Raw genomic sequence first — 288,358 nt, forward strand, 5'->3', positions numbered from 1 at the left:
GGTCTATGATTGGGAAGAGAATCTGTTAATTACTGTTTATGTGTACGAAGGAACTGTGGCAATACTGTCACATTGTGTAGATACTTTCAAAATGGCCTAACATTTTACAACATATGCAGAACTATTTATTTAGTAGTAGAATGAAGTAGACAATGGAAAAGGAGGCTGTTTTCTGTTTTTGAATGTTTATTGATACCAGAAACATTAAAACTAATGTAAATCCTCAAATCAGTAGCTTAATGCACATAATAGATTTTTCAAAACCAAGACTACATCTCCGCTAAAACTCTGGCATTGGGTATCCACTACTCAAATAGAAGCCAAAGAAGCATATTTTTTACGCACTCTGTTATTTCACTACCTAAAGAAGGAACCATAGAAGGAAGCAATCATATACTTTCCTCTTCTGGAATACACACTCAACTGTTAAAAATGAGGGGTAAGCCACAGTTTCCAACTAACGTGTTTTTGGAAAGCTGAGAGAGATAGTCACAGAACAATGTACATACCATTTCAGTTGCTAGGAACATACATTATTTAGAGTGCCAGCTTCTCTACTATCACAAGCAGCAGTTATCTTTTTAAAAATGTGCCATGCTGCACAATTTTACAGTTACACAACCACAAGGATATATTCATTCCTTTTTTTTACATGTCTCTCTCTCTTGTCTACAGTATGTTTGTATTCATTAAGCCCTCATCCATTCTTTGTTCCTCCATCATTATTGTGTCAGAATTTATCACTGCATATAAGCATTATTTAAAAAATTACAGTTTATGACAATGTAAAGCTTTATTTTTCTGCCTTACATGCCCATAATTTTCCGTCCTTTTCTCTGTTCTCATCCTGTATTTTATGCCATTTAACTGTCCCAGTCTTTGCCATTCCTTTTAATCTTTTTAGAGTCAAAGTCATAAAAGTCAATTGCGCCACCATAACATTGTTCTGGCCGCAGGATCTGCTGTCCTTTCTCCAGAATATTTTTAAGGGAGCTGATGTACTGTAAATTTAACAACTTATCCCATCTATTGAATGTAGTATCTGTTTCTTACTGTAGTAAACAACTGTAGCATCACTACCATTAAAAAAGATTTTTGTTGGAATAGCGAAATACTATGTACCACACACTTACATTTAGTGATACTTATTCTGAAAGAATATTAAGGAAAATGAAAGTGTTATGTATAATAAACATGCAAAAGACAACCTTCAATATTTAATTGTAGCTGTGATGGGAAAACTTCGTCGCATTCCTAAACACTTATCTTGGTCGATGAACAATGAATTTACTTTGATCTGCAGGTCTGACTCAAGACCAGCTCGGGTTCGGAGCAACTGCTGATGCTGAGCTTCAGCTTCTTGTAACTTGCGGTGGAGTTGGTCTAAGCTTTCACCTAGTTCACCCACTTCTTGCACAAGCCTGAAATGGCCACATACTTAAATAAGAATTTGATTACAGTTAGTACATACATTGTAGCAGAAATGGATATTAGTGTAATAATGACTTCAGCTTCCTTATGATTCTGAGTGCCAGGTACTCAGCAACTGAATTCAAAAAAGTTGTTTAAGAAAGAATTACCTCTGTTGGGCAGGGTCACGACAAAGTTCTCCATCTCTTCTGTGAGTGCGAGCTTCTAAGCGAGTATGAGCAACTTTCATGGGATTGCTCTTGTCCATTATAGCCTTACGCAACATATCCATGTGCTTTTCAACATCAAATATTTCTTGCTGTACCTGTAAATGTTATTAATAACAAACTGACAGTTATATTTATCATGATTTGTGTAGGTTTTAGGGCTACTGTGGAGATAATTAGCCTGAAAGGATGTGTCTCCTCTCTGGCTACCACAGAGAACAGACCTCAAAACAAAAGCATAATATAACAGGTGGTCTGGATATTGATCTGCTGGTCTTTTTACTACCCTTAAGCCTTAATGATTAACAACTTAGAAAAAAGTTAGTCTATCATACTGAAGAATATGTGGCCCCCAGAAAATATTTGCTAAAGCCAAGCTGAACGTAATACAAATGATCTTGACAAACATTGACATTTAACCAGCATTTTGTTATCATCACTGTGTACAGACTTCCACGTATTTTAATTTTTCTCACACAGATGTCACATTTTTTACAGTATTTGTGGCTCATTTATAACTTGAGTTTCTTACAGGTTTTACTGTTTGAAACATCTCAGTCTCCACATGGGACTGACAGCCTTTTACCGAATTCACAGATGCTACACAACAACTGAGGATATGCTATGACACACACTTACAAGTAATCTTTTTCAGCACTTTGTATACTGCTATAATAACCCTGCATAGAGCTTACAAATGTGACACTTAAACTGAGTCACTCTCACCACCAAAGAGAAAATATCTCTCATATGATGCAGGAGAATAATGTAGATGTAGTAATAGTTATGCAGGGACCTACACTACAGACGAAGCATATCTTTACAGCAGGGGAAAAATATGTGACTATGCTATTGTTGGGAGAGGTAATAACAAGCATTATGGAAGTGCTATATTTATCAAGCCACTACATATAGATTCCAAATTAATTCATGAACACAGATCAGCAGATATATTTGTCCTAGTGGTTGAGCTTGCCCATGTTGCTATGATCAATATCTACAATCCCATGTATCAATCTGTAGGCTTTCAGTCAGCCTGTAGTGTATGTTAACAGGACTGGATCTGCACTCAGGAGCTGAATGGAAGTGAACAGTTTCCACTTCATCTAAAATGCTAAGCATCTAGGCACATTAAGTTTTTCTAACCTGTGTGCAGTTTCCTCATCAACATCCAGCAATGAAAGTACGACACAAAAGAAAGTTCTCAAGTCATTCTCAGACATCAACACAGACCAGTGACTATTCAGTATGGTATAAAAATTTCATTTGTTACCTCAGTCCTGCAGCCTTGATGATAACTTTCCACAAGCAGACTGAGACCAGTTTAAGAAGGGAGATTATGATACTGTCCAATGAATCTCTCCAATCCCAGTCAATGATCATAGGTTTGTGGATACTCTAAAATCTAATGCCACATGGATTTTGATATCTGCATGTAGCTGGACAGACATAATGATGAGATATTTTATACACACAGTATCAGAAACCACACAGTGACAATAGGTGAAGCTACACTATGTGATCAAAAGTATCTGGACATCTAGCTGAAAATGACTTACAAGTTCATGGCACCCTCCATCGGTATTGCTGATAGTCAATATGGTGTTGGCCCACCCCTAGCCTTGATGACAGCTTCCACTCAGGCATATGTTCAAAGAGGTGCTGAAAGGTTTCTTGGGTATGGCAGCCCATTCTTGAAGGAGTGCTGCATTGAGGAGAGGCATTGATGTCGGTCAGTGAGGCCTGGCATGAAGTTGTCAATCCAAAACATCCCAAAGGTGTTCCATAGGATTCAGGTCAGGACTCTGTGCAGCCCAGTCCATTACAGGGATGTTATTGTCATGTAACCACTTTGCCACAGGTCGTGCATTATGAACAGGTGCTCGATTGTGTTGAAAGATGCAATTGCCATCCCAGAATTGCTCTTCAACAGTGGGAATCAAGGGGGTGCTTAAAACATCAATGTATCCATGTGCTGTGATAATGCCATGCAAAACAACAAGGGGTGTAAGCCCCTCCATGAAAGACATGACCACACCATAACAACACCACGAATTTTAGGTGTTGGCGCTACACACAGTGGCAGATGATGTTCACTGGGCATTTGCCATACCCACACCCTGCCATCAGATCACCACATTGTGTACCGTGATTTGTCACTCCACACAACATTTTTCCACTGTTCAATCGTCCAATGTTTACGCTCCTTACACCAAGCGAGGTGTCGTTTGGTATTTAACAGTGTGATGTGTGGCTTATGAGCAGCCACTCAACCATGAAATCCAAGTTTTCTCACCTCCCGCCTGTTGTAGTACCTTCAGTTGATCCTGATGCAGTTTGGAATTCCTGTGTGATGGTTTGGATGGATATCTCCCTATTACACATTACGACCCTCTTCAACTGTCGGCAGTCTCTTTCAGTCAATGGATGAGGTTGGCCTGTACACTTCTGTGCTGTATGTGTCCCTTCACATTTCCACTTCACTATCACATTGGAAACAGCAGATCTAGGGATGTTTAGGAGTGTAGACGTCTTGCGTACAGATGTATGACACAAGTGACACCCAATCACCTGACCACGTTCGAAGTCCGTGAGTTCCACGGAGTGCCCCATTCTGCTCTCTCATGATGTCTAATGCCTACTGAGATCGCTGATATGGAATATCTGGCAGTAGGTGGCAGCAGGTGGCAGCACAATGCACCTAATACGAAAAATGTATGTTTTTGGAGGTGTCCAGATACTTTTGATCACATAGTGTATATTAAGGCCCTGAATCAAAACAGAAGACATAATGAGTACAAGTCCACAGTCAGGCTGAATTAAATGCATTACAACTATACAACCTGGAATTTTAAAAGGGAACTTAGTACATTTCCACGTACACCAAGAAGCAGCACACACATAAATGTAATGCGGTTACTGCGAGATAAATAAAAGTTTCAAAAATGAAACTGGACAAGGCACATTAATGAACTGTAAAGAAATAAAATACATTCAAAGAGATTTTGTTTGAAATCTGTTGGATATTGACTACAATCAATCCACACTGGACTCGCATTCGGGAGGACGACGGTTCAATCCCGTCTCCAACCATCCTGATTTAGGTTTTCCGTGATTTCCCTAAATCGTTTCAGGCAAATGCCGGGATGGTTCCTTTGAAAGGGCATGGCCGATTTCCTTCCCAATCCTTCCCTAACCCGAGCTTGTGCTCCGTCTTTAATGACCTCGTTGTCGACGGGACGTTAAACGCTAACTACCTACCTACCTACCTACAATCAATCCTTTTAACACATTATTAAGTACACATAGAATGAATGGAATTCGCATACACCATGTTGCCAGGTACACATATTATCAAACCTATTTATTTCATGATAATTACAAGACAGATCAAAAATAAAAAACAGCACACTACTACTGTAAAATGTACCTACAAAGAAAAAAACATAATTGTTCCCAACATACCAGCATCTTCTTGAAATGTTAATTTGTAAACTCCAAAAGTTGCACTGCTCAGCAGCACCAGTGATGCTTAACCTTTGGCAGTGCCTTCGTAACAAAATATCTTGCTGCTTGGCATTACTGCTTGACTTGACACTGAACTTTTTTTGCATTCATGAACTCAAGGATACAGTGCTGCCTCACATTGATGTGTTATTTTTGTGCATGATGCACCATTGTGACTCAATACAATGGAACCTCCAATAGAACAGAGTGCAATTACTGATTTTTGACTGTGTTTAAAACACACTTCACACAGCAATCCTTGAAGGTATATTGCTTCTTACACTGCTGTTGATAGGGCTATGTATTCTGCTTGTGCAGCTGACAAACTATTTCTTGCCATTTTGAATGCCATGAAATTTCTGTCCTGACTAACATAAAAATATACTAGCCATTGATTGAGATGTGATGCATAATTGGCACCGCAGAAGCCTTCAGTTTTGGTTGTTCCACTTTTTCAAAAAGTTAGTCCTGTATTCGCTGTGCCTTTGATGCATCTTATAATTAGTTTGACTGTTTCTCAGTGGATTTTTTCATAATTTGAGTTGAGTCTACTTTCATCCCCAAAACACAAAGTCCCGTCTTATGCCATGAGCATGACGGGTGACGCAAAGGTTGGCTGATAAGGAATGCACAAGTTATTTTTTATCTGTCAATCTTTCTTCACATTTTTGTTATCTTCAAAACAGGTTTGAGTGGATGTGCAATGGGATTCCAGTCTTCCACACCAAATTTCCTGAATATGTTTGCCAATGCTATTCATCTCTTGTTTCTATCTCATTTTAGTCTCATGTCAAGACACCAACTGAATTTGTTGAGATCTCTCCTATTAAATTGATTCATCAATTCTTTCTTCAATTTTTTCATCCACTTACTATTTCTATTCAGAAGATGATCAAGTCATCTACATAAACGGCCAGAATGAACATATTTTGCTTCTTATTTCTGTAGTAAATTCATTGACCATATTCTGACTTCTTTAGGTGCAGTTTACATAACATTACACCCAATTTGTGATATCAAACATGTAAAACCTATTTTAAACAATAAATTTAGTCTCCTTTCTCTTCTTCATGTAGCGCTCAGGTTGATGAATGAAAACCTTTTCATCAAGATCACCATATAGGAATGTTGTTCAAACGTTCATGTGTACCATGTCAAGATCAAATTCTGCTGCTAAATCTAACAGTGTGCGAAGTCAACACTGACAAATTACAGGTGAGAATATTTCATCAGAGTCCACTCCTTGTATCTGGAAATAACCTTTTGTGACAAAACATTTAATTCCACCATCTGATATTTGCTTGACTTTGAATACTCATTTTGATTTTATTGCCCTTCTACTTGTTGGTAAATTGGTCAATGTCCATGTCTCGTTTTCAAGCAATGACTTACATCTGTAGTTTAAGGTTTCCTTCCATTTTTCATAATCACCATGATTCATTGGTTCTCTATGTGAATTTGGCTCAGGAATATTAGTACAGCAAGCAAAATTGTAATAAAAATATTTGGGATTCAGTATTTTTTGACATGATGATTTTCTACTTTCTGACTGCACAGGTTTTGTATCTGATTGTTCAGTGTCCCTGTCAACATTGCCATTCACAGTCTGCTCCATGTCACTTTGTACTAATTCAAGATAAACTGCATTTCTATCAACATCAGCAGGTTGTGTTGGTTCCACTGCCTTTCCAACAATGTTATGTACTGCCTCCAGTTGAGTGTTGCTCCATACCATAATTGTCAATCAGAATACAGTTCTTGATGCTGTTCCCACAGTTTCATTTCCAATTTTCTATAAACTACACTTGATAGCACTTCACAACTGTCTTTAGTGAATCTGGATCAACTCCACAATATTCTTTAGAATCTTCACAATGTCCAACACTGGTAAGTTATTTGTATTTGTCTTCTAACTTTGTTCATTTGTCTTTCTGTACATGCACAAATGCTTGACACCCAAAGATTAGTAAGTGGCTCAGATTTATTCAAGGACTGCTCCATAGTTCTTCACGAGTAACATTTTAACAATTGCTGTTGAAGATCGATTCTAGAGATAAATTGCTGTGTTAATGGCTTCAGCACAAAACTGTTTTCATAGTCCTGGAACTGTCAATGTTGATCCTGCCTTTTCAGTGATGGTCCGATACAAGATTCACAACTCCATTTTGTTCTGGTGTGTAAAGAATTGTCATTTCATGTCAAATTTCATTTACCATTAGGAATGACTTCATATGCTGGCTGACAAATTCTTTTCCACTATCTTAATTTTAGACCATTTTCATTTTCTACTCATGCTTTCAACTGAAGAAAGTATCACAGATTTTTTGTTGATTTTAGCATGTGACTGAATGACTTTCTTGACATATCATCAGCAACAGTGAGAAGAAACTGTGCTCCTTCCCACAAAGACACGCTCATTAGTCCACAAACACTGGAATGTACTGTGTTGAGAGATATTCTTCTCTTATATTTGATGTTTTAGGAAAAGATTGACAAGACTGTCTTTCTTTTATACAAGAAATACATGGATCTAAACTGATGTTCAGAGATGATAATATCACTTTTGTCATATATACCACACTGTACATCATTGAACAATATGCACAATCCATATCTTGTCATTTAATTAAGTGACAGCAAGTTGTTCCCAGACCTAGAACATATGCAACATCATTAATAGTTGTCTGGTTATTCCTGTTATTGGCAGTAACTTCTAGATGAACGTATAGAATTTGAACATTTATTTAGTTCCTTCTTAGATCTACACCCATTCACCTTACAACCAATTTTCTGACATTTACAACATTTAAACAAATATGAATAGCAACTGAAGTTTGACTTCTGGTGTTTATGTTTTGCTTACTTGCTGCTAACACTGAATCTGTAGCTTCATTTGCCGAAGCAATATGACATTTCTTTGATTTTTAGAATAACTACTGACATATTAAATCACTAGTAATATTAACACCTGACTCCTCACTCACCATAATCACAGGTTCGAAATCTGCAGGAAGTGCACTTCATATGATTTCGGCTACCAAATCATCATTCATTTTCTCAACAATGCTCCAAATTTGTTGAGCAAGTGGCATCACTTATGACAAACATGCTTCCATATTTTTCTCAGAATCCAATCATACATTTATAAAGCACTGTAGCAGCCCAATATGACTAGATGAACTCTTATTTTTGAATGTATATTGTAAATTTTGCTGTGCTCCTTAATGTTTTGAATATCCAGATGAATTTAAACTTAAATTTATTTTTGATAATACTTTCTGTACCTACTTTGGGTCTTCACCAGTGCCAGCAATTTTTTCTCACAGTCCCTCACGTTTTAGGTACAATTTCTATCATAAATTTCCATTTGTTGTAGTTAGACATTACAGCCATTTACAAGTGTAAACAGTGGTTCTCCACCCAAAGCCATTTTAGTTACATTCAGTTAGCTCAGCAAATAAATCTTCAATTTTCTTAACAGAAGTATGATAGCACTTTGTTGAATGCACATGATATACAGTAACTCTCGATTTATGCCATATGGATACTAACAATATTGATTTATTGGTTTCTGAACATATGATACTTTTTGGATGTGGAAACTTCATTAATCTCTTCCTGCACCCATAAACTATTTGACATTGACTCCAATTAGTCCTTCAAAAGATTATAAAGTTGATTTAGTAATGAATCAAACTGACATACACCATATTGCCTGTAACACATACACTCCTGGAAATGGAAAAAAGAACACATTGACACCGGTGTGTCAGACCCACCATACTTGCTCCGGACACTGCGAGAGAGCTGTACAAGCAATGATCACACGCACGGCACAGCGGACACACCAGGAACCGCGGTGTTGGCCGTCGAATGGCGCTAGCTGCGTAGCATTTGTGCACCGCCGCCGTCAGTGTCAGCCAGTTTGCCGTGGCATACGGAGCTCCATCGCAGTCTTTAACACTGGTAGCATGCCGCGACAGCGTGGACGTGAACCGTATGTGCAGTTGACGGACTTTGAGCGAGGGCGTATAGTGGGCATGCGGGAGGCCGGGTGGACGTACCGCCGAATTGCTCAACACGTGGGGCGTGAGGTCTCCACAGTACATCGATGTTGTCGCCAGTGGTTGGCGGAAGGTGCACGTGCCCATCGACCTGGGACCGGACCGCAGCGACGCACGGATGCACGCCAAGACCGTAGGATCCTACGCAGTGCCGTAGGGGACCGCACCGCCACTTCCCAGCAAATTAGGGACACTGTTGCTCCTGGGGTATCGGCGAGGACCATTCGCAACCGTCTCCATGAAGCTGGGCTACGGTCCCGCACACCGTTAGGCCGTCTTCCGCTCACGCCCCAACATCGTGCAGCCCGCCTCCAGTGGTGTCGCGACAGGCGTGAATGGAGGGACGAATGGAGACGTGTCGTCTTCAGCGATGAGAGTCGCTTCTGCCTTGGTGCCAATGATGGTCGTATGCGTGTTTGGCGCCGTGCAGGTGAGCGCCACAATGAGGACTGCATACGACCGAGGCACACAGGGCCAACACCTGGCATCATGGTGTGGGGAGCGATCTCCTACACTGGCCGTACACCACTGGTGATCGTCGAGGGGACACTGAATAGTGCACGGTACATCCAAACCGTCATCGAACCCATCGTTCTACCATTCCTAGACCAGCAAGGGAACTTGCTGTTCCAACAGGACAATGCACGTCCGCATGTATCCCGTGCCACCCAACGTGCTCTAGAAGGTGTAAGTCAACTACCCTGGCCAGCAAGATCTCCAGATCTGTCCCCCATTGAGCATGTTTGGGACTGGATGAAGCGTCGTCTCACGCGGTCTGCACGTCCAGCACGAACGCTGGTCCAACTGAGGCGCCAGGTGGAAATGGCATGGCAAGCCGTTCCACAGGACTACATCCAGCATCTCTACGATCGTCTTCATGGGAGAATAGCAGCCTGCATTGCTGCGAAAGGTGGATATACACTGTACTAGTGCCGACATTGTGCATGCTCTGTTGCCTGTGTCTATGTGCCTGTGGTTCTGTCAGTGTGATCATGTGATGTATCTGACCCCAGGAATGTGTCAATAAAGTTTCCCCTTCCTGGGACAATGAATTCACGGTGTTCTTATTTCAATTTCCAGGAGTGTATTATCAAAAATATTTCTTCCATGATAATTACTCGACAGATAAAAAATGAGAAATAATAATCTACTACTATACAAGGTGTCTACAAAGAAAAAAGTTCATACCACTTGGATTTCAATGTCTATATGTACCTGGACAGACACAATAATGTCACAAATTGCACACACAATATCAGCAGTAATACATAATAAATGATGATCTATTGAAGGCTTTCAACTAAAACAGAAGACATGATTAACATAAATCCATAGCTGGACTGAATTAGATGCATTCCAGCTGTAAAGCCAGGAACTTTAAAACGAAACTTGGTACAGTTCCACATATACCAAGAAGCAAGACAAATGTAAATGCTAATGCAGTTAATGCGAGATAAATAAAAGTTTCAGAAGTACATGGTCACAGCATGTTAATAGAATGTGAAGAAATCACTACATGCAAAGAGATTTTGTTTGAATTTCACCCTCACTATGCATTTGATTTCAACATACACAAACTCAAATTCCCTCTGAGCACTCTGAAGTTTAATAAAGGAGAGTATTTGAGTTTCCTTAAAGCACAGGCACCTGGATGAAATAACACAGACTTCTTCAATGAAATACTGAGAATTGGAAAACTACCCAAGATGTATGATAAAGCTACAGTAATTGGAGTTTTGAAATCAGGCAAAGGAGGAAATGAGGTGGATAAGTACTTATCTATCTCTCTACTCAACATGACATCTTAATTACTGGAAAGGCCAATTTTCAATTGTATATAAGAGGCCACTGATAAAATAATACCAGACTACTTGTACATCTACAACTATACTATTCAAGCCACCATAAGGTGCATGGCAGAGGACACTGTGCACCACTATCAGTCATTTTTTGTTTCGCTTGTAAATGGAGTGAGAGAAAAACAACTGTCTATATACCTCTGTTCAAGCCCTAATTTCTCTTCTCTTGTCTTGTCTTCATAATCCTTATGCAAAATGTATGTTGGTGCAGTAGAACCAGCCTGCAGTCAGCTGCAAATGCCAGTTCTCTAAATTTTCTCAATAGCATATCATGAAATGAATACTGTCTTCCCTTCGTGTATTCACATTTGAGTTCACAAAACATTTGAGTTCTGTAATACTCACGTATAGATCAACACTACCATTAACAAATTTAGCAGCACTGCTCCAAATGGTTTCAATGTCTTCCTTTAATCTAAGCTGGTGGGGATTCCAAACACTCAAGCAGCACTCAAAAATGGTTTGTGCTGGTTCTTTGTTTACAAATGAGGTACATTTCCCTAAAATTCTCTCCAGCTGACTTTCACCTTCCCTAATACTGACCTTACATGCTTGTTCCATTTCACATAGCTTGACGACTAGATTTTTAATCAATGTGACTGAGTCAAGCAGCACACCACTAATACTGTACTCAAACAATACATGATTGTTTTTCCTAAGCATCTGCATTAACTTATTTATTCTACATTTAAAGCAGGCTACAATTCATCACAATAAACAGAAATTCTGTCTAAGTCATCCTGTATTTCCTACTATCACTCAACGAAGATACCTTCCTGTATACAACTGCGCCATAAGCAAATAGCTGCACATTGCTGTTCACTTTGTCTGTCAGATCATTTATGTATGTAGACAACAAGATGGTCCTATAACACTTTCCTGTGACAATCCTGATGATACCTTCGTCCCTAATGAACACTTACTATCCAGGACAACATATTGAGTTCTATCACTTATTATGTCTTTGAGTCATTCACATCTCAGGGAACATATTCCATATGTTCGTAACTTCATTAACAGTCTGTGGTGGGGTACCGTGTCAAATGCTTTCTGGTAATCTAATAATGTGGAATCTGCGTGTTGTCCTTTACCCATGGTTTGCAGGATATCATATGATAAAAGGGCAAGATGAGTTTGGCTGGTTTGTTGATTTGGGGGATGGGACCAAACAGCAAGGTCATTGGTCCTATCAGATGAGGGAAGGATGGGGAAGGAAATCCGTCATGCCCTTTGAAAGGAACCATCCCAGCATTGCCTGATCACAGAAAACCTAAATCAGGATGACTGGATATGGATTTGAACCATCGTCCTCCCAAATGCAGGTTCAGTGTGGTAACCATTGTGCCACCTTGCTCAGCTGGAGGTGACTTTCACACAATGGATGCTTTTTAAATCTGTGATGATTTGTGGACAGAAGCTTTTCAGTCTCAATGAAATTTATTATATCTGAACTTAGAATGTGCTCGCAAATTCAGCAACAAACCATTGTTGAGGATATTGGTCTGTAATTTTGCGGGTCCATTCTTTCACCCTTCTTATATGCAGGAGTCACCTGCACTTTTGTCCAATCATTTGGAAGTTAGCATTGGTTGAGAGATTCGTGATAAATGCAAGCTAAGTAAGGGGCCAATGCCGAGAGTACACTCTGTTAACAATGAACTGAGATTCCATCTTGATTTATTTGTGTTCATCTCTTTTGGTTGCTTTTCAATACCAGGGATGCCTATTTCTATGTCCTCCATAAGGGGACCTGTGCAGCGGTCAAGCAATAGTATGTCTGCATGATACTCCTGAGTGAATGACTTTTTACAAGTGAAATTTAAAACTTTAGCTTTCCTTTTGCTTTCTTCTGTTGGTACACCAGGATGTTTGATGAGTGAGTGGATAGAAGCCTTCAACCTGTTCAGTTACTTTACAAAGGATCGGAAGTTTCTTGGATTATCAGTGAGATTTTTTGCTGAGGTATAACACGGGAAGTTGTATGCTTCTCACATCATTCTACCTACTCACACCTGTTGATATTTTTGGTTCTTTTTTGAACAGACTCAACACTCTCTACTTCCACAGCATTTTCCAAATTTTGTTATAAAACCTTGGTGGGTCTTTTCAGTTCTTCATCCACTTATTTGACTCCCTGGAGGACCATTTACATTCATTTTGAACTCTGCACGCAATTTCTGTACCTCCATTCATTGTACAAATAGGACGCTAACAACTGTTTATCTGATCTTTCCAGGATAACAATTCTCCTAACCTTCTGGATGGATTTATTATCTCAAGTATCGATTGTCACCATGATGATCTCATGATCATTAATCCCTGTCTCTATACTGACACTGTCAGTATAAAGACCTATCAGGGCTGGTTGTTGTTACCAGGTCTAAAATGTTTCCATTGTGTATGGGCTGTCTAAGTAGCTGGTCAAGACAGTTTTCGGACACATGTTCAGAGCTGCTTTACAAGACTGTCTGTTCATTACCATCTTCAAAGAATCATAGATACCTAGACTATATTCGGTAGGTTTAAGTCACCTCCAACTGATATGGAATGACCAGAGTCCTTCCAGGCTACTTAGTGTAGACTTTTTTGAATGATATCACAAACTGCTATAGTGGAAATGGCTGGCTGGTAAAATTATGTAATGATTAACCAACATCACCTAAGCCAGTTACTCACGTGCAGATAACTCTGCAGTCACTTTCAATTTTGACCTCAATAGACACAATATTTTTGTCATCTGCATTGGAGAGTCCCCTTCCAATTGAGTCCTACCTGTATTTTTCAAATATATTTCATGCATTGTTAAATATTTTGGAGTTTTGAGTTCGGTTTCATCCAGCTCTTGGTTCCCAGTACAATCTGAGCATGACAACTTTCCTGCAGGGTGATAAATTGAGGAACTTTGTTACCAATGCTTAAGAAATTTACTGTTACAATTTTGACATTTGTAGTGCCTTTACTTTATACATGATAAACAGCTAATAAGATGGTACCTAACAACATGGATATTTTTCTGTAAAGAGGGCACAGGCTCACAAGCTACTTTCATTTGCTAGACAACAGCAGAAAATCACATCCACGATATTACCTATGGAGTAGTAGTGGAAATGAAAAAGACAGAGTGCTGAACAATTTGTACATGCAAGCAGCATAATAATACAGTAGTAAGGGCAAAACTGAAGCCATTTCTATAGGTAGATAAGACACCATGATACACTCAAGATTGCAAGTAATTTACTGTAAAGTAACACTCACTAACATGACTGAAACAACAGTGCTAGACAACTGAAACAACACAACTGGCTATTGTCTACCTAATGTTCAGACTAATGTGTACCTAGAGTAACTGAACTCTTTTGGTCCAGTTGACAGAGTACCAATACAATGAATGTGCTCATGTAAGAAATGAAATGTTTTTCAACTTCCCATATGGATAAGATTTCGAATCTCAGAAAGTTATGTGTTTCTGGACCTACGATTATAGGAAATATTTTTAGTATTACCTCTTCTCAAAATACACAATGTTTTCTTTACAAAACATGTGCATAAGTCAAACTACTAACATACTTTGACATAAATGCATACTTGTACTATGATTTGGTCATTGATTTATTTTGACTATTTTTCAGACAAATTAGTAAATCATGATGATGATTTAAGGTTGTTCAACAGAAAATTACCTTGTGTAAATGCATTTGTAATTTATTCTTTGCTTCCAGTATTTCTGATGACCTGTTTGCCAATGAATTATTTGTAGCATTCCATGAATTCCAGATTTCATTTGCACAGGCATTTATAAGATTATCACTGTCAGAACGAGACTGTGAAGACTTAAAACGCTCATTTTGTGATCGTTGGATTATGCGATTACTATTCTCAGCCCATGTTTCTGGAACAGTCACCCTGAAATATGAATAACTCATGCATCACAGAAAAATAAATACAAATATGTTTAACACACATAAATAAGTTGGCTTACCCAGAATTACATACAAGGGCAGTGGCCTCTAACACAGTTGACAGGAACACACAAATTAGGACCTATGCAATAGATGGAAACAAGAGAGATGAAGACAAAGGGAAAGGTGTCAGCAGTGTTGTGGGATCATGAATTATAGACTATTAAACAAAAGACCTTTTTTTTTTTTAAAAAAAACATGGGATTAAATGACACAACAAAATAGACAAAAGTAAATCTGGATGGTCAGACAGTGTTTGAATCCCACTCTTCTTACATATGAGCCCAGTGCAGTAAATAATGCACTACCTTACTACTTTCTTAAGTTAGAGATGGCAAAAAAGGCAAACACAAAACGGGAAAAAAGTTGGAAAACTGAGTCACAAAAATGGGTGGAATAAGAAAGGCATGAAGGTACGCTGGAGGATAAGGGCTGACAGACTGGACAGAAAATGACAGAGTATGAAAGGAAAGCTAAAGCAGGGTGAGATACAGCATGGTATCAGCATGAATGGTTGTGATCAAAGGCAGGTTCCCATCCCCACAACAAAAAGGAAAGTGGTCCTAAGTAGAAGGATATAAAATGATGTGTATTTGGTTACAAGCATTCAAGTCTTCCGAACTGCCAGAACCCTCATGAATGGGTAGCGGTCACAGCAGATGTGGCTTGTAGTTAAAGGCTCTGAGACAAAGACACCTCAAAATATATTTCTCTGTAATCTATTACAGAATTTAAATTATGAGGACATATTCCAAATATTTCCCACATGAATAACAGCAATCAAAATTTCTGGAATTGATATTGAGCAATGTTTTTCAAACAGGAGAAGCTAGTCTTAAGGCTGCACCTTGATATGATGGTTAGATATATGTAGTAGGGTCTTGGGGGCATTTCTTCCACAGAGTACACCTCTTATGAGCCTCCTGAAGGCTCAACTAGCAGAGCCTAAGAGTGTCCCACTAATTTTCACATTATTTTCAAGTTCTGTTGTTTACATAAAAAGGGAATGAACAGAGCAGCTGAAACTTCACCACCAGAGCCATGTCTCTGTATATCTCTATGGTTTCATGTGTTATTAACTGTTGTTAAGTATCAACGTTTCTATAGCGTTTTAGATAGATTTTTTTCTGGAACTGGCAATTCTATTCACTATGGGAATAATTTTGTAGCTATCTCACCAGAGTACACCAGAATATTGTAACATAAGTATCACCACCTAGTGAGAGTTTCACAAATGAAGAGAGGAAATACCTGCATGAAAAATGTCCCGTTACCATTATTAGCAAGTTCCTTTTTGTGAGGGCAATGTGCCCGAGTTCTAGTGAGATTTACTCTCTTGCAAATAACTGCAGCTTACTGTGAATCTGAAAACAGCACAATATGAGTTCAGTGTGCAAATTATTAAGCAAAAAATTGGAACATGAGCTTGAAAACAAACTATTTAACTGTCCAAAATTTAATGAAATGCAGTGCAGAATGGCAGACAAGATTATTTCATCTATAAACAAAGGAATGAAGGTAAGTAAAACAATCATTGTTAGGTGATAAGAAGCAGTTCATTTGTTGTAGCTAACTATTTAGGCTACTAAATGAAGGACTTAAAATGAGTGGAAATGTGTTTTTTTCCAAATGAAGCCACATTTACCAACATTTTAGCACAATGAAACAACTAAAAATGATTCAGTCTGAAGAGACATTTAATGTGGTGTATCACTTAAAACTTCAGGGTGCTCCTAATTAAGGTTCCTGTTTCAAAATGCTCAAGAAAGAGAACCACTTCCCAGAATAACCAAATCAATGTCATTGCAGCAGCCACTTCACTTGCTGTGCAATGTGCAGAGGAGCATCATCTTGATAACAATGATCCTATCCACACATACACACTGTTGTAGGGTTGGAATGGCATTGGATGTTGGTGCACAAAGACTCTCATAGTCAAATCTGAACAGCATACTACTGATGTAGGGGGCAACGTCATGGAATAAAAAAAAATTAACAAAAAATTTGCCACTAAATTACATTGTACGCTTTTTAAAATAAAGGGGTTCGGTACAAACAGCAAATGAACTGGAATACAATGGCTATGGTTTTGCTGTAAATTACACCATCTGAGCATCACTGCACAAATTCAACAATCAACAGTTGTGACACTGTTAGTTACGTAAGCCCATCCACCCTGGCTAGGTACTACCAGACTGGATGTCAAAAACTGGTTTTTAATTGTCTGGAAACCAAAAACCACATACAAAACAAAATGACATCAGTTTTCAATTTTCCACATCCAAAAACTACATGAAAAGCACAATGACATCACTTTCTAATTCTCATGAGACTGGTGAAAGACATGCTCAATATGCTGTCCACCATTTTCAGCTGCAACTTGAGATCGACAAACAGCACATTCCACAACACATCAGACTGTCTTGTGGATCACAATCAGAATGAAGTGCACAATGCGTGCCTTCAATTCAGTTATGTATGTACTCAGAGCACATCAACTTTTAGATAACCACACAGCCAGTTTTCACACGGGTAAAGATTGGATGATCTGGATGACCAAGCTGTAGGGAAATGATGGCTGATAATTCTAGCATTTCTGAAAAGCCTCTGCAGTAGCCACTTCGCTTGCTTGCAATGTGCAGAGGAGCGCCATCTGGAATAAAAATGATCCTACCCACACATCCACTGTTGCAGACTTGGGATGACACTGGATGTTGGTGCATAAAGACTCTCATAGTGTTAACCCACTCAACACAGTCATTTTTGCAAAATGGAATGGTACTGGTTGACGTGTGTGCAAATTTTCATATTCTTGGAGATGGAAATGGGCTTCGTCTTCCCACAAAATGTCCTAAGTCCACATGCATGCCAGCTAGAAATTCCAGACCGAATGTTTGTCTTGCTGGTAGTTCAGCAGGAAGCAATCCTGAACATGGGTGATTTTGTATGGATAGCAATATAGGATGTTTCATTGGATTTTAAGGACCATGTTCACAGGCATGTCCAGTGTTCAGGTAATTCCCCATGCACTGCATGTTTGCGCACCACCACTAGACTCCTCCTGCAATGCTGTGGCCTAATCTTTGACAGACTGTTGTGACTCGCCGATCATTCAAAGCGCCGCCGCGCAATTACGCACGTCCTCTACGTGCGGCACTGTCTGCCAGCCATGCAGCAGCTGCGCCACCTAAGCGGCCAGCTGAGCAGCGGCCGCTAGACTGGGACTCAGTGCTCATTCGAATGCTAACGTGTACACATTTTGCTCGTCAACTTACTCTGTGACTTATATGTGTTGTGTCGTTCTGAAATATATCTGTTAAACTTGACGTTATAACAATTGGCGACACGGATGGGATTTTTCCTTTTCACCGTTGACCCACAGGTTTCCATGGCTACTGTCGAGCAATTATTGCAAAATCTCCTTGAATAGCAAACGCTTCTAACAGCGGCGATTCGCGATTTCATCGCGGCGTCAAATGCGGGGCGTTTCTCGTCGTTGGCTATACCTCCTTTTCCTCCTTACGATGAGATGGCGGAAGACTGGTCTGATTATGAAAAATGTGTTCGACAGCACTTCTTGGCATTTCATGTCACAGACGAACAACCATGTAAGTCTCTCTTCCTTTCCTGGATTTCACCTCAAATGTATTGGTTGTTGTCGCAATTGGCTCCTTTGAAGGATCCTGCGTCTTTGTCCTTTGCTGAAATGTGCTCACTTCTGTCTGTCTATTTTCGAAAGCAAACGCATGTGGTAGCCTCTCGTGTTGCCTTTTATTGTTGTCAAAAACAACCGAATCAATCCTATCGCGCTTGGGCTGCTGAACTTCACGGCCTCAGTCGAAAGTGTCAATTTGTTACTGACATTCACAAAGAATCCTATGCCGATTCCATGGTACGGGATGCTATTATCCGGTCGGCACCCAACAAAGAAGTTCGGCAACGTGCCCTTCAGTTGGCAAATCCGACTCTAGAAGAAGTTCTCTCCATTGCGCAGTCTTTTGAAATTTCTCGCGCCGCTAGGGCGCAAATAGAGGCGTGGGGTGATGTTGGGGAAATACAACCTCTGTGCGCTGCTGACGACGCGTGCGGTGCATCCCCGCCGGCTGATGTGGCCGCAGTGCAGCCTCGGCCTAACTGTAAACAACCCGCTAAGAAACTGCAGCAAAACCCCCGGCAACTTCCTTCATGTCCGCGATGTTTTACAAAACATTCACGCGAGGATTGTCCCCAACGTTGGGCTGTGTGTCACAATTGCAAAAAGAAAGGTCATGTGTCTTCCGTTTGCAAATCCAACCGCATACATGATGTTCATGAACATGATGCTGATTCTGATTCTGTGTTGTCTGTCAATTGTACTTCTTCCCTTTCAGGGAAGATATTCCTCACTGTCCAAATCCTTGGTCGAGATGTTCGCATGCAGGTGGATACCGGTTCTGCTGCCACTATAATTAATTCTCAGACGTATCTTCAGTTGGGTTCTCCACTCCTGTCACCTGTCACTTGGCAATTATGGACATACAATAAACAGAAGATTTCTCTCTTGGGACAGTTTCATGCTAAGGTATCTTACAAATCCGTCGTTTGCACTGTTCCCATATTTGTGGTCGACCAGAGCAACGCAGAAAATCTTTTTGGTTTCGATGCCTTTCGCGTTTTTGGGTTCTCCATAGATGACTCTGTCAATATTGTATCTGATGCTATTCCTTATGCTCAACTGGATTCCTTGTCGATGACATTTTTGTCCCTTTTTTCTCCTGGGTCAGGCCGTGCAAACGACTTTGAAGCTCATATCACGCTCAAACCCACTGCTCGGCCTAAGTTTTTTCGGGCTCAGCCCATTTCAGTGGCCCTTCGTGATCGGGTAAAATGGGAGTTGGATCGTCTCACTACTTCAGGGGTCTTGCTTCCTGTCACTTCCAGTGAGTGGTCCTCTCCTGTCGTTGTCGTTGCTAAGCCAAATGGTGATATTCGTCTCTGTGGCGATTTCTAGCCACTGTAAATGCTCGATGCCTCATCGACACTTACCCTGTGCCCCGTCCTGAAGAACTGTTCACTAAACTTGCTGGAGGCCAGTATTTTTCTAAAATTGACCTGTCAGAAGCTTATCATCAACTTCCTCTCAACGCTGCTTCCTGGCAGTTTCTGGTCCTTAACACGCCTTTTGGCCTCTATCAATACCAACGCTTGCCATTCGGGGTTGCTAGTGCCCCTGCTCTCTTTCAGCGATTCTTGGAACAATTATTGCTCCCTGTCCCTGGGTGTATCAATTACATGGACGACATTGTTGTCACTGGCTCCACCACCGAAGAACATCTTCAAAATCTCTGCACACTTTTTCATGTCTTACAGACTGCCGGTCATAAGTGTAATCTTCAGAAATCACAATTTTTTCAGGCATCTATCACGTACTTGGGGTTTCAACTCTCTCGGGATGGTATCCGTCCGCTTCAGCAAACTGTCACTGCAATCGATGCCCTTCCTCGCCCTACATCTGCTAAGGAACTGCAGGCCTTCTTGGGGAAAATAGCATACTATCACAAGTTTTTACCATCTGCGGCTTCGGTGGCTCAGCCGTTTCATCGCCTGTTGCATAAACACGTGCCTTTTCACTGGTCCGCGTCATGCGATGCAGCTTTCCAGAAATTGAAGACTATGCTGAAACAGGCCCCGTGCCTGGCTACTTATCGACCTGGCCGTCATCTTGTTCTTGCCACAGACGCCTCTCAATACGGGGTCGGTGCAGTCCTTGCGCACTGTTTTTCTGACGGTTTGGAACAACCCATTGCTTATGCCTCCAAAACGGTCACGAATGCTCAACAAAAGTATTCTCAAATTGAAAAAGAAGCTTTGCCCATTATTTATGCTTTTCATAAGTTTGGTGTTTTTTCTCTATGGCTCCAAATTTCATCTTGTTACGGATCACAAACCACTTGTTTCCTTGTTTCATCCATCAACGTCACTTCCCGACAAGGCTGCACACCGCCTCCAGCGTTGGGCTCTTTATTTGTCTCGTTTCAATTATGAGATTCATTTCCGGCCAACGGTTCAACATGCAAATGCTGATGCTCTGTCTCGCCTTCCCATGGGTCCTGATCAGGCATTCGATAGGGACAAACTTTTGTGTTTCCACCTGGATGTTGCCGAGCAGCGGGTTGTGGACGGGTTCCCCATCACTGGGGACAGGCTGGCGGCTGCTACAGGTTCTGACCCTACCCTCTCCCAGGTTTCACGCTGTATTCAGAAGGGGTGGCCAGATCGCCTGTCCGCTAAGACTTCTGATTCGTTGCGAAACTACTACGCTTTGCGCTACCGCCTCATGGCTAGGGATGGTGTTATCCTCCTTTCCACTGACAATGCTTCGCCGCGTGTTGTGGTACCTGCGTCTTTGCGTGCTTCGGTCTTGCGCCTCCTTCACCAAGGGCACTGGGGTGTGTCTCGCACAAAATCTCTGGCGCGCCGTCATGTGTATTGGCCTGGCATCGACTCTGAAATAGCACACATGGTCGCTGCCTGCGGCCCTTATGCGTCACAGGCCACTGCCCCGAAGTCATCTTTGTCACCGTGGCCTTTGCCTGAGAAGCCCTGGGAGCACATTCATGCTGACTTTGCGGGACCCTTTTTAGGTACTTATTGGCTCCTCGTAATTGACGCCTACTCTAACTTTCCTTTCATTGTCCGTTGCACGTCGCCTACCACCGCGGCAACCACCAGTGCCCTTGCCCGCATTTTTTCTTTGGAAGGCCTCCCCTCTACTCTTGTTACTGATAATGGTCCGCAATTTGCCTCATCCGAATTTGCAGATTTTTGTGCTCGTCACGGCGTTATGCATGTCACGGCCCCGCCGTTCCATCCACAATCCAGGTGAGACTGAATGACTGGTCCGCACATTTAAGGCTCAGATGCGGAAACTTCTGACTTCTTCTGCTGCTGCTGATGCGCGTCTCCAGTTTCTGGCGTCTTACCGTTTCACCCCCATGGACGACCACAGCCCGACTGAGCTCTTACATGGCCGACAGCCCCGCACGCTACTTCATCTTCTGCGGCCTTCCACCTCACGGCCGCGGGTGCCTTCACTTGGCCGGTTCACCGCCGACGACCTCATCTGGGTACGGGATATGGCAGGCGGCCAAAATGGAGCCCGGGCCGCATCTTACGACACCGTGGCAGACGCCTGTATGAAATCCAGACGGACACGGGTGTTGCAGTGCGTCATTTGGACCAGCTTCAGCCTCGTGTGCCGGCAACGCCTGCTCCGAATGCCGCTACACCACCTTCGGCTCTACCTGATGCTCGGGATCTTGGCATCTCTCAATACTCACAACGCAGCCCTCTCACCGTCATCGCGATGCCAGCACAAGAACGGATGCCACCAGGAGATGTGCCCATGCAGGAACCGGATGACCATCCTCTGTCAGAGCAAATCTACTCGCCTCCTCTTCCAACAGACGCCGACACATTGCCCATGTCTCCTGTCATATCAACTGGACTAGCCGCAACGGGCAGATTGGTGCATGGGGCCCCAGCAGATTCGACCCCTATGTCTCCTGTCATCTCGACCCATTATCATCGGGGACACTTCTGTCCGTACGGGAAGCCTCTTCCTCGAGACTTTACGGCGAGTCAAACAACGCCTATGGACATTAGCCATCTCCAGGACACCTCCATCAAGACTAGTGCACCAATTTCAAAGGGGGGAAAAGTGTTGTGACTCGCTGATCATTCAAAGCGCCGCCGCGCAATTACGCACGTCCTCTACGTGCGGCGCTGTCTGCCAGCCATGCAGCAGCTGCGCCACCTAAGCGGCCAGCCGAGCAGCGGCTGCTAGACTGGGACTCAGTGCTCATTCGAATGCTAACATGTACACATGTCTTGCTCGTCAACTTACTCTGTGACTTATATGTGTTGTGTCATTCTGAAATATATGTGTTAAACTTGACGTTATAACACAGACGTTGACTTTCTTCACTCTGCCACATTTCACTTCAAAAGCCCGTCTTTTTGAATTTTGTAATCATTTTCTCTAGACCCTTAGTAGACATTGGACAATGCCTTTTTTCATCCCTTTGAGTTTCTGGAACTTCTGATGGGCTTCTGGTGCACAGTCACCATTCCCATTAAAGAACTTTACCAGCAGTGTTCAATCCTTCATGGAGATAGTCATGTTGGGTGTCTCAGACGCAAACTGAGGAACAGCCATCTACCACACATCAGTTGGTGTGCATATTCTGATGCTTACATAGCCATCAATTGGTCAAATTTTCGTTAATTTTTTTGGTTCTGTGACATTTCCCCTGCACCAATAATACGCAATTCAAATTTGGTGTCATTCTGAGCAGTAGTTCCCTTTCTACAGTGTTTTGAAACTGGGGCTTTAGCTATGGACATCCTCTACATATTTTCATAATACACAAGTACAGAGTTTTCCATTTATCTGATGACTGCATGTGAGGGGTTGTGTTTGCCCACCACCAGAGCCATACAGGCTGATCGAATGGGTCCCATGTCTCCCTGTTAATGCTGCACTGTATGCCTTTTTGGCCAGTGTCATTAAAACAGTAAAATAAACATCACAAGTGTAACAGTGAATTCTGAAATTGTAACAATGGCAAAGCCAAATTATTCCATTCCACAATCAGTGTTTATTTAAGATTTGTATGTGTGTGCAGAGTCCGCTCGTATTGTCCGGAAGTTGTTTGAAAAAAATTTCGAGTTGTTTGAAGTCTGTGTCATCATGCAACTCATAAATTACTGAATAAATTTCTTGAAATGAGAAGTGTTCATGACAAGAAGTGTAAACAACAATGTACACAGCTTACAGGAACTCATGTTGATGACACAGCATATCTCCTAGAAAATTCCCTAAAAAGTCTCTTAGGCATCTTTCATAGCAAACACTAATTTTTTTGCACCTCTGCACAAAGAGCTGGTATGTTGCTTGGGCAAGGCCTTATAAAGTAACAGTAGTGCAAGAACTTAAACCTGGTGATCCTGCACACAGTGATAAGTTTTGCGAATGAGTTTTGAAACAAGTGCATGATGGTGAGATAGATCCCTACCTCATTCTGTTTTCAGAAGAGGCTTGGTTCCATTTACATGGGTTTGCTAATTCCCAAAACTGTCAATAACTGAGCACCGATAGAACTATTCTGCTTCATGAGGAACCCCTTCACAATCACAAAATAGGGTGTGGTGTACAGTTAGTGGTGACAGAATAATAGCACCAATTTTTTTAAAGCTACAGGTAACAGTGAAAGATACGTGCAAAGAATTTCACAACCAATTTTTAATGAACTGAGAGCATCAGAATGAAGCTTTGTGTTTTTTCAATAAGATTTGGTAAGGCCTCATACAGCCAATGTTTCTTTGCACACAATCCATTATGAGTTCCCTGACAGAGTCATTAGCAACAATATCTGACCCATTAGAAGTAGCAATTTAACCCTGGGTGATTTCTGTTTGTGGGGAGCACTAAAGGATAAAGAGTACATAACAAATCTGCACACTTTACAGAACTCCACAAGTCAATTAAGTCACTTTCTCAAAGAGACTGTCAAGAATAATATGCCTAGTTGGGCAATTAAACACACATATAACCTTTCCAAAATAAAGTGTGGTATCACAGATGACTCTACAGCAATAGTCTGTTGCAAGAAAAGTGAAATTTTAATTAGTCATCTTCAGCAGTCTCTGGCTGAAATTGAGACCTGGATGAGAAGTAATGGTCTGAAATTAAATCTAACAAAGACACAAATCATTTACTTTACCACAAAACAAGCTGTACAGAATATACTAGAAATACCATATGAGGACAATCACCTTGCCACCATGAACTGTACCAAATTTCAAGGTGTAATGCTGAACAAGAATTTATCATGGACAGACCATGTAGATGCCATGTGTCATCATCTAAATAGTCTAATATTTGCAAAGAATGTTATAAGCAGTATAACAGAAACACCAGTCAAAAAAGTTGTTTATCATGCATGCTTTGTATCTATGATTAGATAGGGTATAATTTTTTTGGGATCAGAGAAAACAAACTTACACAGAGTCTTTAGGCTACAGAAAAAAAATCATTAGAGCCATAGCAGAAAAAAAGACAATCGTGCAGACCTCTGTTCAAGGCCTCTATATCTATGAAACAATTAAGTTTTCTAAACAAAACCCACAACTTTTTGAGGATAACCTGTTTAAGCATGATTATGAAACAAGAAACAAATATCAGTATAAGTTACCATGTCATATGCTAAAAGTGCTGGAAAAGACACCTTACTATATGGGTATGAGGCTAGGAAATAAAGTCTGTGAAAAATTTAAAAATTATGAACCAAAATAATTTAGACATCATTTAAAAAATACCTAGCAAGTAAATATTATTACAGTGTAGAAGAATTTATGGCTGGCTGACTGTCACAAATAACTGCCTGATGTTACATTTTATTCTGTCATGCTAAAAAAGTACTTTAAGTAAATACTTATTCTTAATTTTACTTTATTTTCAACATGAATACTTTAAATCATTTTGTGGTACTTAAAATTACAAAATACCTGTAATTATTCTGTATACTTACAATTAGAATTATCTTTAAACTGACAAGTCACCTATGTCCCAATCATCTGATTGTATATGACATGTTATGTGACAGTAAAGTTTCTATTCTATTCAATCACGAAGAACTGTATGACAATGTATTCCAACAAGACATGCTTATGTTGAGGTGTGACCCCAAAGTACGCAAGATTAAAAGTGTTGAACAACACCCAGCAGTGATGAGGATCATGCAACACTACAAACTGTCCTGGCCTTTGAATATTATGTAATATGAAAATGCCTAAGGCAATTTTCATCCGATGAAAAATGTGGCAGAGACAAGTGAAGCTCCAAGTTCCCAAAGCGAATTACATCGTGTGATCAATAAATTCTTGAATTGATGTCAGAAACATGAGGAAAACAATGGCATGCAGTTCCAGGATTTCCTTGCATGAAATGGAAGAGTACAAAATTTATTTGCAGATTTTTTACTTTCATTACTGTGGTAGTTGATGGGCGACACAGCATGTGATTCAGCAGGCAGTGGAGTGCTTGTTGCTCGCTATCTACTGTGCTCTATGTGGTCATCAGATAAATAAAACACCCTGTATAAATACAAAAACCAACAAATACAGTATGCTAGTTCCACAAACACTTTAATCAACATTTCAGCTTGTAGGATTGCTTCTGCCAGGCAATCACAGCATGTGATGTCACAGAAACAATCACTATTTCATCTTGCCAACACATAAACACAACAGACTGAACACAAACAAAACAGAAAATGTCTCAAGTTCAGACTTGGGGAAAAAACTATTAAGCATGCAGCAAAAGTAATATGAAATGCATTAAAGTTCTCTCAAAAATGTGATTTTTAGTATGATTTGTTGTGATAATGTGTTGGGAATAAATATGTTAAATACAGATCTCATCTTGGAGTTAGCTTTTGGTGTTCTATAGTAGTTGATTATGGAACAGAAAGGAGATACAAAATGTAAACTTTTGGGTACAGTGCGATATTACCCTCCACCCCCACAGCCCCTGAAATCTTGGTTGTGGTGATATACTGTCTGTAGTGTAGCACAAGGTCTAGATTAGTTCTGAGCAATAAATGTTGCAGCCTTCCCCAGTGTAAAAATGCAAGCCACATCTGGGTCATTGCACATATTAACAAAGAGAAGCAACTCTCAGAAACAGGATTAAAAATTATCATTCAAATTCTCCACAATTCTACTCTGTTTTGCATTTCTACCATTTGTGCACATATAGGCTACAATTAATATGGTAAAAATTATAGGAAAGCTGCTAGATGTGAATAAAATTTGATACTACTGAGTTACGCGAAATAGCTACTGTTAGTCTACTATTGCTAGGTTAATACCTAAATAATGACTTGACATTTATCACTGAATAACATGTAAGACTTATGGAGATGCTGTGAACCAGAAGATGAAAAGTTACACTGAAGCATAACAAATTCTCCAATTTCTCTCACTCAAACATAAGAAAATGCAGAACCCACAACACTGTCTCAAATGGCGACGAGTGTGGACAGTGTGAGTGAAGAGATAATGAGGAAGTCCAAAGGCCAGATTGCCTACTGGATGGTTAAAATATTTGTTGGAGAAAGTAAACAATGCAAACAATAAAAGCATGCTTTGTAAATTGTAAATATGTGATAAAGAAAATAAATATCTAAATTAGACACCTGAACAACTGAATGTAGTTAGTTAAAATTGTGACCAACCTCAAACTTAAAAATAAATTCAGAAGTAGTTGCAGAAATGAGAGGTAGTAAGCCAAACAATGAGAAAACTTTCCCCTGTCAGTGGACAAAGCCAGCAATGGATACACTACACAGAACAGACCGTGTTGGAACTTGGGCAGGTGCGGCTATATGGGACATGTTCGCTGAGACAAAGAGTGCATTGACTGTGTCACATATTATTCACCCAGGGTAACACTGTGAAGATGAGACTGTGGCATATCATGTACCATAAACAGGTAAAAGGTGAGTGGAAAATTAAAATGCAGTGTGCAGTTAACTTTTTGAGAAAAATTTCAGCCTAAATTTTGGAAGTGTTTGGTAGTGAGGCTATATGGGTTAGTCACGGAAAGTTTCATAGTTCTAGGCTGTCAAGTTTTAAGCCTATGTATAACGAAGTATAAATTAGAGAAATTAAATCTCATTGTGAAATTGTTTAATGGAACCATTTCAGTTCCCTACTTCTTCAAACTTGCAAATGACAATCTCACATCATGTCACAACTGATTGTCCCTGTTCAGTTCAAGTAATAGACAGTAAAAAAAACTGTCTGTAAAGTTTTTGTTCAGTGATAAATAATCAGTTTGGTTATAATGTATGGTATTGCGGTTAAAAGAAAGACTAAAAAGTATAATTGTATATCTTTCCAAATATGCCAATATTACTAACTGAGTTCCCGTGCTCTAGTACTAATTAACTATCATAACAGAAATTCCCTTTGCGTGGCTCTACGTTGAACTGGTACTGGACATCGGACAGTGATAACAACAGGTGAATAAAACCAGTAGCATAAGGGGTCCTCACTAAATAATTGTAACTTCTATAACAGTAACCCTTAAATGAAGGCGCCCGATTAACATAAAAGATTTGTTTCACAGGTCACAGCTGTTCAATGGAAATACCTTCAAGAGTGTTTGTTAAATAAAGCTCTTTGCATAAAGTCATTTTACAGTAAATGAAAAGTAAATTTGTACAGTAAACTCAATCTTCTGAGCACCCATTATAACACATCCTGCAGATGAGCCTAATGTCTTCTATGATGCTAGGTTGGGCTTCACCATTGTTTTCACATTTCCAAAAGTGAAAGTGCTCATGCAGGAGAAATGGGTTGAAATTTAAACTCTCAGAGCAACATAAATAGAGGGGGAGGGCCCAACTGGCTATGTGCAAAATTATAGTTCTGAAAAGGAAAGTCACTCTCCTTGGGGATAGAACCAGAATGCTGTATTCTAGTCTGTACAAAACCAGTAAATCAGAACTGTATAAAGACCTGTATGCTAAAGCTAAATGCAAGTATAGGAAGGCAATAAATGAAGCAAAGAAACTGCATAACATAGTAAACATTGAAAAATCTAACAATAAATGCAAGAAGGCCTGGAGTGTAATAAACTCCATTGCACACACTAAACACAAAGAGGAAATTGCCATTACCCCGGAAGAATTTAATAAATATTGCATTCAGTCCATTGAAGAAATTAGTAGTTCAATAATCAAACCACCTGAAAATGCACTTGGTATTATGGACAGCTGCTTTGAAAAGCTTCCCCCAATCACCTTCACTTTCACAGAAGTGAGCCCAAATAATATCCTAAAAATAGTGAAAAATTTCAAACCTTCAGTTAGTGTTGATTACTATGATATGTCATGTAATTTGTTGAAAGATGTTATTGATTGTGTGATTTATCTTTTAACCTTTTGTGTTAACAAATGCCTAGTTGAAAGTAAGTTCCCCGACATACTAAAAATTTCTAGAGTTGTGCCCATATACAAAAAAGGGGAAAAGAATCATCCCGCTAGTTACAGACATATATCCATAACCCCAGTTTTTTCAAAAATTTTAGAAACGATTATGTATGAGCAGGTTAGTGCCTACTTGGGTAAACTGAATATAATTAGTGATAAACAGTTTGGATTTAGGAAAGGTAAATCCGCAATGGATGCAATGGACTCCCTCGTAAAATTAGTCCTAGATGTGTTTGAGGCTAGGGACTATGCCCAGGCTACATTTTGTGACCTGAGCAGAGCCTTTGACTGTGTAGAGCATGACACTGTGCTGAATAAGCTAGTTTGCTATGGTTTGGATGACAACAGTATAAATATGTTCAGGTCTTTTCTAGAGAACCGTCAACAAGTTGTGTGCATTGGTAGGGAGAAATCAAATTTGGTTATGTTAGGTACGGAGTGCCTCAAGGGTCAGTGCTGGGACCTTTACTGTTTATACTAATGATTAATGACCTGCCCTTATTCATAAATTCTCATACAATATTGTATGCTGATGACACAACTTTTCTACATAAAAGCTCTGATCTAGGTACACTGAAAACACTGACTGAAAATACCCTTGTTCAGTCCTCATTATGGTTCAAAGCTAATGGCTTCTTGCTAAATGAAAACAAAACCCAGACACTTTACTTTAGCCTCAAAGAGATTCCTAACTACCAGGAATTAGAAACTGTTAAATTTTTAGGTGTTACTATTGACAATAAATTGACGTGGTAACCACACATTAAAAATATATTGGCTAGGCTTTCAAGAGTTATTTATCTAATTAGAAATTTAAAAAGACATGTTCCCAATGACTATGTGAGATCAGCATATTTTGCCTTCTTCCAAAGCATCATCTCTTATGGAATTCTACTGTGGGGTAGTAGCTGTCATGTAAATGACATTTTACTTTTACAGAAGAAAGTAATAAGAATAATAATGGATTCTGATAACACAGAACATTGTAAACCTCTGTTTATTAAATTGCAGTGTCTTACAGTAGTAAACTTATTCATCTACAATGTTTTAATGTACATTAGAAACAATGTGTCTAATTTTGTGTTGAGAAGTGATAGTCATAGCCATAATACTAGAAACAGAACATCTGTAGATGTACCATATCATAGATTATCAAAATCGCATAACTCTTACCTAGTTCTTGGACTAAGGATGTTTAATAGACTAAGTGCTGACTTTAAAGAATTGCCTGTAAATATCTTTAAAGTTAAATTATACAAGCTACTAGTGAACAATCCGTTTTACACCATTTATGAATTCTTTGAAGATGAAAATACTGTATTCTAACGTGTACCTATTTTATGCAAACCAATTTACATCGATATAGTAGTTCATGTAGAAATATATGCTCTTGACTTTGTCTATTGCTGTAATCAGCTGAACAACAATAAAATTATTATTATTATTATAGCATGGCCCGGCACCTCGACGGTGGGTGGTAGATGACGATAAACATACAGTGAGAACTGGACTGGTGAGCACTCACCAACTGTTTACTCATAAGCTTTACTGAGAGTACTAATCTGACATGGTCACAGCTAATAAGCAATACACTACAGTTTTTGCAGTAGCAGCATGAGTGACTAGCTGGCCAAGCCTGCCATTAATTAATACAGCAGTATAGTATAATCACAACATGAGATAGGTCTGAAACAGTCTCATCTTCATATAAGAAAGTCATAAAAGATTGAGGCCCATTTAAAGAACACTGTTATTTGTCATGCAACTAACAGGTATCTTCAACCCTTAACTGTAGATAATCAGATAATTTATAGAAGAAATGATTAATAAAGTACAGTTTTAACATTCTTTTAATTTTTTGCAGATTCCTATTGTTAATTGCTTACTTTGTTGGGAGGGGGGGGGGGGACCTTATTGAATACCATTTCACTCATCATCATCAGGTTCAGGTTGCAGTTCAGTTTTATGACTGCTGGTGACTACTTGATCTACAATTTTAAGCTCTTTCTCAGGGATTCTATCCCAAAGGAGACAACTTTTGGCAACATCCTTCTTAACTATGTTGATCCATCTTCTTCTTGGCCATCCAATGTATCTTTTCCCATTTATAGTCATTTCAAAGAATTTCTTGGCCATTCTGGTTTCTTCCCTCCATTTCACATGACCATACATCTTTAGCTGGTCTGGTGGAGTTTTTCCAGTGCATTGAGTTTTACACCTGCATCCATTCTATTCCTTTCATTTCTTATCTTGTCCTTTTTCGTTCGCATCAGCACAGATATAAGAAACTTCATTTCAGCAACTTGGACTTAGTTAGCCTGTCTCTCTCTCCGTCAGAGCACAGGCCTACAATGAGTACATCAAAATGGGAGTATAATAGGTGTTGAAGATGGTTGGTTTTGTCTTGTGAGGTATCTGTTTGTTCCAAAGGAAGCACCTTACTTGATTGTAAAACTGGCCAGCTTCACGCATACAGTTTAGAACTTCACTTCGAGTTAAGTTTTTGCAATTCATCACACTGTCCAAATTTGGAAAACGATGCACATTAATCGGGGTTATTCCAGCAGACCATTGCACTAAAATACAAAATATCGCATTTCATCTTAGACCAGGAGGTAATCTAAATGAAAATTATGTTTGTTTCTTGTATTGCTGTCGTTGTTTCAATCACAGTTTACCTGAAAGTGATTTTTATTGTTAGCTACACGTATCATTCAAGACTGACGTTATTATAAAATTTGTTTAAGCATTCCAAGATCTTTGTAGAGACCTCTGCAAACATGAGGTTATCTACTTAAAGTTGCTCTAGACTTCTCTAGATAACTCCTGATTTCACCTTTATTTCTGATAAATATTTACCATAAAGGGTAATGTACTGTGCTCCATCTCTAACAAGTCTTCAAGTTACTCATATATCTGAGGGTCTGCCCCATATGCTTGGATTTTTGCTCAAAGTATGAAGTGTGATATGGTGCTGACACTTTCTGGAAACTTAGATGTATAGAATCTCTCTGCTAACCTGGATCTCTGGATTCACGGATATTGTGTGTGAATATCACAAGCTGTGTTTCACTCAAGCAATGTTTTCTATATCTATGCCAATCTAGAACAGAAGCTTTTCAGCCTCTACGAAATTCATTCTTTATGATCTTAGAATACGGTCAAGTATCCTGACATATACTGATATTTTGGGTAATGATATATAATCTTGAGTATCCACTATTTCATGCTCTTCCTATATACAAGAGGAACCTGCATTTTTTCCAGTTGCTTAGGACTGTTTGCTGTGCTAGAGATTCACGATAAATGCAAGCTAAGAAAGGGGACAATAACAGAGAGAACTCTGTGAACTTTAACTAGAAATCTTTGAGCCTGAGGTCTTACAGGTTTCCTATTGTTTTATTATAAAAATAAAAACTTGGCAACTTGGGTGTGCCAGTAACATTTTCCGAGATATCATCTGGCTGCTTGCTGCTACTGCTTATACAGCTACAAGCCACACTTCTGTAGCCAGAAGTGGAAGATTGTACTACTCATATGCAACTCAACTGTGCATGTGCACGAGCCCACTCACAACTTCTCAAGCAAAGAGTTTCTTTGTCTTTAAATATGTCTTAGTCTTTGTCTTTAAATATGTCTGCTTGTGTCTGTATATGTGTGGATGGATATATTTTTCCCGCGTGGAATGTGTCCCTCTATTTTTTTTTAATATATATATATATATATATATATATATATATATATATATATATATATATATATATATATATATATATTTTCCTCTCTCATTCATGTTTTATTGCTGCAGTATTATTCTGCAGTAACGAGATACAGTAATACTCTATTTTAGAGTGTTGGTTCTTACCAGTCAAAATTACAAAAATTTAACTGATAACTAAAACAAGGAAAAATTTCTGGAATTCTAAAAAGTTCCCAGTTTTTTCCCAGATCTCCCGGATGTCCCGGGTCGTATAAACCCTCTGTAAGCACTCACATAGGATATGCGAAGCTACGAGGAAATGGTTGTGATGTGGACACACTGATCTGCTTTCACCATTGCATCCATGCAGGAAATGTCATCATTCAGTGACGAATGTGGCCTCCACAACCGCTCATTTTCATGGAAGATTTCATGGCCTTTGTCAAACTACAACACCGCCACCTCACAGTTCTCAAAGTGACACAGTTTTTCCCATATGTGGGCTGCATTTCCATGTAGACCTCGATAGGTGTTCGTCTCTTGCTCCATAGGTAACAAATCACATTTCGTTGCTCTATCACCATGAACATGTGAAGCACAACTGCCATCTTTAAAAACTGACAGCACTGCCATGCGGTGAAGCTACCAGCAGATAAGGCAGATATGTTGATTTCGCATTTACAGCTGCAATTTGGCCAACAATTAGGGGCAGAGACTTTGTGATTTGCCCTCGTACTATCACCTCTGGTCTGAATAGCTGATATTTGGACAGCAGCCATTATATTTCTGATGTGTGAAGCCAGTAGCAATATGCTATCTTTGACTCTTCAACTTGACCTTCAACAAGATAACAAAAGACTACAGATTGCTCATGCTGTCCTGACCTACTTCTATAGAGAGCATATTTGACAGCATTTTCTCCAGATTTCTCACCATCGGTTGCCAACAGACTGGCATGGCACCACTCACCTGCTAACCATTATGATTGATGAACCTTGGCATACAGCAGAAGCAGCACGGAGTGATGTACCTGTATTTGCCATCCAAACTCAGTTCAATTTGATGCCAAGCTGGTTAGAACAGCTGTTTCTCTGTGTACTAAATGTCACACCCTGTACACTCCCAGATTACCTACAAATTTAATAAAGCATTCTTCTTACTATATGACATACACATTATAGGTCAGATTTCATTATTTGCTATCCTGGTGTAGTAGTTTTAATGGCCAGCAGTGGAAATGTGCTATCCAAAATGTCATTGTCATTGCCCTACTGGTCTGGATAGTTAAAAACTCCTGATTTATAATGAGCTATGCCATTATGTAAAATATGGCATATTAATTTTTTATTTTCTATATTGTGTATGAAAATATTCTGTAGTTTTATTTGCAATATACCAGATGTTGTTGATCCAGTTATTAATCATCAAAGGTCTGCTTTCAAAATAAGCTAGCCCTAGTCAGTAGAACACGTATAAACTCAGTAGTACATTAAGTAGTGAATATGACACCAAATGTAATTTGTAATTTCATTTTTTTCATACACGGACTTCCACAATGTTCTAATGTCTTCATTGTTAAGTCTCATAATGTACCTAATTTCGAAAATGTGAATAAAAGTTGTAATTTGATTTCAGCTACAGTTTCTAGTGTTAAAAACTCCTATGTCAGCAACTTAGAGATTTACGTGCTCCAATTGTATACAAAGTTAACATTATGTACAGAAATATATGTAAGGTGATGTGAGAGGTGATGCATGTCTGTGTATGTGCAGTTGGATATGGGTGTGTGTGCGAGTGTATACCTGTCCTTTTTTCCCCCTAAGGTAAGTCTTTCCGCTCCCGGGATTGGAATGACTCCTTACCCTCTCCCTTAAAACCCACATCCTTTCATCTTTCCCTCTCCTTCCCTCTTTCCTGACAAAGCAACCGTGGGTTGCGAAAGCTTGAATTTCGTGTGTATGTTTGTGTTTGTTTGTGTGTCTATCGACCTGCCAGCACTTTCATTTGGTAAGTCACATCATCTTTGTTTTTAGAAATATATGTAAGAGTGCATATAGTAAGTTTATAATAGCAGAACAAGGAGCTACTGAATGTCAAATGAAAGTAGGATTTGGTGATGCATAACTTGTTATAAGATGTAATTTGAAAGCATAGTGACTAAAGAAATTGTTATTTGGCACACAACAGCTGTAATATTTGAAACACCATCAACATACTGACAGTGAGTATTAGATGGTATTAAGCTACTTGAAGATGGAAAAAAAGCACAAAATGCCTTTACTCAACAAGAAAGTTACAAAAATAATTTGCTGTTGTATCTTGCAAATAATGTAGCTTTATTATTAGAAATTTCACAAACATCAGTTAACAGAGCAAAAAACATTATAGAAAAACATGAAATCGGTCTTCTAAAACTGATTGCAAAGACAGAAAAAATAAGATTCGGAACTTCAAAGTAATCACGCACTTAAAATATTTGTACTAAGAAATAATGAACGGACAAGCTTTAGTGGGGAAATAAATACTGCTCTTGTGTGCTCAAGAATAGCCTACATGATTTTTGTAAGATGGGCTTGAAAGCTAGGCATCTCTGACAAAAAGCCACAATTACGATTTTAATAGCAAAAAACTGTTCAACTGATGACTGTGAACTGATACTTGATTATTCAAAGTTAAATACTTCATAAGATACAAAATGTATTATTTCATGCTATCATTTCTGTGTGCATAAAAAGTGGAAAAAATTTATTAATATTTTTCAATGTAACTCACAAGTAACTCAATAAATAAAAAAAATGAACTTTTCCAATAATTTAGATGTGTTCATATGTGTGTCGCAAATACCATCTTACACATTCCCTCATCAGTCAACCTGTTAGTTTCCCACATTTAAACTAATGGAAAAATTTATAATGATATGTAGCGTACATTAACAAACATCATCATATTCTTAGGAACATGTACCATTTCAAGCAGGATTGCTCAGCTCCATGATTTCATGGAGCCCTTGGCCAACTGCATTTTTCAGATTATCAAAATCAAATTGCTAAGAATGTATTGTTAAGGGTGTTTAGTAGCTTGTCTGTGGTGATCTTTTCCTAAACACAGTGTTATTTAAAACTGCAATAAAGTTTCCTCGCTAACTATATCTACATCTGCATCTACACCTCACAAACCACCGTGAAGTGCATGGCAGAGGGACGTCACATTTTACCAGTTATTAGAGTTTCTTCATGTACGAAGCACAGGAAGAATGATTGTTTGAATGCCTCTGTGTGTGCTGTAATTAAGCTAATCTTGTCCTCATAATCCCTATTTGAACCATATGTTCTAGTATATTTGTAGAGTCATCACTCAATGCTGGTTCTTGAAACTTTGTTAGTAGACCTTCTTAGGTTAATGTATGCCTATCTTGAAGAGTCTGCCAGTTCAGTTTCTTCAGCATCTTGGTAACTCTCTCCCACAGGTCAAATAAACCTGTGACCATTCGTGCTGCCTTCCCTGTAAACATTCAATATCCCCTGTTAGTCATATATGGTATGGATCCCAAACACTTGAAAAATATTCCAGAATGGGTCACACGACTGATTTGTAGACCAATTGCTCTTCCTCAGTATACCACCAATAAACTGAAGTCTATCACCTTCTTTACCCATGACAGAGCCTATGTGATCATTCAATCTCATATTCCTACAGAGTGTTACACCCAGGTATTTGTATGAGTTTGTTGATTCCAACTGTGAGTCATTGATACTATAATCATAGGATACTACGTTTTCTCATTTTGTGATGTGCACAATTTTACATTTCCGAACATTTAAAACAAGTTGTCAGTCTTTGCACCACTGTGAAATCTTATCGCGATCTCACAGAGTATTTATGCAGCTTCTCTCGGATAGTACTTCATTACAATTAACTGCATCATCTGCAAAAAGTCTGATGTAACTATATACATTGTCCACTGGGCCATTAATATACAACATGGACAGCAAGGGTCCTAACACACTTTCCTGGGACACACCACAAGTTACTTCTACACCCGATGCTTTCTCTCCATCCAAGATAAAATGCTGCATCCTCCCTACCAAAAAGCCCTCAATCCAGTCACAAATTTCATTCTGACTAGCCATGTTGTGTTCACACATTAGTTCGCGCTGGATAAACTGAAAGAACCAGAGGTTGTACAGAGTTTCAGGGAGAGCATAAGGGAACAATTGACAGGAATGGGGGAAAGAAATACAGTAGAAGAAGAATGGGTAGCTTTGAGGGATGAAGTAGCGAAGGCAGCAGAGGATCAAGTAGGTAAAAAGACGAGGGCTAGTAGAAATCCTTGGGTAACAGAAGAAATATTGAATTTAATTGATGAAAGGAGAAAATATAAAAATGCAGTAAATGAAGCAGGCAAAAAGGAATACAAACGTCTCAAAAATGAGATCGACAGGAAGTGCAAAATGGCTAAGCAGGGATGGCTAGAGGACAAATGTAAGGATGCAGAGGCCTATCTCACTAGGGGTAAGATAGATACTGCCTACAGGAAAATTAAAGAGACCTTTGGAGATAAGAGAACGACTTGTATGAATATCAAGAGCTCAGATGGAAACCCAGTTCTAAGCAAAGAAGGGAAAGCAGAAAGGTGGAAGGAGTATATAGAGGGTCTACACAAGGGCGATGTACTTGAGAACAATATTATGGAAATGGAAGAGGATGTAGATGAAGATGAAATGGGAGATGCGATACTGCGTGAAGAGTTTGACAGAGCACTGAAAGACCTGAGTCGAAACAAGGCCCCCGGAGTAGACAACATTCCATTGGAACTACTGACGGCCTTGGGAGAGCCAGTCCTGACAAAACTCTACCATCTGGTGAGCAAGATGTATGAAACAGGCGAAATACCCTCAGACTTCAAGAAGAATATAATAATTCCAATCCCAAAGAAAGCAGGTGTTGACAGATGTGAAAATTACCGAACTATCAGTTTAATAAGTCACAGCTGCAAAATACTAACACGAATTCTTTACAGACGAATGGAAAAACTAGTAGAAGCCAACCTCGGGGAAGATCAGTTTGGATTCCGTAGAAACACTGGAACACGTGAGGCAATACTGAACTTACGACTTATCTTAGAAGAAAGATTAAGGAAAGGCAAACCTACGTTTCTAGCATTTGTAGACTTAGAGAAAGCTTTTGACAATGTTGACTGGAATACTCTCTTTCAAATTCTAAAGGTGGCAGGGGTAAAATACAGGGAGCGAAAGGCTATTTACAATTTGTACAGAAACCAGATGGCAGTTATAAGAGTCGAGGGACATGAAAGGGAAGCAGTGGTTGGGAAGGGAGTGAGACAGGGTTGTAGCCTCTCCCCGATGTTGTTCAATCTGTATATTGAGCAAGCAGTAAAGGAAACAAAAGAAAAATTCGGAGTAGGTATTAAAATTCATGGAGAAGAAATAAAAACTTTGAGGTTCGCCGATGACATTGTAATTCTGTCAGAGACAGCAAAGGACTTGGAAGAGCAGTTGAATGGAATGGACAGTGTCTTGAAAGGAGGATATAAGATGAACATCAACAAAAGCAAAACAAGGATAATGGAATGTAGTCTAATTAAGTCGGGCGATGCTGAGGGAATTAGATTAGGAAATGAGGCACTTAAAGTAGTAAAGGAGTTTTGCTATTTGGGGAGCAAAATAACTGATGATGGTCGAAGTAGAGAGGATATAAAATGTAGGCTGGCAATAGCAAGGAAAGCATTTCTGAAGAAGAGAAATTTGTTAACATCCAGTATTGATTTAAGTGTCAGGAAGTATTTGTATGGAGTGTAGCCATGTATGGAGTGTAGCCATGTATGGAAGTGAAACATGGACGATAAATAGTTTGGACAAGAAGAGAATAGAAGCTTTCGAAATGTGGTGCTACAGAAGAATGCTGAAGATTAGATGGGTAGATCACATAACTAATGAGGAAGTATTGAATAGGATTGGGGAGAAGAGAAGTTTGTGGCACAACTTGACCAGAAGAAGGGATCGGTTGGTAGGACATGTTCTGAGGCATCAAGGGATCACCAATTTAGTGTTGGAGGGCAGCGTGGAGGGTAAAAATCGTAGAGGGAGACCAAGAGATGAATACACTAAGCAGATTCAGAAGGATGTAGGTTGCAGTAGGTACTGGGAGATGAAAAAGCTTGCACAGGATGGAGTAGCATGGAGAGCTGCATCAAACCAGTCTCAGGACTGAAGACCACAACAACAACAACAATGTACCACTGGAAAGATTCATATTATACTGTCACCTACATAGTGTACATTCACCCGCAATAAATGCAAGTATCAGTTTAGTATCTTAATCATAAATCATAGTGCTCTAAAAATACACACAGATCTTAACTTACACTAGAAGGTAATTATGTATTTAAAAACAACAATGAGAATTTAATAAATCTTACTTACGTTGGATCAAACTTTTCTATGCCCCCAAAATAATTGATGCCTCTTGAGAAGTTGTTCAACTGATGGCACATTGTATCAATATCAAGTGTGGATTCTTTTAGGTTCAAATCGGTTTCCAACTCGTGCTGGGCAGCTCGATTGTTACGGAGCTTTATGAAATAAAAGAGAACAAATACTGTTTACTAAACAAAATCTGCTGACGGTGATGACCAATCATGCAAGATTACTGTTGTAGGTGTGACAACAATAAAAGAATAGTGATTTTTATAAAATGTGCTCTTATTTAACATGAAACTTGATTATAACAATACACCATGACCTCTGTAACTTAAATACAGGGAATTGGTGTAGGGTTATTTAAAAAATAATTTTATTATATGAGATGTTTAGCCATAGCATGCTTAAAGAACTCTAGGTTGACTTACAGCTGGAGGATGAGTCACAAAAAATTGTGTCAACTCATAAGATATACCTGGGATAGGGAATTACATATGCTTAGTGAGTGTAACACTACAAAAGGCCCCTATTCTGTACCCTAACATTGCATCAGTATGGGAGATGGCCAGTGTGGATATGCCGAATGTTCTTGGTTTTCATGGTGGGGCAGCAGGGCAGTGTGATGTGCCTTAAGAGCACTCATTGGGTTCTTCGTAACAATTTGGAGCCAAATGATGCATTAAATATCTTCTACATCTACACATATACTCGATGAGCCACTGTACAGTCATCACGGGATGTACTTCATATTATTATTAGTGAGTTTCTATCCTATTCCATTTTTATATTGAGCAGGGAGGAATGAATGTCTACACTAACATCTTGCATGCAATTTTCTATAAAGATCCACTGCATTTTCCCAGAATCCTTCCAACAAATGCAAGCCTTCCACAACACTGATTTTACAAGATTTTTCTACACTGAAGAGCCAAAGAAACTGGTGCACCTGCCTAATATCGTATAGGACCCCTGCGAGATTGCAGAAGTGGTGCAACATGACATGGCATGAAGTTGATTAATGTCTGAAGTAGGGCTGTCCATAAATCCGTAAGAGTATTGGGGGAGGGGGGGGGGCCGGGGGGGGGGGGGCAGATTTCTTCTGAACAGCACAATGCAAGGCATCCCAAATGTGCTCAATAATGTTCATATCTGGGGAGTTTGGTGGTCAGCAGAAGTGTTTAATATCAGAAGACTGTTCCTGGAGCCACTCTGCAGCAATTCTGGCATAGGGTGTCGCATTGTCCTGCTGGAATTGCCCAAGTCCGTCGGAACTCACAACAGACATGAATGGATGTAGGTGATCAGACAGGATGCTAATGTATGTGTCAACTGTCAAAGTCATATCTATATTAACAATATTGGAATGTAACAATATCTAGATATGTCGATCCAGATGTATCATGTATCCCATATCACTCCAACTGCACATGCCCCACACCATTACAGAGCCTACATCAGCTTGAACAGTCCCCTGCTGAAATGCAGGATCCATGGATGCATCACATTGTCTCCATAACTGTACACGTCCATCCGCTTGTACAATTTGAAATGAGACTTGTCCAACCAGGCAACATGTTTCCAGTCATCAACAGTCCAGTGTTGGTGTTTACAGGCCCAGGCGAGGCATAATGCTTTGTGTCTTGCAATCATCAAGGGTACATGTGTGGGCTTTCAGTACTGAAAGCCCACATCAATGATGTTTCGTTGAATGGTTTGCACGCTGGCACTTGTTGATGACCCAGCACTGAAATCTGCAGCAATTTGCGGAAGGGTTTCACTTCTGTCACGCTAAACGATTCTCTTCAGTCATCATTGGTCCCATTCTTGCAGGATCTTTTTCTAGCCACTGCGATGTTGGAGATTTGATGTTTTACTGGATTCTTGATATTCACAATACACTTGTGAAATGTTCGTATGGGAAGATCTTCACTTCATCACTACTTCGGAGATGCTGTGTCCCGTCGCATACGCGCCAACTATAACACCACATTCAGACTCACTTAAATCTTGATAATGTACCACTGTAGCAGGAGTAACCAATCTAACAACTGCACCAGACACTTGTCATCTTATATTGGTGTTGCCGACTGCAGTGCTGTATTCTGCCTGTTTACATAACTCTGTATCTGAATACGCATGTCTATACCAGTTTCTTTGACGCTTCAGTTTTTTTTCCGCTTATTAATATTGTTCTTAAATACTTATCTAATGTGATGTGTTCATGATGCTGAAAACTAATACTGTGATTGGATACTATTGAATTCTTTCTCTTTTTTATAGGCATTATTTTGCATTTATCTATATTTAAAGTGAGCTGCTGTCCATTACACCCACTGGAAGTGTTGTCCAACTCTTGCAGCAATATCAATGACAATATTTTCCTGTGGACAACAGCACTATCAACAACAAATTTATGGTGCTGCTGATCCTATCAGATAAATTGTTTATGTGTATGGAGAATATTAGAGCTCCTGCAGTTCATTGGGTGCAGCCAATATTGCTCTCATTTCTGCTGAACATTAGCAGCCCAGTAAAATGTACAGTTAGTCAAAAATTCATAAAACTTATCACTTATCTTCAAAGACACTTTTCATGTAACTGTATCTCATTTGGCAGTTGATGACACGGTACATTGTCAATTGCCTCTTGAAAATCTAGGAAGGTAGAATCTGCTTGTCCACTTGCATCTACTGTTCACAAGATATCATGTATGAATGAAGCAATGAATGAAGCAACAGCCAGTTATACTGTTCTCTACTGCACTGGCCCCTGGAGCTGTGAGCTGAAATGACAGATTGGATCTGCACCTGTACAACTATTTATCCACTGAAATTCACTGATGAACCAAAACATTATGATCCACTGATTTGTGTATTGGTCAATATTTGGAACACAATCAGAAGAAATTCTGTTTGGGATGGACTTGACAAGTCCTTGGCAGGCTTTTGAAGCTATGTGGCACCTGATGTCTACATACAGGTCACACAATTTCTGGGCTGTTGATTTGTGGATGCTGAGCTGGCACCCAAGAGCATTCCGGACTTGTTCCACATGATTCAAATGAGGCAAATCTGATGGCCAGGACATCAATGCGGTTAGCATGGTCCTCAAGCCACTGTACAATGATTTTGGCTTCATGAAATGGTTTACATACAGTAAGGTTTTAAGCAGCACAACAGATGCTTCAACTTCCAGCATTCTGCTTTGCTTGAATTAGATTCTTTGCGGGGCAGGGGGAAAAGTCTGTCACAAATGGTCCGCGACAAAGAATTGTGGCAGTGACTCTGTTCAAAGGAGTGCTGTCATGGACTACACGTCTAGCTCAGGTGTGTTATTTTTCTTTTTCTTTTATTTTCTTTGTGACCTTTGGACATGACCGACTCGGTCTCTGATACATAATAAGCTACAATTTTTTTTTAAAAAAGAAAAATAAAACATATCCAATCTCACACACATATTTACACCCATGATTTGTATAGAATACTGATACTGGTTGTAAATGGATTAATTAAATCGTGATATGTTCTCATCACTGAGATGCTGAGATGAGAAGTCACACCCCACACTCCTAAATATGGAACAGGTAACATTCATGCCTCTTAAGAACTTTTCTGGCCCATGCTGCTTACATTGCTTAAGTTGTACGAACATGATGATATTCAGTTACCTAATGTTGTTCTCTGAATTTTATTTAAAACTCTATGCAGTGGCCCATAAACAAAATTATCACTAGGCCAGATAAGTCGTCTGACCATAGATATTTGGTGCTGCCCATGTGATGCCAGGGCAGATCGCTAGTAAAAAACAAATAAGAAACTCAAAACTGTCTTTGGGTACCAGGAAATCCAACTGTACAATAAAGTGCTGAACAAGAATAAAAATATAATTACTGCTAACTTATCTAAAATAGACAGCACGAGCATGTCTCTGATATTATCATAGTATATGGTAATGGCTTATTTAGAGAACACAAAATATGGATTGATAAATATATCACATACATGAACTATAAAATACCTCTGTGATTCTGCATTATGCTTCCACATCAATGCATGCCACTGGGAGGATCAGTCATAAAACACTAACCTCCTTCCACCTTTTGAAGCTCAACATATCCTTCATTAAGGAGGGATGCGGTATCAAGTTATTCTGCCAAATTGGAAAGCATAAGGCTGCAGTTATAGTGCAACAGTGCAGAGTGACCAGTGTGTGTGTGTGATCAGAGCAGTACACCATTGATGAAATAAATCAGCATTGAAGGGATCAAACATGTCTGCCTGAAGAGCTGTGACCATTGTGTCTGAGTAACTCTGGAAGAGCTTGGGAACCACAGCAGCATCAGACTACTGCTACAGGTAGCAGCATCAGATAGGTTTGACATTGTTGTTGTGATTGTTTTTCACTTGCAGTTTTGTTAAAAATTGCATCAGTGGACATGCTGGTATCAAATATGTTTACTTGGTGCCCTTGTCCACTGTAAAAATCATCATCAAAGACTCATTTTGAACAAGTTATGGGATGAGGTAGTCAGATAGTTACACACTATGTTACAGTGAAAAACTTTTACATTTACTTAACATTTTTATTTCTTTTATTGGCTCAAAATGACAGCCAATAATAAAGTGCAAAGTAACACAACTAACAACCAAATGAAAACCATACTTCATTGTGTTACAGAAAGTTTGCATGGATCTCTTTTTTGGATAGCCTTATTCAAAGCTCTGTTTAAGTATCACCCTGTCAGATGCTAAATTGCATGCAATTCTTGATTTCCACTGCACATTGAGGGATTCTTCTAGGCCGATAACAGTGTTTTGCGGAGTGCACACACATTTCACAAAATGTTCAGCACATTGTGGCAAAGTTTCTATTGCGTATTGAAGTGTTCTCCACTTACAATTTATTTATTTATTTACGTATTGGTCCTGTGAATCTAGGACTGTTCAGTGTACAAAATGTAATGGACTGTTCATTAATTACAATACACATTCCTTGACTTGTTTTCTTTTTTCATACATCATTTTAGCAAAAGATAAAATCATACAATACTGTCTTACTCCACACATTTTATAAAAACATTCATAATCGGTGAGGAAGTTTTGTTTTTCCAGGTATTCCCTTACTGTATAGAAGCAGTTCTCAACCAATTATTCCTTCACAGTTGATTTGGACTTGTTTAAGTCCATGTTATTTTTATGGATTTGGGTAGTGCATTGCACAATTTGATCCCAGGGTGGAGTATGCCTTTCTGTAATAGCACTGTGTTTGTCTGCTGTACGTGTATATCATTTATTTGTCTTGTGTGGTAGCTATGTACAAATTCATTACGGGTGATGCTTGGACTGCCACTGTTTAGTTTTTTTTTGTAATAATTACATTTGCAAGCATATAAATACATGTAATAGCATTCATTATTCCAAAAGCATATTCAATTTTTTGTCATTCAGTAGAAGAACATTTATTTGAACAACTGCCTTAACTGCAGATATGCCTCATCTCTAGTGAATATGTAAAGCAGTAAAACTGGCATTTGTGGTAACAGAGAGACTAGCACTATATCAGCTTTCCTTCTTGCATCAAGTGAAATACACTTCAAAATTACAAACAACCACTATCACACTGTTCTAGATGTCTTCCTACACTGCTTACAGTGAACTTGCCACAAGCATTTGCAATTGCTTGGAGTATTACCAAATAACAATGCATTTTAAATGAATTGGGTATTTGCTAATTGTTCTTCAGGGCTAATTAAATTAAGTATGTATGTATTAAACCAGGGAGATAGAAATGATGGAGAGGCTTCATCCCACCATAGGCCGCAGTGGCTCACAACCCTACAACAGGCCACAGCAGTCCACCCCCACCCCCTCCCCCTCCCGGGGAACGTCTCATACAAGACGAGGTAAGTGCCTCATACTGTGAGATGCAGTCAAACATGGTCAATGACATCTTGAAGCATTGTCAAAACTCAACTGGGCAAATGATGAAAGGCTCAATTTTTCTACTAGTTAATTCTGTTTTGCTGGACATATCATTCTCTCAATCTTCTCTTTGATACGCATTGATGAAAATGATAAACTCTAACAGCACTGTTCTATGGATAACGATTTATTGTCTTTTGCTAGTATTATTTTTCAGCACTCAAAGTAGCTGCAGAGAATAACTCTCCCTACTCGTAATTCCTCTCACAATTTCAGTGGTTTACCACATGTGTGACATGTTGTTCCCTTGCCCACTATATCTACTTGCAAAGCAGCACTATGGTGGCTGTCCAATACTCTGCACTGCTCTGTTCTGCAACACCACCCCACTACAACATGGGCTGATGGGATGTAATGGAAAGGCAGGGACACTGTCATAGTCCTCATATTGTCTGCAAGTAGGAATACTTAAAAGAGCATTGCACATGCTGTACGAATCTTCGTGTAACTAGATGTGTGAGGAATTATTTGCCTGGACATACAAATCTGTTGAACTTTAACTGTGTTTTATTCTTTTCTTTTAATTATATTTCATTGTTGAATTAAGATGCAACATTTAACATCACTGTAAAATTATCTGTGGATCAGAAACTAATTAACTTGAAATATATTTATATTCCTTCTTGCACATTTCAGCTGGTTCATTACTCAGCTCCTCTGGTTCCAGAACATTCTGATGGATGACCCTGGCTCCAAAACATTTTGGTGTGTGGCAGTGCCTGGTAGCTGAATGTAACAATAATATGCTTATTCACGGAGATGTATTCCATCTTTGAAACTAAATGAAAGATAATGTGTTTCGTGCCTTACATGTTTTGCTTCTTTTATTTGCAAAGCATCCTCAGTGGCCTGTAATATATGTTAGTACATTACATTTTTTTTCTTGCTATTATCTTGTTTTCTGGGGTGAGAAACAACTTTTTCAGCACAACTTTCATGATGCTAAATCAGCATTTGGTGTTATTTACCATTTCTGATGTTATTAATCCATGTGCGTTGTCCTGGACTCATATTTAGTTGGTATACATACTCTAGACGGCAGATTTTTGAAGTTTTTTTTCTAACACATTTACCTGAACTCTCCACTTCCACTTTTCATTGTTGGTTGTTGACTGTGAGTTTACAGTGTGTAGTGTTACAACTGTCACCGAGTATTTATCATTTGTCTTTTGTTTGTGTGGTGGTGTCTATACATAATTTGATGTTTGTTTGCTTTGTGTGTGTTTGTGTGTGTGTGGTGTGTGTGTGTGTGTGTGTGTGTGTGTGTGAGAGAGAGAGAGAGAGAGAGAGAGAGAGAGAGAGAGAGAGAGATGGATTAATTTATTATTTAGTCCAATAATATTTTGTATCTGTGTTTGTTGTAGCTTACATTCATTTTAATTATGTATTACTCTTTAGTTCATTGAAAGAGTTCCTTGTATGTGAAAGTTTTCTGTAATGTTAGGAGTTTTCTGTTGTAACTGTTCACTCTAATAATTTTCACATCCTATTTCATGTTATATGATTCTTGTCCAGATTTTGTAAGATGTTCAATAAAGGTTCAATGGCTACTTTCATACTTCTAGCTTCATGTGTGTTCTTTATACCTAGTTTTGAAATTTCTGCCTGTTATTCCCAGATATGCTGATTTGAATTCTTGACATTGTAACCTGCTCCTTGGTATCTGTGTTGTTTACCTATTGGTGTTTGCAAAGATGAACTACATCTACATGATTACAGAAGCAACTAAGAAACCATAGAAAATGTATAAAATGATTATAATATGATTATCTTCACAACTAATACAAATACTTAATAATTCAGTACCATTACCATCATCATGATCATCAACCATTTGAACTTAATTACTAGACAAAAGGTTGCCTCCTCTCCTCTAAACACTTCCATGCATTTTGATCTTCAACTATACACATCAATGTTTTGTTTTCTGATGTCAGCTACCTGTCCTCCATAACATAATAGAAGTCCATTCTTATCTCTTGCAATCCAGTAAACAACTTGCTTGCCTGGCTAAATAATCCATCCGTCTTTATTTCATTTTCATGACAGGCATAATTATGTCTTTTAATCCAGCCTATTCCCTGAGCCATTTGTTTGCATTTCTCTCTCTCCTACTAATTCTCAATATGCATCTCCCCACTGCATACTCAAAAGCCCTTAGTTTATGAATGTTATATTACCATATCATCTGCAAAAACCATCTTTTTGTCTTTTTCTTTTACTATATCTTTAACTGCCCTATTCATTCCCTCCATCACAACATTAAAAAGTGCAGGTGATAGAATACTTCCTTGCTTAAGTCCTTGTCATATCTTGAAGTATTCAGAGTTCCCCAATGGTGTTCTAGTTCTATAATTGAGTCCTCTGTACATTGTCTTTATTACATTAATGTGTCCATCTTCTATATCTATCTTCTTCATTTCTTCCCAGAGTCTTTCCCTGTTAACTGAGTCATATGCCTTTTCTATGTCTATAAAAACCATTATCACCCTTTTGTTATACTCCCAACTTTTTTCCATTAGTTGATGGATAGAAAATATCAGGTCAATCATGCTTCTTCCTTTAACCCATGCTGTTCTTCACTCAGCTCCTTTTCTATCTTTTCACTTATTCAGTTTAGTAAAATTCTTTCAAAAATCTTGGCTGAATTTTTCAATCTTCTTTTAGTCTAGTGGTAGCTGCAGTATGTAAGAATACATGGCCCAGTTACATCAATGTGACCACCACCTATGTTCAATGTTAATGTGCAAGATCCACTCACAGCACTAGCAATGGAGGATACATAAACTGTGCTGGAGAGACACAGTCACTGTTGTAAGGCAGAAACAGAATGACTTATCTGATATCCAAGAGGGCATGATCATTGGCTTTCAGGCCAAGAGCGGAAGCATTTCAGAAATGGCTAAGTTTGTAAACTGTTCACATGCCACCTTGGGTAAAGTAAGCCATGCATAGCAAAATGGTGCTATCCAACACCAGTGTTAATGCTACTGCGGTGTATCACGGGCCATAGATGACATTGGTGAACAATGGCTGTGGAGACGTGTATGGCCAAATAGACATGCAGTTGCTGTGTATCTGATTGCCCAGATGAACCAAGGAGCTACCAACAGTGTCTCCTCAAGATCTTTCAGTAAATGCAACTGCATATGGGCTTCCACAACAAGTGCCTGGTTCATGTACTAACACTGACTGCTGTCCATTGGCAACAAAGGCTACAATCTGACACTGACTGTTGTTCATCGGCAACAAAGGCTACAATTGGCACACCAATACTGCAATTGGACATCTGACGAATGGCAATAGAAGGCCTTTTCAGATGAATCACATTTTATGCTATGAAGGACAGATAGCCGTTGGCGTGTATGGAATGAAACATCTGAAGCAAAAACCCTGGAAGCATTATGGTCTGTGGAACATTTTCATGGCAGTCCCTGGGTGATCTCGTCATTCTAGAATGCACAATGGATCAACACAAGTATGCATCTATCCTTACGGACCATGACCATCCCTACATGCAGTCTGTTTTTCCTTGGCACGATGGCTTCTACCAGCAGGACAATGCAATGTGTCACACAGCTCACAGTATGCACACGTTTTGAAGAGCACCTGTATGAGCTTACTGCACTCTCCTTGCCACCAAACTCCCCAGGTTTTAACTTAATCAAGAATCTGTGGGAACACATAGATTGAGCTGTTCACACTGTGGATCCTCAGGCAAGAAACCTAGCACAGCTGGCCACTGCACTTGAGTCAGCGTGGCTCCACATCCCTGTTGGTACCTTCCAGAACCTTAGTGACACTCTTCCTACACATCTCACAGAAGTCTGCAACAACAGGTGGTTATTCAGGCTTCTCACAGGTGATCACATTAATGGCTGGACAGTGTATATTCTTTAGAATTTCAGTATACTAACATATGTTGAAGCAACAGTTTTTTATGTCTAGTACATCTCCTTTTTCATGAGATAGACTAATGCTCCAGTTGTAAGTAATTGTCTTCCATCACAGACATACTTTAAATAATTTCACAAGTTCCTTCTCTATTACTTTCCTCAGGCTTTAACCATTCCTAATGAGACACCATAACCTCCATGCACCTTTCCTTTCATCACATCTCAAATGGCTTTACACATTTCCTCTGGAATTGTTTCCAGAACACCAGTAATTTTGTTATTGACTGCCTATGTTTCTGACTCATTTCTTCAACTACAAAAAAGAATTTATGAAATCTTTAAATGCTCAGAGAACTTCCATTCTGTTTTGGTTACTGTGCCACAATCTTTTTTAATTTGTATCCTTTATACTTTTTTTTGTTCTCAACTGTTGCTTACAAAAATTTTTATTGTATTTTATCACATCCACTGACATTTCCCAACAGTTTTGTTTACTTCAAAATATTCTGCTACAGTACATTTCTATTACTGTTTTGTTGCAACTCTTTCTTTCTAATAACCACCTTATACCGTTTAATAGTTTCTTTCTTCACACCTGCAGCATCCTTCGCTGTTTGTCTTTTTGTTAATTGATTGCCTCTTTCATCTATGATTTACTAATAGTTCAGAATTTGCTTAGGACTAATATATTCAGTACAACTTCAAATATCATAAATTTATTTATGTCTCACACTACACCTCTTGCACGAATTATTGTGTGTGTGCGTCACTAATTAAAAGACATTAAAAACTAGAGTTTTTATTATATGATGAAAGTTAAATTTGACATGCAAGCCACTGAAACAACATAAACTAGAAGCGATTGTACAAACAGCTGAATCACATAAAAAAATAAGGGGCAAAATACAGCTAAACTGTGAGTTCTGAATTTGCTGACTTTGACCAAGATTACTCTCTTAATTATGATAAAACACACATTTTTTAAAATTGTTATTAACATTCATGTTTGAAACTGTTTACTAGCACTTACCTGTTGGCATACTTTATCATGAATACTCTTAAGGCGATCTCGGCAATTTCTTTGAATTTCAACTTCTTTTAAGAGTGATTTTTCAACCTGATCATGAACAAGATCAATCCCTGTGTGAGACACAAAAATAAAATAACTATATATGAGAAGCCATCGATGAGGAGAAAAATTAGGTATGAAAGAACACTTGTCAAGCAATATTTATTATTTACCAGTTGGTGAACTATTGCTAGGAGACATTAAATTTAAAAATGCATCTGAATCTTGAGCTTTCAGAATTTTCCAAATACTCTTCACTATGACAAAGACAAAAGAAAATGGTATATGATGGTGAAAGGAAGGAAATGTCAATTCACAGATAGGAAAAATTAGAGATGCAGGGTACAGGTATTGAATATAAAATAAAAATCGATCAGCAGCAGAAACTGAAGTCTACCAAGAGAGCTAAATTTGAATAAAATAAATGGAAAGTAAATGATCAAAGATGAAAGATGCCACAATATTTTCAGTATTACTACTATACTAACTGAAAGAGCCTACATAACAGCGGATGTTTAACTCTGAAAAAATGACACATGTCAAAAAATAGAGATATTGCTGCTTGGTCGGTTTCGTCTTCACAGGAATGTGAAGCTATCAAATAGGTGAAGATCAACACCAGAAAAGGAGCACTGAGGTTTGGAAAAGCAAGAATTGAGTTTAGCAATATTTTTTACAAAATTTTGTAATTCATGCTCACCACGACTTTGTTCTCACCACAATTTCATGGAATGAAATGTCATCTTCAGCCTTCGCCAGATCTGTGGCTGCCAATTTTACTGCTCCAAGGAAGGCTACTGTAGGCAGTCAATAGTTCACAGATGAAGAAACTATTTTGTTTCCAATGCTGACTCACTGAATTTGTTTGTAAATTTTCTCTCAAAGAAACAATTGTTTGCCACCAAAAATGAAGCTGATGAGGATTTACACTGAGGGCATGTGATGTGAATCTGTCATACCGATATGGTAATAATGTGGCACCAGTAAAAACACAGTGCTAAATTGGAGAAGGGAAAGTGTAAGTGATTAAACTATTTTTCCAGGCTGGGACAGATAAATTACAATCTGTCATAGATTGGAACAGATTTTCAAATGTCACTTTGTATTCATTACATTTTGGGTGCAGCATATCTGAAGAGTTTGCATAGTTGCATGTCACTGTACCTTTTCTGATTTCTCCTTCACTGAGTTTGTCTGCACTGATCCACTAATTTCAGTGGAGTTAATAACATTACAAGTGCTCACAAAAATGATAAGTGCCCAGGATAAAGAATGCCAGTTTGCAAAAAAGTATGTGTTTGTGAAACGTGTGTATTAGGAAATTGGAAATGGCTGAGAGCACACAGTTTAAATATAGCGAGAAGTTTTATCAAGGCAGTAATTAACACTTGCGACACATCCACCTGGCTAAAAAGATTGTCAAGTTCACCGAGAATATCTGTTACAGGGTCACTATGGCAGATTTTTGGTAGTGTTGACAGATAGTTGATCAAGGCTGTTGGCCACATACTTGCCTCAGTATCTTGATTGTATCATCACTTTTGAATAAGAAGGTAATGTAAGATATGGCTGAATATAAAATGCTAGGATTTTGAATGGATCTGAAAAGCAATGGAGGAGCAAAACCAGAACTCCTGATACACTGTTAACAGGATGATTCTGATGAAATGTAGGGGTTGCACAGATTAATCAGCTGGGCTAGTATGCAAGAAGTGTAACTTGTTGAGGGTCAGGTATAGTGCTGACAAGAAATTAGAGAAAAATGTCATGATACAGATAATAAATAACACAATTAGACACCTTCTTTAAAAGAATGTATGTAGATGGAAGAGCCAGTAAAATACCATTTGTTTATTAAGCATGGTGGAGCAGAGAGTAGCAGGAATTTGTGAAGAGAGATGTGTCAACTTAAAAAAATGACACATGGTATGTGTCTAATAAAAATTAATTAGGTGAGATTGAGTGACTCTGTGAATCTGAATTGCAAATCAAGTTAATGCTGGGCATGGATGCAAATAAAGAAGACTGTTCTGGTACAAAGACCTTTGAGAATGCTTAACAAAGGAAATGCACAGGCAGAGAAATAATACGGGGGAGTTTATTGAGGGATGTCAGAAACACTAATGGACTAGGGAAAATGAAACAGAAATGAGAGATGTTGCAAGGTGGGAAATGATGATCAGTGAGTAATAAGACAAGAAGAAGAGACACCAATAAAGATTCATTCATTCATCCATCCATGCATCCAACCATTGTGCACTGTACATCCCACCAAGAAGGAGAACCTTCAGGGATGTGGAGTTAGACATATATTAACAAAAGGTACACCAATTAACTGAGTATACTGTATAAACAACATATAATCACCATACCACTTAAAGTTATTCATATTTACTATCCCTGCCGGCTAAATTTAATCAAGTCACAAACAAAGCTGCTATTTTGAAAAACACTGCTGTTTTCTCTGTTATACTAAATAGCTGCTGTTTATCTCCTGTTGATAGCTTCACATTAACTTGATTACTTTTGTAGTTTTCAAAGATACTGTTACTTACATCTTTTAATACAGAGCTCTCATTACAATATGTTACTACTTTTCAAGCAGCTTTATAACAAATACTGCCATTTAGCTAACAGAACTTTCCTGACTACAATAATGATATAATTTGCAGAGAAAGGCAAACTAAGAAGAAGTTAACAAGTTCTCATCAGGTAAGTGAGTTAATATTTCACTACAGGTCATTTTTTCAAACACTTTTGAAAAGAGTGGATGGAGTAAAATAAATATGTAACTAGGCTAGCTTTGCTTATGATGAAAGTTGCAACGTAATTAAGTCTGTCATGAAACATGCCCTGAGTTATTGACTGATTACAAAGATATGGGTGAACTTATCACATGAGCAAAAGATTTTTAATTCTTCAAAATATACTACCATAGTCACAACAACTGCTACTTTTTAGGAACCTGGTAAACTTTTTAATCTGCTTAAGGGTTGTATTTTTTAAATAAATCTCTGTTGGTGGAGCAGGCAGTGTCTGCACAAGTAAATCTAATGTATCTCTGGTTGTTTACTTGAGGGGGCAATATTTGCAGCCTCTATGATGAATTAATCATTGAATTTGGTTGGCCATCGTGCCATATATTCTTTGTGAGGGACAAATTTCATTTGGATGTGTTTTTGTTTATTATTTAATAATGCTAAAACACTGAAGAATGTTGGGTTTACATACATATTGACAATGGGTTTTTCACTCTGTCTTTCAACAATTATAGGGAATTTTAATGTTCAAAATTATCCACAGTTGGATGTCAACAACTCTAGGTGCCATCAATAAATACAGTAAGACAACAAATCAGTGTGAAGGCCTTGAAAGAAAAAAAAAAGATTTTCTAGTTAAGTCTGCATCTTATTTTTCCTGTCCTTATCCCATACTTTCCGAGAGTCGACATGTTAATCTGGATTTGGCTGTGTTAGTGCTAAAGGATGAACAGATGCCCTTCCTGCCACCCCACCCTACCCAGATGAAATTTATGTACCCCATCTGTCTGTGTCTAGTGTCATCCAAAGTGAAAGTGTGAACATGTTTTTGACTGTTTTCAAATTGTGTAACTGACTCAGGACATGGGTACCAACCCAGTATTCACCTAACTGGATGTGGGAAACCACCTAAAAACCACATCCAGGCTGGCCAGTACACTGGCCCTCGGTGTTAATCCACTGGGCCGATTTGATCCAGGGCAGGCAAGTCTCCCCCGAGTCCCATAAGTGATGTGCGCTAATGTGTTTGCCTACCCAGATGGTTGTCAGTACAACTATTGTGGCACAACATTCAAAGAGTTGCTCAACACAATATTCAACAACCTGAGTGGCCTTAGAGTTACCAAATTCCACTTTTTTTTGCATATATAGTTAACCCTAGTTACCTCCTCTTTTTTTATTAGAGCTATAATAGCAAGTAGTAGTATGATATTAGCTTCTATCGGTATCTACCAAGGTGAATCTGTTTAATTTCAGTGATTTACATGTCATAATATGCACAAAATGTCTGCTGATGTAGTATTTATCCTTTTATATTGCTGCATGAATTGAGAAGTTCATCAATCTTATTAATGAGGCTGTTGATGTTCTTACAGAAGACACTAAAAGTATTTCCTTTAATATCCATGGATTTCTGCAAGTTGCAGTACTTCATTTTGTAATGGCTGTTTCATCTGTAATTGTATTTATTCTGCATCTCTGTCTTTAGAATGGTGCTCATACAGGCCTAGGGAACACATTGGAAATCCTTGAGCCAGGATAGATGCTGTTTGATCAGAATAGATACTCCTAGCAGTTAGCTGTGCAAGTAATGAGAGAGGTTAGGAGGACCTCCTACACTCCCTGACACCTCCCCCTTCACCTTTGTCTACACTCTTCCTCATTACAGGTGGGTCACTATAATCTTGGGGTCTGAGTGACCTGCCCTTCCTTTTTAACCTTCCTCAAACTATCCCTTCTACCTCCTAAGGAAAGAATTAACAGTTCTGAAAGCTGGGATAGGGATATCACTTTTACTTTTATATGTGTCAATGAGCAGTACTAAAAATTTCAACTTCTGAAGAATAGTGATGGGCAGCAGTTGTACCTTATAATTTATTAATATAATCACTCTAATTCAAACCTCTGCACATTGTACCTCTCAAGTACTTTTAAGACACAACTGATTCTAGTGTCCTCACATTAATCATTTACTATATTTTGTGAAAAGCACAATGTACATTTCTCTAGATTAAGGTGCCAGCTGCTATAATTTGTACCACACTGATATTGTACATCAAGATTTAACTGGATGTTACACCAACTTTTTTTCAGATAAAACAGTCTCATATACAGGGTTATTACAAATGATTGAAGCGATTTCACAGCTCTACAATAACTTTATTATTTGAGATATTTTCACAATGTTTTGCACACACATACAAAAACTCAAAAAGTTTTTTAGGCATTCACAAATGTTCGATATGTGCCCCTTTAGTGATTCGGCAGACATCAAGCCGATAATCAAGTTCCTCCCACACTCGGCGCAGCATGTCCCCATCAATGAGTTCGAAAGCATCGTTAATGCGAGCTCGCAGTTCTGGCACGTTTCTTGGTAGAGGAGGTTTAAACACTGAATCTTTCACATAACCCCACAGAAAGAAATCGCATGGGGTTAAGTCGGGAGAGCGTGGAGGCCATGACATGAATTGTTGATCATGATCTCCACCACAATCGATCCATCGGTTTTCCAATCTCCTGTTTAAGAAATGCTTCTGCTTTAGCCTTTTCCGTAAGATTTTCCAAACCGTCGGCTGTGGTACGTTTAGCTCCCTGCTTACTTTATTTGTTGACTTCCGCGGGCTACGCGTGAAACTTGCCCGCACGCGTTCAACTGTTTCTTCGCTCACTGCAGGCCGACCCGTTGATTTCCCCTTACAGAGGCATCCAGAAGCTTTAAATTGCGCATACCATCGCCGAATGGAGTTAGCAGTTGGTGGATCTTTGTTGAACTTCATCCTGAAGTGTCGTTGCACTGTTATGACTGACTGATGTGAGTGCATTTCGAGCAACACATACGCTTTCTCGGCTCCTGTCGCCATTTTGTCTCACTACGCTCTCGAGCGCTCTGGCGGCACAAACCTGAAGTGCGGCTTCAGCCGAACGAAACTTTATGAGTTTTTCTACGTATCTGTAGTGTGTCGTGACCATATGTCAATGAATGGAGCTACAGTGAATTTATGAAATCGCTTCAAACATTTGTAATAGCCCTGTATAACCAAATCATATCTGAAAAATATATAACTCTAACTAACATTATCTACTACGGCATTAATGTTAAACAGGAACAATCATCATCTCTTCCATGGAGCACACCAGGTCATTAATTCATACATCATGCTTTACAAATCTTATCACAAAGGAGAGCCTTCAAGAATGTGGAATAAGTCAAGTTATACATTAACAGGTACAAGCAACTGAATGCTTAATTCTCTAGAGTATACTAACAATCAATTACAACTAGTACTAATCTCCTTACATTAACAATTATGGGAATTACTTCTAGGATGATATCATTTTAATGTGTTATGAATGAGAATATTATGCAATTAATAGCAAAGTATATGTCAACAGTTGATAACCTGAAACTAAAAAGGATCAAGAGAAAAGTTCAAATTACCAAGAGTGCAAAATAATATGGGTTCAAATAGTCAAGATGGACAGGGGAAAAAATTCAAATAAATTAGAGTCTGATTAAAAGTAAATTAAGACAATTATAATAATAATAATAATAATTTTTTAAGAAAAGCGAGGTTTTGTTTTTGCGTTGAACATGTTGTGTAGGTCGTAGCCATTCAAAAGTTGTTTTAGTTCAGCAATCCATTCAATACGAAGGGAACTGTCCACACTGCACTCTCCACAGATGTTTCTTTAACATGATGGCATGATTTTCTTTTCTTGTCCTTGCTCAATGTTCTTCCATGACACTTTTTGTCTTTGAAAGCTACAGTGTGAAAAAAAACAACAGGTTTTGTTTTTGTGTTGAACATGTTGTGTAGGTCGTAGCCATTCAAAAGTTGTTTTAGTTCATCAATCCATTCAATACGAAGGGAACTGTCCATGTTGAACTCTCCACAGATTTTTCTTTAACATGATGGCATGATTTTCTTTTATTAAATTTGGGAGCCGCTCATCATTTGCCGCGAATCCTTCAATCCTGAGAGACTGAGCAAAAGACTTAAGTTTTTCCTTCAACTTGAAACAACCCATGGAAACAGTGAGACACTTCCGTGACACTATCTTCAATAACATACATCCTTTCATTAACTGATAAGACAGTTGTTCTTTCTAGCACTCAAGGCATTTTGCAGTTTCTAAACACAGATACAATCCAACACAGTGCAAAGGCAGACTGCAGACTCGATAGGATACAGACCGGGTGAACAAATGACAGGTGGTCTGAGTTTATAACTGGAAATTAGAATAGGAAGACTTCAGTGAGAAGCACAGAAGTCTGGACTTAAAATTATTGAGAGTCCTGGCTTCAAATTACAAAGTGTTGGTGAGATTCCTTCACCACTATGACTTCAAATTACTGATGGAGTCAAAACACTTCCTTTTTTTTTTTCTCAAATTATCAAGTATTTTTGAAGGGTTCAGGGAAAAATTTCAATTTACTGAGAGTTTTAAATTATCGAGTGTCAAATTACTGAGAATCAGTTGCACTTTGTGGGGAAAACAAACTCACACACACGCATACACACACATCGCTCTTCCTCTTACCCTACTGTGCCGCTCTTTTTATCTACTAATTTGTCCTAAATATTTATAACTTATACTGATTTCAGAGAACACTATCATGTTTCTGTATAGAAGAAATGTTAAAACTTGTTGAATATGATCATTCATGTTAACTGAAATTTGAATCCCTGACTTGCATATTATGATAAATTGTAGAATAAATGGCTAATAGGGTTTTTTTCAACTTTGTTTCTAAATATTTGGTGGATTTCTAGTTTTTCACTTGATGTCTGCTGACAGCCTGTTTAACATTTTCTGCCCTGAACTGGAGGCAATGGCAAATAGTCTATATGGAAATAATTTTTTCTTCTAGTATTGAGGTTGTGAATTTTGTAGTATGCAATAAATTCACTTTATTATTAACCAGACATACTGTTGGGAAGTAAATGCATTGATACATCAGTCTGAGAATTTTGAGGTCTCTGAAGAGGTTTCTGCAATATGTTTGGTTACCAATTTTACTACCATTTTTACTGCACACTTTCATAAAATAAATCCATTTTCATTTTCACTGTATTAAAATTTACACACATCTCTCAAAATATTTTGTTAAATCTACAATATTTCCTTTTCATGGCTTGTGCACTGCCAGAAGCTTGTGCATCTCGATGTACTCTAGTAGGACATAACATTTCAAGAGTTCCCCGCTGCGCATTCATTAAAGACAATAGTTTGATGACTATATGCAAAACAGTTCAGAGAAATGCTCCTGGTCTACTATATCACTAAAATTTTTGTGCATACAACCACCATCATTTTCCTTTTACTAGCTTCACATGAATAAAGTATAATTTTGCACTTCTCAGTATGTGTTGTTTTACTTGTGGAATTTCCAAATAATGATTTGCCAGATGTAACATCTTTGTAAATGTCTCATTTGGTTTCACATTATTATAATGATATTGACAGTTCTCCTCCTTCTTCTTTTCCTTTCACTTTTTTTCAAAAGTTTTGCTGGTTGTGATAAAAAATACTAAAATGTTAATTCATAGCTCTCGTTTTATTAACTCATCAGTGCTGCGTTATGTTTGCCCATCTGTCTTCCAAAATGAGTTTTTAATGCCTTCTGTGTGCCCCATACTGGAAATTGTTTATCTGTCCATATTCATTGAGTTTTTTTGTGTTAACTCAATTCTGGGATTCATCATATTGAAAATTTTACATTATATGACATATTTTAAACAATATCTCTTTGAATAAAGATCTTCATATGTTCAATGAGAACAATAATGTTTATACAAAATTGTTAAGGCTTTCAGGACCAGCTGTTGACAAACAGCCTGTTGGCTTCCGTCCCAGGCTCTTTTGCTAACGTTTGTCTGATGATTTTTCTGACGTTTCGTCAGCACGAGTGGCTGTCATTGTCAAAGCTTCACCCTTCATTGCTGGCATTGGACTGGAGCCACGCTTGTGGCCGCAGATTATATGTACGCAGCGTGCTAATGTCCAAGGGCTTTTCTGCAATCATTTCCAGTGCGGTTCTCCTCTTGCTAGCTCCAATGGTCATTTGCTGCAGCATGGGAATCCTTGAGGCTTTCTTCTTTCTTGTTGAAGCTATTCTCTTCCATTGTTGGTCAAGGCATCAGTACAATCAGCAAATCTCCTCTCCATAGAAGCATAATATAAAATTGTTATGTCTTTTGGGGACACTTGTTGGCAAACTGCCAACTTTTGTCTCGGGTCCATCAGCCAACGTTTGTCTAATGATTTTTCTGACATTTTGTCAGCACTAGTGGCTGGCATTGTCAAAGTTTCACCGTCCATTGCTGGTGGTGGACTGGAGCCGAGTTCGCAGACGCAGATCATATGTACCTGATGCATAAGAGTCCAGGGGCTTTTTTGCGGTCATTTCCAGTGCGGTTCTCCTCTTGTTGCTTGCAACAGCCGTTCGCTGCAGCACAGGAATCCAGGATCCCTTTACCTTGAGGTTTTCTTCTTTCTTGCTGACACTATTCTCTTCCCTCAGGGGTCAAGGTGTTGGTACAATCTACAAATCTCCTCCCCAAACAAACTCCTTTCTCCTTATCTCATCTAGTAAGTCTCCCCAGACCCGCGGTTCTGGGTGACGTTTCCGAACTCCACCCCTTGTCCTAAGCTTCTCCAGTTCCTTTCCCTTCATCCTTCTTACTTCCTCTTCAACCCTTATGCCAGAAGAAGGAGCCACCAGCTCCGAAAGCTTGCATAAGTAAAACCTTTTTTATTTATGTGTTTTCCTGCTGTCACTTGGTGAGTAAATTTCTTATCTATCCAATTACATTATGTTTGTTGTTACTGACTAGTTTGTTACAGATCGTAGTAGAAAAGTATTGTGTCACAGAATCATAAATAATGATTTACTCACAGTGTTTAGATAGAAATTATGGGAATGATTTGGGGGAGAAATTTATGGAGTAGGCAGACAGTATGTAGTGCTTTGAGGATTTCCACATAATTTCTAGAACCACTTGGCCTTCCTCTGTCTCAAACCCACAATATTTTAAATAGAAGTGTGAGAGAGATGAATACGACCTACTGTGCATAGCATGTTTGCGTGTGCAGGTCTAAAAACAGTCATGAGCAAAATGTGGACGCAGCGGCCAACAAGTACCTGTTGCACAATCCATAGAGTTTCAGTGTATGTGTAGAGAAGAGCCTGTACTATTCTTTGCTGGTTTAGTGACTGTGATGATTGTTAAGGACAATGAAGAAATGAGATTAGACTTTTAAGTAACTCATGTGTTGGACTTGCTAGAAGCAAGACATGTTCATAAATTATGTGGTTGTTGAACCAATGCTATTGTAAATGTATTTACTCGAGTCTAATGCGAGATAAATCAGTTGACTTGCAAACTTTCGAATATTTATGTGAGAAATGGTGAATTTGTGCTTTGTGGAAGTTGAAATATACCAAGACTAAACTAAAAGTATTCTGCGAGCATCCACTTATTTCACGAGTAGAGAGAGAGAGAGTCTGATAAATTCCATTAACCAGCAGTATTCTTCTAAGAAGATGTTTTTGGAGATCGACGTAGCTGGCAATTCAGAAAAGAAGAACGGCTGTGCTTACCAAGTAAGTCAACTGAGGTGAGAGAGGTGTGAATTTTGCAATCCAACTTCACATCGATTCTTGTCGTCTAAAGTGTTAGAAGTAGTGATGGAAAATTTAACTTTTTCTTAAACATATTCATGCAGCATCCTGAGTATTATTTTTCCCTAAAACAAATAAGGGCAAAATTCAACAGAAGCAAGAATAATGGGTAAGTAACTCCCAAAATTAAATTACCTTGTGCTAGAAACAGAGAGCTGTATGCAATTCAGAAAAAGAGCAGTAGTCAAGATCTGAAACTTCATTATCACAGTATTGTCAAATCCTACACTGTTATTACACAAAGCAAAACTCATGCACTATGCTCAAAAATTAGAACACTCAGAGAGTACAGCAAAAATTGTTTGGAACATTACTGAACAAGAAGAAAACCAAATTAACAATCCAAATGAAACTGAGCCCCCAGGTCCTGCCAAACATTAAGGCACTTCCAAATTGCTTGCCACAAAATTCATTGATTGGTTCCTCAAAGTGGCTGCAAACACAGCACCCAGTAATAAACAATCAAATATACATGTATTAGATTTATTTGCGCTACATTGCATGCACTACCAACAATCATTAGTTTCAAAAATACAACCCCAAGCAGCAATCGGTATTGTAATTGTCAACTGTTGAAGCTGCCTTGGTAAAGTACCAGAACTTCAAGCACTGATAGAAAGCACTGAAGCTGAAATCGTTATAGGTACAGAAAGCTGGCTTAAGCCAGAGATAAATTCTGCCGAAATTTTTACAAAGGTACAGACAGTGTTTAGAAAGGATAGATTGCATGCAACCGGTGGTGGAGTGTTCGTCGCTGTTAGTAGTAGTTTATCCTGTAGTGAAGTAGAAGTGGATAGTTCCTGTGAATTATTATGGGTGGAGGTTACACTCAGCAACCGAGCTAGGTTAATAATTGGCTCCTTTTACCGACCTCCCGACTCAGCAGCATTAGTGGCAGAACAACTGAGAGAAAATTTGGAATACATTTCACATAAATTTTCTCAGCATGTTATAGTCTTAGGTGGAGATTTCAATTTACCAGATATAGACTGGGACACTCAGATGTTTAGGATGGGTGGTAGGGACAGAGCATCGAGTGACATTATACTGAGTGCACTATCCGAAAATTACCTCGAGCAATTAAACAGAGAACCGACTCGTGGAGATAGCATCTTGGACCTACTGATAACAAACAGACCTGAACTTTTCGACTCTTTAAGTGCAGAACAGGGAATCAGTGATCATAAGGCCGTTGCAGCATCCCTGAATATGGAAGTTAATAGGAATATAAAAAAAGGGAGGAAGGTTTATCTGTTTAGCAGGAGTAATAGAAGGCAGATTTCAGACTACCTAACAGATCAAAACGAAAATTTCTGTTCCGACACTGACAATGTTGAGTGTTTATGGAAAAAGTTCAAGGCAATCGTAAAATGCATTTTAGACAGGTACGTGCCGAGTAAAACTGTGAGGGACGGGAAAAACCCACCGTGGTACAACAACAAAGTTAGGAAACCACTGCGAAAGCAAAGAGAGCTTCACTCCAAGTTTAAACCCAGCCAAAACCTCTCAGACAAACAGAAGCTAAACTATGTCAAAGTTAGCATAAGGAGGGCTATGTGTGAAGCATTCAGTGAATTCGAAAGTAAAATTCTATGTACCGGCTTGACAGAATATCCTAGGAAGTTCTGGTCTTACGTTAAATCAGTAAGTGGCTCGAAACAGCATATCCAGACACTCCGGGATGATGATGGCATTGAAACAGAGGATGACACACGTAAAGCTGAAATACTAAACACCTTTTTCCAAAGCTGTTTCACAGAGGAAGACTGCACTGCAGTTCCTTCTCTAAATCCTCGCACAAACGAAAAAATGGCTGACATCGAAATAAGTGTCCAAGGAATAGAAAAGCAACTGGAATCACTCAATAGAGGAAAGTCCACTGGACCTGACGGGATACCAATTCGATTCTACACAGAGTACGCGAAAGAACTTGCCCCCCTTCTAACAGCCGTGTACCGCAAGTCTCTAGAGGAACGGAGGGTTCCAAATGATTGGGAAAGAGCACAGGTAGTCCCAGTCTTCAAGAAGGGTCGTCGAGCAGATGTGCAAAACTATAGACCTATATCTCTGACGTCGATCTGTTGTGGAATTGTAGAACATGTTTTTTGCTCGAGTATCATGTCGTTTTTGGAAACCCAGAATCTACTATGTAGGAATCAACATGGATTCCAGAAACAGCGATCGTGTGAGACCCAACTCGCTTTATTTGTTCATGAGACCCAGAAAATATTAGATACAGGCTCCCAGGTAGATGCTATTTTTCTTGACTTCCGGAAGGCATTCGATACAGTTCCACACTGTCGCCTGATAAACAAAGTAAGAGCCTGCGGAATATCAGACCAGCTGTGTGGCTGGATTGAAGAGTTTTTAGCAAACAGAAAACAGCATGTTGTTATCAATGGAGAGACGTCTACAGACGTTAAAGTAACCTCTGGCGTGCCACAGGGGAGTGTTATGGGACCATTGCTTTTCACAATATATATAAATGACCTAGTAGATAGTGTCGGAAGTTCCATGCGGCTTTTCGCGGATGATGCTGCAGTATACAGAGAAGTTGCAGCATTAGAAAATTGTAGCGAAATGCAGGAAGATCTGCAGCGGATAGGCACTTGGTGCAGGGAGTGGCAACTGTCCCTTAACATAGACAAATGTAATGTATTGCGAATACATAGAAAGAAGGATCCTTTATTGTATGATTATATGATAGCGGAACAAACACTGGTAGCAGTTACTTCTGTAAAATATCTGGGAGTATGCGTGCGGAACGATTTGAAGTGGAATGATCATATAAAATTAATTGTTGGTAAGGCGGATACCAGGTTGAGATTCATTGGGAGAGTGCTTAGAAAATGTAGTCCATCAACAAAGGAGGTGGCTTACAAAACACTCGTTCGACCTATACTTGAGTATTGCTCATCAGTGTGGGATCCGTACCAGATCGGTTTGACGGAGGAGATAGAGAAGATCCAAAGAAGAGCGGCGCGTTTCGTCACAGGGTTATTTGGTAACCGTGATAGCGTTACGGAGATGTTTAATAAACTCAAGTGGCAGACTCTGCAAGAGAGGCGTGCTGTGCATCGCAGTGTAGCTTGCTCGCCAGGTTTCGAGAGGGTGCGTTTCTGGATGAGGTATCGAATATATTGCTTCCCCCTACTTATACCTCCCGAGGAGATCAAGAATGTAAAATTAGAGAGATTAGAGCGCGCACGGAGACTTTCAGACAGTCGTTCTTCCCGCGAACCATACGCGACTGGAACAGGAAAGGGAGGTAATGACAGTGGCACGTAAAGTGCCCTCCACCACACACCGTTGGGTGGCTTGCGGAGTATAAATGTAGATGTAGATGTAGATGTAGACTATAGAATTAATTAGATCACTAAAGTGTAGTAACTCTGGTGGCTATGGTGCTGTTTCTAGCAGAATATTAATATCTTGCGCTGACTGACCCTTAAGCTATCCTTGTAATCAGTTGATATTTACTGACAGACTTAAATATGATGCAGAAATACCTTCCTACAAAACTGGAGATAAGCAAACTACCTCTAATTATAGACCTACTGGCATACCACTTTTTCCATTCTTTTCAAAAGTGTTTCAGAGAGTGGCCTATGAGAGAATACCGATTCATTTAACAGAGCAGAACTTACTAACTGCCTCTCAGTTTGGCTTTTGTTAAGGATTCTCTACACAGAAAGCAATACTAGGCCTCACAAATAAAGCGCTAGCAGAGTTAAGCTGTTGATATTTTCTCCTCACCAAACCCTTTGATTGTGTGGATCATAAAATTCTATTTAGCTAACTCAAGTGTTAAGGCATTAAAATCAGCCCTCCTGTAGGGTCGGAATAATGTCTCCATAACTGATAGCAGGGATTCTCATAAACAGATTGTATCTCAGTCATGAAAATAACCTCAGAATGAGAGTGCCGTAGGGATCAGTACTGGGCTCGATCTTGTTTCTAACCTACAAACTTAACAACGCAGTTCAAAAATTGTAATATTTGCTGATAACACATGAATTTTAATCACGTGTCCAAACTAAGTTCTAGCAGACACACCTCAGGTGACAGCTGAACAGGCCTACATGCAGTTTGCAGCTAACAGTTTTCAGCGTTAGACTCACAAAGACTCTATTATGCCACTTCAAATAAACAATGATCACCATCTAGTACCAGAAGCAGACATTAATGTTTATACGTTGATTGAAGCACAGTGTGCGAAATTCCTTCAGGAGTCAGCTGGTTAACAACTTAAAATGGGGCAACACATGGATAAACTAATAAAAAAGCTCAGTTCAGACTGTTATGCACTTGGAAGCATCTCTTACTGTGTTGACGTAAAGACAAGAGCATTGTCTTATTTTCCATATTTTCATTCCTTGTTGTCTCATGAAATTATCTTCTGGGATAGTACACACAATGTAAATAAATTGTTTGTTTAGAAGAAGCAAACAATAAGAACAGTGTGTAAAGCAAATAACCATACATCTTGCAGAAGTCTCTTTAAGGATCTTTAGAGTCTCTCACATCACCCAGATGTTTTTTGTTGCTGATAATAAAAATCTGTTTCAAATGAACTGTGATACATACAATCACACTACAAGACAACAAAATAATTTTCATGCAGATTTTGGCTCCATCTCCAGTGTTCAGAATGGAGCAGAAAGATATTCAGTGAGTGCCCACTGAGCATAAAGCAAGAAATTGGAAATCTGCACCAGTTCAAAAGGAAATTAAAATTATATCCTGCAGATAAAACAAGATCTTAAACTGACATCATATTCAGAACTGAAGACATTTTCAGAGGACATGGGGAAATGAAGTATCAGAATCGCTGCCAACCAATTTACAGATTGAGAGAAAAAAAAAAAGATCTGATTAGCTACTCTTTCTACACATTATCTGAATATCTATATCAGCAGAATGAAAAGTTCTGTTAGCTATATTGCAAGTAGCAGTGTATGTCATAAAGCAGTATGGTAAGTAATAATGTACTATAAACAGAACTAAGTACAAATATAACTAGGAAAGTTGCTACTCACCATATAGCAGAGATGCTGAGTCACAGATAAGCACAACAAAAAGACTCTCAAAATTATAGCTTTCGAACATTAAGGTCTTCATCAACAATAGACACACATACGCACACGCACACACTCAGGCAAATGCAATTCACAGACACGACTCACACATGTATGTGAGTTGCGTTTGCGTGAGTGTGTGTGCGCATGTGTGTCCATTGTTAATGAAGGCCTTAATGGTTGAAAGTTATAATTTTGAGAGTCTTTTTGTTGTGCGTATCTGCAACTATGCATCTCTGCTATATCTCATAATATTGTTACATTCCATCTTGGATTTTCCATTGTTTGATTTAAATATAAACAAGTATTTATAGATGTAAAAAAGGTTTTCTTGTAAAATCCCATAGTAATCTCATAAATATTAGTCTATTAATAGCAGATGAACACAGCTAAAGTAAAACTGAGGTGACAGCAGTTCCTTTCACGGGAGGCTGGTTTTACTAGTTTACTTGGTTAAACTTAAGATTGCATAAGCATGACTTGCATTAACTAGTATAGTGACAGTTTATTGATAGTTCAGTATATGGATTAAGTTTCCATGATGTCTTTGTGTTGTATTAATGTACACCTAGACTTGTTCCACACCCCTAAAGGTTCTCCTTCTCAATGAGATATACAAAACATGATGACTGAATGAATGTATGATGTATACATCATTCTTGTACTTACTCATATTTATTGTTGTGTTTAAGATAATATTTAATTCCAGTATCATATTACTTGTCATTTACATCTGTATACTGTACAGTAATATGCTTCTACACTCCTGGAAATTGAAATAAGAACACCGTGAATGCATTGTCCCAGGAAGAGGAAACTTTATTGACACATTCCTGGGGTCAGATACATCACATGATCACACTGACAGAACCACAGGCACATAGCCATATGCAACAGAGCATGCACAATGTCGGCACTAGTACAGTGTATATCCACCTTTCGCAGCAATGCAGGCTGCTATTCTCCCATGGAGACGATCGTAGAGATGCTGGATGTAGTCCTGTGGAACGGCTTGCCATGCCATTTCCACCTGGCGCCTCAGTTGGACCAGCGTTCGTGCTGGACGTGCAGACCGCGTGAGACGACGCTTCATCCAGTCCCAAACATGCTCAATGGGGGACAGATCCGGAGATCTTGCTGGCCAGGGTAGTTGACTTACACCTTCTAGAGCACGTTGGGTGGCACGGGATACATGCGGACGTGCATTGTCCTGTTGGAACAGCAAGTTCCCTTGCCGGTCTAGGAATGGTAGAACGATGGGTTCGATGACGGTTTGGATGTACCCTGCACTATTCAGTGTCCCCTCGACGATCACCAGTGGTGTACGGCCAGTGTAGGAGATCGCTCCCCACACCATGATGCCGGGTGTTGGCCCTGTGTGCCTCGGTCGTATGCAGTCCTGATTTTGGCACTCACCTGCACGGCGCCAAACACGCATACGACCATCATTGGCACCAAGGCAGAAGCGACTCTCATCGCTGAAGACGACACGTCTCCATTCGTCCCTCCATTCACGCCTGTCGCGACACCACTGGAGGCGGGCTGCACGATGTTGGGGCGTGAGCGGAAGACGGCCTAACGGTGTGCGGGACCGTAGCCCAGCTTCATGGAGACGGTTTCGAATGGTCCTCGCCGATACCCCAGGAGCAACAGTGTCCCTAATTTGCTGGGAAGTGGCGGTGCGGTCCCCTACGGCACTGCGTAGGATCCTACGGTCTTGGCGTGCATCCGTGCGTCGCTGCGGTCCGGTCCCAGGTCGACGGGCACGTGCACCTTCCGCCGACCACTGGCGACAACATCGATGTACTGTGGAGACCTCACGCCCCACGTGTTGAGCAATTCGGCGGTACTTCCACCCGGCCTCCCGCATGCCCACTACACGCCCTCGCTCAAAGTTCGTCAACTGCACATACGGTTCACGTCCACGCTGTCGCGGCATGCTACCAGTGTTAAAGACTGCGATGGAGCTCCGTATGCCACGGCAAACTGGCTGACACTGACGGCGGCGGTGCACAAATGCTGCGCAGCTAGCGCCATTCTACGGCCAACACCGCGGTTCCTGGTGTGTCCGCTGTGCCGTGCGTGTGATCATTGCTTGTACAGCCCTCTCGCAGTGTCCGGAGCAAGTATGGTGGGTCTGACACACCGGTGTCAATGTGTTCTTTTTTCCATTTCCAGGAGTGTATATCCATCAGTTCAATCAGTTAAAATTCAGTTTAATGAATTGGTACAGTTTTATAAACTGTATAATATTAATCTGCACCCCTTGAAAACTCATATTAAGCATTACGTAAATTACATTTCATTTTTGTCACCAACCAATTCTGTTTTCCCTCTGGTACAGGCATTCCTGTGCAATGTGGTGAGGGCCCTCAATGTCCTGTATAGACTTTTCCAGATCTTTCCGTTTGTCTTGAAGAAGGTTGCTTTCAGCAAGAAGGCGTTCCAGCTCAGTTGAAAGTGCATTTCTCCAAAATGTGGTATCTGTGATCCGTTCTCCAAGTCGTCTACCGGAATCGCGTTGTGCAGCTGCTGTTCGTTCTTCAGTATCTCTACAAAACAATATTAATTTTTTATGGCTTGACAATATTGCATCTGTGCTCGTATTTGTCTCTGAGTAATTTCCAGTTCAAATATCTCATATTGGGTACTATAGGTTACAATACGCTGCCTAAAAAATGAGCAAACTTACAATTTGTAAACATGAGGAAAGTGGTGTCACAATGCTCCTTTCCTTCCTGAATCAGTTTGAAATGCTTATTATGTGGGTTCACAGCCAGAAAATTACATACTTGTTAATATCCTGCACTTTAAGCTAGGAGATTATAAAGCACCTTGTATGTAATGTATATAAAGTCTCTATTAGTTGTTGAAGATATCAATGGTGCATATAGCAGTGATTGCACATTTTCTTACATTTAAACGTGTATGTTATAACCTACTTTATGGGTTGGCCAGAGGGTACATCACATACCACTATTGTCCTCTCCCCTCCCCTCCTGTTCAATCCATAAATGTTGCACGGGGGAGGGGGAAAAAAACTGCTGGAAAACCTCTGTATTGTAAGTTCAAATTTCCTAGATTTTTTTATCATCAGGATCTTTCTCTGACATACATATCCGACAAGAAGTAATACAAGTCTGTTAAGTTGTAGTTCCGGTTGTATGAAGGTGGGACACGCCGTGAAAGAAGGTAGTACACACAGCAAAAGTAAGTGAAAATGGTCCCAAAGTGTCAGATTACTTTTTGAGAGTTTTGAGAATAAGATTCTCTGTTGTGAACACTGGCATACTTGAGTTCTATTAATGAGAATTCTTCAGTCTAGTCACAAATCTAGTTCATTATTCAGTAAGCTCATAAGTTATTTGCTGTGTGATAGTGTCTTCCAGAAATCAGGAAACATGGCATCAATGTGGTCATCAGTGAGTACTGCTTCTGAATGTAATGGACAAACAGAGCAAGTTAAATTTTACATGAATGCTGCTTGCAGAATCCATGTAGAGTACTGTACATGAAAGTTTCAGTTTAACAAATTTTTGGAGTTGTTGTTGTGGTCTCCACTGCAAAAAGTTTTTGATGCAGCTATCCACGCTACTCTCTTCATCTCTGTACAACTGTTGCAATCTAGATTCTGCCTGAAACTGTTTACTGTAATCACACTTCTTCCCATTACAAAATAGATACTTCCTTGACATCTCAAATGTGTCACATCATTATGTCACTTCTTATAGTTCATGTTGTGTAAATGTTGGATCTATCAACACAAAAGTCTGCTGCTTGACCATCACTAGTCATTCTAGGCAGTTACTATATCAGGGCCAATCAGCTGTTCCTTTAAGTGACACAGCTAAAGGATCAGGCAAGATACATCAACAGATCCAGATTGCATACTGCCTGACTTGCCGAGTTTATTAATTTCCTGTTTTCTCTTTGCTCTTTTTTCAATTGATCTATTCAGCTCTGGTCATTTCTCACTTGTATCTGCCACCAGTGCATTGCTCTATGTGACGTGCTTACCAACTAGGACCAAGGGACCATCACAGTAACTGCCTCACATTCTGTTTGTCCTTATTACCATATGAATCATTTGTTTTGTGCACAAATACTTGTATCAGACACAACACTCAGAGACATATTCTACAGTAACAAAAAATGTGCACATGATTAGACATAAATGTAGCATGCAATCTGTAGATTGAGTATTTGAAGAAATTAATGAGAGTTTGAAGATTACTTTGGTTGCTCAGAAACACACTATTTAGGGTGCACCTGAACCTGATCTTAGCTCATGTAGCTTCAAGTAGAAGGCAAATATAATTCACTTATTTTACATGAAGAAAAATCTAAGTTACAAACTCATTAGAGTTTTGTGTTATTAATATACTACAAAGGAATAATGATTAAACTATACAGGGTGGTCCATTGATAGTGACTAGGCCAAATATCTCACGAAAAAACTACAAAGAACAAAACTCATCTAGTTTGAAAGGGGAAACCAGATGGCGCTATGGTTGGCCCGCTAGATGGCGCTACCATAGGTCAAATGGATATCAACTGCGTTTTTTTAAATAGGAACCCCCATTTTTTATTACATATTCTGTAGTACGTAAAGAAATACGAATGTTTTAGTTGGATCACTTTTTTCACTTTGTGATAGATGGTGCTGTAATAGTCACAAATGTATAAGTACGTGGTATCACATAACATTATGCCAGTGTGGACGGTATTTGCTTTGTGATACATTACCCATGATAAAATGGACCGTTTACCAATTGCACAAAAGGTCGATATCGTGTTGATGTATGGCTATTGTGATCAAAATTCCCAACGGGCGTGTGCTATGTATGCTGCTCGGTATCCCAGACGACATCAGCCAAGTGTCCGGACTGTTTGCCAGATAGTTATGTTATTTAAGGAAACATGAAGTGTTCAGCCACATGTGAAATGTCAACCACGACCTGTAACAAATGATGATGCCCAAGTAGATGTTTTAGCTGCTGTTGCGGCTAATCCGCACATCAGTAGCAGACAAATTGTGCGAGAATCAGGAATCTCAAAAATGTCAGTGTTGAGAATGCTACATCAACATCAACTGCACCCGTACCATATTTCTACGCACCAGGAATTGCATGGTGACGACTTTGAATGCCATGTACAGTTCTGCCACTGGGCACAAGAGAAATTATGGGATGATGACAGATTTTTTCCACACGTTCTATTTCGTGACAAAGTGTCATTCACCAACAGCGGTAATGTAAACCGGCATAATATGCACTATTGGGCAACGGAATATCCACGATGGCTGTGACAAGTGGAACATCGGTGACCTTGGCGGGTTAATGTATGGTGCGGCATTATGGGAGGAAGGATAATTGGCCTCCATTTTATCGATGGCAATCTAAATGGTGCAATGCATGCTGATTTCCTGTGTAATGTTCTACCAATGTTACTACAAGATGTTTCACTGCATAACAGAATGGCGATGTACTTCCAGCATGATGTATGTCCGGCACGTAGCTCGCGTGCGGTTGAAGCAGTATTGAATAGCATATTTCATGACAGGTGGATTGGTCATTGAAGCACCATACCATAGCCCGCACGTTTACCGGATCTGACGTCCCCGGATTTCTTTCTGTGGGGAAAGTTGAAGGATATTTGCTATCATGATCCTCCGACAACGCCTGACAACATGTTACAGCACATTGTCAATGTATGTGTGAAGATTACGGAAGGTGGACTACTTGCTGTTGAGAGGAATGCTGTGACACGTATTGCCAAATGCAATGAGGTTGATGGACATCATTTTGAGCATTTATTGCATTAATGTGGTATTTACAGGTAATCACGCTGTAACAGCATGCGTTCTCAGAAATGATAAGTTCCAGTTCACAAAGGTGCATGCATCACACTGGAACAACCAAAACAAAATGTTCTAATGTACCTACATTCTGTATTTTTAATTAAGAAACTTACCTGTTACCAACTGTTTGTCTAAAATTGTGAGCCATATGTTTGTGACTATTATAGCGCCATCTATCACAAAGCGAAAAAAGTGGTCCAACTAAAACATTCATATTTCCGTACATACTACACGAATATGTAATAAAAAAATGGGGGTTCCTATTTAAAAAAAAAAACGCACTTGATATCCGTTTGACCTATGGCAGCACCATCTAGCGGGCCAAGCATAGCGCCATCTAGTTTCCCCCTTCAAGCTAGACAAGTTCCGTTCTTTGTAGTTTCTTTGTTTGACACTTATTTCGTGAGATATTTGGCCCGGTCACGATCAATGGAGTACCCTGTATATAGAGGGAAACATTCCACATGGGAAAAATATACCTAAAAACAAAGATGATGTGACTTACCAAACGAAAGTGCTGGCAGGTCGATAGACACACAAACAAATACAAACATACACACAAAATTCAAGCTTTCACAACCCACGGTTGCTTCGTCAGGAAAGAGGGAAGGAGCAGGGGAAGATGAAAGGATGTTGGTTTTAAGGGAGAGAGTAAGGAGTCATTCCAATCCCGGGAGCGGAAAGACTTACCTTAGGGGGAAAAAAGGACAGATATACACTCGCACACACACCCATATCCAATATCCAACCACACATACACCATACACAGTTTGGTGTATGTGCGGTTGGATATGGGCATGTGTGCGAGTGTATGCCTCTCCTTTTTTCGCCCTAAGGTAAGTCTTTCCGCTCCCGGGATTGGAATGACTGCTTACCCTCTCCCTTAAAACCCACATCCTTTCATCTTTCCCTCTCCTTCCCTCTTTCCTGACGAAGCAACCATGGGTTGCGAAAGCTTGAATTTTGTGTGTATGTTTGTGTGTCTATCGACTTGCCAGCGCTTTCATTTGGTAAGTCACATCATCTTTGTGTGTGTGTGTGTGTGTGTGTGTGTGTGTGTGTGTGTGTGTGTTCTACATCTCCTCCAAAACCACTGGACTGATTCCAATGAAGGTGGATACTCATATCCCTTACTTTCAGGCAACAATCACTTGGAGGTAAGAACCACCTGCCTATCATAGTTCAGGAGATGATACCATAATACTGAGATGCATGAAAAAATGCTACATCATGCACAAAGTTTTAATACATTTATACTTTACTAAGATACTCCTACAGTCAAGTCAGCTTAAAGAAATCCCTTACACCTAGCAGCAGTTTTCACAGCTTTTAACTGCAAAGGGCAAATGGCTGTAGGTGAAACAATAAATCTTTATAGAGCTATGAAGAGACATTCCCACAGAGACATTTAGAAAATTACAATGTAGACATGCGAAATAGCTGCGCCCAATGTGCAGAAATCATCCGGTATCTTTATACAAGTGTTTCATAATTTCACAGATATTTTCATGAATTCAAGGAAATGAAATTTTTTTCAATATATACTACAAACACAGTTCAGTTTTTGTTTCATTTGTAATAGAAAACTGGCAAAATGAATACCCGGGCAATGCTGGGTTTGTCAGTTAGTATTTATAATACACTACCCTCCATAAGTTTGGAAACACCATGACGCATATTATGGCAGAGCAAGATTGGAGTGATCTATGTGCTTTACTGGTTAGAATACAGAATGTATACTCAAATAATCATTAATAATGACACTTAAAGTACTGTACATTTAATTACTGAGCATATACATATATACTGGTACATATTGGTATTGCTCAGTTTTATATAAACTGATTTTACCTGTACATGCATTCCACTAAACACACCAGGTGGCACCAGTAGATGGCACATTGTTTACAGTTCTGTTCAGTTATAGTTCTATTTATATGAAAGTAGGAAACACCATGAAAGAAGGTAGTACACACAGCAAAAGTAGTTGAAAAGGACCGCAAAGTGACAGATCCCTTGTGATTTACAGATAAAGATAGTCGCTTTGCACCAAGAAAGCAATAATATCAACAAATATCATCGAAATTGGAGAGTTCCATCAGTGGGGTTGTCTCGATCATTCACTGACATCGAGAGACAGGTTCCTATGGTGATCATCCTCACTCAGGAGCATGCAGAAAAATATCAGAATGCCAGGAAAAGTCTTTGTAGTAACTATAATACATTCAAAACTGTCAGTGAACTGACTGCTAAACTAAACACAATTGGGTGTATGCCAGTGAGCGAGTTAACAGTGCCTACAACACACCAGCATTAAACAGGAAGGGTTTGGGAAGGAGTATTATTCACTGATGAATTCAAGTTTGAAATACTTGGAAGTAAATGCTGTCAATCTGTATGTGTTTACTCCACGAATGCTTTCATCCTCAGTATGTAATTCCAACTGTGAAGTATGGAGTGGATTCTGTTAAGATATGAGGATCTTTTGGAGGAAATGAAGTTGGAGATTTGATGAAAGTAGATGGCAAAATGAACCAAAACTATTATCATGCCATTCTCCAACAACATGCCAAGATATCTTGTGTGTGTCTGTTTGGAAAATGGTTTGTCTTGCAGCAAGGCAACGACCCAAAACATATGTCTTGCTTGGGTCTCAACTACATGAAGTCTGTCGAGGTTCAAAAATTTTGGAAAACATGAAAAGGCTTCTCCAGTCCCTGATTGACTATTGAGCTACTATGGGATGAGTTGGACAGGAGTATCCGAAAATGGGGAATCATGAGTGGGACACACTTGTTGGAGGTTTTGCAGCAAGAATCAAGACATTCCAAAGGAAACCCTGGCAAAATAGACCCACTCTTTTCCAAGACCCCCCCTCCCCATGAACCATGGACCTTGCCGTTGGTGGGGAGGCTTGCGTGCCTCAGCGATACACATGGCTGTACCGTAGGTACAACCACAACGGAGGGGTATCTGTTGAGAGGCCAGACAAACGTGTGGTTCCTGAAGAGGGGCAGCAGCCTTTTCAGTAGTTGCAGGGGCAACAGTCTGGATGATTGACTGATCTGGCCTTGTAACAATAACCAAAATGGCCTTGCTGTGCTGGTACTGCGAACGGCTGAAAGCAAGGGGAAACTACAGCCGTAATTTTTCCCGAGGGCATGCAGCTTTACTGTATGGTTAAATGATGATGGCGTCCTCTTGGGTAAAATATTCCGGAGGTAAAATAGTCCCCCATTTGGATCTCCGGGCGGGGACTACTCAAGAGGACATTGTTATCAGGAGAAAGAAAACTGCCGTTCTACGGATCGGAGTGTGGAATGCCAGATACCTTAATCGAGCAGGTAGGTTAGAAAATTAAAAAAGGGAAATGGAAGGTTAAAGTTAGATATAGTGGGAATTAGTGAAGTTTGGTGGCAGGAGGAACAAGACTTTTGGTCAGGTGAATACAGGGTTATAAATACAAAATCAAATAGAGGTAATGCAGGAGTAGGTTTAATAATGAATAAAAAAATAGGCGTGCGGGTAAGCTACTACAAACAGCATAGTGAACGCATTATTGTGGCCAAGTTAGACACGAAGCCCACGCTTACTACAGTAGTACAAGATTATATACCAACTAGCTCTGCATGTGATGAAGAAATTGATGAAATGTATGATGAGATAAAAGAAATTATTCAGATAGTGAAGGGAGATGAAAATTTAATACTCATGGGTGACTGGAATTCGAGTGCAGGAAAAGGGAGAGAAGGAAACATAGTAGGTGAATATGGATTGGGGGGAAGAAATGAAAGAGGAAGCCGTCTGGTAGAATTTTGCACAGAGCATAACTTAATAATAGCTAACACTTGGTTCAAGAATCATAAAAGAAGGTTGTATACATGGAAGAATCCCGGAGATACTAAAAGGTATCACATAGATTATATAATGGTAAGACAGAGATTTAGGAACCAGGTTTTAAATTGTGAGACATTTCCAGGAGCAGATGTGGACTCTGACCACAATCTATTGGTTATGAACCGCAGATTAAAATTGAAGAAACTGCAAAAAGGTGGGAATTTAAGGAGATGAGACCTAGATAAACTGACTAAACCAGAGGTTGTACAGAGTTTCAGGGAGAGCATAAGGGAACAATTGACAGCAGTAGGGGAAAGAAGTACAGTAGAAGAAGAATGGGTAGCTCTGAGGGATGAAGTAGTGAAGGCAGCAGAGGATCAAGTAGGTAAAAAGACGAGGGCTAGTAGAAATCCTTGGATAACAGAAGAAATATCGAATTTAATTGATGAAATGAGAAAATATAAAAATGCAGTAAATGAAGCAGGCAAAAAGGAATACAAACGTCTCAAAAATGAGATCGACAGGAAGTGCAAAATGGCTAAGCAGGGATGGCTAGAGGACAAATGTAAGGATGTAGAGGCTTATCTCACTAGGGGTAAGATAGACACTGCCTACAGGAATATTAAAGAGACCTTTGGAGAAAAGAGAACTACTTGTATGAATATCAAGAGCTCAGATGGAAACCCAGTTCTAAGCAACGAAGGGAAAGCATAAAGATGGAAGAAGTATATAGAGGGTCTATACAAGGGCGATGTACTTGAGGACAATATTATAGAAATGGAAGAGAATGTAGATGAAGATGAAATGGGAGATACGATACTGCGTGAAGAGTTTGACAGAGCACTGAAAGACCTGAGCCGAAACAAGGCCCTGAGAGTAAACAACATTCCATTAGAACTACTGACGGCCTTGGGAGAGCCAGTCCTGACAAAACTCTACCATCTGGTGAGGAAGATGTATGAGACAGGCAAAGTACTCTAAGACTTCAAGAAGAATATAATAATTCCAATCCCAAAGAAAGCAGGTGTTGACAGATGTGAAAATTACCGAACTATCAGTTTAATAAGTCACAGCTGCAAAATACTAACCCGAATTCTTTACAGACGAATGGAAAAACTGGTAGAAACCGACATCGGGGAAGATCAGTTTGGATTCCGTAGAAATCTTGGAACACGTGAGGCAATACTGACCTTACGACTTATCTTAGAAGAAAGATTAAGGAAAGGCAAACCTACGTTTCTAGCATTTGTAGACTTAGAGAAAGCTTTTGACAATGTTGACTGGAATCCTCTCTTCCAAATTCTAAAGGTGGCAGGGGTAAAATACAGGGAGCGAAAGGCTATTTACAATTTGTACAGAAACCAGATGGCAGTTATAAGAGTCGAGAGGTATGAAAGGGAAGCAGTGGTTGGGAAGGGAGTGAGACAGGGTTGTAGCCTCTCCCCAATGTTATTCAATCTGTATATTGAGCAAGCAGTAAAGGAAACAAAAGAAAAATTCGGAGTAAGTATTAAAATCTATGGAGAAGAAATAAAAACTTGGAGGTTCGCCGATGACATTGTAATTCTGTCAGAGACAGCAAAGGACTTGGAAGGGCAGTTGAATGGAATGGACAGTGTCTTGAAAGGAGGATATAAGATGAACATCAACAAAAGCAAAACGAGCATAATGGAATGTAGTCGAATTAAATCGGGTGATGATGAGGGAATTAGATTAGGAAATGAGACGCTTAAAGTAGTAAAGGAGTTTTGCTATTTGGGGAGCAAAATAACTGATGATGGTCGAAGTAGAGAAGATATAAAATGTAGACTGGCAATGGCAAGGAAACATTTCTGAAGAAGAGAAATTTGTTAACATCGAGTATAGATTTAAGTGTCAGGAAGTCGTTTCTGAAAGTATTTGTATGGAGTGTAGCCATGTATGGAAGTGAAACATGGACGATAAATAGTCTGGACAAGAAGAGAATAGAAGCTTTCGAAATGTGGTGCTACAGAAGAATGCTGAAGATTAGATGGGTAGACCACATAACTAATGAGGAGGTATTGAATAGAATTGGGGAGAAGAGGAATTTGTGGCACAACTTGGCGAGAAGAAGGGACCGGTTGGTAGGACATGTTCTGAGGCATCAAGGGATCACAAATTTAGCATTGGAGGGCAGTGTGGAGGGTAAAAATCATAGAGAGAGACCAAGAGATGAATACACAAAGCAGATTCAGAAGGATGTAGGTTGCAGTAGGTACTGGGAGATGAAGAAACTTGCACAGGATAGGGTAGCACGGAGAGCTGCATCAAACCAGTCTCAGGACTGAAGACCACAACAACAACAACATATGCCAAGAGCACACAAGGCAGTGATGAATGCAAAGGATGGTTATTCTGAGGAATCTAAAATTCAAACATTGCATTTGCCTATGTTTTGACTTAGTTTAATGAACAATTTGAAAATAATAAGATGCAATTTTATAAAGTATTTTCTTTCCATTCTCCATGACCACTCTGTGTTTCCAAACTTATGGAGGGCACAGTAAATTAAAATCAAGCAAAACCTTTTTCAATTACAACTGTTTATTTTTAATAAATTAATATATTTTAATGGAACTAGAAAAAAAAGCCAGTCTGTTCCATGTCTAACACTGCATCATAATTCATGACTGAACATGAAACATAATAAACATTTCATTATGAAAACAAGCAAATAAAATAAACGAAAGGAGCAAACAGAAACATAAATGCCATTTTAATCATGTTACAATATTTATATCTGGTGGAGGTATAGTTATAATGGAAAGGACAAAAGTCATTGCTCAGTAAGTTTCTTTGGTACAAATAGTGAGCCTGTGAGCAATCAAACAATAATAATGCTGTTAATAATAACCAAAATATCAGCAGTCACAGCATTGTAAAGAATCTTTATCTCAAATACTTGCTTATTCATAACCACATTTTGCTCAAATTTGAATGCTTGTTGTCTTTTTAGATAGAAGAGCACTTACATACAAGTTACAGAAATAGGAGCTGGATCAGGGCTGACAGACAAGAATTAAAAGCAACCACATCTCTTAATATGAATATTTCACTCTGCAGCAACTGTGGACTGCTTTGAAACTTCCTCATATGTAAAAACTGTGATCCAGGTCAGTACTTAAATTCAGAACCTGTCCTTTCATGGACACTGATCTTACTGATACAGCTATCCAAGAATGCAAAAGAGCTTTGACAAGGCAGGAAAGCAGTAGTGGCAGAACTGAGGTGGTGAGAGCACATAATAAGTAGTGCCTGGATTGCTCTGTCAGTTTGGGTATTTCTTATGAAAGCTCAGATTCTGGGTTCAAGTACTGGTTCAGCATGCAGTTTCAGCTTGCCAGTGGGTTTCATGATGCTTTATTATCCATATTTAAGAAAGAAAGGAAAAAAATCAAAATAAAAAAAAAATCTGTAAAACAGATGGAAAGTGCGTACATGTGCTGTTGGCAAAGAAAATACAAACAAACAATGACTCAGGAGAAATTAGTATACAGGAAACTGATTTTTAAATTTTGTTTCTCATAGTTTCTGATTGATTCTCAAATAAGGAGGAGACAGAGTCACTGATATGTGTTCAGAGTTGGTTATTGTTTTGTAAGCTAATTATATAAATCAGACAGATTTTACCTTTAAAAAACTTTGTGTGAAAGTACTTACCTAATTACACGAACTGCTTCATTTCTGAGGCGTTCTGCATAATTTCTATTGGTTTCTGATTCATTATAATAGTTGATATTACTCTGTGTCCATTCAAAAGGTGTGTAACGAGAATAAAGTGCAGTCCGTGCAGCGTGTGGTGGGTTTCGTTCAACACTGGTAACTAAGTTTGGGAACCTTATTGGTTCAGTAGACATTTTTGCAGATGTGTAGCTTTTATCCAGATATGCATTCGTTAGAGGGTGACTAGCCCTGCAAGAAAAAACAAAACTGGAAGTGAGTTAATGGCTCACATGTACTTAACATGTATTGCTTCAGATAAATGTTTTTATCTGTACAGCCCTTATGAATTTGTGATAGAACTACATTGCATTTTACATGAATAATAACACATTACTCTGTATGCCAAATTAAACCTATTAATACAGCCTCTTTTTCTGTTACTTCATGCAGATCACCAGCCTTATACCTAGGTGAGCTACTTGTAAAATACTTTTGCGTCAGACGGAAAGACCCTGCTTTGAACCTTAGAGAAGGATGCAGAGTTACACGTAGAAATTCTGTTTTTATATCTTCTGTGGTTGTGAATATTGTAATTTATATGAAATAGACTATTGTTATTATATAGGTAACAAATCAATAACAGATTACCTTAATCCTGTTATGTAATTCAGCACACACAAATAGTACAATACAGGTTTTTATGCTTTCACTTTTCTTCTCAGTTCTCTCCTCATATTGTCAATTATCGTTAATTCTGATGTATATTCAAACAATGGAAAATCCAGGATGGAATGTAACAATATAACGAGCACAAATTATGGCTGTGGTTCATGAGTCAGTTATCAATAAGGGTTTACAATACACTCCAATGGAACAGTTGCAAAAACTGCAGACAACACATCTAATTTTTTTCCCCTTAAGTAAAAACTAGTATACTTAAATCGAGTAAATCAACGTGGTTTGAAAATTACAGCCTGTATATCTTCGTCTTTCCCTCTCCTTCCCTCTTTCCTGATGAAGCAACCATTGGTTGTGAAAGCTTGAATTTTGTGTGTATGTTTGTGTTTGTTTGTGTGTCTATCGACCTGCCAGCGTTTTCGTTTGGTAAGGCACATCATCTTTGTTTTTAGATATCTTTTTCCCACGTGGAATGTTTCCCTCTATTATATTCATTTCTCAATATTTTTATAAATATGAGGATATGTCATTGGATAATAGGAATTTTATAAAACAGGATTTTTATTAAAATTTTATAGATGGCACAACATAATATTGCCTTACAGGAGAACTATAGTTCCTTAACAATACACTGCAAAATTTCTTGGTAACTTGAATGGCACACACCTATGCCAACTTGTAGAAGCCAATGTCAATATACACTATACAAGAACAAATAAAGATGTTCCCTTTCATTTTTTATCACAGGGAACAAAACTGTCTGAAATCTAAAACAGAATAAAAGTTCAGTGTGGAAACAGTTAAGACAGAAAATTACAATGGATGGATGGATTAAAAAATGGAATATATACTCTGTCATCTAGTAGACTAGTCATCCAGTGGACATCAACATGCACTTTATTATTCATGACATTGCTATAGAATTCTGCATTAGACAAGGATCTGTCTAATACATCTGTCTACTACATGATCTTGGCTATACAAAGTTTATAAATTATAACAACCGTCTGATGATCACAAGTTGCATAGCATGCAGAACCTCAGCAGCACTAGATAATTATGTAAATTTAGGAGATATTATTCTCAGCACGGTTGCCTCATCTGGTCTTCAGACCTCTACTGCCAGACTCAGACTCATACTCAAAAACCTGCATTCTGCAGATAGTTCGTTATCAATCGCCCATTTAAACATGTCTCACTGTCTGAGTCAACATTTCAACTTGTCACAATTGAGTATGACTGGAAATGAGGTTTGGGTGCACCATTATAAACCAAAAAGTAAGAGACAAATGGCTACTTGAAAGCACTCATGGTCTCACATCAAGAAAAAGTAGTCTTGACATCTACTGAGGAACTCACGGTGATTTCAGTTCCAGGAGAATGGCCAAACAGATTATTACTGCTGGATATTTCCTTGTCTGCCAGCATTGAGAAAACTAACATCAATGAGAGTCTCAGCATAGTACTTTGCAATTGTGATTGTGAGAAGGTTGGTAGTACAAACAGATGTCTAAAAATGACAGGACTCATTTTTATTTACTGTTTCCATTTGAATTTTATTATTAGGATGGATAGTAAGTGTGTTTACTATGTGGAGATGACTGCAGTAGATAATTGAAATTGTCTCAAGAACTACCATTTTGGTGTTGTGTTTTTAATTTCCCCTCAGCTTTGTGCTGGGATAGGAGGCACTGATACAGAGGGAGGGACCGGGGAACAGGGGGGCTTCAGGGTCTGGTACCATTCACTGAAGTCTAAGGCATCCTTCTCATCAGTCAGGTATGACAGTAATACCAGTATTACTGCTTAGAGTGGCACGTGTTGAAGGTGATGTGGGGATATGAACTGGGAGGGCGTGACAGGTTGGAGGAATGAAAAACTATTGGGTGGAGGATGTGGGGCAGCAGGTTACTGGAGATTGAGGCCAGGACATTTATGGAAGCAAAGGATGAGTTGCAAGGATAATTCTCAGCTGGATAGTTCAGAGAAGCTGGTAAGGGAAGGATGAATCCACATGGCCCACTTTGTGAAGCAAGTTGTGCACCAGGCAGTCAACTTTGTTCTTGGCAACAGTTTGTCAGTGGCCACTGACCCTGGTGGATAGCTGGTTGGTAGTCATACCAAAACAAAAAGCTTTGCAGTGTTTGTAGCAGAGTTGGTATATATGACATGGCTGCTTTCATAGGTGACACAGCCTCTGATAGGGTAGGAAAAGCCTGTGACATGACTGGCGTAGGAAGTGCTGAGTGGATGGATTGGGCAGTCTTGCATCTTGGTCTTCCACAGTTATGATCCCTGTGACAAGGGCTTGGGGGTGAGGGTGGCATAGGGATGAACTAGGATGTTGTGTTGTTGGGTGGATGAAGGTACACCACTTTAGGAGTGGGAAGGATCTTGGGTATGATGTTCCTCATTTCCGGGCATGATGATTGATAGTCAAAGCCCTGATGAAGGATATGGTTCAGTGGTTCCAGTCCAGGATAATACTGAGTGACAAGGGAGGCACATCTTTGTCACTGATTCTTGGAGTAGGTGGGAAGACTGTGTGTGTGTGTGTGTGTGTGTGTGTGTGTGTGTGTGTGTGTGGATATTGGAAGGAAAATCTGTTTGCGGACTAGGTTTATTGGGTACGGTCTGTTTGTGAAGGCTTTCATGAGACCTTCAGTATACCGGGCAAGGGAGTTCAAGACACTGCACATACGTTGTTCATAGGTGGCCAGGAGGGTAGGGAGAGATTGTTAGTGTGGATAGGGTAGTAACTGTCAAAATACAGGTGCTGTTTTGTGGTTAGTGGGTTTAATGTCGACAAAGGTGTGGATGGAGATATCAGACAGATGGAGAAAACATCCATTAAGGTGGCACGTTGGATTGAGGAGAACCAGACGAAGTGGATGGGAGAGAAGGTGTTGTGGGGGTAGGTGTGGAGGCTGTGATGGAATGATGACTGGGTTTCTTGGCCCTTAGTCCAGATCATGAAGATACCATCAACCTGAACCAGACTAGGGGTTGGCATGGCACCCTCCTATGCCAAACTGTTTACAGGCCATCTCGAGAAAACTTCCAGAGCCTCCCAAATCTACCAACTCCTAGTCTAGTTCAGGTTCACTGATGATACCTTCATGATGTGGACTCAGGGCCAAGAAACCCTACCCTCAGTCCTTCACAACTTCAATACCTTCTCTACCATCTGCTTCGTCTGGTCCTCCTCAACCCAATGTGCCACCTTGTGACCATGGATCTGCACCTCTTGATGCCTCCATCTGTTGACATTAAAACCACTAACCACAAAACAACACTTGCATTTCGACAGCTGCCATCCCTTTCACAGCAAAAAATTCCTCCCATATAGCCTGTGAACAACATATCTGCAGTGATCATAACTGTCTTGCACGGTATGCTGAAGGTCTCACCAAGGCCTTCACAAACAGACACTACTCCGTAGCCGGCCACGGTGGCCGAGCGGTTCTAGACGCTTCAGTCCGGAACCACGCGACTGCTACGGTCGCAGGTTCGAATCCTGCCTTGGGCATGGATGTGTGTGATGTTCTTAGGTTAGTTAGGTTTAAGTAGTTCTAAGTTCTAGGGGACTGGTGACCTAAGATGTTAAGTCTCATAGTGCTCGGAGCCATTTTGAACTACCCCGTAAATGTAGTCTGCAAATGGATTTCCCTTTCCACATCTTCACAAACCCCCAATCCTCCCACTAGCCCCAAGAATCAGCTACAAAGGAGTGCCCTCTCGTCGCCCAACATTACCCTGGACTGGAACAGCTGAACCACATCCTTTGTTAGCTTTGATTATCTTTGTCATGCCCGGATATAACAGACATACTATCCATGGAGTTGCCAATCACTATCCAAGATGCTTCCCAACCCTCCTAGAGTGGTGTTCCATAACCCACCCAACTACACAACACCATCCCTAAGCTGCTCCGACTCCCAACTCCTTGTCACACGGACCGTATTCCTGTCGAATGCCAAGGTACAAGACCTGCCCAATACAACCACCCAGCATTTCCCACTCTAGTCCTGTCACAGGCTTATCCTACCACATTAGAGGCTGTGCCACTTGTGAAAGCAACCCTGTCATATACCAATCTGCTGCAAACACTGCACAGCTTTTTATGTCTGCATGACTACCAGTCAGCTGTCCACCATGACGAAAAGCTAATACAAAACTATTACCAAGAACAAAGTTGACCACCCTCGGCATTACAACAAGCAACTGAACACAACATGCTCAATTTCAATGGCTGCTTCACAATCCGAGCCATGTGGATCCTTGCCTTCTCTGCCAGCTTCTCCGAACTACACAGATGGGAGTTCTCCTTGCAATTTATACTTCATTGCTGTAATCAGCCTAGCCTCAATCTTCAGTAACCCACAAACCCCGCACCCTCTACCCAACAGTTTCACCTACCCATGTTCTGACATCACTTCTCAATTCATGTTCTCATATCATCTTCAGCATGTGGCACTCCACACTGGATCTGACAACTGTGCATCACATACCTAGCCTGTGCACTTGTCCCCCTCCCTCCTGCATACCTTGCTGGCAAATTGGCTGCCTTCCTCTGAGCCACTAGCTTCTTCTTTGTCTCTCTCTAGATTCTCACTACAGTGGAGTCCCTGTTATCCTTGGGACTGAGTGACCTGCCACACATTTCTAACCTTCCCCACCATGTCCCTCTTCCCTCTCTGTGAAAGGAGTTGCAAAAGCTAGGATTTTTTGTATGTGTCCATTGGCAGTACTTACGATTACACTACCAGCCAATCTGTTGCCTTAAAGATACTTGTTTTTACTTCTGATAATGTCCCTCCTCTGCCTGCCCCCCCCCCCCCTCGCCTCTCTGTTCCCACACAGAGATCTGAATGGGGGCACAATTTTAGCTCCAGGATGTTTTACCCATTAGAATGTCATCTTTATTTAACCATGTTCTTGGGGAATATAAGAAGATAATTTGCTTGCTTTTGGCTGTGTCACAGTGTCAATCTAGCTACGCCATGCTGGCTAATGTTACAAGGCCAGATCAACTGATCATCAAGAGCAACTTCACTGTAACTACTGAAATAGCTTCTGTCCTCCTTCAGGAACCATGTGTTAGTTTGGCCACACCACAGCCATACCTCCAAAATTGTTGCAACTACAGTGTGTCTATTGCTGAGGCATGGAAGCCTATTCACCATGTGAAGGCCTGTCATTCATGAGGAGATAGTTCTGTATGTATAAACTAATTAACAAACAGTTTTGTTACTTTCTTTCATAATAAAATCAAATGTCTTCTCCTTGTTTTATAAATTTTTGACATGTCTCCTGTATGCAAACCAAATGGATTACAAATGTACGTCATGAGATTAAATTTTTGACATGTCTCCTGTACGCAAACCAAATGGATTGCAAATGTACGTCATGAGATGAATAAAACACAATTCAACACAACAATACAGTCTATCTGGTCATAGCTGATGAATCTGATCCAACACCAAACAATGACTCCATCCAACATTTGCACAACCAGAGTCATAGCTGTGTTACAATCAGATTAAAATATGAAAAATGACCTTCCTTTAAACACCACAAAACAGTCTTCATGTAATATTATTCGGCCCTACAATGCTGTTCCAATATATTCATGTTTATATCACATCTTCAAATGAATGTCCTTCCTCCTAGGACTTTTCTTCATACAGAAATGAGGAAAGAACATTATTCATCAAGCATAAGAGGCACTGAGCAGTACAAAGTGACCAGTAAAATTGTTAAACTGCCTAGCTTTCATGCAAAATCCTTCTTCAGTACAATCAACTGTGAACATACACATCATACATAAAGTCATTGTTATCTCCCAGTGCTTCTCAACACTGATTTACATGATCGAGTTGAATACACTGCCCACTGAACCATTTGTACAAACTTTTTGCCTAATCTCTCTTTTAGGCTGTATGAACAGCTGGCCATTGTTTAATCTGCTATACTCTATTTGCAAAAACCACAATAAAATTAGTACAATAGTTGCTACATTCGGAAAAACCGACACTCTTCTAATTACAATCAGCAGATATTCTTGTGTTACTCCATCTACTTAATATTTACATAAAAAAGCTTTGTTATTTGTAATGCTGAGTCTTTGTTATTTCTAATGCTAACATGGGTTTTAGATCCCCAAATTTATATAGTCAGGTAATGTGTAAAACTCTGATTATCTTTAAATTAACAGGGATGAATCATTTCTTGTCTTGGCAACCTGTTAGTATCCTTGCATCAAAATATAGAAGCCTCCTCTGAGCCACAGATAAGAAATTTAACACTTTGGGTTTGTTTAGTATGTAAGAATATCAAACTTAAACATGATGGAAAGCTCTTCGATGAAGTGAGGAAGATCTTGTCTAACAGTGCAGCAGCAGTGCATAGTAGATGATGCTTGTGTATGGAAATGTAAGCAACGGCTTGTGTAATAAAGTAAGTACCACATAATGCGTCAAGTATTAATGATGGTGACTAAAAGCCTGTAATCCAATCCCTCCTACACTAGAGACCCCACATCCACCGAGGAGCATGCATTTGGCATTCATAAAAATCTGGCGCAGGCTATCAGACTGTGAGAATGTGGCCGTATCACATCAATTCGTCCTCTGCGACTACTTCTGCAGACAACAGCTCAAGAATTGCAGTACCGGATGTGCAGTTTGCAAATGGTGTGATTAAAACTGAGTGCAACGTTCAAGACTGTGACATTTCTGTGGCTAACACTCACCATGTAATGCATCAACAATGGCCACATACTCCGAACCTATCATTAGACTTCGAGAACAATAATGCATCTGGCCCTGCCTTGGTTAAACAAGGCCCATAAACTTCGTACAACTCTGTATTCATGTCTTCCACATCCTCCAGACCATGAATTGGATTCAATGGATTCAAGCAACTGCTAATCGTTCTGCCACAACCAATTGCGTGCTACACTGATCTGGCACCCATGTTGCGTAACGTCAGAAATTATGTAACTGTTCATCCACCTTTCTGATTGAAATTGTCTAGCACACATTTAAAACTACTGCCATTCAAAGCCACTCAGCCAGCATTATGGTTTGTAGCATTATGGTTTGTAACCTGGATGGGATTTTTTGGACTTTTGGAATTTCCAGCAATGCCAACAAGTGTGTACATCTACTCTGCCATCTAGCTGTGCAGGCCAAACTCTTTAGTGACATTATCCTGAGCGTGCCGCAAAGGGCAAGTATGGTGCAGCGAAAGCAGCATTTTTACAGAAACTTTCACATTTTACAGAACAGTAGCTTAAGGTCATGTACAAGCAACAACCTCAGAAGGGCATACCACTGCAACTTTGGGCCAACTCTGTGCAACTGTCGATGCCTCCTGGATCCTTTGGCTAGTGAACTTTCTGACTGACCTAGAAGTCAGCCCCATTAGAAGATTGCCTCTGAGTGTCAGATTGAGTGTATTCGGTAATTCGCCACCACCACAGGATTAATAAGTGCAAGGCTACCACCCCTAGTGATATGGGAGTGCATCTGAACTACCATGACTGCTCACAAAAGAGATGCCACACTCTCGCAGTGGCTGGCAACCCACCGTGGCCTAGCCACCCAGCCTGCAAAGCATGACAACTATGTACCAGATTCCACTCCCATCTCTGACAGATGTTTTGCTCCCTGCCATGACTCAGCACGTGGACATTCGTGCCAGCAACAGTTTTATACCCCCATCCAACAAACCACCCCAAAATCTTGGTCCATGGCACCAATGACTGCACTGTGCAACTTTCACCAACCCTGCAATCGACTTGGATAGTCACTTGACTGGACTTGACTCTCACCAGGTGCCATTCACACTGATCTCACTCATCAGTTAACTAGCACTAGTATTCAGGACCTCTTCACCCTGACCATGCCTACACCACTCATATCTATACCACATCAACCAAAACAGTGCTGTGTCAACGACTTGTACCTCAATACGCTTCATGAGTATGTCACACTGGTGGATGACACACTGAGTACACATCAAGTACTACACTGACTGTTGCAATCAATGGCCACATAGCAAACAGGAAGACCTTAAGCACCATGTCAATGACATAACTACAGAATAGCAAATGGCTCAAGAATGCCTTCATGTATCAGAGTGTTAACAACCATGGACAGCAGGCACTGCATCAACCTGCCCCACCATCTTCTCCAGCCACATTCCACTCACATGCAGAATGCTCCCCTCCATGCCAGCTCTCGCCGATGCATGTCAACCACCTTCCCAGCATCAGTACAGCATCACCTGCAGTGTTTCTAAACCGGACAGGACAGGACCGGAAAGGACAGTGTATCATATCATGACTACCAATAGTCCACCAGGTTGCCACAAACCTCAATGCCTGTGCCCCATAGACTTACAGAGAGTCAGGTCAGCTATGAACGAGCTGTTGCAAGAAGGGACTGTACGTCTTTCTGACAGTCCTTGGGCTTTGAACGAGGGTGGTTTGAAAAGTTCTCAAAACGGAATAGAAAAAAAAGTACTTACATCACTGACACCTTTTTTTATTTTTCAGTGTAGTCTCCTTGTAGATTAATGCACCTGGTCCAAAGATGTTCAAGTGCCTTGATCCCATTTCGAAAATGAGTTTCCTCCAGCCTGCAAAATAGTTGTCAACTCCAGCTATCAATTCTTTGTTTGAAGTGAATCTTCGTCCATCAAGAAAAATTTTCAGTTTTGGAAATAGATGGAAGTCTGACAGAGCCATATCAGGTGAATAAGGCAGGTGTGGCAACATTTCATACCTTAGTTTGTGTAATTTTGCCATGGTGATGGCACATGTGCGCAAGCGCACACTGATCCAGTGTCAAGAGTCACAGCACCCATCTTGCAGATAATGTTTTCATTTCTAATTCTTCAGTTAAAATGTGATACACCCTTTCAGATAACATCTGGCAAAAGTGAGCAATTTCACGTACTTTCAATCGGCGATCCTCCATGATCAATGTGTGCACTTTTGCAATGATTTATGGAGTAGTGAAACATCTTGGCCAACCACTGTGCAGATCGTCTTCTAAGCTCTCTGGACCAAATTTAAATTTATTTGTCCACTTGGTAACAGGTGAATATGAAGGAGGAGAGTCCCTCAGTGTATTCTGGAAATCAGCATGAATGTCCTTTGCTTTCGCAAATTTCTTTACAAAGTATTTAATCGCTGTCGAATCTCGATTTTTTTCCACCTTCGCAAATCACTACACGGGAACAACAACAGAGCCACGTCACTGCCACAGCTCTCTTCCAAGAATACTGGTGTAGCATGTGTTTACAGTTAATAGTTCAATGAATATCATATGAACAACTCGTTGCGATAGCGCTGGCCTCTCATGGTGATTCCGAGAACTTTTCAAACCACTCTCATATAAAACTAGTGCCCAAAAACCATGGTTCAGTGAGACTAGGTCAGGGTTATCGGATACTGAATTCCAGGACTGTACATCAGTTATCCCACACCTTATATCTAGAACTTCATGCACACCTTTGCTGGTGATATAGTGTTTAGTGGCACTGACTGCAAATGAGCATACTTACGACCTCAATGCATCCAGACAATATACAGAAAACAGCGATCACCATGCCATTCGGGCTGTTCAAATATCTCTACATGCCTTAAGGTCCTATGGAAGCTGCTCAGTCATGGCAACTGTTTATCGATGACCTTCTTTCCTGTATTCCCTTTAGTTACACGTACTTGGATGACATTCTCATTTTCTCCAAAAACAATGACCACATCCGAGGCAACTAGAAGCTGCTCTAGCTGCACTCTATGATGGCGGTGTGCTTATTAATTAATCCAAAACACAGTTATGTCATCTGGAGGTCATGTTCTCAAGTCACAAGCTCAACTCTTCCAGCATCAAGTTGACAGAGGAGTGTATCTCTACCGTGAGCAGTGTTTCCCATCCTGAGCCATGTCACGGCCTATAGCACTTCGTAGGGATTCTAAATTTCTATATTCGTCACCTGCCTCACGCAGCTGAGCTACAGGTGCCTCTCATGAACACTCTGGTGGACACCGACAAACAGGGCAAGAAGAAAATTCAGTGGACTTTGAAGATGGCAGATGCATTTCAATGCATCAAACAGTGTGTAGCGTATGCTCTCACTTTGGCATGCCCCAACCATGATGCCCAATTGACTCTCATGATTAATGAGAGAAATTCCGTTATTGGGGCAATTCTGCAACAGGTACTCGATGGTGAAACTCACCCGCTCTAGTTTTCTCGAAGACACTGCAACCTTCCCAAATCAATTGGTCTGTGCTCGACCAGGAGCTTTTAGCCATCTATTCTGCCATCCGGTACTTCAGAGAAGGCATCGATGGCTGACAAGTATACAGGGTGGTCCACCTGAAGTTTCAGATGAGATTATCTTGATAGCTATACATTGGGTAAAAATAGTGGGTAAGACAAGTTTCTAAGCTCAGAGGGGGACATCAAATGATATTACACGTGACCCCCAGCCCCTGTTCCCTTGGGTGGGGCAGCTTTTAAATCTTAAATGGAAACCACCATTTTCTATTGCAGATTCGGATTCTCCATAAAAAAGTAATTAAGTTTTGTCTGAAACATTTTTTTAAACCATTGACAGATGGTGCTGAAATCGAGAAACATTAAAATTGGGGAAGAACTCCAATTTATTTAGAATGATCCGAGAAGGACGCATCAAATCGATACAAAATGTGCATCAATTCTTTCATTACACCAAATTAAGTTATTTTATTACAAAATGTATCCTACCCACCACAGTTTTTGATGGAGGGAGGTAGAATGGTAATAAAATCTCGTTAGGGAACTCTTCACAATTGCATTACTCACCCGACTGTGGTGCTACCGTGGCCAAACTGCGAACTATGACTCAGTATAAAGGCTGGTGCAATGCAGTCATACGTCACTTCACTTTCATATTGTGAACCGTAAACATCAACTGACGTAAGTAAACTATTCTTTAGCGAAACATGGCTCACTATCCTCCTACAGAGATTGTTGATATGATGTTAATTTTAGGTGAATGCCATAACAATTACACTGCAGCTGCACAATTGTATGTGGATCGTTTCCCAAACAGACGACATCCAAGCAAAAACATTATTCGAAATTGCACTCAACGAGCTGGAAATGAATATATCCACCATCCACCTCATCATCGTGAATACAACGAAAATGATGCTCGTACCCTTACCGTTCTCGCTTGTGTTCAACTGGATCCCAAAATTAGTAGTCATGGGATTCAGAGACAAACTGGAATACTGAAATCAACTGTTTTGAGGATTTTGAAGTCACATAAATATCATGCATATCATATCACACTGACACAGGCATTAACGCCAAAAGATATGCAAATACGCGTGCATTTCTGCCAATGGGCCTTGGAAATGATGAGAGACAATGATTTTTTTAGATACGTTATGTTCACCAATGAAGCCACAATAAAAGACAATGGCGAATTAAATCGTCATGATTGTCATTATTGGTCCCCTGTCAATCCATACTGGCACAGACCCGCTGGCAATCAAAACAAATGGTCGTTAATGGTCTGGTGTGCAATTTTAAACTTGATAGGACTGTATTTTTTTGACCAAAATGTTACTGGGGAATCTTATTTACAACTTCTCCGCAGTGATTTGTTGGAGCTAATGGAAGATGTTGATTTAGAAACTAGGCAACAAATGTGGTTCCAACAGGACGGAGCAGCTCCCTATTATGCTAAAAATGTGCGGAACATTTTAAATTTATGGTACCCTAGTCGGTGGATAGGACGAGGCGGACCAATTCAGTGTCATTTCACCAGACCTAACATCTTCTGATTTTTTTCTTGTGGGATTATTTAAAAAATATTGTTTATGAAAGACAGCCCACAACCCGAAACGATATTGAGCAACACATTCGAAGAGCATGTGCAGCCATACCACGGGATGTGCTGCTCAAAACTGTGGACAACTTTCGCAGACAATTGACTTTATGCATTGAAGCAAATGGGGATAATTTTGAACAATTTCTTCATGGCTAATTTCATTAATTAAGCACCCCAAATTGTGAGAGGCAAGAGGACTCACAGTAATGAAGCACACCAACATGTGACAGGCAAGGGGACTCACACTAATGAAGCACCCCAAGGGAAAATCATTCTACTACGTCCATGTCGTTGTTCCTGGGTAGCGCTAAAAGTAGGATACAGTACATTTTGTACAAAAATAGCTTAATTTGGTGTAACGAAAGAATTGGTGCACATTTTTCATCTATTTGATGCCTCTTTCTCGGATAATTCTAAATAAATCAGAGTTCTTCCCCAATTCTACTTTTTTCTCAATTTCAGCAACATCTGCCAATGGTTTAAAAATGATTCGGATAAAAATTGATTATTTTTTTTTATGGAGAATCCAAATCTGCAATAAAAAATGGGGGGTTTCCATTTAAGACTTAAAAGTTGCCCCCCACCCCACCCAAGGGGGTGGGGGCTGGAGGTCACGTGTACTATCATTTGATGTCACCCTTTGAGCTTACAAACTTGTCTTACCCACTACTTTTACCCAATGTATAGTTTTCGAGATAATCTCATCCGAAACTTCAGATGGACCACCCTGCATACAGCTCACAAGCTGTTACTAGATGTCATAAAAAAACCATCGTCAGATGCCAGTCCACAGTGATTCCGGTATCTGGACCTTATCTCGCAGTATACCACACACATCAGAAATGTACATGGCACAGACAACATTATTAAAGATTATCTTATCAGTTATATATCCATACAATAGACTTTGCACACATGGTGAGAAAACGGATGAAATGACACGAGCAATCCAGACAGTGGCCTCTGCATCAAACACCATCCACTTCCCTCATATACAGAACCATTGTTATGTGACACGTCGAAACACAGGACGCATCTGTTGATGCCTCTAGTGATGCAAAAGAGATATTCAACCTGCTATATAACTTGAGTCAAGCCGGTGTTAAGGCCACTGACAAATGCATATGTCCAAACATGAAACATGATTGCCGTCACTCAGTTCAGGCTTACATTCCCTGCCAATGGAGTAAGATTCGTTGCCACGCTTAACCCCACTTGGATACTTTCCAATCCCAAAATCATGCTTTAAGCATTTACACTCTAATATCGTCAGCCCCCTACCAGAGTCAGATGGTTGTTGATACTTATTTTGATGGTTGACACAACGACACGGTGGGTCAAAGCAGCACCTCTGTGCGAAATATCAACTGAGGCCACTGCTTGTAAATTCATCCACCTGTGCACTGCAGGGATCGGAAGCCCATAGCTCATTACCACTGATCACGGCTGTCAGTCTGGCCTCTTTAACGCCCTGTGCCACCTCTGCAAAATATCACACATGTGGACCACCGCTCATCACCCACACAGTAATGGCCTCATGGGTAGGTGGCACAGAACTATGAAAGTGGCCCTGATGTCCAACAATGAATCCTGGATCAGGACCCTTCCATTGGTTCTATTTATGTACAGTGTACAAGGATCTGGCGCAGTCCAATTACATCATGTTGTGGGACGACTCCATATGGGCCGCCTTGCACCCTCTGTACTCAGGCTAAAACAAAGTCATCAGCCGAAGGCCACAGACCTTCGACTTCCTACAAAGTGGTATACCAATGACTGTTTTCATCACCTGCCTAAAACCAGCATAGATAATACACGACAACTACACCTCGCCCCCGCCACTGACCAGGCTTTACTGGAGGTCAAGGATGACTGGCAGGGGCCCTCTCCACCCCATTCTGCTATGGAATCCTTCAATAATACCATGGACAATGAAGCAACTTTCTTCACAAATGTTGTGCCCGCTGAGCTCATAGAAATGTCGTAGTGCTGCCTTTGCCACCCTCTTCACTTTGCACAATACCAACTATACACAGGGTGTATACGTGGACAAGGAAGAAAAATTCACGGATTTCCCGGTTAAAAATACATTTTCTCCCGGGTGAGAACACGCTTTTTCCGTGTTAAGTGACGGTATATTTTCCCTTATCAATACATTGAATGGTTAAGGTTTTATACACGGGCGCAGAATTTTCCCGGCACTTCAGAAAACGAAAGTCAGAGAAAAAGATGCGTTTTGGAAATATCTATTATGTGCAGCAACATGTACGTTGCGTATTTTCATATTACGAAAGTATACATTGGAATTCCACCAAACACCGCATGTTACTTTCCGAATCATTGAAATCGAGATTGCGATGCGTTTCTGTAAGCCAGTCATAGCTCATGTCATGTGACCTTGGCAGCCGATGACAGCGGATATTCAGAGCATAGACACGTGATGTAGTCAGCCAACAGCAACATCACTGTTACGTAGCACGATCACACAAACATGTAAAGTTAATAGTTTAAATTAATATACATAGTGTTGCTACAAGAAAAGCAAAGCTTTCACATATAATATTGGTCTCTAAGGTTAATAACCTACAAGAGAAGCTACGATTTCGCATTTAATGTTTATCTTTTTCCCGCGTGTTACACTTAAGATATATCACACAAATGTGCCAGTAAAATTTTTAATAATGACAAATGTCTGATCTTCAGGGTTCGAAATTCTTCTAAACGGCTCGTCATCACAGAGCCGATTTTTAAATGAGAGTCAAAAGCTCCGTGATTTAAGAAATTCATGGTACATTCTCGCACATAGTTCAACTTACGTAAAAGGATATTTACTTTGAAAGTAACGCTTTTCAAACCACCATTCGCAATATTTTCCCGCGACCTATTAGAAATAGGTTCGTTTCAGCAGTTGCCAGAGAGCGCAGGTAACAGGCGTCACCGCGCTTGCGCAGCTACCATGACGCAGGAAGACCGTCAGTACGTACGTGTAAAAAATTGAAAGATTATACACTACGTCATAAAAGAAACAAGACATCAGAGGATACTCCAAGGGCATCGGAATATCGTGAACCATAACTAAAATGTGCACATTTAAAGCGCACTTTCGTATGTCCAGATTCCCAATCAAGTAGACCTCGACCTGATATTAAGCTTTTCAGTGTGGTTTTCTGGATGTAAATTTTCTTGGAGCACCAGTATAGTATTATATCATGTTGGTTCTTTATTATGGCATAACGCCATACATGCTAGAAGATGAAAACGTGCACTTGAAATGCAGCGAACAGTTGAAACTAGCCAGTACTGTAGAATTAAACATTTCGTTTCAAATACATTGACTGCCTCTGCGGAAAAGGTTAATAAAAGTCAAACTTCTTTAGCAAACAGACAAAAATAGCTTCATTGTTCTGCAAGGCGATTAAGGCTTGACAGTCAGAAAGGGGCAAATAAAATAAAATCTGAAACTAATGACATATTTTAGTCTTCGGTAATTATGTGAATATACTTTAATGCAATTGATAGTTCCCGGCCACAGACATCTGTTTTGTTTTCATTTGACGTGAGAGTAAAAGAAGGGGAAACAGCAAAATCGCTAAATGTACACACGGATCACGTGAAAACTATCCACTATAACTCAGATTGCTCTGCGCATCAGCCTCGGATCTACGATATTTGCGAACCGGCTCAATACTAAAAAATCGAATTTTCATAAGTATGTTCATCTTGTAGCGCACATCTTTCCGAAAAATCTGTAACATAAAATATATATGTTCAAGGAAATGTAAGACATGTTATTTGGTGTTAAGTGTGCCAAAGTGCAGTGCCACGCCTCTTCATAAAGCATTCTCCTATCGCACGTCACTGTATTTCGCTCCGTGGAAATGAAACGGGTATATTTTTTACTGAATGCCATCAAACTATATTCAGGGCAGTGGAAGTTGAAATATCCTGTGGTGCCTCTCCTGCTCCCACTCGGCCGGTTTCACAGCCTGCACCTCTTTAAAAAAATTCTCGCAATTAATAGCGGTTGGGATTATTTGTAATCGGGAGAACCAGAACTCTTCAGAAAATCTGGGCTCTTTATTGCCTATTAGATAATAACTTGCTGTTATGTGTGACATAAAATTAAATATAGGATACATAAAACCAATAAAGAAAAGAGACACATTTCTTCAATCCTTAGCGCCTAGCATTTTTTTCTCTCTATTCTTGCTACAGCTTTACATGGCATGCTTTCCTTTCTGCGAAAAAATCTGTTACTTCATCAAAGCTCGTCAAACGATACACTACATGAAAAATCGAAATGTCGTTATCTAATACCGAAAAAGCTGTCACTGCTAGATAAAACAAAAGAGGCCTTTCTAACATTGGAGCAATTTTGTAAGGCACACCAAATAAACATGACTGTTTCGGCACAAATGGCCATTTTTATAACACGACAGAATATAATACACGAAGTGCCAATATCAAATACCTATTAGGGCTACTACAAGCAAAATGCTTTATGTTAGGAAATAGTTTCACATTTCATTCATACGCTCCAGCTTCTTAAGCATTACATCGAAAAGTGATATTACGAAATTTTTATATAAATTTGGAATCGTCTTATTCTTCCATAATTTGTGTGATGTCGCCGTTTCTTCCCCTTCCTCGTTCTAACAAACAATCTTGTCATCACCAATTCTGTAGCTGTTCCTGCCATTGTCAAAATTTGTTCGCCGATTAATTTCAGTAACCCTGCCAGAATCACAGGTTTAGTTATCCCGCGATTGTTTTCCGGTTAAGCGTTCTTGCGTGTTCGTACAACACGTTTTCCGCGTTACTTCTAGAATTGAACTTAAGCGGCTGCTACCCGGGACTTTACAACTGGTCCTTACTAGTGTAGCGACCTGGCCAAAAATTTTCTGTCAAAATTTCATTTTCTTGGGTACACCGAGAAGATAATACGTAATCTTTCTCACCTGTTATTCCTGTCAGTTGTTTATTTCCACTCTGGTAGTCTGAATCTATGGATTTCGCTAGTAATTATAACAACGCTGATCATTCACAAACCCAATCAACCACATAATCAGACAGCGATTGGCATTCATCCGTTCGGCTTTACTTCGCTCAGCTCGTATAGCCCCGACCCCTTTCGCCTGCGGAAAGTTTATTTCTAGATGTGACGAGGATTCTCCTGACAGAGACTTCACGTTCAGTCGCACACTATGCATGCATTCAAAAATCAACTTATGATTCATTCAGAAACCAACTTAAAATGTGTTAAAAAACCAACAGGGAAGCGTTTCAAAATAATCGATAGACAAACGTGCGCTGGATGCTAGGCGATTTGTGAAAAGTTTTTTTTCCCCCTCCAGAATACGAATTTGGCGCTCCCTTTTCCCGGTAGCATCTAGCTTCTTGCTGCGTCTTCTTGCACGTCCAATAGCCACATTCCGGTAGCCAGAAGCGGGAGAATCTACTGCTCTAACGCGACTCAACTGCGCATGCGCATGAGCCCGCTCGTAATTGCTAAAACGAATCTAATGTAAACAGCTGTGACTTCACGCTCATCGGAGATAATTAGTTGTTATGAAGCATTGCCTAGTCTTCCTAAAGCCTTTGACTTTTTGCTGTTGGCAGACCATTGCATGAGCTCTGTGTGTCGTTGTATATGGCGCATTTCCTTCGCAATTTAAGTTATTTTCGTTTTTTTTTCTCTCGTTTATGTTTTATTGTTGAAGTATTATGCTGCAGTAGCGGGATACAGTAATATCCTTTGTTAGAGTATCGCTTCTTACCAGTCAAAATTACAAAAATTTAACCGAAAACTAAAACAATGAAAAATTCCCGGGTTTTTCCCTGTTTTCTCCCGGATGAAAAACATTCCCGGGTTTTTCCCGGATCTCCCGGTTGTCCCGGGTCGTATACACCCTGTATACAGTATTCAGGCCAAACTCACATTTCGCTGAGAAAAGATGCGGCTGGTCATGTGCATCTGAACACATCAGCACTCAATGTCATCGTCCAGCAGATTCCCAGTGGGAGCTCTGTGGGGATATCGACCTGAACCAGTAAAACTAGTGTTTCACAGAATTTTGAAGTCTCAGAGATGTAACCCTTACATTCTGGCTTTTCTCCACACTCTGACTGAGAATGATCCTGATAGGTAAACTGAATTTTGTAAATGGTTCATTAACATGTATGAAGATGAACATTTCCTAAATTAGTTGAAGCGACGTTTAAATGCAACAGAAGAGTTAAGTGCCATAACTGTATCCACTTGGTTAACAAAAATCCATACATAACTGAAGAAAGGCCTGTTAATCTACAGGAGTATCAGTCTGGTGTGGTCCAAATTCTAGAAAGTTAATCTTTGAAGCTACTGTCACAGGTGACGCTTATCTAGAAATGTTGAACATGGTAATTCTGGTCTTACCGACATTTTTTGACAATGAAGATTAGTGAATTCAACAGGATGGGGCTCCACCTCATTTTCAATTTAATTTGAAAGAATTCCTCAATTGCACATTCCCTTCAAGATAGATAGGACGAAGAGGAAATGTTGTGGAATATCCAGCTCAAATCACCAGATGTAACACTTTCAGACTTCTAACTTTAGAGTACTTCAAGAACACAGCATAAACTGCAAAACTACACCACCTTAAGTTACACCTTATGTATAAGACACCAAAAACCTCTAACTTCTATCTGCTTTAATTAAAGAGATATTCAGTTTCAAAGAGTGTAAAGAGTATCTACGGACACGCTATATGAGAAATGTTATCACTGCCATAAAATTTAAATTTTTGAAGTATACTTCCATTATCTACAGAATCATAGTCTATGGAAAGGACCCACAAAATGTTAACAGGATAAATTTATCTATTACCTCCATCAAGCAACAAGCATTTTTTATGAGGCCATATACAGCTTCCTCTGTAAAGAGTCACTTTCTGAAACCAAAATTGAGAGTTAACAAGTTCGGCTTGGAAACTAAACTCAGCATTCTATTAAAGAATGCTCCCTCAGAAAAGAAAACTAGGGGAGACGGAGAAGGAAAAGAGTGGAACGGAAATGATAAGTATTAGATATTCACTTGCCTGCAGTTCAGATGGTTACAACCACTACACAGTTAAGTCTGTCATGAAATGTGCTTGAGCTGTTGCTTAATTACAAATGACATTGGAGATGTGGTTATATCAAGTCAGAAAGAACACTATTTTGTAATAGACACTGCAGGACACCTCTGTAAAACATATTAACAACAAATTATGTGTAGTGAAAATCTACTCATGAACAAACACATTTTATCGTAGACATTGCACGCCACTTGTACAAAATATACTACCAACACCTTATGTGTAGTGCTAATCTACTTGCATTGATAATGACAGGAATTGCTTCTAGGACACCACACATATTAAGAGAAAAGCAGTCATTTGAAAAACACACTGCTCTTACTCTTACACTACTCAGTTGCTGTCTTTATCTACTACTTAATAATAAGCATTTGTGTAAATTTACTGATTCCACACAAAAAAGTTAGCTGTCTATATGCTGAAATAGTTAAAAACCTTTTTAATATGAACATTCATGCTAACCAGAATTTACATCCCTGAGTCTTAACATTCTGACACATTACAGACGAGGTACTCTTTTACTTAGGTTTTACATATCAGGGGACGAATTGTACACAGAGATGCACAGAGTTACTTTTATTTCTAATATTGTGATTATGCATTTCATAGTTCCCACTAAATTAACTCATATTATTACACACAAATATTATGTAAATTACTAAGTGACCATCCCAGAACACAAAGCCTCAAAACCTTATATCAGTTGTAGGTTACTTATCTAATGGCTCCCAGGTGTATCAAGAATTTGAATTCCTATATTTTGTGTAATTACACTGGTCTTCTTTCTCAGCAATTTTCTGGTTTAATTTGGCATCTGGAGTCACCAGAAAGCAAGACCAAACATCAGCAGTGGAATCTCCTGGTAAAAATATGATAGTGTCTGCATACAGACATTGAGAAAGAGACTTAAAGTCATTGTTTGAAATGGAAAACAAACTTGTACCATACAATGATGTAAATGGTCTGATAGCCCCTCTCAGAATGGAGCCTAATCCTGAAGACAGAAGACTTTTCACTGACTCCTGTACATTAAGCTTGAAAGCTGTTTTGTTTCACAACAGAATAGCATTGCCATCTGTTGCCTTATGTGACACTGTCCGTATGAAGGAGAGCTATAAAAATGTAAAATGGCTTCTTGAAAAATTAAATTATAAATACCATCAACTGAAAGAGTCAGTGGAAGAGTGGGATAACTCCATTTTTTTCCACAAACCAATTTTAATGCAATCTCTGTTGGTCCATCATGGACAGGGGACATCGGCTGGCTGGTTAAGTAATTGTCAATGTCATTGAAGTTCACCAACAGCTGTGTAACTTACGATGTTATTTTATTTTATTTTGAAGACTACCAGCTTCAGCATTTCACGATGCCATCTTCAGGCCCCATATGCATCTCTCCAAATAAACAAAAATGTCACATACAGCCATAAATCTCCAGATGTCATGAATTCAGTTGTTACACTAGTGCCTCATTCAAAGACTTGATAGATAAAGTTGCTATCGAGTCTTCGAATGAAGCACTAAGGCAACAACTGAATTTATGACATCCAGAGATTTATTGCTCTATATGACATTTTCGTTTATTTGGAGAGATGCATGTGGGGCCTGCAGATGGCATTGTGAAATGCTGAAACTGGTAGCCTTCCAACTAAAACAACATCTTAAGTTACATGGCTGTTGGCGAATTTCATTGACATTGATAATTTTTAAACCTGTGTAAAGGGGAAAAACTTGTACTTCCTGCTTTTGTGCCTACGAAGTAACATTTAAACCCTTACTCAACCTGTATAAACAATAGCATTAAATTAGTTTTTTTGTTCCTTCTGAAAAATGTGAGTTACCACTTCTTGCAATGAGGTCTTCAGTTGAAGATATGTGGTGAACTTAAGGTTACTGCTATCATACTTGGTTTGCAGTTAGGATATCCATGGTGCTGCTTTCACAGCACAAATGAAAAATCTGGACCGATAAGAAAATGCTGGAGCCTGGGTAAAAGAATATACAGTATACTGCCTTAGTTCCCCAAGCTAAAATGTTATTGGCACCTTTACAAGTAAAGCTAAGACTGTAGAAGAATTTAGTGAAGCTTTCATGTATTTAAAGACAAAATTCCCACATCTTAGTGATCCTAAGATTGAAGAGGGACTCTTCATTGGACTGTAAATTCAAGAATAGTTCAAGGATGAAACACATAATAGGGTAACTGAAGGGAAAGAGAAAGCAACTAGGGAAGTATTCTACATTGCTGTTCACAATTTCTTGGGAAATGAAACAGCTGACACTTACAGTCTAGCTGTTAAAGAACTTCTGAGAACATAACTTCTGAGAACATACCAAGAGTTAGGTTGTAATAGGTCACTCATCCACTTTTTGGACTCACATCTTGACTTCTTTCCAAGCAATTGTGGCACTGCAAGTGATGAGTTCAGAGGGCACTTTCATCAAGACTTTCCAGCAATGGAAAGAAGGTATCAGAGCAAGTGAAACTCATCTGTGCTTACCAACTACTGATGGAATGTCATGAGAAATGCTAAAGAAGTAGACTACAAATGAAAATGGAAAAAAACAGAAATGCTCAAGTGAATAATTAAATTGGTAAGAGATCAAAGGGAGAAGTTCCGGACGTTCCATATATATTTCAACAAAGGGCTATCAAAAATTTCTGGTGTCATATTCTTGTTCTTCAACCTCAATCTGGTTGGATTTCACTATATTTGTAAAGGATAGAGATGGCTTTAATTTTTTTGTACACCAGTGTTATTGTTTGAATTTAAAATGCTCCCATAATGTCTCATTAATATGTATACTCTTATGTTAAAAAGTTCAACACACTAAGAAAAGTATCACAGTTAGCAACTGCCTGTTTGTGTTGAGGCATTGTAACTGATGGCATGCAAATACCTGGACTTTATTCATCCAGTATTTGGGAATGACAGCACTTCATAACTTCCAAACAAACTTCACTCATAACTTCAAAACTTCAATGGTTTATTGCTGACCCCATCCCCACGCACACACATACACACAAAATGATCAAAAGAGAAAAGTTGATTGTTTACTACATTTTTCTGTTCATGCAGTAATACTTCCAGCCATGACATTTTATTTTATTACTTCTTGACTTCCAACTCTATTTGCAGACAGTATCCACATGTACCGCAGCATATGTCTGCAAAACTATATCAGTGTATGAAAAATGGGTCAGGTGATATGTCATACATATTTGGATGCATGAAAAACTAACTTCTGCTTAAAATGGCACGCAGTAAAATATCAACACCAGGCATGATGTTCTTATTTATTGCTTCTTTACCACAAGCTCTATTTGGAACAAACTTTTCAGCCAGTATCTACATATATATCACTGAATGCACCTACAAAATAACATCACTCTATGACATATAGTTCAGGAAATATGATATCATAAACATTTAAATGCAAAAGTAAATTAGTTTTTGATTGAAACAGACCACAGATCACCCAAACTTTATTCTTCAAGTGTTTCATAATGAGAACACTTACCATCTTCCAAAAAACTTTAAGTATAATTTCAAACCTTTTCCATACTTTCTCACTTGAATGCTTAATATCAAATATCTGACACATTAATTCATTTGTAAAATTAAACACTTTAAATTTTTTTTATACAAGGGACTTCGTTTTTTTAAAGAATCACAGTTTACTGATCAGAGATTAAATGACATGCGAGTACAAGACTTTCAGAGTCCCAGGAGAAGATTCTGCAAAGTGCTCTCTTTTCCTTGTGCCTCCCCCTTTTTTGTGATTGCTTTGATGCAATTTGCCACAAGTTACTCTCCTGTGGCAACATTCTCATATCACAATGGCATTTACAACCAACATCCTGAATTATTTATTGGATACATTACAAAATCATTTTCTCCTATAATTTTTGGCCTCTGACCAATGGAAATTATTCCCTGATGTCTTAACATGTGCCCTATCAGCACATATTTGTTTCCTCACCAACTGTGTGGAAGACCTCGTTTCTTATCTTATCAGTCCACTTAATTTTCAACAACATTCTATAGTACCACATCTCAAATACTTCAAATTTTCTTTTGCAGTTTCCCATACTCTATGATTCACATCCATACAATGCTGTGCTCCAAATGCTGATTCTCAGAAATTTATTCCTCAAAATTAAAGCCTATTGCTGTAGCAAGAACAAACACCATTTATGGACCATAGTAGAGTAGAGTGGGGTAAGATTGCACGGTGGGTAAGACTGTGCAAGGCTTGTATCTCGGTTTTAGTAATGCAGCAGCTGGCTACTCTGTAGGGCACGAAATAGCCTCTGTGGCTGACCCTTTATTGCCGTAGTTTGATCATTGTCCTGGTGTTAATAGCTGCGCAACGCGGTAAGAACTGTTTTACGTTATTTTCATATAACATTTCATGTTACAGAAATAAGCTACAACTCAGGCAATAATGGGATTATCAATTTTAACTTTATTCCATTGTGTACTACGATGAATTGTCAGCCTTGTGGTATATTAACACATCTATATTCCTACAAAGCGTTTCCATGTGTAGTAAAAGCTGCAGTGTCGTAGTGCAGGGCAAGTTTACGTGTTGCAGGAGGGGCAAAACTGCACAGTGCGTAATCTTACCCCATGCATTATAATTATCAGCTTTTTCATAGACCTAGAAATATCTATGAACGTTGAGGTGGATATTATACATTGACAAGTATTCCTCTAAGAATCCTTTTTTATATTTTAGCGTCTACAAAAGCAAAACCAAACAGAAACCATGTGCTCCAGAAATGCTGGAAGCTGCAAAAGAGGGCTTGAAAAATGGCAAGTCTAAACGACAAATAGCGAGGGAGCTTGGAATAAGTGAAGCTGCCCTCAGAAATCACCTTAAAGAGGTACGAGGCCCTTGCCTAAGTAAGGATAAGCTTAAAATTAATACTCCCACCCCCACTTTTTTCAGGGTTCTGGGGTAAACAAACTGGAAAGATTCGGAAGAACTTTTAATGATGAACAGGAACTGGATCTCGCTGAACACTGAGGATCTTTGGACAAATGTTATTATGGTATGACTCTGAAAGATTTCAGAAGATTAGTTCATGACTACTCTGAGAGGAATAACATAAAAAGAAAATTTGACAAAAACAGTAAGATGGCTGGAAAGGACTGGGCTTATGATTTCCTACAGAGACGAAACCTTAGTCTTCGGATCCCACAGAAAACTAGTTTCGGACATGTGATGGAGTTCAACAAACAGCAAACGAGCATCTTCTCTGATAATCTTTCATCGCTGATGGAGAGATATAAATTTGAACCTCATCGCATATATAACATGGATGAGTCAGGAATTACAACTGTTCCTAACAAAGTTCCGAAAGTGATTGCAACATGCGGCAAGAAGCACATAGGCAAAATAGCATCTGCAGAAAGAGGTCAACTGATAACGGTTGTATGTTGTATGGGAGCTGGGGGGAGTTACATCCCTCCAGGAATAATATTTACTTGGAAGAGGATGACGAGAGTTTGAAGAACGGTGCCACTCCTGGGTCACTAATAATGTGTTCGGGCACTGGATACATCAACTCAGATTTGTATCTCACATGGCTACAACATTTTGAAAACCATACACAGCCAACAGAAGATAATCCAGTCTTGTTAATTTTGGACAATCACTCGTCACCTTTGAGTCTGAACGCCATTCTTTACTGCAGGGACCATAACATTCACGTGCTTACCATTCCTCCACACAGCAGCCACAAAATGCAGCCACTGGATCGCTGCTTTTTCAAGCCACTGAAGGACTTTAATTCACAGGAATGAGACCAGTGGCTCATTAACCACCCTGGATATGTAACTACGCAAGAATGTATTGCTGAATTGTTTGGAAATGCTTATCAAAGGACGGCCACAATGACGAAGGCAAAAAAGGTGTTCAATATATGTGGCATTTATCCAATCGATCATCACATATTCACCAAGGAAGATTTCCTGCCTTCGACTGTTACAGACCAAAGTGACAAATTTAATAATGCATCCACAGTTGAAACTGGATCCCTCCAGAGCCAAAGTTCAGAGACATCTACAAATGAACCACAACCAGGACCAAGTACCTATGTTTCCCCAAAAGAAATAATTCCTTTGCCAAGAAGAAAAGATTGCCAAAAAAGACAGAAGACAAGAAAGAAGTCAGAAATAGTATCTGGAACCCCATTCAAGAAGCAACTGGAATCCCAATCAACAGAACAAGAAGTAAAGAAACCAAAGAGCAAACTGTTTGACTCTGATCAAGCAAACAAAAAGAAAGCAAAGCAAAATTTAAATACGTCTAGGGAAAATTCACAAACTTTTCACTGTCCAGGCTGTACTGAAAAATACAATAATCCACCAACAGAAGACGGGATCAATGTCTCAAGTGGAAAGAGTGGTGGCATGAATCCTGCTCTTGTGCTGAAGGTTCTGGACACTTCATTTATGATCTCTGTTAAAAAGATTTTTGTCCGACAGGAATATTTTTGCATGTTTTTGATGACAGGCCCAGATTTGTTCATTAGGTCAAATATTGTACCAACAGTAACTGTTATATGCTGAGAAGTAAGGTATATTACATTTATGTACACTATAAATTAAATAAAAGACAAAGAACTAAATGACACATATGTTTTTCTCATTTGATAATTATGCGCAAATTTACCCCACTAGAAACGCACTCTTACCCCACGGTTGGGTAAGACTGCACATTTGCATTACTTTTTTTACTAAGTGTGAATTACAGTTTAAATTGTTTCTATGACTTTCGGACTCTGTCATATAACAGGCAAAATTCAGATGAAATGCCAGTTAAAATATAATTGTAATTTGTGACGTTTCCTTCAGTATATCGCTATTTAAACCTTAAGTGCACAGTCTTGCCCCACTTTACTCTACTTTACAGAGCAACATAAGATACAATGTAGGACGAGTTGTGTGTAGCACTGAACACATTGACTGGACAACAGTAATACACTTTACAGAATAGGCCAACCACTAATTTGTGATCACTTAAATAATACTGTTTCTTCAGTGGCTCACCAGAGAACACTAGGGGGCCTACCCAGGTGGCCTCTATAAGCAGGACTGTGAACTGATAGATGCCTGATCTCTGAAATTGTGCATGTCATGAGTGAAGGTTCTTCATCTATGTTTGATACTAGTAGACTTCCTTTAGTGAGGAATGCCCTCTTTCCGCCAGTGCTAGTCTGCTTCTTATATCCTCCTTGTTTCATCTGTAATTTATTATGTAAAGGGCACCTAGACAGTTTGGGTTATATGGAACAATTAATCAATTATTTATGCAGAATTTAAAATTTTCTTTCATATGTGTAACTGCAACCAAGCTATAGGGGTGGAACCCAGCATGAGTTCTTGCAGTGCCTATGTGACTAACCGGCCTGTCCCTTCAGTATGAATGTGGTTCTTTCTGGTAAAAGCAACTAACAGGGAAGGCTTCCAGTTTTCTGCTGAATGCACTAAGACTGCCCATGCTGTGGACTAGCCAATAGGGAGGCATGAGAAAGGGATCGTGTGGTTGCTACTGGTCATGGATTGCCAGTGGTGGTACAGAGCAGACACTCTTGGTTTCTAGCTTTCAGGCATAGCAGATAGCCTTGTGCTGCCTGCCTTCATCTCTCTCCGACTAGCCCCCATTACTTCATGAGCCATCTTTCTCTCTTCTTCTTTATTTCCATATTTCACTAACATTCACACTGGCGAATGCCCCTATAGTTCAGCCTGGATGAACCCTTCCTTATTCCATAATTTCAGAATATGCCATGAGTTTCCTTTATTAACTCTTTCATTTCAAACTGCCTCCCATCCAGTGCCCCCACTCTCCCATCCTCGACACAGGCCATCTCTACACCAGGTGCGGTCCATACCTTTATTTTCCTTCCAAGGTAGCAAAGTTCCTTCACTTTGTATACTATGTTGCCCCCAGTTTAATGTAAAGTGTTATCATTTTCTGCTACTCTTCATAACTTTTGTCTCTCTTTCATTTCCTTTCAGTCAATATTCTGTGCTCATTAAGCTGTTTATACCATTAATAAGTCCTGTAATTCTCCCTCATCCAGTGTCTTGGGACCCAGCTGGATAATAAGTCAAATTATGTCAACACGTAAATAAGCTACTCAGGAAACCAACTGGTTTGTTTTAGTCTTAAAAGTACCTCGCTGTGTTGATTTAAATACAACTCAGTTTGTCTATTCTGCATATTTTCACTCCCTGTTGTCTTATGAAATAATCTTCCGGGGAAATGCACCTAAAGTATGTAAAATATTTATTTGGCAGAAATATGAATGTTATGTAAAATAGATGACTACAGAGGCATGTTTAATGATCTTGAAATTCTTATGCTTGCTTCCCAGTACACTTACTCAGTAATAGTTTTTTTGTTGATAATCAGTATTCAGTTTTCGCTGAATTGTGATTTTCACTATCACAATACTAGACTTTACCTCCTCTTCTAGGGTTCAGACTGGAGTTATGTATTTTGATACTAAGCTATTCAACAAGCTCCCATGTCACATAAAGCAGGAAATGCTTTGCTAGAAAATGTTAAGCTACAAATACTACAAAAACATCTTTAAAAAATAAATAAGTAAAATACCATCTTTTCCTCTACTTTACTTGCTTACATGAGCCTACATTAATGAGTATAGTAACAGTTTATTGTTAATACAACTTACAGGTTTAATTTCTAAGAGCATGCATCTGTTGCCTTAGTGTACACTTTGACCCATTCCACACTCTTTCAATGAAATACAACGAATGAATGAATGAACTTAACTGACTTGGCATTTATTATTCTTTGGAACTTGACTTCCTCTTTCTTATATCTAGGAAAGTTCTAGCAGAATGACGCACTCCAATGCAACCTCTTTATATTCACTTCACCCAAGGCTTGTTGTATCAGTTAAATAGTAATACTGTCTTCACATCAGGGAATGGTGAAAGGTGGCATAACTCTGCTGGAAGTGCAGATGGATGACACAGACATTTCAACATGTGTAACATCACACATGTCTGGTGAGGATGCCTACAGCTGGAACAAGGCCGATATTATGGACCGGTCACATGAGCTTCCATGGTGAGCCTCTGCCTCAGTTGCTGCTATTCAACCCACCTCTGCAAGTGGACCCTGCAGCACTGGCAGTTTACTGTGTGCTTCATGCAATAGATCCTGAAGTTCTGGTTTCCACCAAATCTTGCCTATATGGAACTTTGATTATGAAATACATGTTATCTGGCTAAGCTGCATTTGGACTTTACTCTTCTGCTCTGTTGTAGAATTATGGAATATGTTTTATGCTCAAGAATTATGGAAGTTTTTAAAAATGAAAATTTCTTCCATAAAAATCAACATAGAATCAACAAACAGAGATCTTGCGAAACTCAGCACACTCTGTTCCTCCAAGAGATCCAAAGTGCAGAAGACAACGGCGCTCAGGTTGATGCCATGTTCCTTGACTTCATGAAGCCATTTCAGACCAGATTTGCAACTGGATTCAAGACTTTCTTGCAGACAGAACTCAACAAGTCACTTTTAACACACCAAAATTGACAAATGTAAATGTAATATGCACAGTACCTCAAAGAAATGTGATAGGGCCATTAGTGTTTACGATGTGCATAAATGATCTAGCAGAAAGTGGCAAATGCTCTTTAAGACTGTTCACAGATGATGCAACTGCCTATAAGAAAGTAGCAATACCAGAAGACAGTATCGATGTGCAGAGTGGCCTGTAGAGGATTGATGAATGATGCAGGCTCTGGCAGTTGGCCATAAACATAAATAAATGCAACATATTGTGAATACATAGGAAAAGAAATTCACTACAGCAGAGCTACACTACTGATGACAAATTGCTGGAAACTGTATCTACCATTAAATATCTAGAAGTAACTAACCACAGTGACCTTAAGTGGAATGACCGCATAAAGCAAACAATAGGAAAAACAAATGCCAGACTGAGATTCATAAGAAGAATCTTACGTAAATATAATCATCCATGAAGGAAATGGCATACAAGGTGCCTGTTTGACAGACTCTTGAGCACTGTTTATGTATCTGTGATCCTTACCAGGTATGACTGATGAAAAAGAGAAAGAGAAGATCCAACGAAGAGCCATGCATTTTGTCACAGGATCATTTAGATGGAATGACAACTTTACAGAGGAGTTCAACACACTCCAGTAGCAGACGTTACAAGAGAGATGTTGAGCATCAAGGACAGTTATACTATTAAAATTTTGAGAGCTCCTTCTGGGAAGAGTTGCACAACATATTACTTCCTTACAACACGTGCAATGACCATGTTGAGAAAATTCGAGAAATTAGGCTAGTACAGAAGCTTACTGACAACCATTCCTTCCAAGTGCTATTTGTGAGTAGAACAGGAAAGGGGGTATCAGTCAGTAGTACCAGAAGTATTCTCCGCCACACATCTTTAGGTGGCTTGAAGACTGTGATGTAAATGTAGATGTAGATGTATAATGATCTCTGGATAATTTCCATTGTAGTTTAGATGAATACATCAGCAACAACTCTTTCTGCTTTGTTTACAGACTAATTGACTAATTATGTTGTTGTTACAGAAATCACTTAATGTGAAATTACTTAATGTTCAATAAACATTGTGGGCCAAAGCAAAGGTTACAACACATCCCATACTAAAACAGGTCTCCTGTCCAATCTGGTGATCTGCAGACACAAGCAATCTCTTTCCCAATATGCTGAAGGTCTTATAAGATCTTCACAAACTGACATTATCCTCCAAATGTAGTCACAAACAGATATCTTGTGCCATATCCACACACACCTGTGATTATCCTACAAACCAAGCAAACCACCTGCAAGGAATCATTCTTTCATTACTCAATATCATTGCAGATGAACACCAAAGCTTGGACTACCTATCATCATGCCCAGAAATGAGGAACCTCCTACATACAATTCCTTTTTTCTTATTTGAATGTGAATGAATCATAAAACTGTATTTAAAGGTCTTGCTATATTTGCTGTTGATTTCAGAGCTACAATCTTCAGGCTCCTCTATGATAACCTAGGATTCATCCATGTAACTGCCGTAATACACCTCAACACACTGCACAATCAAATTGATGTTCACAACGATGGATTCCTTCCTTCCTGTCTATACTGAATACATTTTTTAATGTTTTCTTTTCTTTACATAATGTATCACTGTTAGTAATGTGCTTTCAGCCCTTGACCACAGTTTCCAAGCCAGATAAGAGTTCTCTTTACCTGTGGCAATATACTTTAATCCCAAAAGTTATTTACATTTCTCCTTCTGTTATTATAGGTTATTTGTCTTGAGCTGACTGCAATGTATTGCAGTCAGCTCAAGACAGACAACCCATAACAGCAGATGTCAACAGCTGCTGCAGAAGTTGGCCACACAAACAAACATAACATTTCTCCTTGTTTCTTTTCACTTGTAATTAAAGTGAAGTAATTTTTTTTTATTTACTACACAAATCTTCTCCCTTGATCTTCCTATAAATGCTCTCTAACTACAATGAACTCACTGGTTATGAATGACATACATTGTTTTTTTTATTTTTTCTCTGGACATATCAATGTAGGTTCATATGGTTACACCTCTACAAAAATGAAGGTAACACTTATTTGTCAGCACGTAAATGAACACTTTTTGAGGTAGAAGTGTCCATATACCTCTTGCTGAAACAGTGGAAGCTGGAATGAGGCAGACAGACAAACAAATGAGGTGGCATATGGACTGTTTAAATGATCCAAAAGCACTAAATTTAATATCTGTTTCTTCATCTCTAAGTCATGCTTCAGTTATTCCTGTCACAACAGGTAGAAAGTCAGGAATTATTCTGGATTTCAAGTAGTACTAATGATCATTTGTTATTTTCACATTCATTAAAAATATATTATTTTCTATGTACTAAGAAGCAATGACACATCATTACATGCAAGTTCTCTCACAAGCCAATAATCAATTTTTTTAAATGTCTGTTCTGAATACAGAAAATTTTATTCCAAGCACTGCTATTCTTGCACAAGGTTATGAATTGAAGCTTCAGTTCCTGTACTGCCACTAGTAAGTGTGCCTGCCTGTCAAAGCAACACATAGAAGTGTAAGCTCATTCCACACTTTTGCTCACAAAAGGAACATAAGCTCAGAATGCCCATTTATGCACAAATTGCAATAATTCATCCAGCACGGAACAGAAACAATGACAGAAGCTGCTGCATAAGGTATAATAATAAATACCAGCACTACAATTTCACTAATTTCGTTTTTTATTCAGCAAAAAAGGGAGCAGAAATGGTGTCTAAAGTTCTATAAATGAACTAGTGCATTATGTTTACAAAAAGCATCAAATGATGAAGATCACAGCAGTAGGTTTTCGTCAAGCCCTTACAATGGGATAAGCTCCACATTTTCATACCCAAGGGTTGGTCGCCAGGGCTGTGAACGAGTTGTCTGGTAAAATTGTCCAACTCGTGTTGGACCAAGCACTCCTTTAACATCTTCCATGATGAATAGAAGCAGATGTTTTCCTTACACCTTCAATTTATTGGACAACAGTAAAGATTAAGCACCAAGCCATATCAGTTATGCAAAGTCATCACAGAAAGTAAGAGAAAATATAACCAATCTCTCAAATGATATCCATTGAGATAGACTGTGGTCAAATAAATACAACACTCCTCTACTACTTATAATTAACAAATTTTAAGAAATGTTTGTTGTGGATGAAATTATTCTATATCACATGAAAAGATAACAGAAGTGAGCATAGAGAATTCGTAAGTCCTAGAAGTATATAGAAAAATGTATTATGCAGATTAAAAATAACACACATATAAATTATGAATTCAGTTCTGGAAACTTGAATTCACTGATATTTCTATTGCAGATTGACATAGCTACGTCTAACACAAATCTTTCACACTTACCAATTGCTGCAATGTTTGCATTGCCATTCATTGTATTAATCAACATCTCCTTCTGTCACACTTACTTGTGACAGTGCCTTGCTAGCCTTCTCATACTGTCTCTCCCTAGAAATCGAATGGAAATCATTAAATGGAAGTTTTGTGTATCTTCTGTAAGGCAATGGTATTAGTATGAAAAATTTTAATTATTTATCAATTCATAATCCCAATACTAGAAGTTACAATGATTTCTATGTGGACTGCACGTCACTAGCCAGGGTCCAGAATGGAGTTTTACAATCTGGGGGCAAAGTCTATTGAAATTGCCAGTACACACCAGGCAGGAAATGGAAAATTGTCAGATGTTCAAACCAGATAAGACCCAAGTCAAGAGGTGTAAGCATAAATCTACTCAAGTTCCACCTTAACTTCACATGGAGCTCAAACTAAGGCCCACAACTTCTTAGCCCTGATCATGTTGTGCAGAATTTCTGCTGAATACTCCCCAATACCCTCAGATAATTCCCCTATTGATGGACAAATAACAGTGTATATAATTTGATGTCAAGAGGTGAAAATCCGAGTCCACAGCACAGTAATAATGAATTCCATTTACCTGCACAAGTTCCACGAGTTGCTACATTTACAAATGTTGTTCAACCATTCTAAAATCCCCAGCACATTTGAACAGCATCAAAGGGAGTGAAAATTCTTGGCAGGACATCCTTTTTAATCATAACAGGTATAATCATTGATTATATCTGCCCACACATTGACCGACACTCTGTGTTGATGGCTCTTCACAACTGTAGCATAGGAATTCTCATTGCCCTAAACACGACTATTGCAACTATTTAGTGTTCCATCTCTGATGAAACAGGCTTCATCTGCTGAAAGTATTAGGGGCGTTCATTCAATAAGTAATGCAACATTTTTTTTCTCAGCCAATTTTGGTTGAAAAATGCAGAATGTTTTGTTGGATGTCATGTAATATTCCTGCTTCAGCCCCTATAGGTCCATGAAGTTCTGATAGATGGTAGCACTATACGTAGCCTTCAAAATGACATCTGTAACTGAGGTGTGTTCCAAGCTGAGAGCTATCATCAAGTTTCTTTTGGAGGAAAACCAGAGCATCACAGATGTTTGTAGACACATGCCAAATGTTTATGAAGAAACGCACGATAGGTCAGAAACCGGTCCGGTCTCTCACATGCTGGCCGGCTGCACACAACTGTGACTTGTGCAATGTTGGAACATGTGGACACTCTCATTTAACATGATCAACCAATCACAATCAAACAACTCACTGCACAACTGGACATCTCTGTTAGTAGAGCTGAAACACTCATCCACCAGTTGGGGTACTCGAAGGAGTGTGCTACTTGAGTTCTTCGTCGCCTAACAGAAAACCATAAAAAGCAACAAAGGACGATCTGCTTGAGCATTACGAGACTGATGGTGACAATTTTATTGATGCAGCATGACAATGGCTCTGACACTGACCAGGAGAGCAGTACCACGCGGGCCTGCAGGCCCTCTCGTAAGGTGGCATACGGTCGTTGCACTGAATGTAGATTATGTTGAAAAATAGGAGTTTTAGCCAAATGAGTGGGGGATAATATGGTGTACTGGAATCCCCTAATAAAAGCAAGTTGCTTTTAAAAAAAAAAAATGTTCTATTACTTATTGAATATACCCCATCATAGGCCTGCACAGGAAAGTGAAGATTAACTGTATGGTGCTGTAAGAACCATTGACTGAATATGACATGAGATCCAAAGTTTGTAGGGGTCAAAGCATGTACTTTCTGTGGATGGTAGGGGTGTAGTTACATTTTCCACAGAACTGGCCACAAAGCGCTCTGCAAAATATTCATTTCACATGCAACTGATGTACTAATTGCAGGCACCTCATCCACTTGGGCAAGCATTGCATCTTCTGAGTTGGAACCTGTGAGTTGTCCATCCTCCTTGGTTGTTGTGCTGTGGTACCAATTGCCCTGTTTCACTTAATTGTTGGAATGGCCTTGGAGACATGGTGTGAGCTGGATGTCTTTCACAAGGATGTTTGCTATAACCTTCTATACAATCTTACCATTTCTCTGCTGCTTCCATTTGCTTGCCCATACACAGAAATCATGTCTGCAAGTTCCATTAATGGGTACAACTCCATTTGGTTAGGGCTGATCGACTTAAGTATTTCAACTTGTAAACACTCAAGCAGTCTACTACAGTACATACACTGTACACCATGTGGGTGCACAATACGCTATCTGCACTGGATTAGTTGAGTTATCATCCAAGCCTCCAAAACTAAGCTCTCATCAGGGTTGCCTACCCTACGATCTTAGCATGAACAATACTGATACATGTACACCACTATTAGAGGTATCAGAATGATTTTTGCTTATAACTTTCGACTAGGCCACCTCCAGATCAGGATTCTTTACCTCAAACTGATAAAATTACCCTTCTCCAGCATCCCTGAAAAGTTCTAACATTACCATAGAATCACTCTCAAAGCTGTCTCCAAACTGAAAGCTGATTTGAACACCAAAGTGCTTTACTTAGTATTGTACTATTGGAGGTTGGACAAACAAGAAATACATACAGCGAAGAAAAAAAACATTAAAATAGCTTCTGAGTAAAGATAAAGAAAGGTGTTACAAAAAACCAATGATATATGAATATAATGCTGGCCACACATAAAACTAAAGATGGATCTTAGCTCCCAACCAATCAGAAATAAATTATACTTTTCAAGAAAGTAGAGAGGAAACAGGAATTAAGACTGCAATAAAATGACATATGGTAATGACTTAGTACATTTAGACAGATAAGTGTATCTCAGCACAACAGTGACTAAAGTAACAAAGGTTTGATATGATGGATCTGTAAAAGAGAAGAAATTGATCAAGTTTTCATGTCAATTTCATGAATTTCATTTTTCAGAGTTCCACATTACTGAAACCAAACATAATACACTGAAGTGCCAAAGAAACTGGTATAGGCATACATATGAAAATACACAGATGTGTAAACAGGTAGAATACGACACTGTGGTCAGCGACAACTACATCACACAACAAGTGTCTGGCACAGTTGTTAAGCAGTTATAGCTGCTACACTGGCAGGTTAGCAAGATTTAAATGAGTATGAATGCGATGTTAGAATCGGCACACGAGAAATTGGACACAGCATCTCCAAGGTAGTAATGAAGTGGGGATTTTACCGTACGACTATTTCACGAGTGTACCATGAGTATCAGGCATCCAGTAACACATCGCTGTGGCCGGAAAAATATCTTGCAAGAACGGGACCAACGATAACCAAAGAGAACCGTTCAATGTGACGGAACTACAACCCTTCTGCAAATTGCTGCAGATTTCAATGCTGGGCCATCAACAAGTGTCAAAGTGTGAAGCATGCAACGAAACATCATCAATATGGGCTTTCGGAGACAAAGGCCCACTTGTGTATTCTTGATAACAGCACAACACAAAGTTTTACATCTTGCCTGGACCTGTCAACACCAACATTTGACTGTCGATGACTGGAAACATGTTGCCTCATCAGACAAGTCTCGTTTCAAATTGTATTGAGCGGATGGGTGTGTACGGGTATGTAGACAACCTCATGAATCCATGGATCTGCATGTCAGCAAGGGACTGTTCAAGCTGGTGGAGGTTCCGTAATGGTGTGGGGCATGTGCAGTTGGAGCGATATGTAACCCTCGATATGTATAGATATGACTCTGACAGGTGGCATGTACGTAAGCAGTCTGTCTGGTCACCTGCATCCATTATTGTCCATTCCGACGGACTTGGGAAATTCCAGCATTCCACATGTCCAGAACTGATACAGAGTGGACCGGCCGGGATGGCCGAGCGGTTCTAGATGCTACAGTCTGGAACCGCGTGACCGCTACGGTTGCAGGTTCGAATCCTGACTCGGGCATGGATGTGTGTGATGTCCTTAGGTTAGTTAGGTTTAAGTAGTTCTAAGTTCTAGGGGACTGATGACCTCAGAAGTTAAGTCCCATAGTGCTCAGAGCCATTTGAACCATTTTTGATACAGAGTGGCTCCAGGAACAATCTTCTGACTTTAAACCCTTCTGCTAGACACCAAACTCCCCAGACATGAACATTATTGACTTATTGAGCGTATCTGGGAAGCCTTGCATCATGCTGTTCGGAAGAGGTTTCCCCCACTCCCCCTCGTATTCTTACAGATTTATGGACAGGTCTGTAGGAATCATGGTGTCAATTCCATCCACAACTACTTCAGACATTAGTCGACGCCATGCCACATTGCGTTGTAGTACTTCCGCGTGCTCGCGAGGGTCCTACACAATTTTAGGCAGGTGTACCAGTTTCTTTGACTCTTTATTGTATATGCACTAAGCTCTTCCAAGGGTACTTCTTCCTGCCGCTCTTAATGAATCTGAGTGTTACCATGGAGCATGGTGATTAGTGGCAATGCAATGGACTTGTATTCAGAGAACAGCAAATCAAATCCTCATTAGCCACCCAGATTCAGGTTTTCTAAAATTTCTCTACACTGTTTAAAGCAAATCCTGGGTGGCTCATTCATAACATTATGGTCCAATTCCTTCCTGCTTCTTTGACAATCTGAGCTTGTGCCTTGTCTCTAAGGATCTTACTGTCAACAAGATACTAAATCACAATTTTCTTTCCTTTTGTGCATTACCAATGTTTTAAACGCTGATGGGAAGTTAAATCCCACAGGAAGAAAAACGACCCTCAGAGTATGAAAGAGAACATAATTGCAGAAGTGTGCACAACAGTATTCAGCAAATAAAAACAAAATCCTAAGGCAACATAAATGTCATGTGTAATTACTTCTGAACAGACAAGCAACATTGGTTAAGGAATAAGATAAGCAAGAGTAGCCACTATGTTCCCATATAACTATACACTCTCATACACTCACACTTGGCTACAGTGACACTGACTGCAACAGATTATGTTCCGGGGTAAGAGGGGGTGGGTTTTACTGCCTGTTCACGATTTAGGGAGATTTACAAAATATATTTTCTATTTTCTTTGTCTACATTCAACGTCCATGTCAACAGTCTCCCCACAACCGCGACCATCATAAATATAGCTCACTGTCAACCCCAGTTTTAACATGCCACTTCCTAAAATTTTAAAAATAATAACAGTGAAATATAGGAAATGTTGTAGTATAATAACAATTTGTTCATATAAGTGATTAAACAACATTAAAGAAACCTTGTGATTGATGTTCCAGGGAGTCTGTTGGTGGGAGACACACACCAGCCAATCATGGTTCTGTCTCAAGCATCACGTGCCCACTGTGTGGGCTGTTTTTCAGGTGCATGTAGAGTCTTGACAAGCAAGGCTGGCTGCACACCAGAAACACTACCCCTGCCAATGCAATCTGTCAGTCAATAAAATTTTTAATGTGTAGAAAAAAGCATTTGTCCAAAAATGTGGGAAGCAAATGGGTCATGTAGCTGATTCTAGAACTCTAATAGCAACACACTCCCTCAATTTTGAGAACATCATTGCTTACTTACACAAAATAAAATCAAATTACACACTTGCCATTACAGGGCGGATACTCAAACTTGGAAAAAAATTCCCTGAGAATTCCAAGTGGGAGGAGGAAGAGGGGTGCAGCATACCACAGTAATGACTTTTCTTTCCTCTCAGTTGAGCTACATACCAACTATAAGCAACAGATTAACTGCAGTATTTAAACACTGATGATTTATGTGGGACAATATTCATATAATTAACACACTTTGAGGCATTAAGTATTTTAAGACATGTCAAACGATTGAAAATCTTGGATGGAAAAATGACAATATTATGAAAATTATATATTGTTACTCACCATCCATCAGAGATGTTGCGTTGCAGACAGACACTGTTAAAGACTATTAAACAAGTAAGCTTTTGGCCAGAAGGCTTTCTTCTGAATTAGACAACATACACACACACATTCATGGAAATGCAGCTCACCTACACATGACCACTGTATCCAGCTGCCGAAGCCAGATAGTGAATTGCATTTTAAAATCTGTGATTTATAAAACCCAATAAAATTAAATATCAATGCTAGGTTAAAAATGTGCAATTCCCTGAGATTTTACGAAATTCTTGAAATTCCCTGATTTCTCGAAGTAAAATGTAATTTCCTGAGAATTCCAGGTTGTCCAAAAGAGTTGCCACCCTGCATTATCATATTTCACTTAGCACTGCAATTGTGAATGCTGATCTGCTGAGAATGACTATGCAAGCTTTCAAATGAGTGGGAGGGGGGGGGGGGGGGGGAGCAGGTACAGTTTATTCCAGGCATTTCTGCCTGTGTTCGGTTTAGTCAGTTTTCCTATTATTTTTTCTTAGTGGAAAGTCTTGCTTTTCTGTCTTACTGAACTTTCAGTAGTTTGAAGGTTCTACTCGTGGACTCACAAACTGTGTCGCATTTGTTGCTGGCACTAAATTTGGTCAGCTTGTGACTGACTGCCTTTACCTGCATGGAATGTTTTTTGCAGCCAGTCAGGCAACTAGTCCATCTGCTCATGTGGGCTATCCATCAGGCAAGCAACTCAAAGGTTTCATGTGTTCAACACAGCTTGTAATTTTCTAGAATTCCATGCCGTTTTTGAGACCCTTGTTTTCTACAAAAGGTAGCGGAGAAACTTTGAAATTGATATTCTTTTATGTCTCAGCTAGTCTATTTAAGTGTGTGGTGAAGTGTACCTGTTCCATTGACAAATGGCGCATGGCAAGAATACACCTCCATATGAGCTTTAATTCCTCTGATTTTCTTGTTGTCGTAATTCAAGAGACATTTGTAGGAGAAAGTGATATGCTAGGCAACGCTTCTTAGAATGTACACCATCTGTCCAAAATGTTCCCAGATGATTGTATTCCTGGCATATAAGTGACTTCAGTGCAGTGACTCCAGCGCCAGCTTGAACTAACAACTGTAAACAACAGATATTCAGTCACATAGACAGTTGTGACCAGGCAGTGTTCAGCAGTGAATGTGCAATCACAGTGTGTCAACATTGTTGTGTCAGTAATCGCAATGGAGCAACATCTCTAACTCAAGTGTTCAAGACATTCAGCAGAGTATTTTAAAGAAGAGAACAGCATGTGCAAAGTCTGTCACGCACCTTGACTGGTGAACAAAAATTGTGTGTGGACATCATGACCCATGACTTGACTGAAATGCAAAATATGGACAATTCTTTCCTGGAAAAAGTCACATGTGACAAGACTTGGTGTTATCAATATGAATGTACCACAAAATGACAAAGGACAGAAATTCACATTAAGAGTCAATGTTTTTATAACAAACTAAAGTTCAAGCCAATGCAACATGCAAGATGAACATCTCAAAGGACTTCTCTGACAGTTTCACATGGTTGTATGAACTTCTGTGTATTGTAATCAAAACTGTCATCTTAACTTTCCTCTATTTTCTTATTAATCCAGGCTCTAAACTGTTTTTAGGCTGATAGGGAACATCCTTGGATTTTCAACAGTAAACCTCTGCATAACAGTGCTTCTCTTGCAGTATCTCTTTTTGGAGTTTACTGATTAGTTCCATAATGCTCTCATACTTATTAAATGTTCCTCTGAGGGAATGAGCTGCTCTTCAGTGGATCTCCTCTATCAGTCCAAGCTGGTAAAAGTCCCAGATGGATGAGCAGTACTCAAGAATCAGTCTTACAAGTATTTTGTAACCCACATTACAGTTCCTTAAGCTCAGTACAAATTCTTTTATTCTTTATTCACATTTTCTTTGGGGTCAAGGAGGAGTAAGGGGGTTTACACTAGAGGGCAAAGGTTACAACCCCTACCCCTGATCCACACTGTATGCTTCAGCCTCAGTTCCATGCCTGTATGCTTCAGCTGCTATTAGGAATGCTGATGAAAGTACATTTCAGATAGGAGGGATTTTGTCTTAAATTTTTGGTTTGTAAGGATAGTAGAAACACCCACAAACAGCTCACCTGGCTGTGATGTGCACCAGCATAGCATATGTCTGTTGAGGCAACACCACTGCCATTGGGTAACTTCTGGGGCTCCTGATGCATATTGGTTGTATTAGAATTGCTCAGGCACATGAAACTTATGGGGGACATTATTTGAAGTGTTTTTATTGTGATTCCTTCACGTTGATGCCAAATTCCTTTCATAAGTCAAGGTGTTTTGCAAACTGTAATTGTATACTTCACTGTCTAACTGAAAATTACTTGTGACAAAAACACACTAACGTCACTTCTATAACTAAGGAACACCTGTGGTTTTTTGTGTGTTCTTCAAATGAAAAATTGGGATGGCAATTGTACTGCCATTGTGGCATGCCAGGAGTGGAACTTTTTATATTTACATAGTCTAACTGACAGTCTGCCATAGAGGTTCTGTATATCATGATTTGTGAGTAAAGCAAGGAAAACTGGATTACAAAAACTGGAATTTAATTCCATGGTCATTAAAGGACAATAATAAAACATGTGACAAACTGCAGCCCATTGACATGAATCTATAATACAACAGCTTATCTATATAAAACACTAGAAACTACTGACTGGTGCACTACCACTTCCTGGAAAATTGCTAGTATGCCAAGAATAAATAATAAACAGGGTAGAAAATTGTAAGTTCTTTGGTGTGCACTTTGATGAAAACTTAAACTGGAAAAACCATACCGTACACCTGAAAAAACATTTCGATTTGGCTGTTTTTGCTAGGATTTGATTGGTGCATGTGATAACTTATAACTTTTGGGATATGTCCATAAGAACATATTTTTAAAAATTTCATTCATTGTAGTCTTATGGGATAATACTCTGGCATAACTTGTTCTTCAAGGCAAAAAGCATCCAAGCACAAAAGAAAGAAATCAGAATTATGTGTGAAGTTAGTAGACACACCACTTGCAGGCATCTCTATAAGCAGCTGGGAATATTAACCAGAGCCCCAAAGCATACTTATTCACTTATGAAATTTGTTATAATTCTTGAGTAGAGATAATTAATCATAAAAAAACAGTAAATGGTCAAGACGCATCTTTCTAAATCCATTTTTTGTTATTTAGTTATAAGTGCACCTGACATTGTGATTGATAATGGAAGAACGACTGAAGAAAAATCAAGATGCATTCATGGGGTTTGTTGACTTGGACAAAATATTCAACAACGTAATGGTGCAAGATGTTTGAACTTCTGGGAAAAATAGGAGTAAGTTATAGTGAAAGGCAGGTAATATACAATATGTACAAAAACCAAGAGGGTACCATTAGACACTTATGTAACCTTTTTCATAAACATTTCATATCAGCAACAGGAAATCCAACACACACACTTTAGAAATGTACTGAGACATAGCAAAGCACAACTCTCAAGCACTGAGCCTTGAATTTAATGAGGTTAAGGAAACTGAATAAGAAAGATAATCCTCATATTAAAGAACAAGTATTCAGCTGGATGGGACGATATGTTGAGTGTAGTAGTTAAAAAAATGCATAAAAGAAATAGTCAAACCACTAATCCACCTCATAAACTGTAGTATTAGAGAAAGCACTTATCCTTGTAGTTTAAAAACAAGCATTGTTAAATCAGTGTAAGAATGGGAGTACAAATTTCAAACTAACGCTCAATATAATTGTAAGATTTTTGAAATGGTTATCCTTTCTCAGCTGTCTGCTTATTTTAAAAAGAACAAATTGCTAACAGAAGCACAGCATGGCTTTAGCAAAGATTGGTGCACAACTACTGCAGTTGCTGAATTTCTCCATAAAGTGTTCATTCGCCTATACCAAAGTATGAACACACCAGGCACATTCTTAGATCTTTCCAAAGCTTTCACACAGTCAGCCATGGGTTGCTCATTAAGAAACTGAAGGCTTACAACATCAATGACTCATCTATGCAATTACTGACCACATACATAACATACAGCAAACAATGTACGGTACTACACTTTCATGTAAAACAGATAACAAAGTAATAGATTTCCAATCTTCTACAGATACAGTAATCCAGGGCATATGGCAGGGATTGATCCTTGGTCCCTTTCTCTTCTCGTTTTATGTCAATGACATGGCACAACCCAACTCACATCTAGTAACCTATGCTGGTGATACCTGCCTCTTATTTTATGAAAAAGACTTGGAGACTTTACACTCAGTTGAAACTAACGATGTGACAGAAGTAACCACATATTTTCTACATCAGGGTCTAAACACCAACATCAGTAAATCCTAGTTACTAACATTTAAAATAACTGGTTCTCATAAGGCTGAGATAAAAAATATTTGTGGTATGACATCAGCACAAACAGAACATCAAATTTCTTGGTATCCACCTGGCCAAAAATCTCTGTTGGTTAAACACATTATTTCTGTGTGAGAGAAAATCAGCAGTAGCTTGCATCTTATCAGTCAGATGGCAAAAATTGTGACAATTCAAACATTAAGAATTATTTACTATGGAAGAGTTTATCAACTTCTTGATTATGGTACTGAACTGTGGGGTTGCACGGCAGACCTGCACCTGAACAGAATATTAGTGTTAGAGAAAAGAGCCACTAGGTTAATGTATGGACTAAAGTCCCGAGAGTCCTGTCGTGAAACATTTGTCCAACACAAATATCTAACAGTATATTCCTTGTATTTGTATAAACTTAATATATTTTTTTCTGAATAGTAAAAGCAAACTAAAGAAGTGTAGTGATACACATAATTATGATACTAGAAGTAAGTGGAACTACTTCAGGCTCATGACAAAATTAAAAATGACCTATATTAATGGGCAGATATGTTTCAACAAGTTGCCACAAGATTTGAAAACTTGTGAACCAAAGCTGATCCAAAAGAAGTTAAAAGCCTTCTTAGCAAATAAATGTTTATATTCACTCAAGAGCATTCTAATCTACTTGCCCTCTCTTGTAACACATAATATAATTAGAATACTAAGACATATGTATGTACCATTACGGTACATAAGTGTTATCTATAGTAATCTACTCAACCTATGTATGACGTTTGCAAAAGACATCAGCTTGATGGCCTACATTCAAAAAAATGTAAATAAATAAATAATTAAATAAATACAAAGACCAAGAATGAAGTGCTCAGATCGAAAAGAGTGTAAGATGGGATGGTTTTTTGCCCCCACTGTTCAATTTATACATCAAAGAAGCAGTGACAGGAATCAAAGAAACGCTCAAGAATTGCATTAAAATTCGTGGTGAAAGGATATCAGTGATAAGATTCACTGAAACTACTGTCCTCAGTGAAGGTGAAAAGAATTATCAGCATTTGTTGAATGAAACAGACTAATGAGTACAGAATATGGAATGAAAGTAAACCAAAGAAAGACCAAGCTAATGAAAAGTATCAGAAATGAGAACAGCGAGAAGCTTAACATCAAAATTGGTGATCACAAAATAGATGAAAGTAAGCAACTGTGCAACCTTGGAAGCAAAATATCCATGACAGACAAAGCAGGGACATGAAAAGCAGACTAACACAAGCAAAATGGGTTATCTTGGCCAAAGAAGTCAAATAGTATCAAACAAGGATCTTAATTTGAGGAAGGAATTTCTGAGAACGTATGTTTGGAGCACAGCATTGTTTGGTAGTGGATCAGGGACTGTAGTAAAAATGTAATATCAGCATAGTGAAGCATTTAAGATCTGGTGCTACAGAAGAATGTTGAAAATTAGGTGGACTGATACTGTGCCAGTGAGGTATGAGGAGATTCTCACAGCAACAGTGAAGAAAGGAACATATGACAAATATTTTCAAGGGACAGGATGATAGCATATATGTTAAGACACCAGGGAATAACTTCCATGGTTCTGGAGGGAATTGTAGGGGGTAAAAACTGTAGAGGAAGACAAGACAAATACAACAAATAACTCAGGCCACAGGTTGCAAATACCACTCAGAGATGAATTTGTGGAGGGCAGCATCAAACCAATCACAAGAGTAATGACTAAAAATTTGGTTTCGGTTGTAAAGCTGTACTAAACTGTAACCTATGGATAAACTAGAATGATGGGTGTTCGCAGAACTGGGGAAAATTAAGTTTCAAAATTATTTTTTAGAGAAAAACTTTTCTACAACACTTACGTTGGAATAATGATGGCAAAATAATGATAAGAGCTTTAACTGTAGCTGCACTGGTGGGATGGGTGGCATGGGGTTACCGTGAAGAATTAGATTTCACAAGTAGCTCTATATAACATTTGCTGCTATGTCGTACAGGAATCTTCAAACTGACACCGAATTAATGTGTCTGCATTGGACTCTCAGGATGCGACTGCCGCTGGCGAAGATTTTATTTTTTTTGGGAGGAAGGGCGAGAGGGTTAGCAGCTGTCATCCCCTGCCCATCGCTGAGAAAAGTTTTGAAGACATGTCAATGTTTCCATTTGTGAAATAGACAGAAAAAAACAATGTCACAATGAAGCATTCATTACAATATGGATTTCTCCGTGAATCAGACAAAAGCTGCAAGCGCTTAAAAAGTATATTATTTTCTCGACGGCCAATTAACTACCGAGTGTGGTGTGACACTGCTAGGGGCAAACAAGCGACAACAGCAAGATATGAAGCAAGTGATACGTTTGTCTCACATACCACACAGTTCTTGTTGAGGTATACATCACTTTAGATTCTAACAATGAACACTTCAAACGAATATTTGCTCTGCGCACATTCTGTGTAAGACAGATACCGGTAAGTGTTTTCAAAAGAGTGGGGCAAGAGAAGCAAAATTGTGTTATTTATTTCCTCACAGGTTGATAAAACTGAGACGACGCGAGCTACAACAATTGATCTGCTTTTAACCGACAAAAACCCCCTCACCATTGCCAACATAGAGTCAGCTAACTGCTTTCAGTCTGTGACGTCTGCCAACGTTGGAACAAAAGTTGTGGCATTAAGCTGCATGTCCGACACGTGGCACGACGCAGAAAATGCAGAATCGCGTGCTGAGTACCGAAAGAGAACGACACGCAAGTCTAAGAGAACGACACGCAAGTCTCGCCCATTTATTGATCGCATTTTCTAAAGGGGAATGCCTTTCGATTTTGTGAGAGATTTCCGCTGCTTTCCATCTTATTTATTTTTTCATCACTGTGACAAAAGTAAAAAAAAAGTTCTGTTGACGACAGATCTCATTGCGACGTTTTATTTACTTATTTCCTTATTCTTTGATTACAATTTGTTCCTAATTATTTGAATTCTACATCCTTAAAATATTTCAGCAATGTAAGCTTAATAGCAGGTGACCCAACCAGTTAGTACCAATTTTTTCTTGTACACTTATTCCTGTACAACATTATTTTAACCCGCGATCACTCGCGTTGTTAGAAAAAATCTAACATTTACGATTTTAGTTAAATATTCCAGCACATTTCAAAGCTAATGAACTGACAATCTAGAAATGCTTTCTTTCATATCCCGTGTTTCAATAAATCTGTGACTCGACAGTCATATTTCAACAATAGCTTGCTAGTTGTGCCATTATTTGAAGTGGTGCGCAGTGTTAGATTTTTTCTAACATGGGAGTATTTACGTAACAATTACTTCTCCTTTCATGGATGTCAAACGATATAGCGACAATGCCTTACTTGTTCGCCTCATCTTTGGACAAACCTCGCATCGCAGCCGATGCCATGCAGCGAACTATGCCACTACAAGTGTCGAATTACCCGAGTGACTTCACAATAAACAATCCAGATTTGACACCAAGTGAATCTGGTACTTCAGACGAAAGTGCAGCACAGAATCACAACTATCAGCGGCCAGCCGCCTCTATAACAAACGTTAATCTATACTATGTGATAAAAGTATCCATACACCTGGTTGAAAATGACTTACAAGTTCGTGGCGCCCTCCATCAGTAATGCTGGAATTCAATATTGCGTTGGCCCACCGTTAGACTTGATGACAGCTTCCACTCTCGCAGGCATAGGTTCAATCAGGTGCTAGAAGATTTCTTGGGGAATGACAGCCCATTCTTCATGGAGTGCTACAGTAAGGAGAGGTATCGATGTTGGCCAGTGAGTCCTGTCATGAAGTTGGCATTCCAAAACTTCCGAAAGGTGTTCTATAGGATTCAGGTCAGGACTCTGTGCAGGCCAGTCCATTACAGGGACGTTATTGTCGTGTAACCACTCCACCACAGGCCGTGCATTATGAACAGGTGCTCGATCATGTTGAAAGATGCAATCACCATCCCCGAATTGCCCTTCAACAGTGGGAAGCAAGAAGGTGCTTAAAACACCAATGTAGCCGTGTGCTGTGATAGTGCCACGCAAAACAACAAGGGCTGCAAGCCCCTTACATGAAAAACACGGCCACACCATAGCACCACAGCCTCCGAATTTTACTGTAGGCACTACACATGCTGGCAGATGACATTCACTGGGCATCTGCCATACCACACCTCGCCGTGGGATCACCACATTGTGTTCCGTGATTCGTCACTTCACACAACGGTTTTCCACTGTTCAATCGTCCAATGTTTAAACATCTTACACCAAGCGAGGTGTCGTTTGCATTTACTGGCGTGATGTGTGGCTTATGAGCAGCCGCTAGACAATGAAATTCTAGTTTTCTCACCTCCTGCCCAACTGTCATAGTACTTGCTGTGGATCCCGATGCAGTTTGGAATTCCTGTGTGATGGTCTGGATAGATGTCTGCCTATTACACATTAAGACCCTCTTCAACTGTCAGCGGTCTCTGTCAGTAAACGGACGAGGCTGGCCTGTAAACTTGTGTGCTGTACGTGTCCTTTCACGTTTCCACTTCGCTGTCACATTGAAAACAGTGGGCCTATAGATGTTTAGAAGTGTGGAAATCTCGCGTACAGACATATGACACAAGTGACACCCAGTCACCCGACCATGTTCGAAGTCTGTGAGTTCCGTTCGACTTCCCCATTCTGCTCTCTCACGATGTCTAATGATTACTGAGGTCGCTGATATGGAGTACCACGTAGTAGGTGGCAGCACAATGCACCTAATATAAAAAAGGTATATTTTGGGGGGTCTGGATACCTTTGATGACGTAGTGTAAGTGCTGTATGTAAGGTTCGCGCAGGCAGGAGTGGCCGAGCGGTCCTAGGCGCTACAGTCTGGAACCGCGCGACCGCTACGGTCGCAGGTTCGAATCCTTCCTCGGGCATGGATGTGTGTGATGTCCTTAGGTTAGTTAGGTTTAAGTAGTTCTAAGTTCTAGGGGACTGATGACCACAGCAGTTAAGTCCCATAGTGCTCAGAGCCATTTGAACCATTTTTTTTGTAAGGTTCGCCAGTTACACAAAACACCATTTTTTCTCAGTACCCAAAAATGTTTTGCCACCACTGTTCCATCATTAGTGGGTTTCCGTTTTTATTTATTCTGCAATGTGAACATTTTCGTTAAATGATTATAAAATTATGTGCATCTTTAGTTCAAACAACAGATCGTTTCTTTTTGTAAATACCTTTACATTTGGTGTGCATGAATTTTCTGGATCACTTGTGTGTTAATTACTACAGGTAGCTTGTCATCTGCAACCAAACGATGATGATGAGAAAGTTTTTTGCTGGGTGTTAACCTATCTTCTAGAATGTAATTTAGTTTGTCGCGATATTTTCGCGCCTATATTCGTTTCCACTTGCGTTTTCATGTGGCAAGCACTTCCATTCTCCGCATCATGCTGAGGTGTTGTGATGCACATGTAACTATAACAAATATTTTCTATAAATAAGGTAGTAAAACGCTTTTCACTTCACCAAAACATTGTGATTGTGGTTTGTTGTGTGTCCCAGCCCAGTCAGTGTTCATTTGTTCACCAGAGAGTTCGGCACCTAATTTGAATTTTGTTTGCATTTTATCTGTGGTGTGTGTGTGTGTGTGTGTGTGTGTGTGTGTGTGTGTGTGTGAGTGAGTGAGTGAGTGTGTGCGTGTGTGCATTCCAATTTTCCAAATCCGGTTCCAACCATTGCGACTAAACGTTAGTTCCATGAGACATACTGTGAAATCACTCTTATCCCAGCTACACTGGGCACCCCAAGTGTCTCACTTCTGGTCCAGCACCGTATTTTGCATTTGCATCACTCGAACCCTGAATCAAAAGCAGCTATGGTCTTCGAGAACGCGTTTTTCACGCCCTCGCCTCAGCAACGTCAGATACCGCTGTCTCCCGATTCGAGTGATGGCACACCTACGTCAGCTCTGCCACAAACGATTGCACTTCCACACGAAATTCATGAGACATGGACAGTGCTGCTTGATAATAAATGGACAATGTCTTCCTTCTTTATGGTGCCAGAACCTCAGATGAACTCTCACATGCATTTTCTTCTGTCTCAGACATCTAACATTGTGGCAGTCATACCTATCAAGTCAGATTCCGAACGCCAATCACACGCACGGTCATCCTTTGAAGAGCTACTCGAGTTCTACGAACTTCAATGCATGATGCTGAAGCCACCCATGAAGCAATATGATTTGCCACATCACGTGCCTCCCTATGTCGAGCAGCATTTCCTGCCTGTCTCGCACATCGACGCTCCCACGACTTCATGTCTCCCACACCTTACCATGCCCACCTCACAATCGTGCCTTACAATGAACCCACTGACAGCCATCATACCATCCACTACCGTCTGACACTACCATTGTTCTGTGTGGGGTGTCCTGCAATGTGATTTGTCCTCAGCGAAAGTTTGATGTCAGTCAGTGACATCATTGAAGATGATGAGAAGTTCGCCACTCTTCTTAACCACCTCAGATACAGAGCAGACCTTAGCAACTTGCTTTTGGTCGTTCTAACTTCTCGCAAATACTAAACAGCCAAGATACTGCTGCTACAATGACTAACATGCACCCCTGAGCAGCAGCTACATCTTGTCATCAACGAGACTACTTTGAGCAACAGCACACCGTCTTCACTCTGGAGCCCCCTGCTCATTCTAATTGAGACGATGCTCCTGCCTGATCGTTCGCTATGGACACATTGGCTCCTAAAACTGTCAGAGAACATCCAGACAGCGATGCTAGTACATGAGGAGTCGCCACTGGAGTTTAGACTTCGACTCGCTGACAGAATGCAGGCACTAACACAACACTGCATTCTAATCAACAGCCATAGGCTGCAATCGACGCCCAGTATGCCTGAACCAAAATCGATTTGGCACAACCCCAGCCGAGCTGCCCTGACATTCCAGAGCAGCCATGGACCACCTGATAACAACCAGAGTGACATCAACCAGGCCTAGCTCCCCGCCTCTCACCACCCCGAATGCCTTTCACAGCACCAGCAGACAGCAGTCACCTACCGCAATAGCCAAGGTTGTCACCCCACAGGTGACCACTAATGCTACGCAATGTACAAACAAAAACCACGCTGACCAAGTACATCGCTTGCTTCCACACCCAGGACACAGCAACAATACTGCTGGTTTCACACCAGATTTGGGCAAGATGCACAGCACTGCAGACAACCCTGCGCCTATCCAGAACTAGAAAAGCAACCTGATGTAGGTGCACCAGAGTACTCTTCATTAACAAGGCACCTCTGCACACCACAGCAAAACAGCATCAACACAGCATTTCAACAGACAGATGATTTCCGTTTGTCACCTCAGTACATATTTCCTCAGTGATACCAGGGCTGATGTGAATACTCTGCCCCCTGTTACATTGTCACCATCACCACTACAACTGTGCGTGGCCAGTGGCACTGTAATCGCAGAACTCCACACATTACGCTCGACCTTGGTACAGATACTCAAATGACTTGGACATTCCTAGTGGCAGAGACAGGTGAACCAGTCCTGGGAGCCGATTTCCTCCGGCAGTACCAACTGCTGCTGGGTTTAAATCTCACCCTCCTATTATGACAGGATGGCCTGCAGCTGATCCATAGTGTGGTCAGCGATACACTACCTACCAACACTGTAATGCCCTCAGTCACACAGCCTACGCTCAACACACCACTCGAACTGAAGCAACAAAGCAAAGCACTTTTCAGCCAGCTACACTTAAAGGCAGCCAAGTACTCATCGCCGACCGGGTTGGCCGAGCGGTTCTAGGCGCTACAGTCTGGAACCGCGCGACCGCTACAGTCACAGGTTCGAATCCTGCCTTGGACATGGATGTGTGTGATGTCCTTAGGTTAGTTAGGTTAGAGTAGTTCTAGGGGACTCATGACCTTAGAAGTTAAGTCCCATAGTGCTCAGAGCCATTTGAACCATTTTGAGTACTCATCAGTACATGATGACAGTGACGTCAAGCGCCTCAACAATGAACAACTATGGAGACAAATCGTGAACGCCACCATATCACTATATGCAGCTCAACAGCATTTCCACGACCATCATCTCGGCACTGATCACTTCTGTGGCGCTGCTACTACAGACACTTCTCGGGTTAGTGAAGTGTCACAACCAAATGTCACAACCCACACATGAGTGGGCTCCTGAGACAATGCTGTGTGACGTTAACAGCAACGACAGATCAAGCCCCGCCCCACCTACTGGACTCGCTCCACGCTCTCCCATTAGACCACATACAGTCTGTGCCATAAGGGGTGGTACATTCCACCACATTACAACCACACAAGGTTCCCCTGCCCTTCGCCGCCCTCATCTTCTAATTCCCCACAATCTTAAAGCAGCTAAAGCTGTAGTGGACGAACTTTCGCGAGCTGCATAGTCAGGGCATCAGACAGTACTTGGGCTTCCCAGTTAAACTAGTTCCTAAGAAAAATAGTACCCGTGGCCTATGCAGCGACTACCACTACCTTAACAGCCATACAGTTATTGACAACTATCCCATTCAAAACTTGCACCATTTTGCCACATCTTGGCCATCGCAAAATTTTTCAACATCATCGATTTCAAACCAGTATATCCATAAATTCTGATGGCAAGCTGAATACGTACCAAAAACTGTGATAATCAAACAATTTCGTCTCTTTGAGTTTCTCTACATGCCGTAAAGACTAAAAAAGCAGCACAGAAATGGAATAGATTTGTTGATAGCACACTGTTCAAGATGCCTTTTTGTTATGCCTATCTAGATGATGTCATAATCTTTTCGCAAAATGAGTAATACCACGAAAATCACCGGCATATAGTCCTTGATAAGCTGGCCTCTCGTGGGTCATGATAAACGATAACAAGTGTCAGCTTCAGCTACCCCATCTGACCTTTGTTGTACATCATTTCGACGCATCTAAGATGCATCCCACTCCTGAAAAAACTGGCCAGATACGTCTCTTCTCACCTTCCAACAACTATTGTGTGGCAAGAATACAACTGGTAAACGACAACCCCAATTGTTCACCGCAACTGCAGATGGCCATCAACAAAATAAAAGAACACCTGTTACTCGCCATGATCCTCAACCACCCATCGCCCAACACGCATCTAATCATCGCGTCTTATGCTAGTGTTCACGTGATTGGGGCTGCTTTCAAGCAAGAAGTTGGTGGAATAACTCAGCCACTCAGGTTTTTCTCGTCAAACTTACCAACACCCAGAAAAAATGATCCACATTTGACCACGAACTAATAGCCATTTTTGAAGCAATTGCTCACTTTCAAGATGATGTTGAGGGGATACCCATTACCACACATACAGGCCATCGCCCATTGGCAGATGCATTCCGCAACCTCTCGATGGATGCTGCAACCTGGAGATTCCGCCACTTAGATTTCGTTGCACAGTTCACTACCAACGAGGGATACATTAAAGATGCTGATAATATTGTAGTGCACCATCTTTCCTGTATTGGAGCTACCTCCACCCAGTTAGACTTCGATAGGATCACAGATGCACAAGTGACAGACGCCGATCCCCACAGCTTGTTTAACAAACCAGAAAATGGACTCCAATTGCAACAATTCACGCTACTCAGCGTGGCCATACATGTTTGGTGTTACATCTTGAACGGATGGTTCCGACTAATCATCCCAGAGCCATGTCGCAAGATAGTCTTTGACTTTCTCCACAACATTGCACATCCGGGAATGCACCCTACGGTACACTTCATCACTGAATGGTTTGTCTGGCCTAACATTGAAAAGGATTGTGTCACATAGGCCAGAACTTACATTCTGTGCCATAGCTGCCCACATGTAACTTAAGACTTATTTTGTTCCTTTTTTTCTTCCGATTTCTTCTTCATCTTCTCTCCAAGTACTCAATTCTGATGATTTGTCCACACTCTCTTTGGTCAAGGTTTTGGCCTATCTTCTTCATAGTTTGCGTTTTCTATTAGAAGCCTGAAGCGATTGCTGTCACGTATTATTTCTTCTGTAAGACTTATTTTTTTTGCATCTTTCTTCACTGCTTCTATCATACCTACAGTTTTCTTCAGTTTATTAAGATAATTAAAAATTTTCTTTGTAGTACATGTTTCTTCCAATATTTTTAAATGACCATACAATTTTAGCTGTCATTGTATCGGTGATTTTTTTCTATATTTTTATACAAATCTTCATTCCTCCCTTAAATCTTCATATTTTCATTGTTTTTCTCAGTACTTAACACATTTTTTTGGTATTTTCCTCTCTCTTTTTTCTAGTTTGCATTCCTTATTCAATTTTATGTGCTCTGATCCATATGTTGTTGGTGTCCTAGTAACTGAATTATAATGTGTAATCTTCATGGATATTGATTTCTTATTGTAGTAGTTTTGTGTTAATTTGTATGTGTATTCTAACTTCTTTACTCTTTCTTTACTTGTTGTTTTATCCAGTCCATTGGCTTGGAACCATTCCCTCAGGTATTTAAATTTATCATTTCTTTTAATTTTTCCATACTTCATTTTCATAATTTTTTCTTTATTGCATTTGTATTCTATACACTCCATTTTTTCTTACAATAATTTTAGCCCAGTCTTTTCAGCAGTCTTGTGTAATACATCAGGCAAAAATGCTATATCACCCGCAAAGGCTAAACATTTTACTTCAAATTTCTTCTCTCCTTGTCCTATGTTTATACCTTTTATGCCCGCATGTTCTACCGTATTTTAGCATGTTTTTTACTATTTTATCTAAAACCAGGTTAAAGAGAATTGGGGACAGCCTATCTCCTTGTCAAACCCCTGTTTTGATTTTGAACAGATCAGAGATTTTGCCTTGAAACTCAATCCTTGATGTTGTAGCCATGAGAATTTTTTCAAGTCTTCTGATATTTTCATCTATCCCTCATTCATAAAGTACCTTAAACAGTGTTTGTCTGTCAACTCAGTCATAAGCCTTCTTTAAGTCTATGAAAGTAACTGCTATGTTGTTATTTTGTATAGCACTCACTCTAAAAATGGTTTTTAAATTAAGAATGTGTTCTGCACATGATCTACTTTCCATAAATCCTGTTTGGTACTCTCCTATACTAGATCCTACTTGTTCCACTATTCTACTTAGAAGTGATTTAGACACTATTTTGTATGTTACTAGTAACAAGGAGATACCCCTGTAGCTGTTGGGGTCTGTTTTATCTCCTTTTTTGTGGATAGGATGGATTAGTGCTTGTTTCTAGTCGCTGGGTATAATTCATTTTGTCCAAATCTCTTTAATTACATTGTGAATTTTCTGATATGAGGATAATCACTTTAGTTTACACATTTCTGCTACTATCCCAGCCTGTCCAGGTGCTTTGTTATTCTCAGCAACTTGATAATCTTTTCTATTGCTTCTACTGAAGGTGGCTCTGATGGTAGATTTTCATATTGTGGTTTCTGAAATTGTAATTTGTCAATAGGATCTTCACAATGTAATAGATTTTCAAGGTACTCAGTTAAAATTTGGCAGTTCTCTTTATTGATTAAAACTATGTTTCCATTTTTATCTTTAAATTGTAAATTTGGTGACTGGAATTCTGTTAAAACTTCTTTGAAAAACTTATAGAAGCCCCTGGTGTTGTTTCTTTTAAAGTCTGAATCCATTTCTTTTTTTCCTTTGTACTTTAAATTCTTCCCAATATTCACATTTCTTATTACTGTTCCACTTTTTTCCATACCCTTACTTGTATGTCACTTGTTTCATCACAGACTCTTTCTGCCATCCGTGACTTGGTATTCTTCGTGGTTGTCCTATTTCTTTAACTGACTGAATCACTGTTTCTCAAATTTCTTCCCAATCTCCATGGTCTACTTGTTATTCACCTTGATTTGTATTAGATGAAACACGTTTTTCCTTTTCTTACAAGTTTCCTGAAAATATAATTTATTTTAGATTACATTATTTATAAAAGTCTATGAGCCTTTCCCTATTTCTGTTTGTTCATCCAGGTGCTGCATGGTCTCCACTTACCGATTTAAATTTTCTTTCTTTACCAACTTGTGCATTAAAGTCTGCCACTAAAATTTTGGCATGTCCTTTGCTAGTTTGGATGTCTTGTGCATATATATACATATATACAACTTGTTTGTAAAAAAATTCAATTATAGTAATACTAAACCAATCCAGAATTAAGTTTAGTTTTGTCTGTTGTAGCAAATTACTAAATATGTTTCCAGATCTTCCAGAAAAGCCTTCCTTATATCTGTCAAAATAGTTTTCTCATTTAGAAAAGTCCCTTTTGTGTCACATCATGTTATGAAGTACAATTTCATTCAATAAATTTTTTCTAGGTTTATGATCGCGTTGTCAGTATATATAAAACTGCAGATGTTCTGGTCCCTGTTGCAAGCGACCTATTCAGGGTGTTTCCAAAAACACAATTTCTGCTGTGTACTACAAAGTAGACTTTCTCTGTTGAAATAGTTATCATTTACTTAAATATATGAGGTTTGTTGATGACAATTTTTGCGTTCTATGGAAAAGTAACTTGTGCTATACACGTCATATTTTCACCAATTGAATACATCACATATAAATACTATAAAATATTGAGTATGTGGAAAGAAATTTTCTTCATTACCCCAAGAAAATAATATCTGAAGATCAATAGAAATGATAATCTCTCTTGCAGATGAACATCACACAAATTTTGAAACTTGCAGTAAGCAAATGCAAAGCATGAGACTAGTTCTGGCAGTTACCAATTGTCCATGACTGGTTTGAACCCATTGTTTGAATAGCGTAATGGTTGTCACAAAGAGAGTAAAGTAGTCATGGATGCTACACAGAAGGCTTTTTGAGTAATTTCTATTGTACCTGGATATACAAGTCTGCTTTCTGATCATAGATTTTCAGTCTGTCCATTGATTCCTGTTGTTTACATCATCCCCCCCAACCCCACCCCAAACGTTTCCACTGGTCTGTTCATCATTAAGGATTGGTACTTATTTCAGGTTGTGAAGGTCATTTACCATAATTATGTCTGAGCTAGAGAACTATTGTAATACTTTATAAGAAGATGTATTCATTTCTGCATATAAGCTACGAATTTTACCATCTCTCTAGTGGTTTAGTGCCCCAGAAATATTTTATGTGGGTTTTATCTTTAGTGTGTGTTTCCAGGAAACTGACAAATAATCAAAATACACTCCTGGAAATGGAAAAAAGAACACATTGACACCGGTGTGTCAGACCCACCATACTTGCTCCGGACACTGCGAGAGGGCTGTACAAGCAATGATCACACGCACGGCACAGCGGACACACCAGGAACCGCGGTGTTGGCCGTCGAATGGCGCTAGCTGCGCAGCATTTGTGCAGCGCCGCCGTCAGTGTCAACCAGTTTGCCGTGGCATACGAAGCTCCATCGCAGTCTTTAACACTGGTAACATGCCGCGACATCGTGGACGTGAACCGTATGTCCAGTTGACGGACTTTGAGCGAGGGCGTATAGTGGGCATGCGGGAGGCCGGGTGGACGTACCACCGAATTGCTCAACACGTGGGGCGTGAGGTCTCCACAGTACATCGATGTTGTCGCCAGTGGTCGGCGGAAGGTGCACGTGCCCGTCGACCTGAAACCGGACCGCAGCGATGCACGGATGCATGCCAAGACCGTAGGATCCTACGCAGTGCCGTAGGGGACCACACCGCCACTTCCCAGCAAATTAGGGACACTGTTGCTCCTGGGGTATCGGCGAGGACCATTCGCAACCGTCTCCATGAAGCTGGGCTACGGTCCCGCACACCGTTAGGCCGTCTTCCGCTCACGCCCCAACATCGTGCAGCCCGCCTCCAGTGGTGTCGCGACAGGCGTGAATGGAGGGACGAATGGAGACGTGTCGTCTTCAGCGATGAGAGTCGCTTCTGCCTTGGTGCCAATGATGGTCGTATGCGTGTTTGGCGCCGTGCAGGTGAGCGCCACAATCAGGACTGCATACGACCGAGGCACACAGGGCCAACACCCGGCATCATGGTGTGGGGAGCAATCTCCTACACTGGCCGTACACCACTGGTGATCGTCGAGGGGACACTGAATAGTGCACGGTACATCCAAACCGTCATCGAACCCATCGTTCTACCATTCCTAGACCGGAAAGGGAACTTGCTGTTCCAACAGGACAATGCACGTCCGCATGTATCCCGTGCCACCCAACGTGCTCTAGAAGGTGTAAGTCAACTACCCTGGCCAGCAAGATCTCCGGATCTGTCCCCCATTGAGCATGTTTGGGACTGGATGAAGCGTCGTCTCACGCGGTCTGCACGTCCAGCACGAACGCTGGTCCAACTGAGGCGCCAGGTGGAAATGGCATGGCAAGCCGTTCCACAGGACTGCATCCAGCATCTCTACGATCGTCTCCATGGGAGAATAGCAGCCTGCATTGCTGCGAAAGGTGGATATACACCGTACTAGTGCCGACATTGTGCATGCTCTGTTGCCTGTGTCTATGTGCCTGTGGTTCTGTCAGTGTGATCATGTGATGTATCTGACCCCAGGAATGTGTCAATAAAGTTTCCCCTTCCTGGGACAATGAATTCACGGTGTTCTTATTTCAATTTCCAGAAGTGTATTATTCCCTAAATCTGTTGTAGCTTACCTTTTGTACATTTTTATATTCTCTATGACATTTAGTGGCAACATAAATCCTGGTTTGCATTGCATCACTTCAGGTATTATGTATGTAAATATGTATTTCACTTTAAGTGTCCTTCAACATTCTGATGTTGGTTTATACTTAATTAGTATCTGCTTAGTTCATTTATAATTTCCAATTTTGATAGTGGCACATCTGTGCCAAATTTGTTCGAAAAGTGTCATTGTTTACAATGGTTGATTTTAAATATTACACAATGCAGTTATAGATTTCATAAATGGTACCTAATTTATCGATTTATGATGCAGTTCATGGCGCTGTTTTGAATAACAGCAGAATGTATGACTAAAGACTAAGTGAAACAAATTAGCATCGACTTTCTGATCAGCCTGTCAATGTCCAAATCCGAGTAGGATTTTCAAATAATACAGCAAAACTGTCACCATGTTCTGTACTAGTTTTAAACAGTATATTTGATTGTGCTCCAGAAATATAAAGTATCTAATATACACTGAGGACCATTAAAATTACAACTCCATGAATGTGGCATTCATCAAACATCAAATTTGTGTGAAGTGAACGACATGCTTGAAAATGTGCAAGAGAGCTTTGTAATATACTTACTTTTTAATGAACCTTTTCATGGTGAACTTAAATACGTTATTTTCAACCTACATCAAAAAATTGACATGAAACAGTCCTATTCATTATTGCCAAAGTTTTTGAACAATGAAATTTATGAATACTAAGTACAGGAAAGATTCTTATTAGTAGACAAACTTTATGTCACAGCAAGGACTTTCAACTGATAATACTAAATTTATCTTAACAAATAGTATACTGGAATTAATAAATCAAGAATTATTTTTATTATTATTGCAAATATTTTGTGATACAATTGTGCAAACCATGATGGCCATTTAAAAGATAAAATATTATGGAACAGTGGACACAGAAGATTCAGAGTCTTTATCTGAACTGCATTAATCTGAAAGCAATGTAACATATTCATTTCAAACATGGAGTTGTAGGTGCTTGGAATTTGAAGAAATCAGACATGATATATCGCAGGATCAAGTTTAGTCTTCTTATGTTTCCGTTGTACATAAATGTTATTTCATTTTCTTCTTTTTGAAGATTTTATAAAAAAAGGGTGTCAGCTCCCTTTCTAAAAAAGTAACCAATACAATACATGAACAGATGTTTCAAAACATATAAATTTTAATTGAAAAGACTCAGTATGTACAATTCCCAGTACTTTGCAGAATCCACAATCAATGGTTATACTCTACAGAAGAAAGGGGATTATAGTGGTAGATTAATTTTAGATTTTGGGATCACAGACAGACTACACTGTTTAAACAGAAAATCCATACCATAAAAATAATGTAGCATTGTACTTCAGGAAAATTTGAAGTACATATTATTACACCTACAGATGATTTAAAAATAAAGGAATTATTTTTTTCTGTGTATTGTCATTCAGTAATGATTTCCAAATGAATTTCGAGCAAATACATTTTATAGGGATAATATATTCAAGATGCAGAGAAGTATTGTAATAACTGTTTTTTATTGTTAGTTCTACAGCCTCTTGCCAAGACATTTAAAAAAACTTGATATTCTGATATGTGTTCTACAAAACAAATAGAGCAAATCATATATTATGTAAAGATACCATCATTATCAAACTTTACTACCATTTTAGGAACTGAGTATTAGCACAGAAATTAGTGACACAGAAGAGTGAACATCTATCCAACAATTTGTCAGGGTATGTTAAATACTTAGTGAGCAATACTGTGGCATTCAAGAATCGGTTAAGGAACTTTCAATGGGTTAATTCCTTCTAATCCATCAGATATCATCTTCACAGAACTTAAAATTTATGTATTCAGCTGCAACATAATTAATATCTTCATTGTAACACTATAATTGTACAGAAAGACATGTCATTTCATTGCACTGCACTCAAACGAAAGATACTTTATTGACTTCTTTCCTTATCCCAGATAATGCTCTCCAAGGGGTCCATGGAATAAGAGTCTAGTAACAAGAAATCGAACTAACAAGAGCACAGGAAGTGCCATCATCCCATTTCCCAGGAACATTGCTCAGTGCAAGAGGAGGCAAAATAAAGGAACACTTGTCCCAGCTTAGCTGTAGGTGCTTAAGCATTTCTGGAAAAATGACAGTCAAAGTTTTTGAGATACTTGTGTGTCTTTACCAGGTGATATCATCGATGAAATGATGGCTCAGCTGTTATTGGCACAGCTTCTTAATTGTACACCTCATGCCTGAAAATTGTTTATTGGTTTTATTTATTTCACTTCTATTGTATTCATTTATCTACCCAGCTACATAGAAGGTTACTGCATGGAAGTTTCTTATCAAATTAGGGGATACAAGGGTATTATATTTATTATAAAATTACAACTAGATTGACAATAAGTTTCACACTTTTATTATATGCTCTGTCTTTGTGTGTGTGTGTGTGTGTGTGTGTGTGTGTGTGTGTGTGTGTGTGTGTGTGTGATATGTTGAGGGACACAAACATTATAAATTTGCATACTCTGATATTTCATTCTCATACCAGTTCTTATATTTTATTCATATGTATATTCTTGAGGAAGATTTGGTGAATCCCTTTGAATGATACCAATCACAGATACATTCAAAATACAGAAATTCCAAAGACCATCAGCATCACATGAAGGTGGTATTCCAATATGACATTTCATCATTTGAATTTCAATCAGGATAGAAACTCGTTATCACTGGTGAGGATCTTGCACGCTGATAATAATTTCGTGGCAAAAATATGTGTAATGCAACACTTTGCAGGATACTGGCTTTTGTAGTGATTATGAACCAAGACATTCTACAGGAATTTCACCAAAAACAATTTCAAATAATTTTCTCAGGATTTAAATTTAATTCAGCTGACATAAAATCAGTTGAGTCTACATCAATACATTGGAAAACACTATTTAAGTAATCTTATACAAATAGGGTATGTAAATTAAAAACAAAAATAAAATTAATAATTGTGTTTCAAACTTGGGGGGCAAAATTCACATATCTCTTACCAATGTACCACTATTTCCTCTGAAGCTATCATGTGGTAAAAGACATATAATACATGGAAATTACCTATAAAACTTTGATTGCCATTTCTTCAAAAATGGCCAAACATCTATGGATAAATTGCGACACATGCTCACTTATATGACCCCTCTTTCACCAAGCATAGGTTTTGGAAAATCAAATTATGCTATCCCACCAAGTGTAAAATAACTGTGTCCTCCATGTTTGAATCTCAAGATTTTATTTGATAATAACGCCAAAAAGAGGCAATACACTATGATGTAAAAATGTAGGATCTCATGGCAGTAATGTTGAATTACATGTTCTCTAGCTTCCAGCTGTGTCAAGTGGTTAAATTGTCATGAAATTTCGACCACGTTCTTCTAAGCCATTGTCAAGTGGTATATTTTCAATCTTTCATTCTATCTCTGAGGAATATGGAGGGATGTTCTTGTTATCATCATGGTACTGGATATTTAGAGCACGTAAAATTTTCGTCTCATTCTGTACACATTGTCTGAAATACGATAGCATAATCAATTGTTTTTCTGTATCACACTGCTAAATTATCCCAATTCTTGTGGGTACCTTTGGTCTATGGACTATGTCGTTGAATTCTTCATCATATTGGTGGAGTGAGTCTGATATGGCTTTTAGAATGATATAGGAATGGAAAGAGTAATTGAATTTTGGAAAGTTGTAGGATAGTGTTGTAGGGATTCTGTGTGTGTCTGTCATGGAGTAGCCTCTTAAGTACAAATCTGTTCGTTGATTCTTTCCAGTCTGTTTCTGGTGTTGGGAGTTTTGTTTAAAGAATTTTTTGGGACGTCATGACATAGATTTCCAACAATATGCAGCATCCTCCTGTAAGCAGACAAAATTAATTTTGCTTGACTTGTTGGAACGATCCATTCTTCAGATCCATGTTCGAGAAACGGACAGACAAAGATTTTATATGCAAGAAGAGACCCTGATTTATCAACTCCATGTGTTCTGTTTTTCATTAATCACACTAGGTCGAGTCTGCTTTCGGCTTTTTTCATGAATCACGCTAAGTTGGGTCTGCTTTTGGCTTGTTTATTTATCTATGATGCGTTTTTCCGCCAATTTAGGAGTTCGTCTGGATTTCAAGATATTTTACATTAAATTTAAGTATATTTTCTCATCCTGAAAGTAAACTGTTCAGTTTGACTACCAATGGGTAGCTGTAAGTGTCTGTATACACTAGCTGCCAGCTATGGCGTCATTGGTGCTCACAGCATCGCCATGAATGGGCAAATGTTGGCTTGGTATTCGATGGGCTTAGTTCAACATCAAAATCACTGGATCCCAAGCCGGGTTTAGCCACAGGCTGCTGTCTTTATTAAGGGTGTTGTCAGCAATTTTTATTTCAATGGCTTATTTAATTTCACAGTCCAAGAAGTCATTAGTGCAATCCACAACAGAAGTTTCTTCAAATTATATTCAGTAACTGTTTTCTAGAAGAAGCTCAACTAAAGTGGATTTTTCACAATAAAGTATGCAATAAAATCTCTCTTCCAGCATTGTTCTACAGTGTGTAATGTTTCCTCCAACGTAAGACAGGGCAATGTGACCTAACACTGAGAATAAATGACACTGTGATCACCAATCTTCTCATACTGGCAGCTAAACCACCAATTGCTTACTCAAAAATTGTCAAAAGGTTTTAGCTGGTTTACTATATATTTCTGCAGTTTAGTGTATCATCAACCTGCAAACCTAAGAACTTAGAATTTTCTATCATGATTATTCTTTGTTGTTGGAATGGGATTTTTTGATACTACAAGTGTGAATGAGCTGTATTTATTCAATATTTGAGCCATCCCACTTGTACAAAACCAATCAGTTGTTTGACAAAAACATAGTTTATTATTTATAATTTCTCTCAATGTAGATTCATTAATGTGTCAACAACAATAAAATTCGAAGATGATAATAAGAAATATGCTAAAGAGCTGTGGTGAAAATCATTAAAGGAGAGAGGATGGCTTATATATATGCCACTAATAAAACATTTGTAGACGAAATTTTCTATATGAAGTTCCAAAAATGATTGAGACAGCTGCTCACTATACAAAGATGGTCCAGGAACGAATCCTGGTATGGCAAACATCTTCATTTGTAATGGCACATTCAGTACATAGAACCTAAAGCATTTCTTAATGAATTTCAGTAATGTAATTTAATTTAATTACGTTTATAGCATCCCAAGTAATTCATATCACTTCAGTGAATGCAATTCATTTTTGCAGCTGAGTGCTGCTTGAAGGTAATGACTTCACTTCTCTTCACTGTATGTAAGACTCCACTTCTCTTACAACATTTTTCTGTCTTGTTAACGTTTGTGCTATGCTATAACTTTTATGAGCAGCTAGTTAAAGTGAAAAAGAACCTGCATGTTATTGTCTCTCATTACACCATTTGTGTTATTCTATGCCACCTACTTGGCTCGCTATTTTAAGTTGCAATGTCTCTTCTTTTTTGTGTCACAGACATCAGTGCAAATATTGCTACAGATGCATGGAATGTAATATACGATTATATGAGGGCTGTTCAATAAAGAATGATCACATTTTTTTTGACAACATACCTTTACTCATCCTCATAATTTTGATAGTCCTTCTCAAAGTAGTCTCCCAGGAATGCGATGCACTTGTCCGAGCATTTCTTCCAGTCTTCAAATACATGCTGGAAACCATTTTTTGAGAGGTCCTTTAAAAACACCTCCGTAGCCTTCACCACTTTTTCTGGTGATTGATAATGCCTACAATGAATAGTTTCTTCATGTCAGGGAATAGAAAAAGTCACATGGGGCTGAATCCGGGCTATAGGGAGGGTGAGGGGTGCACTCCATGTTGATTTTTGCAAGATGTTTAGCAACAACATTGGTAATATGCGGCCGCGCATTATCGAGGTGCAGCATCCAGCCTGCTTCGCGGAAATGTGGTCTTTTGCGCCTGATAGGGACTAGCAATGTTTTCAAGACATTCCTGTACTATTGTCCAGTTACTGATGTGTGTGCAGGTACATCATGCTGATAAAACATTCCATGAATATCAACAAATGAGATGACCATAACTTTCCCAGCAGAAGCAACCACTTTTGCTTTTTTGGGGGTTAGTGATGAAGGAGATTTCCACACTGAGCTTTGCTGTTTGCTCTCAGCACAAAATGATGTAGCCACGTTTCATCAGCAGTGATTACATAACATCAACTTTAACTGCAAGCAGACTTGCACATGAATGCCCTTTTGTTTGGGAATCAACAGTCTTGGAACCCATCGTGCAAAAACACGAGTCATGTGTAATTTTTGTGTCACCAACATGTTGGTGGCACCCAATGAAATGTTCAATATTTCAGAAAGTGATCTTAAGGTAACCTGGAGCACCAGGTCCCCCTTTCTTTGAACTTGATTATCTCCCCTTTCATTTTAAACCACCTTCGAGCTGTACTGTAGGGAAGAACAGACTCTCCATAGGCCTCCTGTAACATTGTATAGGCCTCAGCTGAAGATTTGTTGAGTGGAAGCAGGATTTCAAAGCCACATATTGTTCCTCGCGAGTTACCTCCATTGCAGCAGTAGGCGGTACTGCCTCTCACAGGTGGGAACCAGGAGTTCCAACAACGAAACTACATCGGCGTGTTTGTTGCACATTAAGCTACCAGAATATCATAAGATTAAACATTAGCGTGATAAATTATGACTATAAAAATTATAGATATACGACGGGGGACCCAAAAGAAACCGGACTCCGAGGGCGCCGCCACTCGTAGACGTAGTGCAGGGTTCTCACGCTAAGTCGTTATGACAACTTTTAAAGAACAAAGAGTGTGCGTGAAATTTTGTTTCCTGCTTAAAAAAACTGCAACAGAGACACACCAAATGCTTTATGAAGCTTTCCATGAGGACGCTATGAGCTGCACACAGGTTTTCGAGTGGTTTGGGCGCTTTAAGCGTGGTGAGACGTGTCTTGAAGACCAAGCTCGTTCTGGACGCCCTTCAACATCGCGAAATGAGGAGAACATTCAAAAGGTCCGCCAAAAGATCAACGAAGATCGTCGCCAAACGATCGACCAAATTTCAGCACAGACAGGAATCAGTTGGAGCCCGTGCCAGCGGATTTTGAGTGAGGATTTGCACATGAGACGTATTGATGCTAAATTTGTTCCGCGCCTTCTCACACAGGAACAAAAAACCATCCACATGAATGTGTTTCAGGACTTGAAAACAGAGATTGCACGTGATCCAAACTTCTTGAACAAAGTCATTACAGTGGATGAGAGTTGGTGTTACGGGTATGACCCAGAAACCAAGCAAGCGTCAAGCCAGTGGAGGATTCCCAACTCTCCCAGACCAAAAAAAGCAAGGCAAGTGAGGTCAAATGTGAAGACGATGATCATTGTCTTTTTTTATGCTCGTGGAATTGTGCATCAGGAATTCGTACCCCCTGGCCAGACTGTTAACCAGCACTTTTACTTGGATGTTTTAAGGCGTCTGCGAGAGGATGCGAGGAGGAAACGCCCAGAACTTTGCCGATCAGGTGACTGGTTTCTGCATCACGACAACGCTCCAGCACACAGGGCCTTACGAGTGACCCACTATTTGGCATGCCAGAGGTGGTCTGTCGTTCCCCATGCACCGTATTCGCCGGATCTAGCCCCGTGCGACTTTTTCATATTTCCACGAACGAAAAAAACGGTAAAAGGGGAGCGTTATGACGATGTGGAGGTGGTAAAAACAGCTTCGCAAAGCTCACTGGACAATATCAAACTTGAAGAGTTCCAAACATGCTTCCAACAGTGGGAAAAGAGACTTGACAAGTTCATGGCATGTAATGGAGAGTATTTTGAAGGTGACTAAGTAATTTTGTAAAAAGGTTCATCAATAAATTTTTTATGACAACAATCCGGTTTCTTTTGGGTCCCCCCTCGTACATTATAGGCTGTGAGTTCATTTTGTCCTTCAGCTTCATATTTCTTTTTAATTCCCGTGTTGTCTTAATGTAAGACTTATCTCCATAAGAAAGATACTGGTTTTCTACACAATTACATTATCAAGAAAGTCTGTATCCAACTACTTATTTTTTGTCTCATTTATCCAGCCATTGAGATATTAAAAACTAACAACTGTACTGTGATAATATATAATCTCTGACAATTTAGATTTATCTAAATTGGATAACGAGCTGTAAATGTCGTTCTGCATAACTCTAATCAATGAGTACACTCTGAGAATCACTATAATATTTATAATGGGGTGTGTATTCTGTTGCATCAAACATAATTTTCCATTTACAGAATGAACAGAGGACAAACAATTATTTGAAGACCTATAGGAGAGTCGTTAAAGGAGTAATTATGCATACTGAACTGAAAAATATTCAGTTTCCTTCATGAAATCTAGTCTATAGATTTTAAACAGGTTCACACAAGATACATGACACGTTTCTGCTGAGATCTTACAACATTTCTGTTACGGACTTCTAAACACCAAACATTTCCTGAGGCTATTCATTTAACTTCGAATGACTAGGTGACCGAAATGAGAGAACAACTGCATAATATCCTTTGTATAAACTGAATGTCCCTTGTTAATTTATATGAATATGGATATTTCTAAAATGGATAAACAAACACTTTACAAGTAGTCGCTTCTCTAGGTAATCAGCAATTTTCCAGTATTGGACCAATCAATTGAAGCCTAACACTTTTGCTGTACCTGCAACAGAACTCATTTGATAGTCCCATTTCATATGAAAATAACAAGAAAATGCAACCCTCTTAGACAGATCAGGCAGTTTTCTCACGGAATCATCTTCTGTCTGTGGAAAATTCATTGCTGGTGTTACATGGGATTCAATATTCTGCCCACTAATGTTTCTACTGTATGCAAATGACTTACCATCCCATATTGAAATGGTAGAAATAGTTCTGTTTACTGATAATTTAAACATAAATATTTCTCTTCAGTGGTGATTCAAGCATCATATATATATATATATATATATATATATATATAGCATCATCCTCTGTCTGTAGAGAATTCATTACTGGTGTTACATAGGATTCAATATACTGGCCACTAATGGTTCTACTGTGTGCAAATGACTTACCATCTCATATTGAAAGGGTAGAAATAGTTCTCTTTACTGACGATTTAAACATAAATATTTTTCATCAGTGGTGATTCAAGCATTGTATATATATATCGTCGTCGTCGGCTGATACTCGTATCCGAGTTTTCATTTCTCTCCTGAGATTTCCTTTGTCACGGTTCAGGCGTGGAAGTGTCGTTGATGGCTTAGCAATCCAATCCTAGCGTGGAACAGGCGGCCACAGACATTACAGCTGATGGAAGGTGGAGGACGTGGCTGAGCCTGGAGGAGTTTACGTCTCTGGCGTTTGTCATTCTCCATTCTTCTACGTTGCAGCTCAAAGTTTTGAAGAGCATTTGAGGTAACTGAGAGCCAGCGACTTCGGTCTTCTGCTATTGTGGACCAGTTACTCGGATCGATGTTCAAGTTTTTCAGATTTTTCTTGTACTGATCCTTACAACGTTTGAGAGGGGCACCTCGTGGCCTTTTACCTGTGCTCACTTCGCTGTACAGCATTTGGCGTGGAAGTCTGTCATTTTTCATCCGCTGGACATGTCCGACCCATCTGAGTTGATGCCCAATGATAAGAGCTTCCATGCTATGCATTTTTGCTCTCTCTAGAACAGCCGTGTTGGATATGAAGTCATCCCATTTTAGGTTCATGATATATCTTAGCTTCTGTTGGTTGAAGCGTTCTAGTTTCTTCAGATCGCAGCGATACAACGTCCAGGTTTCGCAACCATATAGCAGGGTGGAAATGACTACAGCTTTGTACACCATCAGTTTGGTGTACAGTGTTAGGTCTTTATTCAGGAAGACACGCTTTGTAAGACGACCAAATGCTACATGTGCAGCACGTATTCTATTCTCCACTTCTTTTCCAGATGAGCAGTTGGATGACAGTATGCTTCCCAGGTAGAGGAAATGGTCCACTTGTTCCAGGAGTGTATCATAGATGGATATGCTGAAGTCAGGAACGGAGGAGCCAGGAGTTGGCTGCGCCATCACCTTTGTCTTTGAAATATTGATGGAGAGACCAAATCGTTCGTACGCCCTGCTGAAGGAATCAACTGACAGCTGCAACTCTGCAGGTGAATGAGCTGGAGAGGCATTGTCATCAGCATACTGCAGCTCTGTCACACGAGTGGTACTGGTGAACCTTTTTGAATGGAGTCTGGACTGGTTGAATAATCCTCCATCAAACCTGTACTTTAGTTCTATTCCTGCATTGTTTACGGTTGTCTCGTAAAGCATAGCTGCCAGATACAATGCAAATAATGTAGGTGCAAGAACGCATCCTTGTTTAAGCCCACTTGTTATTGGGAATTCACCAGTCATTTCATTCTGGCAGAGGACCTGTCCAGTCATATCAACGTGGAGAGCTTCAATCAGGTCAACAAAATGTTCAGGGCAGCCGAAGCGTTTTAAGACCATCCACATGGCTTCTCTGGGAACTGTATCAAAGGCCTTTTCTAGATCGTAGAAAACAAGTAGTAAAGGCTTTTGCTGTTCTCTGCACTTCTCCTGTAGTTGTCGTGCACAGAAGATCATGTCAATTGTCCCTCTTGAAGGTCGAAACCCGTATTGAGACTCAGGTAGTATAGTCTCTGAAAGTGTATGGAGGCGATTTAAAAGGATTCTTGCAAAAATTTTTCCAGTGACAGAGAGTAGAGATATTCCCCGGTAGTTACCACAGACGCTTTTGTCGCCCTTTTTGAAGATGGTGACAATTGTGGAGTTCTTCAAGTCAGCTGGTACCCTGCGGGTTTCCCACATTAATATAATAAGTGAGAAGAGTCTAGTTTTTAGAGGCAAGCCGCCACCCTCAATAAGCTCCATCGGGATGCTGTCAGGTCCAGGAGCCTTCCCAGGTTTCACACTCTTGAGTGCCTTGCAAAATTCTTGAAAAGTTGGAGGATCAGCCAGACAGGGTTTTGGAGGGTGCTGTGGGACATTTTTGAGAAAATCTCCAGCGGCAGTAGAAGGGCTGTTTAACAGTGAGCTGAAGTGCTCTTTCCAACGATTTAAGATGTCCTGACTTTCAGTAAGAATGGTGGAGTTGTCAGCAGCTTTAAGTGCTCCTGATGATGAGCCTATAGGTCCATACAGCTCTTTAATACCAGCATAAAAGCCACGCAGGTTCCTTGCATCAGAAAGATTTTGGAGTTCTGTGGCTTTCTGTTGCCACCATTTGTTCTTGATTACTCGTATTTCACTTTGACATTTCTGCTTGAGTTCTAGAAAGTGTGCTTTCTTTTCTGCGCAGGATGGATCTTGAGCAAGGGATAGGTAAGCATCCCGCTTTGCATTGGTGATGGCTTGGATTTCTCCGTGGTTGTCATCAAACCAGTCACTTCTTTTCCGTGCACTACAACCAACAACATTCTCAGCAGTTTCTTTGATGATGTTCTTTAATGTGGTCCATTCTTGTTCGACGTCATCTGTGGTTGCTGGAGCTTTGTTAAGTTGTTCGGACAGTATGTCTTGGAAGTGTGAGCGAACATTTTTGTTGTTCAGGTTGCTTATGTTGAATTTTCTGCGTGGTGGGTTTGAAAAGTGGGATCATGGCTTGCGATACTTTGGTACTCTCAAACGGCTGACTAAAAGTCTATGGTCCGTACAGCACTCATCGATGTTTAGTGCTGCTTTTGTGATGAGAATGTCTTTCTTGTCACGCTGTCGCGTAATAACGTAGTCTATAAGATGCCAATGTTTGGAGCGTGGGTGCATCCATGTGGTCTTATAGCGGTTACGCAAACGGAATTGGGTATTGGAGATGAAAAGCTCGTGCTCAGCACACAGACCAAGAAGTAGCAACCCATTTGCATTGCAGTTTCCCACCCCTTGTTTACCCATGACATCTCTCCAAAAACGGTTGTCCCTTCCCACTCTGGCATTGAAATCACCAAGTAAAATTAATTTATCTTGAATGGGTATTTTAGAGAGAGTACTGTTCAGTTGGTGGTAGAACTGATTCTTTGTGTCTTCATCACTGTCTAAAGTAGGAGCATATGCAGAGACGAAGGTGATGAATCTGTCTGAACCAATGGGTACTCTAAGAGTCATCAGTCTTTCATTAATTGAGACAGGTGTAAGTCGAAGATCTTTCACTATTTTCGTTTTTACGGCAAATCCTGCACCATGGATGCGTGGTTCTCCTGCATCCTTTCCCTTCCAGAAGATGGTGTACCCTGAACGTACCTCACTAATGTGTCCCTCACCTGAGAGTCTTGTCTCACTCAAGGCAGCTATGTCTATATCTAGACGGGCTAGTTCTTGGGTGATAAGAGCAGTTCTTCTCTCTGGTCTGTAATTGTTCACGTCCAGGAGGGTCCTGACATTCCATGTCCCTATTGTCATAATCATTTCATTCTTCTTTTGTTTACGTCCGCAGTATAAGGAGTGACCTACTGGGTGCGGATTCCCAGCCCGGTTCAAGTGTGACTTCCGATGTTTAGCCCACATTTTCTAGGGCCTTCCCCATTCAGGGTGGGCAGCGGTCATCCTAAATAGGCCTGCCCAGTCGCAGGTGCAGGACCGGATTCCCGAGTAGTCACACGGGTTCTCAGGAAGGCGACCATCACACACCTGCCGCCAGTGTGCAGGTCCAGACTAGTAGCTTCCAGCCTCACTCGGAGCCTGCTACCATCGTCCTTATCCCATCGCCATTGGTCTTTAGAGAAAATGACAGGAGAAATTGCCATTTGCGTGAATTTGTTTAAGGTGGATTACAGCTTGCGAGGAAGTGACCCACACACTATGATTCTGGAACAATTCATCACGGCACATATGTATGTGACATGTGACTTCCGGTACCAGAACTGCAACGAACTGCCGCGAGCTCAATGATGGCTGAGCGGCGCCTTTACAGCCAGTTCGTCTGGCATGACCTCTTCCGCCTCCACGATCTTTGAGAACCTGGGATATAAGATTCTTCTTCCGCTCGCTTCGCCGTTGGGTCGGAGGGTAGATAATAGATACTAGAGAGGAAAGTGAAAGACACCCTTGGGCCTCGGAAACCTAATACCGTTGGGGTCGAAGAAACCAAGAGTTGGCCGAGGGGGGCCGGATAGGAAAGGAAACAGGAGAAGCCTGACACAAGTAAGTGGAAGTAATGCCAGGCTTAGCTAAGGGCCCGTGTGGTTGCCACCCACATACTCCCAAGACGGGAGCCCCCTGCGGACAATATATATGTATATATATATATATATATATATATATATATATATATATATATATATATATATATATATATATATATATATATATATATATATATGACACATGGAATGATTTCTTGGGCACAAATGATATCAAACTATATATATATATATATATATAGTTTGATATCATTTGTGCACAAGAAATCATTCCATGTGTCATATTCATATTCCTTACTCAAAATGCTATCACTCACATATTGATCATACATACTTTAATGATAATATTCCTCAAGGGAAACATTATCTTGGCAACTTAGCATTTGGAGGTATCTGAATCCTCTCATTTCTGTATTCAGCTACCTGATAGTTTAATGTGTTGAGAGGTTTCTAACATATGTGTCAAATTTGAGACGTCACTTTTCATTACAATACGCTAAAAAACAACCTTTACTGAGAAACAAATGTCATGTTAGGCAAGATTTGTTGTTTAGTAATGCTGTTTTTCATTTCTGCTTACTAACTTCATACTCAAAAGTTGTACATTGCTTTAACAACAGCATACCTAAATATCTACAGTTCAGTGATAGCTTCCCTAATTGTTGTTTTTTATGGTGATATTATTTCAGTATAAAATTATAAAGTGATATAATTTTGTTTTCAATACACAGTCTGTAGCTTTTGTTACTTGACTGTAACTTGTAATCTAAAGAAAATACTGAAATCACCTTAATCATTATATTCACATGTATTTTTCTGTAGAATATGGCCTACACATACGTATAGTGTTGCAGAACTTTTTAACAAACGTTTCATAACTGTTACTGAAAAGATGGGGTTGTCAGGTTCTGTAGATGCTTCTATGGAATACCTCAGATCAGATATTTCAATTAACCTCCATAATATGAATTTGACCCTCACTACCCCAGCAGAAATACAGTCCATCATAAAATCTTTAAAATCAAAAACATCTAGTGGGTTTGATAAAATATCAACAAAGTTAATTAAAGAATGTGATTCTGAGTTAAGTAACATATTAATCTATCTGTGTAACCAGTCGTTTATCAGTGGAATATTTCCTGAATAGTTGAAATATGCTGAAGTTAAGCCACTGTTTAAGAAGGGAGATACAGAAATAGCATCAAATTTCTGTCCAATTCACTTTTGCCAGCATTCTCAAAAATTTTAGAAAAAGTAATGTACAATCGGCTTTGTAACCATCTAACCTCAAATAACACTCTGTCAAAGTCACAGTTCGGATTTCTGAAGGCTATCTACACTTACAGCGAAAATGTGCTTAATTCATTAGACAAAAAATTGCAGGCAACTAGTATATTTTGTGATCTGTCAAAGGCATTTCACTGAGTAAATCACAATATCCTTTTAAATAAATTAGAATATAATAGTGTAACAGGAAATGCTGCAAAATGGTTCAAATCTTATATCTCTGGCAGGAAACAAAGGGTGTTATTAGGAAAGAGACATGTATCAAGCTATCAGGCATCATCTAACTGGGAACTAATTACATGTGGGGTCCCACAAGGGCCCTTACTGTTTCTTGTGTATGTCAATGACCTTTCATCAGTAACATTACTAGATGCCAAGTTCGTTTTGTTTGCCAATGATACAAACATTGCAATAAATAGCAAATCAAGTGTAGTTGTGACGGCATGTCACATAAATGGACATTTGGATAGAGGGAAAGGAAGTTCTTGTTGTGCGACTTGTGAATTATAAATTATTTCAAGACTGTATATGTGTGCACAATGTATAAGAAAGATTAAAAAAGTTAAATAATACTATCAAAAATCACAAACAGCGATGTGATATAAAAGTAAAATAACATTCTTTTTATTGTGTAATGAAAATGAACATGACCAGAGACTATTGCTTTATTGAAATCTCTCCTGATTTGTTTCGCCTAGCGGTAGGCCGCCATTCTAGTGCTGCCTGATAAATAACGTAAGCTGTATCTGTATTTTGGAAAAATATAATAGAAATTGTTATTAGAAAGTCTGTGTATTATTGACTTAGTTGTCACCTCTCATGATCGCAACCATTACTTATAATTAACAAAGTTTTTACAGAACGTTGTAGTGTAGGGAGCTCATCTCCCCTAGAAGGATTTAGTCGGCCATTACGCTGACGATTCATGTTATTAAACGTAAATGCGAGAGACTTCTCACTTTTGATCTTTCATTAATTTCAAAGTTAAAGATAGTAGTGATAAATTTCATTTACTAAAATCCACAGCACTGATTGAGTTCAGTATGTTTCACTTTGGGCGCCTAATGGCAGATGAGATTCTCTCCAGTTCTGCCTTGCAAATAATGAACAAGAAATATTTAAAATCATTACATTCCGTAATATCTCAGTTATTCTTTATGTAGTTTGGCACATAAATAACCAGTAGCCCCTGAACCCATATTAATAATTGCAGTTTGCGTAATAATACGCATATTATCATTTCCAAATAGCAGCGCTCACGCAAACTATTTATTAGAAGGCAGTGAGTTGCGCGCTGTGTTTAAAAAATATTATATCGCACGTACCTCAGGGCAGCCGATGTCTGTACAATTGTTATCATGGTATAAGTTATAAAACGTCTCATGTCAGCCCACAATATTTAAAGCCATCCCAACCAAAATCATAAAATATAATTATAAAAACAAAAATATATAATTATCTCGTGATAAAGTGGCGACACACACATACACATATACACTTATACCGTGATATAGTCTTAGAAAGATCGGATAATAAAATATTTGTGGACATTAATCACCGGTTCCTAGCCAATTCTTTGCTACTAAACTTTGAAAATACACACTACATGCAGTTCAGAACTTGTAAGGGGTGTCCCACAAGTATATGCCTAACATACGATGACAAGCAGATAGAAGAAGTGGACAGTGATAAATTCTTGGGATTACAGCTTGATAATAAATCCAACTGGAAAGAGCACACCACAGAACTGCTGAAGCATCTTAACAAATCTCCATTTGCAATGCGAATTGTGTCAGACATAGGGGATATAAAAATGAAAAAGCTGGCATACTATACTTACTTTCATTCCATAATGTCATATGGGATTATTTTTTGGGGTAATTCATCAAGTTTTCTAGCCACGAAACGTGCAGTAAGAGTTACATGTGGTGTGAACTCAAGAACATCCCGCAGAAGCATGTTTAGGGGTACTAACTACTGCTTCCCAATAAATTTATTCCTTAATGAAATTTGTCATTAAAAACATATCGCTTTTTCAAATCAACAGCTCAATTCATCGACTCAATACTAGAAATAAAAATAATCTTCACAAGGATTTAAAGTCACTTAGTCATGTACAAAAAGGTGTGCATTATTCAGGAACACACATTTCAATAACTCGCTAGCAGCCATAAATCCATAAATGCTTAACAACCAATGAAATTCGGTTTAAGAGAAGCCTAAAGGATTCATTGGTGGCAAACTCCTTTTACTCCATTGATGAATTTCTCAGTAGAACCAACTGATTTGTGCAAATATATATATATATATATATATATATATATATATATATATATATATATATATATATTTCTGCACAATTTCAGTGCAGTAATGTGTTCATTGTAAATAAGTGTGTGTGTGTAAGTACAATCTAACTTCTGCACCATTTCAATGCAGTTATGTGTTCATTGTAAATAAGTACTATAGTTGTTCTATTACATGTTTGTTACCTTTTAAATACATAAAAAACTTTTTTATTTTAAATTCAGTGCATTAGTATTTATAAAATGATTCTTTCATATAGTGTTCATTAAAAAAATGACGACCATTCCACTTCGGACATGTGGAATGGTACATTATCTTATTTGTTTGAGTTGTAAATATTTGTCATGTATTATCATTTTTCTGACATGTTCTACATCCTGGAGGACCTACTCACTACCGATCAAATGGAATGAAAGTAAATCTAATCTAATCCCTTTGATCCGTCAAATGTCAGACTTTTACCAAGTTATGAAGGGCAGGTAACATTTATCCATCGTAATACAGTCAATCAACAGTACATTAAACCTACCACCTAGCAAATAGTGATGTTCTATTTAGAGCAAAAGGCAAGTTCAATAACATAAAGCAGAGGTGAACTAGTCTATGAGTTTCAAATATTCGAAAGGCAGTATGCATGTAAAAATGTATACTTTTTTTCAAATCTGTTGTCTGAGAATCACTACATTAAGTACAAATAATTAGAACTCATTACTATTGTAAGTATGTGATCTCGTGGTGAATCAATCACAAACTGATTCAACTATGATACCATATCAAGGCCTAAACTTGTGAAGACTGTAATAGTTGCTGCAGTAGTAGAATTACTACTACTAGTAGTAGTATGACCAGTAGTTTGGAGAAGACTCAATACCAGCAACACACAACCCAATGTTAGACAGTGGAGAATTACAAGTTCTACCAATGGCTAGGAGACCAAAACGAGAGAACAAATAAATAATAACACAAAATTTTATACCAACATGACGTGTGAAAATACATGATTCTGGTTAAATACTGTACCATATACTAACAGGAATATTGTTCAAACGTTTTAGTAAGTAAACATGCTGCAGAAACTCAGTAATATCAATATAAAAACAATAAAAGGTAAATAAAACAAAATCAAGTGTAGTTAAATCAGATCTATTATCGAAGTGCATCTCTGTAAATTAACATAAGTTGACATCAGTCCGGAAATGATTTACTATTTTTAAAGACGACAAGTAACAATATTAACTATGGCTATTTAGAATTTGAACAAAAGTGCAACAGGAAGTAATAATGGAGGAAAATGATTGCTACTAATTTCCTGAATGAAAACCATGGAATACTGTGAGAAACACTATTAAATTTTAGTTGTGATATTAGACAACTGTAAAGTGTTTCTCAAGCTGTATGAAAATATCGAAGCTACAAAATATTTTCATTTCGTGTGAGGAGCAGCTCATGATGTTACAATACAAAGATTAATCTGCAGAAAATGTAGAAATATACTGCAAGAAACTACATGCACTACAGTATTTCAAAATGTCATTGAATATGACACCAACAAACTTGACAAAATATTTCTGGAAGCACTATTCTCACCTTATGACATGAAGCAAAATTATATATCTCAGTAATGGTCCTAATGGATCACTCTCTTCCTCCTAAAATTTATTTCTTTAGTGGTGTCCCCAACACTAAATTAATGTGACTACCACTGTTTACTGTATGTAGACCTACTAAGTGGTTGACATTTAATTTTTTTTGTAATGAAAAACTTGATTTGTTATCCAGTTCACTTACTGCTCACGAGTTTTTTGTTTGCAATGTGCAGTGCTTTCTGAAAGTTTGACTTTACACCAAGTAGATTTGGGTACTGTAACTTTCCAGTGGAAATGCGCCTGCCAGAATACACTTAGGCGGTTTCATTTTACATTATAGTGTGCAATTTAAATACCCAAATATTATATTAATGTGTGGCCTTTATGTGTGTCTTTGCAGTAGGATTCACAGATATTGCACACCTTCTCAACTAAAAATCCTGATTCAAAAAGCTCAATTTTTGCTCCATTATTGGTCATCTTATGCGCTGGTTATAATTTGCCACATTATAAAGAGAAATAAACAAATTCCTTGTCTTCACACTGAATCCCATCCCGACGTCCACTACCACCACCGCTTCGTTTATGGTCAATGTGGGTTCCAGTTGGAAAAAGAACGGTTAAGGTTTCTTTGGAGATTTCTATATATAGATTGAATTTAATTGGACTCTTATACGAAACATGCATTTCTATTATGAATATGTGTTATTAACGGCAACGTAACAGCAATTAAGTTCGGTATGATAATATTTTACATGCGGATATAGATATAAAACCTTAGTACTTACACTGACATTACGCGAACTTGCCCGGAACAGAAAATGAGTTGTTACTTGTCAGCGTTTTCTGCTATTAATAGTGCCATTATTTGGTTGCCATGGCAGCAGCTACTGTGGGAGCGATCTTGTGCCACAACATTGACATCGAATGAAAACTAATCATCTTTGTGTGTTAGTGGTGTCGGGTGCGGTAGTACGGTAGAAATGGCAGATGTTCCTGCGGAAGCTCCCGAGCGTAAGTTTGCAGGGAAGAATTTGGGAAAATCGTACATATTTGTGTCGTTAAATAAAACAGTATTTCGAGTCACGGTTGTCACTTTGATGGCGCTGCGGCAGCGTGACGAAGAGGTTACTGTCATAAACAGTGTATCCGCAATAAGAACTCGTAAGAGTATTGAGAAGGAAGGGACATGAATCGGCACAAAATGTAACCTTCATTCACGTACTTGAATGCACAATTTTCATGCTCATTGCTGTAACATTTAAAAGTTAAGAAGGAAAGTGACACCATAGTACCATGCAGAGCATTTGTTGCAGTTCTTAAATTGTGGTCCTTTATCGGGTATTTGGAATCCGTTGTCACGAATTGAAACGTCAGTAGTTTGGAATTAGAAAAATACCGATGAAGCAGTGCCCTTACTAATTTGTCTTAATTCGTGACTAATAATTAGGTGATACCAGTCTCTTAATTCGAGATAATAATGGTTGTGTCATTGGGACTCTATCCTCCTTACCGATATTGGAAAGAAATGCGAAGGAAAATTGTTGACCGTAGGAAAGCGTAACGAAAATCGCACAACACTGGTAGAAACATAGCAAGAGTGGATTCGGAAATCGTTTTTTGTTAGTGATTCGGTAGGATTCTTTTGTGTCAATCAATGTTATTTTAATTAAACGTCACCTCTTACGTACATGCGTTTAATATCACCATCAATTACCTTAGCAATGTTGCTTACTCGAATCGGGCACTGTGGAGAAATTCAAGGCACATCAGTGTTCCCTGATATCTGCAAAAGAATCTTTCATGGTTTTTATAAGTTGATGTCGTATGGAATGGTACAGTATGTTGTTGACTGATATGTCTCTAATTCACACCTATAAACTTGAACCAGCGAACAAAATATTTATTTTACACACTCCATGTAATTAAGTACTGTATGATGTATGGAAACTAAATAAACTAATTGGTGGAATAATCTCTGCAAAATTGTGCTAGAGTGCCTCTCAACTCTTCGGCGTAATTGAAGCCGTTAATACTGTTTTGTCACTTAACAAAACAGTTGTCATTCACCTAGATGTCATGCTACACTGCTGATCATTTTCATCACAACAAACATTTTGTAGGGTTATGTACACTGATTTACATCACCAATTCAAATCTGTACCATCAGCTTTAAACCTATGCTACCCCTTGTACTAAAGAGCAGAAAATAAATGTTTTCAATGTTCCATCATCTTTCTGTTTGCACACACGTTGTTACACATAATTACTTCATGAGTAAAAGCCAACATCTGATATTGATAGGTTCAATTAACCAAACTCCACAACTGAGTGTCTACAATTAAAGTCACTCACTGATGTTTACTTGACTAATAACAACAGGTTACCAAGCTGGTTGTTGTTGTTGTTGTTGTTGTTGTTGTTGTGGTCTTCAGTCCTGAGACTGGTTTGATGCAGCTCTCCATGCTACTCTATCCTGTGCAAGCTTCTTCATCTCCCAGTACCTACTGCAACCTACATCCTTCTGAATCTGTTTAGTGAATTCATCTCTTGGTCTCCCTCTATTATTTTTACCCTCCACACTGCCCTCCAATACTAAATTGGTGATCCCTTGATGCCTCAGAACATGTCCTACCAACCGATCCCTTCTTCTAGTCAAGTTGTGCCACAAACTTCTCTTCTCCCCAGTCCTATTCAATACCTCCTCATTAGTTATGTAATCTACCCATCTAATCTTCAGCATTCTTCTGTAGCACCACATTTCAAAAGCTTCTATTCTCTTCTTGTCCAAACTATTTGTCATCCATGTTTCACTTCCATACATGGCTGCATTCCATACAAATACTTTCAGAAATGACTTCCTGATACTTAAATTTATACTCGATGTTAACAAATTTCTCTTCTTCAGAAACACTTTCCTTGCCATTGCCAGTCTACATTTTATATCCTCTCTACTTCGACCATCATCAGTTATTTTGCTCCCCAAACAGCAAAACTCCTTTACTACTTAAAGTGTCTCATTTCCTAATCTAATTCCCTCAACACCACCCGACTTAATTCGACTACATTCCATTATCCTCGTTTTGCTTTTGTTGATGTTCACCTTATATCCTCCTTTCAAGACACTATCCATTCCGTTCAACTGCTCTTCCAAGTCTTTGCTGTCTCTGACAGAATTACCATGTCATCGGCGACCCTCAAAGTTTCTATTTCCTCTCCATGGATTTTAATACTTACTCTGAATTTTCTTTTGTTTCCTTCACTGTTTGCTCAAGCTGGTATCAATTTTTATATCTTCCCTGTTAACAGTTTATTGAATCTTGAAGCCAACAGATATTAATCTTTGTTATTAGTCAAGTAAACATCAGTGAGTGACTTTAATTGTAGACACTCTGTTGTGGAGTTTGGTTAATTGAACCTATCAATATCAGATGTTGGCTTTTACTCATGAAGTAATTATGTGTAACAACGTGTGTGCAAACAGAAAGATGATGGAACATTGAAAACATTTATTTTCTGCTCTTTAGTACAAGGTGTAGCATAGGTTTAAAGCTGATGGTACGGATTTGAATTGGTGATGCAAATCAGTGTGCTCACCAGGAATGAATAACACTGTAATTTTTCAGCTATCTGAGATTCTTGCAGGAAATTCATTACACTTTATTTAAGGGTTGTGCAATACACGTAGGCCTATTTGGTATCACCAGCTGCTGGTTAAGCATTTCTTAACTATTCAGAATAATGCAAACCATTCACATCCAAAGTGGAGTGAACAAAGTTGCAAATTTAACATCTGTATGTAAAAGTTGTGCTTAAAATTTTGTATAACATCAGTCCAAGGCAACTAAGTATGAGAGCACAACTCTGAGCATGCCCAAAATAGATTTTCGGCAGAATAGAAACTGGCCATATTTTTTAAGGTGAAAGCAGTTTCCTTGTTGGCGGAAGAACATTTCACGTCACTCCGAGCCACCAAACACAAGGCTACCCAACTCCTTTAGTCATGTTACGACAGCCAATTTTGACACTGACAGGTCAAAGAATTACACATATGTGTCAGCCAAGAATTCCTGGCCAGTTGTCCATACACAGCCACATCAAGACAAGAGAAGTGTACTGTAATTGTCTTGGTCTCTGCAGACTTGTTGTAGTAGTCAGACTTATTGTCTTCTGAAATGAACTTCTCATACTTCTGGAGTGGAGAAGAGCTGAAAAGCAACCTGAGGTACACTAACAGGAAACAGAAGTGTTACACGGTGAAGCACCAGTCGGATATTTATCGAACTTTATGGAGATGTTGATCATGTAAGTGGTATTTCATGATTAAACGTTTATTCCATTTGAAACTGATGTCTATCATCGACATCAGTTTGTGATGATTCACCGCAGGCACAAATACACACTTGCGTTCATTGTGGCGTGGATTAATGTCATCTTGGGGCATTTCTTACCATGCTGTGTTGATTCATCAATCAAGTTACTTGTGCAACTGTTTCTAGAATATTGCTCAAGTGTGTGGGACCCCTACCTGGTAGTCGTAACAGGGGACATTAAACGTATACAGAGAAGGGCAGCATGAATGGTCACCAATTTGTTTAATCTGTGGGAGAATGTCACAGAGACACTGGAGGAACTAAATGGGAAGACTGCTGAAGATAGATGTAAACTATTCCAAAAAAGTATATTAACAAAGTTTCAAGAACCAGCTTTAAATGATTACACTAGGAATATAGTACAACCCCCCTACATATAGCTCACATAAGGGTTGTGAGGATAAGATTAGAATAATTACTGCATGCAGAGAGGCATTCGAGCAATCGTTCTTCCTGCACTCTGTATGTGGCTGGAACAGGGAGAAATACTAGTAAATGTTACAATGGGATGTCCCCTCTGCAATGCACCTCACAGTGGTTTGCTGAGTATAGATGTAGATGTAGAAGATTGTCTCTGCATAAATTTTGATCAACTGCAGTTTCATGTGGCAACCGTGGTAAATAATACAGTTCAAGCTAATATGGATGTACCAGGCATTGGTGAAAGTGACAGCAAGGGTTCAGGCATTCAAATTCCAGAGTGAAATTCTCACTCTGCAGTGGCATGTGCACTGGTATGGAACTTGCTGGCAGATGAAAACTGTGTTCTGGGCTGAGACCTACCAAACTTCACAGAAGTTCTCCCACAAAACTTTCAGAGCCCTTGCGTGAGAAAGCCGAAGCTCTTGAATTCTAATCTCAGTCTGGCGCACAGTTTTAATCTGCCAGTAAATTTCATGCCAGCACACATTCCGCTGCAGAGTGAAAATTTCATTTCATTCTGGAAACATCCCCCAGGCTGTACTAAGCCATGTCTTCACAGTACCCTTTCTTCCAGAAGTGCTAGTCCTGCAAGTTTCATGGAAGAACTTTGTGAAGTTTGGAAGGTAGGATATGATGTAAAGCTGTGAGGATGGGTTGTGAGTTGTGCTTGGGTAGCTCAGATGGTAGAGCAATTGCCCATGAAAGGAAAATTCTGTCTGACACACAGTTTTAACCTGCCAGTAAGTTTCATTCAGATTTATTTGCCTGTTACCAAAGAGGAGGAGACTGATGATAAAAGTTTGGCTGAAGCATCAAAACAATAAGAGATAATGATTAAAGCACCCAAGAATCTAATCAAGATAGATTGGTTTTGATTTTGCTGCTGTAAGATTAAAAAAAGAATTCAGAAACATGATAGTGTTTCTACATAAAAGGAAAAAAAAAATCTAATAAAAAGAAGTGTAGATGTTTCCACTGGAAACTCACCTCTGTAAATTTGGTCTGTATCATATAGCTGTAGATGTAAAGCACTACCAAATTATGGACCAGCAACCTCCATTGGTGGGCAATATCTCCATGGATATGTAACTGATCCAAATCATTGACCAGAAGCCTAGGGCTGTAGCAAAGTTGCCATGAATATTTTGTACTTGTTCCAGACAGACATGACTCTTAAGAAGGGTAGTCATAAAGTTTTAAACACCACGCCTAAAAAAGAAAGTTACAAAGTTATTATTTGTTTGTAGGTAAATGTCGGCAGTCCTGATGCCCATTGAAATCACTGCAACACTGACTTGGACCACTGTTAGAGGAGCCAAAACGAAATGGCACATCCCATTAGTGAAATATAGATGGGAGTGGCATGCTAAGGAACTGTGGGGCAGGGATTTCAGTGTGTACCAGGACTGCAGATTTACCTGCAAAGAAATGAAAAGTTAATTACATAACTTTATTTTTGCAAGGTAAAACTTTGACTACCTATGTATGAGGGGGTATGTTTTATCACAGACAGAATTAATTACTTCAATGATGACTCAGGATTCAGAAATATTTGGTCTGTTTCATGAATCAGTGCAGCAACAAAGCATTGTAGGAAATGTAAAAAATCCATTAATAACATTGTTAAAAGTAAGTATAAAATTGTTTTCTACACTCATCTCAAAGTAGTTACCAGTTTTTCTTTCTGGAGTTATACAAGCACACACAGAAGTATTCGTACTCATAATTGAATGTTATATGTTTTCTAGTAGATTACTGAATTACTGCTCTCACATTCTTGTAAAGTTAAAAATAATAATAGTAATAAAAAACATCTGAGTAGTTTCAAAGATTCTTGAGGTAAGTTTGGCATGTGCCCTTTGAGTGCTGCTCCAGAAATAGATGGTGACTCTGGCTTTTTTTTTTTTTTTTACGCAGCAGGTTAACAATTGTAACACTTCCACATCCACATCAAACTGCTTATTTTTGCTCACATTTCGACTGTCCATCAGCTGGCTGCTTGGAACTGGTTGTTCAAAATTTTGCAGCTAGCATGCCAAGTGTATAGGCATAGTGACTATTAATGCTTTACGCCAAGATTGGAGTGAATCATCACATTGAGAGCTGTCTTTAATTTGACAAATTTTAGGAAAGAGAGCATTTCAGACCTGATTTTTAGATCTTTCTGTTATAGTGTTTTAGATGAACTCCATAGTTTTAACGAAGCTCAAAACAGGATGACACTGTCGGCTGCTCAATGGTTTTCTCTGACTGTGCCATCAGGATTTGCTTACCATATACGTCATCACGATTTCTGTATCAGATATTTTCAGGCTAAACTGGGAATTATCCTGAAGGCACTGGAGCAGAATATATGGGAAGAAATTCTCATCTGCTCCAACTTTCTTAATGCTCCTCAGGCCTTTCAACCAAGTGTTCCCAACAGAGAAAACTAACCAGAACATACAACAATCATTTCTGATACAATAGAAAAATAAGGAGTTTACATTCCACTGGGTACTGGGACACAGGGAATTAGAGTAAATGTGCAAGCTTGTAGTGCAGCCATGAAGTTTAATCAGGTTACAAGAGTTAGTAGCATATCAAGAAGTTCAGCATAAGCTAGACCACACACAGATGTTGACTGGGAAAACTGTAACGGCTAATGTCTTGTGGTGACATATTGTTCCTATGTACACTCATTTCTTAGGTATGGGATTCTTTTCTGGGGCTCAAGGCACAAAACTGAGACAGTTTTTAAACCACAGAAAAGTCCATATTAATAATAATTGTAGTAGTAATAGTAGTAGTAATAATAAGTGAAAAGGCTCATTGTGAGGAACTATTTAGAAACTTGATATCCTTACTGCTCTAAGTGAGTGTATTTACCAATGTGCATATCAAGGAAAACATTGCCGCGCCGGATTAGCCGAGCGGTCTTGGGCGCTGTAGTCATGGACTGTGCGGCTGGTCCCGGCGGAGGTTCGAGTCCTCCCTCAGGCATGGGTGTGTGTGTTTGTCTTTAGGATAATTTAGGTTAAGTAGTGTGTAAGCTTAGGGACTGATGACCTTAGCAGTTAAGTCCCATAAGATTTCACACACATTTGAACATTTTTTTTGAAGGAAAACATTAGTAAGTATTTCACTAATAGTTGTGTACATAATCACGGAACTAGTCAATTTGGGAAAAACAAATAAAAAACTCAATACTTCATTTTCTATCAGAGCGGGGAGGGGGTGAGTCTTATATGACAAAAAATGACACAGTTGAATAGTATATCCAAGCTTAACTAATTACACACACTAAAAGCTCTTGTGCAATAAGAATTAATGGTTTTCTAGAGTCACTAATGTGCCAGTAAATCAAATGTTTTCACTAAAAAGACAATATTCCAAGTATTTATGAATTGTGTTGGTATGGCTACAAGTGATAAAGGAGTGGAGTATGTAGGCACAAATGTGCTTGGTTTTGCTGTGGGAGGCATGACCAGGAGGCAGATGACTAATAATCAAATGCCATATGACAATCACTTACAGTCAGGTGTGGGTATAATAATAAAGTTATAGTCAGTCTGAGTGTGAAGAGGAATTGCTATGAAGATTGTTTAAGACAATTCATCAATACTTTCTTTGAGAAAGGCAAAGGAATGATTGTAAGTAAATGTTTGTTACAAAAGTATGCCAATTTCCTCAATTTTACTATTGCAGTGTATGAGGTGCAACAATTTTTTTTTTCTGAAAGCATTTTGGCTTTATTCAGGATTCCAAAACACCATATTATTTCCCACTTTTTTTGGCTACAATACCCTATTTTTTAAGACAATCTCTATTCAGTGTGATGGCCCTATACCATCTTACTGGGAGGGCATGTGTGCCCATATGGTACCACTCTGCTGTTTGATTGAGAGTTACATCTTGCTGCAGCAATACCTCGCCATCATCCACCTACTGCTTCCCATGGAGTGCGTGCTTTATTGGATCAAACAGATAGAAGTCTGAAGAAGCAAGATCTGGGCTGTAGGGTGGATGAGGAAGCACAGTCCAATGAAGCTTCATGAGCTCCTCTTGGATGCACAGAGTTGGGTGAGGCCCTGCATTGTCATGGAGAAGGAGAAGTTTGTTTACATTTTTGTGGCAATGAGCAAGCTGAAGTCATTTCTTTGATTCTCTGAATGTAGCACAATACACTTCTTACTTGATCATTACACCAAGAGGGAGGACATCAAACAGAATAATCCCTCCAGAGTCCCATAAGACCATCACCATGACTTTACTGACTGAGGGTGCAGCTTTGAACTACTTCTTCAGAGGAGAGGTGGTGTGGTGCCATTCCATGGATTGCCTATTTTTTTTTTTTTTTTTTTTTTTCCCAGATTTGAAGTGCTGAAACCCATGTTTTTCGCCTGTGATGACGTTCACGATCAGCCTCATAACAACCAAGTAACTCTGCACGGGTGGTTGTTCGTTGCTCTTTATGGTCTTATGTTAGGCAGCGAGAAACCCAGTGGGCACACAACTTTGAGTTCCCCAACTGGTGGACGAGTGTGTCAGCACTACCAACAGAGATGTCCAGTTGTACAGCGAGGTTTTTGTTAGTGATCCATCGATCATCTTGAATATGAGTGTCTGCACATTCCGACATTGTTGGAGTCACAGCTGTGTGTGGCGGCTGCCATGTGGGAGTTTGGACAGGTTTGTGCGACCTTGTTGCATTGATGACAGGCACCCCGCCCACTTACTCAATGTGCTTTTGTTCATTGCCAGGTCTCTGTAGATATACAGCAAATGCCAATGAATATTTGGGATTCTGTGGTTTTCGCACTAAAAGAAACTCGGTGCAAACAGTCTGCTTGGAATACACATCCATAACATGCGACACTTTGAAGGCTACGTATTGCATTGCCATCTATCAGAATGTCATGAAACTGTATGGCATGAAGGGGAATATCCATGATGTTCCATAACAAATTCTGCATTTTTTCAGCCAAAATTGCCCAAGAAAAAAAAAAATGTGTTGTATTACCTATTGAACGCCCCTCATAGTAGAACACCCACGTTGTAGGAATTTATCGACCATTTTCTAAACTGATCTAAGTATAGCCTATTCTCTATATATTATTTTCCCTTAATTCTTCCCTGCAAAAAGGTGTGGAACATATTACATAAGTCACAACACACTGTTGATAAATTTAGTTGTTAATATTGTATAACTTTTATACTCAGTAGTCACAAAATACATTTTAATCCATGCTTAAACTGGCACACTTTAGGATTTTTAAGTGCCATTGAAATGTGTGGTTTGAGGCATCTGTAACGTTGCAAAAAGTAGTTTTAGGTTCTAATTTTTTCAACGTCTGTCAAGATCCGCTTACGATCTATACCTTATCTATTGAGTCCCCTCCCTCCTTCCCCCAATAATTTAGTGGTGGTGACACCTGCACCTGAAGGGAAGATTTTGAATTGACAACATTTTTACTTTAATATGACTAATTGCAAAGAGACTGGAAAGGAATATGAGTTCCCATTTAGTATTCATAGCTCTCGAGAAGGAGTATGACAAAGTGCCTCTGAAGATACTGCTTATAATCATTAGGGGGAGTGAACACGAAATACATATGTTAGAAGTATATGCAACCTATAAAAGTGTGCAGAATGTGTAATCAAAGTGGAGAATAAAATTTCGTCACAACCTTTTAGAATTGCAAAAGAATTAAAACAGTGATGTTGCTTATCTCCTATGTTGTTCCAAGATATACATCCAGAAAGCCTTAGACCTGCTGAGTAGAAAATGTTCAGGAATGGGCATGCATATAACAAGGATCAATGTTTGTACAGCACGTTCTTTGCAGATGATCAGGTAGTGGCGCCCAGTGAAGAAGATAATACATGCTATGCTAATAAAAATATTATTTACAAGAACATGATAAGTGGGGAATAAAAGTAAATTTTAAAAAGATTGAATACTCATGCAGTAGAGAAAATGTAGAAATAGTAATAGTAACACATAAAGGCTTGTAAAAAATGTAAATATTTGTGTAGCATCTCATTGGCAGATGGAACAAGTAATTGGGAAATACAGCAATGAGTAGCCTATCAGAAAGCAGCAATCCAGAAGCTAAACCCTCTGTAATGATCTTCTCAGATAAGTTGGAGAGTAAAGAAGATGCTTGTACTGGCCTGTGGATGTCAGTGTTGGGAGCTTACTGGAGAAAATAAAAAAAAAGTTGGGGACTAGCGTAGAAGTTTGTGTAGAATATGTCGGCGAGACATTATAAGAAATACAATGATTAGAGAAATGACGCAGACCCAAGAAAACATCACAGATAGAATAGAAGTACGGTAGCTTGCCTGGTATGGACATAAAGTGTGAATGCCAGATGCGAATATGATCTTGACTTACTGTCCTCAGGGAGGAAGGCAAAGAGGAAGACCAAAGGTTGCCTTATTATATGGGATAAAATATGCCATGAGAAAAAGGGAAATAAAAGAAAGTGAGGAAACATCCAGAGACAGAAGCTGATGACGACAGATATGTAGGGCAAGGAAGTTAAAGTTGGAAAAAGGAATTCTGGCTTATTAGAACCTTAGGAAAAGCTTCTAGAAGACATAAGGCAAACTAATATGAAATTTTTAGAAAATCAAGAATGTTATCAAATTTGTACAGGCAAAAAAGGCTGATTCCTTCGATTAGACTGCGGTAAAGTACAGAATCAAAAGTATTTGCTGGATACCTATCTGAAAGAAATGTATATTGCTTATCAAAATAGAAATTGACCTATAGTCAAATTCTCAAAATTTTAAGTTCAAGGGGAGGTGTGACTGTAGGTGCAGTAGGTTTACTCCTTATGTAAAACACATTAGAATATGACATGATTGGCTGTGGTACCACCACCATAGTCCAACACGAATAATGTCATTATTTTTTCCCCCCTTTTTCTTTTCAAATGGCAAAAAGCCAAATTTTTGCTTGTTAACTCACATGAATCCCAAATGAAAATAGTGTTTCTGGTAAATGTAAACACACAGTTCTGAACCTTCAGAAATGGATTTATAAGATTTAAATTTATAAGTTTAGCCTTTTATAAATATGAAAAATGGATGGTAAATGGTTCAAACAAAAAGAGAATAGAAACTTTCGAAATGTGATGCTACAGGAGAATGGTGGATATTAGATGGGTATATCAGATTACTAGTGAGGTAGTACTGAATTGAACTGGGGAGAAAAAAAAAAATTATGACACAACTTGATTAAAAGAAAGGATCAGTTGGTAGGACACATACCAAGGCATCAAGGAATGGTCAATTTGGTTATGAAGGGAAGTGAAGGGGATAAATATTGTGAAGGGATACCAAGGCTTTTCTTTAGGTTCAAGTGGATGTAGGTTGCAGCAGAGATGAAGAGGCAGACCATGCGCAGGGTAGACTGGTGTGAAGAACTGCATCAAACCAGTCTTTGGATGAAAGACCACAACAGTTATAAAATTAGAGATTTAGTTTTTATGTTAAAGATTTGCAAAATTTAGTACATAAGTTATTTTTGGTAACTTAAAAGGCTGCTACCATAGTGAGTGTATTTGTAGGGAAGTTCATAATTCACCGAGTGGTAAAAAATAAAAACTTTCAAGTTTCCAGTACTTTTCACTCACCTTTATCCCGTATTAACACATGGGGAAAAAATCATCATGACAAATTTTTTCAGCCATTTTAAAGAGAGATTTGCCAAGGCTATTGTTTTGTGATTTTTGTTTATGTTGCTTCTATATTCTGTGCAGAAAATAATGTCAGGATGGTAAATTGTAGGATCTTATCTCTATTAATTCGAAACAATGCCTTGCTGAACATGAATGATTATTTTGTATGTTTTTATTTCTGAAGAAAGTGAACCTTGTGAAAATGGCTCTAGTTCCCACATGCAGTTACAAATGTAATTGAAACTCATCAGAAGTTCATGCCTGCCCCCTTATGTACACTTGGTACATATTTCATTGAAACTGAAGATGGTGAGCTAGGGCTTCTTTCAGATTGGGTCACTTGACACAGAATGACCCAGCAGTAAGTTTAACTAAGAACCGGACCCCTATTTAAACTAACAAGAAGACAGATGTTATACTTAACTGACAAAGTTATGCTTTGTCTGATAAGTGTAAGCTTTTAGATTGTAGGTTTGCAGAGGGGCTGGTTAACAAATTTTTCTAATAAATGATCAGACGGTGTCTTATTACTATTGTAATTTTTAGCATATCTTTGTTCACCATTGTTCAATATGCGCATATATGTGTCTTTTACAAATTTAAGTGGAAAATTTAGTTTCTTATCTTTTTATCACACTCACCTGTGTAGGCTTTTTGGAAGGAAGATCAATATCCTTATGGTGATCTGTTCGTATAGGTCACACAGTGCATTAGAATGCAAACAGGAAAGTATTTCAGATTCGGATCAGATCCGCACTGTGGATTAACAATCATTGGTCTGGTACTCTGGACAGTCTAAGTATGGTTTTTATGTGTCCATTTGCATTTAGTAAATGCTGTGCTGGTCCCCAATCTCCGCCTCAGAAAATATGATCATACACAGAACGAAGTTTACATGGTCCACATACAGGTGATGAACACAACTTCCCTGCCTTAGATTAATTCATGACTATGGCAGCAGCAAGGGCATCCAGCCCCAAATAATGAATAAAATAAATTTGCCAAAACATGAAAACAACAAATCCTGTGCCAGGGGATAACATGCAAGGAAAGAGGGAGATAAAGATTCCTTTGTTGGATACCCAAAATCATAACATCTGATAATGGCTGACATGCTATTTGTATTTGAAATGCAAAGTAGTGTTCTGATTTACAGTTATTGATCAGAATAGGAAAGAGGAATGTCTTCCAGTGTTAATAAACTTTAGTTGTAGTTCTTTATAATGTTCAGTCTTGAAATTATTTAATGATCTCTTTTGTTTTGTGACAGACTGTCCTGGGACACAAAGTGAATCTGCAGGCAAAGAATCGGCCTGCCAGGGTTGTCCCAATCAACAGATATGTGCGTCTGGTGCGGCAAGGCAGCCTGATCCAGGTTATTAATGATCTTTTGCTACATATCAATAAGTTCCACAGCTGAGTTACAAGTTTTAAAATGTTTTTAGAATATAACACATTTCTTTATATTACATCAGGTATTGAACTGGTTAAATCGAGATTGTCATCAGTGAAACACAAGATTTTGGTGCTGTCTGGAAAAGGAGGAGTTGGAAAGACAACATTCACATCATTGTTGTCTCGGGGTCTAGCAGTAACTAACCCTGATAGGAATGTAAGTTTTGTTGAAGCTCCAAAATTGCTTTGATAACTAATATGTTGCCACTTCCATTGTAATGCTAATTTATTCCCATTCCTTTTTTTTTTTTTTTAAATAGTACAGATGTTGTTTATCATGTTACATTTTCGTACTTTGTATGAAATATTTTCCTGAAGCTGTTGAATACATGTTGCTAAGAGATGGATATATTTTTTTATGTACAACCTTAAATTCCTGTTGCTTGACTTATGGCTGCCAGTAATTTCACCGTGGCTTATGAAAGTCATAACTGAATGATCAGCCACAGTTATACCTTATCTCCCATAGGATCAATGCGAATTTTGCTGGTAGTAATTTTTAAATAAGTAAGTGTTAACAAACTGTGGCTCTAAATGGTATTCAACTACATTGGTCTTGGAAACGTTAATATCTTATAATAGTAAATGATGATATGTGAAGTCAGCATTTCAACTTATATAAAAATGAATTTTTAAGTCTTCATTTTGTGCAGGATAAGTGTTTGCTATCTTCATTTTCATTTGCTTCTTTTTTATAAAACATTTCAAACCATTTTAATTTTAATTTCTGCAGAAATTTTTTGAATAATTAACAGACAAGGAAACTTCATATGTCTTGTTGTGGTCGTATGTAACTGTACGATTTAGCTTCTTATGTGTACTAGAGTGGAAAGAGTGTCTATGGGATATGGAAGAATGTAGGACACAGCATGACAATTAGCAAACTTAAAAGAAGTTTGTAGAAAAATAGAATAAGAAAAGAAGAGTTCTACTGTTGAATAGTAGCTATGGGAAGGGTGAAGACCAGTAGCTATGAGAAACATTTGGTTTGGGCCAGCAGTTCACAAATTATGTGAAACCAGTTGGTAGTCTTTGCCAGTTAGCAGAAAACTTATTTAGAGCTTATGCACTATGGCTTTATCCACTGTGATTGATAAATTTCTCTGAAAGAAGGGCAGATTTGGTTGAACTGGTCCAGAGGAGACAAATCTGATTTGTGTGACACAGTTTCAAATGCATATGATGTAAGTTGTTAGTTGGCAGCAGTATGAGGTGATTAGTTGACATGTGTAAAAGAAAAGGAAACAACAGCTTTGTATGGCCAGTAACAGTTTTGTTTGCAAGTTTCAACAGTTGAGCATATCAAAACCTGCTTGGTAAATAACTTTCACGTCATCACATAATACTTCTTTATTTTTGATAACCCATTTTTACAGACTTTGCTGTCATCTTCTGGGTTATAATGTGGTGCACATACATGGAAAAATCTCCTATTATGGCTTTATGCTGTAATTCTTAAGAAAAAATGCTTTGTTTGACATTACAAGAAAAGGAAAAGGAAACTGTTCATTGTATTGTCAAACAAATATTTTTTTCTCAAAAATTATGTCATAAAATCATGAAAGGAGATGTATTCCATGTATATGCACTATGTTACAGACCAGAAGATGAGAGCAAAGTCTATTGAAATCGGTTGTCAAAAATAAGAAGTATTTATGCAATCTTGGCTATAGAAAGTCTTTTACCAAGTAACTCAGATCACTCCTTGTTTCTCAACAGAGAAAATTCAGTCAAAACCTAATTGGCTTAAGTTTAGACATAGTACACATTGATGTTAATATCTGGGTTAATGAGTTTAAATATGGTCACGGAAGTTGACATTTGTATCTACTGGACAGTTGAAATCATCACATAGAAAACATTTGAAAAGTTCAGGATGTGGCTGTGGAAGATAACAGAATGAATGGTCACCAGATAACATAGGCATCTGAGCAAAAAATCCAGTAAAAGTTATGTATTGGACCTCCCTTGCTTTTTCAATCTGGCACAGATGTAAGCATTAAACTTCATTACCAGTCAATTTATTACCAGAAACAAATTTTCTACTTCCACATTTGTTGGTTCACCAACTCACAATCAAATTGTCACCTTCTTATCTAACCTAGACCTTGGGCTGTGCAAGAGATCAGTCTGTCTCCACAACTTAGATTTCAGGAGGGGTCCAATATGTAAGTTTGACCCAAATTTTTCATAAAATGATGACTTGAAAAAGCTTCAGGTATACTGGGTACCATGACTACTGATCAATGACTAAAAAGGCTGTGGATGCCATTTCTTACTCACAAAGACAAGGGAGGGAAGTGTCACATTCTCTGGTACATGGACAGATGGGACTTTAGGGAAATCAGTTGCGTACTTCAGTGAAAGAGGCATGCAGGTTACTAGAGATTTCTGGGACTTATATTCGATCGGAAGAGTAACTGGTGGCCGTAGCTGGAAGAGTTTAAATTAAGAGATGTATTTTGAAGTGCCACAGTAACTCAGCTGAGGGGGCAGACAAGTCTTTCATACCCAGATTTTTTTATAAGATGTTGGTTAAATCCTGTGTGGACTATGGCTGTAAAACTCATGGAATTTTTCAAACACTGCTAAATCCATGGTGGATTAATGACAGTATTATGAAACAGATGCTAGACTGTCATTCACAGTATAGTGGAGATGTTGAGCTGCAGACAGATACAACAAAAAGACTGTTAAACATGTGAGCTGCAGTTGCTCGTGGTCCAGACTCTGTGGCCAGAGACAGTGATCATGTGTATGTGAGTTGTGCTTGTGTGTATGTTGTCTCCTTTAGAAGAAGGCTTTTTGTTCTGCCTGTCTGTGACTCAGCATCTTTAACATATAGTGAGTAGCAATCTATCCTACTTATAATACTGTCATGGAGTTGTTCAATCTTCTTACCAAGGAATTTTAGGTAGTACCTTCGGTGATGGAATTAACCTGGTGATAGGTGCCCTCAGAACTACTGATACACTCATTGTACACATAGAAGCTAGTAAAACACCACTTTCCACGTGGCAAAAATTGCTTTTGATGTGACATAATTATAAGGTTGAGTTATTTCTACTTTCCACCATCTTGAATCTCATTACTTGAACACCATCAGAGCATGTATTTATAAGCTGCAGAACAGGAATATTGTGGGTTAGTACTGGGCTACAATCCAAAAGTCCAGGGTTCAGATCTTACCCAGGTTTAAGCTGCTTTCTGACACTTATTACTTCTTTCACCTCCGATGATGGTTTGTTTACGTGGAAAGTGCCTAGTTGCACCATGGCTCAGGGTTTACATTACTGTCCTATAGCTGTGTGGGTGCATCAAAGCAAAGGTAGGAGGGAGCTGGGGTGATATCTCCACCAAAATGACTGTGTCTAAAAGAGCACTGTGATGAAACTTCCTGGCAAATTAAAACAATGTGCCGGACCGAGGCTCGAACTCAGGACCTTTGCCTTTCGCGGGCAAGTGCTGTACTGATTGAGCTACACAAGCACGACTCATGACCCATCCTCACAGCTTTAATTCAGCCAGTACCTCATCTTCTGCTTTCCAAACTTCACAGAAGCTATCCTGTGAACCTTGCAGAACTGGCACTCCTGGAAGAAGGGATATTGTGGAGACATGGCTCAGCCATAGCCTGGGGGATGTTTCCAGAATGAGATTTTCATTCTGCAGCGGAGTGTGTGCTGATATGAAATTTCCTGGCTGATTACCTGTGAAAAGCAAAGGTCCCGAGTTCGAGTCTCAGTCCGGCACACAGTTTTAATCTGCCAGGAAGTTTCATATCAGCACACACTCCGCTGCAGAGTGAAAATCTCATTCTGGAGAGCTCGGTCAATCAGCCTTGGTGCTCGAGGACAGATTTACATTATAACAGTAGTGAGCCCTTTTGGGATGAGAGCAGAGAAGCATCTCACAAATCTAGATGCAGGGAACTTGAATGTTTTACCTTAGGCCTGTAATAAATACTTAAATTTCGGGGACCCAGGATGCTTTTAAATTTGTCAGAATGCAAGAAGTCTTTCACTCCAAATTATGCTTTAGACTTGTGCCTTGAATTACAAAACAACACTAAAAGTTTAGGTTCATTTGTATTGATGAGCCTGATGATGAGAGATAGTTGGCTGCTCAACTGGTTTTCCACGATAGTATCTTCCAAATACACCCTCCAAGGGAATGCACACTATTTTGTACACAGTTTTACTCAATCCTGAAAGAACTGTAATAGTTGGGATGTGACCAAGATCTTCACAGTATTCAACAGATGCATCCATTGAACAAATTGATCCCGAACAGTGTGGCCAGCTTTGTCTTATTGCAGTGAAATGTTCCTCGGTACTCGCTCATATGGGAAGAATGCATGGGAATGAAAATAGTGACACAGATGCCAGATGTACTTGTGGGGGGACTTACTGTAATGCAGTAGGCCATTCCATTGCATGTTATTACCTCACAGCTTAGAAGAATGCCCAACCCCCTTCATTGATCAAATGTTTTGAAAAGAAGTTCGCACTAGCTATCTCTGTACAGCCACAATGAAGCGCATGCCAGGCATGTACATTAAAAGTGCGAGTTGTGCAGAAAAAATAAGTTTACATTAGTATACCAGTATTCTTCCACTTCACATAGTGTTAGAACTGCTTCCTCAATTGTCATTCAGTGTATATCAGATGGGCTGACTTGCCTTGTTGTTTGCAAGTGCAGTGTGTGTGTGTGTGTGTGTGTGTGTGTGTGTGTGTGTGTGTGTGTGTGTGTGCGTGCGTGTGTGCGCGCGCGCGCACGCGTGCGCGTGAATATTGTTAAGTATTAAGAATGGTTAGTTACTGTTCTCCCCTCTCCCCCCTCCCCCCCCCCCCTCAACCTTTTCCTTTTTTCCCCCAAATATAATATGAAGAGAAATGTTCACAGTTATGCAGGTATCTGCATAAGGAATTATTCTACAGTAGAACATTTATAATTATGAAAATAAGGTGTTCTGTATTGACATTGTAGTTATGTATTACTCTTCTGTTTGGTGTATATCTGTGTGAGATAGCAATCTTTCCGTCAGGAGTCAAATTGTGTGTGCAGTACCACCCAGTACCATTCACAAGCAGAGGTGCTTGTGTCACCATGTCCCATCTCCTGGCTCTTATCTTATTGATCTGCTGCTGTTTGTGGCTCTGACAGCCTTGGCCTCTGCCTATGAAATCATACTTCTTTGTTGTTATTGATCTGGTGCTCTTTGGTGTTTAGCACACATTTGAAAGTTTCTTTTTCTTTTAATTAAACTTTATACAATCATTCTGCCATTTCCTCATTTTATTTCTTTTTTAAAAAGTGCTTCATTTTGTCATAACACACAAGCATTTGATCATTCAGCTAGGCACACTGCAGTATTAACTCAAAGAATTTTTTTAGAAGTAATAAAGAAAGACAGAAATACACATAAAGTGCTGTAATTTTCACTTGGTCTGTATTGAAATGCTATTTAAAGTTTTTAGGACAAGTAAGTTATGAAGATACGAAGGAACAAGGCATCAGAAAACAAATCAACAAAAAAACCTTTAAGGATTAATGGAGAATCTAAAGAGACTTATCTGCATTTTTCATTTGTATTGCATACTTTTCTGAAAAAGAAAAATTTGATACCTTCAGATATAACTTTGTTAGGAAGTTTTATCTGAAAGTATTTGTCTGGAGAGTGTAGCCTAGTATGGAAGTGAAACTGTGCAGACAAGAAGAAAATAGAAGTTTTTGAAATGTTGAAGATTAGATGGGTAAATTGAATAACTAATGGAGGGATACTGAGTCAGAAAGAAGAGCTTCATAGTCATGACTTGATTACAAGAAGAAATAGATTGATACAACACATTCAGAGGCATCAAGGAATATTTAATTTTGTAATGGAGGAAGATGTTTCATGGGGGTGGGGGGAGGGAGGGTTGGGGGGGGGGGGGGCAGAGGGGAGGAGATTGTGCCGAGATTAAGAAGCTTAAACAGAATTTACTAGTGTCAAGAGCTGCACAAAACCAGCCTTTAGACTGACAACCACTTCTGACATCTGATGTTTTTGCAGTGACACTCATTATTACGGTGTTTGATTTGAAATATAATATTTGATATCAAGAGTAGTTCCTCTCACCAATGACCAAGATGTTCTATAGCAACTGCAGTAATTAGTTAATGCACTCTGACATGTTTTTGAATTTTTTGTTGTAATTTTGTTAATCTTTTTGATTGGTGCATTCAAGTATACAATAGTTGTAACAAAGTTTTGCTTATTTTCTTTTCTTCTTCTTGCAGTGACATGTGGATGTCATTTGTCACTGAGAGTTACTGACATGCGTGTTGCAGTATTTAATTGCCTCTGTAATGTTAGCCAGTCACCTAAGTATGTGTTAGCATTCTGGCGGGTCTTTTTATTTTTATTTTTGGATTAGTTGATCTTAAGTCACAATAGCAGAAGGGATGGCAACAGACAATTCAACAGTTCAATTGCTAATCATAATATCGTTGGTTGTTTATTCATCCAAAAACCATTTTACAGTTTGAAGTTTCATTATAATGTAGTGGCTATTTCCTCTCCAACACAGAAAAAAAAGTCTGTTGTCTCTGAGAATCTCTTTTTAGTTGAGATCTCTGGTGACAGAAGAATATTACTCTATCTGTCAAAATCAATTGCTCTATGGTAAAAGCCACCGTATAAAGTCCTTCATGAAATCTCTCTATGCATTAATTAGTTGTAGTTTTCATGAAAGCAACACACTGATCAACTATCTGCCTTCTTACATAATGTTAACTATGAATAATTTTTTTGCACTTTATTTTTTTCCGTTTAATTAAAAGTGAATATTTACACATCATTTTTACTTCAAGTCTCTCAGCTATAATGATAAAAAAACTTTTTTTTTCTTTTTACTGTAGTTGAACTAGAATGATAAGGAATGCAGTTTCATTTTGTACCTTGTCTGCGAATCTCTCACCATGTTTCCACACTTTCTTAAATGAAAAATCCAGTTGCTGGAGTATTTTAGTAACTTAGCAATGTAGGAAAAGAAGACATGTCAGTCACAGCCTTCGCCAGTAAAGAGAGAGAGAGAGAGAGAGGCGAGCACACGCCCCCCCCCCCCCCCCTCCCACACGCGCACACACACACACACACACACACACACACACACACACACACACACACACACACACCGCATGCGCACGCAACTGCCAACCCCGACATTGTTGATATTCCTATCTGGAGTTTCCATTGTTTGGTTTACTTTAGTAACTCTTATTTCAAGGAATGTACGTTGGGAAGGTTGCTGTTAATAACTTTCATGCTCTCTTGTACATGTTAGTATCTTTTTCTGTATCATTTTGCAGGAAATGTAATTGTGATTCTGATACCTAGAAAGAAAATGGAACAGGGCATAATGTTGAAATAATTCATTCCTTAACTATTGAAAATGCAGACTCAAATACCTTTACTCACAGTAGACAGTTTTCTTTGTGATATACTATTCATCTATTATATTATCATAAATCATCTACAAACATAATCAAAACAAAATTTCATTGATTTACAGGTTGCTGTGTTGGATATAGATATCTGCGGACCTTCCATTCCTCGAATAATGGGGGTGCTTGGGGAACAGGTAAGTTTTGACTTTGTTTCGTCAATGGTTCTCTACTTATATATCACAGGAAGTGGTTCACGTACTCTAGTGAACTAATTGGGTGAGGGAAAGTATAGACATTATGGAGGAGAAAGATAGATATGAAATAACAGATGTTATGAATAGATATGAAATAACAGATATTAATTAGTAAAATTTAGAAGTTTGTCTCTACAGCTTGGTTGGCGTAAAATTTAGTTTTTACAAGTAGCATAACTAACACCAAATAGTTACTACAGCTATGAAATTTAATACTGGGTGTCTAGTTTATTACACAGTGTCCCATAATCAGAATATAATTAATAGTATAACGTGAATTACAATATAACAATGAAATTTAACAGGAGCATGTTTGGTGTTGATAAAAAGTGTAATGTACTGCAATATTTATTAGGGATTTGCCACCCAGCCAGCACTGTTTCACTTATCTTAGCCACAGTTTTCGTTTGTGTACTAAATATTTGTATTGTGATTTGTGATAAAGGATATGTGAAATTTGTAAGCCGCTACATACAGTTTTTCAAAGAAATTTGGTATGTCAAGATTACACTTAGTGATACTCCATTATCCTCCATATACATAGACCATATTCACTGTCTGCCATAGCAAGCTTGTTTTTAATATCTGTCTTTTGAATTCTGAAGACTCATTGGTTAAACAACAGAAGCACTGCAGTACAGCTTGACTTGTTGATTTTATTAGTACCTTTTGTCGCACATTTCAATATCATATATCACTAAACAAATGCTTATGAGCAACATAACTTCTCTATGAATATTGTCAGAGAACACATTAGAAAGAGAAATTCTAACATTAAAAACAAGAATGTACTGGGCCAAGACAACAGTCCATGAAAGTTCACCTGCAAGAATTCAGATGGTAGTGCTGCAGGTGCACAATGACAGTTGCCACCCATATACTCCTGCATTATTTAAACAGCTACTGTCACATCCCACATTGTTGATAGAAATGAATATGGTATCGTGTACTATTACAACTATGGCGATTAAGCTACATATCTTGCAACTTGATTAAAATGTAATGGATGTCAGGGGATGTTGATGGTAAAAAATTACGTATTTGAAAATCTGAATAAACTTTAGGATGCAAGGAACTTCATTCTAATAAGATTTATCTTAAGGTGTGTCTTTGCTCTGTGTGTTTGTAAATCACTTTGATACATGTAAGTTTCCAGTGCTTGTTTCCAATGGGACAGACAGAAAGACAGCCCACACGAGATGGCATTGTTAAAGTTCTCTGATGACCATGTCATTTTGAAGATACTTCTGTTGCTGTAAAAGCATAGTGGCATCCTGCCTGCTTATGAAGACTATGAAACGAGAGTATTTATGCTGTCAAATCAGTAATGATTTGGTATTTCAAAAGCAAAGATTCATGAAGTTGCTAAAGCTGTGACATCAAAAGCTTAGGTAGGATGTTCAAAATATGACGTGGTGAGTTTAGTACTGTATCTTTCTGACTGTAAGAAACCTCTATATGTAACTGGTTGGACTATGGAAACAATGTCGGCATAGAACATGATTTTGTGAGAGGTCCCTCCATCTACCTCTTTCCCCTCCCACCTCTCCGCACCCCCTGCCTCCCCCTCTAACTTCCTTCCATCACATAACGTTCCTCAGAAGGGACATGATGTCCTTCCCATTCCTTCCCTAACCTGACCTAGTGCTGCATCTCCTATGGCTGAGATGTTAAATCTAGTCACCTTCCCTTCCTCTACATTCTCTCCCCTACTCACACTCATAAACTATTTTTATCACTAAAGTGCATCATGGTACTTTTTTAAGGCATCTTCTACAATCTTTACACTTTGGAGACTATAACTACATTAAAATAACTTCGTGACTGACGTTTCAATGTGCCGAGTGGTGTGCTAACTGTATTGCCTGTTTTGTTGCCACGTGCAGAACCATGTCAGGTGTTGCTGGCTGCAGTCAACAATGCAGCCCTCAATCACTGCATTCTCTCAGTCACAATGTTTTTTTATTCAAGGTGCAGGAAATATTTTACTATATTCAGATGTATTCTTTTTTTAATTTTTATTTGCCAGTGATGCAGCATTTGTTCCTTTTGTTTATAGGTTCATCAGAGCCTCTCTGGGTGGTCACCTGTGGTGAGTATTATTCTGTGTACAACGTAAATGAATTGTTAGATATGCACTAAGTTATTAATGTCTTAAATGTTTATACTGTTGACTGACATACAGAAGAATGGAACTAATATATTTCACTCATTTCTTTCTTTCATGTTTTTAAAGAAAAAAAGGAAAAAGTTTTAATTTTTGTGTCTGAAATTGATGTGCACATGTGCAGTATTTCTTGTATGACTCTGATGCATTTACATTTTTTCAGTTTGTAGATGACAATTTGTCTGTCATGTCTATTGGATTCCTTTTGGAGAGTCCAGAATCAGCCATCATATGGAGAGGCCCAAAGAAGAATGGTGAGTTTAACATGTTTGGGCATAAAAGTAGAACTGGGATGAAAGTAGGAAACTGGTTATTGACTAATATGTGAAGCTGATTTGATATAGCCTGTGGGTATGTAATTGAAAATAGAAAGCTAATATAATTAATTTTTGATTTACCGGGATCAGTTATTCTCATGCGATGGGTAACATTTCAGTATGAAATAGGTATGCGGGAAATAAGTGGCAAAGCATTCAACCAGTAAGCAAGAACCTATCATGTGAATGTCGATTCCCACTTGTAATTTTTGTTGATTAAATGATTTTTTTTTAGAAATCAATCAAAATGTGTCGGAAAAGAATAGCAAATAATGCACGTTTCAGTTTTAGCTGTAAGCTGCTTGAGAGCAGATATGCCAAGATTCTTTACACCTCGTATCTTGGCAAAATTGCACACTCCTGGCACATAACTGTATTGCTCATGGTTTCTCTGTCTCATTACATGAGATATATTATTCTTTTCCATAGACATATAGCAAGAAGATCCTTGTGAATGTCAAACATGTCAAAAAGCTATAACATGGATTAGGTATTTCACTTGAGAATATGCGTAGATTTAGTCTTTATTTCAAAGATCCATAGTGAAGTGGTCCTCGAGGGTGTGTAACAAGTAAAAAATATTGAAATCTCAATTTCATGAATAACAACACCTTGCCCCCCTCCCCCTTCCCCACCCAGACAACAGTTTCTTCCAGTGTTCACTTACTGCACTTAAGATGTGCAAAAGCTGAAAATTATAGTTACAAACTTCTAGGACTTGTAGAAGGGAGCGAGTAGATAATATTTTAACTGGAACCCATGTCTGGAAACATATCGTTACCATGCTACTACCATTTGAAAAAATGTTGGTAATGGAACCACTTTTACAAGTAATTGATTAGGCATGACCTACTACATCACTTGTTTTGCATTGTATACTTGTTGTAGTATGCCCTTTTTCTATTCGGGTGTGTCGTGTCTCGTTGGAGCACCAGAGCCATGCATGATGACAGTGAGGGTACCCTTTCTTGAAGTCATTGCGTAATTGTGGTGAAAAGGGTATGCACTGGATGTGTACATCGTTGAGAATGATCTTGATAAAGCAACAAGCAACTTTTCCTTTACCATGAGCTTTGCCATTCAGAAGAATCACATCAGTGTGTTTTGCAAACATGTTCTCGATGATGTTGCCCTAACACTCACAGACATGTGAATCAGGCTCGAACCAGGTCAGAGAGGTAGGAAAGATGTCAAATGACATCAGCCAGTCTGACGTAACCACATCCCACCATGACTACGCTGTTGCTTAGCTACCTTGCAAAAACATTTTTAAACGACTGTAACGTGGGAACGGTACACTTCCGGATGTGGGTTCCTATTCAAAATGTTATAAGTCTTTTTTTTTTTCGTAATTACAAAGGCCATGGCTTGTTTGTTGGCAGTTTTAGTACCACTAGATCAATTAAAAACTGAACATGTTAAATGCATCATCTTTTTGTAACAAGATTTTGGCATTTAATGGTGCCTGAATGGAATGTACTGAGCAAGGGGTCTCAGTAGTTACGAGACTGGAGAGGATTGGAGTTCAAATCCTGTCTGGCTAGCCAGATTTAAATTTTGTGTGGTTTCCTTTAATAGATGGAATGTGGATATTGGCATGGTACCTTCGAACAGGACGTCTCAAATTTGTTTCCTCATTCTTGCCCATCTGGAGCGTGTGATCTAATGCCCTCATTGTCAACGAGCTGTTAAACTCTTAATCTTTCTTCTTTTTTTCTTAATATAATGTGTGGTGTTGTAGTCATTTTCGTGATATTCATGTATCTGAAAACATTGGAAACATAGTTCAGAGCTAAGCAACACTTTTAAAGAAGTAAAATAGTTTAGCGTGCAAACTTTGGCTTTGGATATTGAAATAATTTTGTTGTTGTGTTTAGTCAGTGCAATTGTCTGTTGTAAAAAGGTATCCACAATTGTGTTTGCTCAGTTACATTTCCATAACAGTTTTAGTTCAGTTTGGTGCAAAAGGTTATGCAACATCACTTTTTCTGGTTCTAGGCATGATACGGCAGTTTCTCAGTGATGTTGACTGGGGTGAGTTGGATTATCTTGTGATTGATACTCCACCTGGTACATCAGATGAACATTTATCAGCTGCTCAGTATTTAAGTAATGCTGGGCTAACGGGAGCTGTAATTGTTACAACACCTCAAGAAGTTGCTTTACTGGATGTCCGAAAGGAGATTGACTTCTGCAGGAAAGTTCAAATTCCTGTTTTAGGTGTTGTAGAGAATATGGCTGCATTTGTCTGTCCAAAATGCAAGGTACACAAGTGCATAAGTAAATTTTCAACTATTTGTTATTGCCTTAGACGTACTGTTATAAGGTAGCAGGTGTGTGTGTGTGTGTGTGTGTGTGTGTGTGTGTGTGTGTGTGTGTGTGTCTATATATTTGTGATTAAAAATAGCATGTTGATATGATATGATACAGGTCAGAGAAAAATTAAATAACACAGAAAATGAGGATAAGAAACTATAAAGACATGAAATAAAATGTTTAATGATATCAATATAATGGAAGGAAACATTCCACGTGGGAAAAATTATATATAAAAACAAAGATGAGGTGACTTACCGAACAAAAGCGCTGGCAGGTCAATAGACACACAAACATACACACAAAATTCAAGCTTTCGCAACAAACTGTTGCCTCATAAGGAAAGAGGGAAGGAGAGGGGAAGACGAAAGGAAGTGGGTTTTACGGGAGAGGGTAAGGAGTCATTCCAATCCCGGGAGCGGAAAGACTTACCTTAGGGGGAAAAAAGGACAGGTATACACTCGCACACACGCACATATCCATCCACACATACAGACACAAGCAGACATATTTTTTTAAATATGTCTGCTTGTGTCTGTATGTGTGGATGGATATGTGCGTGTGTGCGAGTGTATACCTGTCCTTTTTTCCCCCTAAGGTAAGTCTTTCCGCTCCCGGGATTGGAATGACTCCTTACCCTCTCCCGTAAAACCCACTTCCTTTCGTCTTCCCCTCTCCTTCCCTCTTTCCTGATGAGGCAACAGTTTGTTGCGAAAGCTTGAATTTTGTGTGTATGTTTGTGTTTGTTTGTGTGTCTATCGACCTGCCAGCGCTTTTGTTCGGTAAGTCACCTCATCTTTGTTTTTATATATAAAATGTTTAATGATTTATAGATAAGCCTTGAGCTATTATTGAAAAACAAATCTTAAGCTTTTGTGTACTGCAGATTTCTTTATCAGGATTTGACTGAAAACTAGATAGAGGAAAAAGTGTAGAAGCATTGAGATATATTTTGTTGGATCATGTTCCCCCGTGAGCACAATTATGAGGAATTTTATCTTTTCATTTGTTGATACTGCCATGGTATTTTATCATCATCCGTTCTTGCACCTTATAATATACACTAACCTTCATGAAAGTTGCATGACCTGAAAAGAGTAGCCGGAATGAAACCCATCTTGCAAGATGTGTAGAGCGTTGTACCAATAGTAAGTTATTAACATACAGAGAGGCGGCATAGATGTAGTCCCAGCAGTGCCCTCCCTTGCGTGACCACTAAGCACCAGTGTTACACTACACTGTGTCAACTGAAGTGAAAAATTAAAGGAAGAGGCTGGTATGCTTCATCAAGGTTGTGAGGTACAGTATCAGAACGTAACTTGAGTTTAAGTGGCAGTTGATTGTTGTCTGCAAAACGGGTGAAGTACTGATTGACAAAATATACCTTTGGGCAAGTCGAGCTTGAGTTTGGCCTACAGCAATGGCGACATATGTATTATCTGCTTATGTGGTGACCAAAATCTGGTAAGCTCCCTGGTTGAGCATCATAACATAGAAAACCCAAGTATTACAGTTGGGGGTGATATCAAATACAACATGCAGTCTTGACTTCTACATAATGAAGGCAGTCTGAATAGCAGCTGCTACATCAAGGGTGCAACATGTACATATCAGATATGATATATAGGGTATTTGGAAATTCCTGTCACAAACTTCTAGGATGTGTAGAGGGGAGTGAGTATATAATATTTTGCATAGGAACCCATGTCCAGAAACATACCATTTCAACACAGATGTTTAACTGATCCACTTCTGCTTGAGGAATAGGATTAGGCATGACACAGTACAGCTATTAGGTAACTGTCCAAAGGAAACTAAAGAAACATCCACTTATCATTAAAGCATGTTTGTTTGCATTAAAATTTAAACATTGCATGTTTACTTTATTCCAAAGCAAAAAAGAACCCAGCATACTGTACATACAATCAGTACTAATGCAGTACAACAGTGACTCGATGTGGCGACTACTGCTATTGTTACAGACACTGTGTCTACGAAGTATGTTCTGGTACACACTCTCCATTCCAGCTGGTGTGTCTTCATTTTCCAGTGCAGCTGTCAGAACTCATGCCAGCAGATCTTCCTCTGTCTCTGCAGGAGTCTTGTAAATTAAACTTTGCATAAAACTATGATAAATGGATATTTCATTATGTTTTGTTTTGGTTTGTTACTTAAAACTTGTACTGCATCATGCCTAATTCAGTTCCTCAAGCAGAAGTGGATGAGTTAAACATCTGAATTGAAACCATAATAGAATGAAAATTGTATGTTTCCAGACATGGATTCCTGCACAAAGTATTATGTACTCAACCCCTCTACAAGTCCTTGAAGTTCATAATGGGAATTTCTGAACACCCTGTATAATTCTGTAATTTTAATCTTTTGTGTTATCACATTCTTAATTTGTAGTATAAAGTTCATTTCATGTTAGTGTAAGACCTTCTAAAAACTAAAACCCAGAATATGTCGTTATCTGTTCATCAGTGCAGTTTCTTGCATCCCAACTATACCAATTGAAGGGTCAGTGGAAGAAAGTGTTAACCCTCAGTTTAGTAAGGCTTATAGTAGCCCCTTTATCAGTTGTATTTTCAAAGGTATCACATGCTGGCACTGATTAGTACCACATACACCACTAAGAAATACTATTATATAAATTATTTTGTTACATAATATTTAGGTTCTAGTCTCTGAATTTAATTGATCATATAATATGCAGTGACTCAAAATATTCTCTTGTTAGTTAGCACTTTCTTTCACCAGTCCCTTCAATTATTATGGTTGGTAAATTTAAAAGTTACAGCTCATTATTTATATATTCGAGTTCTACTCTCTGATTTTGTAATTTGATATAAATATAACTGAATAAATGAAAAGATAGGAAGAGGAGGAGGGAAAAGCCTATAAGAAATGAGGCAGCAAAGGAGGAGAGGTGAACAAATGCTAAGAAACGGAAGAAGTATGAAAAATGTGTGAAGTTGAAACAAATAGAGGAAAAAGGTAGAAATGAAACATAAGCAAACATCTTAATGTAACAGAGTGATGTAGTGTACTAGAAAATGGAGAAGAGACTTGTTGAGAGTTTGGTCCCATATTGCAAGTGACACTTGTGTATTTATCTACAAAATCTTAAGACATAATACTAGATGGAAAAACTCTGTCTTGTTCATAACAAAATACAACCAGTTCCAAAGTGACCCTAGTAGTGAAATGATAAGTATGTCTCTGGTCATGTTGCTGCTAAATACATATTCTCTTTGTCAGTGTCTTAATTGCTAATGTCAGTGATGATTTCAGTTGAGATTACCTTTTCTTGTAATTTAACGTTATTCTTCTCTGAATTTGTATTCTTACTCCAGGTTCACACTGGTGATGTGTGAGATTTTGTTTCATTTGTGAAATAACTTTGAACATTTTATGTGGGAGTTACTCAGTAAGGTCAGGAGGGGAAATACTCCATTTTATCCATATGATTGTCGGTATGGCAGTTCGACAAAAATACGGAAACACCATGAAAAATGCATGCTTCAACATAAACGCCGATACTAGCTGAGCCTGTAGGTTGGGCTCTTGTATTTGACCATGAGTGACACCTGTACAGTGTCCTCAATACATTTCATGTTTCAATCGTGGTCAGAAAAGTGTTCTGTGTAGTTGTGAGTGCATTATGTCAAAGTTAAGTGAATTCGAACATGGTCAAATTGTTGGTGCTTGTTTGGTGGGTGCTTCTGCAACCAAGGGAGCCAAAGTGTTGATATCGAAGATTTATACCACATATGGGGAAAGTGCAAAAACATCATCAGTTAAGTCACAATGTGGATGAACGTAAGTGATGAGTTATCATGACAGATGGTCCTTGAAGAAAACTATGATGACAGATAACGAGATGATAGCTTCAGAAGTCACTGCAGATATGAAGGTTGCACTTGCAGGTCTTGACAGCACCAAGCCTGGATTATGTAGCAATGGAAGAATGTAATTTGGGTGGATGAATGTTGGTTCATACTGTTTCCTACTTCCGATGGAGTTTATGTCTCAAGAGTGAAATGTGTTAAGGGTTCAGTGGTGATTTGGGCAGCCATATCACATTACTCTATGGGCCTAATGGTTACTGTGCAAGGTCACATTATTGCCAAGGATTATGTGGCCAATTTGGCTGATCATATCCATCCCATGGTACACCATTTGTTTTCAAAACTGATGCTGTGTTCCAAGACAACAGCTCCCTTGATCACACAACTTGTTGTCCAGGACTGGTTTTGTGAGCATGAAGCTGAACTGTCACATCTCCCCAGGCCACCACAGTTACCAGATCCCTATGTTATTGAGCCTTTTTGATCTACATTGGAGAGAAGAGTGTGTGGTTGCTAACGAGCTCCATCACCGTTCCTGAACTTGCCATTATTTTGCAGGAAGAATGATATAAGTTTCCCTTGAAACCATGCAGGACGTGTGTATCCATTTCGAGATTACTTGAATCTGTTTTGAATGACAGCAGTTTTCTTGTGCCATATTAGGCATGGTAATGTGTTGTGTTTCTGATATTTTCATACTATTGTTCACATTGTGTGTATTTCTCAAACTAATGATGATAATTAGATATTCGTTGATAATTTCACATTTTACGTAAAATAAAGGGAAGGGAACAACTCACCTACAGCAAGGGACAGGAAAAAATTGTTTTATGGCCAAATTCGGTGCTATTGTTCGCCGATTTTGGTGTTATTTTTTGTTAATGCCGGTGTTTTTTGCCAAGTTCAGTGTCCTTTTTCGCCAGTTTCGGTGTTTCTTTTGGCAAATTAGGTGACCTCTTTTTGCAGTGTCACTGTTATTTTTTTGCTGCTTTTCACGTTTTTCCTTTTGCCAATTTCGGTGATAATTTTGACGTCACATCGTAGTTCATTACACGGGAAATGAAATGTCATATTAAGATTATAAATGAACCTCAATTTTGAGGCAAACATCTTTATATGGGAAAATGACAAATTTCACAAAACTTCATAAAAATCGTCTATTTTGCATTATTTCACAAAATACTGCCAATTTCACATTATTTTTTGCATTAGGGTTTTCACGAAATTTTCTTGCCCTTACCTAAAGCTGACTGATGTGTGGCGCATAGAAACAACCAACGGAAAACTATTTACAATAGCTTTAGAGCTCTTGCTCTCTCCTTAGTGGAGGCATAGGCATTCATGCACACAATAACACAGACAACCAAAGGCACACGCCTATGACTGTGGAGAGTCAGCATCGCTGTGACCATGGATGTGTATGTTTGGGTATCTGTGTGGTTGTGTGTGTGTGAATATGTGTGCTTCTACTAGAGAAAGAGCAAGAACTCAAAAGCTTGTACACACAATTTTCTGCTGAGTGTTAGGTGCCACACATCAGTCAGCTGTAGGTGAGTGCTAGCCTCCTCGTAATTGATGTGATGAGTTATAGACTTTTTTTTGTGTGGAATGAGTAGTTGTTAATGAGACTTTTCTGACTGATACCACAAGTTCATGTATTACTTATTTGAATAGTTTGTGCTGTGTATACATAACAAAAATTAAAAAAAAAAGGCTGTCTGTGAGAACATTAAAATTTTGCAGTAAAGTTTTTTTGAAAATGTATTAATTATCATTATAGATAGTTTTGAATTTTCTGTATGTTAATACGATTTTCCCAGTCTTATATATTTTTAATTTTTGAGAACACAAATGTGATTTTATCTTCTTAGACTTATTAATCGTGTTTACAGGTGCAGTCAGAGATATTTCCAGCAGCAACTGGAGGTGCAAGGAAAATGGCAGCTGACTTGAATGTTCCATTCTTAGGTAGTCTTCCATTAGATCCTCTTCTTGCTCGTGCCTGTGATGAAGGCAAGAACTTTCTCACTGAGGTCCCCCAATCCCCTGCTGCAGTTGCATTTGCTTCTATACTGCATGGTGAGTAAATATTGATCACAGTGCTGCAGGCTATCACTTTTATATGAGATCTGTTCAAAAAATTCTAGAACTTTGTCCACAAAATTTTTCTACATTCAAAATACTCTCTTCCACAATTTATACTCCGCTCCAAAAGCTGTCTTGGTACGCCTCTTGTTGGATCATGTGAAGTGCCATCTATGAATTTTCTTTTATCTCATCTATTGTTGCAAATCTTCATCCTTTCAATGGGGTTTTCAACTTTGGAAATAGATAAAAGTCCACAGGGGCCAGGTCTGGAGAGTGCGAAGGATGATGCAGCACAAAGATCTTGCTTTTTGTTCAGTAGTCATGCACCAACAGGGATGAATGTGCTGGTGCATTATCATGATGCAAGAGTCATGAAGTGTCTTGCCACATTTCAGGCCATTTTCTTCTCAATTTTCACACAGGCATCACAACATTTCCTGATAGCACCATTGATTAACAGTTTGTCCATGTGACATGAATTCATAATTAATCAGTCCTTCAAAGGCATGGCTTTGACATTTGAGCTCACCTGAGAACCTTTTTTTGGTCTTGGAGAATATTTCCCAACCCATTGTGAAGACTGAACCTTGGTCGTAACATCATAACCGTAGACCAACATCTCATCACCAGTTATGATTCTCTTAAGAAACCTCTTGTTCTCATTTGCGTGATCCAAACGCTCTTCACAGATTGTGAGGCGAAGGTCTTCCTGGTCTTTCATGAGCTGTGGTACGAATGTCGCAGTAACACAATGCATTCCAAGGTAATGTGTCAGGATTTCATAACATGAACAACTGCAAGCTCTTGGACAGTCAGTCTTTGATTAGCATGAATAGTTTCCTTGATGTTTGGACATGAGCATCATTCGTAGACGTCGAAGGGCATCCTGAAGGTGGGTCATCTTTAACTTCCATCTGGCCATGAAGACTGGTTTGATGCACCATATTTTATTAAGTGTATGAAGCAAGACATTTCTTTTCAATTACAAGAGATGGAATATTTAGATTGAGACTTAGTGTTGGGTCATGTAGCTGAGACCTTTTTTTCAGTTTTTATCCTCTTCATTATGGAAAAGTTGTTCACGAGAATATGTTGAGAGATACATAGATATAATGTTAGCTGCAGTCCTACGTAATTTTGACAACTCTTCTGAATGAACATCATAATAACATCTTAACAAAGGAGACACTAGAACCAGCTTTGAATACTGGAAAACTGTGAGAAAGGGCATTAAAGAATGATGTGCTATAGAAGTCAAAAACTGTTTTTAGGCCCTAGAAACATTAGAATCAAAAGAGAACATGGAGGGAAAGTGGAAAGAAATTAAGTCCATGATACTAAGTATGGCGGAGGATACATTTGGAAGAAAGAAGAGAATCAAGAAGAGAAAAAGGTTCAACAAGATATTTCAGAAGGCTACAGAAAAGACAAGAAAGATGGGTGAGAATTGAGTTGCTGACAGGGCGAATGAGCAGAAAAGGTAACATTTTTTCGACATCAGAAAGGAGATGAAGTGAATCTTGAGATCAGAGAAGAGAATATGAGGTGGTACCCAAAAGGAACTGATTTTTATTTTTAAACCTATTTATTCATATTTTAACCATGAACCTTCAACCCATTCAAAGTACTCTCTGCTTGCTTTATTCCATTTTTCAAAACATTGTTTAAATTCATCTCCCACATGTGCATAAGATGAGATACAATAAACATCAGTATCATACTCCCAGTGTTTTTCAAATAATTGTCTTAAGAATAAAAATGCAATCTATTGTCGATTGGTTTGGTCAAAAGCCAGTTTGGTATTCCTTTATGTTGTTCTCTGTGAATGGTTGTAATTTTCTTGGTATTGATAGGCAGTAGGTTACTTCCAGAAAGTTGATGATACCGTTGTAGTTACCACATCCCACTTTGCTTCCCTTCTTTTCTATCAGGCATATTATGACCAATTTCCATTCTTCTGGTAATGTCTCATTGTTCCATACCAACTAGATCAGTTGGTATCCAAGTGCAATATCTCACCTCTCCCTTTGATTAATTTGCCTGTAATTCTGTTCTCCATTGGGGCTATTTTGTTTCTGAGTCTTTCGATTGCAATCTTCACATCCTCTTTAGTTGCCTCTCACTCTTCTTCATCCTTTTTTTTCTGCATTGTGTCTGCAGGTAATATCTCATTGAAGTCTGTGCAATTCAAGAGTTACGTTCTTCCCATTATGACAGGAGCATAGAGCACTATAAACACAGACAATTATCTTTTACTCTAAGTACAGATGACATTAAAAAAGAATGAATACATATTTTTGTGGTAGCAGTTGACTGTAGAAGTTCTTTGTTAAGACAAACTCAGAAGTTCTGAATTTTCCAGTCAGGCTTCACATTATGAATGATAATTACAAAGTTCAAAACCCTGGCCGACAAATACTTGAGGACATTGAATAGGAAGTACAAGAACAGTAACAAGGAGTAGGACAGAAGCTGCTTTCATAACTTAAATACATCTGCTGCAGGACTTCGAAGTGCGTGGTTACATGCAGATGATTGATGGTGGCATAACAGCATCGAAGCAGCACCCCTTGGTCATGGCAGCGGTTGTGGGAAGTGCGGTGGTGACTAGTACCATGTGTATTTCGATGTGCAGTTGACAGGCGGTGGTCGATACCACAATATCTACAGTCTGTTCTTCATTTTTTAATACGTTTATGACAGCATCCACAGGAAAGTCTATACAATGCTGTGTGTGACTTTAGAATCCTGGAGAATGGTGCAAACTTGTGTGGATGGATGAAGGTAAGCAGTGAATTTCCAAGAGGTCACATAAGAAATGTTCAGATTGAGATGGGCCTCAGACTAGAAGACGCTCTGTCATATGTTCTGTTCAGCCTCATCTTAGAGAAAGTAGTGAAGGAATGTAGGCAACAGGAGTGGGCTGGAGTACAGATTGATGATGATTTCAATTGTATTGCATACACAAATGATATGGTACTGCTAAGTGAATCAAACCACGAGTTGAAAGAAATGTACCAGAAAATGGACAACTATGTACCAGAGGCTGGGCTACAGGTGAATCATCACAAAACAGAGTTCATGCAATTAGGAAGAAGGCAAGAGCAGGGAGAATTTTTTGCGTAGATGGCATGAGGTTTAAGATAGTTCACCAGTGCAAATACTTGGAATCTTGGTTTACCAGTTACAAAAGCATAGAAACAGACATAAAGGAAAGAACAGCAGGGGGCACAAAATGCATGTATTTCCTAAGAGAGATTCTCTACTCAGATTCAGTATCAGCGAACTCGAAGATGAGACATCTGGAGGAAATGAGCACAAGACAGAAAGGAATGGAGGTATTTTGTGGTGGCAGAGTGTCGTCTGCAGGGCCTGTGATTGCTGTATATGTATGTATGTATGAGCAGATTTCAGTCTTGTGAATCTATTAGTTATAATTGCATTTCCAAAGACCCAGTATCTGGTGCAGCAGAAAATGGTGCGCTAAATAAATTTAATTCATTTTGTAGGCTACACAGTTCTGTAAACCTTGTCTTGTTAGATTGATGGAGTTGCACAGTATTTTGTTTGTAAGTCTTGAAATGTGAGTCTTGAAGGTAACTGTAGCAACGAAATGCTTTTGATAAATGTTAGGTTTACTGTAGTGAGCTGCCTTTCACATAGACAGTGTTTCTCCATGAATGCATACATTTTGCCATATACGTTAGGTAGGAGTAAGCAGAGCCTCTCCTTGAACTGACAGATTTAAGGAAGGAAGGCCAAGTCTGCAACCCATTTCTTGTCACTGTGTCTCTACTAATTGCCAGCCATTGTACCATACAAGGTAAATCAGCACCATATGCTGCTTCCAGATCTTCCAAAAATCCCTTGAACTGGCAGTGATTGACACCATGGTGCCTTACAAAATTAATACATTGTACCATGACCTTTGTGATGTCACCACACTGCACATTTTCTGCACAAAGGGCATCCTGGTGGGTAAAACAGTTGTCTTTCTCAAATTTGGTCTTGATTTGTTTCTTACGAGAGACAAAACCTTGTTGACTCAGAACTGTGTGTGGTGCAGCATCTGTCACCACAGAATAGAGCTTGGCCCATGGCAAACACATTTTCAATGGATTCACACACCACCTAAAATATATTTTGACCTGCAGTTGTGGAATCCATAGGTACATCATCTAAAAGTTCCTAGAAAACTTGTAGCTCTGAGTCAACACGCTGCACAAATATTGCAAGCTACACATAGTCTGATGTAATTCTTGAAGTTTTCCTGGCACACTGAATATTCTGCGAGGTTTTGAGGTTGCAGCTGGATCGTGTTGACTTCTTGCCACAATATTTCGGCTAGCAACTGTTCAGTCATCTTAATGCGAGTGTCTTCCTCTGGAGACTGCTGGTTCACGCTGTTGGCTTTCACTCCTGGCACTAAAAACAAATGTCAGACTTTGCCAGCTTGCCTTTCACAGCCCAGTAAGTCGGCCGTAGCTGAGCATTATATTATCACAGGACACTCTATGGACTATTCTGCCACAAAAATGTTGGCCCTAGCAAGATCGTATTGGGATTCAGTGATTAAAGAATTTTTGGAAATACGTCTAGCACAAGATCTTGTAAATCATGAAGGTGACTTTCAACTGGACAATACTTGGGGTCCAGTGGTCTCTTTAATTTCTTCTGAGAGAAAACATTTTATTCATAAAGACGTGTCTGGCGACATGTGACATTTGTTTTTAGCACCACGAGTGCATTCTAACATAGGGTGGACTTTACGTATGTGCCTGCATGTCACAGAAGGAACAGTATTTGCAGATTATGTGGATTTTGGTAGAGGACACTCCTGAGATGGCCTCTAATGTGCATACGTCTCCACATCAGTTTTTGCTATGAAGCTGACATTTGTGAACTAGCAGTCTCCAGTGGCTGATGTTCACCTGAAAATGGTGACTGAATGGTTGCCAGCCGAAATATTGTGGCGAGAAGTCAATATGATCCGGCTGCAGTCCCGAACATCATAGAATAGAATTACACCAGAGGTTTCATCAAGTGCTAATGAGTAAGTAACAAAATTCTGACCTTTCTCCTCCAGTTGGTCTTCCATATAGGCACACATGCCTCAAATCAGACAAGAAAGTATTTGTTTGGACAGGCAAAATTCTTCAAACTTCATTACCTCTCCTCATGGAGTAATTGAGACTGATGCACATGAAGAACATGCACCAAGTCTACGATTTTTTCTGTCTCAAATTACCTGTTGCTGTACTTGGCCCTTCAGTGTGGCAATAAGTTGCTTCCTTGCACTGCCGACCAGCTCTTCAAAATGTGTGATGTGATGGCATATGTTGTAACAGAGAATATTGTACTTCTTGATTGTATTAAGTATCTTACGGCACACTAGGCACTGAGGCAACCCACCTTAACCAACAAGTAAGAATAGTGCTTCCCAATGGATGGAAAATGGCAGTGGGATTTTTTGAGAAGACATCATTATAGCTATGTTTGCTGTGAAGTGCGAAGTTTTAACATATGATGCCAAGAATTGGGTGTCCATCCAAGTGTGCCCACAGAGCAATGCACAAATGCAGCATAGTAGGACTGCCTGGCGGGTTGCCTATCCACGTGGGCCTGCCCATGGGCGAGATGAGGAGTGCATGCAAGCATCCCATGCATGATGGGGCAGCATTGGAATAGCCTAGTTTAAGTGCCTCCGTGCACATTGTAATTAGTCTAATCTTTTGCTTAGGTTCCTACGGGCTGAAGAATATCCCTTGCTATTATTCCAAAAGAAGTGCCCAAATGTGTGAGAATTGTAATTAAATTGTTTAAGCATTACTATTAGTTACAGCCCAACCATCACTTCAGAAATCGCTACGTATTCCGACATAACCATAGTTTTACATCACTTGATAACGTCTTCCTTCAAAACAAAGTTAATGCATTTTTGTAACAAAATAATATGCCAATAATTCACGTGTTTTTTTGCAAAAGGTGCCACACCTTCAGCGGTCGAAGGTAGTTGGTATACTGTCTGGAAGAGGAACTACCATAGCTCTTGTTTATTGTTGCTATCTTACCTTCCATTTGGAATAATACTGAAGTTTTAGCCCAACCCACATCTGATAACACAACTATGACAAACACTACACACAGTATAGCTATTGTTAGGATGGCATTGTTAGAAGACAAAGTAGTAGTAGCACATTGCTCAAACTTTTAACATCCCCTACCAATTCAGAATTAGGCAAATCAAAGCTCAAGAAAGTTTATTGCCTAATGGTTATAAATATTGTGGTTGTAAACATTACTTGAAAGTAAACACCTACCCAATGACATTGTATTTCCACTAAACATTTTTTCACCAGTCATGTTGTTTTATTAAATGTAAATGGTGGAAATTAATCATTACAGTACTGCAGAAGCAAGATTCTGAACATTGATAATTTGAAGGGACCAATAAAAATTATCATAAACTGCGGGAAAACATTGTCTGTTTAGCCAAACTGTATAGCAAATGTGGGTACAGAGGTCCTTGTGCACACACAGTGGCCTACAGTATTGGTAAGTCCAAGATGACATACAAATAATGTTGCCACTCAGTGCACAGTTGAGGTGTGGAACAATCAACAGGCACATAATCAAGATCAGAATCGTTGCTAAGCTTTTGGGCAAGTCCCTTCCTCTTTCTTTCTGTCTTTCTCTCTGCCTTTGACAACTATGTTGTACTGATCCTGGTGCTGTTGCCCAACTGGAGTGAGAGGTTGTGTCAGGTGGGGAGAGTGAGAGGACTTGGAGGAGAAGGGGAGCAGGAGAGGTGGAGGGAAGGCAAGCTGACAGTTGGGATGGAGAGGCAGGAAGGAATGGGTTAGGATTGTGGCACTGGTTACCTGAAAATCGTTCAGAAAGAGTACGTTGCCTGTAGATCATGATGAAGTGAGTTATGAGGAGGGATAGGCTGAAGATGAAACAGAGGAAGAGAGAACTGTGGAGAGGACATTGCAGGTGTAGATTAAAGGAGTGAAGTGGGAGGCACGAGGGCAGGTTGGAGGAGAGTGTGGGACAAGGCATAGTGGAGATCATGAGGCCAAGAGGACTGCAGGATCTAAACATGGGTTGTAAGAACTGTTCCCATCTACCATAACTCAGAGAAGCTAGCATTGCAGAGGAGGATCCGGGTGATACAGGTTGCTGAAGTGGGTATTGAAGCTGAACATCTGCCAAGTTGCCACTGGCTTGTCCATTGCTGTTGGACACAGTTTTGGTGTGTCCTTTCATTCAAGGGGATAGTTGGTTGGGGGTTGCATCCACATAAAAATTTTTCCCACGTGGAATGTTTCCCTCTATTATATTCATATCATTAATTTGAAGCCAACAATCACGTTTGTTATTGTTATCGTTATTGTTATTGTCACTGTTACATTTCGAAGTCTTTTCTGTCGTCTTATTTCCTCCTTCTGTTTTTGCCAGCAGTTTCACTTTCTATTCACCTTCTCCCTTTTTTACCGTAATCCAGTATACAATTTTATCCCGTCGATATACACTCAATAATACTCCTTACCCTCTCCCTTAAAACCCATATCCTTTTGTCTTTCCTTCTCCTTCCCTCTTTCCTGACGAGGCAACCATTGGTTGCGAAAGCTAGAATTTTGTGTGTATGTTTGTGTTTGTTTGTGTGTCTATCGACCTGCCAGCGCTTTTGTTTGGTAAGAATGATTGAAATATTATTTATGAGCCTTGCTCAGCATGTTAATACAGTGAATAGTTGCCTTTACTCCTTCCATTGTTTGTATTCCACTAAAGACTTCCTAGCATCATGTTGACACTTTTTACTATTTTTAATGACATAGGACATTAATGGATGTGGATTATGAAACAGTTGTTGGAATGTTTTGGAGGAAGTTTTTGCAAGATGTTTAGAACTAACATCAAATCCTACAGCAAACTTCTATATTCTAGAAATATTATCCCCACAAGTTGACAGTTTGAGTTTCACCAAAAATGAATCTGTAACTCTTTAGTGAATATATATATGCTGAATAAACTAGTTTATTCATTTTTAAATCACATATAACAATAATCACGCATACTTCACTTGTAACTTAACTAAAGCATTATATTAATTCTAAGGTTTGGGTGTCCAATTAAGGTTTTGATCTATGTCTAATGTCAGAAACTTTACATTATCTGCTTCTCATATTTCACTAAACAATGGAAAGTCCAAGATAGAGTAGCAACAGTGTGGAAAGTATAGATTGCTACTCACCACGTAGAGAAGGTGCTGAGTTTGTCATGCACAATTAAAAGGCTGCTAAACATTTGCCAAAAATGTCCTCCTTCCAAAATAGAGCATGCACACACACCAGCACAAGTAACACACACACACACACACACACACACACACACACACACACACACACACACACGCAAACAAACACATATATATGGTTACTGTCTCTGGCTGCTGGGTCCTGACTACAGACTGCATCTGCTTCTGACGTGTGCAGCAATCTAGGGTGGGCAGTGGGGATAGGAGGTGGTATGGGACATGAAGAGGGAGTGATGGTAGGGTTGGGTAGGGGTGAGGGAGGATGTTGTGCTGTTTTTGAGAGCATGCAGGGATGTGGTGGAGGAAAGGCTGTTAGGTACAGAGTTGGGAGATTGTGCTATTGGGGGGGGGGGGGGGGGGGGACGATAGATATAATGGAGGGAAAAGACTTTAGTGTGTTGGTGGAATAGAAGGTGTGTGTAATGCTGAAGTGGGATCGGGGAAGGTTAAAGATAGAGAGAGGACAGAGGTTAGTGAAGGTTGAGGCCAGGAGGTTACGGGAATGAGGGATATGTTGTAGGGAGATTTCCTACCTGCGCAATTCAGGAAAGCTGGTGTTGGTAGGAAGGTTCCAGATGGTGTCGGCTGTGAAACAGACATTGAAGTGATGCACATTGTGTTGGGCAGCATGTCCAGCAACTGGATGATCCAGCTGTCTCTTGGCCATAGTTTTGCAGTGGCCACTCAAGTGAACAGACAGCTAGTTAGTTGTCATGCCCACATAGAAAGCAGGACAGTGATTGCAGCTTAGCTTCTGTATTGCATGACAGCTTTCACAGGTAGCTTTGGCCTTTATGGAATAGGAGATGCATATGACAGGATTGGAGGAGGTGGTAGTGGGAGGATGTATGGGGCAGGTCTTGCATCTAGGTCTATTGGAGAGATATGAGCCATGAAGCAAGGGTTTGGGAGCAAGTGTGGTACGGGGATGGACAAGGATATGCGTAGGTTCAGTTGGTGATGAAATACCCCTATGGGAGGGGTGGGGAGCTTGCTGGTTAGGCTGCTCCCCACTTTAGGGCAGAACCCTACTACCCTTACCACTCTCTGCCCCATACTGCCTCCTCACCCTCACCACCCAGTTCAGACAGCTTCACGGATCAGACACAGGTGCAGTCCATGTGTGTGTGTGTGTGTGTGTGTGTGCATGTGTGTGGTCACACGCTATTTTGGAAGAAGGACCTTTTTCTTCAAAAGCTTAAATGTTCAGCAAGTTTTTCATTGAGCCAGACTGCAACTCGGCTCCTCCATGTGGTAAGTAGCAATCTATTCTTTCCATATATTTCTCACGTTTCATCGTTTCAGATGATGATTTTTATATCTCGTGAGATCTACAAAAAGTACTGAATTGTATGTGCTGAGTCGTGTCAAAATCATGGTAATCCATTAGCCTTTAACCATCTGTTGTTTTCAAGTACTTCACTATAAGCAATTTCAGTGGATGGACTTGGTATCAAGTCCAGAAGGAATAAACTGATAGATCTGAAATGAATGTGCTAGGTGTCTAAAGCATGTAATTGACTTTTGAGTCACTTCGTTGCATGGACATAAAGGAAACTCTCTTCACTCCAGATCATCATGTGTACTTGACTACTTTGCTTTCCCCCTCTTCTCTTGCATCATTTCCTTTTGCTGTCACAAGACCCACCAACTGGAATCTTGCTGAAAGCCTTTATCTAATTAATTGGAGTACATTGGATCATTCATTATCTCCTCCTAGCAGAAATCTTCAGCACGAGTGTAACTCCAAGACATGATAATATACTTTTGTGATTTGCTTGCGTAGTAGGCACTATGCTTGATGGTTTATTTCATGTAGTTCTCTCATCATTCGAGCCAAACTTAAATAAAATTCTCATTTGCAGATTTGAATAGTAGCTACAACCTCTGTGAAAATGCACGTTCTTTAAATACGCAATTTCAACTGTAGTTATGTGTTTAATATATAGCATAAAATGATATTTTCCACTAAATGAATTCGATTTTATTCATTGTTTTATTGTTGCAGGCATCACAACAGCATGTGAAAGTAAGCCAAGTGCCATGGATATTGGCTAACAATTTTCACGAACAAAATCTTGAAGAAGTTATACGTATCTGTGATAAACATTACATATGTATATAATATTTTTTATTCATAGCATCGTGGATAGGTACAATTTCACTGGCTGTCACTTGCTCATACGTGTTTGAAATTAATTTAATGTTATTTTGAATCCTGATTTTTCATGTATTTGTTTTGCATTTGTTTGAGAATAGAAATATTTTGAGTACATCTGAGTTTTCTTTTGTAAAAATCCTAGATTTTATATTTATAGAAAGAGAAGCTACCTTATTGAAGGGGAAAAAATGAAGATTTATAGTGAGTACATCAAAGGCTCTTCATATTTCAGTCCCATGGGTTCATACCAATTGCTTTCCAACTTACATAAACTTAAGTCCATAACAGATTTGTAAAACCCACGGCTAGTGTTCGTTGTGATAGAATTGGTGAGCACCAAATACATAAGAATCAAAGACATTACTTATTCTCTGTTGTTCTATACGAGGGTTGGAACTTTAATAGTGGCAACTATTTATTTCTAGCTCATACAAAATAGATATGTGTTTCAAAGTTTTACTGACCTTCAAAGTAGTCACCAGCATTGTGTATAACCCATTGCCAGCGATGTGGAAGTCATGGGATACTCTTAGCAGTGCCAGTTGAGTTGACAGTTTGAGCGGCGCGGTCTATTGCCTGACGAATTTGTAGCAGTTTTGAAGCGAATGCCCTGAAGTGCTTCCTGTAAAGTTTAGAAGTCAAGTTCAACTTACGAGGACTTAAATCAGGGGAGTGCATTAAGTGGTATAGCACTTACCAGCCCCATCAGTCAAACAAATCAGTAATCACTGTACGTGCTTGAGTATTATCCTGCAAAATGATGGTCCTGCAGAAAGTGTCATCACTTCTGTCTCCATGCTGTTCAGTTTTGGAACACAACCTACGACCAGCTTAGAGACAAAAGTGATGACACTTTCTGCAGGACCTGACCATCATTTTGCAGGACAATGCTCAAACACGTACAGTGCAAGCTGTTACTGATTTGTTTGATCGATGGGGCTGCTAAGCACTATACCACCTACTGCACTCCCCTGACTTAAGCCCTCGTGAGTTCAACTCGATTTCTAAACTGAAGGAAACGCTTCATGGCATTTGCTTCAGAACAGCTACAAATTCGTCGGGCAATAGACTGCGCCACTCGAGCTGTCAACTGGCACTGCTAAGAGTATCCTACGACTTCCACATCGCTGGCAATGGGTTAAACACAATGCTGGTGACTACTTTGAAGGTCAGTAAAACTTTGAAACATGTCTCTATTTTGTACGAACTTTAAATAAATAGTTGCCCCTATTAATGTTCCAAACCTCGTATAAAGCAAGTTGTCATTTAATGTTGTTATCAAAAATCTGAAAAATGTCTTCACCGATTTACTGAAAATTTCATCGTGATACTCAAATAAATGTTTGGATGGACATGGGTTACATATTTTGCCAGAACTTAAGCAAGATTGCTCAGCATGCCATACATGGCCACAGCGTTGTATATTTATTGATTTGTGTGTGTGTGTGTGTGTGTGTGTGTGTGTGTGTGTGTGTGTGTGTGTGTGTGTTTGTCTGCATGCAAGTGTGTGCATTCGTGCTTGTGTGTTTTGTAATTCAATAAACTAATCACGTTCTTGTGATTTCTCAAAAGGACCAACAAAGAAAGACATTCCTCTCAGTATTTGGAATTTTTCTGAAGTTTATTGAATTATGATTGGTGGTCCATTTTTATTAAATTAACAGTTGAATGGTAAAGTTGGGGAGGGGGATCAGCTAATATATAAGGCACAGAACTTAAACACTCAGGATATTACATTTTTGGTTATTCAGTAGAAGTATGCAGTTTCAAGTAATTGTCTGAGCAAATGGAACAGTGGTGTACCAATTGCAAGTTTTGAGTAGCGATGGAACCCACAATCTAGGGGTAGCGTCTTTGTCCAGTAACAGAATGTCCTGGGTCCCAGATGCAGTCCCAGCCACTGTTTGAATTCTAAATACAAATCGTCGGCAGTGGCAGTGGAAATCTTCCAGAATGCGGAGCTACCCTCATTTGGTTAACAATTTTTCAAGTGGAGCAGGTGAGCAGACAGTTTCAGGACAGCTTCTCGACTTTGGGGTGGGAAACTATTCCTAAAAGACAGAAGAAATGGCAATGGTCAACGGCATAAGGGATGCTGAAAGCAATGGAAACCACTGCACTACAGACACATTACGTGAAGTCACAGGAAAAGTCTTGTAATTGCAGAAGTATGATGATGATCTCTTCGTTGGCAAAAAGACAATGGATTATTCCCCCATTTGGATCTATGGGAGGGACTGTCCAGGGGGGAAATCCTATGAGAGAAAGATTGAATAACCAATGAAGTGGTAACATCCTAAGAGTCGGAATGTGGAATGTCAGAAGTTCAAAATAGTAATAGGAAAGTTAGAAAGGGAAATGCAAAGGCTCTGTCTACATGTAGTGGGGATCAGTGAGGTGAAATAACATGACGGGTGAACGGCGCCAGTTTGAGGCTACAGAGACAAGCCACTGCTAGGGTGCCCAGCACTGTATTTCTATACGGGATGTATTATATTCAGTAGCGGCCGCTTGGGGCAATAAACTGAGAGGGGTTTATGGGTATCCAAGAGTAGGATTTACTTGCAGTACATATCGTGGGTGAAACTGAAAAGTGCGTGCCTAATGATAACTCACTTATGTTGAAAAATGTTCTCGAACAAGATACTCTATCAAAGTTCCTTAGAAATATATTTGTGTAATCAGGAAGGACTTTGTGTTTATCCTGTATTTCATTTTCCCTGTAATGCTACAATGCACTTCAAATCCACACCGCCATGTTCCAAGAAACTTACATGAGTGCTTGCACGGGGTCAGTTAACAAGGAAAGAGGGTCCAATTAATTAAAATCAGATTTATGCTACTATTGAATACTGATACACTTGTTACAACTAACACTCTGATGCATTTAATTTTTAAATACTAATTTTATTTTGATGTTTGCGTAACTTTACATGTAGATTTTCCTTTTTGAATAAAAGCAGGAGAGTAGAGAGACCATCAAAGCCAGATTCTTTACATATTGCAGAGCAGTATCCCGGAATCTTATCTGGGCTACAATTACCAAGAGAGAACTTTGCAGTTTCACAGAAATGGTAGCAACTATCAGAGACCACTGGAAATTTGAATGGCTTGCTCTTTCTTCTTTAAATAGGTGCCTTTGCTGTGGTTGGCACCTATAAAGGTCGGAAACCAAGACGTTATCTATTTTCTATGTCCTAACAGCTAGAACTTTGCTGCTGTTATTCTGAGCAATTGGCAGACCTAGTTTCTGACATCGGGGATGTATTGATGACCGGGCACTCTGATGTCATAAAACTCTGGGGAATACCAATTTTCCTTGTTGGGCATGAGCTGCTGCAGTCATATGGTACATTCTGAAGACACTGATGGTTATTGCATTAGGCTCTAGACAGTGCCGCCTAGAGTCTTGTTACCAGTTTTTGCTCTTTGTTACCTTAACCCCCACCCTCCTCCGCTGTATGGGGAGTGCCAAACTCAGTGGAATGTACATTGCAGCATCATGTCGAAGGGAGATTGACCAAAATTGCAAGGAATGCGAAAGGAAAGCAACTGTGATACAAGGAACGCTGCATTCATTGAGGCATTAGCAGTGCAGCATTAGTCTCCTGTCGATATTTTAGATGGCATTTTTGCAAATAGTAAACACCAGTGGCAGTGCACAAGAAAACCCCACTTGGACCATTTGTTGAAGAAATATTCTTTTAGCTGAAGTACGCAAGTTATATATGGTGCTCAAAGCGTTTTTATTGCAATATTCTGTTTTATAGCATTATCATTTATACACATTATAATTATGTAATAAAAAATAAATAAATAAAAAATTGTAGACACGTGGAATCTTATCACATAGGAAGTACTTTTGGAAGTAGTTACGGGTATGACTGAAGAGGGATAGTTGTTTTCTTTCTTTTTTTAACATAAGGTTATAGTAGCAGTGTCAAGTAGGGATGGATTTGATTTTTGTTTCTTTTCACTTTGGAGATTAGATAGAGAGATAGGTCCACGACACAAAAAAAAGTAGGATCTTTGATTAGTAATCAAACGTCCTTGGTCCTGGGTTTGAACCCCGCCCCCACTTAAATTTTGAATAGATCAGCTTTGGCAGCAGAAGACTTCTGGCTAAAGAAGTCATCCCCATTCTGGCAACGGCCTTATCAAAGAGGGCAGAGGAGCGGACAGAGTTTCCCGCCCCTAAAGGCGGAAGAATTAACAATGACCAACGGCGTGAGGCTGGTAAGGCAATGGAGACCAGTGCATTAAGGATACACAATGTGTTTCCACTGGACATGTGGCCTGAAATTGAAATAGTGTCATGATGATCTCCTCATTGGCAAAAGATTTTGGAACAGTCTCCTGTTTGGAACTCTGGAAGGAGCTGTCAAGGGGGAGGTGATATGAGAACAAGATTCCATAACCAACAAAAGGACAACATTCTACAAGTCAGGGCGTGGAACGTCAGAAGTTTGAACGTGACAGGGAAGCTGGAAAATCTGATAAGGGAAATGCAGAGACTCAGTCTAGATGTAATGGAGATTAGCGAAGTGAAATGGAAAGAAGACAGCACTTTGTGGTCAGATCACAATTTAGTAGCAATGAAGAGTAAGCTGAAGTTTAAGAGACTAGTCAGGAAGATTCAATGTGCAAAGAAGTGGGATACCCAAGTATTAAGGAAGGGAGAGATACGGTTGAAGTTCACTAAGGCTATAGATACAGTGGTAATCAATAGCTCACTAGGCAGTTCAGTTGAAGAGGAATGGATATTTCTAAAAAAGGGAAATCACAGAAGTTGGAAAGAAAAGCACAGGTCCAAAGAAGGTAAGTGTGAAGAAACCATGGGTAACAGAAAAAATGAAATAAATAGAAAGTGGAGGGAAGTTAAAACGAAATGCCTGCATGGAAAATATGAAGAAATCGAAAAAGAAATGATCGTTGGGAGGACTGAGTCAACACGTAGACACCTTCGGTGTCATTAAAAGCAAGTGTGGTAACATTAAGAGTGCAGAGGGTACTCCACTGTTAAATGCGCAGGAGAGAGCGGATAGGTGGAAAGAGTAGGCCTGTAGTGAAAGCTTGTATGAGGGCCATGTGACTGAAGAAGAAGCAGGAGTTGATAGGGAACAGATAGGGGATCCAGTATTAGAATCAGGATTTAAAAGAGCATTAGAAGACTTAAGATCAAATAAGACAGAAGGGATAGACAACATTCCATCAGAATTTCTAAAATCACTGGGCGAAGGGGCCAAAAAACGACTTGTCAAGTTGGTGTGTAGAATGTAGGTGATATACAATCCGATTTATTTAGGAAAAATATCGTCCACAAGATCTGACAACTCCGAGAATTTTCGCGCTCATGCATCCAAGTTGCTGTCAAGAATAATATACAGACGAATGGAAAAGAAAATTGAGTGCCTGTTAGATGACGATCAGTTTCGCTTTAGGAAAGGTAAATGCACCTGAGAGGCAGTGCTGACGTTGCAGTTGATAATCAAAACTTGAGTAAAGAAAAGTCGAGACACGTTCATAGCATTTACCGAATAGGAAAAAGCGTTCGACAGTGTCAAATTATACAAGATGTTCGAAATTCTGAGGAAAACAGGGAAAGCTGCAAGGAGAGATGGGTAATATGCAACTTGTACAAGAGCCAAGATGGGTGCTAGGATTAAAAAAGGGTGTAGGAGAGGGATGTAGTCTTTCGAACCTACTGTCCAATCTATACAGCGCAGAAGCAATGATGGAAATAAAAGAAAGGTTCTGGAATGGAATTAAAATTCAAGGTGAAAGGATACCAGTGATAAGATTCGCAGATGATATTGCTTTCCTCATTGAAAGTGATTACATGATTTGCTAAATGTATTGAACAGTCTACTGTGTAAAGAATATGGATTGAGAGTAAATCGAAGAAAGACGAAAGTAAAGAGAAATAACAGAAATGAGAACAGCGAGAAGCTTAACATCAGTGTAAAGGATTACGAAACAGACGAAGTTAAAGTGTTTTGCTACGTAGGCAGCAAAATAACCCATGATGGACAGAGCAAGGCGGACGTAAAAAGCATACTAGACTGACAAAGAGGGCATTCCTGGCCAAGGGAAATCTACTGGTATCTACATAGACCTTAATTTGAAGAAGAAATTTCTGAGAATGTACGTTTTGTGTACAGCATTGTGTGCTAGTGAAACAGTGACTATAGAAAAACCAGAGCAGAAGATGATCGAGGTTATTTGAGATGTGGTGCTACAGATGAATGTTCAAAATTAGATGGACTGATAAGGTAAGGAATTAGGAGGTTGTGCGCAAAATCGGAGAGGAAAGAAACATATAAAAAGAAGACTAGAAGAAAGGACAGAATGCTGTGACATCTGTTAAGACATGAAGGAATAACTTTCATGTTACTAGAGCAGGGCTTCACAACTGGCCGGTTTTGAGCGCGAGTACTCGCGTCTGCTCAGGCACGTGCTCGCGAGCAGTTCCAAGGTCGCGGAGTAGGGAGGGAGGGGAAATGCGCGCGCACGTTTGAATGTGATCTCGCGTTCGTAGCAGATTTAACTAGCCATATGAATGCTTTGAACATTTCACTACAAGGTAAAGATCTGCTAATTACTCATTTCATAGATCGAATACGAGCTTTTAAAATGAAATTGACACTTTGTGTGAGTCAGCTGGAAACAGGAAACCTAGCTCATTATCCCAAATTATCATCCATGCAAGATGTTCACAAAGACCGTGAACGTTATTCATATAGTTTAGTTGATCAGCGCTTTCAAGATCTGACAGCACTAGACAGTGATTTTCATCTGTTCTCTCCATATTCAGCGAATATCTAAGAGATTCGTCCTGAGCTGCAGCAAGAAATTATTGACCTGCAGTGTGACAGAGAATACAGAGACAAATTTCAGAACAAGAAAAACATTTTGGAATTCTACAGACACTTCCCTCAGGATAGATTTCCTCGTTTGCACGAACTGGCGGCTACAATAATATCAATGTTCGGTTCCACGTATGTTTGTGAACAACAGTTCTCTGCAATGAAATGTAACAAGACGCGCCTGAGAAACGCATTGTCTGATCGAAATTTAAACTGCACGCTGCGCCTAAAATGCACAAGAACAATTACTCCGAACATAGACGCAATTGTAAAGGGCAAAAAGTACAAGATAACCAAGAATCCTACACTTCAGTGACACCTTTTATTGTGTAACAGTTCACAAATTAATGCGAATGTAGAGGCATACACTAAGGTAATAAAATTATGTGGCACGTGTACATTGTCCTTTATTTGTTTCATCTGTCGCAGTAATAATTCGTGAGTGATATCCCTGCAGGTGGCCGCGGATTTACATTGACTGGCAGCAGCTGTTGTGTGCCCCACGTGACTCTCCCCACTCTCCGCTCTGGTCCGGTAGTGGGGGTAGCGTGCTCACGCTGCTCCGTACTCGCCCCTTGCTGCTCACATCTTGCTCCGCGAGCACGTATGTTGTGAAGCCCTGTACTAGAGGGAGCTGTGGAGGGTAAAAACTGTAAAGACAGAGACTGGAATATATCCAGCAAATAATTGAGGACGTTGGTTGCAGGTGTTACTCTGAGATGAAGAGACTGGCAAAGGAGAGGAATTCACGGCAGGCTGCATCAAACCAGTCAGAAGACTGATGATTCAAAAGAAAAGTACAGACACTGCCCTCCTGTGGGGCTGCTGAAGATGTGCAGATTTTCAGTGTTGATTAATGTGTAGGATCTAGTAATATAATTTCTTAGTAGGGCCCATCATGGACAGAAAAATCATTTCGAATTTGTCTTATACCTATGTTACCATTCTGTTATTATCTATGACAATATTGTCAATCAAGTTTGAGTAGTTCTTTGTCAGTGTGGGGCAGTCAATAATGAGTATCTATTTAAGGTATGTACATTTAAGGATGTCTGTGCACTGCACACCATTCGTAGCCAGTTCCCAGCGGCAGAGGTAACTTGTACATTAATTTGATAAGCGCTCAGGCACTTCATTCTCCGACATACTGTCACTGGATTAGCGACGTAGGCGAAGGGCAGAGAAGCGGCAAGCTCGCTTAAATTATGCAATATCTCGCGGTTACATAATGGCATACACACAGACAGCAGCTTAAAGTTGCACTTTAATCGTGGACTGACTGAACCCGCCATTTAGTAACCGAAAGACGCAAATATTGCATAAGTATTTTTATTGCGTTGGTTGACTGTTGGGCACCATTTCCACTTTGCGCATGATACTTATAAAGTAATAGTAAAAGAATTATAAGAAAAAGAAACAAACTACAGAAAAGTTTTCTGAAATACTACGTACTATCTGATCAAAAGCATCCGGACGCCTGTGAGTCGACATTAATATGGCGTGTGTCCACGTTTAGGGTCTGTGACGGCTGGACTCTGCTGGGTGCAATTTCAGTGAGGTGTCTGGATGTCTGTGGAGGAATGGCTGACTTTTTGCCTCAAGAGCCGAAACCAGAGAAGCTAGTGATGTTGGATGCTGGCGTCTGGAGCAAAATCGACGATGTAGCTCATGCTGACGGAGTTCCTTTGGGTCACGTCGGGACTCTGGGGAGGCCAGGCCCTGTCCACACAGAAATTTGCCCTAAATAATATATCTCTTTTTCCAACAAACAGCTCAGTTCATACATACAATACCAGGAACAAAAATGATCTGCACAAGGACTTAAAAGCACTTACTTTAGTTCAAAAATGGGTCCACTACTCAGGATCACTCATCTTCAATAATTTGCCAGCAAACATAAAAAATTTAGTTACAAATAAAGATCAGTTTAAAAGGAGCCTGAAATACTTACTTAAAAAATTTGAGATGTTCCACATCCACGAGGATCTCCTCAGCACGGATCTAAGGAACGAAAAACTAATCTAATCTAATCTAGTCTCACAGGTGTTGCTTTACGAGGGGGTGCACTGTCATGCTGACGCAATCATTGTCTCCGGACTGTTCCTCTGTTGTACTCAGTACGCTGTTCTGTAAAATGTATTCATATACTTCCGAATTTTTTGAAGGGAATAAGGGGAGCTCACCCTAACCACGAAAACCACCCACCTACAGTAACGCTACCTCTTGTGTACTGCACTGTTGGGACTATGCGTGACCGACTGAGGTAGCTCAGTGGTTAGCACACTGGACTCGCATTTGGGAGGACTATGGTTCAAACACGCTTTGACCATCCTGATTTAGGTTTTCTGTGATTTCCCTAAACCGCTTCAGGCAAATTCTGGGATGGTTCCTTTGAAAGGGCACAGCCGACTTCCTTCCCCATCCTTCACTAATCCAATGGGACCTCCCTGTTTGAACCCTTCCCCAAATCAAACAACCAACCAACCAACCACTATGCGTGATTGCAGACAATGTTCTCCAGTCATTCGCCAAATCGAAACCTTCCAGTGGATTAGCACTTGGTATACCCTAATCCACCACTCCAAATTACTCGTTTTCACTTGTCCACTGTCCAGAAGCCTCGCTCTTTAAATCACCTCAACGTCACTTAACAATGACTACAGAAATATGTGGAGTTGAAGAACTGCTCGACCATTGTATCCCACTTTTTTAACTCCCTACTCACAGTCGTTGTGCTAGCTGGACTGCTGACAGCACTTTGGAATTGACGACTGATTTCTTCCGCCGTTTTGATATGATTTTTGACAACCACCTTCCACAGTGCTCGATGGTGTCTGTTCGTCAGTACATGGGCTCTACCTGGTGTTGGTCTAGCTATGGTTATTCCTTCACGTTTTCACTTCACAGTCTCTTGGGCAGTTGCATAAAGGTTGAAATGTCGCTGAAGGATTTCTTACTCAGGTGGCATCCAATGACTAGCCCACGTTTGAAGTCACTGAGCTCTCCCGACCGATCTATTCTGCCTTTACTGCTTCTCTACTGAAAACACTATATATAGTCCATGCCTCCTTCTATACTGGCGGGTGCGCCTCTCGTGGCTCCTCGTGGACAATTCCGCTTTTCGCGACATATAGTGGATATTTGTGCTATACATAGGGACTATTGTTGTCAGATAGTGTATTTTCGTATTGTTACCTTCTAATTGCAGAAGATGCCTTGCAACTTTATGAATGAGGTAGACCAAATTTCGTCTCATTCCCCGTAAATTGTTTACATTAGAAGTTTATACTGCAAACTTTTAGAGTCCTCCATGCACTGCGGCGCGGCCCAGTATTATGCGTGACAAACGCCTGAGTGTGATGAAGAGCAAGTGGCGAAGCACATCTATAGGTAGTTATAGTACTCCCTTCGTTGGTCAGCAGCATGGTCACCATCTGAGATCAATTAATTTCTCATGCCACAGACTGCACCAGTATGGCTAGCTGAAATAATTGCATAAATATCGTCTCCACGTTAATGTAACACAATGATTCCTGTGAAGCTCGCACATTAATCGAAACGCACTGGAATCCTAAAGATAGCTCGATGAAACTTGGAGAATACATAGAAAGAACTGTTACACTATAGGACAAAAGATAACTGGAAGAAATCCGCAATGAGGTGCAGCATTTTTATTCGAAGACGATAATTACATTGAAGTCACTGAGGTTCACGAAGGACCCTTGGACATTACCAAAGATGGGGCACGGTTCTTAATAGATTGTGTGATCACCACGGACGGCGGTAGAGCATGCTCTGCAACACGCTCTCATGCTGGCCACAAAGTTGGTAAGGATTTTTTATGGTAGGGTTCCTCCTCCAGCGCGGTTGGCAACTGCCGGGTGGCCACTGATGCAAATGGACTTGGTGCAGTACGCCTCCCGAACGAATCCCACACATGCTCCATGGGATTTAAGTCGGCTGAACGGTCAGGCCAATCCATTCGCTGAAAATCCTGTTCCGAGAGCTCCTTCACTTGCGCAGTGCCTTGCACAACAATGGAGTCAGGGACGAATGCATACCTGAAAGAGGCGCAGGGAGAAGGAGTACAATGTCATAGTAATGTTTTCCGGCGAGTATACCGTGTTCAAAAATTTGGAGGTCACTGCACCAATGGAACATTATGCCTCTCCACATTGTAACATCTAAGTTTTCAATACGGTCATGTTCGACAATGCTGGACTTTACTCTCATACGGGGAGAGGTTGGAACACATAATGCACCCAGGAACATTGTTGAACATGATCCAGATGTTATGGTGCGTCTTTTCAGGGGTGCATTCGACCCTGGCTTGTTCTTTATGGATGACAATGCGCCACCGCATCGATCTGGGCAACTGGAAAGAGCACTTGAGGGATGCGCTGGGGAGAAGTAGCGCAGCACGTCCAAATGCACCAACGACCATCTAGCAGCTGTCAGCCGATGGATTTGCAGTACTCCACATACGAGAATTTTGCCAGTTCATGTGCCCGGATAGATGAAACAATGCCTCATCAGTGAAAAACGTTTCATTAAGAATGTCCCTTCCATTTTGTTGAACGAAAGAACTCCTTACCAACCTTGCGACCAGCATGGGAGCATTTTCAGAGCATGCACTGCTGTCCATGGTGATCACACACACCATTAAGAAGCACGTCCTGACTTTTGTAATGTCTGTTCCGTCCCCAGTGGTAAATATCGAAAAAATTAAACGCAATGATTAAAAAGATTTAATATGGACGAGAGCTTTCATCTCCATCCGAAATACGGGGTGTTCAAAAAGTCTCTCCGCAGAGCCGTATGATTGTTAGTCGCGCGTGCCGTATGCCGCAGTGAATATACCGAAATGAAACTCAGTGAAATACAAGTTATTAATTTATTGAATATTCATTTTTAGTTTCAAATTTTCACATTAAATGTTGAAAGTGTCCCCCCTGTTGTTGAATACACAATTTAATTCGTCTAATCATCTTTCCAAACACAAGCTGTAACATTTCTTCTGTAACAGAAGCAGTGGAAGTGGATATTGCAGTTTTCATTTCATCGATGGATTTTGGGCGGTTTTTATAGACAGTTGCTTTCGCTGCACTCCAGAAGAAAAAGTCAGGTGGTGTTAAGTCAGCCGATCGTGGAGGCCAAAGTCTCTGTGAAATTATGCGATCATCAAAAACATCAGCGAGCAGTGACATTGAAACGCGAGATGTATGCGCAGTTCCACCATTTTGTTGAAAATAACCGTTCAGAATTTCACTTAACACAAGTTCTCCTATGAGTGGGTACAGAATATCACTGCAGTGTCGTTGTGCGCTTATTGTTTCGTTGAAAAATATGGGACCACAATCCGACGTCTAGCAATTGCAATCCAAACTTCTTTTTTCAGAGAATAAAGTAGTTCCTCATGAATACACAATGGGTTTGCAGTACTCCACATGCGAGAATTTTGCGAGTTCATGTGCCCGGATAGATGAAACAATGCCTCATCAGTGAAAAACGTTTCATTAAGAATGTCCCTTCCATTTTGTTGAACGAAATTTTTGAACCATTGACAATAATGCAGTCTCCTGCCGTGATCAGTATTTTTCAGTTTTTGCACGACTGTCACTTTGTATGGGAAAAGCTCTAATTTTTTCTTTACAGCTGTGTGGGCCGTTCCGACACTAACATCGATGACCTGGGCGAGTTTTCTTAATGGCTTGTTCGGACTCATGGACATTTTATCGGAAATATCGAGTAGTTTATCCTCAGACAAAACGCTAGGACGACCACTTCTCCGTGCATCTGTCACTGAATCCGTACTTCGAAATATGTTAATCAAATCTCGCACAGTATCGCGATGTGGGAGTGTTGTCTCCGGGAAAAGTGAATTAAATGTTTGACGAACTGAAAATGTGTATTTACCGCCAGCTTTGAACACAAGTTCTTCAATGGTTAGCATTTTAACAGTGACAAAAACGAAACAAACGAACAAAGGAACTAAACTTAAACGTTCACGTCAACACGTAACGGCACGCACCAACGATACTACTGAAGCTGGCTGAGATAAACGAAACAGTGGAATGTTGGGAGAGTCTACTTGAAGGGACGTAACCCAGGCAGGCGAACAATCATACGTCACGCGCGGCTAACAATTATAAGGCACTGCGGAGAGACTTTTTGAACACCCCGTATTATACTGAGTGCGATACTGGCCGCATAGGCGGCGTAAATTTTTCTCATTTGTATTATTAATTATGTAAAATGTTAATTTCAATATCTGAGTGCAAAGATTACTAATTATGCACAATATAATCTAATAATGTGAAGAAGAACAGCGCTCTTCTATTTTTTTTCTCTTGTCTGATGTGGTAGACGTCGGACATGTTTGTTAATTGCTGACGGATATAAGCTCATTTGTGATATTAGTTCAATAATATAATATTTTAAAGTTATTTTTCACCTTTATTTGTAGAAGGTGAGCCCTGTGTTATGTCTGTTTCCCTTTAAAACCAGTATTCTGAGTAATCTTCAGCTCAACAGTTAAAGTTACCGCTGCAGCCATAGACGCCATTACATGGCTTTTTTTTTTTTTTTAATTCGCGAATTTAGCGGAAGCGAAGAGATCGCTCGCTCCAAACATAACAAATATTTTTTTCCACAGCCGCCTGACGCAGCGGAAGAAAGCATAGTTTTTAAGATTTTTATTTCCATTTACTCGCCGAGATCCAGAGCCACGACTCGGACTTCAATTATTTGGTAACGGCGGTAAGAACAATTCCCTCGCGTTTGTCGGCAGCTGAAAATTGTAACAAAGAACTCATGCTTGTTAAAAATATTAGCCGAGGCAAAAACAAAAATATTATTTCAGTTTACAATTTAAATGCAATGTGTTTCTAGACTGGCTCATATTAAAGTAACTTTAATGTGAGCATAAAGTTTGCTCATCTTAATCTTTATTAATCAGCCAGTTATCAAAAGCAATGAACTCAAAAATATAAATAAAATCTCAAAAATAATTTCAATTCAATTCAAAATCAAATCCAAATCACAATCATTAAAAAGCCTCGCGCGCCCATACATTTTATTTTATCGCGAGATGTCCAGGCACCATCACGGTGGCTTGAATGTAATTATTGTCTTCGGATAAAAATGTCATTTCTGTACGTCTCATTGCGTATTTCTTTCAGTTATTCTCTGCACTATACTGTAGCAGTTAGTTCGATGTATAGTCCAAGTTTCAGCGGGCTATCTTACTTGGCAGCGACACGTCATGTGAAAGTTACTTCCTCTGTTTTGCACAGCTGCGTGGAAATCCTCTGGATCAACAGGCGTCGGTTCGATATCACTCGCGGGTTTGGACAGCAATATTGTGGCCGTGGATAGTTTCCAATATATAATTTTGGCTGGGTAAACTAAAGAACCTATAAGCACACTAATCCTGGTATAAACTGCATGTATTCTTAACGCATATCAACGCACAAGCTATAGAGCACAGAAATATGATGAATATGGGAGAAAACAGAGGAATAATTGCCAGACGCGGTGTTTTACTTACATACTGTAAAGTGCCTTGCTGCGGCGACAGTGTTGTCAGTGGCGCAAGGACCCGGCGTCGGAAAGAGAGGCCTACAACGTCTCGGCTGCGCGTCTCGTCTCCTCTCTAAAGGGGGTTTCACAGGAACGACTTTCTGGTCAAAATCAACTGCTCGAAGTGCGTGCGCCTTTCGTGCCTGCGTGTAAATCAACAGCCAACCATGTCACGAGTGAGACTACGCCGTCAATGATCTATAGATTGTGTCGAGTACAGTGTCTTAAATTTCCCAGATGTTGCACATTGCGCGTGTGGAGAAACAAGGATTTTGGAGGCTTCTGCTAACATTGAAAATTACCCAATTTTGGCCACGCTCACTCTACTATAGAGCTGTATCTTGCGTTTTCTTTCGTGTCTTCTTAATCGTTACTGTGTTGCTTTTTTTTCTTTTCGCAGCACACTGAAAAGGTTTCACGAGGTCCTGGTATTTTTCCTAGTACTGTTTTGCTGGCCAATGGCTTTGATTAAGTGGTAACACCGCTTCCCATAAGATCGCCGAAGTTAAGCGCTGTCGGGCTTGGGTAGCACCTGGATGGGTGACCGCCCGGTTCTGCCGACCGCTGTTGGCAAGCAGTCTGCGCTTAGCCCTTATGAGGCCAATTGAGGAGCTACTTGATTGAGAAGTAGCGGCTCCGGTTACGAAGACTGACAACGGTCGGGAGAGCGGTGTGCTGACCGCATACCCCTCCATATCCGCATGCGGTGACGCCAAACGACTGAGGATGACACGTTGGTCGTTCGGTACCACTGGGTCTTCCGAGCTCTGCTCGCTCGAAATTACGGAGTTATGGAGTGTTCTTCTGCAAGAGAGGCGAAACATCTGAAAACAATAAGGCAGAATTATTTGATGACGCTATTCGATATTATTTCGCAGTTAGCAAGAAAACAAGATTCAGGAGATATTGTTTGTGTTTGCAAGTATATACACTACTGGTCATTAAAATTGCTACACCAAGAAGAAATGCAGTTGATAGACAGGTATTCATTGGGCAAATATATTATACTAGAACTGACATGTGATCACATTTTCACTCAATTTGGGTGCATAGATCCTGAGAAATCAGTACCCAGAACAACCACCTCTGGGCGTAATAACGGTCTTGATACGCCTGGCCGTTGAGTCAAACAGAGCTTGGATGGCGTGTTCAGGTACAGCTGCCCATGCAGCTTCGACACGATACCACAGTTCATCAAGAGTAGTGACTGGCGTATTGTGACGAGCCAGTTCTCGGCCACCATTGACCAGACGTTTTCAATTGGTGAGAGATCTGGAGAATTTGCTGGCCAGGGCAGCAGTCGAACATTTTCTGTATCCAGAAAGGCCCGTACAGGACATGCAACATGCGGTCGCGCATTATCCTGCTGAAATGTACGGTTTCGCAGGGACCGAATGAAGGGTAGAGCCACGGGTCGTAACACATTTGAAATGTAACGTCCACTGTTCAAAGTGCCGTCAATGGGAACAAGAGGTGACCGAGACGTGTAACCAATGGCACCCCATACCATCACGACGGGTGATACGCCAGTATGGCGATGACGAATACAAGCTTTCAATGTGCCTTCACCGCGATGTCGCCAAACACGGATGCGACCATCATGATGCTGTAAACAGAACCTGGATTCATCCGAAAAAATGACGTTTTGCCATTCATGTACCCAGGTTCGTCGTTGAGTACACCATCGCAGGCGCTCCTGTCTGTGATGCAGCGTCAAGGGTAACCGCAGCCATGGTCGCTGATCTGATAGGACATGCTGCTGCCAACGTCGTCGAACTGTTCGTGCAGATGGTTGTTGTCTTGCAAACGTCCCCATCTATTGACTCAGGGATCGAGATGTGGCTGCACGATACGCTACAGCCATGCGGATAAGATGCCTGTCATCTCGACTGCTAGTGATACGAGGCCGTTTGGGATCCAGCACGGCGTTCCGCATTACCCTCCTGAACCCAGCGATTCCATATTCTGCTAACAGCCATTGTATCTCGACCAACGCGAGCAGCAGTGTCGCGATACGATAAACCGCAATCGCGATAGGCTACAATCCGACCTTTAGCAGAGTCGGAAACGTGATGGTACGCATTTCTCCTCCTTACACGAGGCATCACAACAACGTTTCACCAGGCAACGCCGGTCAACTGCTGTTTGTGTATGAGAAATCGGTTGGAAACTTTCCTCATGTCAGCACGTTGTAGGTGTTGCTACCGGCGCCAACCTTGTATGAATGCTCTGAAAAGCTAATCATTTGCATATCACAGCATCTTCTTCCTGTTGGTTAAATTTCGCGTCTGTAGCACGTCATCTTCGTGGTGTAGCAATTTTAATGGCCAGTAGTGTATTTTCTCGAACAAAAATGGTATATGTTTTTAAATGTTTGGACAGCATTTTTCCTATTCTTTCAGTTCCCAGGAGCATATAGAATTTACCACACGACCTTTAATAAGGACAAGTACTACGAATTTTGCTTTGTCCGTTAATAAACTCTGTTATCGTTGCTTGTTACTACGTTTTCCTATTGTATTTCGATTTAATAGTAAAAAATATGGCCCTTCATAGCCTCACCTTCACCACTGAGATGTAAAGTGCACAGGCGCAATTTGGGCGCTGGCGTGTAAATGAAAATGACTAATCGAGACAGAGGAGACTCAGCATAGAATTAAAACGTTACGGGAGCTGCAGTAGACTCACTTGCCTCGCCTCGAGTGATCAATTGAGACAAGAATGTCGATTACGTAAAAGGTGCTTCACAGTGTCCGTCTATGAGTCCCCATCTCAAAAACCGTTTGGCTTTCTTCGGCATTTGGTTTCACAGTACCAACTCCACTGGGTCCGCCCGGGTTGCCAACACAATTGGTGCCGTAGGTAATGTAAGAACGTGTCTCTGGTAAGGTCGATGTTTGCACGTGACCTGAGACTAAAATTATCTGTGTCTTATTCGCTGAGTTTGAACTTAACGTCTTCACTCGCACTTCTCGTCCCAAGATTGGCGAAGTTTTACTGAAGCTCGAAACTTAGTTCGGACTTCAATGTGAGATGCTTTTAATAGTCTTTACAACGAAACCCTCTCTCGAAATCTAGTAGAAAAGCCAAAGCGGTTCTGGTCGATGTAAAGTATGCCAGTGGTAAGAAATACTTTAACTGCAGAACAGTAGTGGTAATGTTACCGATGACAATGCCACCAAAGCGGTTTCAGATTACGCTGATACGACAGCTCCAGACTTAGCAATCATATAGAACCCTCGCTCGTCGAAAGATCCGTACCTAAAAGACTGGAACGTTGTGCAGATCACACCAATACTCGAGAAAGAAAATCCGAAGAATTACAGACCCATATCGCAGACGTCGATTTGCGGTAGTATTTTGGTTCAAATGGCTCTGAGCACTATGGGACTTAACATCTATGGTCATCAGTCCCCTAGAACTTAGAACTACTTAAACCTAACTAACCTAAGGACATCACACAACACCCACTCATCACGAGGCAGAGAAAATCCCTGACCACGCCGGGAATCGAACCCGGGAACTCGGGCGCGGGAAGCGAGAACGCTACCGCACGCGGTAGTATTTTGAAACAGACACTGTGTTTGAATATTATGAACTACCTTGAAGGAAACGATCTATTAACACACAATCAGCACGGATTCAGAAAATATCGTTCTTATGAAACACAACTAGCTCTTGATTCGCATGGAGTAATGAATACAATCGACAGGGCATCTCAAATTGATTTCATGATTCTAAATTTCCAGACGGCTTTTGACACCGTTCCTCAAAAAGATTTCTAATCAAATTGCGTGACTGTGGAGTATTGTCTCACTTGTGCAATTCGATTCACGATTTCCTTTCAAAGCCGGCCGCGGAGGTCTCGCGGTTCTAGGCGCGCAGTCCGGAACCGCGCGACTGTTGCGGTCGCAGGTTCGAATCCTGCCTCGGGCATGGATGTGTGTGATGTCCTTAGGTTAGTTAGGTTTAAGTAGTTCTAAGTTCTAGGGGACTGATGACCACAGCTGTTAAGTCCCATAGTGCTCAGAGCCATTTGAACCATTTTTTTTCCTTTCAAAAAAGTCACAGCACGCGGTAATCGACAGAAGATCATCGATTAAAACAGAAATGATATATGGTGTTCCCCGAGGAAGTGTTTTAGGCTCTCTACTATACCTAATCTGTATAAACGATTTAGGAGACAATCCGAGCAGTCCACTTACATTGTTTGCGAATGTTGTTGTGATTTACTGTTCAACAGAATCATCAGAAGATCAAAAACAACTGAAAAATGATTTAGATATCTGTGTGGTGTGAAAACTGGCAAACGTCTCAAATAATGGAAAGCATGAAGTCGTCGACTCAACCACTTGAGTACTGAAAGCAATCCGTTGCATTTCTGTTACATCAAACAAATCTAAAGGGTGTCAATTTGACTAAATAGCTAGGTTTTACAATTACGAACATTTTAAATTGGAACGGCCAGTAGAAAATTATCTAGAGAAAACGAACCAAATAGTGCATTTTATTGACACAACACTTACAAGATGCAACAGACCTACTAAAAACATTGCCTACACTACGCATGTCCATCCTCTTTCAGAATATCACTGCGTGGTATGGTATCCATATTATAGGGCATCGAAAAAGTTCAAAGAAGGGCAGCTCCTTTTGTACTTTTGCGAAATAGGGGAGAGAGTGCAATCATTAAAACAAGGACGTTTTCCGCTACGACGAAATAACTTCAGTCACCAACTTTCTACTCTGAATGCGAAAGGATTTTGTTGACGCCAAGCTCACTCAGGGGGAACTGATTATCGTAATAAAACAAGAGAAATTAGAGATAGCACAAAAAGATTTAAGTGTTCGTTTTCCCACGCGCTGTTACAGAGTGTACCGGAAGAGAAATAGTCTAAAGCCGTTCGATAAACGCTCTTCCATGCACTTAAGTGTGAATTGCAGACATGTAGATGTTGATATAGATGTAGAGGAAGAAGCTGTAATTGTGCAAAATTCCTCCCAGTACGCGATCAAGAGACACGTGTTACCAAGTGTGGCAAATGGCGTTCCTTAGTCATCTCGCCCTCTCACATCACTTACAGTTTTAAAAATATATCTGTTAGTACCTAACATTGCCTCAACATCACAGTTTCAACTTTGCACTGAAGAATCAAAATATTCGTATCACTACAAAGCAGTTGGCTGTGAACCAAGAGGCATCTTCTGGAAACTGCCATAGAGTGTGCACTATCTCAAATATCCTTGACGATGTTCTTGAAATAAACAATAGTTGATGACATCATTCAAAGGAACTTGAGATATTACACACTTATATGTTCTAGGGGTGGTGTATTTCACTTGTCAGCAAAACATCCTCGATCCCGGGCTCGAATTCCATCACTGCTTAAGTTTTGAATAAAATTCATCAGCAACGGCAGCCTAAGACTTCCGGCGTGCGAATCACCCTCATTCTGCCAACGGCCTTGTCAAAGGGGGCGGAGAAGCTGACAGAGGTTCAGGGGACCCTTTTGCCTTGGGGTGGGAAACTGCACTTGGGGTGGGTAACTGCCACTAAAAGATGGAAGAATCAGCAAGGATGAACTGCCCGAGCATGGAGAAGGCAAGGGAAATCACTGCATTAAACACACATAAAGTGGGTCCACGGGACATCTGGTCTGTAATAGTGTCATGATGATCTCCATTGCAAAAGATTCCCCCCATTCGAACCTCTGGGAGGAGACTGCCAAAGGGCAGGTGAGCATGAGAAAAAGATCGAATAACCAGCTAAAGGATAACGTTCTATGAGTCAGGGCATGAATGACATTTTGAACGTGGTAGGAAGCTAGAAAATCTGAAAAGGGTAATGCTAAGGCTCAATCTAGATATAGTTGGGGCGTCAGTGAAGTGAAACGAAAAGATGACAAGTAATATCAACAGCAGCAGGAAAAGGTATAATGGCAGTAGAAATCGTTATGAATAGGAAGGTATGACAGAGAGTGGGTTACTGTTAACATTTAATTGATAGGGTTGTTTTCATTAGAATCGACAGCAAACCAATATCGACAGCAATAGTTCTGATCTACATGCCAACGTCGCAAGCAGAAGATGAACAGATAAAGAAAGTATATGAGGATATTGAACAGGTAATTCAGTTCGCAAAGAGAGATTAAAACCTAACAGTCACGAAGTACTCGAGTGCGGTTGTAGGGGAATGAGTAGAAGAAAGGGTTGCAGGAGAATATGGACTTGGTAATAGTAATGAGAGAGAAGAAAGACTAACTGAGTTCTGCAATAAATTTCAGCTAGTAATAGGGAATACTATGTTCAAGAATCACACCAGGAGGAGATATAATGGGAAAAGGTCGGGAAATACCGGAAGATTTCAATTAGATTATGTCATGGTCTAATTGAAACCTTCCGGTATTAGATTATGTCATGGTTCTCCTCAGGGAGTCACACCTAGTGATTAACAATGTAATAGAGAGAATAATGGACGAAAATAAAAAAAATGCTGCAAAATAGCAATGAGAGACTGGAACGCCATTGTGGGAAAAGGGAAACAGGGAAACAGTAGGCAGTCATGGTCTTGGAAGGAGAAATGATAGAGGTGAATGGCTAATTGACTTCTGCAGGGAAAGGCAGCTGATAGCGGCAAACATATGGTTCGAGAACCACAAGACGAGGCTCTACACTTGGAAATCACCAGGGGATAAATACAGAAACCAAATCGATTTTATACTGATAGAAGAAAGATACAGGAATGGAATCAAGAAGGTGCACACATTACCAGGTGCAGATATTAATAGTGATCACAACTTACTTATGGCAGAAATAGAAATAAGAATGAAAAAACTGAAGAAGGCGACCATGGTGATGAAGTGGGATCTAGAGAAGATAAGATCCAACAAAGAACAAATTACAGAAATGCTGTCTCTGGAGTTTCTAAACACATTACGAGACAAAGAACCACCTGATAATGCCAACGAGTACTGGAATATGCTGAAAGAAGAAATCATTAAAGCAGGACAGCAAAATATAGGATATGTAAAAGGGAAAAGGTCAAAAAAACCATGTGTCACACAAGAAATGATTTCCAAGATGGAGGAGAGAAGAAAATTGAAAAACAAGAGCACTGAAGATGCAAGAAAGATATACCGAAGGTTAAATAATGAACTGCGAAGAGAAACAGAGCAGGCTAGGAAAAAATGGCTAAAAGACGAATGTGATGAAATTGAAAAACTGGACAGGAAACGAGGAAACGAGTTACTACACAACATAATAAAGACTATGACATGGGAACAAAACAGAGCAGGAAGTGCTACTACGGAAATTTTGAGTAAAGACGAAGAGGTAGTGTACAAAGATCGTGACGATGTCCTCCAGAGATGGGAAGAATATCTAAAAGAGCTATATGACACAAATAGCAAACCAGAAACTCTGGAACTTGAATCACACAACAGTGTAAGTGATGACGAGAAATGACCAAACATCATAATGGAAGAAGTAAAGTCTGCCATAGCTGCAATGAAAAATGGCATAGCGATAGGTACGGATACGATACCGGGAGAAATATTAGAATGATTGAACCAAGATGGAATAAGAGAAATATTGAGATTATGTAATAAAATATATGACAGTGGTGAATGGCCTGAGGACTTTCTGACAACAGTAATGATTCCATTACCGAAAAAACAAGGAACCAAGAAATGCAGCGAGCACAGGACAATCAGCCTCATTTCACAAGCACCCAAAGTGATGTTAAGAATAATTAATAAAATACTTGAAAAAGTAATGGAGGAGAATCTTCGCGAGGAGCAGTTTGGCTTTAGACGGAATACGGGCACCAGAATGCAATAGGGCTCCTATGAATCTCGGGAGAAAGGTTTATTGAAAAAGGAAGAGACGTATATATGTGCTTCATCGATCTAGAAAAGGCATTTGACAATGTGGTTTGGGACAAGCTGGCGACTATAATGAGGGAAAAGAGAGGGGACTGGAAAACCAGAAGACTTGTAAACTCATTATATCTTAACCAAAAAGTTTCAATTAAAGTGAGAGGAGAAAGTACAAACTGGATCGGACTAGGAAAAAGAGTAAGACAAGGATGCTGTCTATCACCTACTCTTTTCAACCTCTACTTGGAAAATATGATTGACCAATGCTCATTAGTTGACAAAGGCGTAGAAATTGGAGGAAGAAGAGTAGGGTGAAGTTTGCTGATGACATGGTCCTTCTAGCCACAGGGGAAAAACAATTACAGGATTTGGTGGACACCATTGAAACTAACGGAAAAAAATATGGAATGAAAATTAACACAAATAAAACAAAAGTATTGCACTAGGAGGAAATAAGGAAATAAAAATTATGCTGAATGGAGAAATACTAGAACAGGTGCAAAATTTTAAGTATCTTGGAAGCAGGATAGACACCGACTGGAAGTGCACCACAGAAATTAAAACAAGGATAGCAATGGCAAAAGAGGCGTTTTATAAGAAAAGGAGAATTTTCTGCAGCGGTCTGGACAGAGAGCTCACGAAGTGACTCATAAAATGTCTTGTATGGATTTTTCTTCTATATGGTGCTGAAACATGGACTATGAGGAAGAAAGACAGAGAAAGGCTGGAGGCTTTTGAGATCTGGACACGGCGGAGGATGGAAAGAATAAGTTGGATGGACAGAGTAAAAAATGAAGAGGTACTGAGAAGAGTGGGAGAGAAAAGACAGTTACTAGATGTAATAAAGAGAAGAAAAAGAAATTGGATTGGGCATATATTAAGAAAGAATGACGGACTGATAAAAAACAGTTTTAGAAGGTTATGTAGAAGGGAAAAGGAAGCGAGGAAGGAAGAGATTCCAGATACTGAATGACATGATAGACGGTACAACATACAACAGCCTTAAGAAGGAAGCAATGGATCGCAGAAAATGGAGAGGCAAAGGACCTGCTAATATAGCAGATAACTGATGATGATGATGATGATATCATGGTCAAGCAAAAATTTAGAAATCAGGTATTGGATTGTAAGGCGTACCCAGGAGCAGACATAGACTCGGATCACAATTTAGAAATGATGAGGAGTAGGCATAAGTTTGAGAGACTAGTGAGGAAGAGTCGATGAGAAATGGACATCTCAGAAAAGGGTAGCCATAGAAGATGGAAGGAAGAAATTACGTACAAGAAAGATAATTGCGAAGAAACCATGGGTAACAGGAGAAACACAGGTAACAGGAGAAACACTAGTAACAGGAGAAACACTTCGGCTGATTGACTAAAGAAGGAAGGGAAACTCAGGTTTACAGCAATATAAATCTCTTAGGGATGAAACAGATCCAAGACGAAATGACTACAGGAAATATGTCAAGAAATCGAAAAAGAAATGATCGTCTGGAAGATTGACTCCGCATATAAAATAGTCGAAACAACTTTCGGTGAAATTAAAAGGAAAGTTGGCAACATCAAGACCGTGATGGGAATTCCACCGTTAAAAGTAGAATAGAGAGCAGATGGGTGGAAAGAGAACGCTGAAGACCTCTATGAGGGGGAGAACTTTTCTGATGTGACAAAAGCAGATATTGGAGTTGGTATGGATGACATAAGGGATTCAGTACGAGTCCGAATTTGAAAGAGCTCTGGAAGACTTAAGGTCAAATAATACAGAGGGGATAGATAGCATTCCCAAGGGATAGATAGCATTCCATCGGAATCTCTAAAGTCACTGGTGGGTGGGAGGTGGAGGGGGGGGGGAGTAGTAGCAGAACGACTATTGGAGTTGGTGTGTAGAATCTATAAGAGCTTTGTGAGAGTAACAAGAACCGGGAAGAAATGGTGGTGATACTACTGTTATCAGGACTGTGTAGCCATTTTTTCCACAAGTCATTGTCTGTGTGTGCTGTTTGCAATTTGAATCACGTTGGTGGTAGTTGATTTTAATAATTGGTCTTTGCAGAGACTGCTTATCGACAGACAGTGCTCGATCTATGCAGATTTCTAAGGTTGCATGTTTTATGGTATAGCGGTAGAGGTATCATGACCTCTAGGAGCCGTTGAATTTGTGTGTAGGAAGAGTTTATTGTTGCTGCACTGTGGCCATTGATCAGTCTCGTTTTTGTGTGACGAGGACTTAGGTTCTTTGGATTATTTCCGCGTATGTTTAAGAGTCTCATTTTGACACCGCATTCTATTATAGCGAGAGTTACATGTGTTTCCATTCTGCCTGGGAGTCCTGGCGGATCTCGTCCACGGTCATTGTCCTCGCTGGATTTATTTACGAGTCTTATAGCATCACCACATACTATGGAGTGCTAGCTGTTCAGTGTGTGTCTTTGGACTGGGACAGTCGAAATTACGTTAACAGCGCTGGCCGTATTGGATTTTCCTGAAGTTAATATACAAGACTTAGAGTAATTACAGTAAAAATGTAAATTTCGTGTGACTAGGGCCTCCCTTCGGGTAGACCGTTCGCCGGGTGCAAGTCTTTCGATTTGACGTGTCGATGGGGTTGAAATGATGATGATTAGGACAACACCCAGTCCCTGAGCGGAGAAAAATCTCCGACCCAGCCGGGAATCGAACCCGGGTCCTTAGGATTTACATTGTGTCGCGCTGACCACTATTTTTTGTGTGTTTGTGACTAGGGCCTCCCTTCGGGTAGACCGTTCGCTCGGTGCAAGTCTTTCGATTTGATGCCACTTCGGTGACTTGCGCGTCGATGGAGATGAAATGATGATGATTAGAACAACACAACACCCAGTCCCTGAGCGGAGAAAAATCTCCGACGCAGCCGGGAATCGAACTCGGGTCCTAAGGATTTACAGTGTGTCGCGCTGACCACTCAGCTACCGGGGGCCGACAGTAATTACAATGAAGTGTCTTAATCAAAATGGAGTAACCTACTCATAAGCGCGTGTTTTAAAAGCATGTTGGTTGGGGGAGGAGGGGGAGGCTGTTTTTGATTGGTCCAGAGAGGAGGAGTAGAGGGGATGGGTGTGCTTGGCGCTTAAACGTTAGCGAAGTCGTCCATAGATGTTGTCTGGTGAGTGTGTAGATGTCTGCAAGTTACAACAGTTCTACTTAGGTCGTATGTCCTCTACCTGTATGAGTGCCTTTTATGCCAGCCATCGGGGTGGTGATGATTAAGCAAATTTCTCTAGCATGCCTGGTAAGACTGTCTGGCTTAGTTTTGGGCAGACATGTCTAGTTCTCTCGTTCGTGGCCGTGCAGTCGGTGGCGGCCGTGGTCACTCTGAGAGATCGATACCCTGTCAGCATCTCACTTCACTCGTTCGACTTCCAATACCCGGCGTATGCACGGTGGAGAGTTCCTCATAATATAAGTGTATATTTGCGGCAGTCTTTGATATTTCCACCGGCATGTTGGGATCTGTTTGCCATTATTACAGCGGGTGGGAGATCTATCCGTCAGAACTGATGTGGCAGCAGTGTCTTTTGTGTCAGCCTCTAGGCCGGAGAGGATTACACCTATTATATTGCACATTTCTTGGCCATTGATGGGTTTGGCGGAGGGTGGGGGGAGTCAGTGATCATGGGTGTACCCTGTGCGTCGGAGTTCGAGGGGTGGGTTATTCTGCAGACGACAATTCTTTCGCTGTAGTTGTTGCAGTCACTTGTCAGCTCTCTCTCTAGTTGCGCATTTTTTATTGCACTGTAGTACACAAACTATCTTTTGTTAGAATCATCAGAATTTTACTGTGACGTCACGCAATCCAGTAATGTTGTGTTGGGCTAGCAGGATTTTTCCGTCGCGGTGTGGTATTTCTTATAATACAGTGTCTCGTTAGAGACTCTCTTATACGAGAGTTGTCCAGAAAGTAAGCTCCGATCGGTCGCGAAATGAAAAAAACAACACAGTGAAAATAACAGATGTTTTATTTGGAACAGTTAGCTACACCTATCAGCTACTTCTCTATATAGTCGTCGCTCCGACAGCCGTCGTAGCGTTGTACCAACTTTCCAATACCCTCGTCATAAAAGGCAGCCGCCTGTATTTTCCGCCAGTTCTCTACGCTGATCCGCAACTCGTTGTCTGTGACAAAATGATGTCTTCACAGCCAGTGGTTCATGTGAGCAGAGATAAAAATCTTAGGGGCCACGTACCATGGTGGTCGAACACTTCCCATCGAAACGCTTCAGGAGCGTCTTCTGTGCCCCTGCAGTGTGCGGCGGAGAATTGTTGTGAAGAAGTAAAGGCATGTCAGTTACATTGTATGCGGTTGCGGAGACAATATTTTCCAGGCTTCTTTACATGCCCACTACGTGATCAGAACTGCAAAGTGCGACGTGACGCGATCGACGGCTATACAAGAGAGACTGCCTAACGCATCTGTGCAAAGCTTTGTCTGTTTTTCACTGTGGTTTCCATTTCTAGAATTTGCTATGAAGCCATTTGTTTCATGTAACATTATTATTTCTGCCAATATATTCATTTCTAACACATACATTATGATGTCACACACAGACAAGTAATGGAGTGGTGGCTTAGAAATAGAACATAAACTGGGATGCCGCCGCACTGTGATACGCCAACAGCATCAGGACGTGGATATGATGAGACGTAATGCTTCAATACGATGTCGAGAGTAGTGATTCGGAATTCGCATAATTGGGTAAAATGCGTATAATTGTGAAACAAAGGTGAAAAATATGTAAAATTTTGGGAATAATGAGAGGGAGCACCTACATAACTGCCAGGATCCGATCTCTGCTGGTGCCTCGAATGATGTACAGTAATATTAAATTGTCACTAGCATTTAGAATTCAAGTGACAGGAGTTGACATGAATTGTTGTTAAAGGATTGACACAGCAACTGAGTGACCTTCACCCATTCAAGAGTCTCACTTGTAAAAGAGGAAGATGGTATAGGGTGAGGGGGATGGAGTGGAGGGATTCTTGACCGTCATTGGTCCAGTGGTGGGGATTGGTTTCCCGCCATTTTATTGCGCCCCCATGGACCAAGAGATATATGGATGGATTTCCCCTTATTTATATATGACGTGGCCATTATGTTATGCGTCACGACTTTGAACTTTTTTGTCTGAGTCATTAGTCCCCTGGCTGGTTTGATGCCGTCCGCCACGATTTCCTCACCTGTGCCGTCCTCTTCATCTCAGAGAAACACTTGCAACAACCGTAATTTGCTGGACGCATTTCAAATCTGTCTTGCATTACAGCTTTCACCCTCTACAGCTCCCTAATGTCTTAACAGATGTACTACCATCCTACCCTTCTTCTTGTCAGTGTTGTCCATTTATTCTTTTCGTCGTCGATTCTGGGGTGAACCCCCTAATTTGTTATCTTATCAGTCCACCTAATTTCTTCTGTAGCACCACGTCTCAAATGCTTCGATTCTCTTCTGTTCTGGCTTTCCCGTGTTTCACTACCATATAGTGCTGTGCTGCAGACGTATATTCTCAGAAATTTCTTCCTCAGACTAAGGCCTGTGCTTGATACTAATAGACTTCTCTTGGCCAGAATAGCCCTTATTGCCAGTGCGAATCTGCTTTTGATGTCCTTTTTGCTCTGACCGTCATGCGTTATTTTGCTGCCTACTCATCACATTCATCTTTCTTCGATTTACTCTCAATCCATATTCGTACTCACTAGACTAATCATTCCATTCAGCAGATCCTGTAATTCTTCTTCACTTTCACTGAGGGTAGCAATGTCATCAGCGAATCTTATCTTTGATATCCTTTCTCCTTGACTTTTAATTCCACTCTTGAACATCCCTTTTATTTCCGTAATTTCTTCTTCAATGTGTAGATTGAACAGTAGGAGCAAAAAACTATGTCCTTGTCGCACACCCTATTTAATCCGAGCACTTCGTTCTTGGTCGTCCACACTTATTATTTCCTCTTGGCTCTTGTGCATATTGTATATTATCCATGTGTCCCTATGGCTTGGCACCATTGGACATTGTCGAACGCTTTTTCCAGGTCGACAAATCCTGTGAAAGTGTGTTGATTTTTCTTTAGTCTTCCTTCCATTATCAACCGCTACGTCAGAACTGCCTCTCTAGTACCTTTACTTTTCCTGAAGCGAAACTCATCATCATCTAATATATCCTCAGTTTTCTTTCTGATCGTCTATATATTATTCTTGTCAGCAACATGGATGCATGAGCTGTTAAGCTGATTGTGCGATAATTATCGTACTTGTCAGCTCTTTCAATCTTCGGAATCGTGTGGATGATGTTTTTACGAAAGTCAGATGGTATATGGCCAGACTTATACATTCTACGCACCGACGTGAACATTCTTTTTGTCGTCACTTCCAACAATGACTTTAGAAATTCTGAAAGAATGTCATGCATACCTTCTGCTTTATTCAATCTTAAGCCTCCGAAAGCTTTCTAAATTCTGATTCTATTAGTGGATCCTGTAACTCTTCTATATCAAATTCTTTTTCTTCTTCTATCTCGTCATTAGACAAGTCTTCCCTCTTATAAAGGCTTTCAATGTACTCTTTCCACTTACCCGCTCTCTCCTCCCTGCACTTAACAGTGTTGGTTTCAACTTTTCTATATGCTGAGACAGTCCTTCTGAGAATCATTCCTTTTTGGATTTCTTCACATTTTTCATGCCGCCGTTTCACCTTCACTTCACTGCACTTCCTGGTTATTTCATTTCTAAGCACCTTGTATTTCTGTATTCCTGATTTTCCCTGAACATTTTTGTATTTCGCTGGCCGCTGTGGCAGAGCGGTTCTAGGCGGTTCAGTCCAGACTGATCCGGTCGCAGGTTCGAATCCTGCCTCGGGCATGGATGTGTATGATGTCCTTAGGTTAGTTAGATTTAAGTAGTTCTAAGTTCTAGGGGACTAATGACCTCAGATGTTAAGTCCCATAGTGCTCAGAGCCATTTGAACCATTTTTGTATTTCCTTCTTTCATCTGTCAACTTTGGTATTCCATTTGTTACCCATGGTTTCTTCAGAATTGTCTCCTTTGTACCTATGTTTTTCTTTCCAACTTCTGTGACTGCTTTTTTTAGAGATGTCCATCCATCCTGACTGAACTATCTACTGAGATATTCCTTATCGCAGTATCTATAGCCACAGAACACTTGAAGCATATCTCTTCATTCCTTAGTACTTCCGTATCCCCCTTCTTTGCCCATTGGTTCGTCCTCTCTAGTCTCCTAAATTTCAGCCTACCTTCCTCACTACTAAATTTTGATCTGAGTCTGTACCTGCTCCTGTGTATGCATTACAATCCACTATGTGATTTCAGAATCTCTGTCTGACCATGATGTAATCTGAAATCTTCCCATATCTCCCGGACTTTTCCAAGTATAGCTCCGATTATTAGCTGATATTTATTGCAAAACTCAAATAATGTTTCACCTCTCTCATTTCTAGTACCAAGCCCATATTCCCCCATATCCCTTCATTCTACTTCTCCTACAACCGCATTCCAACTCCCCTTATGATTATTAGATTTTCATCTCCCTTTAGTCCATCTCCGGTAGCTGAATGGTCACTGCAACAGAATGTCACTCCTAAACGGCCCGGGTTCGATTCCCGGCTGGGTCGGAGATTTTCTCCGCTTAGGGACTGGGTGTTGTATTGTCCTAATCATCATCATTTCATCCCCATCGACGCGCAAGTCGCCGAAGTGGCGTCAAATCGAAAGACTTGCACCCGGCGAACGGTCTAACCGACAGGAGGCCCTAGTTACATGACATTATATCTCCCTTTATGTACTGAATTATCCAGCCAATATCCTTATATACTTTCTCTACCTCTTCATCTTCGGCTTGCGACTTCCTCATGCATATCTGAACTATTGTTATTGGCGTTGGTTTGCTGTAGATTCTAATGAGAGCAACCATATCACAGAAATGTTCACTGAGCTCACACTCTGTGCCACCTTCCACATCATGACGAATGCTACTTGAGATATAACACTTTCTGCTGCTTTTGATGTTACCCTATACGCATCTGTCCTGAAATTCTTGTCTTCTTTCCATTTCACTTCACTGACCCCAGCCGGCCGGAGTGGCCGTGCGGTTCTAGGCGCTACAGTCTGGAGCCGAGCGACCGCTACGGTCGCAGGTTCGAATCCTGCCTCGGGCATGGATGTGTGTGATGTCCTTAGGTTAGTTAGGTTTAATTAGTTCTAAGTTCTAGGCGACTGATGACCTCAGAAGTTAAGTCGCATAGTGCTCAGAGCCATTTGAACCATTTTTCACTGACCCCACTATATCTACAATGAACCTTTGCATTTCTTTTTTCAGGTTTTCTAGCTTCCCTATCACGTTCAAACTCCTTATGTTCCACGTCTCGAGATGTAGAACGTTATTATTTCGTTGTTCATTCAGTCTTTCCCCATGGCCACCTCCCCATTGGCAGGCCTCTCCCAGAGGTCTGAATGAGGCACTAGTCAGAAATCTTTACCAGTGAAGAGATCATCATGATATCTTTGCAATTAGAGGCCACATGTATAGTGTATACACGTTATTTGTCTTTAATGCAGTAGCTTCCATGACGTTCTACATCCTCGTATCGTTTATCATTGCTGATTCTTCCATCTTTAGGGACAGTTTCACACCCCAAGGACAAGAGAGTGCCCTGAACCTCTGTCCAGTCCTCTGCCCTCTTTGACAAGGCCGTCAGCTGAATGAGGGTGACTTATGATGCCATAATTCTCCAACCGCTAGTGCTCATGATTTTTATTCAAAATTTTAAGCAGTGGCGGGGTTCGAACCCGCGACTGAGGACTTTTGGATAACTAATCAAAGACACTACCCCTCGACCATGGCTATTGGGGGGGATACCCTAGGTGACCTTGATCAGTTCCCGCTGGTTCTCTGAGGGTGGAGGTTGAGAAGAGGGTGCTCTAAGGAGCTCATGTGGGTAACCTGATACTGGGTGTGGTAAGATCCAGAACCCTCTTAACCATTCTACTCATGAACACCATTTCTCCAGCTATGAAAGTCGCAGCGTCGTGGGGAATAAAAATCGGATTATTGCCCCCAATTTCTGGTATTTGCAAACTGTTCATGCACGGATCAAAGGAGTAAACTGCAAGGGTAAACTGACACACGCTGTTTTAGATTTAAGCAGTCAGGGAACCTTTATTCCAATGTCATTTATGGAAGATTTATAGCTAAATATTATAGAAGATAAAACTGTGTAGAAGATTGTACTGTATTGTATTGTATGGGACTGGGGACCTAGAAACGACGGAGAGGCTTCGTCCCCGCCGTAGCCCTCAGTGGTTCACAACCCCACAACAGGCTACAGCAGTCCACTCTTCCTACCGCCGCCCCACACCGAACCCACGGTTATTGCGCGGTTCAGCCCCTAGTCGATCGCGGTACTACTACCAGAGCATTTTACTCAAGGTGAAATCGATACAAATTCTGGTGAGACAGTATGAACAGTATGTAATTAAAGAACATATTCGAGGACTTCACTTTTATAGTGATGAATTCGTGCAAGCAGAGGTGTGGTTGTGTCTCAGTCTGCAAAGTCAAATATTCTACCGTGACGATATGAGTAAACTAATCTCTCATTGGGAGAAATGTTTTCGTCGGCAGGTTGACTATGTTGAGAAACAAATATATAGACATAAAGAATAAATATATAGAATGTTAATAAAGTTTGTTTTATTCAAAAGTCTTTAAGAATTTTCACATAAAAAAATCAGAGGCATTGTGTTGTATGTTGTATGTTAACCGGGGACCTAGAAACGACGGAGAGGCTCCGTTCCCACCGCAGCTGCAGTAGTCCACAACCCCCCCCGACGACTACCGCAGTCCACTTCACCCCGCCGCCGACCCACACCGAACCTAGGGTTATTGTGCAGTTCGGTCCCCGGTGGACACCCCCAGGGAACGTCTCATACCAGACGAGTGTAACCCCTATGTTTGTGTGGTAGAGCAATGGTGGTGTACGCGTACGTGGAGAACTTGTTTGCGCAGCAATCGCCGACATAGTGTAACTGAGAAGGAAAAAGGGGAACCAGCCCGCATTCGCCGAGGCAGATGGAAAACTGCCTAAAAACCATCCACGGATGGGCCGGTTCACCGGACATTGGCACAAATCCGCCGGGCGGATTCGTGCCGGGGACCAGGCGCTCCTTCCTGCCCGGAAAGCTGTGATCAGAGGCATTACTTTTCAGCATGCCCTTGTATGATAATTGTACAGGGTTATTCAGAAAGTGGAACCGATTTAATTAATTTGCATTTCACAGCATACAAGGCGTGTGACAAAAGTTCAAATGGTTCTGAGCACTATGGGACTTAACTGCTGAGGTCATCAGTCCCCTAGAACTTAGAACTACTTAAACCTAACTAACCTAAGGACATCACACACATCCATGCCCGAAGCAGGATTCGAAACTGCGACCGTAGCAGTCGCTCGGTTCCAGACTGTAGTGCCTAGAACCGCTCGGCCACTCCGGCCGGGCTGTGACAAAAGTAATGAGACTTATTTTTTATCCACCAAAGTTACTATTTTTTTCAAACAACAGTAGTGTCTCCTTGAAAGTAATTTCCATACCAGCTATACACCGGCAGAGTCATAGTTCCCAGTCTTGGCAAGAGCACTGAAAGGTTTCAGCTGGTAGGGCTTTTAGCATGTCGATCACATTCTTGTGAATGTTCTCCAGAGTTCCAAAATGATGTCGTTGTAAGAGAGGTTTCAGTTTCAAATCAGGTGAATAGGGGGATTGTGGAACACCAGCAATACGTTCTGAGGTCAAAAATTCTGTGATGGCAGTGGCTGTGTGACATGGGGCGTCGTCATGATGCAGCACCCACTTGTCTCACTCGATTCACCCTTTTCCCGAGCCTTTCAAGGACATCCCTGTAAAACACTTGATTGAAAGTTTGTCCTTATTGTTAAACGTCAGTCTGATCTCACAAGAAGACGTTCATCGTTTTCGTCGGTTTTTGAAGTGAAAAGTCTTCCTGAGCGAGGTTCACCTTCAGCGTTCCAAAAATGATAAGTGTCAGCGAAAAACTTGTGCTCTTGAATAGGAACCTTCCTGATAGGTCTGTTTCAACTTTTCAGAGGTCACACTCGCAGATTACGAGAGTATAACACAAAATTTGATGGCATAACGTTGCTCTAAATTCCGATGTGCCATTTTAGTAACACACAACAAAAACATATACTGATGGCACTCTCAAAAAATCACGTGATGGCTGTGCAGAGCTGAAACTCAGACTAAGCATCTGCAAGGGATGACCAGACCAGTCTACGTAAGCAGAACAACACCACGTTGCCAGGTCGCTGCCAACGTTGCCAGTCTCATTACTTTTCTCACGCACCTCGTACAAGTGGTACATGAACTGTCTACATACCGATAGAAAGAGGAAAGTCCGAAGTTTTGTTTTGTGAACGACTATTTGCATAAACGTCCTCTAGAGCCGTGGTAGTTGCTTAAACGAAGGATAGGTAGCATGGGAGACAGAGCATGAATATCTATGACTGCAACATCTCCTGCAGTTCACGTCACGTGATTTTGGTATGGCGGCTTTTAACCTGTATGGGGCTTGAGTGTTATTACTTCGATTAGCTCACTTTCAGAAGTACCGTGAAATTTGGTATACCTGCTTTAAAGATATGTTGACAATTACTTTAAAGCTATAATGAGCAAGAATATTGTGCTTTTTCGCCACAGTGTCATAGCTCAGATTTCACTTTATTTAAGTTTACACTTCTAGATATTTTGAAGGTACGAAATTCTTCCTTTTTGTTTTATGGAGCCATATTTTGACTCTTTATTCATCTATTGGAAAACAAGAATACAAAAATCAAATAATGTAGGAAACTGTCTCATGCAGAAGTACTTAGAGACACACGACGTTTGAGAACCTGCATAAATTTGAGGAAATTAATCAGGCTGTTACATATAAATTTTATCTGCATTATGAACATAACGCGAATGTGTATACACTGACTGACAGTTTAGCCAAATACACTTTCAAATTTATCTGGCACTTGTCCTGTTTGCACATGGCAAAAAGATCGCAGAAATGAGCTCTACAGCGCAAGACTTTGCAATACTGTGACTCGATATTTTTCCAATACATAAAGTGCCTCATATCAATATGATATTTACTATTAAACATTTATCGAACATACCTATGAAAAGTAGAAGGTCCTCGTTTCACATACTTCTTTTACATACGTAGCAACAAAAATATTGCACCATGGCTGTTACTAAGACTCAAACGTGCAGAAATGTATACAAAACAAGACGAATATGTGTAATATTCAAGTTTCGCTATCACTACAAAATGTAGACAAGCAACGTCGTCCCAGAATCACGCGAATAGCCCGATTTGATGTTGAGAACATGCACAGTAGGCTGTGCTTACTCCATACATATACACTGAAGAGCCAAAGAAACTGGTAAATCTGGTTAATGTCGTGTGGGTTCTCCGCGAGCACGCAGAAGTGCCACAACACGACGTGGCATGGACTCCTGGAGCCACTCTCTAGCAAATCTGGAGTTGTGGGGTGTCGTCCAGCTGGAATTGCCCCAGTCCGTCGGAACGCACAATGGACATGAATAGACGCAGGTGGTCAGACAGGATGCTTACGTACGTGTCACCTGTCAGAGTCGTATCTAGACGTATCCAGGGTCCCATATCACTCCTACTGCACACACCCCATACCATTACACAGCCTTCACCAGATTGAACGATCTCCTGTTGACATGCAGTGTACATGGATTCATGAGGTTGTCTCCATACCCCTACACGACCATCCGCTCGATACAATTTGAAACGAGACTCGTCCTACCGGACAACATTTTTCCAGTCATCAACAGTCCAATGTCGGTGTTGTCGAGCCCAGGCGAGGCGTAAAGCTTTGTGTCGTGCAGTCATCAAGGGTACACGAGTGAGCCTTCGGCTCCGAAAGCCCATATCGATGATGTTTCGTTGAATGGCCTGCACCCTGACACTTGTTGACAGCCCAGCACTGAAATCTGAAGCAATTTTCGGGGGTTTGACTTCTGTCACGTTGAACGATTCTCTTCAGTCGTCGTTGGTCTTGTTCTTACAGGATCCTTTTCGGCCCGCAGTGATGTCGGGATTTGATGTTTTACCGGATTCCTGATATTCACGGTACACTTGTAAAATAGTCGTACTGGAAAATCCCCACTTCATCGCTACCTCGGAGATGCTGTGTCCCTCCGCTCGTGCGCCGACCATAACACCACGTTCAAACACACTTAAATATTGACAACCTGCCATTGTAGCAGCAGTACCCGATATAAAAACTGCGCCTGACACTTACTGTTTTTTATAGGCGTTGCTGACCTCAGTGCCGAATTTTGCCTCTTTACATATCTTTGTATTTGAATAGGCATGCCTGTACCCGTTTCTTCGGTGCTTCAGTGTGTATACTCTATTATGGGAAATCAAGATGTATAATTCTGGCCACTGAGTTCTCCTGATTTCTCGCCCTCTTTATTTTTCTTGTGCAGCTGTGTTAAGGAGCCTGTTTATATCCCAACTCTACAAACAACTTTAGCTGACCTGCCGCACCGTTTCACAGCTGAAGTGAACTCCGTAATATGAGATATACTTTTTCGTGGGTGGGACTAGTTTCGCTGCCGCTTAGGTGTTTGTCAAGCAGCAAAGTAGGGATGCATTGGACATTCATAACGTGTGTTAAAATCCTTTGAAACTTCCTCCTTTCATTGATATGTAGACTGTTCATGTGCATGGAATACAAATCAATGTAACTGATTCCATATTTTTGAATAACCCACCATTTCACAGGGTTGACTATGGTGGTTTAGCAGGGTAGAGAACTATACTCTGGGATCTTCCCCGAGGGTAAAAGGCGACCAGGGTGGAGGGTCTGTCACCTCCCCCTCCTACTACCGTACCAAGCGAGACGGCGCAGTGGTTAGCACACGGGAATCGCATTCAGGAGGACGTCGGTTCAAACACGCGTCCGGCCATCCAGATTTACATTATCCGTGATTTCCCCAAATCGCTTCAGGCAAATGGTGGGATGGTTCCTTTGAAAGGATACGGCCAGTTTCCTTCCCATTCCTTCCCTAATCTGAGCTTGTACTCCACCACTAATGACCTCGTTGTTGGCGGGACGTTAAACACTAACCTCCTCCCTTCTCTTCCTCCCTCTTCCTCCTGCTGCCGCGGCAAAAAAAGGCTGCACTCTATCTGCTGTTAGGCCAATAGCCCGGTCACGGACTTACGCCACAGACTTTATCTATGCTTTGACTTTTGTATTTGGGAGGAAATCATTTGCAAACAGAGGCAGGTATGGCCTGGCTCTAGACGGACAAAACTAACAACACCTTATAACACTCGTGCTGCAAGATTGTGCCAAGTATAACACTATGCTCACAAACTAGCATTACCCTCTGGGAGGAATTTGGTGTTTGACCGTGTATTTATCTAATGGACAGAGGGTATCGAACATTAATTTCGTATAAGTGGCAATTAATAGAAAACTGAAAGACTTTACTTTGGAGGTAATACTAGTATTGATATTCATACAAATGAAATAATAAACGGTCACAAGCCTAATTAGGCACCATAATTTGAAACATTTTGTTTCAAGAAAATTTGATATGAACTACTAAATTGACTTTCATTAATACTCCTTTTGAACAGTGCAATGAATACATATGACTACCAGACGAACTGAGTAGTGGGTAGCAGTAGTTACTATTTACACAAATCAGCAATCATAGGAATTTTAAATATTATTTCACTCATAGTAATAATAATTACTGTTGCTGTCGATAGTTAACTCTGCAATAAGATGTTATTAAAGACCTCACGAGATTAAAATTGGGCATGACCAGAGTCCTGGTTTAACTAACATGCAGACACCACAAATGAAGTTAAATAACATTACACAGACACTTTTTTATACTCACACATTTATGGAAATGCTTCAGATTTTCTTAGCAAAAGCAATATTTAATTTATCTTTCCTATAATAGAAAGCATATAATGGGGACCCAAACCTGAAACTGTCTTTACAGGCAAATTCTGTGACTATTTCAGAAACAAATTGCAATTTGCAAATATAGTTTTGTAACCCCACTTAAAATAATTTATATGCTCATACTTTAAAGCAAGTAATTCCAATATTAAGTCCAATTAACTTCAGAAAATAGTTCATGGTAATAATGAAAGCAAAATAACTTTTCTGATAGGTTCAATCTATGTGCCTTACCCTTTACCTGTGAGGCAGGTATTTTTATGGTAACACTACACACTTAGGCACTGAACTTAAGCACATTTAGTACAGAAGCAAACCCTTAATTGGTTAGAAATGTTCAAATGTGTATGAAATCTTATGGGACTTAACCGCTAAGGTCATCAGTCCCTAAGCTTACACACTACTTAATCAAAATTATCCTAAGGACAAACACACACACCCATGCCCGAGGGAGGACTCGAACCTCCGCCGGGACCTTAATTGGATAGAAACAGAATACTCGGTTTCTGCATTGGTTTCATGATCTGAACAATTTTAAGGTTCAAACACATCTTTATATCACTGGAATTATTATTGAAAAACACTCACACAAACATACTGGTTCATACTATGATACATATCTGAGTTCCTGAAGTGGGCGGAGCAGTGGCGCAATAACGGTGACAAGCACGTGGCGGCTATCTGGTCTCACACCCTTGATGTAGAATGCCCTTTATAAATTCTTCTTGGCGACGTATCATTCTCGTTTTAGAGCCACTCCATTATAACAAGAGCACCATACGACAGCCGAAACCACATCCGATCCAGTTTCAATATAAATTGGCTTTCAAATGCCTCACTCGGCACCCTCGATGTTAACCGTACAACGGCCAGCCACTCACTGCGTAGTGTGCTCACCCAGTAGCCGCCCAGATCGACCGCCAAAACCATCTTTTAACGCGCGCCAAGCCACTTCCGTAGCGGAGGGGGCTCCCTGCACCTTTTATACTATACAACACAAGTTCCCTAAGCATGAACCACCATTTAAAGTACCATTTCTCTTACTGAACATACATATTTTACAAAGTTTCATTGTTTTTAAACATTATTTCATAATACATGTATTACAAACTTCAACTTTTTCTCTGACAATTCAATGACCTTCATTAGTAAAGAAAAAACACTTGATAGTCACATACACCTAATTAAACTACTTACAATCGATATTGGTGTTACAACCTCTGCAACTACCTTGCTGAGTCTTACAACAACGTTTCCGTGTATTTCAGGCACATTGTCACATGTTGAGACAGCATTAGTGGTCACACCGACCCGTGTAAACGCACGTTTAGCAGAACAATAATAGCGAATACGGAACACCCGGTTGCTTGTCTCTGAAATAACTGCTCGCTAATGGCTGTAGACGAATTAGGAAGGTATTTCGTCCGGTAGCAGTAGCTAATGAAAATGAGATCCTAGGAGCAGACACTCCCTCTCTCCCTCCATTCTCGCCCGAAATAGCTCCGACTGCGGCCGAGTGGGGTATAATTCTAAACTGTCCTGCCGCTTCTCGCAGGAACGCGTAATAGTTTTCGGAGCAACTAATTGGAGCGAATTAAGATATCTGCAGGTGCGCCCGTCCCGTTATCAGCACGGCGTGCGTCCAGTGAATTAGCCTAAGTGCTGGCTGCCGGCAGCCAGCCACGGCCACTTGTTGCTCCGGTCTGTCGTCGCAACTTTTTTTTTTCCTTTTTTTTATTCGGTCGACTTTTGGTGTGGCGGCGCTCGATGTACGGCTGGCAAGGCTAGGGGAGGAAACGGGCAAAGGGGGGAGGGGGGGGGGGAGGTGAGTCTTCTTTACAGTACAGCGACGGTCAGGTCATGGGAGACAACTTAAGTTCCCTTTTCATTTTTATTTACTATTCCTGCTCCCTAGCCCCATTTCTCTGCGCTCGCCAATCGGCCGTAGATTACGTCAATAGAAATCTGCGCTACTGGCGCAGGGATTATCGAGAAGGTTCTCGTAAAACAGTGGTGGGTGATCCTTGTGTCTTGTCGCGATGGGCCCGGCAATGTGACAAGTTAATTTGAGGACCCGTTTTCTGTAACCAGGAATGCGCCCTGCGGAGACGTGAAATTTTAGTGTAGCGCCGTTTCATGAGGGCGCTGTACTCTTAATTGTTGGGAAGTAAACGTTTCGACTAATGTTCCGTCTGTTTTCGTTTAGCTTCGTAGCAGCGTCCCTATAATAACTGGCTACGCTAATACTAGAGGACCAAATCAGAACTTGGACTTTCTTCTGGTTCCTCTCCAACGCTTCTTACAAGGGAACCTCCACATCGCACCCCCCTCAGATTTAGTTATAAGTTGGCACAGTGGATAGGCCTTGAAAAACTGAACACAGATCAATCGAGAAAACAGGAAGAAGTTGTGTGGAACTATGAAAAAAATAAGTAAAATATACAAACTGAGTAGTCCATGCAAAGATAGTCAACATCAAGGCTGTTCTGAGCTCAGGAGCGCCGTGGTCACGTGGTTAGCGTGAGCAGCTACAAAACAAGAAGTCCTTGGTTCAAGTCTACCTTAGACCGTAAAATTTTATTTTTTATTTTCAGACAAGTATCAAAGTTCAGGCCCTCACATATAATCAACTTCGCTCTCCAAAATTCCAGGACATGTTCAGATTTGCTTGGACATATGCAGGATTTGACGGTCTACGCACGGAAAAATTTGAAAACGTTAAAAACATATGTTGTGACAGAGCACAGAGAAAAGTGTGCAACTGTGAAACTGTTGGATTCATTAGTTGCAGTTTATGTGACAAACTCTTACGTTTTCATCACTTTTTTGGGAGTAATTCTCACATCCACAAGAAAACCTAAATCGGGCAATGTAGAAGAATCTTTTTACCCATTCGCCAACTGTACAAGTTAGGTGGGTCGACAACATATTCCTGTCATGTGACGCACATGCCCTCACCGGTGTCGTATAGAATATATCACACGTGTTTTCCTGTGGAGGAATCGGTTGACCTATGACCTTGCGATCAAATGTTTTCGGTTCCCATTGGAGCGGCACGTCCTTTCGTGTACTAATCGCACGGTTTTGCGGTGCGGTCGCAAAACACAGACACTAAACTTATTACAGTGAACAGAGACGTCAATGAACGAATGGATTAGCCGGCACGGTAGCTCAGCGTGTTCGGTCAGAGGGTTAGCTGCCCTCTGTAATAAAAAACTGAGTTCACCGATCAACAACGAACTGAAACGGATGTCTTACGGCGTCCGCCCCGAGCCAATGCAACGAACGAAAGCGAACAAAATGAGATTAAAAAAAATGGACAGATCATAACTTTGCGAAAATGAAGAAAAACTTTTCACTTGAGGGGAGACTTGAACCAAGGACCTCTCATTCCGCAGCTGCTCACTCTAACCACGGGCCACGGCACTCCTGAGTTCAGATTGTCCTTGATGTTGCCTATCTTCGCATGGACTACTCAGTTTGTATATTTTGCTTATTTTTTCATAGTTCCACACAACTTCTTCCTGTTTTCTCGATTGATCTGTGTTCAGTTTTTCAAGGCCTATCCACTGTGCCAACTTATGACTAAATCTGAGGGGGGTGCGATGGGTAGGTTCCCTTCTTAGCTCCACAATCCCAGTCCAGCACACTATTTTAACTCGTAGTCTGTAATATCCACGACACTATGTTCTAGCCACAACATGTAAAAAGTGTACAAACTTCAACAAATATTATCTATACTACGTATAAAAAAGACTATATCGTGTAAAAATGACGATAGTTATTTCATTATTTCTGTAATAATTTAATTTCTCTCTGAATTAAAACTATTATCAGAGAACTACATTCATGGACAACGACAATTATAATATTTTTTGTTATCTGTGACAATTGTGGTTCAGTTGTTCTTCCTGTGCTAACCGATGAACTGTTCCGACGTGAGAAGTGTGAGGTCTGTAAAGAGAAAGCCTGCAACTATATTGTTAATTATTATTTGAAAAACAGAGTCGCTATTGTCTAGACGTGGATTTGTATTTATTTCAGTTGTAATCCAGTCTAATTAATGTTTTTAAGTGTTAATTTTCAGCTCCGCAATTAGGAGCGCAGCCATTAGCGCTAGTAACTTACAGTGGAGTTTACTTGTAGCTGGTATAAAAAATATGAAACATTTTTCATTAAGAATAATTTTAAGTGCTAAAGAATAGCGAACAAAAGGCTTAAAGAGTTTTATCTGAATATATTAACTTGATATAAAAGAAATCGAGAATAACAATAGACAAATTAACTATCGTCTGTCTGCCGCCATCTTAGCAAAAGTATCTCCGCGGCAGTTTTGAATCGAGAATTTTAACAAACATAAATGTTGTTAGATATAAATGAATGAAAATAAATGTGCACCGGTAGTCCCGGACCTACCTTAAAAGACAGCATTCAACTCAGATTGAATCTTTAAAAATAGTGCTCATAGCACGTTACGTGACATCAATTTCTTATTTGCTGATGTATGAAGCCTAATTATTTCGGACCATTTACATGAAATATTTTAATAGGAGGCATATGTCAGTGTTGCGCGCGGGTAGTATTTTGTGACTCAATGTTCCTTTTGCTAGAGAAAAGTGCTTCCATCTTAAGTAACAGTCGCGTAAAATCTGGTAAGTGACATGCAATTTAGTGCCACTAACACGACTTTACAGACATTTCCACACAACGTCAAGGGGAGATTTCTTTAGCAGAGTGACAAATATTAGCCGGGATATTCATTTTTGAGATCAAACGAATTGTTACGCTGACAATAGGTAACTGGATTTATATATTTTTTGATCTACCTGAAATATCATTTATACATAATTAAAGTCACGAAATACTATAAACCGGTTCCGCCACAAGTCGTAGGCAAACGCTCATTGCAGTGAATACTCAGGTAAAGGGTAAACATCTATAGCCCGGTCAATGAAGATAAAAAAAAGAGCGAATCATGGGAACAATCATGTATTCGCCATTTTTTTTTTACTGTGGTGGGAGGGAGTGTTATATACGTACTGAAACTGCCACTGTTGGGGTGTCAGCTTGAGGATCGTGGTGATAGGAGGTGGTGGGCGGTGTTTCGCAAAGTTCTACCGAGCAACAGCAGCGCGCCTCATGAATCGCTAGCGACGCAGTGTGCAGACATGCCCGGGGGTGTTCATTTTTCACAAGCTGCGACAACGCAACGTAGCATACTGATGTGACTTACTGATAATACTAACGCAAGAAAAGTTTTTGAACAGAGTCTACGGAAATCCCCATGCACTGTTCCACACTGCTAGAGGGGAACTTGATTCATCATGTACCACATCTATAGCATCGTTCCACGAAAGGGAGTTTCCCCCACCACGAGCGCTGCTCGCTTTTCAGTTTACAGACTTGTATCCAGTTCTCTCATGTGAGTAGACAAAATAACTTCACTGAGTTTTTCTTTATAGAGTGGAGTTATTTTCATTTTGTTAAATGAGTGCTTATCTGCTGGACCTGCCAACTGCCTATCATACAGAAGAGACTGTGCAAAGTCTAACATGCCGTTGGTATGTATTCGACAATGTCGTTTTCATTGTCTCGTCTATCATCGATTTCATTGACTCGGCTACCACTGTCAGGGATACTTTTCACAACATGGGGGGGTATTAAATGCATCACCCCAACCTCAGCTCTCCCAGTGGATGAAGAGGTCCAAAGGCTGTAACAGTCTCCCTCTGTTAGAGAAATAGGTCACCTAGTGTTGTAGAAATTCAGATACTTCAACAACAGTCAAGCAATGCATTTCAGCAGATTACTGTTCTAGACTTCAACATAACCTGTCGCATTTCATCACACGTATCCACACCTACCTTGGAAAGATATATTATGGATGTGTGGTAAGAGGCGCCACTCTGTGCAGTCCACTTTACAAGTGCCAGCAATTCCTGAAAGCTAGTGGTTCTAGGCGCTTCAGTCTGGAACCGCGCGACCGCTACGGTCGCAGGTTCAAATCCTGCCTCGGGCATGGATATGTGTGATGTCCTTAGGTTAGTTAGGTTTAAGTAGCTCTAAGTTCTTGGAGTCATGACCTCCGATGTTGAGTCCCATAGTGCTCAGAGCCATTTGAAGCCAATTCCTAAATGGAAGAGGTTTACACAGTCTACCAGTAACACAATTAATAGTGAGATAAGTGCAGTAACTTGCTGGTCATTTATTAATTCACCAACAAGTGACTACAACACAGTTACACAGCTTAGCAATACCCTGTCAACGATAGACAACAACAAGGTGCCACATTTACCAACTCAGTCTCTTTTCCAAAAACACCAAACAGGTCACTGAAAGTGTGGTGTCACCGCCAGACACCACACTTGCTAGGTGGTAGTTTTAAATCGGCCGCGGTCCATTTAGTACACGTCGGACCCGCGTGTCGCCACAGTGTGATCGCAGACCTAGCGCCACCAGAAGGCAGGTCTCGAGATACGATATAGCACTCGCCCCAGTTGTACGGACGACATTGCTAGCGACAATACCGATGAAGCCTTCCTCTCATTTGCCGAGAGACAGTTAGAATAGCCTTCTGCTAAGTCCATGGCTACGACCTAGCAAGGCGCCATTAGCCTTACCTAGTTTGAGAGTTATCGTGTAAATGTCTCAAGAAGAACGTGTAACCAACAAAGATTAAAAGTTAAGTATAAAGCAGCTACGTACTTTTCTTGCTACCATTCAATAGTTATCCTGTTCCAGACTTGACGCCAGTCGGCGTGTGTGTACGCGTGCCTTTCTTTCGGCTCCCTTCCCAGTGTGGCGTAGCAAGCTTGTTACGCCACAACAGAAAGCATCACTTCTCAGCCTTTGTTTATAGGAACACATTTTATACATTAAGTATTCACTTAATAAATTGAAAATAACTCCACTATATAAACAAGAACTCCGTGACGTTATTTTACCTACTCATATGAGGGCACTGGAGAGAAAATGCAGGGGAGGTATAGTCTGAGACTGAAAAGCGAGCAGCACTCGTGGTGGGGGAAGTTACTCATCCCGGAAGATCACTACAGCTGCACTGCACAATGATTAAGAATCAATTTTTCCTCTAGCAGCGTCGAACAATGTGCAAAGAATTATACAGGTCCTGTCAATGTGCGATTTTTGCATTAACATTATTACTAACTCATATTTTTATTTCATGTACACTATGTGATCAAAAGTATACGGAAAGCTCCAAAAACATACGTTTTTCATATTAGGTGCATTGTGCTGCCACCTACTGCCAGGTACTCCATATCAGCGACCTCAGTAGTCATTAGACATCTTGAGAGAGCAGAATGGGGCGCTCCGCGGAACTCATGGACTTCGAACGTGGTCAGGTGATTGGGTGTCGCATGTGTCACACGTCTGTACGCGAGATTTACACGCTCCTAAACATCCCTAGGTCCACTATTTCAGATGTGATAGTGAAGCGGAAACGTGAAGGGACACGTATAGCATAAAAGCGTACAGGGCGAGCTCGTCTGTTGACTCACAGAGACTGCCGACAGTTAAAGAGGGTCGTAATGTGTAATAGGCAGACTTCTATTCAGACCATCACGCAGGAATTGCAAACTGCATCAGGGTCCACTGCAAGTACTACAACAGGTGGGAGGTGAGAAAACTTGGATTTCATGGGCGAGCGGCTGCTCATAAGCCACATATCACACTGGTAAATGCCAAACGACGCCTCGCTTGGTGTAAGGAGCGTAAACATTGGACGATTGAACGGTGGAAAAACGTTGTGTGGTGTGACGAATCACGGTATACAATGTGGCGATCCGATGGCAGGTTGTGGTTACGGCGAATGCCCGGTGAACGTTATCTGCCAGCGTGTGTAGTAGCAACAGTAAAACGTGGAGGCGGCAGTGTTATAGCATGGTCGTGTTTTTCATGGAGGGGGCTTGCACCCCTTATTGTTTTGCGTGGCACTATCCTACACAAGCCTACATTGATGTTTTAAGCACCTTCTTGCTTCCAACTGTTGAAGAGCAATTCGGGGATGGCCATTGCACCTTTCAATACCATCGAGCACCTGTTCATAATGCACGGCCTGTGGCGGAGTGGTTACACGACAATAACATCCCTGTAATGGACTGGCCTGCACAGAGTCCTGACCTGAATTCTACAGAACACCTTTGAGATGTTTTGGAACGCCGACTTCGTGCCAGGCCTCAACGACCGACATCGATACCTCTCGTCAGTACAGCATTCCGTGAAGAATGGGCTGCCATTCCCCAAGCACCCGACTGAACGTATTCCTGCGAGAGTGGAAGCTGTCACCAAGGCTAAGGGTGAGCCAACACCATACTGAGTTCCAGCAGTACCGATGGAGGGCGCCACAAACTTGTAAGTCATTTTCAGCCAGACGTCCGGATACTTTTGATCACATAGTGTAGTTATAGCGCATTTTGTGGAAAATAAACACTCCCTGGAAATGTACTGGGTGATCAAGAAGTCAGTATAAATTTGAAAACTTAATAAACCACGGAATAATGTAGATAGATAGGTAAAAATTGACACACATGCTTGGAATGACATGGGGTTTTATTAGAACCACCCCATATTGCTAGACGCGTGAAAGATCTCTTGCGCGCGTCGTTTGGTGATGATCGTGTGCTCAGCCGCCACTTTCGTCATGCTTGGCCTGCCAAGCGATTATTGGCTTTGGGGTTACCTGAAGTCGCTAGTGTATCATGATGGACGGACATCTCTAGGGATGCTGAAAGACAACATCCGACGCCAATGACTCACCATAACTCCGGACATGCTTTACAGTGCTGTTCACTACATTATTCCTCAACTACAGCTATTGTTGAGGAATGATGGTGGACATATCGTGCATTTCCTGTAAAGAACATCATCTTTGCTTTGTCTTACTTTGTTATGCTAATTATTGCTATTCTTATCAGATGAAGCGCCATCTGTCGGACATTTTTTGAACGTTTGTATTTTTTGGTTCTAATAAAACCCGATGTCATTCCAAGCATGTGTGTCAATTTGTACCTCTTTATCTACATTATTCCGTGATTTATTGAGTTTTCAAATTTATACTGACTTTTTGATCACCCGGTATGTGCGCTGTTTTCTGCTCACTGCGTGCTACAGAGGATCGGTACAACTTGGTGAAGCACCCTGTAGTTGCTTCTTGTAACGTAGATAGACTGGGAACTTATGAAGTAAGGAAGTCGACGACAACAATACGACGACCTACCTCCCGTCGCACTTTTACCCACCAACCCCACCCTATTACACCCCCATCAAACATTTTATCTTTTAATACGGCTATGCTGCACTTAAACGTGGTACACTTATTTAATATTGTTTTTTAACCTATTTAACTTAATATTAAACAGTAATTTGATACCATTAAAGCACTATATTCAATAATCTGCGCTTCATCTGTCCCGTGCTACTCGGAAACTACACGATCGAGTCACATAAATGTGACCACCGGCTATATTCGACGTCAACGTGCAATAGCCTCTCGCAGACGGCAGGTGGCAGCAGTAACAGTGGACGGTATATAAATCATGTCGGGATGACGCGAAAACAGTGCAGTCGTGAAATCTTCTCGGGTGATCAGCCGAGTAAAGGCGTCGTCTTCTCGCAACGTTTCGAAGGGTTTCGTACCCATCATCTTCAAGCTTGAAGATGATGGGTACGAAACCCTTCGAAACGTTGCGAGAAGACGACGCCTTTACTCGGCTGATCACCCGAGAAGATTTCACGAATGGAATACGCCGAGAAAGTCTCAAATCACATTTAACAGTGCAGTCGTTGTCGTAATGCGGAGCGATTCATCTGACGTCCAAAAAAGCATGATTATTGGCTCTCGGGCCAAGAATAGAAGCATTTCAGAAACGACTAAGTTTGTAAATCGTTCACGCGCCTCCGCGGCTAAAGCATGCATGGCAAAATGGCGCTACACTAAACCAGTGTTACTCCAAGGGCCATAGATGACAGTGAACGAAGGCTGCGGAGATGTGCATGGGCGAGTAGATGTGCAACTGTTGAGCAACTCACCTTCCAGATGAACCACAGGATACCAACAGTGCCTCCTCAACGACCATTCATCAAACGTTGCTGCTTATATGTGTCCGTAGCAGCCATCTGGTTCATGCTCCTATGATGACTGCAGTTCATCAGCGATGAAGGATGGAACTGCGCGCCATTACCGAAACTGGACGTCAATTGAGTGGCGATAGGTGGCCTTTTTAGAAGAATCCTGTTTTACGCTCCACTGCACACATGGCTGTTGGCGTGTGCGGCGTGAAACCTCTGGAAGCATACACCCTGCAACAATCAATCGTTGGATGTGTCTAGGCGGGAGTGCATTCCCTGGCTGCGTGATCTCATCATTCTAGAAGGCACAATGGATCAACACCCGTATGTGGAAGTTGTTTATCGCCGGCACATTGGTATCTACAGTGTGTAAACTTTTAGATGGCAGACCTCTCCCTAGTCCTGAATCGGTAGAAGTCGGTAAACGTCGGAATACTTCGGTAGGCACGCAGTTCCGACTGCTGCCAACATTACGTAGCTGACTGTGTTGTACAAGGTAGCCATAGTCATCTGCTTCGTTATTGTTTTGCGCTGTACTGTTCTGCGTGTTTTTATTCTACAGTTGTGCTAAAAATTATCAAAATGAGTGAAGAGTCAGTTGCTGGCCCATCTCGGGACTTTTTTAGGAATACCGCCCGTGGTTTTATATACTTTTTTTAACACGTTTGCGAGACGTGTTGCGAATAGTGTTATTAGTGAAGAAATAATTGAACAAAACGTCATGCCTGACGCGGCACTTTTTCACGCAACTCGATGTTTACCACGTCATATCTCCTGAATTATATGTCGTAAAGAGACGTAAATTTGCCGGCGCATTTACTGATATATGTGGATACTGTATGCGAAATATGTTGCGATTAGAGTTAATAGTAACGAAATAATACATTATAACGTCATGCCTACTGCGGCAGATTTACGGTATGTACTGAGAAAATGTAGTAAGCGACAACCTTTTCTCCTTTCATTATTTTGTGGGGGGTGTCAGCGAGAAAAATTTTCGTAAAGGTTTGAAATTGTATGTAATGTTTGTTGCTAGTCGCTAAGTGCTCTCATTCTCAAATAGTGGATGCATAATGGTTCAAATGGCTCTGAGCACTATGTGACCTAACTTCTGAGGTCATCAGTCGCCTAGAACTTAGAACTAATTAAACCTAACTAACCTAATGACATCACACACATCCATGCCCGAGGCAGGCTTCGAACCTGCGACCGCAGCGGTCGCTCGGCTCCAGACTGTAGCGTCTAGAACCGCACGGCCACTCCGGCCGGCCCGTGGATGCATAAATCTGGGTATTTTCCCGCGGTGGCATCTCATTGTTTATGACGTCATATCTCCTCAAGAATGTGTCTTATTTCTTTTTTTTTCGGCTGGGAACCTTCTGGGCGTACGGAGAACAAATCACCAAAACTTCATTGCAATGAATGGTTTGGGAACGCACAGAGGGCAGACATACATACATTCATTTTTACATATAGAGATTGACAGTTACGTTATACTATATGACCTGATTAAGTATATTTAAATCTTATAATTAACAGTTTAACATTGCGGGGAATGAAATAAAATGAAAAAAAAAAAAAATGGGAGCAGTGGGAATCGAACCCTTTTTTTCCGCCCGGGATCGAACGCTGCATGACAAGCCTTTACCTAATTAATTGCACTACGCATGTTACAAAAACCTAACTGTTGAAACATTGTCCATTACTCTCTTCGGGCGTTCGGAGAACAACTTACCAAAGTTTCATTGCAATCGGATGAATGGTTTGTGAGCGCATAGTAAACAAACATACATACATTCATTTTTATGTATATAGATTTTAATGTACATGACGATTTCAGTTACGTTTACGAACAACATTTAAAGCGAGTTTTACTTCCAAGCCTTTCGTCTGCTTTCGTGTAAGCATGACGGCGCAATTTGTAGTGCCAGCACTGCAACTGGTAGGCATGCCTTGTCCCCCCCCCCCCCCCCCCCCCCAACGGCTCGGCCCCCTCGCCAGCCAATGCTTGCTTCCTCCTCTCCCCGCAATCCCGCCACAACTCTGCCGTCTTACAGTTAACACACTGTACAATGCAACGTGTCACACACCTCGCAATGTGCGTACGCGGTTCGAGGAGCATCAGGGTGAGTTTACTGTACTCCCCTGGCCACCAAACTCCCCGTATTTAAACTCAGTCGAGAATCTGTGGGACCATCTCGATCGGGCTGTTCGCGCTATGGATCCCCAACCGAGAAACCTAGGGCAGCTGGGCAGGGCAATGGAGTCGGCGTGGCCTTAAATCCCTGTGAGTACCTTCCAGAACCTCGTTCACTCTCAGCGGTCAGCGCTGCAAAATGTGGTTTCTCGGGCTTTTGATAGTTATCACATTAATGTGACTAGACAGTGTATTAGTACCAGAGACAAAATGAACGGGACCATTTCTGTATGAATTCATTTTTTACCGTGAAACATTTTCGCTAGAGAGTGCAGTTTTAGAGTTTTAAAGAAAAATTTTAAAATGTGGTTTTTAAACGGCCCCCCACTGCCCCCAATCTCACACGGCAGTGGTTGGGGTTTTTAATATGTTGTTCATGACAGTCGCTTTCCCACTGTACGAGAATTTGCGCCTACACGATTATTCCCACTAATCTTTCTTCATTGACTTGACTACTACTCGGTAACATAGCTGAAGTTGTGGTTTTGTCGAACTCTCTGCGTATCGTTTCTAATCCAGCAACGCCGTGGTCTAGCCTCTGTAGAGTCTAGAGATACCTCGTCAGTCCGAAAAGTTTCGAGACTTGTTTAATAAAATGCTTCAGGTCGTAAGTAGGCTTTTTAGGTTTTTATGTTGGTGACGCCACGTAGCGCTCTGTATGAAAATCGCTGTCTGCGCTGTGTGCAGTCTGTGGCTGGTTGGACTCAATGTTGGAATATTCGCTAGTGTAGTGTTGGGCTGTTGGATGTGAACAGCGCGTAGCGTTGGGCAATTTGGAGGTGAGCCGCCAGCAGTGGTGGATGTGGGGAGAAAGATGCGTGTGTGCGTCAGGAAAAGGAAATTTGTTTAATGACTTTTGAACGCTATTAAGGCAAATACATTGTTTGTTCTCTATCAAAATCTTTCATTTGTTAACTATGCCTATCAGTAGTTAGTGCCTTCAGTAGTCAGAATCTTTTATTTAGCTGGCAGTATTGGCGCTCGCTGTATTGCAATAGTTCGAGTAACGAAGATTTTTTGTGAGGTAAGCGATTCATGAAAGGTATAGGTTACTGTTAATCAGGGCAATTCTTTTCTAGCGATTATTGAAAGTCAAATTGCTTTGCGCTAAAATATTGTGTGTCAATTTAGTGATGAACAGAATAAGTAAAGAGGAATTTGTCTGAGTACGTTGAATTTTGCTCAGCTGTTTGAAAATCAAATAACGTAAGAGTTTTTCCAGCACTGTCATTCTTTACATACAAAGGGGAAGTTTTGAGAGGTCTTCTATTTTGTGACCCCTCCCCCCCCCTCCCCCCCCGCACCCTTCACTTGAGTTCAACCCACAGAACATCATACAACTGTCAAGAAAAGTCCTTCTTTTGCATGTTCCTCAACTCACGTGTCATATTGGCTTCAAGGTCAGTTATATCGTCGAAGCGTTGACCATTCATATGAATTTCTGCACTTTGTTGACTTGTGGTAGGTTCGTATTGATAACATGAAGTCTCGTCAGCCATGATAATTTTTTATTTCAGAAAATAAATTTGCATTTCAGTCAAGCCGCCGCAGGCGTCCACGCGTCGTTTTCGTACAGGAGTCCAGGTATGTTCCTCAAAACATTCTGGAAAATGTCTTGAACACTTGATTTAGATATGAGGCTCCACTGCAATTTATGACACACTACGGCCGCACGTCCATTACTTAACACTGCCTGCTCACAACTGACTGGTCAAACGCACGTCTGTTATTTACAGTTGTTTGTTCAAGCTGCCACCGTAGCTACTGTTCAGACGACGCTCATACGCCAAGGATAAAATCTGCTTCGGGGTAGCGGTATATATGGAGGAGCCAGTGGCAGTTTGAAGCCATAAGTGGGGCGTGCTGGGATGGTACAAATGAACAAGTACATAAGTACATGCTAAAGACAGCAATCTGAGGGTCCGAGTCCCGTCCGACACGCTGTTCTTACCTTCCATCACAACGTCTTTACCATCATAATCAGCCGTCTGTCATTCACTGCTGACGCTATTTTCTTAGTTTAAGATTTTTAATTTTCAGTGTCAACCTAAAATCTTTGCGCATGAATAAAAATATATTTTGCAAATTTTTCTAGCTCATAGAATATTTTCTAACGCATTGAATACGCTCGATGTAATCTATGCGAATGTCATTTCGCATTATTATCTCTATAAAGATGGCTTGGAGAACTCGGGATGTACGTTTAGACGTATCTACAGCCATCCATCCGGGGAATAAAAAAATAGGATGTAAAATGATACTAACACAATTGACACTTTCAGGTGTGGCTGTAGAACCACAAAATGTACATTAAGTTCTCCTCTTGTCGCTTTAAGTTGCTGAAATTCTGCTGCTTGTTTGTCTTGGCCATCTAACATTTTAGATGCCAGTATAAATAATGAATTTTGCGAGTCTCTTTGGGCCTTCTATCTCTTAGCGTAGGCCAGGAAATGTGTTCATTACATTGTACTATAGTGGATGTTTCCCGAGCAGAGTGGGAAACACGACACGAGGCAACTAGCCAAATGACTTTATCACGTTCTCTTAGAAGCCCCCGTTCTAGCTGCTACTCAGCGCGATAAACACAAGAGACAAATGCATATATACTCACTGCAACTCTTTATGCGTGGAACTGCAGCTATCCGATAACTAACAATAGACGCGTTAAGGACAATTTATTTATTCTGTTAAGCGTTGGTGCTTGTAGTCGTAATTCAGTGTTATGTTGAGTATTTGTAACAGATTTCACTTAGTTGTGACAAGTTCGCAGAACTTAACGAAATGGATGATATCTTTTTATTCTCCAAGCAACAACATGATAGACCAGAAAACAAAAAGAATAAAAATAGCCACACATACGCTCAGATGTACTTAACCCGATCGTATCCAGCATACGCCATGAACACCACTAATACCATTTAAATAATATACCCACTCTTCCAGTGGAAGACGTAAATTGTACAGAAAACTTCCACACAGCAATGAGGTTGTAAGGTGCAATATTTGTGGTTTGGTTATTCTAGGATTGAAGACAACTATGTAAGTTGAAATGACATTTTTAATGTCGCAATATTATCACAAAAATACAAGCTTTTACACAGTTTTCGATGTGACAGCAAAAAAACAGTTGTCAGGATAACGCATCTCGTCAACATCAAAAAGTGAAATAATCCTAAACACAACAATATTAACTCTCAGAAGGTTAAATTATCCTATATATGGCAATATTAAAGTTTAACTAGAAATTTCTTTACAAAATTGTTCCTACACTTACGTTATAATGTTGGTCAGTACTACGAAAATCGTCCAATTCCGGTTCAAAGTTTGGTACTATTTTTAGGATGACAATAAAGTCTACCGTGGATGGTTAGTTATGTGATAAATTGAGCGGAAGATTACCCAAGGTCGTTCGAGTTTACAGTGGACGCAAGATGGTGAACCAACAAGTTTACACCTCTGCACGCGGTATTTACCTTAAGCTGTTATGAGCTGTCATCTGCTAGGCCGCTCTCTCCTCTGAAATTCCTATAAAGCTAATTAAAACCTTTTGTGAAATTTTTTTTCAGCATAAACTCTCCCTATGTTTCTCGTTATGCGAGAAAACCTATACTCATCCCTAATCTTAAAATATGTCTATATACATGTACATGGCTGGAGCAGCGTGCATATTATAATGCCCTCTCAGTTCTTGCAAGAACAATTAACTGATTAGCTGGTTTGGTTCTCCACAGTTGGAGCTAAACGATGCTACAGCTAATTTCTAGCTGGATATCAGCCGCTGAGAATGCAGTGTTCACATAAATTACTCCTCTGCGTCGCACAGGGCGTTATGCGCTCCATTCTGCTCTTGACGCCAGTTCAGAGAAGAGTTCTCGAAAATTTCCGTCTTGTCTTACTCATAGCTGAACTGTCTCCCCACTTGGGTTCTTTCGTTCTTCACGTCATGGCTTTTTGCGGCCAATAGGAGCGTTCCTCTTATTTTGTGGAACTCTCTCTACCAATCGCAAGGTCCCTACCATTAAATCGTGTCGAAACTTTGGCTCTTTCCTCCTTCCTAGCGCGTTTCCGCCAATCGGAAGTTTTGTGCCCGTTCCAGACGTCTAAATGCATACATTGACTCTCTCACGTGTGTACCACTCGCTGGACACCGAAAATGCGTCACTGGTCTTGTTTCGTATCCATTTGGAATTCCGAAACGCAGTTTTCTAAAAGCTTTCTTTCCTGTCCTCCCTCAGATGGGCCATTATACTCGCTCTCCCTGTCTGAGTCACCTGGTCGGTCATTGACTTTCCGCCTGGGACATCCCTTTAAGTGTTTCCATGGTACCCCCTGTAGCGTGGCCTTGTCTCTGCCCTTGTCCCTCTGAATTCCAAACTGAAACGTCTCTCGCTGCTTGTTTCACCTTCCGCTCAAACACGCATTATAAGAACAGTGTATTAATTACCATCGATTGCGTGTCATCCCTTTTTGCATTACATACTGATATGCATATTTGCTCATTACCGTCAAATTAAGTTAGGTGTCATATTCGTCTTCCCATTGCAATGTATAAAGCTCTCATGTAAGGTATTAATGTGACCTTCATTTATTCTGCCACCTTACATATCCTCCTCCTTCCACGTTCAATTTTGTGCTGGGTCAATCAATGGTTGAGAAATTGATAGAAGTCAGTGCAAAATTGGTTGCAACTGCTGACTATAGCAATTGACATATTTACTGACCAACTTCCTGTTTTAATATTTTGTATAACTTAAACAGTGGTTCGATTCAGTCTCATTATTTTATATTATACTTGATTTCATGTCTACGGATTAGACCTCTTAAGTGATTTTCTTTCTTTTCTCTCTTAGAATTTAACATTGACTCTAATTCTCTGATTTTTTATACAATTCTATTTAACTAATCTAAGGAATTTTTTTCTTTCAAGGCAAGTGACTAAATATTTAATTTTAATTGTAATTCAAATTTTTATGAGTATATCATTTGTATCACATCAAAAATTTCCTTTTTGGAGAGTGGTCGGTTTTTTTTGTTTACCTAATTTATGTTATATGATGATGGATATGTATTTAAGTTGAGGAAACCTTCACTTAATATTATCCTCCCGTTTTATAATAAATGTTACTGTTCTCTAGCTTTCATATTAATCCTAATCGAAGACATGTTCATTTCTTACAATAAAGCTTTATGATCTATAACTCCACCATATCCATGACTTTACAGGCATAGTCATATACATTAATATGGTTATATTCCCCGAAAGTTAACTCTACAAATTATGACTTTACAAAAATTTTCAAATTTGACTTTTACAAACATATTAAATTTCTAATCCTACTAATTACTTAACAAAATTTAAACTACCATGATGGAATAGCTAAACCCCTTCAAATTTATCTATCCTATATTTTTAATGAACACATTACACTAGGATCTTAACCCTCCAAAAATGTTAATATTAGGTTTTCTTAACTTAAATATGTTGAAAAAAATATGCAATATAAGAAAATATTATTGACATGTCAAGATAAAAATAAAAAAACATCGTTACTAAAGGTCTATTGCTAACACCTAAAAATCTTCAGATTTACATATTTTTAAACACAAAAAAATTTCCCTTTTTTTTCGGATAGTAGTCTGTCACAGACAGTTCTTTCTACTACATCTTTAACATGGTTTATTAAAAATTGTCATTTTTTTCGAGTGTTTCGTCGTGTCTCCGTCGAACATGACGGTCGGTCGTGTGCCTCGCCGTGTCTCTGTTGAGCATGGAACGACGCTTGGTATGCGTCTCGCCGCGTTTCCGTCCAGTATGGAATGACGGTCGGCAGAGAGAAAGGTTGCTGAAGGTCTGAGCGTGTCGTGAGTGCGTGGTTACCTTTGTTTCATGTTGCATATGCCCATGGTGACGTTGTATTGGAGATCCCTTTTTGGCAGCATAAACTTTTCTTCATCTTTCGTCGAGTCTTTACTCCGGTTCATCGTTGGTCACTTCGTCTCTATGTTTCCATACGAGTTGTTATCTCCCATTTTTCGGTATGACACCTGAAGGTATTGCAATTTGCCATAAAGAATATCGGATGTTTATACTGTTGGAACAGTCAAATTGGATTCTCGTTGGTAGTTAAATGCAATAATGGTCTTTTATGGGAAGGGATTTGAAAAGGTTTCTTGATCTCTTCTGGTCCAGTCCCTTCCTTCTTCCAAATCTTCTGCGTTGCATCTTCTGTTCTTGGTGCATCTTGCAGTCTTCTTACTTGTATCTTCACTCTTCTCTGGACCGGGAATTAGGATTGAAGACCTGTTTAACCTTGTCATCGTTTAACCCGTTCTTAAGGCGTCTTCTTTGCAATTGTTGTATATTCTTCATTGTAATCGGTTGTTCATCTAGATAAGTTGAACAGCCTTACATCGTTTTCTTGTTCCGTCCCATGAGCGTTCAGGGACTGTTTCGCAGTTGTCGAATTTCGTATGGTCTGATAACAGTTTCCGCTGTTCTGCACATTGAGTTACGGAAATGTGTTTCTTCTTCTTCCTGTGGTGAATCTAAGCCTCCGCTCGTCCTCACCGTAATATGTCCCGCCTCCATTCCGGTTCGGTGGACATCCATTATCTCTTCATATGCTGCTTTGAATAGTTCGCGATAAAAGTGCCACGTATCGAACAATTTCGCAAAACCATTGTTATAACGCTTGTGCGTGGCTTTCATATGGAAAAAGCTGACGTCATGGAACATGTTGATTGTATCAATGGTGCGTTTCACAGAGGAGTTATACTCTAGGAACGTTGCTTCCTCTAAGGCCTCTTCTTTCGTCATCTTATAGCTGACGTACCAGGCACCCACACTCAGTGTCCCTTCCTCCCACGCCTAACCGCTCTCCTCAGTCTTGTCGTCGATCTGGCCGCAATGATGCCACACCTTGTCTGCTGACTTCATATCTAATACAATGTTTCTCTCTTAAATTACACTAAAATTTTACAAATATTAAACTTCTTTACATGACTTTCTAAAAAGTATTATTGCTCTATTCAAAACAGTGTTTCTTATCCCTATATATTTTTTTACATTCTTTCCCCATTTTCTTTTCTTAATATAAAGGTCATGATTTCCTCATCTTCATCACGATGTTAAGTAAAAGTGAACTTGATGGTGATGACGGTTAGTAAGTTAGTACTTTCAAATTTCACTTCTTTTTTACTTTTCTAACTACAGCTATATTATGTTATTTTGAAAACTTCGCATATTGACTCCGGCCCTAGCGTCCTTTTCTCTGCAGTCTCTTCTTTTTGTCTTAGCTGTAGCAGAACTTCAAAATACACTTTATCTCTGCTTTATTGATATTTTCCCTTTCAAAAATTTTCTATATTGTTCTACTGCGTTGTTTTTAAAGCTTAAAATTTCTTTTTCTCAGTTGTACTTATCCCTTTCACCTTTCTTCTCGATAGTAAACTTTTATATTCCTTTCTTTCCTCATCATACTCTTCCTTATTGAAATCTTTTTTGGGTTAATTTTTCTTCCCACTGTTAACCTTCTTCCACTAAATAACATGTTTCTTGCTTAACTGAATACTTCAATTCTCTTTCCTAGTTGTTACCTGCTAACGACTTCTTATATTTATTTGCCTCATATTTCTATTTCAGTATCAGTTTGTGGTACCTCACAAATCATATATGCTTCACATATTCCCCAAAATATCTCCTCAATTACTTGTTAACCGTCCTCGACGGAACAAATTAAAAATGCCTATCTCCTTCTCGCCTAATTATCCACTTCCTTTCTACTTCTTCACTTCCTTTCGTCTACAAAAATCAACCTCCCTTCCTCCACACGACGTCTTTAAGAGAAAATCTACTATTATTTCGTTAAACTATCCACATGCTGATCTCTGTTTTTCTCCTTACTTTCAACTCTTTCCCCAGAACACATTTCGTTTGTAGAAGAGTTATTTTAGTTTTTATTTTCCTGTCATTTCTTCATCACTCTCCATTTACCTTCCAAACAACATTTATTTTATTGATTTAACTGAGATAAGTACAAGTTAAATGTACCTCATCCTCTTGCCATTCTTCAACTGAGTATTCGTTATTGCTAGTTGACATTTATTGACTGCTACCAGGCCCACACTATCCCGCAACCCTTTCCTGTATTTCTTTCCTTTACATACTGAATTACCTGTTCAGTATCCTCGTATACTTTCTCAATTTCTTCATCTTCCGCTTGCAACGTCGGTGTGTTCTCTGAGTTAATGTTGTTGGTGATGGTTTGCTGTCGAATCTGATGAGAACAACCCTCTCACTGAATTGTCTCCGGTAGCTCACTCTCTGTCATACCTTCCTACTCGTAACGAATCCTACTCCAGTTACAGTATTATCTGCTGCTGTTGTTTTACTCTATATAAGCCTGGCCGGAAATCTTTATCTTCTTTTCCCCAACAATATCCATTGCATTTACCTTTTCAGGTTTTATAGCTTCCTTGCCGCGTTCAAACTTCATTCCACGCCCTGACTCGTAATATGTTATGTTTTCGTAGTTGCTCAGTATTTTTCTCATAGTTACCTCTCCCTTGGCAGTCCCTTCTGAGATACCCAAATGAGGGACTAGACAAGAATCTTTTGCCAATGGAGGGATCGTAAAATGTACTGTGAATACACGTTATGTGTTGCAATACAGTCGTTTCCATTGTCTTCCGCATCTTCTTGCTGATTCTTCCGCATTTTAGGGGCAGTGGGGCAGTTTCCTACCACAACGGGAAGAGAGTGCTCTGATCCTCTGTCCGCTCCTCTGCCCTCTTTGACAAAGCTGTTGGCAGCTCGTTGCTGACTTCTTAAGCTCGAAGTCTTCGGCAGCCATTGCTGACGATTTTTTTAAAAATTTTAAGCAATGGCTGGATTCTAACACTGCATCCAGGACATTCCGATTTCTAGTCATCAGGGATCACGGGCTAGAGGATTTAAAAAGGGAAATGGATAGGTTGAAGTAGTAGTGGTTATCAGTGAAGTGGGGTTGCTGGAAGAATAGAACTTGTGATCAGGTCAGTATAGCGTTATCAACACAAAGTCGAATATCGGTAACGCAGGTGTAGGTTTACTAATGAGTCAGAAAGTAGGGGTGCAGGAAAGCTACTATGAATAGCATAGTGAATGCATAATCATAGTCAAGGTAGAAACGAAGGCAACAACAACCACAGTAGTACAATTTTACAAGCTAACTAGTTCTGCTGACTGAAATAATGTATGAGATAAAATAAATTGCAAACCTAAGTAAGGGAGAGGAAAATTTATTTGCGAAAATAGTTTGTGTTGTGTTGGACTTTGTGTACAATGGTAAGGAGAGGTGAGCTACAGACTGGTGCAGCAACCGAGCAGAAATGATTAGGGAACAATTTAACACAGTAAACAGGAAATTTACTTAATTTGTATTTCTCCAAGTGAACTAAGACTCATAACAAATAATGAAGCAAAAAACAGCGTTCAGCTATCACAATGTCAACAATGATGAGGCTCCCAGAAGTAAGCACAAACGATGAAGTCGGAGCCGCTACTAGGCGGAGTCTGGTTAATATACCATAGCAAAGTGGCTCAAAGCGCAAGTAGGTCGAGTGATTGTTACTGGCCGTCTTATATCGCGGCAGCAGAGGGCGCTCGTCGTCCAGAGTCGATGAAGGCATGGCGCTTCCAATGCCAACTTCGCAGCCCCCGTGGGGTGGTACTGATAGGTGATATCAGAGGTAGGAAAAGGAGGAAAAGTAAAAACTGTAGGCTAACACGGACTGGAGGAAGAGAATGAAAGAGGAACCCACTTGGTAGAATTTTCCACAGAGCATAATTTAATCATTGCTTACACTTGGCTTAAGAATCTTCACAGAATATTGTGTACGTGGAAGAGATCTGGAGACACTGGAAGGATTCAGACTGATTTTATAGAATGACTCTAGAAGAACTTTAGAACTTCACTTTTCTAAAGAGTTTTATTGAGATGACTTCACGTGTAGTAGCAAAATACTTCGAGTTTCGTTGACTTATTGTTGTAGTACCAAATTCCGCCATTAGGAACGACAGAGAATGCCAGACTTCACATGTTATTCTGAAAAAAGTGGTGCAAGAGATTGGCTTCAGATGGAACGTTTGCTGTATGAGCAATGAAAGGCACATTTAGCCAAAGTGAAAGTTAAAATGGAAGTTAAAGTGAAAGTGAATGTGCGATGAAATTTCCAGTGCTTTGCCACAAGATGACATCTCTAGTACCTGTATAAGCCTTTTCAATAAAACTCTGTATGTGAGTAAAGTTGTGAAGTCCTTCTAGAATCACCCTATATAACTGTGAGACAGAGATTTCGGAACCAGATTTTAAACTATAAGACATTTACTGGGGCAGACTTGGTCTCGACCATGATTTATTGGTTACGAACTGTTAATTAAAACTCAAGAAATTGTCAAAAATGTAGGACATTATGGAGTCGGGACTTGGATAAGTTAAAAGAACCAGAGAGTATTGAGAGTTTCAGACGGAGCATTTGGCACAGGAGGAATAAATATGTAGAAGAGCTAAACATGGGAAACGAACTTGAAGATGTGGCGCAGAATTCCGGTGAGCGTAGGTTTTGGGTGGACGTTGGATAAGGATGGTACTTTAAATTATTAACCGATGCCTTACACTGCCAGGTCAGATGCGTGAACAAAACAAGGGAAGATCCTCGGCTAGTATTCTGAAGTAATTAACAATGTAATTAATAAGTAATAATGAAAAATTCGTAAAAATAATAACTCGCTCCACAATAATAAAATAAATAAATCTTGAAGGACGTGCCAAGGAACGTACAACAGAAATATTTATAAAATACTCCGTAGGTACTTGGAGGAACGTAGACTTTTAAAAACCTGAATACACAGTATTTATGTCCCACAACAAGTTTTGTTTAATAGATCATTATGAGCTGGCTTTTGGCTTCCTAGCCCATCGTCACATAACATAACACCAAACAGATCACCACACAACTGCAGCGAGAGTTCATAGCTGTACAAAAATGATTTTTCAAAGAAATATGACATTTTACAGCCATATGTCGACACAAAAACACAGCCACAGTCTAATACTCAAAGAAGCTCTGAACAAATAAATCTTATAGTCTATGAAATGTGAATGAGGAACAGTTGTAGCAAGTATAGTATCTAATAATGAGAGAAATACTGACTGGCTCCTGCTACTTTAATAAGGAACAGTAACGGCTCTGTGTGTCTTCATTAAGGACCAAGACAGGAGTCTTTGATTGGTGTTTATTAACGGCCAGAATTTCGAGTAATGTCAGATTTATGCCGTAATTTCCTCTATGGAGGACATCATATTTAGTATTATAAGGATGACATTCAATCAGAGGATGTTCAGCGACGGTGGAATCTTACATTTTCAGTCTCCATATCCCTTCATGCTCAGTTTGGTACTTATAACCTTACGTAATTGACCTGCATATAATTTGACATACGGCTTGCAGGAAATCATATAAATTTTACTCTAGTCTAAAGATGAAATCTTATCGCAACTGTTGAACAGAATGTGGGCAACAGTATACCTAGTATAAAAAGCTGGAGTATATTTCCCGGGTATTAGTCTGCTGCGAAGTACCTGAAATTTGAAAATGATTAAAAATAATTAAAGAAACAGAACATAGCAATGGTTATAGTCCTACTCTGACTGATAGCGTACTCAGCAGAAAGAAGATAGAGTATAACAGCACCTCCGTATCACCGTTAGAAAGCGTTAAACCACACCGATAGCAAATGTGCCCCCATGCGACATGTAGGTGGACTTCACGGCTGCTTGTCAGCAAACTAAAATCTAGGAAATATACTCCAGATTTTTAATACTCAGAATACTGTAGCTCTCATTCTGTTTAACAGTAAAGATGAGGTTCGACTTTTAGAACAGTGTGGAATTTATATGATTTTCTGCAAGCTGTGTGATACACTACGTGCAAGCTAGTAAGGGTAGTTGTTTAACTACTAGGCTGACTGAGCATGAAAGGAGTGTGAAAAGGAGAGATTCCACATCTGCTGAACATACTCTGAATCAATGTCATTCTAATGAAATTAAATGTGATGTCCTCCACGAGGAATTAAGGCAGAAAACTGACATTACTCGAAATTCTGACCATTATTGAACATCAACGAAGGAATTCTGACCTGGTCTTTAACGACCAAACACAGATTCATGATTGACGTTTACTAAAGTAGGAGCAGCCAGTTAATGGTTCAAATGCCTCTGAGCACTATGGGACTTAACATCTGTGGTCATCAGTCCCCTAGAACTCAGAACTACTTAAACCTAACTAACCTAAGGACATCACACACAGCCATGCCCGAGGCAGGATTCGAATCTACGACCGTAGCAGTCGCGCGGTTCCAGACTGGGCGCCTAGAACCGCATGACCACCGCGGCCGGCAGTTAATACTTTTGTTATTGTTAGATACGGTGCTTGTTGTAACTAAATCTTTCACACTCTTATTCCTTAGACGACTTTCTCCTCTCTCCTCCTTTTTCCAGTCTGTTCTTCCCATTCACCAGTTTGTCCCTACAGCATGGTAATTTGTGCCATTAATCACTTGTACATATTATTGACATCAACATTCCTATACTTTACATATGTTCAGAGCTTCTTGAAGTATTACACTATGCTTGTGTTTTTGTATCGAAATATGGTTGTAAAATGTCAGATATCTTTGAAAAACAGTCTTTGTACAGATATGAATTTTCGCTGAAGTTGTGTGGGCTATCTGTTTAGTACTATGTATCTGTAGATGGCCTAGGAAGCCGAAAGCCGATTCATAAATATTATTGTGGAACATAAATACTGTGTATCCAAGTTTTTAATGTAACAGAAATCTTAGCCTAAGGCGCATATCTGCATAGCACTTATAATAATTCCTTCGCCCCACTAAAACTAGCATTACAATGATGGCACTGAAATAATATTGCAACAACATTCACTAGCTCACGCAGTAGTACAATCACACCCTAGTACAACCAACAACATTTTAAGCAGAGACTCGACAGACAACACGTATGAACATACACAATCTATACCGACAGAAGAAGCTAACATACAGTCAACTGACAACAGAATCAATAAAACATTGTCACTGTGATACAATCGAACCACACTACGACCTCCATGTTTCATCAAATCTAGTAGTTACATAAGGACTGCCCCCCCCCCCCCCCCCCCAACACAGGCCCAATAGTGACTCCGCCGTGTTTCGACTTTTTATATCTTGGTCACACACAGCAAAAATTCAATTATTCCTACAACTCAACTGTACAATTTCCGCGACAGCTTCCTGGCGCGCAGCTGCTGTCTTCTGGACGTACGGAGATGAACAACGCCCTCTGTTACGACCCAACAGAGTTCCGCGTTATGGTAGCCCGAAACCCGCGTTCACCGTTAGCAATCGATTTGCTCTATTGCCCCCACAGTTTCTACGAATTAAGGCGGCACTATACGAATACAGATTCCTCCAAGGTGCATTTTCTTTCGCGAGCGAAAATCAACTGTGAAGTAGCTCTTCTTCGCCTTCGCCGACTACACAGAATGCGCCCACTCTGCCAGCAACTCCACGGGCCAGCCACGCTGATGCACAACAGGCACAGCCGGTGCGCCATGACAAGACTCCGAGCCACATCGAACACTGTCTGTGGCACACCAAGGCCCCCAGACGCTGGTTCCCAGATGCAGCTGCTGATGTGGCCTATACCACTCCATCCCCGCAACTGCTACTTCTGCAGTCGACAGGGATCAACCCCTGGGCCAGCCACAACGGAACGCAACCAAGGTCGGCTGGCGCGCCCTGTGCCGTCCCGGCGCTGAGCCAAGTCTCGCCTGCTTATGCCCCTGGCGGACCGGCGCTAGCACCAAGACGATGTGACTGCTTCGCGTTGGTACTTCAGACTGACCTTTGCCTTACCAGCACGCCGCTTCACGCCCTCTGCCGCACCGGAACGCACAAGCAGCACTGTAGATTGCTAGGCGGGCAGGAATTCAAAGGCGCTGTGAAATGGCTATTTAATGACACAAAAACAATATAGTAGAAAGGGAAGAGGTCGTAGAAGAAGATGAAATAGGAGGAATGATGTTACAGAAGAATTTGACAGAGCTCTGAGAGACAACTAAATTTATACCCTGCAAACCACTCTGAAGTGCGTGGCAGAGGCAACGTCCTATGTTTACCACTCATTCGAGCTTTTTACATTCCATTCACGTACGCAGCACGGGAAGAATGAAGTCCAAATAATGCCCCTGCAAAAGACGAAATTCTCGCAGAATTATTGTGATTCATGGGAGAGCGAGCCATGACAAGCTATTCAATCTGCTGTGCAAGATACACTGAAACGCTAAAGAAACTGGTACACGCATGCATATTCAAATACAGAGATATGTAAAAAAGGCAGAATATGGCGCTGCGGTTGGCAACGCCTATATAAAACAAGTGTCTGTCTCAGTTGTTAGATCGCTTACTGCTCCTACAATGGCAGGTTATCAAGATTTCAGTGAGTTTGAACGTGGTGTTCTAATCGGCGCACGAGCGGGGGACACAGCATCTCCAAGGTAGTCATGAAGTGGGGGTTTTCCCGTACAATCATTTGACGAGTGTACCGTAAATATCAGGATTCCGGTAAAACATCAAATTTCCGACACCACTGCGGCGGAAAAAGATCCTGCAAGAACGGGACCAACGACGACTGAAAAGAATCGTCAACGTGACAGAAGCGCAACCCTTCCGCAAACAGCTGCGGATTTCAATGCTGGGCCGTCAACAAGTGTCAGCGTGCGAGTCATTCAAAGAAACATAATCGATATGGGCTTTCGGAGCCGAAGTCCCACTCGTGTATTCTTGATGACTGCACGACACAAAGCTTTATGCCTCGCCTGGGCCCGTCAACACCGACATTGGACTGTTGATGACTGGAAACACGTTGCCTGGTCGGACGAGTCTCATTTCAAATTGTATCGAGCTGATGGATGTGTATGGGTATGCAGACAACCTCATGAATGCATGGACCCTGCATGTCAGCAGGGGACTGTTCAAGCTGATACGTCTAGATACCTCTCTAACAGGTGACACGTACGTAGGCGTCCTGTCTGATCACCTGCATCCATTCATGTCCCTTGTGCATTCCAAGGGACTTGGGCAATTCCAGCAGTACAATGCGTCATCACACACATCAAAGAATTTCTACGGAGTGGCCCTAGGAACACTCTTCTCAGTTTAAACACTTCCGCTGGCCATCAAACTCTCCAGACATGTACGTTAATGAGCATATCTGGGATGCCTTGGAACGTGCTGTTCAGAAGAGATCTCCACCTCCTCGTACTCTTACTGATTTATGGACAGCCCTGCAGGATTTATCGTGTCAATTCCCTCCAGCACTACCTCAGATATTAGTCGAGTCCATGCCACATACTGTGGCGGCAATTCTGCGTGCTCACGGGGGCGCTGCACGATATTAAAGAGGTGTACCGGTTTCTTTGACTCTTCAGTGTATGTGAGACAGGCAAAATACGAGCACTTTCACACTTCCGAAAGAATATAATAATTCCAATTCTAAAGATAGCAGGTGCTGAAAGTTGTCAATATTACCGAACAGTCAATTACTGTTGCAAAATACTTATGCGAGTTGTTTGCAGAAGAAAACTGGCTGAATCAGATCTCGGAGAAGATCAATTTGGCTTCCTCAGAAATGTGGGGAAAACACGCGGAATACTGATACTAGGACTTTTCCTAGAAGATAAGCTAAAGAATCGCGAACCTACGTTTATAGCTATTGTAGAGGTAGAGAAAGCTTTCGAAGGTGTTGACTGAAATACAGTTTTAGAATTTCTGAAGGAAGAACGGATAAAATATAAGGACTGAAAGGTTACATACATCTTGTTTTTGTATATCGATATATGATAGCAGGGTCTTCTAAACTATGATCTGATGGAAGTGAATAAGTGCTCCGCGAAAAATTGTTAACAACATGGTGTTATTTTTCGACATGTCGTCGATATTAATTATTTTTTAAAATTTTATTACGATTTATGTGTCGTTAGTTGTGATTTACGATCGAAGTAATCACAGAATAAAACAAGTTTTTCTAATTTTTTAAAATTTTTCTTAAATCCGTAAAATAAACAAAGTGTCCTATCAAGTACCAGAATCCTCAAAGTGTTCCGTCAGAGGAGAAGTTTTGGAACACATGAATTAAAGTTACATGTGTTAATAATACAAGATCGTATTCCCTGAGCTGAGAACTACCTCTAATAGAAAATCTTTTTTGCGAAATCTCGAACTGTGTTCCAAATACTGCAGGTCATCGTTTGGTGGTGCGCCCTACATGTCTCTTTATGCAAACTTCTAACTCGTTATGCACATGCGATTTCCTAGAAATACATGTTATCGTAATTAGCTCTCTCGAAGCAGTTCTGCTGGAATGTGTTCTCCATTATCAACTTACGCAGATTTTAATAGTCTGACCTAGGAACGCGGTTGGCGCAATCTATAGTCTGCTCTCTGACTTATTTTTAAATTATGATCATTTGATGTAATGTACAGTATTTATATACGTAGTTATGAATTCTTATCCAGGCCACCACAAAGCTCTACTGCACCACGATTTTATTTCTTCGAGTCTTACTTGAAACGCCATTCTTTATTTTAAACCACATTAAGTAAACACCGTTTTCAACTCATGTTTTACAAAATCTTGGGATTGAGTCGGTGACCTCTAAGAGGTGTGATTTCTATCAAATTAGGAACGCTACCACGGGTGAAAGTGATTTCCCTCCATGCGCGTTGCATATAAATATGTGCTGTTTCATCTAATGCTCCAAAATGCGACGACATTGCTGATCTATGCACCCGTCGTTCAACCCTGTCATCTACGGCCCGTGGTGCACCATATTTGCCTCGCCGCCGGTTCTGGATTGCGTCATTTTGCCATGCACGGTGTACTTTAACCACGGCGGCACATGAACAGTTTACAAACTTATCCCTTCCAGAAATACTTCCACCCTTGTCCCAAAAGTCAGTGATCATGCCGTTCTGGAAAACTATATGGCAGTACAAGCTGTAGTGTCAGAATGATTCTGGTCATTTTAGCAAGGAGTATCCAGTTTTCTCTATTTGAAGATTTTTTTATGCTGGTGGTTCAAAATGTTACTCTACACTGCTTACCATTAAAATTGTAACATGAAAAAGTCATGTATCAATCGCCAAATGAGGGTGAAGGGTGCTACCTGCTTGGGTATGCAAGTGATTGAACTTACAACACAACTGCACAAGTACGTGAGAGTAAGGTTATCTACATTCTGCATATACATCTAGAAACGTGTCTCAGTGTTGGTCTTTTGTGAGAAGGAGAAACGCCTACAAGCACTTGTAGGAATTCTACAGCGATCGGAACGTGCAACTACCAAGATCGCCTTCTATCGTTCCGCTACACTGCTAGAGTTCATCGGAATTTCACGGCTGTCATGAGAGTCTATGGTGTGAAGAGGGCCATAATCAACGCTACACCCCACGCGACAAGCGCTTGAGAGTACAATTTGTTCATTATACAGTGCGGGATATTACAACTGCGTCACCCATCTTTACTCAGGGAATGGGCTTTTTGTAGCAAGACAAGTATCCACACGGACAAAGCGACAATGCCTGGAGAGCCACGGACTGTCAGCAAGGCGACCATTGTTGCAGCTTCTCTCGAAGTTGCAGCAGAGAGAAGGGCGCAGACAGTGGTGCGTTCAACAGCAGAGGACACAAGAGTGGCACCAAATCGTATTTTCAGACGAGTCCCGGTACTGCATACAGCATCGCGATGGACATATCTGCGTGTGGAGGCGCCCAGAGGAACGAACGTTGGCAGGCTGCTTTCATTATCGCTGGGTATAGGATCTGGAGTATTGGCATAGGGTGCCATTTGAACACCATGTACATTTCCATGTATTAAGGTCGTGCCTGTGCCCTACCTTCGAGGTCTCTGTGACGTCATCTTTCAGTAAGATAACGCAAGCCACATGTTGCTCGTGCTGTCCTGTTTTGATTCGGCACAGAGGTGTTCTACTGTTAATGGGGGTAGTAAGTTCCCGAGATATGTCACCCATGCGAAACATCTGATCATGGGTCGCGAGGAGACTGATACAACATCAATCTCGAACCACCATGATTTATGAACTCTGGTACAGAGCTGAAGCCGGATGGTATGAGGTACAGGTACACATAATATATCATTCAAGCAGATTCGACTCGATGATGCCCAGTCGCTTTAGAGTCGTTCTTGCTGTCGGAAGTGGCAGCTCTCTGCACAAAATTTTACATCATGCACACACGCGTACCACCAACAAATTTAAGCCCGTGTTCTTCCTACTGTGCTACGTAAGTACAATAAGTAAAATTTAGATATTTAATACTCTTTCTGAGATTTTAATTTTAATAACCAGGTGTAATTACGATTATAAACACACGTTAGGCACATAACCGGTCACACTTATGTGACCATCTGTCAACATCCTGGGCCGGCCGCGGTGGCCGTGCGGTTCTAGGCGCTCCAGTCCGAAGCCGCGCTGCTGCTACGGTCGCAGGTTCGAATCCTGCCTCGGGCATGGGTGTGTGTGATGTCCTTAGGTTAGTTAGGTTTAAGTAGTTCTCAGTTCTAGGGGACTAATGACCACAGCAGTTGAGTCCCGTAGTGCTCAGAGCCATTTGAACCATCAACATCCTGAACAACCACCAGTTGCAGAGCGGACCGCTGCAAGACGTGCAGGAAGAGCGGCAATGAATTCTGGAAGGTACTGGCAGGATACCTGTGTTAAAGCCATGCCGCCTCCAGTGCCGTGGCCAACTGTCCTAGGTTTCTAGGCTGAGGATCCGAGTAGCGAGCAGCGCGATCTAGGAAGTCTCGCAGATCCTCGACTGCATTTAAACCGGAGGCGTTTGTTGGCCAGTGGAGTACGGTAAACTCATCCTGGTGCACTTCGAACCACGCACGTACACTGTGAGCTACACTCATGCTCATAAATTAAGGATAATTGCAGAATGTTGTGCCACACAACTTCGCACTACACAAAACTGGCGCTAATAGCATAGGCACATAGGGAACACACACGGCACAGATCTGTAAGTCCACGGTATTGGTGATAAATTGAGAAAACCGTCCCGAAACACATGTGCTACAAAACGCCACTGTTACCTGCGCATGTACCCCGACATCAATATGGGATATGATCACCTTGCACATGTACACAGGTCGAGCAGCTGCTGGGGTATAGCCTCCCATTCTTGCACCAGTGCCCGTCAGAGCTCCTGAAGTGTCGTAGGGGTTTGAAGACGTGCAGCGATACATCGACCGAAAGCATCCCTGAAGTGCTCGATGGGGTTTAGGTCTGGAAAACAGGCAGGCCACTACATTCGCCTGATATCTTCTGTTTCAAGGTACTCCTCCACGATAGCAGCTCGGTGAGGCCGTGCGTTATCATCCATCAGTAGGAAGGTGGGACCCACTGCACCCCTGATAAGGCGGAGATACTGGTGCAAAATGCCGTCGCTATACACCTGACCTGTTACGGGTCCTCTGCCAAAGACATGCAGGGGTGTACGTGCACCAATCATAATCCCACCCCACACCGTCAACCACGACCTGCAAACAGGTCCCTTTCAAGGACATTAACGGGTTGGTATCTGGTCCCTGGTTCAAACCAGATGAAAACCTGGCGTCAATCACTGTTCCGACTATACCTGGACTCGTCCCTGAACATAACCTGGGACCACTGCTCCAATTACCATGAACTGTGCTCTTGACACCAGGCTTTACGGGCTCTCCTGTGACCAGGGGTCAGTGGAATGTACCTTGCAGGTCTCCAGGCGAATAAACCATGTCTGTTCAGTCGTCTGTAGACTGTGTGTCTGGAGACAACTGTTCCAGTGGCTGCGGTGAAGCCCCGAGCAAGGCTGCCTGCAGTACTCCTTGGCCGTCTGCGGGCATTGATGGTCTTCTAGTGGTGTTTTACACTGTGGACGCCCCGTGCTGTAGCGCCTGGACACGTTTCCTGTCTGCTGGAATCGTTGCCATAATCTTGAGATCACACTTTGCGGCACAAGTATTCTACCCCTCATAACGTCGTCAATATGTCTTCTTTGAGACATTTTTAACCCGCAGTCACCATTAGCACGTCTGAAAACGTCTGCACATTTACTCACTGCACCATACTCTGACATGCGCCAACACACCTCTGCGTATGTGGACTGCTGCCAGCGCCACCGTGCGACGACTGCAGGTCAAATGCACTGCATGGTCATACCCCGAGGCGATTTAAACCCGCCACCATGTATCAGCATTATCCTAAACAGCAGTCAGCAAAGGTGCATGAATCAGGAGACACTGTTGATAGTTGCTCTTGGTTCATCTGGGCGGTCAGCTGCTCAACAGTTGCACGACTATTTGCCCGTCACATCTCTGCAGCCGTCGTTCAGCCGTGTTATCTATGGCTCGTGGCGCACTGTAGCTGCCTCTGCGCCGGTTTCGGATAGCATTTTGCCACGCGCGGTACACTTTAACCACGGCGGCACGCGAACAGTTTACGGACTGAACACATTTCAGAAACGCTTCCACCCATGTCCCAAAATTAAGTGATCATGCCCTTCTGGACGTCAGATATATCGCTCCGTTTCCGCATTACGATAACGACTGCACTGTTTTCCGCATCACCCCCGACACGCTTTATACATCTTCCATTGATAGTGCTGCCACATGCCGCCTGTGAGTGGTTACTGCACGTGGGCGTTAAATATACGCGGCGTATGGCGTCATTGGCCGGGAGGCCCATTACGGGGCAGGTCCGGCCGCCTTGGTGCAGGTCTTATTGCATTCGACGCTACATTGGGCGACCTGCGAGCCGAATGGGGATGAAATGATGATGAAGACAACACAACAACCAGTACTTGAGCGGAGAAAATCCCCGACCCAGCTGGGTATCGAACCCGGGCCCCTTAGGACGGCAGTCCGTCACGTTGACCATTTTTTTTTTTTTTTTTGTAATCTCATTTTGTTTGTTATAGTTCGTTGCAATTGTTCGTGGCGGACGTCCCCAGACTCCCTTTGAAGTTCATTATTGATCCATTCACTCAGTTTTTTTTATTGCAGAGGGCAGCTGACCCTCTGACCCAACACGCTGAGCTAATCCATTCAGCTATCGGAATATACGCGGTAATACCATTAATGTGACAGGACGGTGTAAGAATAATAGTCTCAGAGAGGAAGAAGGTTTTGGCGTTAACTACTCATCGGCGACAAGAGGCGGCCCACAAGTTTCTTGGACAAGACTGAGAAAAGAAAACGACCATTGTCAGTCTCAAGGAAATATACCAGTATTCTCCTTAAAAATGTAGTGTGTGTATGTGCACGTGTGTGTGTCTGTTTGTGAGAGATAGTGAATCCATGTTTTATCTGAATAAGCCACTGGAGGCTTTAATTCTGATCTTTCATTTGCTTCGTGAAAATCTTATGCAGAGAAGAGTGTTGTAACTGGAGGATAGTGTATCTAGCAACACATGATGCTTCCTAGTCGGTGATTCAGTCTAGCGACCGATTTTAGAATCACTGAAGAACTGTGTACTAGCGACCGCCGTGAGCTGTTTCCGGTAGCTTCTGCACTTTTTGTTGTTGTGGGACATTGTGTGCTTTGTACAGAGTTGGTAAATATTGCGAATTCTGTGTATTTAAGTATAGTATAATATGTTAAAGCTATTTTGACGGTATTGTTAATTGTTTACCTTAATTGTTAATTGTTTATGGCGAGTAAAATTCTGTATATTTCTAAGACCAGTCACGTAACTTGTGGACACGTAAGCCGTACTTCGTCAGTCGTGCTCTATCTTGTACCTTAAAACAGGAGGTATTTTTACCATGGATCATCTGATATGTACAAGTGAATTGAGCTTCTTTAACCCGTCACTAATTTTCTCTGTGTCGAAAACGAAAATTCGTGTTATTAGCCAATAGCTTCTATTTAAAAATATTTTAACTTGCAAATGGTTTTTGATAATACTTCTTCTTCAGTTGATTTCACTTACTGATTACTGGTGTGTAGTAGAGTAATATTGTAACACGTAGACAATGAGAAATAGTATTGGCAAAATTTTCTCGATTGCAATGCTTATAAATTTGAATTTATTCGTGTAATTTCACAAGGAAGACTACACCACACATAAAGTAATTGCTTCCATTTCAAAATGCAGTCAGAGATTATACTAAACTTCTGTTACACGGCTGACTTGAGGCGAAAGTAGTTTTAGAACTACGTCGTCTGGTTATCACAAGATGACTCGATTATTTCGGCACCTTTCAAATTAAATTGCATAGACTAAACAGTTTTCTCAGATTTTCCTTGCTAGTCTTCAAAGTCCAATTGTGCGATTTAATGATACGATGTTTCCGAAAAGTTGATGTTTCTTCGTACTGTTCATAATGCTGCAGAAATTACTGCCTAATAACACATTTATGCATATAATCAATGGGAAGAGACAAAGGGATCAACGGAAATATTACTTTGAATGGAGAAATCCTCAAAGTGGTAAACAGTTTGTTATTTAGGGAGTGAAATATCTAGTGATGGAAGAATAACCAACGAAATTAAGAGGACGTTACAGAAGGGAGGCAATTTATACCAAACAATAAAACACCTGATTTGCAATAAGAGTTATTGCTTCCCTATTGTCACCTATGGAGGAGAAACATGGACAATGACAGAAAGGGACTGGAGCAGACTACAAGCAGGGGAAATGAAATTTCTCAGACACACACACACACACACACACACACACACACACACACACAAGCACACACAGAATTAATTAATTTCAGGCATAGAAACAACAATTTTCAAATCATAATTTTGGCTTAAACGATTTATCTACTTTAAGGTGTAAGAGGTTGCAGATGACAAACTGGGAAACAAAACAGTCACTGTAGAAAAACAATATATCAGAAAAACCACACCATGTGGTAAAAAGATATGAATTCATAATTTTATGTGTTTTTTCAAATATCTGAAATTACGATTTAAATACTAATAGTGACATGTATACAAACAGTAAAGAACATTCTTTATCTTTAACAGACATAAAATAAAAGCCCACTGAAGATGCTGCAACTGCAGTGAAACATGTTTGGGTTAAAAAACAAAATTGTGGTTTGCTGAAGGCGGACCCTAACCAAAAACATACGTATTTCTCAGAGCAGTTAAGGGAAGAACAAGAATGGACATAGTAAGGAATGTAGATAGTAGAAAGGCCCTTAAACAAGGAAGTATGAGAGAAGAAATTGAAAAAAGGAGATTAAGATGGTACAGGCAGAGACTCCCCCAAATTATGAAAGAACTAAAAATGGATGGAAAAAGACCTAGAGGGCGCCAAAGAACACGGTGGAAAACGGGAGTGAGAATATCTATGGAAAGGAGAGGTGTGACCTGGCAGCAAGTGGAGGTAGAAAAGTGGTGGGAGGACCGTGCGAAATGGAGAGGACTGCCGGCCGAAGTGGCCGTGCGGTTAAAGGCGCTGCAGTCTGGAACCGCAAGACCGCTACGGTCGCAGGTTCGAATCCTGCCTCGGGCATGGATGTTTGTAATGTCCTTAGGTTAGTTAGGTTTAACTAGTTCTAAGTTCTAGGGGACTAATGACCTCAGCAGTTGAGTCCCATAGTGCTCAGAGCCATTTGAACCATTTTTTTTTTTGGAGAGGACTCGTAGCGCCCAGACCCAGCAGTAGCTGGAGCGTGATCGGATATAGATAGATAGATAGAATCAGTGGGATACTTGTTGTGTGCAGTGTGTTTCTTCTTTTTTCGGGTGGTTACCAGAATTCCACTCCGGTCAGCATTATGTCTCTTCTGCCCAAATTTTCAAACTGCATACTTACGCAACTAACACTTTGCCTGCACATTTCGTCACTTTTTTCATCACCAGTGCCACTTATACCTCCTTCTCATCATCAGCAAATTAAATGATTTTAACGGCAAGCTGTTGCGTCTGCCGAGAAAGACCTTTTCTGCGATTAGTTTCTGCGCTTTCACTCCGAGCTAACAACGCGCGCTACTTACAGGTGGAACGTGACTGTACCTAGACACGTGACCGACTGCGGCCGGGGTCTACGTTTCGGACTGGCGAGTAATACATCAAAAGAGAACATAAAGCGTCTGTTTTTTACATTCACTTATGACCTGAGTCAATGTACAGATCAAACATTGAACTTCCAGCAACTTCTATCAGAACAGATTTAGAAAGTCCCTGCGCTGAAATTTTGCAACTGTTGCTGTGGCACTCAGCGTGCATAAAGATACGTACAGTGTAAGTTTTGGCGTTCCTTTCTGGCTGCTGCGCACTGTCCGAACCGGGACAACGCGGCTGTTAAAATCGCCGGCGATCACATGCGCTTCTCGCAGTTCCAGCAACATAACTTTCTGGCTGACACTTGCTCCTGCTGTTTACACGAAATCAGAACGCAAAATTCAGGTTTGGACATTCCCACCATAGGTGCACATTCCGTCCACAGCGGGAGTTTAAGAATAAATCCAAAAAATGGTTCAAATGGCTCTAAGCACTATGGGACTTATCATCTGAGGCCATCAGTCCCCTACACTTAGAACTACGTAAACCTAACTAACCTAAGGACAGCACACACATCCATGCCCGAGGCAGGATTCGAACCTGCGACCATAGCAGGCGCGCGGTCCGGACTGAAGCGCCTAGAACCGCTCGGCCACAGCTGCCGGCAAGAATGAATCGTAAATATTTCGGAATTTGGTAGCACGAACAGTTTACTACATCTACATCTATATCTACATGGATACTCTGCAAATCACATTTAAGTGCCTGGCAGAGGGTTCATCGAACCACCTTCACAATTCTCTATTATTCCAATCTCGTATAGCAAACGGAAAGAACGAACACCTATATCTTTCCTTACGAGCTCTGATTTCCCTATGCAGGTCGGTGTCAAGAAAATATTTTCGCATTCAGAGGAGAAAGTAGGTGATTCGAATTTCGTGAGAAGATTCCGTCGCAACGAAAAACGCCTTTCTTTTAATGGTGTCCAGCCCAAATACTGTATCATTTCAGTGACACTTTTTCCCGTATTTTTCGATGTACTCTGTCACTCCTGTCTGGTAAGGATCCCACACCGTGCAGCAGTATTCTGAAAGAGAACGGACAAGTGTAGTGCAGGCAGTCTCCCTATTAGATCTGTTACATTTTCTAAGTGTCCTGCCAATAAAACGCAGTCTTTGGTTAACCTTCCCCACAACATTTTCTATGTGTTCCTTCCAATTTGCCGGCCGGTATGGCCGAGTGGTTCTAGGTGCTACAGTCTGGAACCGCGCGACCGCTACGGCCGCAGGTTCGAAACCTGCCTCGGGCATGGATGTGTGTGATGCCTTAGGTTAGTTTGGTTTAAGTGGTTCTAAGTTCTAGGGGACTGATGACCTCAGCAGCTAAATCCTATAGTGCTCAGAGCCACTTGAACCAACCTTCCAATTTAAGTTGTTCGTAATTCTAATTCCTAAGTACTTAGATGAATTTACGGCCTTTATATTTGACTGATTTATCGTGTTATCGAAGTTTAACGGATTCCTTTTAGTACTCATGTGGATGACCTCACACTTTTAGTTATTTAGGGTCAACTGCCAATTTTCACACCATTCAGATATCTTTCCTAAATCGTTTTGCAATTTGTTTTGATCTTCTGATGACTTTATTAGTCGATAAACGACAGTGTCATCTGCAAACAACCAAAGACGGCTTCTCAGATTGTCTCCCATATCGTTTATATACACTCCTGGAAATGGAAAAAAGAACACATTGACACCGGTGTGTCAGACCCACCATACTTGCTCCGGACACTGCGAGAGGGCTGTACAAGCAATGATCACACGCACGGCACAGCGGACACACCAGGAACCGCGGTGTTGGCCGTCTAATGGCGCTAGCTGCGCAGCATTTGTGCACCGCCGCCGTCAGTGTCAGCCAGTTTGCCGTGGCATGCGGAGCTCCATCGCAGTCTTTAACACTGGTAGCATGCCGCGACAGCGTGGACGTGAACCATATGTGCAGTTGACGGACTTTGAGCGAGGGCGTATAGTGGGCATGCAGGAGGCCGGGTGGACGTACCGCCGAATTGCTCAACACGTGGGGCGTGAGGTCTCCACAGTACATCGATGTTGTCGCCAGTGGTCGGCGGAAGGTGCACGTGCCCGTCGACCTGGGACCGGACCGCAGCGACGCACGGATGCACGCCAAGACCGTAGGATCCTACGCAGTGCCGTAGGGGACCGCACCGCCACTTCCCAGCAAATTAGGGACACTGTTGCTCCTGGGGTATCGGCGAGGACCATTCGCAACCGTCTCCATGAAGCTGGGCTACGGTCCCGCACACCGTTAGGCCGTCTTCCGCTCACGCCCCAACATCGTGCAGCCCGCCTCCAGTGGTGTCGCGACAGTCGAGGGGACACTGAATAGTGCACGGTACATCCAAACCGTCATCGAACCCATCGTTCTACCATTCCTAGACCGGCAAGGGAACTTGCTGTTCCAACAGGACAATGCACGTCCGCACGTATCCCGTGCCACCCAACGTGCTCTAGAAGGTGTAAGTCAACTACCCTGGCCAGCAAGATCTCCGGATCTGTCCCCCATTGAGCATGTTTGGGACTGGATGAAGCGTCGTCTCACGCGGTCTGCACGTCCAGCACGAACGCTGGTCCAACTGAGGCGCCAGGTGGAAATGGCATGGCAAGCCGTTCCACAGGACTACATCCAGCATCTCTACGATCGTCTCCATGGGAGAATAGCAGCCTGCATTGCTGCGAAAGGTGGATATACACTGTACTAGTGCCGACATTGTGCATGCTCTGTTGCCTGTGTCTATGTGCCTGTGGGTCTGTCAGTGTGATCATGTGATGTATCTGACCCCAGGAATGTGTCAATAAAGTTTCCCCTTCCTGGGACAATGAATTCACGGTGTTCTTATTTCAATTTCCAGGAGTGTAGATAAGGAACAGCAAAGGGCCTATAACACTACCTAGGGGAATGCCAGAAATGACTTCTGTTTTACTCTATGACTTTCTGTCAATTACTACGAACTGTGACCTCTCTGACAGGAAGTCACAAATCCAGTCACATATCTGAGACGATATTCCATAAGCACGCAATATCACTATAAGCCTCTTGTATGGCACAGTGTCAAAAGGCTTCTGGAAATCCAGAAATACGGAATCGGTTTGAAATCCCTTGTCAACAGCACTCAGCACTCAATGCGAATAAAGAGCTGGTTGTGTTTCACAAGAACGATGTTTTCTAAACCCATGTAGACTGTGTGTCAAATGGTTCAAATGGCTCTGAGCACTATGGGACTTAACATCTATGGTCATCAGTCCCCTAGAACTTAGAACTACTTAAACCTAACTAACCTAAGGACAGCACACAACACCCAGCCATCACGAGGCAGAGAAAATCCCTGACCCCGCCGGGAATCGAACCCGGGAACCCAGGCGTGGGAAGCGAGAACGCTACCGCACGACCACGAGATGCGGGCTGACTGTGTGTCAATAGACCGTTTACTTCGAGGCAATTCATAATTTTCGAAGAAAATACATTGCTGTGCAAAACTTAAGGACGAAAGTAACTTTTGAAATACATGTCACTGCCAAATGACACAGCTCTATGAAACTTGCACCATATATGGAAAGAACTGTTGCAGTATAGTACAGAAAATAACTGAAAGAAATACGCAGTGAGACGAACAAAAATGGCACTTTTATTCAAAGGCGATAATTACCCTGAAGTCACGGCGATTTATCATGGTCCTCAAGATAGTACAAAATGTGAGATACAGTTCTTAATAGGCTGTCTGATAACCGTGGTCGACAGTGCATTCTCTGCAATGTGGTCCCAAGATTGGTAAGGAGTTCATGTGGTAGGTCGTTACATTTTTCCACTAGTGCAGTTGACCACTGGTAGTTGGTCATTTGTGCATGTGGCCAAGCAGTATGTCTCCCCAGACCATGCCACAAGTGTTCGGTGGGGTTTAAGTCGGGGGAACGGGCAGACCAGTATACTCGCCAAATGCCCTCTCGTTTCAAGGGCTCCTCTACCTGCGCTGTTCGATGCGATCGAGCATTGTCAGGGCCGAATGATCCCTGAAGCGATGCATGTGGTGAAGGCGTACAGTGTCACAATAATGTTGGTTAGCGTTCGAGATTTGGAAGTGGGTGTGTTCACACAAGATTACACCTCCCTGCACCATAACAGCTAGACTAGCAAAACGATCATTTTCGACAATGTCCCTGGTTGTGTTAAGTAGGCCCGTCTATCAACATACAAGAATCACTACTCAGACCGAATCTCCTGCCATCTGTGAAGAGCCCACAAACCCACTCCTCATTGGTCCAATTCCCTATGAGCCATGTTGCGGCTCATGTTGGTAAGTTGGCATTGTGTAATACGGATAGTGGCGTCTCGTTTTCTTTTTGTGTTTACTGGCGCCACTGCATTTGCTAGCGTTGTCTGTCCATGAGTAGCAGCAGCAGCGGTTATCAATATCTAGTACTGTGGTACTATATTTGGAAGGACGTCAAGTGTTTTCCGGGTTGGAGTGTGTTGGCGAGTTCGGTTGGGACAGAGTAGCATTGAGGTCCGGCAGTGCAAGGATATGCTGGGACCGCTAGCGGCACGCAGGAGTAGTGGGGCATCCTATGTTCTGCGTCACTCTGCATTGTTGCCAAATTTATTCAAGATGGTGGCAATGACGTCATACAACATGACAGCATGTAGACTTGGCAACAGTGCATGACGTCATTCAAGACGGCAGATTTTGGCGGGAAAATAGGTCAATTGGGCTTTGCCCACTAACCTAACTCTCCAGAAAAAATGGTGGCCAATTTGAATTCCAACAGGATAATGCTTGCAAAACCATACTTATTTTTATTATTATTCATTATCAATTATTATCGTTAATTACCATTCATTATCATTTATTATTATTATTATTGACCTACCTCCACTAGAAAATTCACCCGAAATTCAAATTCCAACACGATAATGGCGGCAAACTGTGTTTGTCTTTTTTATTATTTATTATCATTTATTATTATTTATTCAAGATGTCCCATTTTTTTGGCGAGAAAGCCATTTGCCTTACATCCATAACAAAAATCTATCACAAGTTGAGATCCCAACGCCATAATCGATCACACATACGAAATAGTCCACATCCTACGAACTTTCCTGGTCACTTATCTTTTTTCACTGCGAACCTATCAAAATCACGTCAAATAATAAATTGCACTTATAGTAACCTAAGTCACATCCTTCGATTTTGCAGGGGGAAAGGGACTGAACCCCCCCATGAACCATGGACCTTGCCGTTGGTGGGGAGGCTAGCGTGCCTCAGCGATACAGATAGCCGTACCGTAGGTGCAACCACAACGGAGGGGTATCTGTTGAGAGGCCAGACAAACGTGTGGTTCCTGAAGAGGGGCAGCAGCCTTTTCAGTAGTTGCAAGGGCAACAGTCTGGATGATTGACTGATCTGGCGTTGTAACATTAACCAAAACGGCCTTGCTGTGCTGGTACTGAGAACGGCTGAAAGCAAGGGGAAACTACAGCCGTAATTTTTCCCGAGGGCATGCAGCTTTACTGTATGATTACATGATGATGGCGTCCTCTTGGGTAAAATATTCCGGAGGTAAAATAGTCCCCCATTCGGATCTCTGGGCGGGGACTACTCAAGAGGATGTCGTTATCAGGAGAAAGAAAACTGGCGTTCTATGGATCGGAGCGTGGAATGTCAGATCCCTTAATCGGGCAGGTAGGTTGGAAAATTTAAAAAGGGAAATGGATAGGTTGAAGTTAGATATAGTGGGAATTAGTGAAGTTCGGTGGCAGGAGGAACAAGACTTCTGGTCAGGTGACTACAGGGTTATAAACACAAAATCAAATAGGGGTAATGCAGGAGTAGGTTTAATAATGAATAGGAAAATAGGAATGCAGGTAAGCTACTACAAACAGCATAGTGAACACATTATTGTGGCCAAGATAGATACGAAGCCCACACCTACTACAGTAGTACAAGTTTATAAGCCAACTAGCTCAGCAGATGACGAAGAAATTGAAGAAATGTATGATGAAATAAAAGAAATTATTCAGATTGTGAAGGGAGACGAAAATTTAATAGTCATGGGTGACTGGAAATCGAGTGTAGGAAAAGGGAGAGAAGGAAACATAGTAGGTGAATATGGATTGAGGGACAGAAATGAAAGAGGAAGCCACCTGGTAGAATTTTGCGCAGAGCACAACATAATCATAACTAACACTTGGTTTAAGAATCATGAAAGAAGGTTGTATACATGGAAGAACCCTGGAGATACTAAAAGGTATCAGATAGATTATATAATGGTAAGACAGAGATTTAGGAACCAGGTTTTAAATTGTAAGACATTTCCAGGGGCAGATGTGGACTCTGACCACAATCTATTGGTTATGACCTGTAGATTAAAACTGAAGAAACTGCAAAAAGGTGGGAATTTAAGGAGATGGGACCTGGATAAACTAAAAGAACCAGAGGTTGTACAGAGATTCAGGGAGAGCATAAGGGAGCAATTGACAGGAATGGGGGAAATAAATACAGTAGAAGAAGAATGGGTAGCTTTGAGGGATGAAGTAGTGAAGGCAGCAATGGATCAAGTAGGTAAAAAGACGAGGGCTAGTAGAAATCCTTGGGTAACAGAAGAAATATTGAATTTAATTGATGAAGGAGAAAATATAAAAATGCAGTAAGTGAAACAGGCAAAAAGGAATACAAACGTCTCAAAAATGAGATCGACAGGAAGTGCAAAATGGCTAAGCAGGGATGGCTAGAGGACAAATGTAAGGATGTAGAGGCCTATCTCACTAGGGGTAAGATAGATACCGCCTACAGGAAAATTAAAGAGACCTTTGGAGATAAGAGAACGACTTGTATGAATATCAAGAGCTCAGATGGAAATCCAGTTCTAAGCAAAGAAGGGAAAGCAGAAAGGTGGAAGGAGTATATAGAGGGTCTATACAAGGGCGATGTACTTGAGGACAATATTATGGAAATGGAAGAGGATGTAGATGAAGATGAAATGGGAGATATGATACTGTGTGAAGAGTTTGACAGAGCACTGAAAGACCTGAGTCGAAACAAGGCCTCCGGAGTAGACAATATTCCATGGGAACTACTGACGGCCGTGGGAGAGCCAGTCCTGACAAAACTCTACCATCTGGTGAGCAAGATGTATGAAACAGGCGAAATACCCACAGACTTCAAGAAGAATATAATAATTCCAATCCCAAAGGAAGCAGGTGTTGACAGATGTGAAAATTACCGAACTATCAGTTTAATAAGTCACAGCTGCAAAATACTAACACGAATTCTTTACAGACGAATGGAAAAACTAGTAGAAGCCAACCTCGGGGAAGATCAGTTTGGATTCCGTAGAAACACTGGAACACGTGAGGCAATACTGACCTTACGACTTATCTTAGAAGAAAGATTAAGGAAAGGCAAACCTACTTTTCTAGCATTTGTAGACTTAGAGAAAGCTTTTGACAATGTTGACTGGAATAATCTCTTTCAAATTCTAAAGGTGGCAGGGGTAAAATACAGGGAGCGAAAGGCTATTTACAATTTGTACAGAAACCAGATGGCAGTTATAAGAGTCGAGGGACATGAAAGGGAAGCAGTGGTTGGGAAGGGAGTAAGACAGGGTTGTAGCCTCTCCCCGATGTTGTTCAATCTGTATATTGAGCAAGCAGTAAAGGAAACAAAAGAAAAATTCGGAGTAGGTATTAAAATTCATGGAGAAGAAATAAAAACTTTGAGGTTCGCCGATGACATTGTAATTCTGTCAGAGACAGCAAAGGACTTGGAAGAGCAGTTGAATGGAATGGACAGTGTCTTGAAAGGAGGATATAAGATGAACATCAACAAAAGCAAAACAAGGATAATGGAATGTAGTCTAATTAAGTCGGGTGATGCTGAGGGAATTAGATTAGGAAATGGCCGGCCGAAGTAGCCGTGCGGTTAAAGGCGCTGCAGTCTGGAACCGCAAGACCGCTACGGTCGCAGGTTCGAATCCTGCCTCGGGCATGGATGTTTGTGATGTCCTTAGGTTAGTTAGGTTTAACTAGTTCTAAGTTCTAGGGGACTAATGACCTCAGCAGTTGAGTCCCATAGTGCTCAGAGCCATTTGAACCATTTGAACCATAGATTAGGAAATGAGGCACTTAAAGTAGTAAAGGAGTTTTGCTATTTGGGGAGCAAAATAACTGATGATGGTCGAAGTAGAGAGGATATAAAATGTAGGCTGGCAATGGCAAGGAAAGCGTTTCTGAAGAAGAGAAATTTGTTAACATCCAGTATTGATTTAAGTGTCAGGAAGTCATTTCTGAAAGTATTCGTATGGAGTGTAGCCATGTATGGAAGTGAAACATGGACGATAAATAGTTTGGACAAGAAGAGAATAGAAGCTTTCGAAATGTGGTGCTACAGAAGAATGCTGAAGAATAGATGGGTAGATCACATAACTAATGAGGAAGTATTGAATAGGATTGGGGAGAAGAGAAGTTTGTGGCACAACTTGACCAGAAGAAGGGATCGGTTGGTAGGACATGTTCTGAGGCATCAAGGGATCACCAATTTAGTATTGGAGGGGAGCGTGGAGGGTAAAAATCGTAGAGGGAGACCAAGAGATGAATACACTAAGCAGATTCAGAAGGATGTAGGTTGCAGTAGGTACTGGGAGATGAAAAAGCTTGCACAGGATAGAGTAGCATGGAGAGCTGCATCAAACCAGTCTCAGGACTGAAGACCACAACAACAACAACAAGGGACTGAAGTCTTTATTTCAAGCAGTATAGTCATCACTTGTTCTCCAACACAGTCAGTACACATCTTCGAGATCGCAGCAACACCCAGTGCAGTCACCACGAAGTCCGCGCTCCAACTGAATTAGTTCAAATCGTCTTACAGTGAAAGACCAACCTCACGCGGTCATTGAACAACACACCCTGCAGCACCATTAGAGAATTAATCTCCAAGCGATCAGAAGAAGATCGCTACACTCCATGTCTCGTGAATGAATGTAGCTCTCCAAGTCCCAAACCATCCAAGTGCGCGACATTTCTCGAGATGTTACCATGTCAAGGAGCTTATCACTCCTTATGCATGTATAGTAACAGATTTCAAAGTGCCGTAATGTAATAATATTTAGTTAAGAATAACAAGAAAAGACTTATTTTTATACATGATGGAGTTCAAGACGAATTGAGTTGAATATATTTTTACCTAAATCAACGAAGCTATCAAGTCTAAATTATTGTTCTAGAGTCTAGGATCTGTACTTGGAAGGTATTGGTAAGATAGAGAACATAAACACACACATGCCTACGACTGTGACGTTCTGCATTTAAAAACTGGCTATAATGTTAGATCGAAAACTTTTCCCCCCTATGAGACACACATCCTTCTTCACAGTTTCTCTGTGCTGAATTATATTATAGAATGGTAAAACATTTGCTGGGCATCATACGAGCGCAATATAGCTTTGTGGAGACGTATGGTGTCCACTGTTCACATCCGATCATGGTCCCGAAATTATACGATACCTACATAAGGCCTACATAAAATGATAGTTACTAGCGGGGGATACATCCTACAAGGAAACAGATAAACGCAAAGCAGCAGCATCCGACATGTGAAAATTACAAATCATTCCGTCACTAACTCTGTAAACAGCACATCAGTCAGGCAATGCCTACAAAGGAATTGCAGCGCATCACAAGCTCTTACCGCTAAGTTAGTTATGACCCTGAAGTCTCGATTTTATACCCAAGATGCAGCAAGAGTGATTGCATAAATGAAAGCTCCTTTAGAGGAGTGTGTCAAGTTTCTTCACACATGAGATGGAAGTCCTCTGATGTCCGACAGGCGTACCGTTAACGATCGCAAGTACACAGTGCTTTAAAACACATACAGAACATGTAGCTGTATACGAGTAGGATGCAGGCTTGTCACTTGGCTGAAGCATCCGGAATCACTGGTACCTCAATAGACATACACTACAATGCAGCCACAATGGGAAAAAAATTGACTCTCTCCCTTATTCCCTTCGTTTCGATGTCCACGTTTTCGGGGATTCTTCCTGTTGCAGCATACATGGTCTGACATACAAACTGTTCAGTGCGAACCAGAAGTTAGCAAAGTACATCCTCAAGTTCACCGCATTAGGCTCTGTATTCTGTCGATATATACCTATTCCCTGGTCACTTTTCGCAATTCTATCGATTTGAGGTCATATATATATATATATATATATATATACGATCATGACACAACATCTCGTTCAGTGTTCTAAAACTGATTGTAAATGTAGCGCAGATGCCACCACCTTGCCCAAATGCATTGATCAGGACGTGTAATATAGCAATGCACTCGACTGTATCAAGTCACTTCCACATTCGGAGAGCATTTGCTCTGCTTTCTGTATGAGTGAATTAACGTAGCGAGGGGTCTCGTGGCGACCAAACATGCTGTTGTACAGTCATGGCGGATTCCATTCTCTTGCAAGCTTTGGCGCCAAAAGCTTGGCAGGGCATTATTTGTCTGACAAAGGCACTTGGTGGATGGCGAACGGTCACATCAACGGGTTTGAATGTGTCCAGGAAAACAACTTTCGTGCCAAAAGTGTGGCAGGACTTTCTTTGTCGAACCACGTGCTGGACCGAATGGCCACCCGTTGTGTGATGCGGGAGAAGATTCCGCTCCCAGGCAAATAATTTTGGCATGAAACATGTGGAGGCGACGAATACACGGGGTGAACAGACAACAGACCATTGTTACGTCATCTTTGGCAAGTTCCAGCGTGTCCAGCGAAAACATGTTTACAATGTGGGAGCGATCGCTGGTCCAGCGGCTAGTGTGGGCTGGCCCCAACCACTGGAGCTTGCGCCACCAGTCCAGTGCACGAACAGCCGCCTCACGTGACAGCCGTCGGCAGCGGTCCATGCGCTGGCCGGCGGGGCCAGGGGGTGGCAACGATTTGAGCTAATTCAGTTGGAGCGCATACATTGTGGTGACTGCACTGGGTGTTGCTGCGATCTCGAAGATGTGTACTTATTGTGTTGGAGAACAAGTGATGACTATACTGCTTGAAATAAAGACTTCAGTCCCTTTCCCCCTGCAAAATCGAAGGATGTGACTTAGGTTACTATAAGTGCAATTTATTATTTGATGTGATTTTGATAGGTTAGCAGTGAAAAAAGATAAGTGACCAGGAAAGTTCGTAGGATGTGGACTATTTCGTACATGTGATCTATTATGGTGTTGGGATCTGAACTTGTGATAGATTTTTGTTATGGATGTAAGGCAAATGGCTTTCTCGCCGCGAAAATCGCACATCTTGAATTAATAATAATAAATGATAATAAATAATAAAAAATAGAAGTACAGTTGAACTTGGCGCAATTTTCTAGTGGAGGTAGACTAAAAATAATAAATAATAATAAATGATGATTGATAATTAATAATAATGAATAATAATAAAGACAAGTGTGGTTTTGCAGCCATTATTGTGTTTGAATTTGAATTTGGTGTGAATTTTCTAGTGGAGGTAGGCCAATAATAATAAATAATAATAATAATAATAAATAATAATAAATGATAGTAAATGATAATGAATTATAATAAATGATAATGAATAACAATGAATAATAATAAAGACAAGTACAGTTTTGCAGGCATTATCCTGTTGGAATTCAAATTTGCCACGATTTTAATTGAAGGGTTAGGTTAGTGGGCATAGTCCAATGGACCTATTGTCCCGCTTAAATCCGGCATCTTGAATGAGATCATGCGCTGTTGCCAAGTCTACACACCTCCATCTTGTATGACGTCATTGCCGCCATCTTGAGTAAATTTGGGAACAATGCAGAGTGGCACTGAACATAGGCTACTCCACTACTCGCGGGCACAGCCAGATCGAGGGGCTCTAGTTGCGAGGACCACAACCTCGTTGTCCACCGGATCCAGGACGTTTGAGTTGAGTGAACATTAACCCAGTAGCGAAACCTCCACTGTTTTGAGATCACGCCATTTCTTCCTGTGTTGCTGCTCATAGGGTTGCTTAAATGAAGAGCAATGAGAGAAGTGTTTGGATTGGCGAAATGAGTTAGCCATCCTCCGATTCTTATCATTAATCATTGAATTCCTTGTGTTCATTGGTGAAGTTCAACCAGCGGTATTTTTCTGCCTAGTGTTGCTAACGCCGCAGTTTCCTGTCCTGGAGGTTAGCGTATTTTCGTGGCAGTGTACCTTTCCTCGCCTTGCCACTGCTGTCCGTGAGGAGTGTAGTTAGACAGCCTCATTGATTGTGGTTCGGGTATGTTGTTTCTGTTTTACTGCTTTGGTCATAGTGGTTCCTTGGCCTTCTGTATGTTCTAAATGCCGGATTGAGAAGACGCAGTGCTGTTCGTCGGTTCCACCTTGCCTGGGTTATTCCATCATTGTATTGGTTATCAGACGTTAGGTAGATTTTGCGAGAGTGTTGGTCTCCACAAACTGGCACTAGTTTGAGTTGCCATCTGGTTAAGTGAATACAACTCTTGGCTACCTGTCTCATCGGTTACGAGTTGAGCGACTTTCCCAGGCCGACCCTTGGAGCACTGTCTGAGGCCCACTTCTGTCTTGGTTTGATCAGATTGAGATGATTGTTTTTAAAAAAAAAATTTAATTTTGAGTTATTACTATTGCGGCCTTCAGCTGACAAGCAATTTGAATTTCTTGTCAGTAAGGCCTTCAGCCATGAACGCAATTTGTCTTAAGAATTTTTGATTAGATATTGTCTCTTGATACTGAAATTTTGATGATTGTCTTTTGTAAAAAATATTTTAGTATCTCTTGGAGAAGTTTAAGTGTTCTTAAGAAATTGCTATCCAGGCCTTCAGCCGTCAAATTGTTTTTTGAGTTATTACTATTGGGACCTTCAGCCGACAGATAATTTGAGTTTCTGGCCAATAAGGCCTTCAACCGTGAATACAATTGGTCTTAAGAAATTTTAATTAGATATTGTCTCTTGATAGTGAAAATTTGATGACTGTCTTTCGTAAAAAATATTTTAGTATCTCTTGAAGAAGTTTGACTGTTCTTAAAAATTGCTATCCAGGCCTTCAGCCGTCAAATTGTTTTGACTTATTACTATTGGGGCCTTCAGCCGACAAATAATTTGGATTTCTGGTCAATAAGGCCTTCAGCCGTGAATGCATTTGTCTTAAGAATTTTTTATTTAGACATTGTGCCTTAACAGTCAAATTCGATAATTGTTCCTTGTTGTCAGCCTTATTTGCAATTGGTTCCAAATAAAGTGTACGTGATTAAAAAAAAAAAAAACTGAGCAACCAACGGTAACTGAGTAAGGCCTCGTCCACACCGAATCCTGCCTTTCCCTAAGTTCCATGTTTCACCCTATGCTCTTGGCACCATCGCAAACGGTGCAGCCGACGTGCGGGAGTCAGCGGAACACAACATTTTGGTCGTCGGACAAACAGACCACACCTCCATGCAGTCGCAGATGCACCGTGAGCGTGACACTGCTTCCCTTGGAAACCACTGAAATGTGGCTGCACTTACGCCCGCTGTTCGACTTGTGTTCCTTCCTGTTTGCTGCACAGTGTAGTGTTCATCTGCCGCTATTAGTTGACCGTGATCGACCACCTCATCTATTTCGGGCAGCAGTGCCTGTGGTTCGGAACGTTCACCACGCACGTGAAGCAATGCTGTGAGTAGTAACAAACTCGTGGGCTACACTCGTCACACTTCGTCCATTTTCCCGATGATTCCTCCCCGCATGAAATCATCCAGATGTTCTCTCCAGGCCATGTTGTAACGAAGAACACCACCACACTGCACCATGACTGCTCGCTGGTTGACACACACTGTCTTTTCCCATTCTTTCTATTTCCTCGTGTTGAGGGCAAGTACGAGGCCTGTTCAGAAAGTAAGCTCCGATTGATTGCCAAATTGCAACCACAGTGAACATCAGAAATGTTTTACTTGTAACAATTAGCTACACCTTTCAGCTACTTCTCTACGTAGTTGCCGTTCTGACTTAGACTTTTGTCATAGCGTTGTACCAACTTTTCAATAGCCTCATCATAGAAGGCAGCCGCCAGTGCTTTCCGCCAATTCTCCACGCTGGCCTACACCTCGTTGTCTGTGTCAAAATGTTGTCTTCAAAGACAGCGGTTCATGTGACCAGAGATGAAACTCAGGGGCAGACAGTTGCGGACTGTATTGTGGGTAATCTAACATTTCCATTTGAAAACGATGCAGGAGCATCTTCATTGCCCCTGCAGAATGCGGCTGAGAATTGTCGTGAAGACGAAACAGCACGACAGTTATGTAATGTTAGCTGCATAGCTTCAGGCGAAATTACTTACCAGGCCCTCGTACTTGGCGGCAGACACTATTTTCTAGACATCTTTACGCACTCACTGCGAGCTCAGAAATGAGAAGAGTGACGTGATGCTAACTGGGGTTATACTAGAGACACTACTCAACACATCTGTGCAAAGCTTTATCGGATTTTCATAGTCGTTTCCATTTCGCGACCGATCGGAGCTTACTTTCTGAACGCCCCTCGTAGCATTTAACGCTATAGCTACGTTTACCTCACATCGTGTGACGTCCGACTGTCTGTGCACGAGGGGGAAACCTCTGGAAACATGCTCCCGCACTTCCATTCATTGCCACCGAATAGTTAAAATGTTGTATTACTTTATCTATCCTCGTCCCTAAGTTTTGCATACGAGTATATTTATAAAAACATTTCACCAGTCTTCAGCGAGCGAAGAGATACAGCTATTCGAAAGTTATGCGTAGGGAAACGTCACAACAATGATAGAAAATAAACAAACAGGATTCCAACACAGAAGTTCTCGTTCTCTTCGCGTGATTACTTGTAGCTCTAAATAGTCTTCTACATCTACATACTACGTACTATCATCATCTACATACTTACTCTGCCTCACACTGTTCAGAAAATATCGGAGGCTACTTCATTTCATTACTGATCGTAAACTTTCCTGTTGCACTCGCAAGTAGCGCTCATCGAATAGCCCAGTAAAAAACCTAACGGCACAAATCTGAAGTGCTTCGATGTCTACATTTAACCTTGGCCGGTGAGAATCCCCAACACTCTTGAATTACAGCTGATCCAGTAATGGAAGAATGACCCGTTGGAAGCCTCCATCTTAGTTCTCTAATTTTACATTCGTGATGTTTTCCCAATAAGCAATGTGTCGATTGACTCTTCTAGGAACATACACTCGCGGAATTCTAATAGTAAACCACATCGTAATGCAATGCTCCTTTTTTGCAGCGTTTACCACAGGAGTTGGATGAACATTTTCGTGATGCTTTCGTGTTTCCTATGACGAAACATGCTTCCTTTCTTTTTATATTCTTTGCTTTCTCTATCACCCCTACCTGGTACTGGTGTCACATTAAGGAGTAAAAGTCCAGCATTCAAAAGGATGTACTAAATTTTTTCATCATCAACTACAGATTTTATCACATCTTGACGTGCTATGTTGTCTACGTACAATAAAGTAAGATTTCGTTAGTTGTTATGCTTCCTGGTTTTGCTATCTTGAAGGCCAGCGATGTGTATTCTAGGAAGTCTTGAGTCCAATCACAAAACAGGTGCGATCTACAGTTACCTCGGCTTTTGTTCACAAAGACAATGCGAAACTGTACCGAACGCCTTACGGTAGGCGAAGAAAGCGGCATCAACCTGGGTTCAGCTATCTAGAGCCCCTTGCATCTTATGAACGAATAGATCGAACTGAGTTTGGCGGCATTGAGAGTTGCGTAAAACATATTGATTTCTCTAAAGGAGATTTTCGAGCACTTGCGAATTGATTAGAGAGCGAATTTGTTCATACACATCGGTAGTTTTGTCGTAAATATCGCTTCTTTGTATTACTGATCTCTGATTTCCATTTCCATTCAGCGGCGAAACGCGCAACAAGCATTAAATTCATGTAGCGTTCTGTTGCCATTCCACCCTGCACAAGGATAAGAATGGAAGGAATTTAACTATTTAACACATCTACAAAAGCGGGAAAGATTTTATTGAAAAATGTGTCAAACAGTGTGGTTTTTAGTCGGTCTCCCCTTATGACAAAACTACGGTAAGTATTTTACTAGTGTATCAAAAACTACACTTGTTAGAATCTAGTTTCCACGCAGAGACCAAACATCGATGAATATCTGGAGCAAGATCAATATGGAGATTTTATTATTCTAGTGGTCATAGGCCGGCCGAAGTGGCCGCGCGGTTCTGGCGCTGCAGTCTGGAACCGCGAGACCCCAACGGTCGCAGGTTCGAATCCTGCCTCGGGCATGGATGTGTGTGATGTCCTTAGGTTAGTTAGGTTTAACTAGTTCTAAGTTCTAGGGGACTAATGACCTCAGCAGTTGAGTCCCATAGTGCTCAAAGCCAGCCTAGTGCTCATATTTTCGACGTCTTCAGGACAGAATTTGGAAACTGGAGGAGGAATAATGGATTATATTAGCTATGTGTATTCGGCAAGCATACGGAAAAATATCATTTAGCAGAT

The 288,358-nt window shown here is 40.2% G+C and overlaps 2 protein-coding genes across 2 annotated transcripts; one reads left to right on the forward strand and one right to left on the reverse strand.

Annotated features, from left to right (window-relative positions):
• Window positions 1–1,210: 1,210 nt before the first annotated feature.
• On the reverse strand, window positions 1,211–155,974 carry LOC126473181 (tektin-3-like). Its single transcript, XM_050100069.1, has 10 exons — window positions 155,931–155,974; window positions 111,732–111,836; window positions 111,194–111,339; window positions 79,054–79,305; window positions 67,995–68,227; window positions 50,113–50,222; window positions 39,209–39,357; window positions 14,748–14,970; window positions 1,581–1,735; window positions 1,211–1,421 (listed from the first exon to the last, which is right to left on the reverse strand). The coding sequence occupies exons 3-10, from the start codon at window positions 111,307–111,309 to the stop codon at window positions 1,211–1,213; spliced, it is 1,449 nt and encodes a 482-aa protein (XP_049956026.1). The 5' UTR covers window positions 111,310–111,339; window positions 111,732–111,836; window positions 155,931–155,974.
• A 33-nt stretch (window positions 155,975–156,007) lies between these two features.
• Window positions 156,008–198,080, forward strand: LOC126473182 (cytosolic Fe-S cluster assembly factor nubp1). Its single transcript, XM_050100070.1, has 9 exons — window positions 156,008–156,156; window positions 168,879–168,983; window positions 169,084–169,220; window positions 176,620–176,688; window positions 178,808–178,840; window positions 179,079–179,169; window positions 181,231–181,496; window positions 187,292–187,478; window positions 197,816–198,080. The coding sequence occupies exons 1-9, from the start codon at window positions 156,126–156,128 to the stop codon at window positions 197,863–197,865; spliced, it is 969 nt and encodes a 322-aa protein (XP_049956027.1). The 5' UTR covers window positions 156,008–156,125; the 3' UTR covers window positions 197,866–198,080.
• Window positions 198,081–288,358: the final 90,278 nt, after the last annotated feature.

This window comes from Schistocerca serialis, chromosome 4, assembly GCF_023864345.2.
Source record: "Schistocerca serialis cubense isolate TAMUIC-IGC-003099 chromosome 4, iqSchSeri2.2, whole genome shotgun sequence".
NCBI classification, from domain to species: domain Eukaryota; kingdom Metazoa; phylum Arthropoda; class Insecta; order Orthoptera; family Acrididae; genus Schistocerca; species Schistocerca serialis.

Excerpts from the sequence above, each read along its gene's own strand:
- LOC126473181 (XM_050100069.1), bottom strand. The coding sequence starts at position 111,309 with ATGGAAGATGTTAAAGGAGTGCTTGGTCCAACACGAGTTGGACAATTT. Across the intron at positions 79,306-111,193 it reads AATGTGGAGCTTATCCCATT|GGCTAGTCACCCTCTAACGA; the intron begins GTAAGGGCTTGA and ends TTTTTCTTGCAG. Across the intron at positions 50,223-67,994 it reads CCAGAGGGAAAACAGAATTG|GGATTGATCTTGTTCATGAT; the intron begins GTTGGTGACAAA and ends TGTCTCACACAG.
- LOC126473182 (XM_050100070.1), top strand. The coding sequence starts at position 156,126 with ATGGCAGATGTTCCTGCGGAAGCTCCCGAGC. Across the intron at positions 156,157-168,878 it reads TCCTGCGGAAGCTCCCGAGC|ACTGTCCTGGGACACAAAGT; the intron begins GTAAGTTTGCAG and ends GTTTTGTGACAG. Across the intron at positions 181,497-187,291 it reads TTGTCTGTCCAAAATGCAAG|GTGCAGTCAGAGATATTTCC; the intron begins GTACACAAGTGC and ends TCGTGTTTACAG.